The 237154-nt window shown below is 39.9% G+C and overlaps 13 protein-coding genes across 19 annotated transcripts in view; 4 read left to right on the forward strand and 9 right to left on the reverse strand.

The window, feature by feature from the left end:
* LOC137875325 (cell adhesion molecule 2-like) overlaps nt 1-61742 on the forward strand; it is a 125822-nt gene extending 64080 nt beyond the window's left edge. The window contains exons 2-11 of one of the 3 annotated variants that reach the window (XM_068714464.1): nt 21157-21183; nt 34994-35143; nt 44480-44632; nt 45355-45492; nt 52806-52964; nt 53269-53359; nt 53546-53724; nt 57773-57799; nt 59636-59758; nt 59869-61742. In XM_068714464.1, coding sequence (XP_068570565.1) covers nt 21157-21183; nt 34994-35143; nt 44480-44632; nt 45355-45492; nt 52806-52964; nt 53269-53359; nt 53546-53724; nt 57773-57799; nt 59636-59758; nt 59869-59987 — 1166 coding nt within the window. In that variant the 3' untranslated portion in view covers nt 59988-61742. The remainder of the gene's footprint in view (nt 1-21156; nt 21184-34993; nt 35144-44479; nt 44633-45354; nt 45493-52805; nt 52965-53268; nt 53360-53545; nt 53725-57772; nt 57800-59635; nt 59759-59868) is intronic. The other 2 variants (XM_068714474.1, XM_068714483.1) reach the window with 2 other exon arrangements.
* Nucleotides 61743-72109: 10367 nt separating this feature from the next.
* On the forward strand, nt 72110-81302 carry usp16 (ubiquitin specific peptidase 16). Of its 2 annotated transcripts, XM_068714507.1 has the most exons (19): nt 72110-72154; nt 75924-76003; nt 76180-76246; nt 76370-76566; nt 76653-76756; nt 76846-76958; nt 77056-77279; nt 77381-77476; nt 77584-77714; nt 77815-77902; nt 78410-78491; nt 78597-78688; nt 78773-78826; nt 78913-79080; nt 79205-79892; nt 80038-80132; nt 80328-80414; nt 80521-80668; nt 80760-81302. In XM_068714507.1, the coding sequence occupies exons 3-19, from the start codon at nt 76186-76188 to the stop codon at nt 80879-80881; spliced, it is 2550 nt and encodes an 849-aa protein (XP_068570608.1). In that variant the 5' UTR covers nt 72110-72154; nt 75924-76003; nt 76180-76185; the 3' UTR covers nt 80882-81302. The 2 variants fall into 2 exon arrangements, with proteins under 2 accessions (XP_068570608.1, XP_068570598.1); XM_068714497.1 differs by lacking the exon at nt 72110-72154 and having other exon boundaries at nt 75803-76003.
* On the reverse strand, nt 72186-75734 carry rwdd2b (RWD domain containing 2B). Its single transcript, XM_068714519.1, has 4 exons — nt 75303-75734; nt 75150-75217; nt 73868-74236; nt 72186-73766 (listed from the first exon to the last, which is right to left on the reverse strand). Exons 1-4 carry the CDS (start codon nt 75513-75515, stop codon nt 73514-73516), a joined length of 903 nt encoding a protein of 300 aa, XP_068570620.1. The 5' UTR covers nt 75516-75734; the 3' UTR covers nt 72186-73513.
* A 90-nt stretch (nt 81303-81392) lies between the features above and the next one.
* On the forward strand, nt 81393-86752 carry LOC137875356 (transcription regulator protein BACH1-like). Its single transcript, XM_068714532.1, has 5 exons — nt 81393-81479; nt 82470-82726; nt 83332-84495; nt 84585-84791; nt 85549-86752. Exons 2-5 carry the CDS (start codon nt 82487-82489, stop codon nt 85915-85917), a joined length of 1980 nt encoding a protein of 659 aa, XP_068570633.1. The 5' UTR covers nt 81393-81479; nt 82470-82486; the 3' UTR covers nt 85918-86752.
* A 5345-nt stretch (nt 86753-92097) lies between these two features.
* Nucleotides 92098-117595, reverse strand: LOC137875365 (glutamate receptor ionotropic, kainate 1). Of its 2 annotated transcripts, XM_068714545.1 has the most exons (16): nt 117244-117595; nt 107702-107869; nt 107313-107570; nt 103714-103895; nt 103165-103218; nt 102562-102735; nt 101824-101967; nt 98005-98112; nt 97444-97485; nt 97003-97116; nt 96714-96917; nt 96400-96623; nt 95802-95920; nt 95358-95575; nt 94623-94848; nt 92098-94541 (listed from the first exon to the last, which is right to left on the reverse strand). In XM_068714545.1, exons 1-16 carry the CDS (start codon nt 117326-117328, stop codon nt 94252-94254), a joined length of 2610 nt encoding a protein of 869 aa, XP_068570646.1. In that variant the 5' UTR covers nt 117329-117595; the 3' UTR covers nt 92098-94251. The 2 variants fall into 2 exon arrangements, with proteins under 2 accessions (XP_068570646.1, XP_068570653.1); XM_068714552.1 differs by lacking the exon at nt 97444-97485.
* A 2670-nt stretch (nt 117596-120265) lies between these two features.
* LOC137883654 (claudin-8-like) lies at nt 120266-121763 on the reverse strand. Its single transcript, XM_068725251.1, has one exon. It carries the CDS (start codon nt 121669-121671, stop codon nt 120607-120609), a length of 1065 nt encoding a protein of 354 aa, XP_068581352.1. The 5' UTR covers nt 121672-121763; the 3' UTR covers nt 120266-120606.
* Nucleotides 121764-121978: 215 nt separating this feature from the next.
* cldn8.1 (claudin 8.1) lies at nt 121979-124351 on the reverse strand. Its single transcript, XM_068725379.1, has one exon. It carries the CDS (start codon nt 124272-124274, stop codon nt 123504-123506), a length of 771 nt encoding a protein of 256 aa, XP_068581480.1. The 5' UTR covers nt 124275-124351; the 3' UTR covers nt 121979-123503.
* Nucleotides 124352-125293: 942 nt separating this feature from the next.
* On the reverse strand, nt 125294-126670 carry LOC137875396 (claudin-8-like). The gene has a single exon (XM_068714594.1). The coding sequence runs from the start codon at nt 126624-126626 to the stop codon at nt 125748-125750; it is 879 nt and encodes a 292-aa protein (XP_068570695.1). The 5' UTR covers nt 126627-126670; the 3' UTR covers nt 125294-125747.
* A 951-nt stretch (nt 126671-127621) lies between these two features.
* Nucleotides 127622-128672, reverse strand: LOC137883814 (claudin-17-like). The gene has a single exon (XM_068725499.1). It carries the CDS (start codon nt 128662-128664, stop codon nt 127975-127977), a length of 690 nt encoding a protein of 229 aa, XP_068581600.1. The 5' UTR covers nt 128665-128672; the 3' UTR covers nt 127622-127974.
* A 3139-nt stretch (nt 128673-131811) lies between these two features.
* On the reverse strand, nt 131812-176540 carry LOC137875376 (rho guanine nucleotide exchange factor TIAM1-like). Of its 3 annotated transcripts, none has more exons than XM_068714573.1 (27): nt 176399-176540; nt 155088-155173; nt 154082-155003; nt 152635-153091; nt 151983-152155; nt 151526-151750; nt 149826-150011; nt 148689-148835; nt 148461-148535; nt 147901-148071; nt 147518-147622; nt 146997-147078; nt 146632-146718; nt 145674-145886; nt 145006-145103; nt 138982-139167; nt 137664-137732; nt 137183-137308; nt 136977-137085; nt 136085-136264; nt 135863-135981; nt 135664-135772; nt 135509-135567; nt 134718-134823; nt 134506-134593; nt 134231-134403; nt 131812-133515 (listed from the first exon to the last, which is right to left on the reverse strand). In XM_068714573.1, exons 3-27 carry the CDS (start codon nt 154991-154993, stop codon nt 132968-132970), a joined length of 4803 nt encoding a protein of 1600 aa, XP_068570674.1. In that variant the 5' UTR covers nt 154994-155003; nt 155088-155173; nt 176399-176540; the 3' UTR covers nt 131812-132967. The 3 variants fall into 3 exon arrangements, with proteins under 3 accessions (XP_068570674.1, XP_068570666.1, XP_068570683.1); XM_068714565.1 differs by having other exon boundaries at nt 148461-148538; XM_068714582.1 differs by lacking the exons at nt 145006-145103; nt 145674-145886; nt 146632-146718; ... (10 more) ...; nt 155088-155173; nt 176399-176540 and adding an exon at nt 141719-142182.
* Nucleotides 176541-177152: 612 nt separating this feature from the next.
* LOC137875406 (SR-related and CTD-associated factor 4-like) lies at nt 177153-200036 on the reverse strand. Its single transcript, XM_068714606.1, has 18 exons — nt 199800-200036; nt 198518-198601; nt 197649-197693; nt 197391-197552; nt 197170-197287; nt 196914-197047; nt 196674-196820; nt 196510-196583; nt 194831-194927; nt 194444-194524; nt 194126-194211; nt 192957-193144; nt 191306-191406; nt 191088-191201; nt 190828-190984; nt 190631-190725; nt 178467-178605; nt 177153-178222 (listed from the first exon to the last, which is right to left on the reverse strand). The coding sequence occupies exons 1-18, from the start codon at nt 199827-199829 to the stop codon at nt 177801-177803; spliced, it is 2274 nt and encodes a 757-aa protein (XP_068570707.1). The 5' UTR covers nt 199830-200036; the 3' UTR covers nt 177153-177800.
* Nucleotides 200037-201260: 1224 nt separating this feature from the next.
* mrap (melanocortin 2 receptor accessory protein) lies at nt 201261-201980 on the forward strand. The gene is made up of 3 exons (XM_068714631.1): nt 201261-201491; nt 201575-201671; nt 201849-201980. The coding sequence occupies exons 1-3, from the start codon at nt 201389-201391 to the stop codon at nt 201889-201891; spliced, it is 243 nt and encodes an 80-aa protein (XP_068570732.1). The 5' UTR covers nt 201261-201388; the 3' UTR covers nt 201892-201980.
* On the reverse strand, nt 201906-215399 carry urb1 (URB1 ribosome biogenesis homolog). Its single transcript, XM_068714619.1, has 39 exons — nt 215192-215399; nt 214843-214982; nt 214605-214756; nt 214376-214505; nt 214184-214280; nt 214015-214100; nt 213804-213929; nt 213574-213704; nt 213288-213483; nt 213047-213184; nt 212759-212932; nt 212540-212666; nt 212307-212432; nt 212077-212189; nt 211855-211974; nt 211428-211544; nt 211163-211301; nt 210906-211064; nt 210493-210692; nt 210174-210392; nt 209907-210092; nt 208957-209794; nt 208629-208833; nt 208351-208537; nt 208213-208271; nt 207916-208103; nt 207694-207804; nt 207515-207578; nt 207261-207429; nt 207024-207126; nt 206764-206924; nt 206557-206668; nt 206268-206374; nt 205929-206072; nt 205692-205801; nt 205374-205580; nt 204963-205204; nt 203510-204088; nt 201906-202708 (listed from the first exon to the last, which is right to left on the reverse strand). The coding sequence occupies exons 1-39, from the start codon at nt 215313-215315 to the stop codon at nt 202518-202520; spliced, it is 6777 nt and encodes a 2258-aa protein (XP_068570720.1). The 5' UTR covers nt 215316-215399; the 3' UTR covers nt 201906-202517.
* Nucleotides 215400-237154: the final 21755 nt, after the last annotated feature.

The following is a 237154-nucleotide window of genomic DNA, read 5'->3' on the forward strand; positions in this document are numbered from 1 at the left end:
AGTTACTGGATAAGGAGTCTGAACAGTTACTAATCCCTACAGGAAATGCTGTCAGCTTGTGCCACACTGACCCTACCATTTAAGCTATCTGAGTGGCATCTACTGTATGGCTGGAGAGTTAGAGGAGTTGTTCAAAGAGTCACCGCTGAGAGTCCTGGGAAGCCAAGGCTCGATAGTTTCGGTGAAAGAGAACGTTCATGCTGAGCCGATGATACAGTCTACTGCAACTCCAGCAAATTTTTTGTGCCTCTGTCTTCTGCCTGTGCTTCCTTGCCAAAATTGGATACCGTCCTTCTGTCATGAGTCATTGGTTCTTTTCAGCAATGTGAAACCTGTTCAATCTGGCTCCTTCTTGTGTGCTGATGAAATTGAATGAACAGAACGCTTGTCGAAACAGAATGATTGCGTACTATTCATGAAAGAACATCCGTTTGTCTAAGTGATACTGTAGCTTCACCCCATGTTATGTCTTTTAAGTTGTAAGAGGGTGTGTTGTCAAAAGTTCAACAAACAAATTTTACTTCTCAAATGTTGCTGGATGATTCTTGATGAATAGGTCTTAGACTACACTTTTAACCTGCCTCCTTATACACACACACACACACACACACACACACACACTGATCTGGTGTTTCCCCAATCCAGTAGCCTACCTACAGCATAGATGAGACACTCATTAGTTCTCTTTTTTCGCAGTGGATCCTGGGCCAGATGCGTATGCTATAGTAGTTCTGTCAGGCCAAGCTGCTGGTGTCAAAAATAATGGTACTGTAGGTGTATGGGTATAAGAAAAGTGCGGTGAGTGCACTTTCTTTCTCTACAAAAGAGGAATAATGAAGTACATGGTCCGCGTTCCCCATGGGAGGTGTAATTTCATTTGCACACCTGACAATCTGTGATGTGCATTCCTTTTTCAGGAGCAGAGAACATGATTTATTTGCTCTGCTATTTTTGTCTGACCTAATTGGACATTATTCGCATCATATCAATGACAGGTGTAAATGTACCGAAGCTATATCAAAGTTAAATATAATTCCCCAAAGGCTGAAAATATAGATATTCAGACTATGAAATATGTTATGCTTGCTGTCCTTGGTTAGTGTTACATTTCCAAACTCTGTCAGCTAAACCATGAACACAGATTCATGAATTAACTATGAGACAACACAGAAAAAGAGACAGAGAAATATTGTCACAAATTCAGTCTCATCTTTACACCTTTACACCATCTTGATTACTTGAGCGTAGCACCCTAACTGTGACCACATGTGGCCTCATAAACTGATGTTCTGCCACCCGTGTCAACAAATTATTAAAAACTCACTTTTTATAACAGAATCCTCTTCTGATGGTTCTGATGCTGTTCCAACCTTCACTTTTACTGTAGTTCATGTGTAAAATGTTGTTTGAGCTGCAATCTGCAGTCCAATATCAGCTGCCCTATAAAACCAGCAATCTCTTCTCGCGGCTCTGTTATGGGATGTTCATCTCACAACAGATGTGTCAGTAATGTGGCCCAGATACGGGAGCTGTCGGTATTGTAGGTTGGTATAAACTGAGGCCTTGTAAGTCACGCTTAACTTCATTAAGGATATCATCTATGACCAGCCCAACTTGCGATGAGGATTCAGTTCCACTTAAAGAACCATGAACCATGATATACCATATAGCAATTTTGGTGGAGAGATTGTCATGATTATTATGAGTGTTTGTACTTGGATGTTATGCAAAGCAGTAGCTTGAATTGGGCATTTGGGCATCTCACAATGCATTTTCCCAAAAGATATGCTACATATATACAGTACATACATATGTTCACCATTTGGCAAGATTTAGTGCTACTGCAAATCATGAGTGCTCAAACATAAGTGTTGTTTCCCTATTTCAACAAGGAGAAAGTTGCTATGTCAGTATAATTAGATTTAGCGCAATCCACTTTTCAAGATTTACTTTTATGGCTTCTAAAACTCTTTCATATTAGTTGTTTTTTTCATATAATTGCACCATCATCCAAATATAGTCATAAACAGCTCCTTTGATTGTACATGTCTACATGTGCATGTCTGTTTTTGTCTTGTCTTTAATTGTTTTTACTTGCCCAAAATCAAATTGCCTTCATGGATTAATACAGTTTTTTGAATTGGATTGAGTAACATTACCTTACAGTTTATGTTACACTCTATTTTTTTGGATGGCTAGGTTAGTCATAGCCCCATTAATCATATTGTATTAACAATGAGTACATTTCTTTGTGTAATATGAGGGGGGATTGGTGTTAGTGCTGAACTCGTTATCCCCATCCCTCTCTTTTAGCTCACTCCTTTAAACCATTCAGCAAATGTGCTGTAAAACCAATCTCACCAATTAAATGTATTATATGTATATACTCGCACGTATTCCAGCAACAGCAGACATCTGATAACTTTGCTCATTTAGTGGCGAAGCAGCCACAGAAAGGGTTGATTTATTCACAGAGTTTAGCAACAGATTGACAATTCTTGTCAAAAATAAATAATATACATACAATAATATAGTATTTTCAAACTTGGCTCAGGATAAGAATAATCATCTTAATAATATTTTGCAACTAAACATAGTAGACTTTGAATTGCCTTATTAAAATTATATTAATTTCTAAACCCGAACAACAATAATGCTGAGCCCTTTTTGGCAGACAATACACACATCATGATTTAGGTAAACCTACTGAGTAAAGGCTTAAGTGCTTCAAACTGGCCTGATTGGAAGAATTGCTTCCATTCATTCATTTGTAATTGATGTTGCTAATCTGGAACTGCCTGTACAATCTGGTGAAATTTTGCAATGACTTTGACAGTTATTGTTCTGCTGAAGATGTGAATCCATGTAGACGGCATCCATTAGCAGCATAACAAGCTATCATGAATGAACTCTTAATCAAGTATTGTTTTTTTTATTATGAAATACAGATGACATGAATCTCAAGCAGATGGAGTTTGGCTTGTTTAACTGGTGCAAGATGAGTAGTTGAACTGTATAAGGTAACATGGAAGTCTCAAGTCTGATAGGTGATTTTGTTTTCATGATGCTCGGTTGAATTTCGGTGAAAATTGGCAGTTTGCAAAATAGCAGGGATGAGGTTCTGTTTGACCCTTTACTGTGGTCAAATGATAAAGGCAACTCTTAGTCTGTTGACTAATCAAAACAATCTGTGGCATGTTGTACCTGGAAATTAACATGTATCTATTTATTTATTTAGTTTATAATTTCCTGCATATGGAGGTCAAAAGGAAGCAATACTTAAAATGTAATGAAATAAACTGATGCAAAATAGTTTGGTCACAGTGCTTCTGCTGATCAAATAATATAGTCCGTACGTAGATAATTCAGAGATAATAGATATAGAGGATACTTACTGGAGGAGAAAAAAACACGTTTTCTACAATTTTTCTTGTCATAGGTTAAAAAGCAAGTGAGACTTTTCAGCTGTTGTTGTATTGTTATATTTTTTCCACCAATAGACGAGACATGTCAGACTTTTATTATGTTAGCCCCGAACATTAATATTGCAATTACCCTTCACACAGTATTAGATTTAACACTTTTGATGTAAATACTTGATATCAAAACTACTCTGGACACAGATGGAACCTTACATTTCCTATCTCACAAGATGAATCTGTCCCAACAGCCAACTGCAGGCAATCAATCTTTCTGGAGGAAGAGTATTCTTTCTGTCCATCTTGTGAGGAGTGTGATGGAGGGCTCAGCCAGGGACATCACTTAGCCATCACCCCACCCAGACTCCGCCCTCTCTCTAAGGGCTGAAATGGTACTTCAGTAATGGTGTGTGAACAGCCCCTTCCCACGCCATGCATCCATCACTTCAGACCCATAGCAATCAAGACACATTAGTCGAAGGGGATTTTATTTTTGATTGCGGGGAGGTTGCTTGGAAGGCGGGTTAATAAAAGAAGGGTAAATGCCACGGCATGCCTTTTCTTTGTGGCACAAAGTAAACAAACACATGAATGATATCCTGCCGGAGAGAGAGTTTTGTAGTCAAGGGCATTCAGTGTGGCTTGCCTGGGATGACTGCTGAACTGACAATGCTGATAAAATTGAAGCTCTTGTTTTTCTGTCAACATGGGGACATGAGCAAATCTGATGATTGTTAGTCTATGAAGGAACTCTCGGCAAAACTGTCGTAGATATCAGTTATGACAGTGCTAAATTACACATTGTACAGGAGGCAGAGAAACGAGTGAAACAGACACTTGTTTGGACAGGGGACTGAGACCAGAACATGTTGAAGTTGTATTGAGAATGTGAAAAGCTTGCCCTGGCAACAGCAGTCAATAGTCATATATTTCCTATTTTCTCTGGAGTGAAAAGTAAAGCCATAAATACATAATTGAGCAAAGGCAAAATAGTCCAATACAAACAACAACCCCATTAGTATGAGCCACTTGGGCTGAACCAAAAAACTAATTCCACTTTCTCTTCAATGTTGCTGCACGGGGAATAAGATATGGTGGCAACATGAAATGCTCCTAGAGAAAAAAAGTTGCTATTAGAAAACAATGGATCAAATTCTTTAGCACAAAAAGGTAAGCGTTTCCATTTGATTGCAATAATGAACATACCGAGCCTCATCTTAAAGCAGTGTCTTCACCCTTAGACCCCGGCAATTTGGTAGATTAGAGAGCTATAATTATCAAGCATGGTGTGAGAAAAAGGTATTTATTGGCATTATCTCAGTTCATGATGTCAGCCTGACTCGATTAACTCCTCTAGTGAAGAGTGAATGAGGTTATGAGCCTTATCAGGTGGGATTGTGCCTGTGAGCTGTTTGCTGTTTGTCTGTTTGCCTTTGTCAGTCACGAAGACCTTCTTACTGATGGCTGGGGTCCGGGAGGCTAAACCGATATTTTTTTAATGGCAGCCGTACAGATACTGTGCTCCCTGTGCAGCACTCTGGAACCTTTGTTCTTCCTGCCTCGAAGCAGACATGCCTTTAATCAACTTCTAGACCTTGTGCTGAACAGTAGCTTAAGAGATCTGTTAATGAAAGCAATAAAGAAGCACATGCTCTATGCTCATAGTCAAGGATTGACACTTCAACACATTGCGAAATATGTTTGCAAAGCTATCATCCTAACAATTTATGTCTCCCCTCATTCTCTTGGCATCGTCTGAGGTGGACAGACTGAAACACAGCCCTGATGACAGATGAGGTGTTTGTTCTTAGCTGAAGATATCTGTGGCGATCTAGGCAAAGACAACAGATTACACATGATGGATGAAAAGACTTGCCACTTTTAGTGCAGGCTCCAAAAAGTCGAATAAGTAGAACGCTGACATCCATTTTACAAGGATTCAGTAAATCTCTTCTTATCATATGGTGACATACTTTGAAAAACAATAATATCTTGAATGGACCTTTATTACAGTAAAGCAGTCCCATACAGGAGGAATGCAGTAGGATGATGCAACTACAAGGGCAAATTTTAACAAAAGGAATATTTCAAAAAGATGCTTAGCTGGTGACTCATTTCCAAGACTGTTTATTAAGCAAAATACAATGATTTTCATGAAGACACGGCAGACACGTCTAGCTCCTTTTAACATTCCTGTTTGGAGAGACAAAAACAAGTGGACTCAGCTGTTTGATGCCACGGTTATCTTCATACATATGGATCTCTCAGCTGCTGCCTAGAGCATTGTTCAAGCCCATTTGAATCATTGTCAGCTGCTCCTTCCCGTGATTGGAACAGTTTTGCTCCTGCGGGGAGATAAGAGGAAGTTTAGGTTAGTGTGTGAGAATGTGGTCTGAATAAATACATATTCTGTTAATCAACTAAATGAATGTGCCCTTGCTGTTAGCCAAGGGGAATTTCAGTTTGTTGCTTTCTACAGTCATGGGTCATTCAATACTATATCCTCATGAAAGAAGCTTTACAACTCCTTTCAACGGCCGTTCAGTAACTGTAATCTGTGGATGGTGCGGTCTCAAGGTGAAAGTGTGTCATTTCTCTTTCTATTTGCTGTGACATGTTGCAGAAAGACTGGATGCCCTCAGAGCACAACTTTGATGATAGCTTGTGATGGCCTGCCCAGGTGCGAGAATAACATTAGACCTGCCGGACAGGTGGCTATGCGAGAGAGGAGGGCTTGGAGGCTCAATAATGAGGGGTACGCCAGCTAGACCCCCATCTGTTGCCATGCACAGAACTCTGATCCATTAAATTGTGGCACACTCAAGTTTTGTCACAGATGAGAAAATGTCTACTCCTCCGTGTGATCGCTGGGTTTCTGGTACCTTGGAGCCATTTTAGGTCACCTGTTAAAGCACATATTTTAATGGGCCATCTTGTGTCTTCTAGAATTCTATTTGCATTGACAGTTTTTGTTCTCATGAAGAATACCTACATTTTAAAGGCACAGTATTTCATTTTCACAAAGTGCATATCATTTTCTTCTAACTATACTGTACTTGCTCTTTACTTCCCCATTCTAATCTACTGGGAAGCTATTTATAAAGAGCCCACTCAGCCTGTGTATTCACTAATTAGAATATGTGGCAGTGCTCAGAGAAAGATGCCTCATACCGTAGGCAGTGAAATGCAGTGAAGCCAGAGATAAGAACTCCTTAAAAACAGTTAATAAAACAGGTAGTCCTTCTTCTCAAACCCACTTTTCTTCTTTCTTAACTTCCATTCAGTTGGAAAGGAGGCAGAAATCAGCAAATATTTCAGAACTGCATGTTACTTTAGATACCATTAGGCACTGTATGCGAGAAAATATGTTATTTTAGAGTTTAGGTAAACCAGCCCTTTTAAAAATATATATGGAATGGTATACTGTAATAACTGTGTTGAATCAAACTTGTTCCAAAACACATAAAAACACAAAACACCTGATCCATCTGAAAGAAGCTTGAAAGAAATCCTGTCCTCACCTAAAATGCCTACTCTACCTGGGAAGGCACAGAGTGACATGCGTAGGTCACGGTAGGAGATTTTCCACATCATAGTGAATACATCTTTGCGTGCATGTACATGGCCGGCGTTCTGCTTTTGTCACTTTGAAAATCTTCTTTGACAATTACACTGTGGAAGTGTCATGAATAATCCACCGTATCCATAGGGAGGGATGTGGATAAGTACTGCCTTGGTTGAACCCAAACAATCTCTTCCTTGAGCTATCTTGTTGTTTTTTTCGTGTGCCATGCTCTTCTCTCTCTTTCTGCCTATCTCCGTCTCTCTCAAACCGTGTCATCATTACGGCACTAAATCCAGCACTAAACATAATAGGGCTGCTAAAACTAAACGCAGGGCTGATTTTTTTTTTTCTTTTTTTGGGCTCTGCTTCGATATTGTGCATTGTTTTAAAAGGGAAAGAGAGAGTGTTTTAGGGATTAAGAGTACATTGTGGCACAGTGGGAACTGAGCTACTGGGAATTACCCTGTCGACAGGGATGTTTGCGAGGTAAGCGGTTTCCTTGGATTTCCTACTCTCGGCAAAGTGGTTGCTGTGTTGCCAGAGCCCGTGGTGCGCCCGGTGTCAAAGAAAAGTGAATTCCCACATACCCTGCCTCAGAACCAGTCTGGGCACTGTGCATCTTCTGGCTCATTTCCAGCAGACACGTTGTCTCATCAACAGCAGGGGTGGAGGGGGACATTTACTTAGTAATCTAAGTATCTAAACAGTGGAATGATTTCATCATTCCACTCACGTATTGATAATCTACAAGCTAGTGTCATGACAAAAAGTGCTGGCTCTGAATGAAGTGGATGTCTCAGTCAGTCACACAGACAGTGACACTATGGGGGAAAAAAAGAAGGCTTTTATTTCTTACACAAGTTGCTTTTCTTTTTTATTTACAGGATTAAACTGCTTTTTATCATTTTCAAATAATACATAATAGTTAATCATTTACAACCTGCTCATTTGAAGTCATATAAAGGGAAGAGGGCAAAAATGTAATGATGTTGAAGAAAAAAGAAAGAAAAGAAAAAAAATAATCAACTTCTGACCACAGTCAGTTTTTCACAAACTGGCTAAAATTGATTTTACACTGCCATTAAAGACAAGAGAATGCTGCCGAATGCCACATCATATTAATGTTTTTCCACTGCACAGAGAGGACCAGCTGGCACTGAGCAGTTACTGAGTCTTGCCACGAGCCAAAATAAAAAAAAAAAAGCTCTTTATGGTCATGCTGATTCACTTTTATCAGTGAACGATTACATGCATATCCCAAAAGGCACTCAGCAGGAAACATTCAGGCATGAACTCCAAATTACTCTTCAGGTCGTCAACAAAGTGTCAGACAAATTTTGTCCAAAGACTGCCACGAAAGCACATGGATAAATATGAACTTTTACATATTCTTTAGTGATCACTTCTAAATAAATGAACATTGGCATCTTTCCCAGATTGTGCAACTCAAACTCTCTGACCCATGCAGTACCTTCACCAGTCCAGGGGAAGGTACTCACTGCATTGGCATGCATTTTGTTCACCAATAGCTTATGGAAATATTGCGCTGTAACATTCAATTAGAATAATATCAAAATAGATGGTTGCACCATAAGCATGACTAATGGATTTGAGACTGGGGCCACAGTAGCTGTTAATTGCATTACTTAGCCTAATGCTGTAAAGCATTGACATGAATGAAGCTATTAGTTTCATCAGGTTAATTTGTTGTGATGGCATTAAGCAGCATCATCGTTTCAATCAGAAGAAACATAGTTTGTTAGAAATGTCTTAATTCGGAGACACAGAGACAGCATCACTGGTACGAGATGGGGCCTGATGGCCATCTGAGCCATCATTTCATTTTGGAAAATTGTGTCAAAATGAATTCAAATGTGATGCATACGGAATAGATATGTTATGTATTCTACAAGTAGTAACTTTACAATACCTGAAGAATATCCACAGGTGGACTTTGTTTAAAGTATCCTCAGTACTGTCTGAGCATCACCCACATACTTTCCCTAAACCTGCCTTACCTATTTCTGACCCATCGATGATTTCTTGCCTCCCAAAAAACAACATCTAGAAAACCTTGATTGCCTCATTGGCATCGTTTTTTCCCCTTTGACTTTCATTAGTAATGAAAAAACAGGGAGAGTTTGGAGTTTTAAGAAAAAGCCAGAGCCAAAAGGCTTTGATTATGAAGGGCTGATGACAAAACGTTTTTTTTGCTGTTTTCTTATAGATTTTCTCCTCCATAATTGCAGTTGGCTGCATTGTAGCACTGCTTTATAAGAAGTATCGGCACACAAATGCAGAGGCGCAGATGCACTGTAGAAAATAACTTAAAATAGCATCTACGTTTGACTATTTCACACAAAACATCATTGTCGATATATGAAGTAAATAGGCAGACCTGAACAGTGACATATATTTGGCATTGAAAATAAGATGGCATTAAATAGCAGAATGTTGGCATTGAAATTAAAACATTCATCAAAACTGAAAACTGAAACACTTGACGACACAGACATAGAAAAATATGAACTTGGAATACCTGCACTGCACTGCACTTACAATGGTATTCTATTGCTTCACTTTTTGTCTTTTGTAATGACTGGCTTTTGATCTTTTTCAATGACAGTCTCCTGTGTTTTTGTTCTTTCAGTAAGTTTGATTTCCATATAATCTCTAGAATGAGGAGGGTGTGTCAGTATAACCTGCCACACACTCTGAGGCCATACCTTTTTTTCTTAAGGAAAGCTAATAATCATTTCACATGTCAAAAGCTCTAAGTAAAAGTTTATGGCAAACATGGTCTTCCAGGTAAGTTGACCTGTACATTTTGTAGATCGATGAAGTTATTCCATTGAGCATTGATACTGTATCTAGCATTTAAACCAGTCAGAGGAATTTCATCCACTAGCTATATAATAAAAGAAAATCTTGAATTGCTTTCAGAGCTGCAGGTGTTACACACTAACTGTTCGCTGAGTGAGTGTAGATAGCTGTGTAGCTGGTTATGATGCAGTATGTGATGAAGTATTGTGTCAAATCATGCAGCATTGTTTGTCTTATATGTAGACAAGAAACATTTATATGATATGAGGTTAAATAAAAACATTTTTTTTTACTTGAATTAACTTTAATGTTGTTGCTCAGAGGATAGACATCCATCACTATCATGGACCCTGTTTCTGTTTCTATTGCCACAGTCCTCTGGCCGGCCACTGGTTCAGCTGCAGCTGACTCTTGTTTTAGCCAGGGTGGCCAGGTAACATGGCTCCAACTAGCCCCTTAATTTCCTCCAGCAGCAGCTTTTGAAGGGACTCCAAACAGGCACACGATGAGGCGAAAGATGGAGATGGACTGTTTGCCAAAATCTGGATGCCAAATCTTAAACTCTTTTCACCTTACAAAATCTGAATTTTGTCCTAAAAATACAGTTTCTGTCTTTTGTGTGTTTACTAACAGTAACAATGAGTAAAGTACTATTCTATCAAATAAGGTAAAGCAGTTGATAAATACCACAGTCAGTAGGATTCGTTTTGGCCACAAGCCACAACTCACACAACTTTGACAAAAAAATTGCCAATTTATTCATTTTTGTGTAATCCGTGACATTATTACACTTGTGTGTAGTTGATGGTCTTTAAGTTTCTATAATTCTATGTGGTATCATATTTCAGGTATTTGAAGTTCTGGAGTTTGATTTTCACAGAACAGGTTCATGTTTTAGTTATACGACTCAGGATGACAGTTAATGATTGTATATTACTTATGAGGTATCCTGATCGTGATCTGTTATCTAACAACAAATTATTTGGTTTGTAACTTTGCGCACATTTGTTTTTTAGGACCTGGAGAGCAGAGAGCTCAGAGTAGAGATTAAGGATCTAAAGGAGAGATAAGAGATTAATGCAGCCTAATAATTTGTTTTCCTCTGCTGGTGTTTTGTACCCATTCCTTGAAAATAAAACACAGAGAAAATGTGCTAAGAATATTAATAAGGATTTGGAATTGCTCCGTTACAATGATGCCTATAGTCCATAAAAGGGCCGCTGTGTAGAGACTTACTGCAGCAACTGTGGGGGATGTTATCGCACTGCTCCTGGTCAGCTTCCCTCTCGCCTTCAGAACCTGCCTGGTGGTTCAGATGGCACCTGCATTGGACAGGTTAACACCTGCCTTGCTCCTTTCCAGGAGGCTCTCGTGCTGGCCTCCTGCGGTAGTTAATGACAACATGTGGCCTTCATGCAGAATTGCAACTTTGAAGGGTGAAGACCAAGCACTCTTCAAAAAGGACTCCATTATGTTGTCAATATCCCAAAAGTTGAGTCACTCTTGCCCTGTACAGCTGGTTTTAAAATGGAATGGGATCTAGAAAGCTGGTGTTCTGAGTAGGGCCTCAGCAGGTTACCCCTAAAGATGAAGGCCTCATTACTGATGATGAATGGAATCCAGCTCTTAAGCTCCATAAATAAGGGTGGTCGGTGAAATTTCCAGGTAGCCCTGCTGGAGTTCCTGTCCAAAGGCAGATCCACAGATCCAATTTCTGCAAGAACTCAGCAATGATGGCTCTTGATTGAAATTCCATCAGCTGGTTTACAGAAGTTAGCTACTTTTCAACTAGCAAAACTAAAAGTAGTTGGTAACAGTGTTCCATGGGGCACAATTACATGGAAATTCACCAGGAAACCTTACCGTTGGTACAACCTTCTTGTTTGCAGCTCACCTGTGCTGTCATATAGAAAGTGGGACATGGAGTTGGTGATTGTGAGTTTTTCCTCCATGAAAAAAGTAAACGGGGCATCAGTGGAGGTCAACCACACTGATGCTCCCTCCTCATTATATAGAGTATATGGAAATCACTTCCCCTTCCCCTGATCTCAAACTCCTCCTATCCATCCCAAGAGTGACAGAGAATTGTTTCTTAAAAAATACTCATGCGACTAAAAGAACACGGAAGTGAGAATATCATTCAAAAAGAAGGCTGTTCCTGATTTACACTCGATCTAAACGCAAACAAATGTATAGAAATAAAAAAAACTTTGTAAGTGGCATGCTTAAAAACAAAACATTCGTCATATACTGATGCCCTTGGCCAATAAAACTCTCATGATGAGAAAAAAACATGAGCAACTTTACATTTTAAAATGACTGTCCTGTTGTTTCATACCAAATTGTATTGTCAATGCCAAAAAACAAAGTCACTGCAGTGTTGTTGTTTTTTTTTGTTCTTGAACTGCTGAGTGTTAAGTGCCCCTCATTGTAACATTTCCAACACGTCATGTTTTCATTCTCAACAAGTTTTCAATTCTGATGTGTAATAAAGTGCAACGTTGTTTGTGAGCCGAGGTGATTTATGAAGCATCTATTTCATATCAAGGTGGAAGTCGATGACTTCAAAAGGCTTTAAGGATGACACTTTGAGAATGTGAACAGATTCATCAAAGTGGATTATCTTTGCGGCCGAAAGTACTCTCCAGAGGTTGACCTTCTTTAGAATTCCATCACTGGGACATGGAACACCACTGTGAGTGTGTTTTGAAAGATAAGGGACTGATCTGCCAGGAGGGTGATGAAGTGAGTGTGTGCAAGTGCGCCTCACATGTGGTTACGTTATGACATAGCATTATCCACTGTTTCGCCACACAACATTTGTATGAATTACATTTAATTGAAGGGTTTTCCACCATTGGCAACCGGCTCACTCCGTATTCTTGCATGTAATGACCTTGAGACCCCTGTTTTTCTACCTCCGAGGTGGGAAACGTGAACGGAGGCCTGACATGATGGACCAGCGACGAATCAAAATGAACACACTTGACCTAACAGTTCATTTAATTTAATTAATTATGCATTTAGCTTCACCCAACACCATTTCCATAAATAGTGTCCAAACTCATTTTTACTTGGCAAGAAATGCTTCATTCAATAGATGTGACATGTATTTGCTCCAGGTGAACAGCATTATCTGTGTTTCATAGCTTGAAATCCTATTTTGCTTAAAAAGAACAAGGGCGGAGAGTCTATTTTACCTTTTAAAAATGTTCAAGTTACGGGGCAAAATATCTGCAACTGGGCCCAAACTAACTGCAAGGCGTCACGCAGGGTTTTAACTTCATGTAAACACCTGCAAATAATATATCCCAAAGTGACTTGCACTCACAGCAAGACAACTGTAAACACGTCTTGTATTCCTCAGAACAGCACAAAGTGATGAGAAGATGAAATACACCAAAGTACAGCTTTTTTTTTTTTGCACTTGTCACTCCCTCCTGCTGTTCATCACATTTCTCTTAAGATTGCTTTCCTAAATACTAGGTTACATTTTGAACATAAATGTGTCCTGAGGAACCAATTCCTTCTGACACAACAAACTTTTTGCCTAAATATAGTCATTGAGCATCATTTTTGCAACATTAAAGTATTGTACTTTCAGCAAATTCTGGAAATCACCCTGAATAATGTCATTTAAGATCCAATTCAGACTGCATTAACTTAGACAATCTTTTGCATCCCAACTGTGCAGCACTTTAGTCAAAGTATGAAACGGGTGAATAGTGTAGTGGAAGAAAATACAAATTCTCATCTCAGAAACGATTGGAATATTATTGCAGTATAAATATAAATACAATTTACAATACAGTATACAATATAAATGTCAGTATAATGGGTGTTTCTCATTTAAACCTGGTTCCCAACTTTTTTTTGTTCCATGTTGATTGTAAAATGGGAGTTTGGAATTATGCATTTCCCTTGTGTGCAATATGAAGTCTGACAGTGTCACTATCATGCTAGAGGAGAGGAGTGGCGTGTGTGTGCCATTATCCTGGGGGTTGGCAGATAAAGACTTCGGAGGTTTGAGTCTTGGATTGCCTTCAGCGGGGACCCTCATCTGCATGCACAGGGCCTCTGCAAGGCATTGGTGCAGCCACATAATGTCAAGCAATTTTCTGTAACACAAGAAAATTTGATTTCTACTAGAGCGATGAGTAGCGACGGATACTCCAAAATCACTTTGAAAAATCTCAGTTTATATCAAATACAGCTCAGCTGGACTGAAGCGTAGCCTCATGGCATGGTGTCACGCTCCCCGTGGTGTGCGCACCGCAAACCATCTTGCAGGTAATGCTGAGTGAGAGAGGAACTGCAGGCACTGTGGTTGCCTTTGTTGCGGTGTGTTTCCCTTATTGTGACTACCACCGGGTTTCATTGTCCAGCATACCTGTGCACCCTGCTATTAGAAGATTTCTGCTTCACACTATATGTTTGGGTAATGCTCTCCACCCAAATGCTCCTGCAGCCCCACACACACTAAGAAATACATTATTTTGTCCTCGTTGATTCAACCAGTCATAAAAATGCCACATCGAAATATGATGTTTTACTAATATCTGATTGGTTTGGCCCCATAAAACATAGATTATTCTCCTTTACAAGGTCTTTGCAGACCCCCCTATAGCTGGCTACTTTTTCCCACTAGCTGCTCCGTATCCTTGTGGCAGACCTTGATTACTGTACACATGCTTGCCTTTACTCTTTGGGGAATAGCTTTAGAAAAAAAACATAAAACAGTGCGTGTTAAAGCTTTTCAGTCCTAAAGTACACTCATCTTAACACCCCCTCCGCATTCAAAGCATTCTAGAACCAGGCCTGTTTGGAGGGTGCATGCTGTTCCAGACAGAAGTAAGATGGTTTATTTTCATATTAACTTGCAATGTTTCTGCAATGAAAACATCTTATTACAACCACTGTCGAAAAAAGTCAGTGTTTTGTCGAATGAGCTATTGAAATGGTAAATCTTAAATCAAATCTTTGTTGTTGCTTCAGGCAAAACCATTTATGTGCCATGGTAAAGTTCAAGGCTGCTATGGGCAGAGTGGTGTGGAAGAAAGCAAAAAGAGAAGCAAAGTAATTGGCAACACTGTTCACTACGTCACGGCAGTCTGAAAGCTATACTCCTGCTCTTACCAGTTTGATTAATGGCTGCATATAGCTACCACTTCAAAACTATGATCATGAGTTACGAAAAAATATGAACCTGTGATAGCTGTCTAGTATGGGTCTCTTGTGATAAGGGTAAAAAGAGGGCAAGGATCATGCCACAAATATATAAAAAAATATCATATTATACCTCACTTTTTGTCTACATGTGTGGTTGTGACCCCTCTGGAAATTCCCCCTTGCCTTCATATTTGTAATTAGTTCGAATGAGCCTCTCAAAATTACCTTTCTGACAATACTGTGTATCCAGAATGTCTGTTACACTGTGCATTGTGCAAGTTTGCATTTGTCAGACTTTGACAAAATAACTCTAATAAGTGAAAAAGTAGTTTTGACATCCCTTTTTGTATTAATTTTCTTTACATTGCAGTAAGTATTACTGTATAATTTTATAGAAGTACCAGTAAGTGATTCTGTTGTTTTAAAATCACACTCGATACCAGCAAACCAGTTGAAGAAAATTAGGAAAGTAAACATTGTGTCTGGATCTCAGTGCAGTTCAGGTTTTACTGACATTCTCCATTTCGTGTACAAGGATTGTATATTTCATTTATTTTTACAAATACCAGTGTGACGTGAAAAGATGAATAGGTCTTATTCTCCACACAGTGGCTTTAACGTGACACAGTAGTGTGAAAACAGGTTTTCTCAATTACTCTGGCTCGCTTTCCCATGTTTGTGTTGCTCTAACTGGAGGGACACTCGCAAGCTTTCGTTACATGAAGTGCTCCGATAGAAACACAGCAGAGACAAGAGGAGAAAATTGAAGAAGGAATTGGTTTAGGGCGTTGTCGGGAGGTACCATATGTGTGCCTGTAATGCTACCTTTCAAAGTGCTCTAGAAGTGTGTTTTTGTGGTGTTTTCATTGGACCAGCAGCAAGTTTCTGCAGCAGCGGATGTTTGTGGAGGAGTTGGCACTTTTAATCGGGTTATTCATTCGGTGTTATTCCTATAAAAAGCTGGAGGCATGACCATTTCTTACAGCTCAACCTCATCGATAATCCACTAAAACACTAAATTATTCACTGAACTCTGGACACAGGTGAGAGGATATTACAGCTGTTGAACTTTGCTAGCTGTTTCACCTCATGGTTATTAGATTGCATGTCCAAAGTTTTTACTTCCATTAACAATCACAGCTTTGTGTTGCTCCACTGTGATTAAATCCTCCCACACACAAAAAAAAGCATATTTTTCAATCAAGAGCTCTGCACAAGGGCAGATATTCTACAAAATACTGTGTTACTCTTTTACAAGCCTGTATCATGAAGTTGCTTAAATTGCTTTAAATGAGAGTCTACAGATTATCCATATTTGCTCAAATCAATTCCTAGTGTTCACTATAAGAGTTGGAAATCTTGGTTAATGGTTTTATAAGAAGTGAAGCATCAAACTAATTCTGGAAAGATTAGTTAATTAATTAGTCATTCAACAGAAAGATCATTAACAATTCTTTTCATAAGCCCTTGATCGTTAAAATCAAAACAAGCATTATGAAAATGTTTAGGGATTTGTGATGTGCGTTTGTGTCCATGTTATATACTATATAGTGATTAAAACAATTACAGATTAATTGATACAACAAAAATAATTGTCATGCGGCCCTAAACCATATGATTAAAATACGAGTGAGAGAGAGAGAATTTCTGATGTTTTCTCACAAGATCTTTGCTCTTTGAAGCCCAACATTGGACTTACCTGCTGCTGTTTAAGAACCACCAACATGCACAGCTGTCCCGAGCTATTTAAACTGCCTTGTGATGCCACGTGTGTGTGTGTGTGTGTGTGTGTGTGTGTGTGTGTGTGTGTGTGTGTGTGTGTGTGTGAGCTGAATATGATGAAGTGCTTCCCTGTCAAAGGGTTACTTACAGGCGCGTTGTCCCAGGAGAGTTTGTTGTGTGACACTGGCAGAGGGAGAGCAGTGACCCCTGTGATGGCCAGCTGAGGGACCGAGGCCGGCTCTCACTGCGTTAGAGGACAAACCTCTCAGTGGTCGGTTAAACTAATCACCACAGGGACCTGCGAATATTGCTTTGTTACAGGCCTGCGTCCCCACTTCAGAAATGACAGACAAATGAATGGACTTCATTCTGTCGCATGTTGAGCCTAACAAAATGCAAATACAGCTAGCAAGCAGACTGACTTACTGTTCCAATGTGCCTCTGGTGGCCAAACTGGCCAAAGTCCCATCTTTCTGCCTCGTTGTGTTGCTGTGTCTCTCATTGATATCTTATCTCATTATCATTGACATGCTATTATCCATTTCATTGTTTTGTTCCGGCACATATTGCACTCATCCGTCTGGTGTGGGATCCTTGTTTATCCTGTGCATGTTTTTGTTTTTTTTCCCATTTTGTATCAACGACTTCTCCATGTCTTAACTGAGGTTGTTAGGTAAAGCAAGGTGAGCTTTCTTCTTCTTTTTTTTTCACCAGTGTGTTGTCTTGTTTGTATTGGGTCATTGCTGCAGTAAAAAAGCAACTGAAATAGACCATCGTAGTACCTATCACTACACTTTGCAGTCATAACCTACAGTGACACTCAGTTATAAATCATCTCATGAGGATTGTTTAGCATTCAGCACTAATTGTTCACAAAACGATGCATAGCTACAAAAATCTGTAGGAGGTTTTAAGTGATAAACAATGTTGAGGAGTATGAATTAGCAACTGCTCTCCACATGTTGCCTGGCCAAGCTAATAACTGAATCAATGTCACTGGTTTCACCCTTGCACTGCCTCAAGAGTCACAAATATTCGAATGTTGTTGATTAGAATGCTCCTATTCAAAGTCCTTTCAGGTTAATGATATTGCTTTCTGAGAGTCATTACGGATAAGAAGATATCTAAGACCCTGTTAAAGCTTTGACTTACTGTATTCAGGTCAGGTAATCATATGAACACAAACAGCAAGGTGTTTACAGTATTTCTACGCAGTGTTTGATTTTTTTTAACGCACTCATGCATTTAACCATGCGATAAATGTGTTAAACACATTGACATTCTTTCAGAGAAGTGTGTTGTTTTGTGCCATGCTATTGATTTTCAGTGAACGTCCTCTTAGGAATGTCAACGTGTCATACTTCTCAGATAGAATATATTGATATGCTTGCCATGTGCTTGCAAACATTTCCAGTTCACAGCAAGGAGAATCTTATCACGGTGTCTGACTTTGTCAACACTATTAAATTTTGAGGGAGTCAGAGATTAATAACTTCCACGTAAAGAGAAAATATGAAGAGGCGCAGACTCGGGAGCATACAGAAAGATTAATGAGTGTCAAAAAACAATACATTCTCCTTTATAGAATAGAATGGCATGTGTTACTTGTAAAGTCTTCCCAGTTTCTTCATCAGATAGGACAGATTGTTCAAGGATCACTAAGAAATGACCCATTTTTGTAGATAAACATTTTGTCCTTTCTGCAGACTTCAGATTAACACTGACCTATATTTATTCAGAAATACTACTTTTTCCACAAGGCTTCATTCCACAGTTATGGGTATTGTATGAGCAACATGACATATATTTATATATATTTTTTTCTTTGAATATTTGGCCTTGCTGTAAAGAAATGCAAAGATATTTAACGTGTAGAATTGGCAATCTTTGAACCTCAGTGTACGTAACACTGAAGGTACCAACATGTAAACCCCCAAACACACACACACACACACATACACACACACACACAGCCTTGCCTCTCAAATAGCCATTTCTGCAAACATGTCATCATTGTTATGATGGATGCTGAGCAGTTCAGCGGAGAAAGACATGAATGCAGCATTGATGAGCATGTTGAATACAGATGCAACTTCGAGCAGCGGAAAGATGGTAAGAAGCCAAAAATGATCCTTGACAACAACAGAAACAAATTAAGTGTTCATAGTGTGAACAGTGTCACCAGCACCACCAGCTGGAAGGGAACGGGGTCCTGTTAGTTGTTAGACATTTACAGGATGTGTCGGCACACAATCCATTGTAGACCGGAGGTAGAAGAGAGGTAAATACTTCAAGACGAGCTTATTTCTCGAGGAGCGGAGAAGTGCTCTTGTCAGTCAACCTCTGCGTCCACAGGAACCAGCGCTGTATGACCCCCAGTCGGTACAGATTTTGGTCAAGCGAGGAAAAACCTCCAGTACTGCTTCACATGCAGCTCTGTTAGAGGCTTCATGCACTGTAACAAAGACATGCAGGGAAAAAAAAAGTCAGGCTATGTCTTCTAAATTGCAGATTTTATTGCCAACTTAGATTTAAAAATATTATGACATAAAACAAATCATGCTAAAATCTGATGAAAAAAACTGATGTGTCTTCTCACAGCAGAATGACAGAAAAACGCATTAAAATCAGTTAAAAATATAACAATGTATCAACCACCTTAACAGATCCTGCCAGCAAAGTCTCATCAACATTCTCTGATAAATCAGATGTGAGCTGTAAATTAATATAACCTCCTAGACCACAGATATACTTAAACGTTCAAGATCTTGCAGGAAGACCAGCAGTGAGTTCTTTAATGCAAATTTCTCTTTTTCCGATGTGTGCTGTGAACGTGTAACATCTGGGACAAATGAAAAACTTGCATTCCTCAAGAGGCTTCTCATTAAATCTGTAGTTTTTCCATGATTTTTTTTTTTTTTTTTATGTATGTACACAGACAGAGACACAAACATGTCACCTTTGAGGTGGGTGGTTGCCTGTTTGATCCTCTTCCTCTCATCTTGTGACCTGGGGAAAACCAAATGTGAACGTTGAATTCCATCCTCGTGTTAAACTTCTGTCTTCCTTAGTTTTGCTTGAAATACGCAACGCTATAATCTTAGCTCCAGGTAAGCGAGTTAGCCGTTTCCTCTTGTGAACAGAAGCTAAAAAAAAATGTCAGTGCACCTTTGCTCTTTTGACAAAGTGTTGCACATTAAAAAGCCATTGCTGTAACTCTTCTATCTCAACAGTGTTTCCACCACCACAGACATAGCGCTGTAGTTTATTGAGTTGGGGGGAAAACGTGTCTGAAACTGGGCCTTCTCTATGGTGTGTGGTGCTTTGTCTTGTGTTGGGCACACAGTTCTACTTCTGATTAGCATTCAGTGCTGATTTTGTTGTTCATGCAATGAGTCCTTTTCAAAATCGTACTGGTTAATCTCTTCAAGCCTGAAGCCTTTGGTAACAATGTTCTGTCCTCATTACATCTAACTATGTGTCTCTACCTGAAAGACAGTAAAGCACCTTTGTTTATGTAACCAGTGACACTGGAGACAAACAAAGCACCTGTCTCTTGAGTGATGATGAAAGGAATTTTTTTTCATGTTACCCTGAGTAGTGTGTAATTTGCACAGAAGGTGAAAGTTGAAAGTTATTGAGTAGAATTATTCCCTTTATCTATATCTATACACACAGTATACACATACATACTCTGGTCAGGTACTTCCCTCATCAGCTCCAGAAAAAAATTGAGCGTTGGGTAGGATATACACATTGGATAGCTAGTGAAATGTGTTGTCAGTGTTCCCATGTAGCATAACTGAACTGATAAATGATATCGGATCAGTGAATGGACTCACATACTTGCCACCCATTTCAGAAACTGCTATTGGTATCGGAACAACTCTTAACACTGGCTCCGCAGAATATGAAGGTCCCCCTCACGCCTCAAACAGACATTTTTAACGTTAACCTGGTATACTGTTCCATATGTCATGACCTCGGACTCTGCTTAACTTTGCTACTTACTATTTGCTTAATACTATTTGGTCACTTATCACATAAAGTTGGGCGTGTCATTTAGGTCATATCAGAGAATACTTGTAAAAGAATATGCAGAAACGGAACTAGTGTGTCTTTTCCCCTGACTTGTGTGTAAATAACTACATACTACCATCTGCATAATTGTTTTGTAAATGTTGAATAATTCACGACTAAGCTAATTGTAATCATGTGTTGTTGTCTCTTTGCAATGTTGTGTTGATGTTAAGTTCTAACATTTGACATGTCATGACACAGCATGGTATAAATACATACCGACTATACTTCTTATATTTCCACATTCCAAACATTTAATCTTATACTCCCTGGCAGCATGAGTTGAGCGAATAATCATTGTTCTATCAATGTTACTTCTTCATACTGTACTACCTATCTAACCTGCTCTTCCCTTGCTTTACCCCCTCATGCTATCAGTGGCTGGGACAAAAAGCAAAGCGAAAGGTGAGTTATTGCCTCCATTTTCTTGCTACATGATTTATGTTGCACATAGTTCCCAATAAACAATGTTTGGATCGCCCTTTTATCTCCCCCAAGAGCCCACGAAGCATTAACATATGCTGCCTTCAGCAAAGCTTTCTGGGCATTTTTTAACCTTTTATTTCTCCAGGAGATATTTGTCGAACATGCTCACTGTCTCTCAGATACAACCTGCCTCCCATATGTATAGATTCACACGTTCACACCAGGGAGCTGCCCGCCTCACCCCGTCATGCTTATTCTCTTATTTGGCCACTGTGCAGCTCCAGTGGAGCAGCTGGGGGGTTGTTCCTGGTTCAAGGACACCAGCGGTAGATGAGGGAGGAGAATGTTTCTCATTTGCTTTCCCAACCCAGATATTCCCAGAAATACTGTGCACTCAAACTGGAGACCTTCTGGTTACAAGCCTGCTTCTCGTACTTTTTATTCTACTGCTGCCCTTCAATAGCCTAATTAATGCTTTGTCCTGATATTTGGTGGTGTAGGTATTCACGCCATTTCCATTGAATATGATCCAGTCCCTAATAAATTGTCATATTCAGATTTATTTTGCACTGAGAGGAAAAATCCAGCACCTAGGGTGTTTTCTTTCTTGCTGCCAACCCACAAATTACTTCTACCATTTGAGAAAAAATATCCTGCTACAGAATATTTGATGATTCACAGACCGTTTCTCTTCCTTTCATATTGGATATTAATTTTCTGTTATTGTTCATGTTCTTGCTGCAGCTGATTATATTGTAGAATCATAGCATCAATACCCCAGTGTCTCAGTGGCTCTGCCTGTATGCTTATTGATGCCACTGTGCTAAAGGGCATTCTGTAAAAAACAAAACAAAAAAACAAACCAATATGCTAATTCTTCTGACTCGTTTACTTAAGTTGTGCAGTTGACCAGTTTGAAATGGTACGAGCCTGCTGTACTGTTGTCTTTCCTGTGTTACAGTGAAATGACTAGGTTCCCAACATACTAACCAGAATCATATGCTTATGCATTAATTATTGTAGGCCAGTGTTTTTGTTTGTTTGGGGTTTTATTTGTTTCTTTTGTTCGTTTTATGCGAATATGACTTCAACCAAACCCATTAGCAGCCAATGTTGCTACTGTTCATGAATGAGTTTTTCTTTTTTCCCCCAGTTTTTCAAAATGCAGTGTTTTCTAATTACAGAAGTAATTGGGGGGCTAGTTTTTAATTAACAGAAGATACACATTCAGCATCCGCACCTCTGGAATCTCGTTCAACATTGAGAAGCCTTTTTCAACAGCACTTTCAGCTCTAATTACGGTTAATAACTTTTATTAATAATGATGAAGATAATGAATATAACCACATATATCAGTCTTGAATATTGATTAATTGTTTTATCAGCTTTCCTATTGCATGCTAATAATTGCAGTGTAATTTGTGGCATAAAAAGAAGAAGTAGAGTGTACAGTAGAAGCCAGGGAGAAAGATCATCCTAGCGGTTGTCAATAGATTGAAAACATGCCTTTGGATTTATATAGCAAGACCTACCTTTAGATTTATAGCAATGCATTGACCAGCGCCAGTGTAGAGAAAAGGACAACAATGTATTAAAGTATAGATACTGTTTAGAGAGAGTAAATTGAAGATAAACTCGATGTTAATGTTTTTTTTTTTTTACTTAAGCAGTAAGGCAAGTGGGTCTGAAATCTAGACTAAAGTTAATTATCTTTTTTTCAACAATTTAAGCTTCTGTATTTTCCAAATGCAATAGTATTATTCAAACGTATTGTTCGGTTCGTAATGCGTATCGAACCGTGAGCCTCGTACCCAACGGTTCAATACCAATACGTGTATTGTTACACCCCTAATATATATATATATATATATATATGTATATATGTATGTATATATGTATGTATATGTATATATGTGTATATGTGTTTTTCATTTTGACCACTTGGGCAAGTAACATGACGTGGCAGTTTACAAGCAAGTAAGCCTTATGGCTGAGCCCTGAATTGCTTAGTGAAAATTTCATGTCCATCCCAAACCCATTTCTTTCATCTAGAAGTAGCAAGGCAACTTGTAATTGTTTTGTTTTTATTTTCTGCAAATGGGAGACAAATGCAGTAATGTTCGTAATAAACCATATTGCAGAGGTAAAACATGAAGCTAAAATCATAGAGTACAATTATGTTATGTAAACATTATGAAAGGCACATTCAGGCAGGTTGAATGTGAATTCATCAGCATTTCTGATAGAGGTTATGATACATTTGAAGAGGACAGGGCAAGGATTCTCAGTGTGATAAGGTTTTTATGAACATCTAAAAGATGTTTCTGATTACACAGCGGGCTTTGTGGCGATGGAACATGAATGCACATATCACGGTCTTTGTAAGTTCTATTTGTATTAACTACTCTTATTACCAACTCTTGTCTCCTCAACATTTTAAAGGACATCTATGCGTGTGGTTGCATAAATCACAATTTAGTCTGTGTTCCACTGAATTTTCATCAATTCTGAGGCAAATCTGTGATATCTGATATTGGACTCTAGTCCTCTAGAGTTGGATTGATCACTATTGGGAGCATTTCTTGTTTCCATTACCATTGTTTGTCATTATGTAGACTTTGTACTGAATGTTTACAAGCACCGGGACACATGATCCCAATGTTCATTTGAGGCACATCACATGTTCGGTCACGTACGTAACGCCAGTTGAACGTGATATTTCCTGTTTCACCTGGAGACAGTACAGTATTTGCGACCCACTTTCTGAAGCTGATGTATTGCCACTTTCCACTTCCTGCACAGCAAAAAAAAAAAAAAAAAAAACACTGCTGAGAGTTTCCCCCAGCTGTGATATTTATTGTCAGTTCTGTGGATTGTCCACCCCCTACCTTCCCCGTACCTCCCCCACTGTGGCAAATCACAGGGGAGGACGGCGCTCAGTACCACCTCTGAGTCGAGGGAGGTTTACTTTTGCTCAGGTGCTACTCAGTAACAGGCACCAAATGTCCTTTTTGATGGAGGGTAAAGCTGACAGACAGCTCACTTTGTCTTGGTTATTTCCTCTCTAACAGGCTTCATCTGCTCTGTAACAGCTCAATCAACTGACTGCATCATTTAAGATCACACTATCGTTGCCGACTATGAATACAATGCAGAGCGTGTCGTGTGGTGGGTCATTGCAGCATTGTCATTGTGTCCATCTGATCTGCTGTGAACTGTTCTTGTTTACAGATGATGGAAGTATTGTAGAAAATCACTATAATCCCATTGCAGATAAAGGATGCATACGCTTGACTGTGTCTTGATAAGATTCCACACAAACACATTTAATGCAAGAAAGATTCATATGAGATTTGGAAAAAGCCAACAGGAGCCATTTGCACCTGGAATGAAAAGAGTAGTTGAGATAAAAAAAAATAAAGAAATCTGCAGCTGCATTATGGCATCGGAATAAAAATGTTCATTCACGAGTTACATGTCTCCTCCAACCTCTTTGCATATGTACTTTATTGCCTGATGCAAATGGAGTGCAAAAGTGAGTGGCATAGAGTACATTACTAATCTTGAGAAAAGTAATCACAGCCTTCACTTTTACCATAATTACATATGGATTTTCTATGACTGAATGAATCGCATATCAGAAGGCCTGTATAGTAAAATTGTAAATGTTCCCTGTTGATTTTAAATTGTGACATTATCTAAAGCTGACTAGTTCGAACCAGTAGTTTTCAAACATGGATCACTTTGGACAGGTAATTTAAAGATTAGCTGCAGTTAATGGATCAGATCTAGATTTAGTGCTAATTAGCTGCTGCCCTTAAATAGTTACTTAAATCTTTCCAATCAACTAGGCTGATAGCTTTTAAAATGGCACAGCTTATTGAGTGTCTCAGATCAGCAGGTTTTGCCATAAACATAAGAAGCATCTTTGCTGGTGTTGAACCGATAGGGCTTGAATTACACTGTCAGCTTCAATGATTGATTTTGGTGACAGATATGACCTTTTTGTCATAGAAATAAATGACATGATGTTTTTGCCAGTTTTTCTCCTATTACAAATGTTCAGTAAAGGTCACTCGAGGTGAAAACAATCGGATATGATGGGAATACTTCATGGGCCAGTTGATTAAAGAAAGCAGCCTTTCTTATCTAACTTTCATAATCATTCACTTTCAAAGCATTTCCTGTATCAACACTTACAGTTTAAGGTAATGAATGTGTCAGGGAGCATATTATATTCAGATATTATTTAAATGCCTGTGTGGTCAGATTCATCACGCTGTTTGCAACATCTCTGTATATTCTACCTTATAATATGACTGTATTCATGGGTTTACTGTAGTTCAGGCCTATACTGTATTTAGCTTTTTATGTTTTAGTTGAGATCTAGAGTTTTGCAGTGATCAGATCCTGTTTTCTTGTTTTGCTAAACAGATATTTTGTCATTTTCGCATAATTTCCTCTCTTGCCCTACTCATACAAACTTTACATATTACATCATATGCCCCAAATAAATAAGCAATTAATACCAGCTACTAACAAAGCTGTTGCAATCTCATGACTATTTCAAATTGCGACAGACAGAAACCACATAAGGGGTTTGCATGCATTAGTCTTCTGTATACTGGCAACATCTAGCCTACATTTTCAGAAGTGGTCTTATTTGGACTATAGTGAATGGAACATTGTTGTTTACATGATATGTTTGAAAGAGTGCGTTAGCAAACAGTATACAAACAGTATGGAGTATTAATGTGCTGAAAAATGCAGTTTTGCTATCTGTTTCTAAACAACAGATAAGTTATATATGTATAGCAGAAGCTCTTCCTGTTTTGACATGTTGTCAAATATACACATAATATATTAAATCACACGTTAAAGTATGATAAGAATTAGACATTAGGACACTTTATCTACAGAGAGAGATACATTAGTAGAGTAGAAATGGCTTTGTTGAGTAGATTTCTAGAGCCATTATGTGAACTGGTTTAATTGTTTCAGAATGGAGAGTTGTGTGTATTCATTTTCAGCAGTCCTCCACAGAAGGGTCAGCATTAATCTAAGACACTTCACTCCCTTTGAAGTAGCACTGTTGTTAGTGTTGGCAGGAAGACCACATAAATGGCACTAAGCAATAATATTAATACCACTGTGGAGAATCATGTGACAGGCAGTCATTATCTGGACAGCCCAAGACCGACACTCTCGGGCCTGATTATGGGTCTTTCTGAGCAGCTGCATCAACTTTGGGGTTGAGAACTATTCAGTTTTAATCATAATTTTATTACATTTTGACTAGTTTTCTTGAACATGTACAAATTATCCTCACCTCCTATGAACCACCCAGGTCTCTCCATTCAGGGTGTGCCTCTCTGTAAGAGAAGAATCACACAAGTCACAGCAAGTCAATCTTTTTAGACACAAAAGCTGACAGTCTTTAAAATCCAGTAACAAACTGAGACTAGCGCTGTTGAATCGAGTCTGGCTCTGTGGTAACATGCACGTCTGACAGTGCCCTATTAATGATGCTGAATCAAAGTGTACGGCTCAGGGGATCTGCCGAGGATTTGTTCATTTTTTAAATTCCATGTCAGTGAGTAATTGTTAACTTGAAAGCAACAAAGGAGTGATGTAGAGCAAGGTAGACCTATACTTGACCTAACATGTTCATAACAAGTGATACATCTTAACCTCACCTCGCTAATGGTGTATAATGGCAACAGAATCCTTGGAAGAGTTGTTTGTATTTATTTCAGACAATGAATTAAAAATAAAATACAAAACTTCAGGAATGCTTACCACCTTCAGTGACTACCATGCATTTACATGCAGTGCATACCTTATGAAGGCGTATTGAAGTGGTGCCACATCATCAGTCCTATCTGCTTTCATAACGGAACAGAAACATTTTATTTACAAGAACATACTGTGTTTAAACATGAATAGTTTTAGAGCTGCACAAATTGCACAGTTTGGATGGCTGACATGAGAAACATCAACAAACTAAAACCAGTACTGTGGCACTGTTACAATAAAGATGTGTTTTTCAACAATGCTGATTACAGTACTAAGAGGTGTGATTTCATTACATTAATAAAGCTACTGTGAAATGGTGTGTTTTAAGTAGATTTTCCTGGATTGTGCTGTGAGAAAAAAAAAACAGCTGCCAATTTTCAGTTCATTCTCCTGGGAATTTGCCTTTAAATAGATTTAAAACGTGTTTCAACTAAAAGTTGAACTTATAAAACAGTGGAAAGATGGATTTTCTTCAAAGTGAAAAAAAATGTTTTGTGTAGTTTCGCCACGTTACCTCCATGTTTGCCAGTTAAATCCAGCACCTTTCCACTGTTACAGCTCCCAAGCTGGCAAAATAAAAAGGACTTTATGACAGAGGCCTGTTTGGCTGAAACAGATTCACCTGGATTTTATTATAACTTCAGAATACTGTTGTTTGCATCAATGTGAGGATATAAGAGATTAAATCATCATGAAATGTGCTGCTATGGTGTTTTTTTAAGTGGACAACTGAGCCATTTAAACACTGGCTTCACAGATTTGAATTTGTCTACATTTTCGCAGTTCCCTCTGCTCGCTCTCATCTCCTTTTTCAATAACCTTATTGGAAAACACTAAGAAGCAATTACCAAAGAGAAGCTGTATTAATGAATTTAACTACAATCATTTCCCTTGACATATCTGCTATTGTTATAGTGGCGTTACAGTAGACCTACTCTACTTCACACTGTTGCTTTTACTATGTTTTATACTGCGTAACAGTGTAGTATTGCTGCTGATACAATTACCACTATTTCTGTTAACAGACGTCAAAAGTGCCTTCCAAACAAGCAATTCAAATAAATAAGATTTGAATTTGAAAAGGTCTTTTTGTTCAGATGGAATTTTAGAGGCGATTTTAAATGATGCTGAATTAGCAGTCTGAGCTCGTCTGGCAGGACATCTCACTGCCTAGGTGTCCTGTCAGTGAAATCCAGTCATCTTTCATCTTGAACCCAGACTTAGCCACTCCCAAGAGCCCTGCCTGTGGTGTTAAAGCTGCACTCTGATGTATGAGGGGGCAAAAGGTCAGAGACATAGCTGAGGGCAAGGCCTTAACTATAAAAGTTATCAATCAAATATTGACATGAATTTAAAAAAAAACCAACAACAACAAATGGTTGCCAATATGGCCCCTTCACTTAGTCCTGGCCAAAATTCCATTTTATTAATATAGTTTTTCTTTAAAGGGTTTCTGTACAGCATGCAACATTCTCTATCCTTAGACCATCGATAGAAGGCATGCCAGTTATTAGACAAGAACATATCACAGTTATATATAAAAGATGTTAATGTATGACTCTCGGCATTAGTAGAGCAATTTCATTTTGGCAGGATTCCCTCGTTGGAGAAAAAATTCACCGGACCAAAATTAGAAATGTTGAAGGTCATAAGCTGTTTTGAAAAGCATTCCATTTTTTTCAGAGTTTGTCTACAGAATATTCTGAGATGTGTAGTCCAGGACACACAGCTGAACAGGATGTGTAAAACAGCCAATGTGGTTTAACAGACATACAGTAGCTGCCTAGTAGTGTATATATAGTAGCACCAGAGAACCATCTGTATGACTGCAACACATGATGGAATGACAATAGAACTGGTCCCAGAATTAAGCTTTGGTGTACCATATGTAACTAAAGAGGTGAAGGAATCCAGGTCACCGATAGAAAACTCAAACATTTCTGTATTCCCAGAAAAGCCCACATTTCACCTGTATCTGCTCTCATTTAAACAGATTTTTTACATTTGAACAAGATGTTTATTGAAGAGCACAAATCTTAGCAATGGGTATATACTGTAGGTCTTTAGTTTGTAAATAAGGTTGGATCAGTTTCTTCAGAGGACGCTGTACTGGATTTTTTAAATATGGTACACAACTATTAGTCCTGGAGTTATTTCCAACAGAGAATGGAGTTGGTGTTACAATCTATATGACCTCTGAAGAAGTATGTCTGCTGAACTGGTGGATGAGTCATATGTGAAAGTGTCTGTTAGTTCTTGTGGTGTTAGAAAGTGACTGAGGCAAGTGAGGATAAGTTATTCCAACACAGGGAATCCAACAGGATGTTGAGAAGAAAATGTAAGCCACGCTTTTACAAAACTTCACACTGAGTTGGAACTGAGAGCTGTCTGTATTTGTCTCACATGGGAGCTGGCAAGCTTTATTTTTTCTTGTGCTCTCCACCAAGGAATGCACACCACAAGAGGCTTCAAGTTTTAATTAAATGGAATATTTATACACTGCGGATGTTCAACTTCCTTTTCTCCCAACATGCTGGCAAATAGGCCACGCAGTTAGCCAATTAATTACAATTTTGTCAAGTCACAGCAATTGCAGTGATTAATTACTATGTTCTCAAGAGTATATTGTCTATTTAAATACCTTGTAAGTAATAATACAAGATATTTTATTTTACTTTCCAAACTCCTCTCTTTTCCGCTTCACGGCATTTACTGTGTACAAACTAATGAGAATTAATTTATTTGTAAAAAAAAAACAAAAAACAATAGGTTGGGTCTGTTGTTGTTTTTTATTTTTTTTTTTAATTTCACATTCATTTATAGACAGCTAGTTTGTCAAATATGTCATTATTTCCATAAATGACATATTTGACATACTGACTGTCTGAGATTCAAGGTCAGTTTTAATCTCCGTCCAAAATTGAAAAATTGTGTCGATTAAAGTAATTTTATGTGTATGTAAATCAGAGATTATTGCTTTCTTTGCAAGACAATTTCTCAGACTACATTAAAATGAAAGTATGCGTTTAAATGTGTCAATTATTTCCATGAAACAAAAATTTAAGACTTTCATCTATTCATTTTTTTTTAACTTACCATTGAGCTTTAATGGCATGATTAAAATACCCTTCTTGAAATTGTTTTCATAGGTATTGCCTAGACCTAGTAGTCTTTACATTGCAGGTCCACCAAATCAATGGCAGACATCCAGTTTTCAGTGTGGATACAGTGTATGAAGTTGCCATGACTTATTAGCATGCAGAAGAGAGCTCATCACCTCTAACATCTCTATCAGCAAAAAAAAAGCCCTCAGAATTCAGCACCAGAGGTGAACTTGTGGTTTGATAAACTGTCTTAAATTAAGTTCATATGAAAATTAATAATTGTTAGCATTTCGTAATGAATGGAGGAATCGCCTATTTCATGAACTATTTTCTGAGTTATTTGTTTTCTTTTTATCCTGCCTGCAGTTTACAGTTTATTCTGCAGCGGTGCGCTTGACTGCTCTCCAGCCATTCATCAAGGCACTGCTTTCCATTATTTGGTGCAGTCAGCTGAAACTGAGAAAGGCTTTTGGGGTGGTATGGCTCATTCTTCCTCCACTAACTCTCTGTTCTCCTCAACAGAGATGTTCCTCGTATTTTTCACCTTATGACCTGGATCAGTGATCATTAGATGAGTCGTGAAATTATACATGCAACACGGATCTCATATGATCCGGTTTTCAGACCTGGTTTCCCTGAATGCTGTGATTTTCCATGAGCATCCTATCAAAACAGAACCAAAAAATGTTCACATCATCAATAATGATAAAGCACTCCATTTACATGTATCAGCTATCTCTCTTAATCCTCCCTTTAAGTACAATCATAAAGATTTCTATCTCCCTCATATTCACATTTTCTAGATGCCCAACCAGCCCGTAAGACTCGCAAAATCAATAACCTAAAGTATCATATTCTTGGCTTCTAATATTGTCAGGCTCAGATTCCATCAGGCTACGGTCTGAGCTGCATTCTGATAACAGCATGAAGAGGGCCTGGTTGAGATGAAATGAAATAGTTTATCGTTAATGCACACTCAACAGCCAGACATTGTGAACATCTCTATTCATATTTATACTCTACACTTGCTGCACAGACCCCATCCCACGCTAAAACGTATAGCGATGAAGAGCAGACATTTACATCGGTGATTTAGCAGATATCATTCTGTGGTTCCCCTTTAAAATCTAATCATCAAATATTTGTATTTACAATGAAGATGCTATCCTCTGCTCCCCATTAACATTTCTACATTATTTCAGCTGTGCAGGTACATATTTGAGTCATGAGGCAGTGTCACTTGATTCTGTATGAGAGTTAATGTCACAGCAGAGAGAGGCGTCAGCAGCATTCTGACTGTGCGAAGCACAGCAAACAACTTGACTAATCTCATGTGTGCTGACATTGTGACTGATGATCAGTGTGCTGGTGGCCCACCTGAATGTGGACCATAATCTCCCAGCTCAGGGTGATATTGCCAGTTTCAGTTTTCACTGGAGTGGGCTCTTTGCTTCAGCAGTAAAAAAAAATAAATATAAAAACAGCAGCTCTCAGATCCATGTGGCCGTCATAAAAAAACATTGTGAAAGGGGAAAGCACTGCCAAGGGACCAATTATAGCTTTAAGCTTTAGGCCCATAAGCAGGCTGATGTTGGAAATATTTTTGATTAAAAGCACAAAGGCACAAAACAAAACAATAAAAAGCTTGGATTTTAATTGATTAAGTTCAGTTTTAGTGTAAAAATTAGTTCCTTTTCAGTTCAGGTTTCATCTTTTCATGTTTTTAATCTTACCCTCCCTTTCTGGAAGGCTGAAGCAAAGCTGAATTGGAAAGAGGGAGAGAGAAACACTGATGTGATTTATCACATATTGGATTTTTCTTTTACTATAGCACTTCATGATATTCATGGATTAAAGGAGAAGAGTTGCCAGCATGAACGCTAAAAAGGGCTTGTGTCCCACAACAGGGTCCTCTTTATGGGGACCTCTCGGTTTATGACTGCCTGTGTTCCGGTACACATTTGCGCGGATCTGGCACCTCTCATGGTAAAAAAAAAAACAAGAATAATAACAGCCAAGCAAGTGTGGGAAAACTGTCAAACTGCAGTGCAACTGGCTTTGACTGAAAATAAGTAGCCCCTCTCATTTAGATGAAGGGCTGTATCTAAGTTCTTGAAAAGTGATACAGCAATGCCCAGTGTTAGTCATTTAGCCTGTAGAACTGATATGCTTTGTGTTTAAGCGATGGTATATCCTACCCAAAGGCATATTGCAAAAGTGCAGGTTTATTCCTCATTTCATCATTGCACTTCACTGAGTTGTCTTGGATCATCAATGAAGCAGACAACCTTCATACCTCCATCACTCCTCTCAGAACGGTTTGTTCCCTTTCACTGATTTGGCTTTTATAGAAAAACACAGCCACAGTCCAACATAATCTACACTTTTACCTAGAAGCTTTTATTGTATCTTTCCATACCTACAGTATGTGTTGGTTACTGCTAAGGCCAAGTGTTGATCTGTTGTATTTATTCTGATGTCATACGTTTTGTTTTGTTGATGAATGAGACAATCCAAGTGTAGTCTTAGTCAGAAATTCAACATTTCGTGGGTTTCATTTTATCCGTTTTCAAATATGTTTTTATTGAGTCTCTTACGAATGAAAGAGACATTTTGTCTGTCATTCTTGAAGCACAATGTATTGCATCTTAGCAACTTATAGCAGTTTATATTACAAGGTAAAAAGGGTTGATATCTTTTGTTAAAGGTTGCGACAGATGTCAGTCCACCAGTCTGCACATGCCCACACAGTTTTAATTCAGGCAAAGTAAGGGAAAATGCTGTATGGGTGTAGTTCTTTATGATGATTGTCCTCATATTTTCACCCTTTTACAGAAGTAAAACCCCAGTATTACCAATACAGTCTCTGTTTTTAACACAATATGATCTGGTTGTTACCTTTGTGATAATCCTGGAATTACCCCAGCACAAGATATTAACCACTTATTATCCTCTTATTACAATTAAATATGTGGTGGAATAGCCTTCCTTGTCACACACACCGGAGCATATGCGTCTTTAAAGTGAATCAGTGTGTAGAGGGTCACACGGCACAGTGTAGCACCCGGCCGTGAATCAGTTTGTGGTTCAGTGACTTTCAAGAATTGTTGTTTGCCGCTATACTGTAGAAGGAAGGCCGACCGCCCTCCAATCACCATCTCAAGAAAAATGAAAAATTCAGTCTGTAGTTGGCGCAGGGGATTATGTTTCCACAGAAGGGACTGCATTTGCCATACTCTAGACTGCAACAGAATGTCAAGACTGGAATTTCATGAATGCATTTATGAAACCCAGTTAGCTGGAGTGCACAAGTAACCTGCACTGACACGTCTTTTAAAACACTTACTACTGATTATGTGAACAGCTTTTATTGACCTTGCAGGCATAATTAAAAGCAATTTCCGCAATACGTTTTTGCACCAACCAGAAGTTGAGGGATTGAGAATTATATGCATTACTGTTTAGATTTTACTTTTTTCATGTCATTGTTGTTAATAGTGAGCAGTATACGCTGGAGACAGGCAGCAAAGATGGTGGGGTGGATGATATGACAAAAAAAGTTGAAAGATATGCAGGAACTGACAACAACACCTCCACACGGTACCACACACACAATGCATCCGCATCAATTTCCCTTTCAAAATGACATGCATAGCTTATTTTGCTGGACTACCTACTGACATCCAGCCAACATTTGAATTATTGTAATGATGACATGATGAAATGGTGACGTGTCTGTTGATGTGATATTGGGTGATTGGGTGTAATGAGCAGATAAGTAATGTGCAATGTTGGAGTCCTATTCCCATCACTATTTATTGTCAGCCTCACCTTCACCTCTACCTTACAATGGTCTCCATCAGGACAATCGAGGTCAAGGAAGGTCCACAGACCTTCTCCACCATTTGAGCTGGACTAATGAGGCAGACAGCTGTTCCCTTAGTTGAAATGTCCCTGTAGTGAACTGTACCTTGGAGAGGCAGAGACAATGTCACCTTCATATTCAGGCACATGACAAAAGGAAAGCAAAGCAGAAATCAAGAGCGAACATGCACACAGATTAGCTTGTAGACAGCAAAATGCTCCCAGGCAAATACAGCACATTCAGCTTCAAGCATGGACTCAAGGGCTCTACCATAGTTGTTGTCATCCTTAAAGGGGCTAGTCTGGCCAGGCTCATATTAGCTTACACTTTGTCTTCTCACAATTCCCTGCAAAAGAGTATTGGTTTTAAACATCTCTTTCTGAAGCATGGCAGAATTCAATAAAACACAGGCAGGATAGAAATGCTTCTGCAATGTAATTAGGGGACTTTGCTGAGACGACAAGTACAAATGTGGAATAAGAAGGTAAAATCCAGCAAGGCTGGGTGATTAGGCCTCATTTGGATGTCTTCTGCACACTGTGACAAGCGGCTGTTTCAGGGCAAGCCAGTCGCTCGGATCGAAGGTCCACAGTGTCTAGGATTATGTGTCAATTTACCACCCAGCTGCAGCTCTAGACTCTACAGCAGAACATGACTACCTCTAATTAGGCCATGCTACCAATTAGGGCCCTGCAATAAGGCAGCGAGGAAGGAGCTCTGGGAGACTAAAACCTACCATTGTCTCCACCGTTAAAAAAACCAACACTGTTTTCTAGCACCAACAGCTGTCGAAGGCTGAAGTCCATGTCAATGAGGCTTTCATTATGCTATCTTTGGTTTACTGTGCTGTAATGAAGACATTAATGTAATTGGGCGATATGATGACAGAACATTAACTTTGAAAGGTGTCAAGTCTGAATGGTACTTTAATGTGATTCAATGAAAAGACTGTAAGAACCAGTCCAAAACAGCAATCTATTTATCTCACGGCCATGACCTCAAACTCTGTCTCATAATCCCACAGGTAGCCAAGGTCAGTTCCCCATAACTCAGAATGTGACGGTGGTGGAGGGGGGCGCAGCCAACATGACCTGCCGTGTGGATTACAATGATAACACTTCCCTCCAGTGGTCAAACCCTGCACAACAGACCCTATTCTTTGGGGACAAGAAAGGTGAGTAATATTCCCAGGGGATAATGGCTGTAATGATAAAATGATGAGATATGATAAAGATGTCATAGCCAGATCACATTACTACAGGAATTGTCCTCATTCATTTTTTTTTTTATTTGGAATGTACAAAATTGGCCCTGTCTATCTGAGACCACATCATTTTAGAATACACTAAAAGACAGGATAACAGGGAAATGCATGTAATGTAGAAACAGACTTTTAATTTATTTATTTCTCCATTGAGGTCCCAGGGCACAAACTAAACAGAAATAGGCTGTTTTTGAATTGAACTTTTGTAATCACGCAACACTGACAGTGTTGTTTACAACACAGTAACGCCTGTGGATTGTGAGATGATTGGGCTTAATTAGCATTTTAGCTGCCCTACATTTGTATAGCTGTTTTGATGTCACTGAAAAGAAAATGCACTGTTGCAACCGTGTGAAACAAGGCCCAAGCCAGGATGAATTAGAATGTGCTCTCACTATCCAAATCCAATTTAAAGGTGACAAAAGTCTGGAGTCGATAAATTGGAATTGGGGTGAAAAGGAGTATAACAGTGGACTGGTCTTGTAAGAGTTGGAGTGTTCATCTTTTAGTGTTTCTCACAGCATATTACCCATTCCATTTATGCTGTAGCTGCTAATACAATATCATTGGTTCAGTGATTGGAGATTAACTTTCCCTTTGAATAACAATTGATAGGAGAGGGAGACGCCAGAGTGAACCAACAGAATGAGAGTCACAGCCTGGTTTGAAGAAATACTTTCTCCCTCGCAAGTGATTGGATTCAGTACTAAGGTCTAAGGTGTTTTATTAGATGAAATTACTTCCAAATACAATTAAACAAAAGTTAACTAAATCTTAAATATATGCTCTTGTGTGAATGGTGTTAATGTGCCCAGAGATTTGAATTCAAGCAAAAGTCATTGAACCAAAGCCGTTCTCTTTTATTGTTATGTTTTCTATATTCTCGGGTGTATATGTAACATTTCATTATTTCACTTTTGAAATCCCCAAATTCTAACAGAAAATTTTTTCCAAAAACTTCACTTCTCAGTACTTTGAAGAGATTTAACACATGATGAATCATTCAAATCGTATCTTTTGGTTATTTCATTTGGCCTAAATAAAGCCAGTTAAGTGTGTTTTGTTCACATTTTTCATCTTCTGCGAATAGAAATCTGTATCCACATGAAAATCCAGAAGGCCCCTCCTGTTATAAGCATGTAAGGGGAGCTTTAAGAGCACAATATGTATGAGCCACTTTGCCCTTCTTGGGCAGCCATTTATATTGCATGACAGAATCCTTTTCCTGAGCAATTCGGATGACAAAATGAATGTAGTCCCCTCAGCAGAGGTTGCCAGGGCTAAGTATGGAACACTTCCTCTCCATCTCCTTTTAAACAGCCAAATGAAAAGCTTTGTTGGCACAACTAATATGATGCCTGTGAGGCCATCAGGAGAAACGGGAGGCGTGGAACAACACGGGCTTCATGTGAGGAAGAGGGTGGGACACCTGGGAAGAAATCTCTACTGTGCCAAATCACCAGTTAATTGCTTGGCAGAGGGCTGCAACTGTCCTTCTCCCATTTGTTGTGCCTTCTTGTAGGAGCCAATGAAAAATGTTAGATTCAACCTTATGCTACATTTCAGCATACAACTAACTGCAGACTGCCTGAGCTTGAGACACTGTGTTGAACAGCTGTTCATAGACTGTCATTCAGTAGATTAGATTAATATAGCTATGTTGCATTTTCGTGTTCTCAGTGTTTAGATTTTTGATTTCTTTTTTTACCTGCTGTTTAGATTAATCTTTCATTTTCCATGCACTTGTTATCTCTGTCCATTGCCTCTGTTGTCTACCTCTCTGCTTACAACAATCCCCTTGGGTGTCCATGACAGCATGGCCATATGTTAGCGTTTGATGCACTTGCAAGTTTTCCCCACTCTCTCCTCACAAAGGTAGTTTGTCATTGTGCGTGTGTAAACCAAAAGAAACTCAGCTTTTGTGTGTGATTCCAGCTGCTCAACACATACAAGTAATGATGATAAAAATACATCTGCTGTTCTTTCTTAAATTAGACAAAACGCTCTGTGAGGCATTTTTGAAATCTACTCTTGCTCTTTCCCTCAAGCTCTGTACGAAAGATAAGGGCATTTGTCTGGCTGTGTTGGAGATTGAGGGAGGGAAAAGAGTATTAAAATGACCTTTCAAATCTTTTTCAGCAGCTATAGTGGAGTAAAGAGAAACATCTGTAGCGAAGCTGAGGTTCCTTATTATATCAATTGGGTTTGACAACTGCTGGGTAAAGTAAGACAAAATCTGATCTTTGTCCTGACTATAATTTGTTCCATTTTAATTCAGGTCTGACAAATGAGAATATGAAAAAATGCCCCAAAGAGTGGCTATTACAGACAAGGTATTCAGTGTCTTTAAAATTCAGGAAAAACACAGACATCCATTTTCTCCTTAAGTCTACTCTACTCAGTCTAAGAGTAAGACAAGCTAGCATGTGTATCTTTTGCATCAAACATTATTCAAACACACGTGCCAGTAATGCAACTACTGTCTGTAATTTAAGTGGCCTAAGTTTAGGCCACTTTAACTACTTTCATATGGTTGGGAAAATATATTGGTCGCATATTGTTATATTTGGAATGAATATGAAATGCGATATCTGGTGCCAAAGTCGGGCATTTTGTATGCACTCAACATGGGTCATGTGATCAACTGATGCCGTCATTTTTCTGGCAAGGACAGTCTCCATTAATGACTTTAAAGATTACTCCAATTAACCTTCTGATCCATCTTTTTAATTGAATTAATAGAGCAATGTAAAAGGTGCACTATTAGTTTAAGAACGCATTGGGAGTCCTCAGGTAGGTATGTAGGTAGAACATAATCCCAGCAGTGCATCCTACAAGCTGTGACTTACAATTTGTCGACACAGCAATGTTATGTCTCGACACAGATGTGGAATTAGGAAGAGAGGTTTGTTTGCAGGCGGGAAGGAAGTAGTGGGCAGGTGGCAGCTCAATAGCTTTACGTATCTTTGGTTGGAGTGTAAATGATAAGAAGCACCTCCATCTCATCCTCTCCCATAAGAGGATCAGTCAAACCTTGTGGAGCTCCAAGAGAGTGTTAACCTTGCTGGATTCCCAAAGCCGACCCATATGGGTTGGACTGTCTCTGCACATTTGTCTAAAGCTGAACACAGCCCTCCTCTTATACCATGCCAGCTGGCTTCTTGGCACGCTCTTCAACAACCATTATGTATATCTGAGTCTTGGTTGATTGTTGCCACCTTAGAGGCTTCAGACTACACTATGGCAAACACCAGCATGCAGATTCCATCGGACTACCAACGCAAACCTGATACAACAGAGATAGATCCCCTTAATAGCCAGGCCAGGACATGATTCGTGCATTAGACCAATTAGCAGGGACTGTTGAAGGAAGTGGCTCTGTGGTGAGCTGCCACAATGAAGAAATGGATTTGGGCCATATGTCTTTTGTAGAATTATCCCTTTTATATGTTGGTTATGGAGGTTATGTAGATTATCAATTATTATTACTGAGCAGGACAAATGAGAGCACTGCTGTCCTTTGCTGTCTTCATTATGATTTACTTCAATTTTAGCTTCTGTTGGAAAAGGAAAAAAAAAAGTGGTGATGCTGCAGAGAATGGTAATGATATTACTGGAGGCATGCAGGATGCAAGAAGAATCTTTTGTCAGATACGGTGAATATGAATAATGATATTAATGGGAAGTTACTGCAGGTTGCATGTCAAAGGCAGATAACAAATTGTTCATTTGAACTACAGTATGTGTTTGTAGCAGAGATATGGAGACACATTCAAAATTGTACAGCATTTTGCTCATCTCAATTCAATCTCTCAGAAGTTTATGGTTCATCATTCATGACATTTAATTGGGGCATTCAGCTTGGATCATAAAGGTCACAAAGCAAAATTGATCTTAATTGGCTTGTAGTAATCAAAATGCTGTTATGTGCTAAATGAAAGCTCTAATGTGAGCATTAAAACATTCATTAGCTTGAGAGAATGAAGGATAATTACCAAGGATGCAATTACTGGAGTGAGCACCAATGAAAGCACATTTTAATGTCCATTCTAGTAAACACACAACATTTGATGGTGGGTCTGTTGGAAGCAAGTGTAGTGGATATTTACATCAGCTACCATATACAGGTTTTTGTTGCTGTTGTTGTTTTCTTGTTTTAATTTAATTGGAATTTGATTTTACATTGTTGCTTTAAGGACACACCTGAAAATCCGGAGGAAACTATAAAAGAAGGAAAACGTCGTGTAAAGTTGACAACAAATAATCAATACATATAATGGCAAAAGTGAAGTTAAGTGTGTTAAACACACCATAAGTTTAATTTATTAAACAGATTTGCTTGGTCATGCTTTCCCACATGTTCTTTAGATATCTTGGGAAAGAAATCTCACAAGCCACCAGTTTTTTCTTACAAGTATTTTGTTTACTTCTCAGTAACTGTTTTTATTGGCGACAAAATGTAGATGGCGTTTCATGGCCACAGATAATGTATTTCTTCAGGGACTAATGGACTTTTAAGTGTACTGGGTTACCTCCAGCTTCACTGAAATGTGAATGTTCCATTATGGCACTATATACTCGGCTATTATCACTAATGTGAAGAGCCACTCTTGTATGTACTATACTAAGCTATGTGCCACACACACACAGATGTGTATATTAGCTCTTTAGAATAATGAAGAATATGCTTTATTAACATGATTGTAGAAGTTTGAAACCCACCTGAAAAATGTTTTAAATCCTTTTTGTAGGGCCTGGTCAAGTCATTGTTTTGTGATACTGTAATGTATGTACAAACTATGAAATATGTAAAAATGCCTTGAAAACCAGTAGAATTACGTAACCCCACTGTGACTTGGTGTTAATGAAAATTTAATTTAGAAAGTTCATATAAAAAAAGAGGACTCAAAGGCAGAAAAATCCCTGCAGTGTACAATCAAGCTCATGTTAGTGGGCTGAAAAATGGACAGACAAAAATATATTCAGTGTCATTATTCACCACATGAAGAGGGGACGTAGCATAGCTGCTGGGAGGAATCCTCCTTCTTTCCTTTCCTCCTTCAAGCACTGAAAATGAGTCCAATTTGAGTAGCATCTGCTCTGTGGGATCTCTGAGAGTGCGGGCAGTAACAATGGCCCTCTGGAACAAGGCCCTTTCCTTCTCTTAATTGCAGCCACATGTGTGGTGAGAAAGAGCCCCCTGCCTGCACCACTAGCCCTGGAACACATCCAGAATCGCCCACACAGTCACTGAGTAAGCACAGCCAGCAGCAAACACACTCTAATTGCGAAGAGTGGAGCCCCTGGCTGGACTGCGAGAAGGGGGGGGGGGGGGGGGAGGGACCCTGTGTTCTCACTGAAGGACAGCTAGTGCTTTCACATTCCAGTACTGGCTCAAAGTGGTTACAGGGCATGCAAAAATGGCAAAATGGGGACACTAGTGGATGTAACATATTTTGGCTGAACCTGATAGCCATCAGCTTGTTTCCAAGACTAATGGATAGATGTAAAATGTCCTTTTCTATCTGGACTGTCAAGAGATACTTCATCATTTTGGATTAGAAACATTGGGTAACATCTGTCTGCTGCTCAGTAGAGTGCGGACGCGAATGCCATGTGATAAGTGCACTTTGAGTTTCGCTGCCTCCAGTTTTATCTCAGGACAGAGCTAATGTAGCTACCAACCAGACTGTTAGCCCTTCTTTTAAAAATCAAAAAAGTGTACTTTATTGGAATAAGTCATTGTAATGGCTGTTTTATATGTTAGAATGGGTTCTTGGACATTGTACATTCAGATAACTTTTTGCAGTTGACCTAGGTTGTTAAAACGGAATCTGACAAACTACTCTTCTCTTAGGAGACCTCAAATTGGTCTTCCACTGACATGGTCGATGGTGCAAAGGACTGTCAGGGAAACAAGGCAAACATTACTTTGCATCAAAGGACCATAGAAACAGTATCCCCTGCCCTGAGGGGGAACCGGGTGTCAGTTTTACTGATTTGAGACAGCCTTGGTAAGGCCTCCATCACAGGAGATGTACTGCACATTAAGCTGCCATGCTGCAAGGCTGTAGCATACACAAGGTCAGGGTGCCGATTTATGCTTTCTCTTAAGCAGAATGAACAACGCGGGAGCTATCTAGGGTTTGGGGGAAATGAACCTTTTCATCACATTGATTTCCTAAAGCACCTGGAAAAAGGCTTTGTCAGCCGCTGGCATTTGGGTCTGATTGTGACGGATCTGCCCACAAGCTGGGCCTGTAGCCTGGATTGGATGCTAGTAGTAAGCTTTCCTGGCCATGTGCTGTTTGAGTAATAGATAACACTTGTCTTTGGGTTATTCAAACCTTTGTAAATCTCATTCTATCAATGTGTCATTGATTCAAGTGCCATGTATTGCCAGTGCCTGTCTAACAAAAACATATCATTCAAGTCGTTCTTTTGTTTAACTGTAAGTTGTATCTACTTGCCACTACTTGGGTTAAAAGTATCTGAATCAGTATTCCAGCTACTGACATTTAGATTTGGTTCGGTTTTAATGGTAGTGTGATATTGTTCAGCAGATAAAAAAAAGGTGTAGCCTAACTTTTACTTTACACATCACTTGAAATTGTTAGTGGTCTGTATTTGGTCACTGTTTTGCATTAGTTTCAATTGATTGCAAAGGTGATTATTTTCAGAAAAAGAAATTCTACAACCACTCCTGCAGCATAATCCACTTCTCTGTTGTCCAACCACGTGCTCAGTGTGTTTCAAAGAGTCATAAGTCTGGTGAAATATCACTAAATATGCTACTATAGAGCTTCCAGGGTCCAACACGGAAGCTCCAGCCATATTTTGCCAAAACGATGACTGTTTGGATCATACTGGCCATATAGATGTTAAAAATAATCAGTTCAAACTTTTGTAATAACCATGAATTCAATGTAATCACAGCTACTGGAGCAAATAAAATACAAAATGTTTACACCCACAGGTTTTGGGTGTAACAACATTTTAACCAAAAGATGCCCGTTTTTCCCTTGACAAATCCCTCTTAGGAAACCTCAGTATCTCAGAGGTTGCTGGAGATATTTATTGTTTTGTAATATTTAAGGAACAGGTTAAGAAGAAGAAAAGTCGATCTGTTTCTCCTCATCTTATCTCTGTGCGATGAAGGGATGGAAGGATATGCAGGGGAAGTACAGTATGTCATATTGTCCAAAGCTTTGATCTTCTCCGCCTGTACTTCCATATCTTCAGAGTTCCGGTACGATGTTTGTTTAGACCCCATCACCTCTCTGATGCATCCATCCACCAAAGGCTTCGCTGTTTTCTGCCAAAGCCTCTGGGCATTTGCAAGCTCTGTAGTGAGGATGCTTAACTACAAAGAACATCAGGCAGCTTTGTTTCAGGATGCGGTTTGCTACAGTAAGACTATCAAATGTTTGTATTAAGCCCCATAGCACATAATAAGCTGGCTCTCTGATGCCGGAGCTTGTTGTTAAATTTTAATTCTTGCTTGAAGATTGTTTTTATTTACTCTTTATTCTTGGATAACAAAGAGTCTCTAATACGAAATATCTTAGGGCCATCAATATCTCTACAGCCAATCTTTCTTTCTTTCTTTTTAGTGTGTGTGTGTGATTATAAGATAATGATCATCAAATGATATGGTGTAATTGAAGCTGAAGAAGAGCGTTGTTGATAATGACCTATGTTTGTATAAATCTAATAATCATTTCAGCCAATCTAATTTAACTGTTTATCACATGGCTGCTGTTCATCACTGAAATCAAATAAATGGGAACGGAGCAGTTGATTAATGATTTACATAGAGATGTCTTCTTTATCTGATGTGATTTTACATCGGCCATGTTGATTAAATCCTAATCAACACCTACGTCTGCTGCATTTTGCCAGATTTGCCCCGTGTAATACAATCCAATAGAGTTCAAATTACTTCAGATGAAAAAGTGTCCTGGGAGAGAGCTTGCCAGGCCTAAAGGGAGTGTGGATTAAGAATGTGTAATTTATTCAATGAAGAGCACTTTCCTTCCTGCCCTCTGTGGTTGGTTGCATGTAGGAGCAGGTGATTTTCAATTTGAAACTGTATAAGAGATGACAGGTGCGAGATGACCTTCTTCAGCTTAGCTGTGTGGTTTTCCCAGCTTTATGAGGGTGTAATCTGAATGAGCAGTGGTGAAGGTGTCCTAAGAAAACACTTAAAGGTTTCATTTCAAGGTGTGTTTTCAGAATGGCCATTGTGTTGATTATTGTATCATTAATCTTATTAGTAGTAGTGGTTGATTTGTATGTAGCTGTAGCAGCTAATTTTAATTACTTTTAGCAGTATTGTTGTTTTGTGTTTTACCTTCAGATTGGACTAGAGCTGAGCAATTTGGTTGATTTTAATATCACAATATTAACAAGAACGTTATAACAATATTGATGCTCATCATGATACGGCAAATGCATAAATGAATTATAATACAAAATAATAAAATCACGGTTCAGTACAGTAACGTACAAACAAGAACGTATTGTACGTACATGCAATAAATGTAATGCATAACTGTGAAATGGTTATGCATTACATTTTTGATTTCTTAGTTTTTCATTACAATTTGCATAAAACCATTCATTGGGACAGTAGTTTGTAACACATTGACACAATGTGATGACCCCCGATATGATACTTAACAGTTAATAATTACCTATTGCTCAACCTTTATCTGGACTTCATTCTTTTGGCCTATAGTTACAGTGAAAAATACAAAATAATTAAATAAGTACTAAGTGGTTCTGTATAAGGCCAGGGTAAGGTTTGGATCTCAATGTTCAAAGTATAAAATGTCACAGGCAGAGCCAGTTACTACAAGTGTTAAAGTGAGTGTAAATCAATACCTGGAATGTAAGTGATTACCTAAATAGATATTGCAATCTAGCGTTTTCTGCTGCTACACTTCAGTGCTTCCCGCTGATGCCTTCGGTGTTCTCACAGACTGAATAAGACTGTCGGACTAGAATGCAAATGTAAAGAAAATGTTTCAAATCATTGGCCACATCATGTGTTTGCTGCATTTGACAACTATTTGAAATAACTGAAAGCACAGTGCATTCGGCCTTGTTCTTGTCAGTGTCATCTGAATTACAAATGTGAATTGCCATCACTGAATTCAGCGTGAATTTGCCCATTAGTAAACTGTGTTTTCTGTCTTTGTTCTGTGCACTCCGTGGTTCTTTGTGTCCTCTCTCCTCATACAGCTCTGAGGGACCACAGAATCGAGCTGGTGCGAGCCTCGTCACAGGAGCTCATCATCAAAATCAGTGACGTCAGCCTGTCAGACGAGGGCCAGTACACCTGCTCGCTCTTCACCATGCCTGTCAAGACCACCAAGGCCTTTCTCACTGTTCTGGGTGAGCATGTCTGTTTTGGATTAGTCTCAACACGGCCAATTAATTGTGGGTAATTCTTCACGTTCTGACAGCATGAATACATGCACATTTTGAATTCTAGTCGGTTCTTTTTCTTCACCTAGCACGTACAACATTACTTAACAGAAATAACATTTCTGCATTACGTTTTACCCTTGTCTACTATAATAAAGAATTGCAAGCTAGTTATGTTACTGTATTGAATTGTCTGCCAGGCCGGACAGCCACACAAAAGACTCAATGGAAATCTTTTCACACCTGTATAAGACAGACAGGTGTGTTGAAGGATATTCATAAATTGACAAAGACTAAAAATCAACTCTGTAGGATGACCTTTGTCAGGCATTTCACTGCCAGACAGTAATAAATTTGCCTCAGTTATCTTGAAGGAGAGATTTGGGGTATTTCATCTTTGACTTAATTTAATAATATTGACTTTCCCACGTATACAATTCCTATTGTTTAGTTTTTGTTTGGGTATATTTCATTGTTGTGATATTACTGCTTTTTTATCATACCTTTTTGCCCTGCCTTAAAACAAATCAAACATCAAAAGTCTAAATTAAATGTTATCTTGTCAATGAGAGAAGAAAACATGAATATCTGATCTGAATATCAGTTAATCATTCCTTATCATCAGAGGATCACAGCCTCATATAGATCGATCCAGTATGTTATTTACACTTATTTTCCCTGCACCATAGGAGTGCCAGGACGACCAGAGATCACAGGATTCACCAAGCCTGCCATCGAGGGGGACGTAATCACCCTGACGTGCACCACACCAGGCAGCAAACCAGCTGCCAATATCCGGTGGTTCCGAAATGACAAGGAGGTCCAAGGTAGGGCATGTGGTGTGGATTTCACGAGCATTGTATCTTCTGTTACCACTTGTACCCTCTTGGAGACATCATTACTGTCAAGTCATTCAGCTGCTGCATTCCTTTGTGCTCATATTCATGCATTGTTCCACTGGCTGGGGTTTAGCGCTGCCATGATTCGCCTGGCTCACGGCCAGCATTGCTGCTGTTGTTGGACGCCGTCCAAATGTTGCTGGACTGTGGCAGAGCCTTCCACATTTCACTACGTGACCAAGGTGAAGACGTACTGTATAGGAGGGCCTCGTATTGATTCTAATTATAAAGTTAAGTGTACATCAACAACAAGTTCTGCACAGCATTCTGTTTTCCACTGTTTGTGGCACTAGTAATGATGTCAACTGGTTGATTAATGGAAACACAAATCAATCATGCAATAGTAAAGGTGATCATAAAAAGGGAAATTGTACACTCTATGGGTTGGCTCATGGGCTCGTGCTTGTTTTCATATTTTAGAAGCTCAAACCAGCAATTGTTTGACCTTTCTTCTCCGTAAAATGTGGCTCGGTTAATCGACTCAAATAATGCCACGATGAAGAATCCCACTTTTGAGGAAAGCCAGCCCTCCTAAACAGTCTGAGAGAGGAACAAGAAGAACGATTGCATGCTAACAGCTTGAGACTTTGTTGAGACTGTGTGCTTCATGTTTTGTGTTCACTAGTGGTGCAACGGATCATAAAAGTCACGGTTCGGATCGTATCATGGATCAGAGTCACGGATCGGATCAGCACAAAAGAAAAAAAGAGCGAATATAACTTTTAGAGATCCTTGATCACGTTTTTTTGCCGTCCATTACACCACTAGTGTTAGCCTAAGAGGACGCAGTGGTGTTCATTTATCCCCCGGTTACAAATCCCCTGTATGACCTACCTTGGCGCTGTTTGCATGTGATGAGTTGTTCTTGCTGGGCATTCGTTCCGCAGGTGGCTTTTTCAAACAGTAGCAATTAGATTAGTCAAACGAGTCAAGGAGGATTCAAGAACGCACAAGAATGCAAACTTAGAGAGGCCACATAACTAGCTTCACTCAGAAGGAAAATAAACGGTGACGGAGACAATGCATTTGGCAGCAGATGGTGTGCTGATCACACTAAACCAGCAGAAGTTTTCTGTGGTTTCACACGATGTGCCTTACAAGCTTTCACTTTGTTGTATACCTCTTTCCAAACTGTCTGAAGCTCTGCACTTTGTATTTTCCTAGCTTTTATTCCATCTTTAAAAATGCACTAAAAAGACAAAAACATAAAAAAAAATAGGAATGGAATGTTTTTCCTCAATTTGATGGCAGAGGTAAGCCATGTGGAGCTCTTTAATGTAACGGAGCCTGCTGTAGAGACTCACTGTGACAGTTGCTCTTTATTGAAGATTTGCACCAGAGAGCTTTTTCTTGGGGGTTCTGTCTGTGTCTGCCCAGCACTACATGATGATTGATGGGAGAGGGGCTGAGATATGAAGTTTTCTTGTTGAAATGACATCCACGTAGATTCCTGAAAGGCCAGTGGAGAGCTGGCTCACAGCGTCACAACCAGACTTGCTGTCCATCTCGAGAGGCACTAAGATGATCTCTTTTTTTGCTTTATGTCTTAAAGGTATACTTTAAGATAACTATTTAAAGCTCAAAACTTAATATTAACATATATAGACATATGCACATAAAAGAAATGTCAAGAGGTAATTTAACAAAGTTTAAGTGGGCCACAGATGTATTCATGGCTCCAAATCCCGTCTTTTGTGAATACAAATAAAGATTGAATACCTTCATCCCAGTTCACAAAAGTGCACACAAACAAAATTAAAACAAAATAAGTATTCCCAACATTCATATTTGATGTATGAAATGGAATTGAGAAGTGCACATCTCTAAAACGTCATGTGCCCCAAGTCTACCCAAAACTGGTGTCTTGTTTACAAATGTGCTTTTATTAGTTTTACCTGTGTATGGTGGGTTTTATTAAGCCGCTTGGGCAAACAGACCTGGTGTGATGCATCTCCGAGTCAAAGAGAGATAAAGAACAAAGCAGAGACTGGAGGGCTTGACTTAAAAACTTCATTTCCATGTCAAAGTGTCAAAGAGGAGGAATGTCAATCAGTGCTCCGGATCCAACTCTTTTGTAGGTGCTGCTTTAAAGCTTTCTTTAGCGAGTATGTGCTGGGAGCAGCATGTTTTGCCATTGGTTCTTCTGTCGTAGATCATTGCCGCCAGTGTCTGCTGTCAGTCAAATCTATCCCCACTGGGGGACCAGTCTACAAAGCTCCAAGATGACAGCAGGTGTAATAGCAAAAACATGTCATATTTATTTCATGCTTTGATGATTTGTTTTTCAACAATTTATATGAGAAGCACGCAGCATTACAAACCTCAAAATGCAACTGTCATCCAGTGTCAAATAATTTGTTTGCAGAGTATAGAGCTATACAAATGACTTGTGTCGCTGAATGACAGCTAGACTTCAAATTATAATCTATTGAGGAAAAAATCCACCCACTGTCACTTTCTTTGCATACATAAAGTGGCCTATATATTCCTTTCAGAGTGACACAAAGGCACATTCCAATACACAAAAGCTTCAACATGGTGACTAATTTTATATATGTATGTATATATATATATATAAATATATATATATATATATATATATGTGTGTGTATATTCAGTTAGGCAAGTTATCAAGACATTTAAATCTAGAGATTAAATACTGTATATGATTATTATTATTATTATTAGCATCATTTAATTTATTTAGTATTTTTTTTATTAAATATGTGTGCTCCATTTTTAATTAGGCTCCCATCCTGTCTAATCTGTAAAATTAAGCCGAGCAAAGATGAAATATCACAAACTTTGATTTATATCTTTAACAATATTACACCCTTAGGTTATACAGCTGTATACATCTTTTGCTCTATTAAAGAATCAAATTGGTCCGGCTGATTAAAGTTTGGACTGCATGCTTCTCTAATCTAAGGACATCACTGTGTTTCTCATACACATTGTTTACTGTAGCAGAGAGTGGGGGATGTGGTAAATATTTTCATATGCAATAAGTCATTCGACAACATTTGGCCTTCATGTTTTTGTCTGAAGTGTGTTTCAATCTTTGTGTCTACGTACAAGACTGACAGCATGATAATATACTACCTTTGCTTTAAATCATTAAAGCATCTTTATTCCTGCTAAATATAACAAGCTCTATACATGGCACATACACTATATGGAATGTATTGTTTAAACTGTCTCTTATTTAGTTGAAGTGTAACCTTTATAACTTATTTAGACCTCAACATTTTGCCAAAATGATCTACTGTGAGCAGGGTCAGCCTCATCATTTGTTGATTTTTCAGAATTAACTGGGTCACGTCAGTCCAACCTTATTATTTATGGTACAAAACACTTTTGTTTGTCCTCTATTTCCGAAGGTTACCATATTTTACTTTGCTTCTTCTTGTTTGATATTCTCATGCTCATCAAGGCCATAACACCAAATTAGATTACGTGCCTCATTCATACCGGAGCTCAGTGCTACCACTAGCATGTGAGCAAGAATGACGTTGTTTTCAATACCTTCAGCCATTACCAGCAGGGATGATCTGTGTGTTGCTGCACATTTTTTTACACAGTTTAACTGGGAAATTTGTTTTCCATTATATGTCTAACATGTGTTGACCTAACTCTAAAACCATGACTCTAATGTTACTATAATGTTTTCTGTAGCTTTTTTGTTAACCCACTCTCTAAATTGTATGATAGGGGGGTAATATCAGAGTACTTTGCAAATGAGCCATATTACAGGAATAAACCTGTAGAACCTCATACTGTTTTCTCAGATGAATTGCTTTAGATGGTTTGATAAGCTGTATTTTAAGACAATGTAGACTCACTTTTCCTCCTAACCCCATTTTCCATTTACTCCTGTTAGAACTTAGTTGAAAAACATTTAGAAACCAATAAAGTTTAATGGCCTGGAAATTATTTTGGCCTGGAAGGAAGTTATAAACGGTTAAAACAAGACATCCAAATTATACTCCTCAGTTTGATGGTTAACCATTTAAAAAAAATGTATTAGTATAGTAATAGTATTTATTTGCTAAACAAATGTGTGTTAATGTATTTAGGCTTTTTTAAATAGTTGCATTCAATTCATTCCAAGATGAACATACAGGCTTAGGTTAGGTTAGGTTCCTTTTATTTGTACCCGTAGGTAGACTTGGTTTGCAATAGAGAGCGAGGCATCCATCTCGACACACATTACAATCGACACAGACAACAAGACAAACATGATAAAAGTACACAAGGCTACAAATCAGTCAATCATTAAATAAATAAATAAATACTATCTTCACATTGCTCTTCCCTGATATGCTGGGCATTGATCTTGTGAGGCTTCATAAAGGGAGTGCAGCGCTCCAGCATCCTCTGTTTTGTAGAGGGATATGAACTCAGTGCACATCTCTGCTCTGATTTTATTAGTTGGTGATTTCACGTTTTCAACCATTTGTGATAATGTTAACTGTGATCTAAAATGACAACAACAGTTGGAGACCATTTGTTTGAAACAGTGTTCCCCACTACGCTGCTCAGCCCCCCACTTGTGTGCTGGGAGTATAATACAATACAGTAAAGATACGTGCCAACCATTGCTGGTCTCATCTCCTACTGTTGCTAAAAATATTATAGTGTAATAAATCATTACATTCAGTTGTTACTTTTTTCAGAGCCAGAACTATTTTTAGGAGCTTCTCATCTAATTTTATTTTGAGTGTCAAATTGTATATTGCAACAGCTTCTTACTGTGCCTTTTTTTGTTGTTGTGACTATTTTTATGTTTAGTTTATAAGTAAGTAAGTAAGTAAGTAAGATTTATTTATAAAGCGCTTTTCACAGACAAAAGTCAAAAAGTGCTTAACAGGAGCGGAATTTCAAACATAAATAACTAAATGTGACCATACAAGGGCAAGTACTTTACAAGAACAGATTGTAAAACATGAAACGTATTTAAGAAGGCACAATAAACAGAAAGTGCACAATTAAGAACACAGAGTAAAAGCAGGCCTAGAGCATGCATTTTACCCAAACGCCAGACTAAACAGGTATGTCTTGAGCTGATTTTTAAACAAATTCACAGAATCAGCAAAATGTAGGGGTGCAGGCAGAGCCTTCCACAACCTTGGTGCTACTGCCTCAAAAGCTCGGTCACCACAGGTCTTAAGGCGAGTGCGTGGGACATACAGAACATTTTATTTTCTATTACCACTGCATTACAAACATTTAATCGAGGCTTAATGATGATCAAACAATTGTCTATCATAGTCATTAAATTAGTGCCAATGATAGTGTTGTATGTTAATGTGTGGACATATTTAACCGTAGCACTAGACCACATTGATTCAAACGGGTAGAACAATATGTTTGCCATCTCACACAGGAACCCAACCACTAATTTACCAGCAGAGCAGTTGTTAACATGTCCCATAGGACTCTTTACCCTCCAACTACCAAACACCAAAATACTAAATGTGCAAGATTGTTCATTGAGGATGAACAAGTTCCAATGTAGGATTAAAGACCCTGCTCAATGAGGCAAAAACTTCTATTTAACAAATTAGGTTACACAATTAAAGAAAAATAAAAACATGAAATTTCTCAAAACATTTTAGGCTGTAAATATTGGTAAAAAAATAACCATAAAAGAAAATTGTTACATGCTCATTTCTTCAAGGCTGAGGACAACCTGACCCAATGAACATAAAAACGATAATCAATCTGAAGACAAGCCATAATTTAAGTCTTCCAAACTACACCCAACCAACCCATAATACGTTTTAAAAAATCTAATCCTCCCACTGAGGTTCCACCTTGTTAAAACAGATGCAGGTGGTGATTACGAGCACCCCCAGCTGCCTAAATCTGCTTGCCTCTTGGGGCCCTGGTTCAAAGGAAGTACACCTGGGCACATTCTTATGGTAACTGCCTCTGCACGCTCTCTGGCGTCGCTAGCAGCCGCCTTAAAACAGACTGACAGCTTCTTCTATGGCAGCTCTGATGCTGCAGGCGACTTGATGAATGAGAGAGAACGCTGGAGAGATTTGTGTTTGACGCCACAGAGGTACTTACTACCCTCCTCTGTACTTCAGGGCAAAATTCAAGGCCTCTGACTTTCCTCAGACATCACATTCATGGTATGTGATGTCTAGATTATTTTTAAAACCTAATTTCAATTTGTGATGCATTAGTCGATAAAAGCATGATGTCCAAGAGGACAGTGAGGTTGGATGTAAAATGGCGATTTTTTTTTTTTTCTTCTTCCTATTGTAGTTGTCTTCTTCTTCTCACTTTTAGTGTTAAAGTTTGACTTTGTGTGTGTGTGTGTCAACATGCATACAAACGACATTGTAATTAATATAAATCAGATCCAGAATGTGGTGCAAAAAAATGCCAACAAAGCACAAAAATAAAACATACCATTTCACATAACTTAATCAGATTTTCAAATCATATCCTACATGTAATTGTAGGTACAGTAAAAGATAAATCACATCTCGGGAGAGGAAGAGGAGGAGGGGGGAAGATGTAGGAAAGATATAAGGGGGTGAAGAGGGTAGTAGCTCCAGTGGAAAGTCTTTCTGAGGCCTTCGTCAAGTAATGCCTTTGTCCTTTTTTGCCTTGTTCAGTACAACTCTTTCCAGAGAAAAGTGACGCTAACACACAAAGCACTGACAGGAGAGCAGCAGCAAACTACAAAGAAATGCTTCCAATTATAAGTTAAGAGGAGTCTCTAAATGAAGACGACATCACAGGGCAGCGACAAAACAAACACAAATCAAGATCCGAAGTTGTGTAAAGGGGGAATGTTCGGGCATGAAACTAAGTAAATGAATAGAAAGGTGTGACTAGAACTGTGGAGATCCACTCTGCACTGCCGGGTGTGTCTGTTTGTGTTGACTGGGATGTTTGAGAGGTGGTCCTGGAGGAGCAAACACACCCATTCAACCGAGTCAATGCTCACACTGCTCTCCCCTCACAATTCACTCTACTTTGACTTGACTTTCAAAGGCCAAGGATTCTCTCCCTCAAAGGAGATGCAGGGAAAAACAACAACAACAACAACACTGCAGCTGTCTATGTCAGAAAAGCATCATTTTGAAATACAATGTCATGTTTCTCAAGTTTTAGTTAACATTCAAGCTGATTTCTGTTTCTTCCAAGCCAGAACTGTTCTCCAATAATATTAGCAATCCACAAGTATATTGCACCCCTGTTCATTTTCTGACTCTCTGCAGGCTCTAAGGAGGTGAATGCCACAGGGAAATCCTTCGCAGTGAGGAGTAGCCTCCAGTTCCAGGTGGACAGACGTGACGATGGCGTCGCCTACACCTGCAGCGTGGAGCATGTGTCTCTGCCAAACCCTTACATGACAACTGAGGTCCTGGAGGTCCACTGTGAGTGCAGTCATACACACCCTGCAAAGATGGATTAGGTGTAAGATTAGCAATGAGAAGAAATACAAGGATTGAGATTACATTTATTTGTCTGCAGGTTTAATTTTGCATTTGTTCAGGATTAGTGTAGGATTAGTTTGCAGGTAAGGGATTAGTACCAAAGCAGAACAGGGATACGGGCCAGAGCTAAGAGCTGCCCAATGGGTAAAGAACTAACTACTGTGGTGCTTTGCAGTGTTTGAGTTAAAGCCTCTAACATACAGTACTGTCATAGCATTGCAATTGTTTTGTCCCTTCTCCGCAGATGCTCCCCATTTGGAGATCACACATTCACTGATTATTCCACAGGAAGGACAATACTTCAAATTGGAGTGTGTGTCCATAGGCAACCCAATGTAAGTTGCCATTTTTTTACACATTCAATTTGATGACTACTAGCATGAAAATAGGCAGAAATTGGAGTTAAACATGATTTGTCATCATTACAGAATATTTGTTCAGGTAATTCAATATGTCTTTACATTTAGGAAATGATATGCAGCAAGATGAAAAGAAAACAATGTTTGTATTTTCTTTCCCAGACCTGAACCGGTGCTGTGGTCTAAAGATGGAGGAGAGCTGCCAGACATCGAGCGTATGATTGTGGAGGGCAGGGAACTAACCATCACCACACTTAATAAAACAGACAATGGCACATACCGCTGCGAGGCCAGCAACCACCTGGGGACCAACAGTGCCGAATATATACTGTTTGTATATGGTGGGTACTGTAATGGTTAGTCTTGTTATGGATGATCAGTTTTGTTATCGCTTCATACTCCGGGCTTTGCAGCACACACTGTGCTATCTCAAAGATGGTTGGTGTTCATTACAAAGATACAAAGCCAGAAGGGGGATTGTCGGTCTGGCAATTTAACTGCGAGATAGTGAACGTTGCAACCATTTTTAAAAAACTCTAAATTAAAAAGCATAATAACAAAACAATAATAGCGAAAGACATTATGAAGTATCATATGAAAGATTTTTCAATAGAATCACAACTTGTCAGCGTCTCCTAGAATTCCAATGTTTCTGTCAAACAATCGATCATAATGACTTTTGGAACATTTATAATGTCATGTTTTGTATGACGTAGATAAAAGTAGATTATGAACAGAAACTTTTTTTACTATACTATGAATGTGTGATCATGCATGTGATCCTTGTAACTCTGACAATAATTAATGCAGACTTAGTTCAAATGTATGGCTAATTTCTTTTTATGTTCTGCATAGAAATGAATGAAAACAAATGGCTGCCTGGAACAGAGAAACAAATGCAAATGTCAAAAAATGTAGCAGCATGATAAATGGATAGCACTACACTGCATTTCCTGCCAGATGGTAATGAAGGATTGGATAGAAGAAAGTAAAGGGAGGCTTCCAACAACTAAGTAAAAATGTGAAACTAAAAGTAGTACGTTTGTTTTCTAATGTTATTAAATAAGTGGAATTTTGTGGTTCAAATATTTAAAATTAAGTTTAACAGCATTTCAGGACAAGCACTGATAGTACAACTGCATGTCACCAGTTTGCAGACCATTTCCTCAAGATTTCAGTCCCAAATCTTGCCTTGGCACTGTGCAGGGTAACCCAGTTTACCTCACTATACTGTACAAATCGCTACATAGGTTTAGCTTTTGGACTCTTCCGGGGAAACGGTGGGGGGGAAAGTGTAAAGTATTCAGAATTTAGCTTCCGAGTACTGCCTGGAGGAGAGATAACTTAATCCCGAGACAGTGGAGCGTCTGAGAGAATAAAGACAGCATGGTGCAGGAAACGGATCATTAAGGCCTCTGCAGCACATGTTTTTAACGTTTATCAACAAGCCGAGCCAAGTAAAGGAACAAAAACAAGGACAGAATATTAAAATTCAACATGGATTTATTTATTACCATTTTTGCCAATTAAACTGTCCCACAGTTTGTTTGGGAGCGACTTATCACAGCTCAGACGCTGGACTTATTCAAGCTCACAGGCAGTTAGTGGATGCACAGCAGCTTCTTTTTTCGATTTTAAAGGCAGAGACCTTTGTGGAGAGGAAGCCCTTCATTGGGGAAAAAAACAAAAGGAAAAGGAGAATGACGCACTCGTCAGCTTTTGTTAGCTCAATCGCTTCTTTCCGTATGCTCATTGAGGGGTAGGCAGTGATAGTACATATCATCCTGTCATATCTGGGAGCCATGTGCTGGACCAAGGTTTCAATCCTCACATCCACTCATTCAAATTAATTGAAAGAGAAATATTACAATTTCTTGAATTTATCTGTTTTTTTTTAGTTTTAGGTGTATGTGACAGGAGCTGTTTCTCAATTTTTGAAGGATTAACAGAGGAAATAGCTAAATGTATAACCCTTGGCATTCCTCTCACTAAATTCAAAGGTCCTGGTTAGCAAGAAGGATGAAAAATTGAGTTGAGCAGGTAAAGGATGTGCAAGACGGGCTCATTTCCACCGATGATGACAGTCATTCTTCAGAGCTACATCGTGTCTGTCTGAATACTTACGCGGCCTCTTCGGATCATCTCAGCCTCTAAGCCTAATTTGCTAATGACAGGAGAGCTGAGTTGCAATAAATGTCATCGCTCCGACGCAATTCATCACCATCTGCAATCATGCTTCTTAGTACACTGTATTTAATAAAGCGAGGAAACACCGAATAGGATAATTACTTTGAGATGTTTGAGAGCTAACAGTTAATAGTTTGGTTAAATACAGTAGAGAAATAGCTATCTGATTGTGAAGCTGTATTCCTTCTTCTCTCCCCCTTAGCCTCACATTTCACTCGTTCATTATACATTTTGACCTCAACAAGTACGGCACATGATGAGTTTTACATTCTCTATGAGTGTGGCCCATTTACCAACCAATCTAGCCTGAAAATGTAATAGATGTAAGAAATACGAGTCCTTCATGTACAGTATGACTAATCCGTTTCGCAAAAGATGTTGCTGAAAGAATCTAGTCATTTGTCCAACACTTTCTATTTTATCATATGCGCATCTTTTGTTATTTTGCCTGTATTCACTGAGGTGATAGACCAGAATTAACTCAGTACACCAGCCACATGAAGTAATTTATTTATTTTTCCTGTAAGTTTTGTTGAGCCTGTTCCCCATGGAGAACTTTGTTTTTGGTCCCCCTCTGTTGCTGCTTTCATTTAGTGGATGTCATCACCTTGATGCCTCCATCTTCAGCTCCCCTTTTCTTTAGCCTCTGTTTTCCCAGTCTGCCTACCCTCCCACATCAGGCATAGGCAGTGCATGGAGCATTGAGGCGGGGCCATGAGGGGGCCCCGCCTCAATGCTCCATGCACTCACAAACACGACACTGAACACACAGTTGATGATTGATGAGCTAACAGCCGGCCTTTGAGCTGGAAAATAGCAATGTTTTTACTGGACAAATTCAATACTCTGCACTATTTTTTTCTCTTTCTGCTTTATTTTTTAACACAACGCTGTTTCCTTACCATCATTTTTATTGCAGTTTCTGATTAGTTTTTATCATTGGTAGCTGACAATATGCAGACACTGTTGGAGTATGTTACCACATCAGTTACTGTTTGCAAACCACCACGCAAATTTACATCTTCGCAGAAGCAGAAAATAGAAAACATGAGTGTTTATACTTTTGTTGTTAGGCTGAATTATTTCATTTTTTCTAATGATTTCATGACAACCAAACAATAAGAACACATGCAATTACATTTGAATAATGTTTACCAAAATCGCATGCTCCATGTGTTTACTTCAGTTCATCCCTCCTAATTAATTCATGTTGTAGTGTTTGGATATGACTTTTTCCACAAGATCACTCTGCAGGTAATACATGCTAACTACCGTAACAGTCGAAATAGCTCTGGTGTTGTGATAGAGAAAACTCAAGGTTTCTTAGATTTGGGTTGTGCTTTATTTTGACAACCAAACTATGGACCTTAAAGGTGCCCTTTGGAGTGTTCCTGTAAATAAACAAAAGTTTTGTTAACATTCAGTGTTTTTACCAAAACCCATTATGCGTATCCTTTAGGTTTAGCAAACCTGTTGAAGGCATTTTCTTCCTCATAAAATACTTGAAAAGCTGTTTTTGTTTTTAATATTTGAAATTGTGTATTGTTTACATCTCTACTAATCTTTGAGAGAACTGCCAATCAGCAAAGTAGTTTGACACTGGTGGCAGGAATGTGTATTAAGTTGACCATATGCACGTACATGCATTCTAAAAACAAACAAAACAGGAACCCAGTCATAAAAACATGCTTCATAGTACTACTAGTGGTAAACAAATACAAAAATAAATACAAAAATCTACAGGGTACCTTTTAAACTGTGAGGACTTGAGCTGTGAGTTAACTTTTTGAGCAACTTTAAATTTGGCCATATCTGTATACTCTTACTTATCTTTCATCATATGCCAAATATTAAAAAAAAAATCTCAGTACTTTTTTTTCTAAAAATATGTTTATTTGTAATTTTGACGCATTAAGGACGTACATATTGAACAACACAAATCGCAATCTTTACATTTTTGTTCTTCATCTTGTCCTTGTTATCTTGTGCTGCTCTCCCAGTTTCCAGTAACTCCAGTTATGCATGCATTTGGCTGTGACAGCAAGCTTCGCTTTCCGTCACTTCTGCACGTGGTCAAAGTAAAAAACAGACCATGCTAATTTCTCATGTTTCCTATACAAACTTTGTGGTCACCTTTTTTATCACGGTGTTGTTCCCCTCGTCTTCCTTTACTGCTGTCACTGTCTGCAACCATGGCAACAGCCAAAGACTTTCCAGGGCCTACAACAGGTAAATATCCCACTAGACGATCATTGCAAGCCAGATTTACAGTGTGTGATGCTGAAACTGGATCTGGGTCAGGACGCATCACAGCCTCCACACAGCATGAGCCAAACCATCACCATGCATGGATGCTCACTCAGCTGACGCCAGCCGCTTTCTCTCCAGCCATGTCACAGGCTGCATAAGTTATCACACAATATGTTTCTGATTTGGTATGTCTTTGCACAATGAAATGGACGTCTTTATCTGAGTGAAGCTGGGATGGAGATTGTGTCTGTGCCAGTGTGTAAATATTCGATTTCAGATCATGTGATTACTTGTGATCTTTCACATTTCTGATCACATCAAAAAAATATCTGTTCATTATATGTGTCTAGGTACGTTCATGATTTAGTATATGTGCATAGCATGTGGTTGCAGCAATTTAGTTTGATATGGTATTATGTGAGATCTGCCAGACACAATGGAAATAAGATAGAAACAAGATTCACATTTCTTTCTTGATATAACTAAACCCTGAACAGACCAAATATTGCAAATTGAGTCATTGATGTCACTGTGTGCCGTTGAAATGTCTTGAGTTTTCCTTTTGTGACAGTGTTTATAGTTTCTTAAGTGTCTTCTCAGATATTCAAGAAAATTGTTCACTTTTTTTTTTGCATCATTTTTAAATGGATAAATATAGTTTGTTCCAGGATAATCAGTGTTTTGAATTGAAGTCAACAATCTGGTTGGACAAGTATAAATACTCTTACAACGTAAGTGGAAAACATAATTTGCAAGTTGTGTTGAGATGACACCTTCAGCTGCAGTGCAACCAGAGTAGTTCATCTTGTCTTATTCCTGTGAGCAGTGTGCACCAGCCAAGTGTGATATGAAAATTGCTTATGCCCCTTGTTGACAGCGGAATCACCCAAAGAGATCATTATATCCATCGACATGCAACCGAAATTAAGTTAATTCAACTGTTGTACCAAAACAGTTATTGCTTCAAAGTGTGAAGTGCCTGCTTGTGAGTCCCTGATAAAACAATTGTGGTGGTTCAATCCTGCATGTAGTTATATAAACTGCATGTTTCTCGATGCCATCTCTTTTTATTTTTAACGTCCCACACTGGGTTGCTGAAAATGATGGTTGCATTTCGTTAACAGAGGAGTATAACGAGGTTTGTAGGAACATCCCCGCCGTCATTTCCCAGGGTCACTTTGCAAATCTGAGCACAAGCCATAGCCATCCATCAGCTTGAGCTAATGAGAGCACACAAGGTGCACAGTAAAGACACAGCCACTTACTGTTTATTACAGCACAGACACAAAGGCATGCTCCTGCCTGGGAAACCTTCAGCTCGCTCTCTGCCCGGAGGACGCCACATGTTAAATAACACTTATTTAAAAAAACCTGATCGTCAGCACCTGAATGTGAAAACACAAAAAAGATAGCATGTGTAGAGGCTTTGGCGAAAAAACAAAAACATCAGTCAGGGCTAGACTTCAGTTTTCTTGCAGTATGTTGCTGTTGCTCATGCAACATTTTTTGAATTGTGCAAAGATTTGTGGTATTTCCTATGATTACATCTTTTCTACCTCAATTTAAGCACTTCAAAGCAGCAATGACAGGTTTTTCTCTGAATATGACAAGCTCATTTGGGACTGTGCTTTGTTCGAGTGTGTCAAAGTGTTAAAGCTACATCAGGATTTTTTCATGACACTTGCAAGAGTAAATTATTTTCAATGCATTTGAATAAATGTCTACACCTGCATTAGATAGCAGCTAAACATCTTGCAGGTGTTTCTTTTGTCTCCACTTTTCCCTCCATTTCTCTCTGTCTCTGTTTTGGTACAGATCCTAATGCTTTAGGACAACATGGACCTGACCACGCTTTAATTGGTGGTGTTGTTGCAGTCGTCGTCTTCATCACCTTGTGTCTGATAATAGTTCTTGGACGATATCTGGCCAGACATAAAGGTAAAAGAGGTCACTTGAGCTTCCTTGAGTAACAATTTTCTTGACCGCAGAAAATGTCTAGTGCATTTAAGCAGGTGGATAACTTGCTGTATGGCTCTGTATGTCTACAGGGACGTATCTAACACACGAGGCCAAGGGAGCAGAGGATGCCCCAGACGCAGACACAGCCATCATCAATGCTGAGGGAAACCATGTGCATGCAGAGGAAAAGAAAGAGTACTTCATTTAGACTTCTTTTTCTCTTTTCCTTTTGTTTCATGACAACTTTTGACAGCAGACATGCAAATGAAGCTGCCTCAGTGTCACTACATGATCTGTTTTACTTTACTTATTATTCTTTTGTCTTCTCCAGAAAGCTCATGCTTGGATACTCAAAGCAGTCGCTGACAATATAGCCTTGTCCTTTTGTAATCAATGTAAACCTTGTACAATTAGATTATTTCCATTTCCGTTTTATGGTGCCTAAATGCTGTACATTTTTCTGCATTTCTTCCATCGCTTGTATTAACTTTTTTTCTCTAGTCTCTCTTACTTTACTTGTCAACTTTTTGCAGATTTTTTAAAATTCAGAATCAACGAGAAATGTACTTCAACTCCAGTTTGAGTCAAGTCTTCGCTTTCTTTTCAAAAGGTGTTGCTTTAAGAGTGGATGTTAAATACATAAACAGGATTAAACAGTGGTTTTAGATCTTGCCTCGAGCTTACACAGCCAAACTGCATACATTAAAAAAAAAAGACCAAATTGACCAGAAACTTTGACAAAACAAAACATTGAAGCACAGTCTATGTGATTGTCTGTAGAATCAACTCCCTCTGTCAATATATTTCTGCTTTGATTTACTTTCAGTTTTCACTCATGCTGTTGATTTGTACCAACAGAGAACAAGTTCGAAAATTTAAGCACAAAGTCTGAGGACTAACATGGAGGGAAAATACATCCACTGTTTCTTGTCTCAGGATTCAATATGAGTCTAGATGGAGAGATGGTGTCATGTGATGAAGATTTCAGTACACTTACAGTTATCGTCATGGATGAAGATCTTTAATTTTGGTTGGCGATTTGATGTAAGATCCTAACTGAATGAGTGGAACCTTGTGGGGGTTCATTATTTATGTTGACTTTTATTGAACAACTATGCTCAATGTGTGGATATTGCTGTAAAATACTTTGCTAACGTGAATATTGGTGAACAATATTGTTGAATCTTGAGATCCCTGACATATTACAATTTGTATATTAGCATATACAGTATTTAAAGTAGTCCACAAGTCTTGATTTTTTTTTTTTTCCATTTATCTAACAAGAGGTTGTTTTACCAGGTGGCATGTAAATAATGTGTAAGTATTCAATTTTAGTAAAAGATAAAAACTCTGGTTATAGATTTTAATTTCAGGTCTCATCAGTTCCCATCACTTTGGAATTATTTACACAATTTGGAAGACTTTTTTTTAAAACAGGGATTCTAATAAATTGCTTAAAATTAAAAAAAAAAATATTCTGGTCAATATATGTATTTATTATTATGATTGATTGACATTTATTATATAATACTATATTGATTGATATTATTGCTGTTATTACTAAAGTAGTTGTCTGACATTAACTTTTCCATTTTTTAATTCTGTAATTTATCATTAAAAAAACAATACAAGGATCACCGTTATGGCCTTTGAGTTTGCTGCAAACAGTACTAATGTTGAGGCATTGGTGAATTAGACATGTCCTCACTGTATATAGTCACTGTATCAAAGACATTGAACCACATTGCCAATGCTCATACATGTTATTTTGTTAGTTCGGTATGAAGCTATAAATAACTCATTTTGTACAAAGTTTGAATCGCTGTAATTAATTTGCTTTTTATGGGGGATGTGTGAGGTTTGCTTTTTTCTCAGTATTGAATATTCATTTTTCAACTATGCCACTGTAAAAAAAGAAAAAAGAGAGACAAAATGCGGATTAAAATATGAACTTGAAAACTGCCATTTTGTTGTGACTAGATTTGTACTTTGAAATGCACTCAAGAGTAATGCTTTATGCTCGTGAATTACAGCTCTATTACCCACAGTCACAATATGAGTCTGCATCTCTACAGTTATATTAAAGGGCGCATATGTTGATGGACAGTACTATGACCAGAGCTGCACTGTAATTGTTATTCCATGCAACTGTTGAGTATTGCTCAGCCTTTAGTATTAATAATATATGCAAAGTGTTGAAAGATTAAAAAACCATGAAGCTCCTCAGGAAAATTGCCCGAGGCTCCGAGCTCGGCTCATGATTTGTGCATTAATACAGGGTGACAAAAGGAAGACTTGAGTCTCCCCAAATTCCTCCCCGTCTCACTGAAAGCGAGTTCGATATGCTTGAAGTGGCTTCAAGAAACGTCCCACAGATGTCAACGCAGCAGGCTGCTGTTGCCCTTGTTTTAACAAACATAAGAGAGGAATAGGCTGAGAGGAGAAAACTGGAGGCGAACCACTTAGTGATTTGACATTATGGTCATGGATGTCAGGATGCAGCTGATTGCTTTAATTGAAAGTGAAACACTTAAGATGACACTTTATTGATCCCTGTGGAGAAATTAGGTCATTGAATAAGCAAATAAGAGCATCAAACAGGAAAAAGACAAATGAAATACATGTAGATTACAAAAGAGGAGAACAGAAATGTCGGAAAAAGTATTAGCAGTAGAATAAAGTGGATACAATTGTGGAGTTCAAATATATGCAGACGTTGCCATTGTACCGGTGCAAAACATGGAGATTGGCACAGGTATTATAGGAATCCCTGTCTTCTTACTGTAAATAAGGATTACTGCAGAATAACAATGTGCTATAGATGATGTTTAGTGTGCATAAAAATGCAGTCTTTACAAAAAGTCTGCATATGAAAGTACCGTGATATATGAGGGACATTAGAGAATTCAAAATTCAAGTATTCCAAGAAGATTGGGAGCAAAAGTGCATTACATCCACAGGGCCATATGTATGGACATGAAGTGTAATGGTCTGGAGACAAGCATTATAAAGACTAAAGCAAATGTTGACTGTAGTATCTTACGTTTAGTAGTAATGTGGCTACTGCATGTACAGTAAACCCTACCAATTTAGAATAAAAAAGAAAGCACCTTTTATGGTCCATTATCACTGCTTCAGTGACACAGATGAACTTTTTGAAATTTTATGATGGAAATAATAGCCTTGTGCAGATTACTGAGTTCATATTTAATATCTAGGCATCCTTAAAGGGAGATCTCGTTCCAGGACACAGGGCCCGTGTCATTATGATCCTCCATTCTTCAGCTCCCATTGACCTTGAGCATAATGTTGCTTCCCAGCAGACTAATGTTGCCATTATCAACACACTGTCCGGCCAGCCATCTGCCTGCTTCACACAATGCTTCGCTCCCCCTCTCCTCTCGCAGAGACGGTTCCCAATGCTCAATTCATAATCATTACCATCAAAAGCCCAGCCAGTTCAAATAAACATCAGCTTCCACTATCACACTCCTTCGCGTTATTAAAAGCTCAGTGCTTCGTTAAGCTATGCAAATTGAGATAGACTGTCTTGAATAATGCCTGGCAGAAAATAATGCTAAAAATCCATCATAATTTAGTGATTGGATATGGAGGGGGGAATATTCATGTGCAATCGTAAATAGTGAGTTGGAAAATGGATTTCCTCTTTACCCTTGAAATGTGAGAACCATACCCTGGGCAATGTAACAATCGCAGCATGACCTCTGAGGAGGCCTGGTAAGTCTTACTAAACTGAAGAAACTGATACCCACTGTACCCCAAAGGCAGTGTCCATATCAGTCCTCCAGCTCACAATAAGCTCTTATCATAGCAGAACAGAAGTCTGACAAAATCCTTCAGGGACAAATTGATATCTTAAAAAAAAAAAACATTATTACACTTAAACATATCAGGTCTACAGCACAATTCTGATTTAGCAAAGTTAAACATTAATTCATGAGCTAATAGTTGCATCTAGGTGGGGTACTACATGAGCATTTGCCTTTTTTGACTGAAAAGTTCTGTATTTTACAGTTACTTGAACTTGAATATCAACACAGTTTGTGTTTTAGTTCTGCTGTAGATTAGTAACAACTGGAGGAGCCATCGCAGGACTTTGCATGAAAAGCCCTCCAACCCTGACACAAATACCGGTCCTTATTTTGGATTAACAGGAAATGTTATGCTGAAATAACAGTAATTCCTCTTGTTTTCACTATCCAAGCATGTAAATTGCCTTGTGCCATTCACTGGGTGATTTGCGGAGAAAGTAAAAGGATAAAAGTACCTCAAAAATGGAGTGGGATTGCAAGGCAAATGCAATATGTTAAACAGAAGTGAGAAGAAATACATTTTAGATCATGTTTTTTAATTACAGATTGAATATGCATGAGTGACACTGTGAAGTAACCCATTGAATCACCCAAACCTTGAGTCAATACTGTATTTACTGATAATCACAACATTCCCGACTGGAAAAAATCTATCCAACTATACTTTTTGTTTTATAAATATTGTGTCATCTTTCATATTGCCTGCCAGACAGGACAAATATTTTGGAAGAGTTTACTTGCAATCATTGCTCTGCACCCAAAGATGAGGTGCAAAGAGCAGACAGTGGAAGATGAAATTCACAATTTTTCAATATCCTCCTTTTCATTTTCAAAACTTTGTGTTGGGAGTCTGTTATCGTTGCCCTTAGAAGCCTGAGGTTGAATTGTTTGTGTAAATGGTTTTGTCTTTGATTGACAGCTCATTCTAATGGAGAATTGGGTAGAATAATAATGGCATGTTTATAACACTGCTGCTACCTTTGGAAAGGGTCATTGCAGAATAATCTCACGATGATGCCAACTATTGCAGTTACACTCCACCCACAGATAGATTAACTAAAAGGTTGCTTCATTTTATATAACTTCAAACAGCACATTTCATTTCTTTATATTTCATGTCAAGGTAATAAAGGTGGAGCACCGCTGAGCCTTATGAAGCCCCTTTAACTAATAGCTGCAACATTCACACATCATCTGTATCGATGCTGAATCAGAGGGCTGTAGGATATTATCTTGAGATGTGTTTTGCCTAATCATATTTGATGAGATTAAACAGATCACTCACACTTCCACTTGTGACAGGGATGAGTGGAAGTCAGGAATCAAATGATCTGGAACAAAGAACATGAGCTTGTGTATCCCCCTGGATGCATCACCATGCCATTAGTCTAGATGAATGTGTACAGTCAGATACAATTCCCTTGTTTGCTGCATGAGGGCTTCCACTTTGTGAGGCAACAGCTCCGTTGTTCGAATCAGGCCACATGCAGACCCGTGGATTGATGACTGAAAAAGGGCTACCCACTGTATTCTAAACTCATTCATCCACACTGACTCACATTCTCTGTGGTGCATCTTTAAATAGCCTGCCCTGGGATTGTCTTCCATTTGATTTATTCTATATTGTATTTTTTGATCTAATTAAAACTAACTTTTCTGTATTGTTTGGCTGAATTTTGAATCGTGCAGGCCCAGGAGGGTACATAAAGGGAAGCCTTATCTAGGGTAGACTTTTAGGGGGGAAACGCTTGTACCTGTGGCATAAGGTATGCAATAAATAGAGTGCCATCTGTTAGGATTTGAAGGAACTCACCAGAGACTTAATTAAAGTTGGAATATTAGTCAGTGGGAGACTGATGTTACTCCAATATAATGACAGCTTTAGGAAATCTTAGCATTAGTTTGATTTTTTTTAAGAATGAAAAGACAGTGCTGCTGTTTTATTAATGCTGTTATCCTCAGAGATTATCATAAAATATAATGTCAATGCTTTTTACCAGTGGTGTTTTGTGCAGCCGTCATATCTGTATCTATTTCACACAGAGATGCCGCAATACTGTCGTAAAAAGGATCCGCCGTTAAGCTGGCTTTACTTTTTCAGACTGAACCAAAGAACAGTGGCATAATGCCGCCCCAGTGTGTGATTTCAGATAGCACGCCGGCATCACTGGAGAAAAGGAGGCGTAAGGCTTTTTTAAATCCGATTTCCATTTGTCCTAGCAGGGTCTGCCATTTCCAGGTAATGTGCACATCTAATGGAAGCACAGGAAACTTTGTTCACGCAAAAAATATGATCATTGTCACCTTTTCTTATCAAAAGCAACAACACCTAACTTTTTTGTAGGAACTTTTTTGTATGAAGATGTCATGTGCCGAAAACTGTACTTCAAACATTCATAACCGCTGTCATAAACTTGTGTGGTTGGAACAATTCCATTATTACTTTTGTTAGAAGAGTGTTTGCCATTCATTATTAAAGCCCTCTTGATTGAAGATTGTTGTGAGGTTTACATAAATTTGTCTGTGCAGCAAATGCAAACAACTGGATGATGTCCTAACACCATTAGAAGTGACGAAAGTTAGTTATTTGCTTTCTGGACAGGACAGCAGTGAGTAGGATTTAAGGAATTAAAAAAACAAACAAAAAAAACAATCACAACCACACACTCAATTAACATAACACTCTTTCTCCCGTGTATTCTATTATAGAAATTTAATTTTCAAATAACAAACACTCTCCAATGCAAACAGAATAATAATGTGTAAACAGAGTATTGAAAAGGTTCTGACAAACTGCTGTGCCTGCAGGATGCCAGCTGTCTGGATGTGGGTGGACATCAGGCACTGGCATCAGCCTCATTATCATCAAGGTCCCTATCTCCCTTCTCTGGATTTGTTTTTTTTTTCAGTATTTATAGTAATGGCATAGGATGACATCGGTTTTAATTGCCCCTGGTTTAAAATAGCTTCACGAGCACAACATATGCTTTGGCTCAATATGTTGCTGTCTGTTGTTTTGACTGTGCTGTTATCTATTAAATCAATCAGTCATGTATACATATGTTTATCTTACATGTACACAATTGATTTATCTGCAGGTGACGCTTGTGTTTTATCGCTTTAAAATATCATGATTATACTATTTATTTTATATAAATATTCTATTTTAAGTTGCGCATGAACATCATTAGCTGGCGAACTGTTATATGTGAACATTCTCAAAGAGCTCAAAATTTGGCTTTAAGCAGGCACCACTGTTGTTGCTGGGAAATGCACCGATACATTGTAAAGGAATGCAACTGCACAACTGAGGTTTTCTTTCTCATATAATGAAAATCTGGCAGACTAGATACTGCAAGGCCTATTGACCCCAACAGTCAGTATTACATGTTTCATTTCAAGAAAACATGCCTGATACCACCACCAGTTGGCACAAGTGTCGCCAGATTTTCAGAAAAAAAAAAAAAAAAACTTCAGCATGTTTAACAGGAAAATGTTTGAAATCAGGGAAATAATCACATTGAAAATAAATCTCTGATAACACAAAAGCACTTCCTAAACCCTAATATAAATATATATATATATCTAAAACACTTAATAAATAATTCATACTTTGCAAGCATATAACAAAGAACTTCTCGTGATTTATAGGGTTGTAGCTATATAAGCTGTGTAAGAGTGCATACAAAAAGAGGGGAAGGACCAGTGGGATTACTAAGGCTTGAATACTTCCAGAGCAGTGTGCCAGTCGTCTTTATGATGCCAGTCAGTGTGATGGTGAGCTTCAGGGATTACTCCAGACAGACAGCTCAGTAAGACAACTGATTAAATAGTAGTGTGAAGAGAGAAAATGTTTAATTCAGTCATATTTAGTATTCATGGGATGGACAGCCATACAAGAGTTCACCTTGAGGGGTCATCAGGGGAGAAGGTCCAGAATCCCAAAGAGCTCCCACGCCAAGCTTCCACATAGCACTTGGAAACACAACTGATTGTGTTTTTAATTGCTTTGATTATCAAGTTTATTTTGGCTGAATTGAAAATGGTAATGCAACACATAGCAAATTAACAGACTGATACGCTATGAAAGGGAGTTCTGTTATGCACCTATTGTTACATTGTGATAGATTTACCAAAGCAAAATCAATGTTGATCTTCAGGTGGTGGATATAAATGAATATGTTCGACAGTCAACTTTAATATTCCTGTGTGCATGTTTTATGGCATTATAGAGTATCCTACAAAAAGAAAATGGAAAAATTGTCCACATGATCGGCTTCCTTAGGAGGGTATATTTTATTATCAAAATGATCAACTGCATATGCCACCACATTTATTATATCACAGTACAACTAATGCTCCGAAATAGCTTGTGGAGGTGTAGAGTACAACTGTGCTACGTCTAAGAAAGACAAGTTATGATTAATAATTACCCAGGAGTCTGTACAGTTTGAACTGTATATTTTCTTGCATTTGCAACCAGCTCAAAGAATAAATACTGTTCTCGTAGCTACAGAACAATGTGGGAAGAAACCACTGTGGTGGACAATAAAGGTTTCTAAGGCTAAGTTTTGGAAATTCCAAATTCAAAAACCCTCTCTTCAGTGTTTGCAGCTTCAAGTAATGCAAAACAATACCCTTTATATTAGCTTGGCTCTGTGAAAGAGTGCCGGCTATAGAGATATAATGAAATCCCTGTGTTGAAATACCTAACCATGGCGTTCAAAAACTAATTCAATTATATGCATCACCAGTTCAATAGACCTACTGAAATGATGAAAAAAAAGAAAAATACCAGTAAATCATGTGTGAATGAAGTTTAATATAAAAATGATTTTCATAAAGAGTTGCCAAAATGGGCTTTAAGAACAAGGGGTAGAATTTCTGCTGTCATTTGCCAAATTATTTAGTCTTCATCAACTACAGGTCCTATTTACTTTGCATCTTCAGAGATATTCCTCTGGTTGGGAGACAATATGATGGTAACGCTTTCCCCTATTTAGCAATAAGCAGTATAGAAAAATGATCAAATACACACAATTATGTTGTTATAAGCAGATATAAGGACATTATTAAGAAGTATTAAATAATGTATAACATTTGTCAGCAATTCTAACTTCTCCTGTGAAGACATATTATTACCACTTTATAGTCGAATAAGCATATATGTGTGTGTGCTCAACCCGCGCGGGCCGGCAAATCGGTAATAATGTCATTCATTATCTGTTTATTCAGCAGCCTCCACTTATGAGGGTGCACAAGAGTTATAGTTTTTGATAAATACTGTACATTGATAAACACGTATATCCGAAGACTAATACATAATAGTGTGTTATAAACCATTTATCTGATAAACTGCTTATAAATGCTAAATAGAGTAGTAAGTAAGTAAATAACAGAAAAGGTTCCCAGCACAGTGGGAACTGCTTTTAAAGAGGACTTTCATGCTTATTTTCTGGTTCAAACATACTAGAAAATGTTAACATGCTTTAATGTTCAAAAAACACATTCTTATCCTCATACGGTCTGTCTGAATATTTCTGTATTTTGATCGATAGCTCATTGCATCAAACATGGGGTGTGAATGCATCTGTGGAAAGTCAATATGGATGATGAGTTTCATGATGAAAACCAGGAGATTCCAGAAATGTTGGCAGTGGGTAAAAGTCTCAGTTGATTGATTCAGAGGCTGATGTGTGGTTTTTCCTCACTCCTTTCATGATCCAGCTTCTGAATGTCACCCCAGTAATTCAACAAGAGATAGAAGTACGCAATGGCCTCACCAACAGCCCTAGCCATTTAGGTGTTAATGTAAAAAATCGGAATATGTCACAGGACAATGAAATGCTGTGACGCAGGATAGTGGAAGGAAATGAGCACCACCAATGCCCCAACCTTTACCACCTTGTCCCTGCAGTCATGTGATAATGATGTTAGAGTGGCAGAGACCCCTGATCAGGGGAAACACAAAAGCACCCCAGAGATTTTGAGATACTCCGAGCAGAACCTTGATCTGCTGAGCCGCCTCATTGAGATGTAGCCCAAACTCATTGTGTCCAGGTAGGCAGGACGATCATCATTAGTAAGTGGCCTCTATATACTTCTATAAAGTATCAAGCGCACTCCGTGAATTGAAGGACAGTGACATGTCCCATTGATTTAATTCTGCACTTCAGAAATGAAAAGAAATAATGACTCGGGTTAAAGTGCTGACTCTCAGTTTTTAGAGTGTTATGTATGTACTATGCATTGTATCTGTATTTGATATACAGTGTAGAACTCTTCGCCCTTTCAAGGTGTTAAGCCACTCGTCTATCCTAAAACATCTTGTAACATGACGAGCCTGAACAATACGACCTTGTGCTTCTGCTCTCTTTCCCTAAAAGGTAATGTTTTATTTCATAAATGTGTCAAACTCACTATCCTACCTCCTTTGGACTGCACTATTTGTTTATCAGTAAGTAACTACGGATAAAGAATGCAGAAGCTGCAGGTCAGTTACAATAACAAAGACAAGAAAATATATAGCTGCTAAGGAGTGGTCTACACTTGACCTGTCAATGTGTATTGACCAGAGGCAATGCTAATGATTTGCACCTAGCTGCAGTACAGGTACTAAAAAGGCTCCATTGTCTCGATCAGTATTGCAGACAATGAAGTTAAAACTACTAGAAACAACATTATGGATACATCTGGCAGGTAGATATCAGCAATGAACCTCTGATGGAGGTAGCAGCTGGCTATGACTAATGTTATAGCCTGCTCTGGCTATGACTAATGTTGTCATTTTCCACTTGGCCATTCTTAATCATACCTCGAGGCACAAATTAATTATGACTTTAGTTAGAATGGGAGTTATTTTTGGCAATGTCAATATCACATGATGGACCATCACAAGTGCTACTCATCAGTTCACTTAACCAAGGAATGAAGGACATTCAAAATGTGCAACAGTAGCCAAAAGAGCACTACACGATTTTGGGACAGACAAACATTACTCAAGACATTTCCTTTGAATTAGTACATTGGCACTTTCAAGTAACTCTTTAGGATGTGTCATCTGATGTTCTGTATATCTATTGTGGTTATCTGTGCAGGGAATGAACCAAATTAACGGTGTGGAGTAAAATATTACACTAGAAAAAAAGCATGGCTAACATTTTTAGTAATGCAAAGCTATACAAATATTCATCAAATGATTTGATTAATTTATGTGTCAAGGTAATGCGTCATAATCCTTGTGTACTTGTGTTTGATATATCTTTGTTAAGTATTTTGATATTCAAGAACATGTTTGCATGCTATGATTTCTAGGCATCTTCATTATTGTATATCCTGCTGCTCCCAGGCCAGTATAACTGTTTGTCTGAAACCACTTAGATTCTTTTTAAACAAGCGGTAAAAGTTTTAGATAAATCAACGCCATTGTGACATATTGTCCAAATACACCCTCTTAAGTTTTCTCATTCTTTCTCAGAAGTTTGATTGATATTTAAGATAATTTACAATGCTTCTCCTCGGCCATTGGAGAGCTTTTTTTCAGCTCAGCTCTGAGCTAATGAGTAGAGGCTCTCGATCTGCTCAAAACTTAAAAGAATGTAGGGGGATCTATTAGCAGAAGTGGAATATAATATTCATAACTATGTTTTCCTAAGTGTATAATAACCTGAAACTAAGAATTGTTGTGTTTTCGTGAACTTAAAATGAGCCCTTCATATCTACATAGGGAGCAGGTCCTCTTTACAGAATCTGCGTGATGCATGTTGCACCACCGTGTTTCTACAGTAGCCCAGAACGTACGAGTCAAACACTGGTTCTAAAGAGGGCCTTTCAGGTTTTTGAACTTGTGAAACAAGCGCCGAGTTTTTCATATGTCCCCATAATAAAACTTGCACAGACTATCATTATTTTCCCCATGGCGCAAAAGAAATTGGATATTGAGCAACCTGTCATGTTGACATTAATTTGACCATGATTCAGGTTTTTAATTGTAATGCATTGTAATTTAATAGTTGTACTGAATGAATGTGCTGGTATTTATGTGTTGATGCCCGTTGATGTTTGTATAATTGTTAGTGTGATAGAGATTGTGTAATGGTCTTACATGCAAATTGATGTATTTAGTGTCTGCGTAGTCATAGCCGTATACACTGCAGCTATAATAAAGGCATCAACTGACTGATTCGGCCTAGAGACCTTACTCTAGAAATGCTTACTGAGAAAAGGATTTTAGACCCAGAAACGCAAGAGGATGGGGGCTGAAGAGGTTGCTCATCCTGATTTAGAGTAACAAATCCTGGGGGAAAACCGGAGTTGTGGATGCACCTGAGAGTTGAGCTCTCCTCGATAAACAAACAGTTCTGAAGAAGCAAGTTAGAGGTCTGACTGGAGTATCCACTCTCTGAGGGCACAGCGAGAACACGTAGCACCAGGAATAGCAGAACAAGAGACCACCAGCTGACCAGCATCCCCAAGAACAAAGCAGACACGGAACTCAAATCAAATGAGCTCGCCACCCCCGTCATGGCCATCTCTGCATCAGGTATCTGTTCATCAGTTACCAATTGTATGATAAATACTTTAAAAAGCTCAATCATTGTTATAACAGATGCACAAATGAGACAATGAAGAGGAGTGTGGGTTATTTTAGAACGTCCTTGTTAGTGTCTTGTTGTTGTGAAAGTCCACAGATATAACCCACCTGCCATTTTACATCATAAAAGTAGCATTTTAATTTGCATTGATATTCATAAAAGTTTAATATTTTTTTAAATCATTACAATCATATTTGATTCAAAAGACCCTTGCAATTATTTAAACCAAATCATGATTGAGGTAAAACCTGTTGTTGTTTTTAAATCCAGGTAATGAATTGTATTAGGTTGAACATCCAGAAGTCACCGGAAACATCTAGGTTTTCCAACTTTGGTTATATAATGCTGCCATCTGTTGGGCATTGTAGCCTTAGCAAGTTTGCAAGTCAATTCAATGCAGTGCCTGCAACTAATGACTACTACTAGCTTTCTACGATGTGCTGATTTTCATTGGTTTCATCAGTTCATTTTTAACAAAGTGTGAACTCCCAAATGCTCACCAAGGGTTCATACTCCTTTGAGGAGATAATCTTCAGTATTTCTACATAATTAGAATATGCAGTATATAGTGTAATAATGCACATACAAATCTATATGACTGTTTTTTGAAATTTTCATCTCAATGGGCTGAGAATGATATTCATCTTCAATAACCACATTTTTTAATTACCATAGTGTAATCCACAATTATGCACAATTTATCTAAGAACAAATCATTCAAAGAAAATTGGAGAGAGTCTTTCCACGGTTATGTTATCTATAATTCATAAGAGGAAAATCAACAGATTTCAAAAACAGATATCTACCAAATTGTTGACTATGTTGTCCAATTATTATTGTGGTATCAGACCTGAAAATCCTATAATAGCCTGGTAGTAATACAACTTGGTGCCATTTGAGGAAACAAACACCTAGGGCAAGGTGTGATCCTTGAAGGGGTATTAAAATTGCAAATATAACTGAGTACCTCATCAAACCTCTCTGATAAACATCTCTTTAATGCTTTAGTTTGAAAACCTTGCTTATTAGCTAAAAATTAGTTTTAGTTTCTCGAAATAGCAGAAATGTTCTTTCTGCCTTTTATCCCAATGACGTCCCATGTGTAACGACTGAGCAACATCTATGAAAAGCTTATTCAGTTATTTCAGGGACATGTGACCACAAGCTTACAATTTATTTATGTGCTTGTATGTTAATACAAAAACTAAAACAGTAATTAAGGAATCAATTTTTAAGTTAACACTTAAGCGACTTCAATGACAAGGCACCAGTATATACTGTATATCTATTGTCCGTAGATCTTAACATTACCTCCCTTCAATGCCAAAATACATCTGAAAGACGTCACAACAGCCTTTCTCATTTAAGAACTGGTAGAGCTGCCCAAGGTCCATGTGATTACCTCTGTTCCCATGGGGGTCAAACATTGCCTCTTCAAAGCCAGTGAATTTGCGCAGGGAGTCTATACTTTCAACAGCCCTGCTGTCCTCGCCTTTACGATCAAGGGGAATATCCTCTCTATGTCGAATCATGATCTTCTTCCATGTCAGGACCTTCACTCTGTGAAATGGGGAAAAAAGTTTGGAAAAATAATAAACCTGGGACCTCAGCAGGCTTCTGGCTGTAACATCAACGGCTAAAAATAACAACACTTAAGATACCTGGACCAGAACTCCTCGCAGGTAGAATGAGGACCTTCCACGCACACAATACCAGGCTTCCCAGGCATGCTAAACCCTGACAGACCCAGCTCCTTGGACCACTCCAAGATGTTCTTCCTTTTCGTCTTGTTGTAGATGTGGTGGCTGTAAATCCACAGTCGGCTGAACACTTCCTGTGGCCGTGGAGAGGAAGACTCTTTCGTAGAAGCCGTTGATGCTGATAAGCTCTTATTAATGACGAGCTGCAGGTTGTCTTTCACCCAGTCTACAGCGGAGAGCACACATACTTCTCCCTGGCAGTTTTCCATGAGGTATGCATTAAGATCTGTGTGGAGCTTTGTCTGCTGGGCCCTGCTGAGACCGGCACACCTAATGCACGAATACAACGGAAGGATTCAGAAAACACTCAAGGGAATTTGGAGTTGGAAGTTTCCATCCCAGAGAACAAAAACTTTGAATAGAAATCTTGAAGAAGCTAAGATTTGCACTACAACAGATATTCAAGAGGTTGATAGGTTTACTAATCAATATAAATAAATTCTCTGGAAGCTACTTAAAGATGTGTTTTTTCTTTAATGCTGTTGCAGTAGTGTGCGTTGTGATATACAGTACATATACATAACCTCTTCTATACCAGATCTCTAGGCAAGATTTTAAGTTTAAGTTTATTCATCTTGATTATGATAATTAGATTTATGATTTGTGTCAGATACTGGCCATCTAAAAAAATGTGCACATGACGATAACCCGAGACGTATTTTCCCACACAAGCAGCGATTTCCACTACTCATCAACAGAGATTGATATGTGTCATCCCACCCCTTTGATTTTGTAAAAGAAAAAAAAAGACAAATTAAAGTTACTGCTCAACAAATTCATGAAGTGTACAGTCCACATCTACCTCATGTTATCTATATTGAATCATGCATTCCTTAACTTCCAACAACACAATCATCCTTGGCTTCTTTTGCAGTTCAGGCTTTGCAACTTATGGAATGAAAGTTTTTTTTTCCCAACAGAATGTTAAAGTTGAAACGGGTGTGCTTGAGTTATTAATGTCTTCTTGATATAGAAGTTTTATAAAATGTTTCAATTATTGTAAGCTGTCAAATTGCAGTAGCGGATTTCTTATTTCATAACTGGCCCCTTTTCACATATGGAAAACTAAATTTTGCCCATTTTATAATTACTATAAACTAAGCAAATTAGTTGTATAAGTTCTGGTTTTGCATGTGAAGAGTTCCTCACCTTTACCACACATCACATGTGGACATTGACTTACCGGACTGTAATCTCTGGTAACACACTGGGATATTCAGATGGATAAGCACAGGATAGAACGACATCCGTCTGAGTGGAGCAACACAATAAGAAAATAATTATGTTTTGGGACATATTTAAATCCCAATGATATGACAGTCGGTTATTCAGTTACCCTCTCCATGCTTGCAGTGTCCAGCTTCTGTTTGATGAAAAACTGAGGTCTGGAAGAAGAGGGGCTGTGTGTTGAAGCTGAGCCCTCCACATAGTCCCTGAGCTCAGCTAGTGCCAGCTGGTCTGTGATCTCCAGCTCCTCCCGGGTGGGAAACATACTGGTCAGCAGCTCTATCTCTGCAAGCTGAGACTCACCCCACTCTAAGCAAGACATACTGATAAAGGCGAACTAGAACGTCGATCTTCACCATAAACAATCACAGTCAAACGGCTTTCTGTCTCCACATTCAATTTGTGTCCCTCAAAGTCTTGTCAAGCGTATAACATTAAACAAATATATTTATCTAAGTTATATACATGAGGTTCTTAACATAGAAGACACACCTGGACAAGTTCTGCAGTCACACTACTAGTACAGCACGGTGGTAATCGAGCGTTGTTTCCACTCGGACTGCTTCAAGCGACGCACACAGGAAACACACGTAGCGAAACAGCGGTACCGTCACATTTCTGTTCCTCTGTTGTCTGCATGTGTCAGCTGGGATTTATTTTTTGCCAAATCAGGGCATTGTTTTTTCGCGAAGTCGAAACTTTGTGGACACCTTTTCTTACTCCTTTTCAGTTGTGTCCGGATGAGAGAATTCATCTATACAAAGTTAACGAAAGTGTAAACCGTGAAGGTTTTAGGCTCCGTCTGTGACAGTAAGTGGGCATTGACTTAAACGTTACATTACGTGTTGTTTGCTTCTGGCACTGAATGTACTGGCGCTCAATTGTGTTAAGCAGCATTATAATTCTGTTTAGCTAACGTCATTAGTCAAACCACATGTGACTGCTGTGTCTGATTTGCATGCATCTATGATTGTGTTTAACGTTAGGTGAAAATGGGAAAGAAAAGGGGGAAGGACAAGAGCTCCAGAGAGGACGACGACATTGACCTGGCAGGTAAAGAATGTATCATAAGTTAGGCAAATACAAAATAATATATCACCATCTTCATGTCATATGACAACCTGCAGAAGGCCTAGGGTGAATTTACCGCATTATGTGTGTTTTATATCTTCATAGGTCCATCCTGCAGGCATATAAAAAAGGGAACAGACCAAACTCTTCTAAAGAAACTCTCAGGGAATTCTGATTGGACGAGTTGCCAGGATTGTAAGCATGAAGAAAATAAAGAAAATACCAGCACCACCGTGCCACAAGACTCCGAAGAGGAAAAGGAAACAATAGCCATATGGATGTGCTTGAAATGTGGCCATATAGTGAGTTCATTCGACCCATTTATCATTACAATTTTTAAAGTGCATGAAGTGACTTTTTGCTAAATAACCAGATGCATTTCTACCAGGGATGTGGACGAAACTCCGAGAACCAGCATTCCATTAAACATTATGAGACTCCTCGGTCAGATCCACATTACTTGGTAATCAGTTTGGACAACTGGAGTGTGTGGTGAGTATGTTGCTGTGGTGTGTTAATCACAGAGTTGTGTTTGAAATGAGAAGTACTCAGTCTTTATTCATGTTTTTCCAAACTTGCAGGTGTTACATGTGTGATGATGAAGTCCAGTACTCCAGAACCGGACATTTGGCTCAGCTGGTGACCAGCCTAAAAAAGCAAACTTCTGCAGATCCCATCAAGAAACCACAGAACAGTAAGTCCATCTAGTTGTTTTTTTTTTTAGTCAAACTGTAGTATTGGAATTACATGTCTCTATCACCGTGTCCACCATGTTGTGTTTGGTTATTTAGGAGTGAAGGAAGAAAACAGCTTTTTGGAAGTTGATCAGAAGACAGAGACTGTAAAGGCAGAGGGAACTGAGGACAATGAAAAGAAGGGCCATCAAAAGAGAAACGCCAAGAAAGAGAGTGTTGGGATATCAAAAAAGTCTGGCACATCTGAAGACTGCGGTGGTGTTTCAGTAAAGGGGCTGAGCAACCTGGGAAACACATGTTTCTTCAATGCAGTCATTCAGGTAAGATGGTGCCTCATGAGATGCCAGTCTTGAATTTAAATGAGAGAAGTTGTAAATTATAGTTGTGAGTTATTCTTAATTGTTGTCATTGTGTTTTCCAGAATCTATCTCAAACACAGCTCTTAAGACAGACTCTCAACAAAGTGACAGAGGAGAATATCAGTCTTAACATTAAACCTGTTGCCTCCTCGGACCTGGTGTGTTACCATTCTTTCTTTTTTTTTATGTTTGTTTTTAACTGTAAAGATAATGCTTTAATTTACACTGTTTATTACTTAAAGACTTGTTTGTATTATGTGTGCAGGCACCTATTGTCATGCAGTTAGGCCAGCCTGGCTCCCTGACTTTGGCTATGCGTCAACTACTCAATGAGATCCAGGAATCCAAGAAGGGTGTGGTAACACCGCGGGAGTTGTTCACACAAGTTTGTAAAAAGTGAGTGCAACTACAAGTTGAGGTGGAGCGCAGCGCTTAAAATGTACTTCCTATTATCACTGCATCTAGTGTTGCTCATTGTCTCATCTCATTTCTGCAGGGCTGCCAGGTTCAAAGGATTTCAGCAGCAAGATAGCCAGGAGCTGCTGCGCTACCTTCTGGATGGGATGCGAGCGGAGGAGATCAAAGTATAAATCTCTCTATATCTCACATTGGGGACATATTTACAATTGAAATGGACTCTGTAGCTGTCCAAGTGGCTATGTGTTACATGGCTGTGTAATGTATTGACAGCAGAACAGTACTGCTGTGGAATACATTGCTTGTAAACCAGCTGATTTGTATTGCGCTGTGCACTTACATTTCTTGTTTCAGGCTTCTTGTCACCAAGTCATTCAGATTCTAAATTTAGTCGAGGACATGTTATGTGTGAAATGCAAAGACTCGTGGCTAAATAGCACTTGTTCCCTCTCATTTAATGACCTCGGGGATTTTGCTCTCCCAGAAAGGTTCTCCGATAGCGTGGTTCATTTTCACAGAGTGGAGTTTTTATAAGAATGCAATCAGTGTTAAGAGGCTGAAATGATGAAGATTCTGTGAACATTTTGTACATCTTATGTCTACAAGAGTTCCTCTGCATGGTTTATCAAAAGGTTATTTTTTTATCATTTAAAGATTGTCTTTTGTATCTACAGAGAGTAGGCTCAGGGATCATGGAGGCGTTGAAAGAATCTAGAAAAGGCACAGATGGAGAGCAGCTGAAAACACTTGTTAAAGGTAAGTAACCGGTCTATAAATTATACTTAAATAAAAGTAAAGTATACAATATAGGTACACCTAATAGTTAAATTTGGCCCTCTAACAATTAAGTTCTGATTTCAGAGTACGAAAAAAATGGATTTCCAAAAAACGTTGTCGACAAAGTTTTTGGTGGGGAAACGACCAGCACTATAATGTGTCAGCAGTGTAAAACGGTATGTATTGTGGAGAAAAATGTAGGATTACCTGTCGGTATTATGTCGATGTCGAGCTAAATAACCACTGCTTTGAATTTGCAGGTGTCTGTAGTCACAGAGATGTTTTTGGACCTTTCCCTTCCGGTTTCCGATGAGGTAAAGATTGTTTTTCGTCGAGCAATTACTTGTTCATGTTTTATTTGTGTTGCACGCATGTACCCTCTTGTGACTACATCTTTCAGGCATACAGAAAGAAGAACCAGAAAAAAGCAGTTCAGAACACCAGTGAGTCGAGCCAGGATGACAGAAACAGCCCTGCTTTGACAAACGGGAATGATGACATTCCCACCGGGTCTGGCAGCAAGTACCAGCAGAAGAAAGCAAAGAAACAAGCAAAGAAGCAGTCAAAGGTACCTCACTGAACAGATACAGTTTCTTCCTTTTGCCATAATTCATCATTTTGATGGATGCATATTGAATAATTGTGCAGAACAAAGAAAATAGTTTGTTTTGTTTCCTTTTCTTGTCTTAAAGCATCAAAAGAGGCAGCAGAAGATTGAGGGCAGAGTCACTTTGGACAATCTCTCCTCTCCGAGCCACACAGAGAGTGAACAGACCGATCCTACTGCAGATGCAAAGGACAGGGAAAATGCTGACACTGCAACACATGAAGAAGCCTCACTAAGTGAGGGGAATCCTGCACAAATCAGTGTGTCTGAGCCGGACCAGAAGAACCTCGACCCAGTCCAGGAGAAGAAGGACAAAGAGGAGGATGATGAGGATTCAGTGATAGACTGCGACTCACTGGCTACGTCATCGGTCAACAACCGGTTCACTGTCTTATCTGATGAGCAGCAGTCAAAGGACAGTATCTTAGACGATGACAAAATATCTGACATGGATCTGGAAACAGAAGACACACAGCTGGTGAGTGAAATCGAGAAAGTAACCCTGGATGATGCCTTCATAGAAGAACCTAATGCTGTAGATGCAACTATGGAGAGTGAAGATGAGCCACTGGAGGCTAAAGAGTACACTGTAGTAAGTCAGGACCCGGAGCTGGCCTTCCGCACACTGGCTACCAGAACAGCCCCTGAGAAACAGGGGTGTTCAGTGCAGTCGTGCCTTTTTCACTTCACAGAAGTGGAAACCCTCACGCAGAACAACAGCTTGCTATGTGTTACCTGCACTAAACGGCAGCCAAACAAAGTCAAAGCTGGAGGTATGTGAAATGTGTCTGACTGACTTTTTTTGTGCAATGCAGTATCACAAATAATTAATGTTTTGCTGCTTCGTTTTCTCGAAACGACTCACTTTTACATTTTGGAATCAATGAAGTTCATCTTCTTTATTTGTGCTTTGATTAGGATCCAAGAAGAATGTCTACACTGATGCCTTAAAGCAAATGCTGATCTCTTCTCCCCCACCAGTGCTTACCCTTCATTTAAAACGGTTTCAACAGGTAAGACAGTTGACGAAAATTTCAGCACGTGTACACCTTTGATCCTGTCAGTCAAGCTGTGTTATTCACTCAGCTGTGAACCAACTAAAGAAAATAACACCTTGTTTAGTTTTGATCTTTTTTTTGTATTTTCAAATGCAGTGAAACACTTCCATTAATGGATTTTTTAATGATACTTTTGTTGTTTTCCTCTAGAATGGATACAGTATTTGTAAGGTGAACAGACATGTTCATTTCCCCCTGATACTGGATCTAGCTCCCTTTTGTGCGTTTAAATGCAAGGTAAATATTGGGATTAACAGCTTTTATTAATTATCAATGAACTTATTTGTAAATGTATCATTGTTTTATTGTAGTCTGGGCATTAACAAAAGTTTTTTCCAAACAGAACTTGACAGAGGGAGATACTCAAATTTTGTACAGTTTGTACGGCATCGTAGAGCACAGCGGAACAATGAGGTCAGGTCATTACACAGCGTATGTGAAAGCGCGATCCGAGTGCCATAAACCCTCATCCAATGGACTGACAGCTGAAGGCAGGTGTACTCTGGCATGACAATGAATAGAATAATGACTTGATTCTAATGTTTTATCTATCCCTCCACTAACTTATCACTTCTCCTTCAGGACATGTAGAGCCACCCAGAGGATCCTGGTTCCATATCAGTGACACAAGTGTTCAACCTGTGAGCGAGAGTAAAGTCCAGAGTTGCCAAGCCTACCTCCTCTTCTATGAAAGAATCCTCTAATCGAACGGTGCTTCACTACTCAGGAAATCCACCAAGCCAACGTGCTGCTTCTGCTCCACAGTATAAGGGATCAGTTAACCAACCAGATTTGTTTGTGACTCAAACTGGGCTGTGATGACATTTTATTGATTATACAGAAGGAACATTTGACACAAAGTTTTCATCACAAGGATTTCACAGTGTTTCAAGTAATAAACAGGACCAGTTTTATGTTTCTCACACTCACTGAATATTGCAAGGTGTGCAATGAAAGTCAGAATGGACATTAAACAGATTGTGGTGTTGGATTTGTTCTTATTACAAAAATCAATTTCAGGAGGCAAATGAAATGTTGGTGGAACATCATTTGTAAAACATATTTATATGTCTATTTTTATCAATGTCATGTAATGAAATCATAATGAAATGCTTCAAAATTGGATTTTTATCCCCGTCTCGCCTGGCTCTTTGGGTGCTTGCACTGAGCATGCGCAGTAAGTGCTGACAGTTTTTCCTGGTCCAAATTGTCACATGACGAGAGGAAAGTCGGGTTCCGGATGTCCAGAAACGTCTCTACTCTAAACTCCCCAATGGCAGTGTTATCAAGCTGACGTAACAGGTCCGTAAACATTTGGCCTTTTATAAATTATTAAAATGACTGTTTAGGAATATTTTGTATTTTAGCCAACAACAGGAAGGTGTTATCGCTCGGTACAGTAGTTACCGCTAACCTAGCCTAGCGTAAAGCCATTCCGTTTAGATATCATTTTCGACCATTACATTTGTATCTAAATGAAAATGTTGTCAGTCGTTAATAACAGAGGGCTTGTCGTAAATGTAGCTATTGTTGGTTGCGCCTCTCCTGCAGGCCCAGTTGTGTAACTTCGCTAAACATGAGTCAGCATTATAACTTGCTGCCCAAGTTAAAGTGAAATGTGTCCTGGCTGCTGTAACGTTGACTCGGCACCTAACTGTCGGCTCGCTAGTTACGCTTCGTCAGACAGCTGTGTAGCTAATTCTTTAACCCAGTCAGTACAATGTTAACATACGTTATTGTATTTAGCTCCACCATCATTGAGTCAGGTTGGAGCATGTAATCGCTTTGAATGAGAAGGGACAGTGTCTTGCTTCAGGGTAGAACATTTGACTGCCCATAACGAAGCATTAATTATGTAACTTGTTATTGTGGTAATAGACAGTAACAAAAAGTAATGTTACATTGCAGTAGTTTTACATAATTGTATAACACCCTTTTGTATGTTTTGAGTTATTTCAGTAATGCCATTAAGAAGCAGATCAGATTTCTTGAAACGCTAACTCACCATATAAATGTGCTTGGTGGTTGTATATGAAGAAATATCACATCCTTTGCTTAGGACTGAATCCACTTAGGCTGCAAATAACAGTTGTTTCAGCATTGATTCATCTATGGATTATTCAATCAATTTTTCCAATCAAATAGCAAAATTGTTGCAGGTTAGTTTTTTGTCAACAGACTGATTGAACATTGACTAATCACCGCAGCTAGAACCAGTAGTGTAGTCAATTTTGACAAATGCTGTATGATCGTGATGCTTATTGACTTCACCCTGCTCCCTCTGTCACACAGGCTGAGCTTTTTGAACCATGTCGGTCCAAGCTCCTCGCATGTCAGTGTTCACCTTTGAGTCTGCAGTGCACAGCGCCCATGTTCTCCAGTGTCTGGATGATCAGAGGCAGCAGGATGTTCTGTGTGATGTGACGGTGGTGGTAGAAAACAGGAGTTTCCGGGCCCACTGCTCTGTCTTGGCTTCCTGCAGTGTCTACTTTCACAGCAAGGTTGCCAATGTCACAAGACAGAATCCCATCATCACCTTGCCTGATGAGGTCGGTGTCCTGCTGTTCATCTGAATGATGTGTGGAAAATGTTAACAATGTCAATAATGCACTTTGGGCATCCTGAAAGAAGAGAGCTCATTAATGAAAGTCTGCCAAGTTCATTTTGTGAATGGCTAAAATGTTACAACGCGTGGACTAGAAAGCTTTTCTGCAAGATGGGCCATGGAAAATGCAGACACTGCAATATTTGTTTTGTCCAGCACTAGATGTTTTTGTGTAACATGACTATTGGTCCAATTGGCAGCTCTTGCAGTGTGACTCATGCCTGTGCACATATGTACATCACAATGTCTTTGACAACAATATATTTGTCAACCCTGCAGGGAATGATATAGCACTGTGCTGTTTTGAGCTTTGTTGATTTTTGATGGATGTGTGGTACCCACTGATCTCTATACTGTAGTATAGGCTACATGAATTATACATTTCAGGGCATGTATGAAACAACGCTAATGATCTGCATTTCCTATGTTCCTTTATTAGCTGGTCACCTTTATAGTATGATCAAATTGTATTTTACTGTACAGTAGTTTATTGTTTATGGTGTACGTGTTATGGTACCTCAACAATTTGCTGCATCTGTTTCTCTACAGGTGACCATTGCAGGGTTCGAAGCTTTGCTTCAATTTGCCTACACATCAAAGCTACCCTTCACCAAAGAAAACATTCGTGCCATTCACAGCAGTGCTGAGTTTTTAGGATTTCATGATTTGGAGTCGGCATGCTTTGATTTCCTCATCCCAAAGTTTTCTGAAGGCAAAAGAACGTCACAAGAGGTCAGGCGTAGAGCCTGTTGTCTGAGCCGAGATCCCAGTGCCAGTTTTAGCCCCAGCGCAGAAAGCAGCCAACCAAAATCATCGGAGTCACACAGCTCAGTGCCTTCACGAGGGGATGAACAAACAGATTTCCCATCACAGTGTCCTGAGAGTGCACAGGGTCAGACGAACAGTGGGGAAGAGCACTTTTGTTTGGAGAATTGTGGGCCACAAATGCCCCCATTATCTTTGGAGTTAACAGCCAATGGCGTGTGCCCCATGTTGTCTTTGCCATGCCCAGACTCTGACAAAGCAGATCATTCCTCTCAGTTCTGTGAGACAGAAAGTTTAGAGATAGATGTGTGTAATCAAAGTGAGTTGAGTTTGGCAGATTGTGGCTTACCCTGTGAGCTGTCTACCCCAGGGGATGTGAATCTGCCAGAACTCATTGAGCCAGCAGGCAGAGAAGTTAAGCAGACTGTGGAGACGCTTGGTGCTGAAACCGACTGCAACCCTGGTTCATGTCCACTCAACACATCAGGGGCGGATGATTGCCATGAGTTATTAGAGCAGAGTGAGGCTGGCTGTGAACAGAAAATGGAAGGTGATCTTACAGACCCTACACTATCTGCCCTAAGTCACGAAGAGGAAAACGGGGAGAGAAGCAGCGTGGAGAGGGAGGTAGCTGAACATCTGGCAAAGGGATTTTGGTCCGACCTATGTCCATCTCAGGCTCAACCACTCCCGTTGGAACCAGTGGACCAACACCATATGGCAAAAGCATCAGACTTTCATTGGCTTAAGCAGCTGGACCTGAGCTCCAGTGTAGGAGACTGTCCCTTCCTCAGGGACTTTGGGACAGGTGATGACCCGGCCCCACACGCTGACAGCCTGTCCCAGTCAGAGAAGAGCCCCTACATGTCCTCCTCGCTCAACTCTGGGGACGACTCGGAGCTGGACACAGATGGAGATACTGAAGCCAACAACAAAAGAGCAGCAGAGGTCATTTTGATTCACAGCTGATATTTGTTTTTTGATAGTTTAAGATATTAAGTAGAATACGTCTAACTCTTAAACACTGTACTCAACAGATTCAGCTCCCATTCCCCGTGGAGCAGATCTCAGCCCTGAGCCGGAGTGCCTTCCAGCAGCTTCTGAGACACCATGACTTGACTCAAGATCAGCTTGAATTTGTCCATGATGTTCGTCGACGAAGCAAAAACCGTGTGGCTGCACAGCGCTGCCGAAAGAGGAAACTAGACAGCATATACCAGCTAGAATGTGAAATCAAAAGACTGGTAAGTTCCCTTTAATACGTCTGTTATTCTTAACATGTTGGCAAACATGATATGATTGAATTTTCTGTCCTTGTAACCATTATCGTCCTCTATTTATGACCAGTATGAACTGCAGCAATTTTGATGGAAGTACTTTTGTCTTCCGAAAAAAAAGTGCCTCCACCCCTCCTTTCACCTCTTATTCATTTGCCATAACAAAAAAGCAACAGAGGTCTGTATGCTACGTAATTGGAGCACAAATCCTAGAGAATGTATCTACTGAAAAAGTATTGCAAAATATCTGTATGGTAGCCTTTGCTGCACTGCTAAATGGCAGGGTTATATAAGCAGATCAGACCAAAAGGTGCACTTACTATCCACTGTACTCAAAAGTTCAAAGTCTGAGTGAGGAGCACAAGACAAAAACAACTTTTTACAGCAAGTGAACGCATCTTGTCCCGTCTTTAATAGATATTACCTGGGTGTAAATTCTGTATCACCTGTAGAAAGTTGAATGGTAGATTTAGAAGATTTAGTAGATTTATTTATTTTAGATACTGTAGACTGATGAAGGAACATAAAGGAAAGAGTAAGAAGCATGAACAAAGAAACAGACAAAAAATAATTACGATCCTGTCTGACTAAATATTTGCTTTGCTCCATTGAGTGACCCTTTCATTTCACAGTTATCTTCAGGTTTTTTTGCCAAAAAAAAGGCACGTTATGATAAGGAGTCGAGGAAGTGAATGTACTTACTTAACTGTTATTCTCTCTACAGAAAAGTCAGAAAGATCGGCTGCTGCACGAGCGAACCGATCTGGAGCACAACCTGGAGGAGACGCGACAGAGTCTGTGCGGGTTATGTAAGAGCGTTAGCTTCGAAACTGGCTCTGAACAGGACCACTTGCAGCTTCTCGCCAAGGTCTCCTCACCAGACTCCCCTCGCAGTTTGGGTAAAGATGAGTCCCAGATCACTATCAAAATAGTAAGTTCTTCAGAGTGTGACCCAAGCAAGCCACCTGCAGACTCAGCTCAAACGGCTGCATCAGAGGCTGGCACACAGACAGAGGAGGCAGTTTCTCCACAGAGCTGCCCTGTCTCTGCGTCTCTGCTCAATGTCTGTCTGGACATGAACAACAGCTTATAATTGGACTCAATTTCTATTGTCTTTTCTAATCTTGCAGGACCACAGAGCAGGGGGTGGACTCTGAGTATATACTATAATCTCCTTTCGGGATTGATATGCGCATCTGTGTATTTCACTGAATGATATTTGGTCTGATATTGGAATCTTAAAGTGGCATTGATAAATGTCAAATTTCCTTTGCTGTATTCCTAATATGCATTTCACTGTAGTAAACACAGAATCTAGTATTCATCATTTTTAAAGTGCATACATTTAAATGTAATTCCCAAATGTTTGCATTTCTAAAATAGGATGTTTTTAAAATGAAGTTTGTTTTTCTAATGGCTGAAATAATTCTCGCTACATACACACATGTATGAAAATATATTTGTTTTATTTTGAGCTCATTAATTATATTCATAATCATTGTATTCTTAACATTTCATATATTTTCTACCACTATGCTGTTTCTTTGATCAAATATGCGCAGCACTAACATCCTTTTTTTTTTTTTACACCAGAGGAATTGTTACAGCTAACATAAATTCTCAGCAGCATTATTTAATGCCAGTACATAGTTTGGATGAATAACTGTCTCGTGATGTTTGAGGAATAATGAAAGTGTTACAGGGGAACATAGGAAATTACAATATTTGATGCAAAACGTGCCTTAGGTAGTATAGTATGAATACAGAAAGATAAAGGCAATCTTTTTATGTTCTTGTCTCAAGCACTCTTGCACCCAGAGCCCACATTGATGGCATTCTCTTACATTAATGTCTGTCTTCATGTTGAATATTTTTTATTAACTGCTTTCATGGATTACAGATTTGAATAAACAACATTTTGTAACATAGTGTTTTGTTTTTTTAACCAACAAAAAGAATATTCCCCCTCTATTGATGCACAGTACCACAGTTTGGCCAATAGATGGAAGTACAACTTAATATACCTCATCAGCTATAAGGACCCTTAATGTACTGACTAGAGCATTATAACCATATTAATTGTTCCTTCTGTGATATGTCTGCAAGAGGAGAGATAAAACTTGAGTTAAAAAGGCTAACCTGAAACAGCATGTTCTGTCGCTGATGTCAGACTGTTCCATCATCAACAGTCGACATGACATGATCAACATAACAAAACTAGTAGAAAGTTGGTGCCTCTAAATGAGGAACAGGAAGCTGACTCAGAACTTCTTCACTAAATGATTGTGGCCTAAAAGTTACACGAAATTGAGGTTTTATGAACATGGATTAGGAAAAGACACCATGTATAACCACCTGATACCAAAAGGATCTTGGGTAATACTGCTTGTATCTTCCAGTTTGAAATGAACGGTTGTCTGTAGAGTTATTTGATCTGCAGTACTACAGAGAATCATCAGGAAGACTATAGATGTGACTAGATTAGAGTGGAAATTAAAGGCAGACTCAGATGAGGCTGATGAAATGACCTATGCTATGTAAAGAGTGAAGGGATCCAGAGACTCTGCAGACAGGAAATTGGATAAAGATAAGTGTGCATGACAGCCATCCCTGTAACCAAGCAGTGCAAACTGAGTTGAAAGGCTTAGTATGTAGATGTAAGGAAGATGCCTTCCCAAACTAGTCCGGAGTTATAATTATAAATCAGTGAAACATAAAAAGCAATGTTTAATTATTTGTATTTCTTATACTATAAATCATTGGATCTTTCAGTTAAACAAACATATACTGTTTGTGTAGCCTAACAGAGCAACTCATAGAGCTGACTTGTTAGTTATTCACAAATGTCCATGTTTAGCAGGGTACAGATTGGGCGCAAGTCATTATTAAACCAGCTCTACACATAACATGCAATTGCAGTTGTAGCGTAAATTGCCTGCGTTTGGAACATACACCAAAACTGTGGCAGATATTCCCCACTTGCCTATAAATGGCCCACGTGTCAACATGTGCATGTCCCCATGTAGACATATTACTGCAGATACTTTTTGTACCAATAGGTGGTGTTGTTTGGACTGGCAGGTTAACTTCATTCATGGTAGAGTGTTGCCCCAAATTGATGAAATAAATCAGAAATACAAGAAACACGAGGTTCTGATGCTCCGATCTGACAAAAGCACTGCTTCAGCTACTTGCATGACACATGTGTTTGACTGCTTTTCAAAGTGCTTTCATAGAAATCTGTTGTAACAAGCTAATCTTCATCTTATAAAGAAAAATAGTCATACAGTTTGAAGTGTTTTCTTATATCATTCCTCTCTCTTTCATCACTGCAGCCCAGTTCTTATGCATACTTAGCATTGTTTTTTATCACATCAATGCACATGTAAGCCATCTTAGATCAATGCATAAGTGGCATCAATATAATTGCAAACAAAAGAAACAGTTTGATTGAGCGTGATGCTTACTTGCTCACCACCATACCCACCTCTTGTTTTAGCTGCTTATTCTTGTAAATAAGTTAACTTTATGTGGATGATGAATAGCACTGCAATGCCTTCAAACTGGCACACCTTTTTCAAAGAACCATGTTTGAGCAGAATACATCACAACATAGTAGCAATCTTGGTACAACTAACGATTCATTTTGTTGTTGGTTGTTTTTTGTGTGTCTGCAGACCTGTTTCAGCTGATGGCCTGAGATTGAGAATGTGGATATCCATCCTTGAGCTAAAACAGCAAACTAAGATACATTTGTTAAACTTGTAAGTACCTTGCCTTGTTGTTTTGTGTCCTTTAAAATAGCTACTGTAGCAATTGGGGACAGTAAAGGAAAAAGCATTGTGTGTTCCTCAGAAAATAGTCCTCAAGGTTAAAATGGTAATTACACAGACAACCCTGAAACCACTAATCAAACTTGAACCTATCTTTTTCAAAGTCAACCTTCACACATATTGAAAAACAAAGCTTTGACTCTAAACTCGTAAAGTGGTGTTGTATCTAAGTCAAAAGTCAAAAGGATTAGATGATGAAATGCCACAGAGACCAGATATCATGACACACATCTGTAGAAAATCCTCAAGTTGATGTTTATCACATCTGGCATCACCTTCAAATACCAAAACATTATGAATTGGACCTGTTTTTGATTGACCCTCTCAGAAATTAGGATTCTTCCCCAGTCTTTTATTCACAGTTTGGATTTTGCAGCATTGTAGTGCAAAAAGTAAGATTATCCTCTTTTTTGCAAGCTACACAGGAAGAGAAACTTGATTTGAGGAGGAAGCAGCTGTGCGGCATGGCAAGGTCAGAGGCCCATAATCCGCGGCCTCATTCATGCGAGATTAAAAACCTGCTCTGAGTTCTGATTAAGAACGCAGGGTTAGAAGATTAAAGACCAGCAAACAAAATGAAAGCAGTTTAAGTCCAATCCTGGAATTCATCAGAATACCAAAACCTTAAACTGTCATTACAACGTGAGATTAATGCAAAGCCCCCTTGAACTCTGTATCTGTCTTGATATATCTTCTGTGTCAGAGCTTGTATTTCCTTTTTTTTTTTTTTTTATCAAAAATCGAGATGAAGATCTCTCACTTTGTCATTTCTTTGCTCCTCCTTATTGAAATTATTTTTCATTCATCCTAATGAAACATTGTCAGTATGAATTGGCTCAGATTACTGTAAAAAAAAATGACCAGTTCTTTTTTATATTTTTTGTTTGGTCACACAATAAGTGATCTATTTTATAAAGGATTTACATATGTAAGGCTGCTCGAACCTGCTGGCCGGCTGTGGCCCTTCTGTGTGGAGTTTGCATGTTCTCCCCGTGTTAGTGTGGGTTTTCTACCTCCGACAGTCCAAAGACTGTTCATTTTTCACTGTAAATTGCCCGTAGGTGTGATTGTGCGTGTGAATGGTGGTCTGCCTCTATGTGTTAGCCCTGTTATTGACTGGCCCTCTGTCACCCAATGTCAGTTGGGATCGGCTCCAGACCCACCCCCCTCTCCCAAGGATGAGCGGTTAAAGGTAATGGATGGATGGGTTTACGTATGTCCCTTTTACCTACTTTTCACAATAATTCCACTCATTATCCTCTGACAGACTGACTCCACAGTACTTGGGTAGCAAGGATTAGGAAACAGAAGGCAAGTGGGAAAAACAAGGATTAGAAATTAAAACATCTGGAAGTTAGCTTGCTTGAAATTGCTAAAGCAGAGAATATATATATGCTAATAAAATGGACAAACACTATTCAGTGTGGCACTCATGGAGCTGACTGGACATTTCCTGAAGGCTAATACTGACCACAGATATATATGTCATCAAGTCGGTTTAGTTCAACAAGCAGCAACGGCTACAGATTGCACATTGTGGTTGCCAGAAAAAGTTATTCATATCCACTTCCATTATGAGACTAATATTAGTTGTTCAAAAATAGCACACAATCAAATTATTGGAACATCAGAATAATACAAACCAAAATTTTGAATTTTGGAAATATTGGTGTTCTCCTCAGTAAACATCAACTGATAAGTCAATTAGCTTTCAGATTCCCTATTATTTACTGCAAAATCTCATCCTAAATAGAAATAGTGGCACTGCAGGTACCTCTGTCATGAACTCTTAAATGCAGAACTAATGAGAGGAAATCCATTGTATTGGAGTATATGTACCAGGGTTCAAACCCCTAGAAAAAATACACAAATCTTGTATAATCAATCCATCCATAAGGTCCCTGACCTTCTTGAAACACAACACAAATCATATAAGCTATTGAGCTACTGTATCTTAAGTGGACATTCCCTTCAGAGAACCTTTTCGAGAACCTTCAGGAAATATTCCCTAAAGGTTTTCTGAAGATTTTCCAAAGGTTTTTCAAACCTTTCCTAGAACCTTTCGAGAACCTTCAGAAATGTCCTCTGAGGGTTCTCATCCTAATATTTTTATAGCCAAATCAAACCAGGGACATTGCACGTACTACTTTGATGCTTTATGATGCATTGTTGTTAGTTGTAGGTTCAGATCTATTATGTTTGTTTCTGTTGAGAAAAGTGAACTTTTCCCTTTAGAGAGTGTCTGATTTGTAAATATTTCCAAAGATGGCTATGTTCCTCCAGATTGAATTTCCTTCAAAGAAAATTCCTTACAAGTTCTCGAAAGGATTTTTAGTATCTAAAGGGAACGGTCCCAGAAAGTGCTAGCGGAGGGTTCTCTAGGACACAACCTTCAGATAACCTTAAGAGAACTTTTCCTCCTGAGAACCTGTAGAAAACCTTCAAGGAACGTTCCCTTAAGGTTCTCTGAAAGTTCTCAAGTGGTTCACAAAAAGCTCTCTCTAACAGTTGTTCAAACACTTCCTAGATCATTTAGAGAACCCTTAGAAGATGTTCTCAGAGGGAACCTTAACTGATTACATGCTGCAGTCACTATATGAACTTCATTTTAGGGGTGGCAACAAGAAGGGGGATGTATCCCATTGAAAGGATTATATAAATGAATACCATAATACTGTAATCTCCCAGAGAAATGAAAGAAACCAGAGGGCATTCTGACCCGAGCTAGCTAGCACCCTGCTCCGCAAACCTCAGATTAACAAACAGCTGGTTGTACATACTGTGACAGATTACATTCACACTTGCTTTCTTGTTTTAGAAGTCCTCACTGTATTGCATTTGTAACACTAAGCACAGGGAAAAGTGCATCTCAGTACAAGATCTGTCAAAGAAGTCATACTGTATGAGACTACGACTATTTAATCAGCCATGCGGAAATTGTTGGAATTTATCAGTATCAAGAGCTAACTGCAAAAGCAAAAGTGATGCTTGCAATTCTGACAAGTGCATTGGTTTTTAATTAATGTTGCTGTTTTGAGAGTTAGATTGAGCATTGAGTAATTTTTCAGTTCAGCAGTGCAGAAATTATTCCCAGAATTAAAGAGAAGCCACCATCCTTAGAACACACTGTAGGTTATTTGTGCATTTGATGAGGGCTGGTGTTGATAGAGTGCAATGCAATTAAATTTCAATGTTTGCCTTTATCATAACTGACATCTGTACAGCAAGAATATCTCTCGTCAAAAATGATCAGATCACATTCCATCCTCAGTTGCTGATTCACTTGAGTGCAATACCAATACCTGAAGAGTGAACATCAGTTACAAAGTGTTGTCAAATAAATGTAAAAGATGACCATTTCACATGTGCAACACAGTTGAAGCACTTGTGGTTGAAGGTTCTGCTTTATGAACAATTTAAAATAATGTTTTAAACGGGGATATGGGAGTCATCTTTATTCATACATTTACATCAGTGAAAAGAACAGCCTTAAAATCAAAATAATAAAAAAGAACTTAATACCCTTGATAGGTGCAGACTCTTTTCTTAAGGTTTGTTTTGTTTGGCAAAGGACTATTTGCTGTAGTTACACACTAGTGGTACTTAAATAGTTAAAATCTGCACCAGATGAATTTTGATTTCATGTCAAATGTCTTGAATGTGTTTCAAAAGATTGATGGTTAACATTCATTCAAACTCCGTTAAACAGCTCAATTTAAATCTTAAACTAAAACTGTGTCCAGGAACAGTTCAACCTCAATTTTTTAATATTAAAATCTGCTCTCCAGTGAAACAAATGAGATGATCAAAATTGCAATGTAATAGTGTGCATGCTGCAATTCTCATTGAAAGTTTGGGCTTTCAATTCCAAATTAGCATTTTTTTTAAAACAATGCTGTATGCACAATGCAAGGAATCTGTAAAATATCTAATAATCAAAGTAATCGTAAGCACCAATTAATCATAATTGTTGTTTATGAATCCCACTCAATTGTCCTTATTCACATGCATAATTATTTCAAACCTAAAATTATGTCACATCATTCTTCATGTGATGCCAAACCTATAATGCAGAGGTTAAAATCCTATCAGATTTGGGGAAAGAAATAATTAATTGCATCGGCAGGATTTTCTAATCTGTGCGACAAGCCCTGTACACCTTTAAACTAGGAGTGTTTAAAATGTTCTGTAATCCACTACATAATGAGGATGTTATGTGCAAGCCTAAGCCTGAGTGAGGTGAATATGGATCTGGTTAGAGCTGAAAGCAGGCATTGAGAAAGGTGATTCAGGGAGGCAATAAGCTACTGCTGAGTCAGTGGCATTTAACATTATATCCAGAGGCCATCTCTCTACATTTCGGATTAGCTTGCCTTACTGTGCAAACCAATTTAGATAGTGTTTTTGAAATGCTCGATGCGCCGCTTTACACCAATGGTGAATAAAGGTTTGCAAATTCATAATAATTGGTTAGTTAGTGAAGTACTTACAAGCAACATCTATGTATGCCAAAAATAAGAACATGGTGATATACGGTGTAATATGTAAGCAAACCTGAGAAATGACTCGTGAAAATTGTTGCCCAGAAACAGCCAAAACGAATGATAAAAAGAAACCTCAAAAGTATCAAAACAATCAAATATTCAAAATGGGACAGTCGTAATTTGAAAGACATACTAGTTTTACAAGAGCTTGATGTAACTCAAACGCTTCATGAATGAAGTCGTGGAGTTGTGATAACAATTGTCACAATTATATAACTTCCATCCAGCAAAGGAAAAGGTTGTGCATGCAGAGAAAGGGAGCAATCAACACCAAAACAACCAGAAATAAAAAGTTAAAGGATGTAATGTTCTCACGTAACTTTAGTCATTCTGAAACAATTCCAACATGACGAAACATTCACATGCATGTTTATGAACTTCATATGATACAAAAGCAACAAAAAAGTATAGACAGTAAGCAACTGATGGCCTGAGTGTCAAGCAACTTGAATGCAACTCTGTTGGAACAGTCATTCATAAACAAAGTGGAAACAACCGCCCTTGAATAAGTCAAGATTTTTTTTAAATACATGAGTGCATACAAAAGCGGTAAGAAGTACTGTTATGTCAAAGTTTCTGTGCGCTATAAATATGAAAATTGCAAACATTTTATAACAGAATACTCTCAAACCTACTGCAGTTGTTCAAATTAACGTGGCAAACGTGCTTCAAAAGATAACACTTACCATCACTTACCCACATTATCATGGCATTAAAATTACTTTTTTTTCCACACAAAACAATTATACAGTTTTTTGCAAAAAAACAGCAAGGCCAAGAAGGTCAAGTGTCAAGAAGTCAGAAGTCAACAACCATCTGTCATCATAAAAAGGGTTTCAAATGTATTCTTCCAATTAAGACTAAATTGATCATGTGCTAAAACACTCTAAACTTTGTGTGTTTCTGTTTTCATTGTTACAATGCCATTCAACACATTCAGACATCAAAGTTTTGTTGGCCCAGTGATTACTGTAGTCCTCTGAAGACAACAATGACAACTGTAATGTGTAGTAGGGCTCATAACAGTCTTCGATTGAGTCCCCTGGTGTGTTAATACTTGTTGTGCCATTCACACTGACCGACACTCACCTCCTCAATGTCCAAGTTTTTTCTGGATTTGTAAATAAACTCTCCGATTGCTACAAAAACTGAGAGGACTAGTCCAGCTGCCAGGACAATAAAGATTCCCCCTATGTTCTCCACACCCAGAGCACTGGCCTCTTTGCTGTCCTCCTCTGGGCAGCCATTCCCTCTCCACCATTTCTCCTTCATCATGTGCAGCTTTCCTTCCTCCTGAAGCTGCAAGATGGCGATGGTGATCTTGTCTCTGTAAGGGGAGCCTACAGCAGGATAAAAAACATTATTACTGCCATTACCAGCGTCATAACCTCGTCACAAAGTTTGTTATTCATCTCTCTTACCAATCGGGGTTCCCACTCCATAGCCCTTTGAGTCTATCAAGCCTCCAATCTGTGTGAGATTGCAGTTACGCTGGCTGATGTACTCAATGCTGGTTGATTCCATCAGAAGAGCGTAGTCTGTGGTGAGAACCCTCTGAATCCCTTCCCGGTTGTTTTTCACCAAAGCCGTGTTTTTTCTACTGCTCATGAATGCCCACATTTTCTCATAAGTTGAGATCTTAGATTTCTGTTGAATCAGGATTAATGGAAGTTTAAAACAATGCACAACAAACAACAAACAAAAACACAGAGATTTACACAAAACAGATGATAATGATACATGGTCAGTGGTTGAAGCTTGTTTCTAATATTTCAAATGAAAGAAGACTATCTGCTGACTGGAGCAATCATCCTGATGCATGGCAGGAGATGGGATGTGACAAGTGTGTGCAAATTTGTCCAAGTACATTTCATTTGCTCTGTACATTCAGATAAACTCGTTGTGCTACGAACAAAACAATAAATCCTTGAATCTTTTGTGGAAAAATTGGCCATAGGCTTTTATAACTCTGCATGTATGAGGACATTTCAAAGACACTAACCTTTAACCCAACCCATGTTACTGTAATGACTGAGGACTGATGCCTCGAGGCTAAAACGTCAGGTTTATCAAAATCAAAACTGATGTTCTTGTTTGCATCTCTCCCCCATTGCTGGACAGTTACTTTACCTACTGTTCAGTGAAAAGGAGATTACCTTAAAAAAGGTCATGGTGGAGCCGTCTCTTACAGCACCATACTCTATTTTGGTTTGCTTGGCCAAGTCATCTGCAGAGTCGATTGGTGAATCCATTCTCTCCACAGTGAGGAAGGCAGCCAAGTTGGCAGTGTAAGAGGAGATTATGATCAATGTAAAGAACCACCATATTCCACCGACTATCCTTGTAGAGAGGGCTTTAGGCATCAGTTCAGATCCTGTAAGATAACAATGCAAGGTACATTATGAACTCTACAAACAAACACATGACCAGACAATAGCAATACGTTATGTATAAAAAAAAATAGCCATGACACTGACAATCTTGTTTTTTTTCCAGGCACACCACAAACATGAAAGTGATGGTTGAGGGTGCTCTACCAAAGGTATGAACACAGCATGATGACATAACACTATAAAAATTGCAGTATAGTGGGCCAATACCTTGCTGCATAAGTGCTCCAACTCCAAACCAGACACTGTTTATTAGAGTGAAGTTGTTTTCGACCACATCTGAGTCTGGGTTGCAGGGGTGAGGGTTGTACCACTCATAAGGAGTGAACCTGAAGGTAAAGAATTCACAATTATTGATGTAAATAAAACACCATCCCTTGATAATGACACAAAATGTAGGCCTGTGTCAACAGCTGATGTTTACTCGTCTCTACCTGCATTAACTCTATTTTTACAAATCATCGTAACGACACAATGGAAACCAGCAAAAATCATTCTGAATCAATTCTGACCGAGGACACAGAGACATTACTGTGGTGAGTTACTGCAGCAGTGTGCAACGAAACATTTGGTACTTGTTGTAGCCAAACTGGATGGTTGACTGTAGATTAATTCAAATGGCCTATTGCATCCAGGAAGTAAGAATGTTCAACCAAAGTGAAATGTTGTTTTTGGATAACAGTGTTGCCTAAAGTGCAAACAAATTCAATAAACATAGAAACTTAATTATATCTGAAGTAATAGATAGGCTTTTTATACACACACTAATTGTTAGTCACATTTGTAAAAAATTGCGTTCTTCTTTTACCTGGCAATAACAAACAGCACGCAGCTGACACCGAGGCAGGCCAGTAGCACATACATCCAGATATCAGGAGACAGTGGGTTGAGGAAGGAGAACACTCCTGGATTGGTGCCATTGGGTTTGTGGTAGAGGATGCTGATCCCCAGTGTCATGAAGGGCTTGGAGAAATCTATCACCTTTTCCCTCACATATGTGATAGTGAGAGGGGCCACAGCGAGGTCAGCCACCTGATACAGAAGAAAAACATCAGTTAAAGACAGATGATACCGCTGATCGCTCGGATATTCCCTAACACATAGCAGTGATTTGGTACTCACATGGTCAATGAGTTCTCGCACCATGCCGTTCCACTCCCCCTTGTCATTCTGAGCTCCATATTTGCCATCGGACACCAGCTTTACCTCATAGGAGAAGCCCAAAATGTTGGAGAGCTCTTTGAGCAGGTCCAGGCAGTAGCCCTCAAAGCGATCATTTCCATACAGGGGCTTATCAGATTTCTTATACATGACATAGGGATTTTCCTGGAACAAGGTGCATAACAGACTTCATTAGTTTCATCAGCACATTCCTGATCAAATGCTGCCTTATAATTACTTTAGTTCATACCAGAATAGTTGTGACAATGAGGGTCCTGTTGGCCATTGAGTCAGTCACATTTGTGGATGAGTCCTTGTTGTTTTCTGTTAAATTAAGGCCTGTTTGGGAGTTCCACACGCCAATCTGTGAGGGATAAGATATTCAAATAAACACACTCAAAAATCCATAATTGCCCAAGTCACCTTCACATTATATTACAAGGAATGCAAAGAAGGGAAAAGAATCAAGTACTAAGTAGCAGACAAATAACAGTGGAAGAACAAACAGAGGTTTGAGAGTGGGGTAGGGAAAAAAGGAAAAGGATATAGACAAATATAAAACTTGAAATTCTATGTCCCACCACTATCTAAAACGTGTCTTTTTTTTAAAAGGGAGACATCACAGAGGACAGCAAGGAGAGTAAATAGTGTCGATATTTCTTTAGTCTGCTAAGGCAGCTAAAGTACAGACCTTTTTCCACACTTTATTCAGGCGGTTGTTGCCCGCGATTGTCTTGCAGAAATAATAAAGAAAAAGCATTTTAATTACAGAGCTCTGAACTTAAAGGGAAAAACAGTAAACAATGATGGTGAATTTTAGCTTAAAAAAATAATAACTCCTCTGGTCACAGCTCTTATTTCAGTTTAATTTCAATCTTTATTTTCAGCTGTGTTGTCTTAAGTTCAATTTCTTTGCGGTGCAAAGGCCTGTTTATGACCTGACAAAATCAAGAGCAGCATTGTCAAAGTTTTCAAAGGAACATCCACAAACTTTTGACCTTAAAATGACAGCTACAACTATTTACAAGAGCTGTGTCAAAACAGTTGAAAAAGCTCCTTTTTGGGGTATAATTAGTGCACTAGATGTCAAAACACTGTATACTGTTCCACAGACGAGTCATCTCTCTGCAACTGAGTTTACAGTGAATACCAGTCGCTCTGTTTGTTTGTTTCCCCTACTCTGTTCAGCTCTGCTTGGATGTCTACAACAACAGCATGTACTGACAATATAGACATGGGTCAAAGAGTTCACCTTCTCCAAGCCATCTTCCTTTAGGCTGATGACATCTAAATCAAATTCTTTCCGCAGGCCGTCTGTCTTGTTTATAATTATTTGTCCCGTCAAGCCGTTCCATTGTGCCTGTGGCAAAGACAGCGCAGAAAACAAAACCAATGAATCCCCTCAGTTTTATTTATTGTCATAGACGTAAATGCAAAGTCAAGTAGAAGCCTGGAAAAATGAAAACAGTTTACAAAAAATGAATAATTGATGAGTGCTACAATAAGCGAAGAACATTGACAGAGGCTAACTGCATCTTAATGGACATTTTTGCATTGGCTGGATCCTCAATGGACATATTAAGTATCTCTGAGTAGACAACATGCTGGACAGTGATGTAAATAAAGCAGGCAGGCATGGCCTCTGTCTGAGGGGAGAGCAGCGGGTGGGCAGCAGAGCTCAGAGATATTTGAATGCAGTTTATAATGAAGTGAGCTCAGCTGAATAACAGTCAGGTTAAATCTCTGTTACAGAGGGCTCAGAGAAATGAGCTGCATCTCTAATTTGCACTGATGCAGGCAGCTGAGGGAAGAAATCAGTACACCTTCTGTATATTTGCCCAGCCCATGGCATTTCAAGATGTAATTTTTGTCTGGCTGTGAATCACAGTGAAAATTGAATTAAAAAAGCATTTCACCCCATAACACAAAGTCTATATACATCAAACCTTCCAATGTTCCCATTAAAGACTGTTGCATTGCATCTAAATGAGAAATAATCTAATCACATATTGATGAAAACAAAAACATGCTGCTGCTCCCTCATTTACATATAATCACTGACAAACTGGATACTTATGATTAATAATCTACAACCTGTTTCCTTTTTTTCTGCACAAACATAAGACAGTCGGTTGATGTTTTAAAGAAGAAAGTAGTTCTAGGAGAAATTGATTACAACACGACATTATTGAGAGCAAGCGTAACAGTAATAATGTTATGTTTGAAAATGGACATAGCTGTTAGGTTTTTCAAAAGAATAGCAGCAGATAATAATAGCCAAATACGTTTGGGAAATAAAGCCTGTATGTGGGAGTAGAGCTGTCTCACTTGTTTATCTTTAAAGGACTTGTGTTGAGGCTCCCGCTAGTGCAGCTCACTGTGTGTGTGTGTGTGTGTGTGTGTGTGTGTGTGTGTGTGTGTGTGCTCTCAGAACCAGACATTATTGGGGGCACTTGGAGTTACACAAACCAAATGCCATTGAACACATGGTACTGACAACGCTTCAATACAAATCATACCGAAACTCTCTGAATGAATAAATGACTTCTGAGGTAAGGGGGGAAAAATGTTATTGGGTCTTTGGGTGAACTGTCCCTCGCTTATTGTAATATTTACTAATAATCTGGGTAAGTGTCCTGCTACACCATTCCTTAGATTCTACAAAATACTCCAAATTCATTCTACTCTCTCGCTATATCAGCCTGAAGGATTTTTTTGTTAGAAATCAATTACAGGTGTATTAAGAGATGCCGAACGACGCTGAGCCTTATGTTTCATCATCCTGTTCTTTCAGCCTTTAAACAGAAACTTACATCAGTCAGTTTGTATCTGAAAATAATTATATTTAATCTACTGGAACCAAAACAAATGCATCCTGAGCCATTAATATGTGCAATATTATGTTGTGGCAATGCACACACACAAACATAAGACATAAGATTAAACTTGATGCCATCACGAGAAATGTTTCTCTTTTGTTAAGTTACTGACATCCATTTCTAATGCAAAGATCTTTTGTATCTATAGAAGGTTACAGGGTATCATTTGGTGAAGTTGATCTTTGATTAGACCGCTTCACACAGTCTTATCGCACACATCTGTGAGGCCTACTTAACCCTAAGTCCAGATTTATTCATGTCATTAAGTCTCTTTTTAAATCCTCACCAATCAAAAGTGTCTCTGTCTTGACCATGTGTTGGTGTCATTACTGTACATGTAGTGATGACATGGATCTTCTCAGATTGGAGAATCCAGATGATAAAAAGGATGAGAATGAGTTTCAACACACTGCTGAAACCTCACTGATTATCCATGAATATACTGCACGGACCATCAGCGCCATTATGAGAAAAACTTTTTTTTTTTTTTATCATCCCGCAGGCCTATATACTCCACCTTCACAAACAAACATGCTCTGCATGTTCATTGGTAGATTTAGGAAAATAGTCCAAATGCACAAAGCTGAACTATTAGTATGAAACACGTGACACAGCCTTGATTCCTGCAGGGGAGAGAGTCTTTTTGCCTTCCCTCCCCGACGCAAGCAGAGTGCAGGGTGAGTCACAGAGCAGCACCCCTCAATTCAATGACTTGCTCAAGGGCACATCAGATAACATAGTTATAAATTACAATCTGAAAGGACCATATCAGTAGTTTGCATGTTTTAACCAATTTAACTGAAATTCTGTAAACTATGCTCCTGCTGATTATTTTCCAAAGCTAATCACAGATTTTGTTATGTATTTCCTACCATCCAGGCAGCCACTAGTATCTGTACAGTGTCAAGTTCACCTTGCAGAGACCTGACTATGACTTTCTGTAAGTGATCCACCACAGTGAACGTCATGTCTGATTTGATTGTTGTCAAAGTTACATTATAATTGTGTGGTAATATAGTGCAGACTTCAATCAATCATACCTGCCAACCACACTGTAACAGGAATAAGAAGGAGAATCATGGAAAACTCATTTTATATAATAAATACACAAATTTAAGAAAATGTTAACGCCAAGTCAAACTTTGGCACAACGTTGGGTTGCTGGGTTAAATGAGCACTATATGATCCCTACAAATAAGACTCTCATGAACATAGAAAACAAAGTCAGCATTTTGTCATTGAAAGACATTGTTGGTGGTGAGATGTCTGTGGATACGTTGAACATGTGAGTCTCTGGAGTACAAAAAATGACACTTGTCAAGTATGCTAGCTCTCAACAGTATTACCAAGTAATGATAACTAATAAAATAAGCACAGACAAGATGCTTACTGTGATAGACTAGGTAGAAAGTTATGGTTTCAATATTTACCCCGTTGTCCTGCCCTAACATCTCCTGTCATTTCAGACCCTGCAAGTCTGTCACCTTCCCCCAGTCACCCGAGCTCCACCTGCCACACATCTGCCTCACATTTCGTTCATGTAAAAACACGGATCACAAGTCTAACGACAGTCAATATCTGCTAAGGCTTTACAGCTGAACACTTCATTTACTCACACCCTGCTGTCTGGACTCTTTGGCATTGTCTGTGCGCTTCATTAATCTGTCCGCACTTGCAATTGAAAAGCTCATGTGTCAAAGAAACATCGAATTAGAAAGTATAACATAACAAGAGAGGCTATTAAATTCAAATTCAGATATTTTTCAATTTGAGTTTAACTTACTACAGGATATATTTACTATGGCATCCTTCAAACTTCAAACTATGAGAATCCAGAACAAATATATTTTAGAATGAGTAGAATCATTATCTTATTATCTAAGCCTGTTTTCATTGAGTACCCTATGTAAAAGGTTACAGATCTCAGCTCTCATCAGTAGCATTCTAAAAACCCGCTTATCTAAGAAACCCCCAACATGTAGAGCATGACATCGATTCCTATCTCCTGAGAAAAATTATTTAAAATATAATCTTCACACACACGTTCCTTGTTCGTGACATCAGATCTCCTAACTCTATGGTTTCTGCTCCTGCAGCCAGGGAAATGAATTAAAGGTAGCAGGCTGTGAAACGGATGGATGGATGGATGGAAGAAGAGGGGCGGGTGTCACACATTCATAAACCAAACTCACGTCTTTGAGCATACTCATGAAGCGTGATCCAAAGCGCCAGGGTTTATGTCGGTGGCATTGAAGGGAGCTGACGGTGATTTGGGAGGCCCGTTGCGAGGCAGCAGCCACCATGTAGACGGCATCGTACATCAGAGCAGCTTCCGTCTGAAAGAGAAACGTGGCCGTCAGCATCCATCAGCGGGGATCCAGTTATGCACTTATCACATGAGGACTGTTGATGTATACATGCACAGCACCATATGGATCCTCAAAGCAGGGCCAGTTTTGCAAACTGCACGGAAAGCAATCAAACAGGAGACACAACCGGCCACAGTGAGCACAAAATACATTTCTGATTGTACACGCAATAAACATGGTGGACTGCTGCATTCTGACTCACGTGTGGGTGATGAGGGGCTCAGATTAAGCCTTTGTAAAGGTCGTGAGCAGCTTCCCAAAGAAGGCTACGTGTTTAATCTCCCAGTGATTATGTCTGGATGTTGAGAATTACCTTATTTGATATTAGAGCATAGTTTTTGGTGCGGAAATCAACTTGGCTGATGACAAACAGATTGTTTCCAACCTTGCTCAGCTGACAAGCTCAGACTCTCCATATATTTTCCATTTCATGTTTAGCTTTTCATAGAATTAACGGACCTTCTTTGACCTTTTGAGCATGTTGCTTACAGTAGGCTGTATAAACAATCTCAATACCATCAGAGGACACAGTTTAGATGGGAGTCCCCACTAAGAACTCACTGTCATCATCCCCTCCATCATTCCAGTCTCTGCTTTGGAGGGAGCCTGCAGTCGCTCCATGGCCCACCTCTCTACCACCGAGGCCACCTGTGGACTGTCTATGTTGAGCAGTCTGAACCCCGTCATGTTGACCCCACTGTAGCGGTACGGCTCCAGATCGAGGGAGAACAGGTCCTGTAGAAGTACAACATCATCAGTGTAGAATTATGGTGATTCTTAAAAATTACCCAAAAAGTAGATGTGAGTTATTTAACAATTTACCACGGAATTACATCAGGAGCACTGAAAACATCCAGCAATCTTTTTATCAAACAAACCACGGCCGTTTGAGTTCATCTGCATGATCTTTGCATAACAGAATCACTGGGTGAATATGCAGGTCTAAGCATGCGTAGGATAGAAGGACACTCTATACAATGGAACAGTGTTAATATGTGCATAATGTACATATGTACATATTGTCCATATCCATTAGGTTTGTCATTCCTGTTTCAGGGAGAAACTCATGAGTCAAAGGTCCTGTGCACATGTATTAAAGAAAACAATCTTTGTGTTCTTCAGATGCAGACATTTCCGAAATGTGGCCAATAACAGTATTCTTACCAGTGTGGTGAAGAAGAAGTGGTAATATTCAGTCATCATCCCCATGGACAAGATCTAGACAGAATAACAGGCTATACATTAATATTTCTCTCCAGGCAGCCAGTATAAATAATCTCTTCTTTCCCTAACATGATCCAACCACATCTGTTACCAGGAGACTCTTGCAAATTACAAACCACCTATTTTCTAAATTGCCTCATTTAGTATTGTTTGTATGGTCTGCATTGACAAGTATCCAAGTGAGTTGCTCATGTTAGCGTAGTGTTTTCAATCAATCTTCCTTTTCTTAATTTGTATGTCTGGCTCAAAAAAAAAGGCTCTGCTTGGATTTGGCAATGATCATGGGATTTTTGAAGGGGATAGAATGAGACTAATCTTGCACAAGTGAATATAAAACCAAAAGCAATGCAGACACACCAAAATAATACAGACTACTCTGCACTGAAACATTCAAATTGGATTTCTTGGGTGTCAAGTTATGAATTAAATCCTCAGGGCAATGAATTCTGCCTAGTGTAGACCGCACACTGGTAGATGTTTGTTATTCACCTGCTTGAGAACATCGGCTGATGTTTGGTAAGAGCTGTCAAAGATGACGTAGAACTCCTTCCCCTTCTTCATCTCTTTCAACAGAGGACGGGCATCTTTACTTCCTGTTGGCAGCTGGCGGATCTTGATTTTAATGCTGTATCTGGATGGAGCTTTGATCAACTCTTGCAAACGAATCAGTCCTTAAATTAAAAGCCAAGAAGGCCATTATTAGGCTCAACAAAAACATCTACAACAAACCCACCCTCTGGGGACATTTTACTCCAAATAAAAAGGTTATTTATGGTGTGGCAGAAGAAAGGCTGTGTAATTAATACATGATCAGCAGGGATGAGAACAGGTTTATCATTGTTGTATAATCATATATGTAGAGGCACTTCATCAGTATGACAGTTTCTATCAATATGACACAATTTATCTGAGAATATGGACATAAAACCTCACAAAAACCCTGCTGAATTTAATCGAGCCTTAGTACATTTGCTAGCCATCTCACCCGCACTCCCATGAGTTGCTATTTCCATTGTTCATCTGATAAACACTTTTTCTTAGCAACAAATAACTTAAGGGGATAGAGGGTTTAAGTCTCTAACATTGAACACAACAATTAACATAAATATTTCAGAATTATTTCGGTTAGTACATTTATTTTGAATGCTTCCGGTTAGTCACTATATTTTGAAAGTCTTAACCGGAAATGGTAGAACACTTTTTTTTTTCCTACATTGACGCTAATTTGCCTAATTTAATATCGCAGTTCTTCACTGTGACACACAAGAGGGCAGTAAGCACTCTCGATTACACTCAACTATCATCAGGTCCACCAAGTATCCCGGCAAAAACAGTTTGCCGAGTTTTATTGTTGAGTCCTGTGTTGTCACATACAGGATTCATCAAATATATCAACAAATGCAAGGCTACATTTTATAAAAATCTATTATCGTTCCACAAAAAAATGCAGCACGCCATCCAGTAAACACTCCACCAAACCAGAAGCCTGTATTTCAAGTCTTCACCGGAAGTGTTAGCATGCTCCTGAGTCTACATCTACACCGTACGACCACTAGAGGGCAGACTTGTCAACCGTACCGTTTTCTTCTGTAAGAAGTTAATCAGTTTAAGGGAAAAACCTTATTGGTGCAACATTACATTTGGTCTACGGAATACGAACCCCACTGAAGAATGTGTAGCTGTAATTTTGTACAGTCAACTGTTGAGAATAATTAAAGAATATTATTGTCTGTCGTTTCTGATTCCGTCAATTTGTCTGACTTTATTTTGAAAACATTTAACGGAAGTGCTAGCATAAACTGTCATCTTACTATTAATGCTAGCTTAACGAATTTTACAGTGCAATTACTCATTGTGGCCACAGGAGGGCGACAAACAGTTATTTCTAAAGGTCAGTCGCCATGTCCACCTAGTCGCTAGGTCCTAGCGTTAAGACAGCTACATGCCTTTAATCAAGGATGTTAGCTTGGCAACAGAAGTGAACTTTATAATATCACAGAAGTTTGAAATCTTAAAAATGTAAAATGCAACAGTATATTCAAACATTATATCTCAATATGTAAATTGTATAACATAAACGTCTTAATGTTTTGATTTATTAAAAGTTCCTTGATTTACTTGTTAAAAAAAAAAAAAATATATATATATATATATATCATATGTATATGTATCATTAGAGTTCACTGCCCTCCAGTAGCCACAGTGAGGAATTGCAATATATTACATTCGTCATTTGACGATATTGTGGACATGATAGATACCCAAACTTCCGGCTTTCAAAATAAAACGTTCAAATGAGACAGGCGTAGATACGAACTACTACGTATGTTGCACTCAGGGCCTCGTTTGAAAGGTCTCAATGGTGTGGAGTATGTTTGTCGCGCTAAACATCTCTAGCAAATGACACTAATCATCAGCAATAAAGGAAGCTAGCTAAATTGCCAAGCTAGTGAATGACATCTATTTACGGTTATTTAAGGAAAGGAAGAAGCCAGCATTCGCAGCCGCTGCTCCATGCAGATAGCAATGGCGCGGGACTTGAAGGTGCAATGAAACATGAATTGTTTTCATCAGCAGGACTACAATATAGCACCACGTTCTTATCCTCTCCAAATGACTTGTTGCATTGCGTCCTAGCCAACACGCACACAGTGAGAATATTAGTTATGTGACATTATAATCACAACATGTAACCGGATTTGAGACTGGAGTGAACACCTTCAAAACATGCGCTGCAGTGAGTGTGGCCTGCAGAGAGGATCTACAAACACAAAGTCAAAGAAGAAGCTCTTTCAAAGGTAAGACATGTGCTCCATTACATCCTGCCTGTGCTACAGTTTGGAGACTGAATACTAATTCGGCTTGTTGCAAAGATGATTCAACGCACATTAGCATAGCAAGTTAACATTCTAATGTAATGTTGCTGCATCCTTGGTGCTCACGTTGGTGTGACAGTCTGTTGTGTGCTTAGATTCTGTGAGTGGAGCTGTTAAAGGTGTTGTAGTTGTGATAGGCTGCAGCTGTCAGTGATAAGCAAGCTGATCTTACACAACAGTGTGATGTGGGATGATGGTTTTTACAGGTTTCTATGCAGCCTTTTGGGTTTGCATGGTCAATTATAACGTTATACAATGAACATCATTTATGGGTGTAAGCAGGCTGCAAAAATCATAATTATTAAAAAAAAAAAAAAAAAAAAAAAAAAAAATCTGAATGCAATATTTGCCATGAAGCCATTCATCAATTAATCCAAAAGATTATTGAGCATAGTGAAAAATTCCCGTTTAAATAACCTCTTAGCTTTACAATAGAAATACCAAAAGAACATTTTTACAGCGTCCCTTTTATTTCATGATTTCTGATGACCTTGCACAGAAACCGTGTTGATTAAAACCCTTTGGCGGAGCATTGATGAATGAATAGAGTACATTTTTTATTTCAAAACATCGTGATATTTGAAGAGAGACAAAGTCTTGCCGCCTCTCGAGGCTCGACTCTGTTTCCTCTAGCTTTGATTTAACATCATTGTTCTTTCTGAAAAGCTTTTGTTACATTGGGGTTCTCTGGTTGTATTTTAAGATAAATGAGTAATGCCGATTAGTAAAAATGTACACGTTCAAATTTATATAATACACTATATTATTGTTGGCATTCAACAACTACAGCTCCCAGGAGATTTTGTGGCGAAGACGTGTTGAAGCTCTTATTATTATTATAATAAGTCAGATTCCTGAATGTACAATCAACAACAACACCTACTACTTGCTGCAACTCCTGCACATTGCTTCTCATTACTTAGCTTAACATTAAAAACAGTGGAGGTCCGTCCTGCCGACCACCAACAGACACTCAGGTTCCACACTACTATGCAATACTTCGTCACACAATCGGCTCTATAGGAAAACATACACAGTATTCACACATGCACATAAAATAACATCCAATATCCAGATTTGTGTAAATACACTCACATGGCCGTCAGTTTCGTAAACACGTATGATATTATGAGTTTGCTTCCTGCTATGTTTTTATCAATGCTGACATATTCGGTTGCCGAAGTGTGTTAGTGCTTTACTGGTTTCACTCACCAGTTGCATCCTCGTAGACAACAGTGACCGTCTTCCACTTGTAGTACTGCACTATGTCCAGCACAGCTCGGCTGATGGAGGTGTATTCCGGGTAGAGGTTGATGTAGAAGCTGTCTTTGTTGTCCACTGAGGGGTGTTTCCAGCGCGTCTGGATGTGAGGGACTTCCAGGGCGTTACAAATAGACTGCACCGCACTGACGGATGAGCTGTGAGAGGGGCCAAACACTGCCCCAACGCCCAAAGCCAGCTGGTCGCAGGCTGAAGTAATGAAACGGAAAGAGAAAAATAACAAATGACCACCAGGAGAGACACTTGTGTCATAATAAATAATCTCATTAATTGATTATTCAGCACAAAAAGCTTTCATAATGAAATGGGATCACTCTTACCTCTTCTTGAGGCCTCAAAACTGTCAAATAGGTTTATTCTCTGGATGTCATAGGTCAATGTGGTGTTTGGCATTAAGGTCCGGTTCCTGTTTATGTTGGTAACAGCAAATTTAAAGGCCAGTTCTTCAACACTAATTGGCTCATTCTCAAGCGTCTCAAAGATGCCGCCTGGAGGAAGAGAAGAAACAGTGGTGGTGTGAGAGTCGGATCGCACCGAGGTAATATCGGAGCAACTATTGATAGAGTTACTTCTCTCAGCTTAGTTATTCACCTCCATTATAGCGTGTGAAGGTTACCACAACTGAATTCTGACAGTTGCATAATGTGGCCCAATTTTCTATGTTACTTCGACCACATAATGCTACTAAGGGGCCTGCTGGAGTCGACAGGATTTTAATCTCATACGGAGAAAAGCTTGACCTTTACTGACTTCACCCTTTTTACATGGCCTACATTTCACCAGCTGACACAATGCCGTATGGAAGGATTCGGCGAGGTAGACGCGCCTCACCTCCGGTTCATTATAGACCAGCTTCACAGCTAACCGTATGAAGGACTTAACATATCCAGTAATTCATTATCTTGGCAGACATTTAAAAACATACCATGCCATCTGTTTCTCCCGTCTCCTTTGCGACAGTAATTCACCGGATGAACCGCTGCACTCATTCACCTCACAAAGTCATGTTTCCAATCTTTTTTTTTAATTCACTGCTCTAGACAACAATCACCTTCGATAAACTCAAACTTAAACGCGTCCCCGTCAGCTTGTGATTAATAGTATCATATAGCGAAGCCTCAAAACATAATGTAATTTACTGTGAAGAAGTTTTTCTGTTCAGGCTGCCAAAACACTGTTGCTATGAAAGGCGGTCTTCCATTAAAACCCCAATACGTTACCCTCTAAATGCATTATGTTTGCTTCTCTACATGTTTCTTTTTACTGATTAGTTTCTGGACTGACTTTTCCGTTCTGTGGATGTTTGTGAAACATTTTGGTTTTCTAACAGAAGACGTGGAGGTTTCATTAATCCCATCACGTCTGCGACTTTGAAGTCCTATGAAATTCTTCTGCCACTTGATTGGACCAAAGATTCTTTTTACCGTAACATCTGGTGGTCAGTCTGTAATGATCCAACCTTGCTTTAACCGTTGACTAGTACAAAACACTGACAGCGTGAGACAAAGCTAACCTCTGAGGTTAGAGTTGATTGTCCCTTTTTTTTTAATAGCGCAGTGTAAGAGAAGAAAGCCTGGGAGGCTGCTGTGGATTAACATCAACATCATCCACTCCTCTCATGTGAAAACTGCACTTTATATATTGTAAGACTAACAATGTTTCATTTGCTAAAACATAATCATCAGCCGTGCAAAAGGGATTTCCTTGTCATGTTTGTCTCTATAGTAATTACTTTCAGTACCAAGTTGCACCTGAAAGTAGCACGAGTTTAACGTGTGGAAACCTGATAGTCTTGTGTGCGTTACATTTAAGGGTGCAACTCCTTTACCTCACTAACCTTTTAAAATCCAATAATCATAGATATGATTGCTGTCGATTGACTAATCAATTAATCGACTTATAATTTCAGCAAATCCTTTCAGACTAATGGTTTAAGATGATGAGATATGTGATATTATATAAATAATGACTACCGAATAGCCTAATTGATAAGGCACCAAACAGTAATCTCAAGTATCAACGTTTTATAAAGTAAGGAATGACAAAAATGCCGTTCTCTGTCTGCTGCCTTATCTGCCTCTTTATACAGAACTCCTTCAATAGGTGCCGTCTGACAATAACATTACACATTTCCCGCTACGTAGGACGAGGCAATAAACCCTGACAAATGCAACTGTCCAAATAAAATTTCAAGATACATTTCTCTTTTAAGCACAATCGTGTTCAGCCGGCTGTGTGTGTGCCAGGGCCACAGGATGGGGATTGTGTCAGAGTTGAGGAGATCATTGTAAAAAACCGTCCAACTCTTAATCCACTGTGCTGCTCCAGAAAGACACCGGCTCTAGCATGCCATCGCTGGCGATATGGATATATATATGTATATATATTACTCCAGCCGGGCCCAAGCTCCATGTACAATGTTTCACATTTCAGTTACATAAAGCGCAGCAGGAAGAGCATTAGGATTAAGGCCAGAGAAACGTTGGATTGTCACTGGATTGTCACCACCTGCATATAGGGCGGGCAGACTCGTGTGAGATTCAGTGTTCTTATCCCTGCTGAAAATGACCCTGCATGTCGATTTCACCCAAGCCTTTCAAATGTAAATGATTTCAAACATCTGGGCCTTAAGTGATGGGTTTCCTCAAATAATACATTTGAGGTTAAATGTCCGTTCTCATCACATTCACATTCATGAGTGCAGATCGGAACAAGAACAGTTCTGGACTGTCAGGGTTAGTCAGTTTCTTTATCCTTAAACAAATCAGAGAGTCAACGTTTTGTTGAAGGAAAACTCATGTGTGTGTGTGTGTGTGCTGCAGACTTGAAAACAAGACTACCTGAAAGTACTTTTAAAAGCTCTGCCATTCCCAAAGTTGTTGATCAATTAACCATGAACACAAATGGTGACGATACCATTTTAATGCTACAATAGTTTACAAATGACCTCACTTCAATGCAGAGGCTACAGATGGCAATAGGTCATTGCACTCCCTAACAGTGTTTGAAGACTTGCCTGCAAAATTGTGATTGATTTGGAAGGAGAAAGGGCCTTTAAAAAGCTCCCCTTGAGACCTTGATTGTGAATGACCTTTTTCTTTGGTGTAGCCTCAAACCCCAAACTGAGAAAGCCTTGTCTGGACTCCCTGGTCACTAAAAGCATGCTTGAAAGTGCCAATCCTAATTATGGTTACCAAGCCTCAGTGAGCAGCTGCTAGGTCCCTTTAAAGTCTTTAATTCATTCCACTGAAATATGAAATTTTCACTCATTTTTTTTTTTTTTTCAAATTGGCCAAGGACATTTATTTCATCTCACCATCTTTTATGTGTTTTGAATATAAAAGGGGAAAATAAACATGAGTTTTGACCAGACGGTCTTGATGCAGCAAATGTCTCAGTGCCTAATGATTCAACAACAAAGTAGTCCTAGTGGCAGCATCACAGCATCATTTCCAATCAATCATTTTCTTTTCCACATACAGGGCTTTGAAAGTAGATGGTGCAGTTTGTGTGAAAGGCAAAAATAGCTGCTGCTATTTAGATTTTCTGATTTACATTTTTGTATCTGACCTCTAATCACACTCATAATGGCACGCATCCATCATGATGCAAAAGCTGAAAATGCAGCCAAAACATGCGCTGTATCTGCAAAGTCTATTACATGGTAAATTATGTAAATGAAGAAATCTGAGACTCGCCACAAACCAAAAAAGTTATCTTATGAATTCAGCATTTATTGGTAGCTTTTAATTTGGATTGCCATAACAGGCCGTTTATTTAACGCCACCTTCAGCATGACTGTAACCTCATTGACCATCCTACAGTGGGTCTATACGCTTTAGCCATAAATAAAAAGGACATATTAGCAGCTGTCAGACAGTGGCAGCATCCACTCATGTCTGGGTCACTGTGTTCAAACAGACGTGTAATTGTTTGAAAGGTTTTATAATTGTGTGTGTGTGTGTGTGTGTGTGTGTGTGTGTGTGTGTGTGTGTGTGTGTGTGATGAGCAATACAAACTATTTCGACACACAACTTTCAATTTCAGCGAAAAACATATCTATCCATTTCATTGTACTGCTCACTTATTAATTTTCTCTTTGAAGCTTGGTGGAACGGCACATCCTACGCTGAAAATTGATCTCTCCTCACTTGCACCTGAGAAAAGATCTTACATTTGCGTGATTGCTGATTGTCTGCAGCTCAGCATGAAGAGCACTGGTCCAAGCAATCAGTGCTGGTCCACATCAGCAAAACACTTGTGGAAAGTATTTATAGTGTTTAAAGTAACTGAGCTCTTTGGACAACACACATTATTAATACACCTGAGATGATTATACACGGTGTAAGGAAATGACTGATCCATCTGTTAGCTTGGTTATTGTGCAACAGAGGACTAAAGCTCAGCTTTAATCACTCAGTTATAATCACGCCCATGACCACCATCAACCTTCCAGACATCTGGAGTGAAGCAGCAGCAGCAACAACAACAACACTTCCCTTCATGTCTGGAAAATTGGTTTCAAACAAGCTTCTATATTCATGTGGTCTTATCTTTGTGTGCATTTTCAATTAAAAGACCCAACAAAACGCTATGAGTGTATCACCAGGAAAATAATTGTTTTTGTCTCTACCTCAGGCTTCAACATTTGTGGTCCAATGAGATTTAGTCAACATTGATGCCCAGAGCGGCATTTAGTGAGTTCCTCCGCCATTTAGGCAGACATTTGAGCACCTTTGTGTTAGAAGAGATATTCGCACACTTAGACCTTAGCAGTGTTTTCACTTTATTTGAGCTTAAATTATTGGAGCACCTTAAAAATCCTACAATTGTTTACGGCCGTTTTCATATTATTTATGATTGATTCGTACCTACTGGAGCTAGACCTGGGAGGGGAGCTCGTTGGTGCTCGGGGCTCAGGCTAATAAGTCTACATGGAGCCGCTACCCTGTGGGCTCCTGTCCGGGAGGTCTTCAACTCCCACCTCCGTTAGAATCTTCCGTGCATCCCGAAGGGAGGCTGGGAGCGTGGTATCCGAGTGTAGGTGCAGTGTGAGGGTCATCTGTGCTTGTCGTGGCGGCAACCTAAGAAGGAGGTCGTCATGATTGTTCCTATGGCAATGGCGCGTGTACATGCTTTGGCCGGTACCTCCCATTCATTTCGCTACATGCCGGATCAAACGCCACCGAACTGCCCCAGGGAGGAGAGGAAGGAGAGGGAGGAGAGGGAGCAGAGCCGAGTTGGAAGCTAAGCTAACCCAGCTATAGAACCTAAGGCTGCTACACTACCCAGCATGCTCCTGGCTGTCTGATGTCCGATCAGAGAAAAATAAGATGGATGAAAGCAGCCACAGGTCAGTGACTGTTGAGTCCACATCTTCACAGAGACCGGGCTCCATCATTCATGCCGGATCAAACTGCACTTGACAGGCGGACAGCGGGACAGAGTGCAGGACTCCGGTGGGAGGTGGACTCTGTGTCGATATCATGATGCTTGGTGCTCAAACACAGTCAGAGTTGATGGACAATGTTTTCCTCATGTTGGATTTTTAATGTGAAGATGTCGGCAATATTATCTGCCTAGAGAATTTTTTTTTGGTTTATATTCCTTATGATGCAAATTCCAAAAATGCACTACAGGAATGTACTGCTGTGTTTTTGTTTATCATGTTTGTTGTGTTACAAATGGGCTACAACTGAATTTCATTGTGCATCCCTGTGTCGCATGATGACAATTAACAATCCTTGAATCTTTGAATCCTTGAATAAAGAAGGAGTCCTTTGTGGCTTGGCTGGCCCAGGGGTCAACACTTTGAGGAGCTCTTAAACCCGACCAACACGTCCTCCGTGAAGGAGGCAGAGACTCGGGGAAGACTCGGGAGGAAATCCACATCCATGGCAGACCTGGCAGAGGTCGGTGAGGTAGTCAAAAAGCTCTTCAGTGGCAAGGTGCCAGGGGTGGATGAGATTTGCTCTGAGATGCTGAAGGCTCTGGATATTGTTAAGCTGTCTTGGCTGACCGCATCTTCAGTTTCATATGGAGGTTGGGTACAGTGCTTGTGGAGTTGCAGACTGGGGTGGTGGTTCCCATTCTTAAAAAGAGGTGACCAGAGAGTGTGCTGCAATTATCTGGGTATCACACTGCTCAGCCTCCTTGGGAAAGTTTATTCTAAGGTACCGTAAAGGAGGTTCCGACTAATTGTCGATCCAGTAGGAGCAATGCAGATTGCGTCCTGGCTGTGGAACAGTGATCCAGTGGAAGTGGATCAGCTCTTTACCCTCCTAGGGCTGTTGGAGGAGTCCGGGGAGTTTACCAATCCAGTGATGTGTTATCTTTGTCTTATTCTAGACAGGAACTCATGGTGCAGCTAGGGGGAGTGTTTTGGTTTTGGAACCTTGACCTACGTCGGGATGAGGGTCAGTACTTTCAAGTCTGAGGCCAAGAACTGTGAATTGTACCCTCCGAGTTGGGAGTTCAAGCATCCTCTGGGTTTTGATCACGAGTGAGGCGATTTCAGTGCGGCGTCAACATTGATGCAGGTGTTGTACCGGACCGTTGTGGACAAGAAGGAGCTGAGTCGAAGGTATATCAAGAGCTGTCCATCTATGTTCTGACCCTCACTTATAGTCCTGAGCTTTGGGTGGGGAGCGAAAGAATGAGATTTGGGATACAAGCGGCCGAAATGAGCTACCTTTGTAGGGTGACTGGGCTCAGCCTTATAGATAGGGTTAGGAGCTCAGACATCTGGAGGGAACTCGGAGTAGAGCAGCTGTTCTTTTGCGTTGAGAAATTGATCCTGGCTTTTGTGCCATGATGCTGTGGCCTGTAAACAATCCTGTCTGAACACAAGGTTTTTAGCAGCGCTATGTGGTCACTTTTCTCTAAAAATGGGTCATGGGATCATGGCGCTGTGCACTTTCCCACTCTGCACTTTTCATGGAGTTAGACGAACCAATACTGTAAATGGGATTTGTTTTCAATACTGCTGCTGAGAAAATAGGGTATACGCATTTCACACTTATTGTTTTCAGATGACACATGGATCAATGCACTCACTCAGAAGGATATTACCAAGCAAATAAACAAATGCACAAGAAAGTTGGAGGTGTCTTGGATCATTTATACTTCAGTAAATACAAGTTTGAGCTTGTAGGTGCAGAGGTGCTGGTAAAACTATAACGTTAAAGCAGAAATCACTAGACAAGCTTGTCTTGTGAGACAGTTTATTGTGCATTGTTGAAGAAGAATACAGTCATCCGTTTGTAGTCCTTAAAAGTATGATCAAATAAAATAAACTATTAACAATGTATGAATACCTGCATATTAAAGCCCAGCTTTGTTTCCAATGAAAAACGTCTTCCTTGTAATTGCAGAGTTCGCTATTTCTGATCAGGGCTTTATGATTAATGCAATTTATAAAGAAAGGTGGAATGTAAATTCTTGCTATAGCTACCGTTAATTACTTTCCAATATAATTTTCAGGATCACTGAGCTTCCGTCTCATCTTTAATAGGCCAGACAATGCTGTGGGGTGATGCATGCTAGGAGGTCACAAAAACAAAAGATTCTGCTTGTGCTGCAGGCAAATACTGATAAAGCCTTAGGCGTTGCTTTTTATAGACGTCTGTTCCTTCCTTCAGGGCTCAGAGCAAGAGAAATAACAGAGTTCAGGTTGAGGCAGCTGGGTGGACCTTTTCTAATCTAGAAACCCAAAGTAAGAGGTTAATATTAAGAAACTGATCTGTAGGCCCTGATTCTAATCTGTGAATTTGTGACTCTGTGCAATTATCACATGAAGGAGAGTCTTTTAAGGCAGAGGAACACAATGACGTAGTGTTTTGCTTTCTCCCCTCTCCCCATCCTGGGCCAGTTCCCAGTGAGCCCCCCCACCCCCCACCCCCACCTCGGCAACACCACCAGCACCACTCCAACCTGGGCTCATGCCAGACTGTGAATGAATGAGGAGGTCCTAACCAGTCTAATATCTTCGTTTGATGTGGAGCACTGAGGTTCCTCTGTTTATAGGATCGCTGCTTGCGACCCAAAAACAAAACATTTAAACTGAAAGAATAAAATAAAATCAGGACTTTAAAAAACAGCACGATAGATAGGAGGCCAAGCCACAAACTGCTGCTTCTGTGCTCTCCCCAACCATGAGATTTGGTTGCTGCCTAAGTACCATATTTGAGGAAGAGACTTTCTGCATAAAGAAGATTATTATTTGTTGTTTAAGGGCTTGAGGGAGAAGATTTACCATTATTACCAACCCCAGTGGAAAGAGTGGAAGCCAGTCACAATCTGATGGCAGCACTTGCCAAGACAGAGAAATGTTAATTGAACGAAGCCACACACCATATGGGAGAGATTATGATGTGTGCGGGTCATGAAGAGAATGACAAAGATTAGGTGGCCTCAGAGAGTGATAGATGATTTAGAGAGATTAACAATATAGAGAACAGATCGGGACTGATAGAACAGGGAGGTGGCACTGGCCTATTAGCCTTCAAACTTATGCAACGGCTCAAGTCTGAATGTTAAAGTCTTTACAAGTAGAAGGAATTTAGAAATATACTGAGTGGCCTTGGGCATTGAATGGAGCAGGGAGTCCTAAGGCCTGAATTTAGATAGTAATTTTTGTGATGCAATCTTCTAACCCATTACAGGAACGGTGGATAACCAATGGGAAAGGAGCAGAGCCCATTAATTTGCCAGCAAACTCTGGCTCACTGTTACAAAGTTACATCAGAAATCAAAGGGGAACAGTTGGAGCAAGAGCTCCGTTTGTCTAATTACAAGCGAAAGCAGAGTTCTTGTCAACTCTCAAAGGCTTAACAGAAGACTTTGGACTCGGATCCACATTCATAGGTGTCATTGTGCATCAGCATACATATGCACAAAGTCGAAATAACTTTTGAGTTTGTTAGGTAGAAGAGAAGCCTCCGTTTCACTGATGCTGTCCACCCTATACTCTTTAGCGCTGTATCCATTTCACATTCCTCAGTGCCAAGGATATCATCACGCCAACAGTACATGCTTTCAGATGAAGTCATAGGCCAACTTAATCACTCATCTGCCTCTGATCTGACTGTCAACATGGAGGAACAGAGACTTTGGCATTAGCCAACAAAAGTGGATTAACATGATTTTTATGAAAACCAATAGAGTTGTTTTGTGTGGACTACCTAGCACTCTATCCTCAGTGTACCTCCATTGTGAAACGAAATCTAACAATGAGACTTACTGTACAAAAGATCACAACAACATGGTAAGTCTCTGGAGGATTTTTGTTTTATTATATAAGATTACTGTTGAACAACATAGGCATGCACCTGTATGTCCATTAGGATAGTTCCAGGATACTGATGATGTGATTGCATCATCCAGTGACAAGAGTTATATAGTCACACAGCAACACATGTATCGTGACCAACACAGTGGTTCTTCATTTTAAGTTTTGCTTGATATTGCCAGAACTTAAAGGTTATCCATGCTTCCATTAACTGACCTACAACACCTGACCTGACACAATTGCTATGAATGGATATCCTTGCATGACTTCCCCATGTATGATTTCTGCATTTATTACCCTGGCTGTCTCTAATTAAATACAGTATCTATTTGTTAATCTTTAGAGAGAAGCAACGCTACTGTGGGATATTGGAAATAATGTATGATAATGCCACAAACGTCAATTTTTTTTTTTTTATTACATACATAAAGAAAGGTAGAATAGGTTATCAATCCCAAATGAAATGGCCCTCAACCCAGGTCTTGTAATCATATAATTGAATATTGAAAAAAGCATATATTGGCAGTATTTATATTAATGGCATAAAAGAAATCTGACAAATTTACTACTTACCAATTCTCAGGACCTGCTGCGAAGTGAGCCAGAACTCTGCTATAAAGTACAGCAGTGAAAATAACAGTCCCTTCCTTTTCGCCATGGTCCTCTCTCCAGAGTCGAATTTAACATTGATGTCAGTTTTTCTGCCCTTGGTAATTCATGCTGATAACTTGCCAGTCCTTGTATCCGTAACGAAAATATACTGACAACCGACCCACATCCATCCCTCACACATTGTGAGGGAAAAAAAACAACAACAAAAACACACTCCACCTGCAGCTGCCCCTGATCAAAAGAACTCCAGTTTTTCCATTCTAAAATCCTGAATGTGCCAGTAAGGTTTTGCTTCCCATGTTCACTCTCCACACATCCCTCTTATCATGTTTTTTTTTCTCATGCACACTTGAATTGTAGGCTGCAACTGAGGAGGAGGACCGTGCGCTGGGCTCCTCCTGTCAAGCTTGCATGAATAGAAATTGGCATTTGTGATTACCACTTTCAAAATAAAATGTGAATTCAGGCCTGGGCAATATCTCTATATTACAGCGATATTGTGATATGAGATTAGATAATTGTGTTAGATCTTGGATAAGTTAATATAATAGTAAGCAATAAGTGTTGTCTTTTCCTGGTTTTACAGGCTGCTTCACGGTAAAGTGCTGTAATTTTTTGAACTAAGCAGACTGTTCTAGCTGTTGTGTTATTTCCCTTTACCTACTTAGTCATTATGTCCACATTACTAATAATTGTTCTTTTTTTTTTGCAAAAGGACATAGAAATCAACCGTACAATATTGGCGCAAAATTGATATTGAGGTATTTGGTAAAACAAATTGTGATATTTGATTTTCTTCTAATCGCCCAGCCTATAGGTGAATTGGAAACAACAGAGAAGTTCAACATGTATAAAGAGGAGGAGGCTGCATATATGTCCGCCATTAAATGTGTGATAAACAAACAAAATACCAAACATCCAATACAACTTTGCAACTTTGCTGTAGGTGTATGTATATTTAAGTGATTATAAATAATTTCACATTAAATATTGCAATGTTTCTTATTTGTTTATTGAACAAATATTACCTGTAATAAGTCTTTTTCCAGTGCTGTGCCTATTTATTTCATTAATTAATCAATCTTACGTTGTCCATACTTTTCCCTGCATACACCTAATTCCCATATTCAACTAAACGTGGGTTGTTTATAATTCCATTTCCCTCTCTCCAAGGCTTTAGTCCTGTAAATATTCTATTTATATGTTTATTTCCTGTTGGTACCTGATAATCTTAGCGTTTGAATGCTTTTATTATGAAATCAAACATGCCTTGTTTCTGGTCTTGCTCTGGCTGTCCTTGGTTGACTTGACGCAGCTGAACATCCCTCCCGTGCAGGCGCTCAATTGAGGGCAAAGCCAAGCTGCTAATCCGCAAACATGGATACGTCCTGAAGATTAACTTCAAATCTGGCAACATTCGACCTCGACAACGTCTTTGCTTTGCTACACCGAGGAATGATTAAATCTTTGCTCCAGTCCTGATAGAAATGCAAATCTAATCTTCAAACTGGTCTGCGGTGCTCCCTTGAAGATTAACTACCTCAAATTGTTTACATGACACAGTCTCATAGTAAAGTAAAGTCAGATGTTCATGTTTATGTACCTTTACCCACTTGAGTAGTTTGGGACGGAAGTTAGAAGTTCTCTTGGTTGCTCAGTTGCACTCATCAGCAACTGGTGATTGCTCAAAACTACTGCTCCCCAAGCAAGGCAGAAGCATCAGTGGTGTTTCATGGGTTTTTGGGATTAGTGTAATCTCAGTCCCTATTATTTAATTCCCCAGAAATTAGCAAAATCAGAGACTCATAATTGAGAAAAAATGTCTTTATTCACACACGGAGTTCAAGAACATCCTTAATTGGCAAAAGATGCTGTACAATTTAACGCCTCCACTGGAGATGTACAAGCTGGGTAACCTGTAAATTAAGTAGTGTACAGAATATGAGCATCTTGTCCAATTTTAGTATAACTATGATTTTACTAAAAAAAAAACACCCCCATTGCTGTACAGAATATAATAATGCAATATGATATAATGCACTTACTCCACAGCCTGTAGCTTAAACTAGGTGTTTCATGTTCAAATGTATTGCCTTAATATGAAGTTGCTCCAATTAAAGATTTGGCTAATGAAATGCAGTGGAAGGAAGACATTATTCCTCTGACACCTGCACTGTGCGGAGGTCTGCCCAGGGTTTAGGACACTCATCCCATTCTCTGCTGCCCTCTTGTGGTGAGTAATGACAATGTTTGCGATTAGCTTTTCGCTGATTAGCTGATTTTGATTGCACATGGAGGTGCTTGCTGGTTTTGACCCAAAGCAAATGTATGTAAATTAAAACGCTTCAATAGCTCTCCTCTATGTGTCTGTGAAGACCAATTCAGGAAGTCTCACTGTGTACATCAAAATATTTTAACAGAAATAGACTTTGGGTACAGTACGATTGTTACACCAATAATAGGCCTTAAAACAACATCTATACAACTACCACAAGATATTTAGTGACACTTATTATTTTCTTAACATAACTTACTTATTTCTATACTGCAACACAGATAGCCCATCCTAGCAGTGATCCATTTTCAACAGGTTACCAGTCCATCATAGGGTTAATATAGACTATAGAATCTACCTGATGTGTACATCTTTAGAAAACTGCTGCGTACCAGGGAACGTGAGCAGCCCCGACTAAAAGCCCCTTCAAAGCCACTAACCCCTAACCCTAAGTTGCTGAGTGAACTCCACCTGCTAATTACTAAGCGTTTTGTCACTCAAAATGTCCATTTAATGATCATTGCTAATACTAACTATAACTATCTACAAGCAGGTTGTTTAATCATATACTTCAGCACTGCTTCTATTTGAGTGGTTACAAAGACACCTTGACAGAAAAAGACAGAAAAAAGAAAAGAAATGCATTGAAACACGAGCAATGATAACCACAGAACATTTCAAAATATAATAAACAAACAGTTACAAATATGCAAAAGATAAGGCTACGATGTTCCAAACAGATGATTTCTCATAAATCTCTCTATTTTGTGAAAGTAGGCCCTTAACCGGTCTTCATTAAAACAGCACATGACACCTTTATTTACACTAACAACAAAAGCAGACCAAACAACCCATATTTAGTTTTTTGCTCAATACAAATTACAAAAAGTGTGTAAATAGTAGAAACAAGATGAACATGCTATTTACTCTGGGCATCAGGATAATTCTAATACAAGCAGAAGTGCACAGAAGTTTAAATGTGCAAAGCATAGTGCTTTGTGTCTTTAATGTTTAACCAGCAATACAAAGTCACTCACAATTTGTGTTGTTTATATGTACACACCAGCACGGCTCCCACCGTGAGACCCTGGTTGAAGTCTTGATGAATTATATTCTATGAAAACAGGAGTGTGTGGAACCGGATGAAAACTGGACTGGTAGGATGCAGTAGGATCTGCGATGTAAGCCTGTGAATATGGCGTGGCGCTTTGGCTCATGTAAAAGGAGTTGCCTGGCGTATACATGCTTCCAACATGGGGAGAACTCCGTATTGAGGAATGGTGAGCCATACCAGGCAGACCCAGGTTATAGACAACAGGAGGGTTGACTAATGCTTCATCATTCGTCATAACTTGAGGGATGTTTTGCAGTGGCATTGCAAGTTGTTGTCCAACATGGCCGTTGCTCTGCAGAGAAGGATGGTATGCTGTAGAATGGTGGCTGGAAACACTTGAGATGGGATGATACCTCATTAGAGATGGCATGTTGGGTGCTGGCTTGTAACTGAGCAAGTTGGCTTGGCGGTACACGTCGAATGAGCCTTTGTCTGAGGGTATACGGCGGCAGACAAACAGCATGGCAGAGGCAAAAAGGAAGGCGCCGGTCACCCAACCGATGTAGAGAGCCTCTCCTAGCTCCCTCCTCTGGGCATCAATTAGCAATGGATTGTAAAAATCTCTAATGATGACATGACCTGTCCACGACACGGGGATAAAGACACAGATACAGGCCGCAAACTGCATACCACCTGCAACCATCAGGATGATGGTCTTAGCCCAATCGTTATCCTGAATACAGGATGTACACCGCATTCCTGCCAGAGCCACAAGGAGCCCCAGACCCGAGAGGGCCAGAGAACAGCACATCAGACCTCTGGCTGCCTGTAAATCCGGTGGCAGGAACAGCAGGGAGTCATAGACCTTACATTGCATCCTGATGTTGGCCTGTCTGTAGCAGTTCATCCACAAGCCCTCCCAGCGGGTCTCCATCACAATTATGTTTTCCCCAATGAAAGCCGTCACCTTCCACATGGGCATCCCTGTTGTAGCCGCCACCCCGATCAGCCCGATCAGGCCGACGCACATTGCGGCTATCTCTGAAACACCTTGAACCATTGTGCAGCCTTCACGAAATCAGCCGTGTCCCAATAAATTCGGATTCTTTAGTCAAATATCTCAGTCTCAGTCAGAGACGTGTCCAAGGCAGCGTCGATCTTCTCATCTGCTGCACTTTGTATGGTGTAAGAGGTGGTTTGTTATGGGAAAGATGCTTTGCTGTCACCTGGTTGGCTCAGGGCAATGGGGGTAAAAAGAACTTTGCTTATTTTGTGTTTATGGTCCCTCTGGCTACAGTGGTATATCTGTGCCATCAGCTTCAACAGCAGTAAACAGATACGCCAGAAACAGCTTCACAACAACTCCAGAAATTTTTAACACTTGCCATGTTTTTATTCTCCATAATTATATGTGATACAAATTCAGAAGCACACAAATATACTTTGTAGCACATAAGCTCCTGCAGTACTACTGTTGTCCACAGGGGAGCAGAAATGACTATCAATGTGATTAAACAGAGATGGAGCTTACATCACACAGTCCAAACACATTTATTGATTTTTGAGTACCAGAAATATAGTTTTATAAGTTTTAAGTTAAAAAATGCCAGATTTGTATCAATCTAGGGTTGTTAGGAAGACATACATAGACAAACAGGTCGTTCATTTTGATTTAACATGAAGCAACATGAGACATCAATGTCATTACATCACCACATATTTTCAGTATGAGACATCAATGTCATTACATAACGTTGCATAACAAATTGAGATTCTACAGCTTTTGAACTCACTGAAAATGAAATGACCAAATAGTTCAAGAGCTGATATACTTCCCTGAGCAGAGACAGAAATGTTCTTTAATTGCTCAAACATATGGAGTCGGATCAACTTAGATATGAACTAGACAACTTTCGGTCTAAAACTCTGTATTCAAAGTGACTTGCAAAATCTTATCACATGATCATGTTGCCAGGTCGTCCCTGTTTGGCTTCTTCACAAACACTAATGCAGCTGTCCACACCTTTAACAAGCAGTCTTAAACCTGCATCTCATGTTTACTCAGCCATTTGTTCAGTTCTAGTAGTTCCCAAGAGCTCCAGGGCATCATACCAAGCTTAAACAAAGACGTCCAATTGTGTTCTGATTGAATTCACACAAAATGTTTTGAATATAGAAACAAATGCCTCTGTATTTCCTACACAATCAGTCACCAATTTAGCATTTGATGTCCTAAGGTACTGTAACCGCCTGATCCTGTATCTGATACTGGTTAAAAATAGAGAGCAATATGAGTACCGTGTGTATTAAGGGGATTGGTGCTGCAAGATGTTCTTTTTTTTTTTTTACCACACAGATGTGTGCTCAGACACAGCTACTGTTGAAGGAAAATGGAAACATCTGTTGAGTATAGACTGTCTGTGTTGCTACGTAGCTCAGTCATATGTGCCAACAACAACAAATACACTTGTGTCACTTTACTCATTGGTTAAAGGTTGCATGAATCGTTATATTAAGCGTACACATACAACATTGGTAACCTAAAATACAAAAAAATAAATCTGTCAGTATAAAATGTGATATACAACACGGTAATGGAAATCATATATTGGCTTACACAGTCTGGAGTATGATATAAATCAAGATTCTGTATTGCTCTCCAACAAGACATTAAGTACTCCTCAAATAATGTATATCATTTATTGTGAGTGATTTAAAACAAACGTCCATCTGGATTTGATCCAATTGCAGTCACAGTTTATATATTTATTGAAATGTTTCTTTTTTTTAACATTTTAAAATTTGAAATGTGTCATAGATTGCAGTGCCAATCCATAACTTGCATATATGGACTATTACTGTGATCATCATTACCTCAGTCAGTTTAGGTGTTCAGAGATAAGCCACCCCGCTGTGTACAGAGGGGTATCTGGAATTGTAGCTGTAGTTGGTTGATGGGTGCCTTGACAGCACTGGCTGGAACTGGGGTTGTTGTTGGGGAAGTAGCACCAGCTGTTGAGGCTGCAGGGGCTGTGGAGGATAGGCCATGTAGTCGGAGGTCCTTGAGTACACATACCTCTCTGAAACTTTGTCCTCGGACTGCAGATTGCAACAAATAAACATGCATCCTCCAGCGAACAAGAAAGCAGAGGCCACCCAGCCGATGTAGAGAGCCTCACCGAGCTCCCTTCGCTGGGCGTCTATCAGCAAGGGGTTGTAGAAGTCCCTGATGATGACGTGACCTGTCCAGGACACTGGGATAAGGACGCAAATGCAAGCCATTATGATCATAGTCCCTGCAATGATGAGGACCAGCCGCTTGGCTCGATCGTTGTTTTCGATGCATGACGTGCACTGCAGCCCCAGCAAAGAGATCAGCAGACCGAGGCCACCCAACGCCAGAGCGCAGCACATGAGCCCCCGTGCCGCCTGTAGATCGGGGGGCAGGGCCAGGAGAGAGTCGTATACCTTACACTGCATTCTGATGTTGGCCTGCCGAAAGCAATTCATCCACAGACCCTCAAAGCGGGTTTCAAAAACAATGATGTTCTCCCCAATGAAGGCTGTGACTCGCCACATCGGCATCCCAGTGCTTGCGGCCGTCCCAATCAGCCCAATCAGGGTCAATATCAAACCCACTACCTCCAGCGCTGAGTTGGCCATTCTGTCCTCCTCTTATTCCTCCAAACTCGTACGTACAACAATGTGCGGACACGGTGCGACTATAGTAGGAAGCATTAGATGGATTGACTTTGCATCCCAGTGGAGGAGGAGCAGGTTGATGTTCACCTGCACAGCCTCCTCCCTGTGGACAGGACACCAGAATGGGAGGGGTGGGAATCGTGACCGGTTGCTAAGAAACAGTATCCCCGAGGCCTTTTTTTCTCTTTGTACACCAACCCCAGGAGCTGCTGTTAAGCTGCCACTTTGTTTATTCAGAAGTCTCAATTTACATTCTCAGATCACACTTCACAAGGAAGCTTTAGAAATTAAAAATAGGGTGTTGTTCAACAAGGCAAGGGGGTAATTTAGAAAAATATATGCTTTATGTTTCTGTATTACCACATCTACAGATATTGAAGTCATGAATCCGCTCTGGTGCTTAAGATTGTCTTTTTGTTGTTTGAACTGAAGATCGGTCACCACTGTGGTGTCCCTTTATGTTACAAAGAATTACTAAAAAATACAACCGTAATGGCACGGTATACACCAAATATTTGCGAAAAAAGCATTTAAAAACTCTACATAATTGTCTGCACTGTGCGTGGGTTTCATAGGATGGGGGTAATACTTGTGTACCCACGTGTCACTGTCTGTATCACATTTCTTTTCTCGGCCTCTTGTGTCTGTCTGCGCTCAGGAAAATGCTTGCAATTGCAGCTCTGGCTTGGTTGAAATGAAATCTCTGGGCTGGTTTGCATTATGGGTGGACCTGTATGATCAGTCTGGTTTTACCAGTTTAGGCCCTTTTCTACTGACAACAATGGTGACAACATAACATTCCATTTACACACCCGTGAGCTAAACAGCAGCCATTTCGTAAGGACATTTTGAATCCAAGGCAAACCTGAGAGCGTTTGGCAGGAAATGAGACGCTGGCCGTCATGTAAGCAATAGTTCACCTTCTTGATCAGTTGCGCCTCTCTTAATTAGGTAACAGAAAAAACAAACAAAAAACAAAATTCACATTTTTTTGGTCAACATTACCCCTTCCTTTATTGGAAACCACAATTGACCTTATATGTAGGCCAGCATTTGTAAAAAGAGTATGTACATTTACAACAAAAGCAAAGCAATGATCACAAGTCATCTGGAGGCCTAGTGCATATTTTGTCCTCAAATAGCATGTCAGCAGTGATACCAACAACTATTGTATTAATACAGATTCCAAATACTTTTGAATGACTGATATAATGACTGATATAATTTAGTGTAAACCAAGCATATGGAAACAAACAAAGCATTATTCAGCACAATTCATCATGATCAAAAGACCATCAGTTCCATAATGAATTTCAATCTGCAATACACTTGGCTGTCTTTGAGAAAGTAATGAAACATGTGGCCATTTCCAGTGACAGCCTTTGGGCATATTAGTCAATTGTCCAATATTGCCTCTGTGTTAGGTTTCCCTCGTTAGTACTGACTTGGTGTGTATGCTACAGATCCTGGTGGGGGTGCTGAGTAGGGAGGCTGGTAGGCGTACGCTGGCTGGTACGTGTACGCTGGCTGGTATGTGTATGCAGGTTGGTAGAGATTTCCGTCGGGGTTGTATACAATCCTTTCATCCGAGTCCTGGGTGCGGGGAGCATGACGGCACAGCAGGATCACTCCGGCGGTGAAAAGCAAAGCTGAGGTCACCCAGCCGATGTAAAGAGCCTCCCCAAGCTCCCTGCGCTGGGCATCGATCAGCAGAGGGTTGTAGAAGTCCCTGATGATGACGTGGGCGGTCCAGGACACAGGGATTATGGTAGTGAGACAGGCCAAGAGGAACAGACAGCCTCCAGCAACAAGAACAACATGCTTGGTGCGAGCCCGATGGTCCACCACTTTGGTACACTTCATCCCCACTGCTGAAACGACGAGGGCGAAGGTGGCCAGGGCCACAGAGCTGCACATCAAACCCCTAGCGGCCTGAAGGTCGGGGGGCAGAAACAGCAGGGAATCGTACACCTTGCACTGCATCCTGATGTTGGCTTGTCTGTAGCAGTTCATCCACAAACCCTCCCAGCGGGTCTCCATGACAATGATGTTCTCCTCAATGAAAGCTGTGACCTTCCACATCGGCAGGCCTGTCACGGCTGCCACTCCGATTAGTCCAATGAAACCGATGATGAGGGCCACTACCTCACAGCAGATGGCATCCCGACGGTCTTTTTTCTCAATTCTCTTTTTTTCCTCATATACAGAGTCTTGATAATCTGCATATGTCTTGGCCTGCTTCTCGTCGTAGTAAGAGCCTGCGTAAGATTGAGGTGGCTTGGTGTAGCCACTGTACGCAGTGTAAGAGGCCATTGTGGCACACAGAGAGCCGACGATTGCACTCCCCAAGCTGTAGAAACAAATGAGGAGAAAAGCAAGTTAAGGTACTTATACACCCACAAAAGAAATGCTAAGGATGCAATGCAACCTTACTGGTTGAGCTGCTTCACAAACAGGAACAGGAACAAGACAAAGAGTGCTTCTTGTTTTGAAAAACAACTGCCACCACTAACAATCAACCATTTGGTCTTGTGATTAAGAACACTTAATCAAAAACTAAATAAGTCACTTTATAAAGTCACAGTTGATCAAAGCAGGTTTCATCTCTTTTAAAGTTTAGCCATGAGACATTTCAACACAGTTTCAATACTACACAGAACAATATTGTTATTTTAAACAAAATAACTAACCTAGATAGCAAATGAGATAGCTAAAATTGTACTATATAAACGTGAACAATACACAATCTTTTTGCTGTTATTAGTTGGAACTTGGAGCTAAAAATATATTAATTAAATGTGTGGTCTTTCTCGCCTCCGGAAACTAATAGGGAAGATATAAAAATGAGTAGTTTTGGAAACACAATAATATGTGAAACAAGAAAACGACACAGAGGCTTCCTGTTATGTAGGTATTTTTATAGGATAGTCAACGATGCCCCACTGTCGTCTCCTCTGTATGTAACCTGAGCTGATAAAAAGGTGTTGAGCACAGAAACTTGAGTAGGATTGGTTTCATTGTAACACAGTATTTGTCTGTTTGCCAGCAGTTCTCACCTTGTCAACGCCACGCTGACTCTCTCTGCTGTCTGAAACATACAACCAGTGTGTTTGTAGATAATTTGTTTATGCACTGAATGACTACTTACTATTCAGCTGTATTTAGATTTTAGTATAGTGTAGTTACAGTCAAACCGAGGGTTAACTCAAATGTTAGGATGCAATAGAAACAAATACAATCACACAAGCAAATGAAGAATCAAATCTTTATTGACTAAAATGCACAAAAAAATGTCATGACAGTATAGAATTGCAAAATAAATTGTTACTGATTACATTAATAAGCTTATTCAAGTACGAATAGTTTTATATGGACAACTATCACTCACAAATGTTAGTACTGTGAAGCTTTAGCACATTTTGTGAGACTAATAAAGGATTATCTTATTGTATCTTATTTGGGCAGACAATACAAACAATGGAAAAAAAAAAGAGAAGAACCATAGTACATTAGCAAATTTAGCAATTTTAGTCAGTGATTAAGGGAGTGAAAACAATACATTCACACTTAATTTGAACACTCTTGACATACTCATATTTTTTTAAATATTAGAGACATATATATTCGAAGTTGCACATTTCAGGCAGTACAGTTCAGTTCTTTACACATATTCTTGATGCTTATGGAAGCTGGATGGCGTCCTCTCTAGGTACACACTCCCCTCATTCGGTACATCCCTCTCCTCCATAAGATACGCGTCGGTGTAAGGCTCTTCCTCCTTTGATCTGCGTTTGCTGTAGCTAAACAGAAGGATGACCCCGGTGATCAGCAGTATACCAGAAGTGGCCCAGCCAATGAAGAGGGCCTCCCCCAGCTCCCGTTTCTGAGAATCCAGCACCGCTGGGTTGTAGAAGTTCCTGATGACAGTATGGCCCACCCAGCTGACGGGGATGAGCGTGGTCAGAAAAGACAGCAGATACAAACTACCCGCTAAGGCCAGGGTGATGTTCTTGCTCTTTATATTGTCATCACAACAGCTGCTCTTTTGGGTCCCACATCCTGTGATGGACAGGGAGATGACAACCAGGACTATGGACACACACATGAGCCCCCTGGCTGCCTGCAGCTCTGGTGGGAGAATTAGCAGTGAGTCATAGGCCTTGCACTGCATCCTGATATCGGCCTGTCTGTAGCAGTTCATCCACAAGCCCTCCCAGAGTTCCTCCATGACAATGAGATTGGCACCAATGAAGGCGGAGACCCTCCACATGGGCAGGGCAGTGACAGCTATGGTCCCAGCCAGGCCGACGAAGCCCAGAACCAGGGCGAAAACCTCCAATTTTGCTTTCATGGCTCAGAAGGAAGTGCAGTTTCCTCTGTCGTCTTATGAAAAGACTGCTACGCCAATCTCTTTTGCAGAGCTGTGAGTCTGTGATAATATCAACATGCCTGTAATGTCATCCCACTGGTTTTCACTGGTCCAACCTTCTATACCTACCAGTGTTTCAGCTACAAAGTACTCTGCATTTATCTCTTCAAACTCAGTTGGATACAATCTAAATGCTCAAAACTAACTTATTTCATGCAAAGAAATTACATTTGAATATAACAAGTTTTCACCTGCCTTTACCATAGGGTACAGTATGGCAATATACTATCTAGCCCTGGAGATGTGATTAAGCTGTTAACATTATGGATAAAGGACACTACAAATAATCCACATTTTTAAATAAAGGGTATTAGGTCAGACTACTGAAACCTGTTTTTTTCCTTTTGTCCCAGGAAACACGTGGTGTGTAGTCACCCTAAAGTTCAACACACACGGCGACACATTGGTGGCATCTTTTGTCTTTGTGTCAACTCCAAATTTGTGCCAAATTTGCATGTGCAGGCTTCTCTACCTTGACCACTTCTTCTTTCTATCCTTGTGCATCCGAATCAATTTAAGAGACACAATGGAACCTAAGTCTATGAATGGCACTGAAGTCAGCATTAGTTTGAAATGTAATGTTTTTCGAGAGGGGAGTTTGTGATAGATCTATAAACTTCAACATGGCTTCAGTGTGATTTCAACTTGCCTTAACTAAAGACTCAAAAAAATCTTTAAATGTGACCAGGTGTCTGATTGCAGATATGGAGAAACAATGGGGGATTTCACAGATCTTAACAAAGAGCCACTCCTTTATCCAAACTTCAGTAGGTCGAGCAAAGGTAACACCCTGTTGGTCACCATGTTTCTACGAAGTAGGAGAGACTGAAAACGAAAGGAGGGTAGGACAGGAGCTGTAGCTGTAGCAGGAGAGGTCACAAAACAGGAACAGAAACTGGAAAGCCTGTTGAGCAGGTCTGCTGAGTGATACTATCGTCGCATCCTAAGCATGAGCGTATCTGTTTACGTTTAAAGCAGCTGAGAAACCCATAACTGAACTGCACTCAAATACAAACGTGCTGTGAAGAATGTTCTGTATATGTGACCTCTAAGCTGCCGGTGTTGGAGTTTTGGGATTTTGGTGTGTTAGATGAAAAATATGATGAAAAATTGAAGTAACTGAATACGCAGAAAGGTGTAAGTTGGTGCTGGTGCAGTGGCACAGGAAGTAATGTAGATCTACAACAGACTGTGCGCCACCTGCTGTATGTAAATGTGACTGCACATTCCTGGGCCGCCCAATAAGATTGAGATATTTTAAAAGAAATGAATTGCATGTAATGACAGATTCCTTCCCCTGCTGTCACATTTAATTCAGTGTTCATTTTTAGATTTTTAGATGCAGAAATCATCACAAGCCTGATCTAAGTCTGTTCCTTCAAAACAAGTGCATTAACAAAGCAACCCTCTTCCATTTCAGTGTCATTTAGTCATCCAGCACAGTGAAGTAATCTTTCCCCTTTATCTGAAGAAGAACTGCAGCTTTTGTGGTGAGGGTGGTGATTGACAAGAGTGAGGGGGCTGGTGGAGGGGAATGAGCCTGGGTGACAGGATGTCCACAGAACTCGAAGACAGAAAAAGAAAAGAGGAAATTGGTCTGTGGGAGCCATAGCTCATGGTGTCTAAGGCATGTGCAGCTATGCCTACCTCATGTACAGCTTTACATTACTGATGGAATTGGTCTTTGCTATAATAGGAGGTTGAAAATGTAACTACAGCTGAAGGAATGAGGAAGACGTGTGTCTAGTCTACAACTCAAAATAACACATTTGAATAAGGGATGTACAAAACGCCCTGCATAATGTCGCATCACCTGTACTTAATAATGCTGCCTAACGCAATCTTTTAATTAGGAGAGTATAAGTGATGCAATGTTTAGTTGTTATTGTCTTGGTCTTTTTCATACATACCAGCCTCCTAACACTGAAAGTCTGCAAGAGCTTTATTGTTGTTGTTGTTGTTGTTGTTGTTGTTGTTGTTGTTCAAAATGCAGTTCCTCTGCTAAGCCCTGGACGTGTCACCTGTAGAAAGATGGTATCTCCCTTCATCATCAGCTGCTCAATTGTCTAGTGCCATTCAAAAAACAGGGGGTGGTGGACACTTTACACAACACAACAGCCCTCCAGTAAATGCCATTTTGGCGAAGCTCATGTTTGTTGTTTGTCGTCAGGGATCCTGATTTAAGTTATTTGTAGGGTTGTGGAGCAAATATCCCAGTTACTGTGTCTTTCAGTCAGTGCTGCTGAGGGTCTACTTTTGACCACTGTTCGTCTTTGCTAATGCAATTTTTTTTGTGATTGGCATGATTTTACTTGTAATTATTTAAATCATTTTAGCAGCGTTTATGACATGAACCTGCATTTATCTCTGAAAAATCAAGATGACTTCTCTAGACAAAGACCCGTGGAAATCACAAAAGGGAATTACAAACCGACACTCGCTGAAAGACACTTAATATACAATAGTTGCTTAGCGCAAAAAAATATTCTCCAGTAGTGGAGCGGAATCGAGTGGAGCTCCATGAGCATGGCTCGATTTTTTTTCTTGTATGTATTTTATCTATTCATGTATAAAAGTTATGTTTGCGTCACAAGAGTAACTGCTGACAAATGGACTGATTAGCCCAGAGATAGAAATGCTCCTAATTTTCTTATTCAGCCCAATGTGTCCACCTTTATTGTGTACACCACAGGATCTCCCATTTCTCAAGGTAATTTTACTTTAGTCTTAACATTTCTAAGCTGTTATATGCATGGACACTTCATTTTCAAGTGAAAACTACACAGATTAGACATTTCTTAATCTTTCTGTAGCTCCCTCACCATCATTCAGACACCAATCAGTCATGGCTTGCAAACACTCAAAGTGGCTCTTACCATCTTTTTAAGATTAAACTTCTTCAATTAGATACTTTGTTCCGCCATTCTCAGGCATATCGGAGCACATTGGGCATCTGTGTTTTTCAGGGAAGATGTCTAAAGAGCTGCAGGAAATGAGTTAGGCTTTTTAGTAAAAACACACAAACTATGAGTTACTACAGAGAGGTGCTTTGAATTATAAGTAGGAAACAACTGTATTTATTATGATATCAATACATTTTTCTATATACACAGTAACAAAAATGCAGTCTTAGTAGCACAATGAATTGTTTACAAGTATGACTTCTTTCACTGTTCAGGCATACTGTAAGTCTTTCCCCTTGATTGCTTGAGCAAATTTGGACTTTCTTTGTGAAAAAAATGATTACTTATGTTTTTTGCTAACATATTAATTTACATATGAATAAATTAAAACAAAAACATTGCTTTGTGATCCGTTACTAGTGAACAGTGTTTTTGAACACACAATACCTTTTAGAATAACTGGTGTGCATATTCTCTACAGAGTGTGCACGCTTGGTGTTAAGAATGAAATGTAACATTTAGCATTCTTTAAATGGCAATACTGAAGAGGAAAAAATACAAGAAAATGGTTTCACAGTAAAACATAAACATGAAACGGCAAATTCAAGTAAAACAGGATTATGTTAAGTTACAACTTATTTAGAAATCCCCATAGCCTCTGTGCAATAGGGGCTATTACATAATTCCACTATTAAATGTAACGAGAACAAACAAAATATTTCCCAGGCTAAAAAGATAGCTTTGTCTGTAAAACAAGAGATCAAAATCATATATTTTACATAACTCTTAACATAACAAAACTGTTACCAAAACATGTCAGTGTATAGTCATGTGAAAATGTACAAGTACAGTAAACTATGCAAGACAACACTGTCCATTGTAGTTATTCTATTTCTTTAAGGACAAATAATATACAGCCCTTAACTATGATAATATCGCTGAGTCACACAAACAAAACAAATATCAATGTTCTCACAATTTGGCAACAGCAGGCAGGGCTATAGTATGCTGCCCAAATGTGCAAACCATGCCAATCAAAGCAACTGATTCGACTCCATGATTGTACCATTAGTTCATCTCTGAAAGCTTACACTTGACTTCTATGTAACAGCATTTGATTTGGGATAAAGCTCCCTCGTTCTTGATTCCTGTATTGCTCCACTGATGGTTTTACCTGTACAAAAAGCATTCAGCAAAAGTAAGGAAGGATATAACTTCTACTAGCTGTGCAATCGACATCAATGCCCATGCATTGTTTGTGAAGACTGATGACTGATCTTTATGGAGCCCATGTAAAGCCGTGTGCCTGTCCTCTTCAGCTTCTATGTGCCACAGTCTGGGGACGAACCCGACTGCTGCCTTCTTACCCAAATCTCATCCTTCTCCGTTTGCTTTTGATCCTCCACGTTGTCATCGATCACGGGGCTCTGCCCGTCTGTGTTGGACAGCTTCACGTCATCAGGTGTCCCACTGGCCTTTGCGGACTTGAGGCTCTCGCCCTCATTGGTTTCCTCACTCTCCAAGGACAAAGCCATGACGGGGGCCTCCAGGTCGACCTCAGCGGACGACGCTCTGGGTGTCTGGCAGAACTCGTCATCGTCATCACTAAGGATGTCCGTCTCCTTCACCGCTTCCGGGTCCTCGTATCCTTCTAGGTCGAACTGTTCTTCCACCCAGCGGTCTGTGTCACCTGCTAACTCAGGCTGCTGGAGCTTATCTGGTTCGTTGTCCCGCTGCAGCTGATTTGAGTCAGGCTCCTGTGGTGAAGCGGGGTCCTGTCCGGGCTCGCCGTCAAAAACAATATCGGTGTCTATAGTGAAGCGGTTGCGCACTAACTTCCTCCTGCCTAGAGTCCTGGTTGGTGCAGATGCTGCAGAAAAAAAAACAGGAGGTCAAAAGCTTCTTCAGATTTTGAGGACTAGGTTAATAAAAACCAAGGTCCATTGATTAATCCAAAATTTAGCAATACTGTACAGCACAGTATAACAAAGGTTGTCCTGTCTGGACAGGGTTGAGTATAACTATATTATAATGCATTAAACCTTTGTTATAATACATTATGTGATTGTAATGAACTTTAAGTGGTCATTGTTTGAAGTGGAAACAAAATGCAAGTATGTAAGAATACACTAAATGTTGTAAAATACATTTCAGTTAAAACAACCACTTTGAGTAACTTATCAAATGATAATGCATTATAACAGTGATTATAATGCATTAAGAAAAGATTATAATGTATTACAGCTATACACATCATAACGCATTATAGACATGGGCGTTATAGAACGCATTCTTAGTACAGTTACAAACTATGAATTGAAGTTAAAAGCATTAAAGTCCAACTTCAGAGAATCTTCTCCCGATGGTCCCGGAACAGAATAACTTATTCCAATAAAAACTTGAATGTAGCTGTCTCGCCACATTAATTCAATCTTTAAAAAGGTGGTTTAATCTCGAAATAAAAAGCAGACATTTTTTGTTTACATTATACCAGAACCTCCAATCTGTGTCTGCTAAGACGGAACAAATTCAGAAGTTGGACACTTGGAGCTGTAAGGTGAATGAAGCCACTGACTGGCATTTACCTGCTCTATTTATGGCTGGACGGGCTCCCTTCAGGGCAGAGAGGCGCTTTCCACCAAAGGGCACATACTGTTGGTTGAGGGGTAAACTCTCCGTTTTTAGGAGCTGCCTGCGGTGCTTTTCCCTCAAGATGGAATGTACTGTCTTCAGAAAGTCTTTTCTACTCTCTGGAGAACTGAGGGAGATAGAAGGGCACGGTTATCAGTTTGTCACTCTGTAGATAGCAGCAGATAGGACTGAGTGTCACACAATGTCACACAGGTGAGGAGACCCTCACCTACAGCACAGCTGAAATGTCCTCTCTGGCCTTCCCTCTGACTCCGACTTTGTGTGGACAATCTCGCACACAGCCGAGCCTTCACCATCTGAGGAAGTAATCGACACGCATATATGATCTCATGTACAGCGCAATCTGGTGAGAATAATCATTTATGGATTCAGGAGATGTATTTTAATACAGTACTGTAAATTATTCATTGACTCGTCTACCTGCATTGGCCAAGGATCTGACTTGAAGGGCATCAGTTGGGATCATGTGACGATATCTGAAGGGATCCTTTTCTTCTGAAGATACAGAGACTCGATGGGAGCCACCCTACAATCATTAAAACAAAAGACAATTTGAAATATGTTTCCAGTTGATTCAGCCTTAAGGTTGGTTTAATAAGTGACTAGGGGTGGGAATCTCTCGGCACCTCATGATTCGATTCTGATTCAGAGGGCTACGATGCGAATATAAAACGATTATCGATTCTTCTTGATCCATCAAAATATTTACATACATGATTTATTTTGTATTACTGTGTTTATCTGCTATTTTTTTAAATACTGCATATTTTGAATGATTCATGATTAAAAAAAACAGATGAATTTACTTCCATTATATTTTATTAATTAAATATTGGTAACAAATAGAAGAGATGTGTCAACTGGAGTGTTACACAACGCGGTACTACCACCCGACCCGCTTTCCTCAGTGACTCCACGACGTTGGCTTTGGTGAGGTTGTAGAGCACCGCTGTGTCCGCAAACACGTCGAGATGAATGTCGTATCCCGTTTCCAAAGTGTGCAACATAAGAAAGCTTTCTGCATCGAGTCATAATCGTTCGAGAGAGTCGCGGTGCATCGTAGAATACAATTTTTCCCCCCCACCCCTACAAGTGACCCACTAGATGTATCCTAAAAGTGGCACATGGGCAGTGAATTTACAATACCTTAACAAAATGGGTTATATCCTAAATGGGCGCTGGTGTTGCTTCTTACTTCTGTAAAAACATACCATTTTCTTTTTCTGCTTGGATCCCTCCTTGCATACAAAGACCACTGCCATTTTGAACACTAAAAGGTTATGGAAAAAAACACACAAGTTGTCAATCAAAGCTTCATATGACTTACTCATTACATAATCATGGAGGGAAATCATCTCTGACATACCAAATGTGGCCATCTGGGGCTCTTTCTTCCATTTTCCTAAGGAGGCAGGGGGGTTGATCCATGTCACACTGGTGTGGAGTAGCAGATCCCCCATAGAAAGATCAGCCACCTGGCAAAAAAAAAATAAAAATATCAGCAGTCACTCCACATGCACTCTTTCTATGACAGAACAGAGCCGTGCCACTTTTGTCCAACCTACCTCTTTCTTTTCACCACTCTGCTCAGTGATGAGCAGATCAAACACTGCTCCGAACTCCTCATGGATCTTCTGCATCTCGTTGATGTGGCTGGCAACTTTGTTCATGGCTTTCATGGCAACTGCAGACAAGCAGAAAATAACATGGTTCGCGTTGAATTGTTATGACCGTATGCATCCTCTGTCATTTCATCTCCTCAAGTCAGCCCCGTGACAGGGTCGTACCATCCAGGTGGTAGTGCTCCTCACTGTCTGGGTCTGTGAGCGAGTAGAGCTCCTTCAGCAGGAGGGGATACTTCAGCACCCTCTGGATGGGTTTGATCAGGTATGACTCCAGGGTGGAAGAGTGCTGCTGCTTGGGGTTGCGCTCCTCCAGGAAGGCCTTGAAATCGGCATCGGTTTTGGCTGGAATGACCAATAAAACACTTAATGCAACACACTTTGAGACATTTTTTTTGTTTTGCCCTTTCCTTTAGGGCTACCCATATTATTTTATTTAAGGCATGTTATTCACAGTAATAAAGCTTGTACTTTTGAAAATGGAAGCTTATGTTGCCTGATATTCATGGCATACACATGTTGGTCTTGTGCAAACCCAGACCCAGTATTTGATTGTTCTATTTGACTTTTAGCATTAGAAACAGCCATAGACTTTCAGCCAAGTCAAAAGGACTGAACTGTTTCACACTTTTGGTAGACGAGTCATTTTATCGAAGAGCATGCAACCACAGAGTGGGCAGAAATAATCTGTTAACGGCCTTAAAAACAGCTTTATAACAAATGACACCTCACAAGCTCAATATGGCCAATAGCTAGTTGACTCATTGAATGTATACACAGTAAACAAAGCCATTAAGAGCTAAAGGGAGTGGGTGTTCTAGCTAGAGAATAAAATGTTGAAAACCACTTATTATATATTATACAATGCTGCTGGGCTTTTAGCCCTCAGAGCCACCAGCTTCAAAGTATGCAGAGGTCAAATGGACAACTGTGTGGCTGACAACTCTGCAGAGCAGATTTATGGAGCCTTGCAGGAAATGGCGGATGGTTGATGATTAAATGCATCCTCTCCTTTGAGGCCAGGAGGAATGTCGCCCCAAAGAGTACATTTACTCACCCTTTACAAGGACCTTAGGGACTTTGGTGTGGCTGGCACAGAAAGCACTGTAGATTTTAAAACGGTCTGCATAGTACAGGAAAGAGCCTCCCAGGGAGAAGAGGATTTTCTGTGAAAAAGGAAAGAGAAGTTACCCAACCAGTAGTTATAAAAGACTTAATGGGTGTTAATAAATGGTTTTTTTGCAGTCATATCTTTTGGTGTACCTTAAACTGATCCACTCTCTCCAATTTCTCTAGATCAGGAACAAGTCTGGTCCCGTCTTCCAGGGTCTTGAGAAATTCGACCTGAAACTCCACCATTTCTGGCAAGTTCCCAAATAGTACATCCAGCTGGTGGAAAAAGGCATTTGAGCAAAGCCAAAATCAATGCTTAAAAAGTGTTTTTTAATATCTATTTATATTTATCTAATATAGTCCTTATCTGGTGCATCCAATGTTAGTCCCTTGCTACAGTTAGAGAATGGAAAAACTCCAAACTTAAAATAATCAAATGAATTTCATTATTACAAGTACATGTAAAACATCTCTCGCACACCTCCCTCTCTCTCATCATCCACCCCTCTTGTCCTCGTATAGGGCTACTCTTCACATGATTATGTAACCCTCTTTTCTTAGAACATTTAAACAGTGTTGGCATTTAAAAGCCAACTACATTTTAAAGGCTCACGGGGAGCATTTGACATACCTCATCCTGTGTGAGGAAGGTCTCTTTCTGCAGTGGGGTTAAATATCTCCCGATGAGGCAATTGAGATCCTGCGAGACAAGAAGGAATTATGTGAATGATTATGTGTGTGATTCAGGGTTACCCAAGTCATTATGGGGATTACGGACAAAAAAAAGCAGCTTTACATAAGGCTTAAATATTCCTCACAACAAAACTGAATAAGTAATTAAGATAGAGGAGCTAGCACTTAAAAAAAAATTAAAGCAGGTGTTTGGAAATGAATTAAATGACTGTGGCTACAGTTCACTGAAGCTGATCTGAAGAAAGCCTATGAGATCAATTAGTAGTTCTGCCAAAAAAGTAGGGAAATAGACCATCCAACTTCTCCAAAGAAGGACGGCTGGCCTTACAAAACATTGCACTGTAATTTACATGTTTCTTCCTTTTTGATGATCTAATAATCAACTCAAGCGACCTCCTAATAACTTTCTAATTACTGGTTTTAAAGAAGAGTAGCCTTCAATAAAAGAAAATGTAGTTCTTTGTTCGTTAAAATGTCTACATGGAATAGACAAAATGATGTTTAATCTGAAGTATCTTAATCACACAAATATTCTAACTGTCTGCTAGTAATGTTGTGGGTACGAGTAAAAAAAGACCCAAGGAGGCAAAATCATCTGTGCCCAAATTGATCATAAAAGTAATATTTTTGTTTGTTTCTAAAGAAATAACAGCAATATGTGCCAAACATTAACTGCATCAGCAAGCATACAATAGGTATGTTGTCCACAGTATTTGTCAAACACCAACCTTGTCTTCCATTATTTTTTCTACTCTACTTTTTCTACTACTGTGCAAACTGCACACAGAGACCCATACAATGCACTCACATGTCTGTTTGACATGTCTGGGTAATTAGAACAAATAGCCCAAGTCCACCAAATATCAAGCTATCCCCTGTGAAGGTTGTAAAATACACCATGTATCATACATAATGTGATTTCTATAATACGTATATATGTGCCCCCTGTAAAGAGGTATGACATTTGAAATAGCCTTGACATTATCCCATTATATTCCCTCTCTAACCCAGTTATTCAGCCAAGCCACATATATAACCAGGAAGAAAAAGATTAGGCAATATCCAGGCAAGGGCACAGCTGTGTCCCCTCATATCTCCTGGGACACAGAGATAAATATGGATTGGTCTTGTGGAATAGGTAATGTGTAGGGCTAACACAACCCGAGGCAGACAGAACATAGATCGATGGACAGGAGGAACACATGCTCACTCACACAGACCAACTGGCCCTTGTAAGTAAGATGAGCGATACGTACTTTGACATAGGCGCGTTCGGTCTCCACGAGTTCACAGATGACTTTGCGGAGCTTGTCGGCATCGGAGAGCTGTCGGAGCGTTGCAGGTGGTGGGAAGGGCAAGTCCGGGCTAGGCGAAGAGGACACACACTCCGTGGGATTCATGTCATGGAGACTGCGGCAGAAAGCGGCGACTTGCTCTGTACTCTGAAAATGAAAGACCAAAAAAGCGTAGAAATGGGATGCAATGATGTAACTCCAACCTCTTCATAATAGGAAAAATTGATCAGCCAGTACAGAGGCAGCACCTCAAATATTAACCTGCAGGTGTGAATCATGACTGTGCAGAGTGTGAGCCTGGAAAGAGGCAGAGAGGCAGCTCTAAAAAAAGTAATTTGCACTAATTTGGTCCATTTTCACACTGTCATAACAATGGCTCTCCGCCTCTCTCTTTTTCACTCACATCCCTCTTTTCCCTGGTGTTTTCGTCCTACTGACTGATCGGTGGTGTAATGATTCATCTCTTTTACAGAATCAAAATATACACACACACACAACAGTGTCTGTCCACATACAGTATGGGTTGCCGGGGAGACCAGCCCTGATGTGCATTAGACTATCATTTTGGACAAAAATAGACTCCGCTCAGCAACAGCCTACACGGCCTAACACAGTTACTCTGTTCGCAACAGGCTACAGCCTCACCAGTCATAACAACAATAAGAGCATTTTGGCTTTTCACATCAATACAAACATAAAACAGAAAGCAAAAAAAAAGAACTCTATTCATCATACCCATCAAAATATGATTCCATTTCATGAGAAATAATAGAATAGATGAAATACCTTTTATTTTAAAGTAGGTAACACAAAGAATAAAGGAGAAAGTTGCAGGGTACAAACAGTTATGTCCGCATAACAGGACCACTCGCAGGTACTGACAACACTTAGTGCATAACAGTGAGCGGACAGGTCTCTGGTTGGTATTAGAATAACTTTTATAGGTCAGAAAAAAGCAATTTATCTTGTCACACCCACAAGCTCCTCTGGGAAATAATAATATAACCTCCAAACAGCTGCAGCAGAGGGAAAGTTATTATTCTCAGATACAAACAGTCTTAATGATGATCTGAGCTACTAGTCTATTATCACTGCTGTGCATATACACATTTGCATTGTTCATATAACCGATAGACTAAATGTTTTTTTCAAAACTTGCACCAATGAGTGGACACTTGGTAGAAACAGCGATAGGTTAGATGCCATTCACTATAGATACAATGAAAGTAAAAAAAGCAATATACGTACAGAACAAAAGAACATTGTGTTATCCAGTGACTCTTCTCATGCATCTTTGCAAATGACAGTGGTTATCAGCATTGTTATCTAATCAGGCAGACACATCCATATGTGAGACACGACAGCAGTTTGTCCCTCTTGACAATGTTCCCAAAATAACCAGACAGCTCCCAGATCAACAGATGAACTGGGAAGTGCTTAAATGCCCTTAAATATAATATAAAGCACTGATGCTAGTGTAGCTAAATGTACTGTATGGTTAAAGAGCTGCTGTAAAAGGCATTTTGTCAACTTTCATGACTTTGCTAATAAAGTAATGTTAAGAGTACAATAACTTACAATACCATTTAGCTGTGGAGAGGGTTAGGTTTTAAAAAGCCAAGTTTCCCGACAAAGATATTGCCCCGAAACATCCCTTTATTAATACATTCACCGCTGACGATGTGCGGAATGCGGTACGGTTTTTACACACAATCAGCATGAGAGATCCTGTCAAAACAGATCAATTGAGATCTGCTCCCATCACACATGTCTCATCACAGTACTTGTGATACTGTACATTCAGCCCAAATGGAACTGAAATATGACAGCAAAGACGTTAGACAGACAAACACACTCAACAGAAGCATGCATTCAAATTTGCAACTCAAAGAAATAAATGTAATACCAAGAAAAGAGGAAAAAGAATTCTGTAAATAAATCTGATTCTTTCCTGCCCAATTAGTCAACTGAGCTCAACCAGTTTTACTAAGCCTAAAAAGTCCGTGACAGTTCAGTCATAGTTTTCACAGTCACAGTCTCGACTAATTAACACCATGGCAGCTTTGGGTGCATGGACAGTCATGACATGACAGAGAGAGAAGAGAAAGAACAGAGAGAGCGGGGGAGATCAAAGCCTTAAATTTCACATGAAAAGAACAATATGTAGATAAGAGGGGCTGTTGTGAGTAGAACTAGAAAAATCAGAGATGCCAGAGACGAGCTTTTCCACTAACGAATGAAATATAGATTAAAGGCTGTGTCAAAGCATGGAGGCACTCACGATGGAGTGGAGGGAAAATTCACACGGCTGTCCTCTGAAACTGAGATAAGCCGACGATCACAGCTTGAGGTGCCAAGAGAGAAAACTCTGCAACAGCCAAGAGAGTCACTGCAACAACGTCAGGGTAGTTTGTCATGTAAAGTCCAAGTCAGCTGTAGAGACTCAGCTCCTACATACAGAGTTTCATTTTGGCATCCCTTGGAGCACTTCAGTGATTATGGGGCAATTCTGCGACACAACAGTGACTCACAGCTTCCTCTTTTTCGTCTGTAGCAGCAAAGAGGAGGTGTGAAACAAACGCTGAAAAGGAAAGGTGTTTCACTCTCACTGGAATAAGACAACAGCTGCTTGGCATCTATCACAGCGCTAGCAAGAGCTAGCCAGGTAAAGAAAAGTGATACAAGGAAGGAATCTCACCAGATGAAGCACGTCATAGATGGAGTCTGAGGAGCGCTTGCTGGGTTTGCTCCACTTCAGGACGGACATAACCGAGTGCAGGTGGACAGTCAACACCAGATAAAGTGCCAGAGAGAAAGAGACTCCAGCCTTAGGAAAAAAGTCAAGTCTCTACTGCGCCTCTCCAAGACATCGCTCAGCTCTTTTGTCTTTCCTTTTGTATTAAAGAAAAAAGGAGAAGGTGCTTGTGATGAAGGATGAGTGAAGCTGCTCAGCCTCCTCCTCTCCGCCCACCAGTGCCTACAGCCTTCCAACTCCCCTTCTTTTTCACCCTCAGAGTCTGCTGTAGTTCTGTCACTGATATTCTGCTCCTTTCTCTCCCTCTCCCTTCTCTAAACTCAGGCACACAGTGTGAGTGTGAAGATCTGGCCAACTCTAGCAGCATTGTAAATGAGTCTTGATAATCCTCCAGACCGACGAGAGAGCAAGGGAGCAGGAGGGAAGGAGTCTCCTCCTCAAGGTTGTGGTGGAAGAGGATTGGCTGGGTGAGCGACACCGCAGTACAATAAAAATGCAGGGTTTCAGGAATGGGGGGGGAGAGAGATGGGGAGAGGGGAGCTGCAAATGAACAGGCTGCAGTGGAGGGTGAATACAGGGACTGGTGTGGGAGATTTAGTAGGAAGAAAATGAAGAGTGGTAAATGTTTTGGCTTGCCAAAATGTATTTAATAATAAGTAGTAAATGAAATGAGGTACGAGTTCCGCAAGCCCAGAAACAAGCCCTTGTTCAGATCAGTAACTGAAAGAAACAAGAAAAATACTCCAGCAGATATCACACATTTAGATGTCCTCCATCTCTGAGCAGATTCCAGGATTTACGTAACAATTTGTCCTCTAATCCTCGTCTTCTTTTTTTTTTTTAAACAAAACTCTTTGTTGGTGTTGCTATTGACTGTTGGAACATTTGTTGCAACAAGAAGTTCAAGGAATGGTTTAGACAAGGGGAGCACTTGTCCAGCACAGCCAAAAGCAGATACATTCTCAAATAATGTAGAATTTTTGTGGAGCTTGTGGTGCAATTCCAGTGTTTCAGGTTACAAAAACTTGAATTTTAACTCATCTCTGAAGTTTTTCCACAGTGCAGCATGTTACACGGATTCATCAAATACTTTCAACATTACACAAAGATAGATGAACTAGCCTCAAACAGAGAGGAGGGGCGGTCAGCATTTCAAAAATAAATACTTGAAAAGCCAATATATCCCCTAAAACCACCACTATGATAGAACGCTCCACCGTTTTTTTTCCCCTTATTTTGCTCACATCCTAAATCTATATCACCATTCAAATCATATCCATAATGGTATTATTATTATGCATTAATACACTGGCAGTTAACTAGAATTGGTACAATATTTGATTAATTGCCGCTCATTCAAAAAGAGAAGTTAAAAGAGCAGTAATTGGACCAGTCTACAATTTGAAGGGCAAGTGGGATGACTGAGAATCTCAGTGATCCTCAGTCATCCCACCATCCAGTTGGTAAAATAAAAAAATGATGTAGTGATCCAGTGTTTGATAAGAAGATCAAAAAAGATATCATCCTTTCCTTCACAATTTCATGAGCGGGAGCCCAGTTGTTGTTTGAAGTCAGCTAGTTGCAGAGAGAAGAAGATACCACTGCTTTAATGCATTTGATTTTTGTTGTTTTTGTTTACCACAAGGCTCTCTTTTTACTCGGCATAAGAAGCATTAGTCATCATGTTAGCCAAAGCACTCAGCTAAATAGATACATTTAGGTCTTTGAGATTTTGACTTATTTAGTCAAACCTGCTCTGTGATTCTGTAATTTGTGTCCGACTGTTCATTTAGAGTTAAAATGAATACACCTCCATTCATTACATTATCCTAATCACCACACATAATTAAACAATTAGAATGGAAGCTTAATCAAAGACCCATCCATCAACTGGCTGTTACATTCAAAGTCATGACACTTTGCTTCGAGTCTCTAAAGCAGGGGTATTAAATTCAGTTCAGCGAGGTCCATTTAGAGAGAATATCCTTATGCAAAGGTCCGGAACATTACAATAATATCTATATTGCGCAATGATTTAGTCCTATATTGAATTAGCCAACAGTTGTATTAACGTCTGTATATAGTCAGCAACTGACTGTCAAATCAAATAAAGAACATTCAATTGAATAATACAATATTTATTGTCAGATTTCAAAGTTAACTGGATAAATTACAAATAATACATAATCTAATAATACATAAATGTTCGTCTCTCGCTTCAAGTAAAATAAGGGCTGGATGAAAGAATAAACTACAGAACAGAAAGCTTTAAAACAAAATCATGAAACTTCATTGTAGAAAAATGAATTGCCCTGCAGCTTTAAATCCAGTTCATTCGTGTTCTCTGTCTTATAGTGGCGCTTCACATTACTGCTTTTAATTATCGCCACGGTCTCTGAACATATGAGACACATTGGTTTTAAACTGCCCCTAGGAAGAATGGAGATATAAGACTCTGTCCATTCTTGGTTAAAGACTCTGGTCTCACTGACTCCTTTTCTCTTTTTGGAGAACGTCATGTGAAATAACTTCTCTGACTCACCTAATTCTCCTACTCCTCTTTCTGTTTCCTCGTCTCTCCCCCGTGTGTGAGAATCTCACTCGAGTCGGGAAACTCGTCGGAATACACATTTGATTGGCTGAGCAGCGTCACGTGATGTGATTTACAACGCATGTAATTGGTCAGTGTGTTTCCTGCGCCGCTGAACAAGTGCCATAAAGGCTAGAAAAGCTGCGCCGGTTAAAATAAAAGTGCTCCGTCAAAATTGAATAATTCTCAATTATCTCTCGGGTTTTAGTCCAGGGTCCGGATCGCGGTCCACCTATTAGTGACCCCTGCTCCAATGCATAAGATGCACTCGAGGCATTTTATTCAGCAATGTGGGCATGCATTAATATTTAGGCCCCTTTGATTATTTCATTATGTCAGATGCTGCATAAGTGCCTAAAAGGAAAAGAGAAACTTAATGCAGATTTGTATCTAGAAGAATGGGATTAACACCTGGCTAATATGGACACGGCTCCGCTTTCCTAAACAAGATTGAATAAGCCAGTTACAGACGGTGCCTCAAACTGTGGTGAAACAAACAGTTCTAATGCGCTCATTTCATAATAAAACTAAGTTGAAGGGAATGGTGTGAAAGGCAAGGACACAAGCACACCATTTTAAAGATGTGCTGTGAGATGTTTTCTGTAGTGATACTCAACCATTGTTAAACTGGTGCTCTTACCTTTCTGCACTGAAACTCGCTGAAGATCTCGGAGTCGTCGTCCAGGCTGTCTCCTGAGCTCTCGAGCAGCAGTCCCACCCCGTCGTCCAGAATCTCCTCTGCAACAAACACAACGGTCATGTACGACTTTCATGAAACACTTTTTTATTTTCTTTTAAATGAGATGAATGCATTTTTCACAAGCACCGTACAGTACATGAGAAAACATGTCCTTACTTTGTCATCTTTTATTAAGATTGAAGACCTTTATGTAAAACCCGATGACCTTATCAAACTGATCCACAAAGTGGGGCTGTAACACACTGCTGGCAGCTTCCCATCCTTCCTAATTATGACCCTGTAGATTCACGTGTCTGTATAAATGAAACCGCTGTCACTAAGGACACTAGCGAGAAATCTTTTTTTGACTGTCTACTGTTGCCTTTCTGGTCCATTTGTTATGCTTTTATGTGATTACAGGCCAGCTGGTTTGGTAAACATGACCACACTGTGAGCAATTGATGGCTTTAATACACTGCATGACTTCTGGAAATCAAAGTTTGGAAGTTAAACTCTTCAGTAAGCTCGGCTTATCGGACCTGTGAATGTGTCAAGTTGCACCTTTTAAATGCGTATGGGTAACAAAATATTGGATTTCATGTCGGGCTGTATTTGACGGCGCTTCCCACCTTGACTCTGGGAGAAGATGTCCGTGTATAGATCCTCCTCGGCATCTGAGCGCCGCGGCGGCAGATAGCAGAGCTGACGGCGCTCCACAGAAGGCAGGGTGTTGACCGTCAAAGCCAGCGAGGCTTGAGAGAAAGCTACCTTCATGTCGGAGAAGTTGAGACTGTGAGAGTCTTTTCCGTTCAACTGAAGTATTTCATCCCCTGCATTGAGACCTGAGAAGTGGGAACATTAGCTTTGATGAAATGTTCTGCCTGCCATGTGGGCATACCCAAATATCTCATTCTCAACATTGATTAACGGGCCATTAAACCCATAATTACGATGATGAAATTACAATAACGTTTTTGTTAGAAACAAAGTAAAAATAGTACTTTGGAGACCATTCGTTGCACAGTCATTATATTTTCTTTGCCTTTCGGAGCCAAAAGCATAAAGCATGGCCCACCTCTCTATGCCCTGCAAAGTGTCAGCTGCTGAGACAGTGCAAGTATCTCACTTTCTGCTGCACAGCATCACCGCATGTTCTCTACCTGCACTATGACCAACTCCAGCATTTGAAATCACTCAACCCCGCAGTAGAACTTCATAGGGGTACTGATGTGAAGCAGCTGTGGTGGGGCGTCGTATTTAGCATCCTTCACAAAGGCCAGTGAGAGGCAGTGTGGTTATGATTATAGTAATCAACGCCCTTGAGAATTGCTGTATTCTCTGAAACCTTCCCTGCCTATTGGAAAACATGCACTAATGCATTTCTAAAGAGATGTAGAGTAAAAAAAAGTCTATTGACCTTGATGTGTGAAAAAATGCTCCGTTTTAAAAACTTGTAATAGAACAGAAAAACGGCCAATGCACCCCGCATTCTTTTTCTTTTGTCTCTAGCTGTAAATCATCAGTTTACAGGCACATATCGAATGTATTTGAAGGGAGTTCTTTTAATGGAAATGAAGTGTAATGAACCTTTGGCGAAGGCTAATCCGCCCGCCTTCACATCAGTGATGTAGAGCTGCTGCACTCCGTCCTCCTCCACCACTGAAATGGAGAAACCTGGAGGAGGAAAGGAGAGGCAGAGAGGCGAGAAGAGGTGGAGTGAGAGCGAGAAGGGGGACTCTTATATAAAGTATCAGAGGGATTTGTGCTGTACAAATGGGAATAGGCTGAAAAAAACCAGGTGTATAGGCCAAAGAAAAGCAATCATTCCGCTGAAAACAACAGCACTATATATGAAATCTTTGACATTGAGATAAGCATCTTTACCAAAAACAAAAACAATTTTAGAAGTCAATGTAAAAGAAAATACACTGGATCATTTAAATGGCTCCTACCGTAACCGATCATGCAGGATTCATCTCTGTCAAACTGGATTACTTTTGTAATTTTGGAGCAGAGCTCAATTTCTTTGTAAAGCTGTGAAGAACAAAAATAAGTTATTATATAAATCATGAAACGGCCTATTTTCTTCATATTCTGGTGGGTGGCTTATTGGAAAGAGAGTGTTCATTTTCTGTATTCTAAGACAAAGCAGCTCTAGCAGAGTCTTTTATGCAGGATGGTCTGTGACGTGTCATGATTACATGATGGAAATACAAAAGCAACTACAGGCTCTCCATGAATAGATTTATGTTTTGATGCATGGTCCTCCCAGGCAGGCATTTCTCCAGAGATGTGCAATCGAAAAGGATAAAAATACAAAACCTATTAATAATTCACAACGAGGGATGCTCCTATGGTCTGTGGTTTTCTCCGTGCTGTGATTGCAATTACTAGCGTTTCATTTTTTTTATCTTTATAATCTTGAAAAGTCTGGTGGAGAAGGAGAGATAAGATCAAGCAGGTAGTTACATACCAAGTCGCACACATCCTCTTCTGGTTTGGGAATGTAGAATTGCACTTGGTTTTCGATAAGGAATTTGAGTCGCAAGTAGTGCTTGGTGGGATCGAGCTGGTGAGCCTGTGGGACGAAGGAAAGAGGACATGAAGCGGATTAGAGGGTAGCAAAAAAAAAAGAAAAATTGTGAATAGAAATAAAGATTACGAACAGTCAACTTCCTGACCGTGCATAACTTCTATTTGTCGAGTTTAGGGATGTCATGAGAGGCCAGACCGCGGCTTTCATTTCAAAAAGTCTTGTGCTTTCCAAGTGTCTTTACATGTTTGTCATGCAAACATCGCTGGAGTGAACTGTGGTTCAGGTCAGGTCATTTGAGAATGGCCATTGGCCACTGTTACCTTGCAGATGGTTTCCAGAACGCACAGTGCTGACTCCCCTGGCTGGATGATGGTTAGCACTGGCTGGTCATTTGGCAGACACACCCAAGAGGGGGTGAGGTGGTCAGGGACCCAGATATCACTTTCCGTGCTGGGCCGTGGAAGGCTCTTCACTGTTCCATCCTCACTTTTCTTTGAACAGAGACATTAAAAAGGCTTATTCAGTCAGCTACTTTAGTACAGAATCATTTGTACTATGTAAACATGTTTAACTGCAAAGTTTGGTTCGATTAAAATGGTTGATGATTTCACAAGTATGTTCTAATCATTCCTCCCATCTAAATGTAGTAGAGTATATTACTGTACATTTGCTTAAAAGGAGAGAAAGAAAAAATAATAGTTGTTATAGTTGTAACCTTTGGACCTCGGCTCTGCTGCTTACTCAGGGAACATAGAGGGATAATATTTCATTAACGTCAGTGTTGACTTATGATCTAGTGATCTAGTGAGTAAGTTCCCACTTGTGTTTGCCCTCCAAGTCACTGTCAAATGTATGCATACAGAGAATGATTCCTCCTTACTGTATTGTCCTTGGTGGGATCAACAAATACACCATCAACAGGCTTTTTCACTAGCTCTTCGCCATCAGCAAAGACCTGCTGGGTCAAAAAAGAGGTGAAGTGGTCATTACTTAAGCAGAGATGTGGAGGATAAATGCTTTAGGAAAAGGCCAAATGAAATATTTGAGTGGCCAAGGCAGTGCTATCGATTGCGTTGAAACTAGAAAATAACTGTAAAATATCGCAGACCTGGTTGATACTGGGATGGGCTTTTGTTTTTTTCTTTGAGGTAGTGTCCAGACCCCAGAGGGAGGAGAACCTGCTCTTGCGCTTGCTGCAGGAACGAGACATTGCCTGTGTTCGTCGTCTCACTCCGTTCTCTGAGCGAGCTGCCACCTGCAACAATATAATGACTCAGTCAGGGCTCAAACAGTAGGTTTTCAATACGCAATACAAATGTCACCAGACTGAGGAGGAATGAGAAAAAGGGATCGCATGTGCATCAGCATGACGTTGACATACAGATACTGGGCTGTCATAACTATTTCACACACACAAGTACTGGGCTCATGAAGGTTCTTACACAACCTCACCTTTAGGCTACTCATTTGTGAAAAACAGCTCTTTAAATCATGTCTTGATTTGTTCTGTCAACCTGTGTCATTTTTGGACGTAGGGCCGATGCAAGTATTAATGGAAGTAGAGATGAAGACATTAGAGGGGGAGAGAAACAGGAAAGATGAAAAAGAGAGCTGTTAGAGTGTCTTTTGTTAGACATCCCAGCCTGCTATCTGGCAGCTGAAACACCCACATGCTCCACAGCACTGCGTTGGTGGTGCCTCACTGATCCGCAAACATGTCTCTAAAAATCAAATAAATGTTTTCCTCTACTACCGGTGCTTTTAGCTGTGTACAGCAGTGGGAGGCCAAAAACTGAACCAAACAGGTGCCCTGTGTGAGACCCAGGCTCCAAAATATTACTCATCGTGAAAAAAACGTGGTTTGAAGCGATGCATTTAGTTTCTAGAATCAATTGCCCTGCCACGAGAGTGACCTGGTGTACTTCCAGATGACAGCGTGTGTTCTGAGAGAGATACAGTACCTAAGGAACTTCTAAATATAAGGGCAGTGTAGTGTTAAGAGAGATCCCTCCACAGCTGAAAGGTTACAGGTTTGATCCCTGCAACAGCTATAGTTTGTGTTGCTGAAGTATACTTGAGCTACACATTGGTTCTTCAAATATTCACTGATTTCTAGTCGTATTCATGATGGCTGCAGATAAATGCAGACAAATGTAAACAGAGGTAAAACTAAGATATTATGTAAAAGTTCTTCATAAAACCAGATTGAATGAGGACCTTTGATAAAGATGAAGATGATATTTACCAGTGCATGGAAGGAAGACACAGAGAATATCCCCAGTCGGCCCATTGCCAGCTTGGTGGGACGAGAGGCAACAGCCAGGAGGCGTTTGGGGTTGGGCAGCTCTCCACCTTGCAGACTGGCCAGGTAGCACCTGAAGCGGAATAGATCCATGTGAAACTGCTCTAGGTTCTGCTCCCACAGGAAGATCTGCAGAATGAGGAGGGAGACAAATAAACATCCAGTTAATTGTTCACCGGAGCTCTAGTTTGTCAACTTCAGTCCAAGATGGAGTGTCTCCTCTCGCCCTGAGAAACTCTGTAACCATTTTACTCCCAAGTGTTGCCAACCTGCGCTCTCTGTTCCTAATGGTTTGATGTTTACTGGGGCAGTAGAGCAGTACATTGTGATTATTCACCGATCCGTCCCCCACCCAGTCACGGTTTCGAACTGGTGTTCGGAAGAGGCGGCCAGTGCCACGGCAGAGGGCTCTGTATCGCTGCCAAGTAGCCCAGAGACGAGAAAGAAACAATACTGCACATTCCACTGGCAGATAGAGGCTGGGAGCGTTTCAGCTTTCTTAGGAGCAGGGCCTATATCCATTCAGCTCTGCACAATGTGAAACCTGACACTGCCAAACAGAACCGCTCCAACCAGGCACTACCTAACTGACCAAACAAAGACCACTTGATCTCCCTTCTCTGTAAACAGACCTATTAGAAGACAATACAAGCTTTGCAATTAATTGAAAGAATCGACTGATGCTAACAGTATACTGGTTTAAAAAACAAAACAGAAAGCAATATAATGGCCGATAGGTGTGTAGCATCAGCAGCCTCTAGCGGATGATACCTCTGAGACCTGTTACTTAATCCCCTCGTACCTCTCCCCGTTTCTCTGTCCATCTCCAATTCATCCTCCATTCTTGCATCAAAACAACTGACTGATATTGAAATACCTACTTTCATGCGATACCTGTAATTAAGCAAACACTGCGTAACTTTAATAGGTTATGAAAATAATAGCTGTTATTGTCACTATAGCCTCGGACCAGAGTGAAAGAAATCTTGAGAGCTACGCTAAGTGAAGACAAAGTTCTTCCTGGATCAGATATCTTACCCTTTGAAGTTTAACAGTTGTGTCAACAGAAAGAGCAGCAGCAGAGGGTTGATGACAAGAGCTCTTGTGTTGATGGAATACAACCCTTTTTCTGTGGCCTTTTACCAATCCCTCCTGGCTTGTTAAATTTCTTATCAGCTTCGAAACGTTTTAAATAGGTAAATAGGTTGATTTTCGGTAAAACTGGCAAGCTGCATGCAGTACTTTTAACCTGAGTTCAATGACAAATAAATAATCGGACTCATTAGGAAAATCTAAACTCGTTTTATTATATTCTTGCTGCAGATGTGTTTTCACATTTAAGGAATCTGCACTGTCTGCCCACTGAGTGGCAACAAAAGTAAGAAGGAAAACCTGAATGTAACCTGCATTAATAAGATTGCAAACTATTTTTAAATGAACAATTACTGTATATCATTTTGAAGACAGGTTTTAGTATTCTTCTGTGAAGTTTTCTTGATATTCTTGATATTCCCTCAGAGGGCCAATCAAATTTCCAAACTCTTTCAGTCAGCATGATACTGACTGATAATCCCACATAACCTGCCTGACATGCGGGGAATATATGACAGACAAGCCATGTGAGAAAGGAGGATAAAACCTACTTGATCCAGGATGGTCTTCCTCTTCTTGGTGTCAGTAACAGCTGACAGCTGCATGTCTCCCATCTTCTTCATCTTCTCGTCCATGTCTATCTTCTGCTCCAGCTTCTTGATCTCTGCGCGAAGCAGGCGCACCGTGTCCTCTCTGTGATGCAGGCGGGCGACGGCAGTGGCACATGCCGAGTGGATGGCTGTGATCCAATTCTCCAGCTCTGTCTGGCTGCAGGTCTGCGTGGGGACGGACCGGGAAAGGTCAGAGGTTAAACAACAACAAACGGCTCCCTAACATTTGAGATAAAAAGCTCTCCATTTGCTTTTCCTGAGTTGATTCATTGCTAATTATTATAGCAGATCAGACTTGAGAGGGCATGAAAGGAAAGAAAACACTACATATAGGTCAAGGTACTTGGGAGAATTCGCACTTATTCACAGAGCAGATGACATTGAAGCATTCTCTAACCTGAAACAGAAAAGCGTCTCCCAGGGAGTTGCTGAGACAGAACACAAAGTCCTTTTTGGGATGCTCGGGTACAGCCTGGACAATACTGTTCTCCACCCAGATGGCATGCTTGGGAATACTGTTGTTGTCAATCCCTGAGCGGCCATCAGTCTCATAGAAGAATAGAGTGCAACCTGGAAAAACCAAAACATCTATTACATTACATGCACAGTATGCTAATTGGCAGCATAAGCTCTTGATGGCCCGATCTCTAGGAAAGGTGAACGATGACCATCGTGTTTTGTTTTTTAAAGCCTGATTTGCTCAAGCAATTTAATTCTGCTCTCCAGTGGCCAACATAAAGAAGTGCAGCATGGCTGATAAATCAGCGAGGGAGGCATCATGATCATGAGAGATCTGATTTGATTTCAAGCCCAGTCAAGTGGCCTACATTTGACAAGGAGGTTTTCTATCATGCTTGAATTGAAGCTTGGTTTACTTAGCTACTGTAAATTGAGGTTAGATTAGATTTGAAGTATTTCTGTATAAACTACTGTATGTCAGCAAAAAAAAAAAAATACATCAAAAGTGTCCCGTGTTAACTGGGCTGTATTAATATTGAGATTATGGAATAAAATGTAAATGTTATGGACACATTGAGGGCATAACAAACCTTTCAGGGAAACCCAGTAACTCTTCCACTTGCGCCTTGTGGCTGACTCCACTTTCTTGTTCTTCTTATGTACGAGGAAATTCTTGACAGCAAGCCTGCCAGCTTTACGCACCATCCCCTGGGTGACGCTGAGCAACTGGTCAGACTGGTAGGCGGAGCTCATAGTGCTCTGCTCGTCACTCAGGGCGGACCCTGCCTCCTCCAAGCTCTCCGTCTGGCAGGAGCTCATCTCTAGTTCTTGGCGAAAGTTCTCGTACACGCCCTGTACACACTCGCTGGCCCCACCGCCACTGCTGCTGCCACTGTCGCTGCCAGCGAACATGCTCCTGCCTGCCGCCGAGCACACGGAGAAGGAGGCTGACATGGTCTTGTAGCGTCTGGACTGTTGCTCTGCCTCCACGGTCACCCCATCGATGCCGCTGTCCTCGTACTCACTACCCTCTCCGGCAGTGACATCCTGCGTCGTGGCAGAAGAAGCACAAGACAGGTGAGACGGCATGGCAGCCACGTTGTCTTCATCACTAAGAATGAAGCCTGTCAACAACTGCTACCCTCACTGACAACTAAGCTGACTATGAATATACAGCATGGAGCCATTCTTCTAAACATGTTGCAAAAACTGTAAGTAAAGAGGCCTAACGAGAGTCCATGGGTTGCTTAATCCTGAGGTTCTGCTGAAAATGAATTACTCGCAGCAAAGCGTCTGCTGTTGTGCGAGTACAGCCTGCCCTCCCTGTGGCACCGCAGGGTCTGCCCTCTCCTACCCACATGGCCAAAGGCTCCTGGGAGATGAAGGGGGTTACACTGAGCTTGGTATCTCCATCTGGTCACATGACCCAATCATGCGCTCCAGAGCTCCTTTCTCTAGGGCTGACGGTGCCCTGCAGTGACAGGGCCACCATACACGTTTTACTGTTACACTCTTCCGCAGGCCTCCCCTAATTATCATGACAAAAGACTGAGGCATTCCAAACAGGGAGTGACTTAAAGCTCTGCTCCCTCCCTCTCATCATTGCAGTCTCCTCTCCACAAGAAAAAAAACAACAGTTTCATCAGAAGACGACACATTGCTCCCCAGACATAAGCGTTCTTTTTACATTTAATCTGTTTCAGCAGCTTATTATCTCTGAGGTGAATGCAGCAGAGGAAACGCTCGGACACAACGGGAGGAAAAAATAAAAGGAGGGGAGCTGTGTTGTTGATGATGCTACCAGACCACATTAAGATTCTGCACAGCTTTTTATGCTCTGTCCAAGGAGCATAAAGGAGCCATGACACAGCTTTAACAGTTCCACTTAAGAGAGTGTCAAAAGGACATGAATACACTTTCATGGATACAGGGAATGATTTGTTCTGTTTTCTATGAATTGAGCCACTTAAAAAGATAATTTGAGCCAAATTGGTAGTTCAAAAGAGCAGCACAATGTGAACTTGCTCTACATCTTACCTGTATAGTCTGCGCCCTCCTGCCTTGCATACTGGCACACATGGCAGCTTGGTGGCTGCTCAGGCCTTCAGAAAGGCAGTGGGAACGCCGGCAGGGGAGGGTGTATGCACCGTAGGTGTTCCCATCCTCCTCTGATGGGGAGATCATCTTATCGTCCTCACCCTCCCTGATGGCCCTGTTGGCGTCATGCCACTTGGCATATCGACCGTGGGGTTGCCTGCGGGCAGGGCACTTCTGGCTATACAGCTCGTCCAGGGAGTTTGCCCTGTCAGCAGAGTCCGTGGGGCTGGACTGCAGGTGTCCTTTGCAGTCAGTAAAGTCCGTCTCGTTGGTCGTGTCTATAATCTCCTCTGTGCTTGTCAGGTGCTCTTGGCTGAGGTCAGACAGGGAGAACTCCAGGCTGTCATCTCGCCACATGTCTGCAGACTTAGACCTCTTTTTCTTGAAGCTGACAGTGTCCTTGGAGCAATCCCGAGTTTTCTGAAGGTATGTTACCTCGCCTGTGTACACATCTTCATCCTGCACCTCCTCTGCTGTGGGGCCAGGTAGGGTTATGTGCATCGTATTCATGTGCACAGAGGGATTGGCCAGGTCACTGTGAAAGGACACAGGCCGCAGGTTCATGGCCACACGGTCCACCCAAATGGGGCTTCCAAAGTCTGGGAGGATATTCGTTTCATTGAAGGGCTCCAGGCCATTGTCAGCCAAGGATTGTGGGATACTGGGTGTGCTACTTGAGCGTGTGCTCGTTTCAGAATTCCTGTGCTCTATTTTCCCTGATGAAGCATGTCGAGAGCGTCTGGACTGTTTGTTGGAGATGCGAAGAGACCGAGACATGTGCTTACGTGACAAATAGCCATGTTCGTTACGGTAGAGGGCATGGTCCCCATTCTGGCTCTCAACATTTCCCATGATTCAGAGGCTGAAAAGAAGTAGACAAAGTGTAAATTAGCTCCAAAAGAACACAAAATCAACTCAAAAGACAGAATTGTGATGGTTAGCCTACCTGCAGGATCGTGTTTCTGGCATTTTGTTTGTCACTGGATCTACGGACAGTTTGGTCCTTCAGCTGCTGGTACGATCCACAAAGCTCTGAAAACAGATATTCAGATGAAAAATCATATCAAATTTGTAATGTGAATTCAATTATGCATGCTGTTATGGATAAATACTGGCTTGTGTTTTAAGAAATCTGCAACTAAATATGGAAACATCCTTATTTTTTACGTGTCCAGAGCGGCCTTTGATTGGCTGTTATGCAATAGTCAAAAGACAGAATAGCGCTGTATAAGCAAGATACGGTAATGATCAGAAAACCTAAAGAAGTTTGATCATTTATCAACTGGAACTATGAGGATAATTTAAGAAAAAGATCATTGCATGATTGCCGAGGACATACAATAGCTATTATATATAATGAAACATCTCATATGCCTTCATCTTAAATTACTTTGTTTCACTGATCAAGTTACCTGTAATTGTATTACCAAGCATGTATTAATTGTGTACCCCATTACAACTTGTACATCAGCTCCTTCGCAAAGTCCCTGTTCGAAATTGCAAAGTGACATGTGGCCAGCACTGACTTTCCCCTAAAAACAACTCTGACGCTGGTCAGAAAAAAGAAAAGAGGAACACAGGAGCAAATGTAACTCGATCCTCGCATATTTTTTATTGCGTTGCAGACAGAGGAAGTGATCCACTCATCCCCGTTCAAAATGCACTGGGGTCGTGTGAACTGGAGGGGACGCAATGACAGTATGACCACTGTGACAGTCAGCGAGAACATGAGTTATAGCGTGAGCCGTCCATGTAGCATTGTTGCTCTCAAGAGCATTAGAAAGGAATGTCACGAGAAGGGACAAGGTCACAAGTTTTTTTTTTCCATAATGCACATTTGGATCTATCTACAGTACCTGCCTTTAGGCCAGACAGCCTGCTCTGAAAAGGAACCGTTCTGTGCCTTGGGACCATCAACAGATGGAACAGAGGATTAAATAACCACATTGTTGCTGTTGTTGTTCCTCCTGATGTGTGCTCCCGTCCTTTTAGGACAGACCCTTTGGGGGTGCACTGTTTTTGCGTGTGTAGCCGCCGCAGATGAGTGGGAGCCCAACCCTCTGCTGCTGCATGCACTCGGGCTTACTGCGAAGAGGGGAGTTACGTAAACTGGAGCTGACCCCGTTTCTCTACCTTATGTTGCTCCCTTTCCCTTCTTCATTCTGCTCACTCATCATCCCTCACCAGTGCTGCAATGCACAATGTGTGACGGTGACGGAAGTCCATTCATATAACCCCACAGTTTATTGCCAGTTTCATTAAATCCTATTTCGTAGAGGAAAATAACAGAAAACAAAAGAGGGGGGACAGAGCTAGGAAATGCCACTGCACTCATTATAGGAAACGAGATTGGCTGAGGGACACAAAGTGCTAGCACAAACATTATACCAAGGGCTACCTGCAGGGTTGTTTGTACTCTTTTCCACATAGTGCCCTTTATTGTTTCATATGTTAGGTGAAAGTTTAATGGCTTTGCAGATGTCATCCCTGGAGAGAAACAAAAATGTCATGTGTGTTTTAGCCCAGATCCTCACTCTGTAATTCTTACAGGGCTGCATAAAACTGTGAATACCATTTTTTTAAATCCCTTCGAGAATGTTTTTGACAGGTTTATGGGTCAGTATTTAAAATTTAAGTGTCTGCTGCTTACAGGGGAGCTTTACTATGTTGCTGTGCTCTATTTGATAATGTTCTCTCAGTGGTTTCAATGTTAATATGATGTGAAATTGGCCAGAAATTACACTGTTTCAAGCAGAGATGAGCGGCTTGAATAGTGGAAGATGTGGTTTCCTCAGCCGGTACAGTTAAGGCAACCCACTGCGCTCTGACCTTGGATTTTACAGCACAACCTAATTTGTTCAGCCCTGAAATATGTGAACCAGCTGTTCATAAAATACGCCAAAATGATCACAAATGAATGGAAATAGCGGATTAATTCTGCAACACTGTTTGTGTGCAAGAAAACCCTTTAAATTCTGTGATTATACGTTTACTGTCCTTAACAATAGCTGCAGCAAAACCGAATAGAAAAGAGGGAAGTAAATGTATAAAATCAAATGCCAAACTCCCATGAAAGCGAAGTTAAATTGGTGGTCTAATATGGGCATGTCCACTAAGCTAATATCGAATCAGCACTTCCATAGGGACGACAGATTTAAATCCTAACGGCACAAACAGCTCGTTGTTCAAAGCCACGACATCATGATTAGTTTGAGATTAAAAAAAGAGAAGACGGCTCTCTTTACAGTACAATCACTTTGCTGATCCATCATGGATCATACTGCAAGCTACTTTTGCCTCTTTCAAGAAGATAACGGATTCCCTCTGAGCATAGCGATGTCCACCAACGGTTTTAAGATGTAAGAACACAGATAGTTGACCTGGAGAGCTCTTAGGAATATAGATGTTCGAATGAATATAACAATATTTGACATACACAGATTTTACTGAGTCACCAGAACATTTAAATAAAAAGGTTCAAATGGTCTCAATTCCACAACACTATGTTCTCTAAAGCTGCAATGCTGCTGGTGCACAGAATTCATCATCAAATCTATATTATTACATGATAAATGTAATGTTAGTTTACCTAGTTGTTCATTTAATACCATTCTAATTCATTGTATATACTGTGCATTTTTTTTCTTTTGCATTTTTATTATTTTTTTTTTTATTTTTATTATTCTAGTTCTTCAAATTCAATAGCTGCTCTGTTATTTTATTGTACTGTATATATTGTGCATTTCCATACGTAATATTTTTTATATTTTATTTTACTCTGTAAATTGCTGCTGCTACAACCTAATTTCCCCCTGGGGATGAATAAAGTTTATATATATATATATATATATATATATATATATATATATATATATATATATATATATATATATATATATATATATATATATATATATATATATATATATCTCAAATACCCAGGAGCAGCCAGTGGGTTCTTCTAGAAATACTTGCTAACAAACACTAGTTTGTTAGTGTCCCTGTCGTGTCTCGTCACTTCCTTCATCCACAACTAAATAAATAAATTGAAATGAACAAATAGATTGGAAAATGCTGCCAGTAATTTGGCATTGGGACAGAGTGAGGACCCTGTGTAAGTGGGTCATTTTCAGCAGGCTGCATAAGAGCACAGGACAGCAGAAGTCTCAGAGGATTCATCTGTTAGGCCCTTATTGAAATACATAACTACAGGAGATTCCAGCCGCCCACAGATCACAAAGATGAATAGTTTTATTGTGACTCAAGATTAGCATCACAACAGCTACAGGGAAAAGCACAGAGATTCACCACAGCTAACACCACACCACAAATGTTATTTACCATAAAGACGATTTAGGTTTGGTTCTCTCCCCAGTGGCCAACAGCTAGATTTATGGTACGAAAGACTGATTTATGCCCAAACTACTCCAATTACCGACAATGTGGAGGATATCTGAGACTGTTTTGGGAGAGTCATGTTCATATTTCCATTTCATGTGCCGTTTGTCTTCCCTGAAATATGTGACAGGTAGATTTAAGGTTGTTTTGTTATTAAAGACCACTTAAAAGCCGATTTTGTATTCGACAAATACTTGGGCCTGTTGGAACAGGAACAAGGGAAATAGTCCTAACCCCCACCTGCTCTTCTTCTCCTTTTGAATACCCAAAGACAGAAATGTCAAGTAGCTTGTATTATCAGAGGAAATGATGAAAATACATGCCCTATGGCTAAATACCCAACCTGTTGACTTTCAAACGAAGGTAGAATCTCCTGACAGTGTGAAACACCTGGTCACACATTCCTATACACATGAGCTCCATGTACAAAAAAATAATACTATAATACCCCGGAGTTACTTAGCTACACAACCCATTGGAATCAGACACATAATGTGACAGAATATACAAACACAAATAAATCTAAATCCGGACACGGTCTGATTTTGACTCTTTATGTTGCTGTGACTCCGGCAAACACATTCCTGCCATTTAACCTAACTACACTGGTGAAAGGCAAGAATGCACCGAGTCGACTAGTTACAAGCTCCAACACAAAACCCTGTAATCTGAACACTCCTGTCTCTAAAGATAATAACACAGGTAGTTGTAGAGGAGGAGGGGGTTCAAGAGAGCTCACTGATCCCTGCTGATATGGCCATATGCGCCTGAGAAAACGGGAGTACCAAACAGCAATCTCTTCTTATCATCACTCATTTTCTGCTCCTGAGTGTGTTCACCTTAAGATGCTGTAAGGCCATAGGGAAATGTAGCATCAGCAAAGTTTGCATCCTCTTTTAAATGTTCTAAATGAGAAACATCCGTACCAGTGTAGCATTTATTTGGGATTTTGATGAACAACATATATACGTCCTCCAGTTTTCATTCAATAGCTCGACTGAAAACGATATATCAGTCATGTATCCGAAGAGTATTTTTATTACTTGAATTTGTAGCCCGAGAAACCATGAATAGCAACACATTCTCAAACAACATATTTCAGCAGCAACAAGCAGACAACAATAACCCAAACCACCCAGTCATTTTAATTTGCTGCAGAAATGATTTCATGTTCAGAGGACAGTGGCAAATGGTGGTGCTGTGTGTGTGTGTGTGTGTGTGTGTGACCTGTGTGACCCCGTGAAGAGAGGCTCAGGTGGTTGTGTGTTATGGGACTTTGTTATTGTAGGAAGAGCAGCCTTTAGAAGGATGCCAGCACACATCAGGCAGAATAATGGCTGACAGTAAAGTGGCAGCAACCATTGATTGGTAAAGGTGGATGCTGTAGGAAGATTGGCAATTTGCCTTTGAATTTTGTGTATATTGTTATGCAAACTGATGCTTTTTCTCTGTGAATATTGCCTACTAAGCTAAGCAGGACAGCTATTTTTGTGACGGATAATATGGTGTAAGGGTTGAGTGAGTTAGAACCCTCATTTACATTATTCAAAACTGACTAGCGTATGATTTGAGCTACTCTGAGCAGCCAAGCAGGTTTTAGTGTCCTAATGTGACAAGCAGTCAGGAGTTAAATGTAAAGAGACGTTTGCCCTTTTAGCTCTAATCAAACCATTTTCTCTTTGCAGCATAACATACAAGCTTAAACACAGTGACCTAATATATGTCCTTTTTTTCCCCCATAATGGCACAATTAAATTTGGCAAAAAAAAAGTTTTAGAGAGTTTACCATGGGTCTATGTACGGTGGTGCTGCAGTGTTTGTCTATCTTCAGGGTTGCAAAAGATAAGCCCTAACTGTGCGTTACATTCTTTGCAATAAATCTGCAGGCACTGATTTTGGGGCCTGTTGTTGAGCAGCAGCTGGTGTTGTTTAGCCTGGTGGCACCTTTGTCCCTGCCAGTGTTTTCTCTAGGGCACCACTGTGTGCAGAGGTCACTGCTTCAGCTGGTGTTTGAGCTCTATGGGGTTTGTGTACAGCAGATGCTGCAGGTTTTCTTGGGTCATCAAGTCTTTTGTCCACTCTATATGTTTAAGAATGCTTTACAAGCTCATATGGCCACTGGTAAAAATGAAAAGAAAATGGACCACGGTGTATTTTTAAAAGTATGTAATGAATTGCTGAGCAGCATCTGATCCTTTTAACTGTAGATCCTGTTTTTTTTTAACACATTGGCTGTACTAGGAGATGTGTGAAATTACCACTAATATAATATATATATTTAAAAAGAGAACTCAATGATATATTATCTCACTTATAAATAGATGGCATGCTAAGGACAGCAATTGTATTTTTCTTTCTTTTCCAACATGGCCTAAGACACAAGATTTTGTGATGTCACTGAGTACTTTCATCTCTACGATCAATGCCAGCAATTTGCTTGTTCAGAGGGTAACAACTGAGGTGCCGTCAACCACATCCTGCTTACGACTCTTTAGCTCCTCATTGAGAACCTTTGAAGTCCTTAAACAGCTATTAATTGGAGGAATACGTGGGCCACAGACCGCTGTTAAGACAAAGGGGGATGGATACAGGTTGTGGTTGTGATTCCTCTGCACTTCTGCAAGGGAAGGGGTTTTGGGTTCTGAATCTGCTTTAGGGAGTGGGGGCGATTTCTTTTTAAACTATGATTTGATATATGCCACTTAAAATGATTAGAGCATCTAAAGATGCGTTTGTACACGTTTCTGGTTTTACCAAACCGACTACTCCATCTGAGTAGAATGTATTACTTGTTCAGATTGAAGGACAACTGACAACACTGTTTGAAACTTGAAGGTTTAGCCACACATTTGTCTCTATTAGCATTAGTTGGATACATGTAAGGCCCACTTATTGCCTTTGATTATTTGAATTAGCCAGAACAAAGACATTCTGTTGAATAACTGAATTTAAGCAAACACCCAATGCAAATTAACCTCCCATTTCTTTCATCCTCCTTAAATCTATCCATCTATCTAATAGCTCCCGTTTTCATTAGGTAAGACACATCAATATTCAGAGTCAGAGCATCAATATTCCGTTCAACCTTTTTTCTTTAATTCTGGAAAACGGGGCTTTTAAATTTGGATACGAGCAAAAGTGCCAAAGTAAATCTTTTGAAAGTCATTCAAACTTATCTTCCAATAATGTGAAACTTGCATCAGATGCTGAAAAAGTGTTCACTGCGAGATAGTGACAGAAGGATCACACGAGAATTCAAGATCAGTATTCTCTGAAAAGTGCATAAAAATGCCTCATGTAATGAAGATGGCAGCAGCCGCTGGGACAAAACATCACAACCACAATGACTGGAGACGTTCAGTCATTGACCTTCTCATAGCTTGTCACTGTAAGTGAAAAGGTCTCCCCTGGCTACATTGAGCATCAACACCAGTCTGCCTTTACATGCTTCACATTCCAGACTTTTACAATTTGCTCCTCTACAGTCTGACTCCAAACACACCCAACAATTTCCCCCTCACACAAGGAAAAAATGAGCTTGACAGTTTTATGTTTATAGATTTGTCATCGACGGTATCAATCTTGGGACACACTGGTTACCAAAACACGGAGGATCTGTTGCAATGATAATTAGGTGCATGCACCAGGGAAGATTATCTACCGAGCACTGGCACACCGTGATGTATATGAAAAACAGCTGCAAACTGAAATCAGATATTGGTGGAAACAACTGAGAGTGATAATAATATATCTTTCTATCTCTATATAATCCATCTTCCCCAACACTGCCAATGTCTTCCTCAGTCAGTGTTCAGCTCAATAGCAAGGTGGGTCAATATTCAGCTCGAGGGTATAGATGAATAGGAAATAAAAAACAGATGTACCACGGGATAAATTAGCACTGAGATCATGTAAAATGGGAAATTTCATGTCAGTATGGACCCTAGCTGGCCATGCAATGTTTGCATTATATAAAATTAAAATCCAAACAAATTGTGCTGAAAAATCTGCTCATATTCAGAAAGCCAGCAATACTACAAAAACAGCCATGAAATGGATGTTGATGTCCTCAGACCAGAAGCCAGTCCACTGCTGGGTGAGCCATTCACTCACCAATCTCAGTAAGGCAGCTGCCTTGTCTTTGCCTGAATGCCCCTTTGCTGGCAGCAGAATAAACACAATGCCAGGGACATCGAGGAGTAGCAATCCTGCATTAGAAATGTGTTTTCTAAATCTGGTTCACTCAGGATTTTCTTCCACAGAGGCAATCATTTGCATTCATGTCAATGAGTGGGAATGTACGGGGTGACCGTGGCTAAGTGGAGCGCAGGGCCGCCTTTCAATCAGAGGGTCGGCGGTTCGATCCCCGGCTCCTGCTCTACTAGTCTCATGTCAATGTGTCCTTGAGCAAGACACTTAACCCCAAAATGTCTCCCGTAGCTGCGTCTACGGTGTGTAGATATTGTAAGTCGCTTTGGCTAAAAGTGTCTGCTAAATGACTGTAATGTAAAAAAAAATGACTGTAATGAATACCAAGCCTTTTATGTAGTATCACAAGTGCAGACACACAATCCAAACTGCACTCAAAAATCACATCTGGGTCAAAGTCAAGGCCCATTTTGATTTTAATATTAATGATAATAGAAATATCAATAATCAATTTAGTTTATCTTGCAAAAAGTTACTTAAGAAGGGAAGAGGACACCTAATCCTTGTGATGAGATGAACTCTTCATGAGGATTAGTTTCCAAATAACACCCATCAAAAAACATGTGCACTGTTTAGACTGTTTTGTTCTTTTATTACATCACCAACATTTACATGCAGTAATATATATTTGATCTAAATCATATCTATGGACAGTGCATGTGAAGAAGCCGTGCCTGAGCACCACCTCAACCAGAACACTCCTGGAGCTCCCAACTCCTTACAGTGTCGCATTGTGTACTGAAGCAGAACCGCAGTGGATCCTGACACACGCATAACAACACAAAGCCGCAAATGTGTCCACTTCCTCCAAGCGGTCCTGATCACATATCCCAGTACAGGCCTCTTTTAACACCCTGTGGTAAAATGTAATTTAGAAATTCACATTTCAGCCGGAGTCCAGGACCTTCACATGTTTACCAGATTTTGAAACGTGGTAGTAAACATTACATTTCATGTAAAGATGTGTAAGCAGGAGGACACTTGTACCTAGAAGAGGCACTCTCTACTATTGTGGTGCAGGACAATTTAATTCAAAGTCAGCGTATTGTAGAGGTAATACTCAAACCGCAAACATGTTATTAACAACTTTGGAGAATCCAGCAAGAGTAAGCTCGATTTTTAAAGCATCCCCCTCTTTTAGGCCTCCCTCCAAAGCCACTCCCCCACAACACATGAACCGAATTCTGCTGGAGGATGAATCCACGAGGGAGCGTTTGTGAGAGGACTGCAGCGCATTGTTGTCCTCGCTAACCGCATAGAACTACTCATGTCGCATTCACATGTAAGAAAACATGATCGCATTGAACGTGAACCAGAACCATGGCTTTTGTTAGTACTCACAGCTTTCAAGCTAGCATTAGGCAATTTTGTCTGCCTAGCCTTGTTGAAGACTCCCGGTCACGCGCAATGTTGGCATTACAAATTCATGACCAAAAACCTGAAGTGACTGATGATAAAAAATTGGCAGCAAACAAATCAATTGGTGGCAGAATCTCATGCGGCTCCTAACGTTTGGACTGAGGAATGTGTATTTGAAAAGAAACAAATGTGCTTGTGCCTAAAGCAAAAGAACAACACCGATGACTTACCTCAATCAACGGTATATGAAATTTATAAAGCAAATAAAGAGCATTCACTCTATGTGGTGCTACTTGCTTTTACACTATCAAAGTGCAGCAATTTGAGTTGTGTGGTATCTAACTGAGTGACTGGAAAAAATAAATTCTGCTCAGTATTTAATCTAACTTTTATAATAAGCGAAGTATCTGAAAGACCACCTGATCTCTGATGAACTCTTCTAGCTCTTAAATCTACAATATAACCTTTGTTCTACTGCACACTGTGCCTTTCAATTAAGTGAAGCTTATGACAAGACCATGCAAACCAATCTGTGATTACAGTCATGTTCCTCTCAGGAGAGTATTGTTGTTAGGTTGAAGTAAGATTGAGGAAAAGCCTGGAACTGTATATGCTGTTTTGTATAAAGCTTTTAAAAAAGTAGTTTTTTAAAAGCTTGCTTTCCTTCAGTCACAACAGGAGCATTATCAAGATTTACAAGCCTGAAAGCAGAGCCTGACCTCCTGTCCTGCTAAGCCTTGAACGGTCAATACATTTCCATAACTATGACACCAGATGACCATTTCATGCCCCTCTCCCCACCGCAGGAGTCACAACGGGCTTTCAAACACAAAGCTGGGGTTTTAAATTAAATCACACATCATGAAGTCCTCCAGCCCCCCTCCAGGATGCGCTCTGGGAATTCTCCTTGACTTTGACCATCTCTTACATTTGCAATTCATCATCTCTCTTTCTCAGCATCACAAAACCGCCACCACCGCCGCCACCACCACCACCACCACCACCACCACTTCTTTGTCATTACAACGACACAGACACAAGCTGTATTGTTTGCGTCTGGCAGTGAATGCAGAGCAAGACAATAGCTTGCTGCCTGCTGTTGGAGGTAAAGCTGTGCCCCCCTACACAGGAGTGCTACAGGTACAAACATGAGGTGGAAACCCCACCCTATATATAGACAGGCTGTGAAGACCTCAGGATATGGTTACAAAACACACACACATAAAATGAGGAATTATAATGGTGGAAACTAATGAAAATACAAACCCCAAAGGCACAACAAGATCTGAATAGTTGCTTTGGTTGCACCTGATAAATTCAACTGTACTCTGTACTGAAATGCACTGAAACCTACGCTTACAGGCCAAACGTTGACTCAGTGCGTTACTGGTGGTGTGATTTAGCACCTCTGTTGGAAAGTAGCAGGTTTGAGGCTGGAGAGCCATTTGTCTCCTCTATCTACTGACACAACCCAAACACAGTGCCATAAAACACACACAGCAGCAAATACAATGACTTACCTTACTGTGTGCAACCAGAAATTGTCACTTCTGCTTCTCCACAGAAGCCACAGGAGAAATCCCAAGCATCACTAAGGGGAAAATTTCAAGCCTCACATGACAAGATTATTGATACCCCTCCTGCAAGTCCACAGCAGACTGACTATGCAAGGATGAGTTGAAGAACTGAGGGAGGGAGGTGACTGTTTGTAAACCCCCCCCCCCCATCCTCCTCTGACTCTTTCACACTCTTCGCCCCCTCCCTCCCTTCTTGCTCCCTCCTTCATTCTATAATTCCACCCCCCTAAACTACAAACCTAGTGCTAGCAGGAATGTGTGTTCCCTCCCTTGTCTCCTCTGTAATTGCCCCTTTGCTCCACTATGAGAAGCTTTTATTTACACTAAATGTTGCAGCCTTTTAATTGTACAAAAAAAAGCTGATTAGATCAACAACTGTCGGAGTTGGGCCTGCATTTCTCAGTCTGGATCAGAAGGGTTACTTAAACCTTAAATATAAACGTTGCCTAATTTTTGGCTTCTACAGAAAATAATCTTTCTTTCATCTCTTTCCTTTGTGGTTTAAAAGAGCAGGATTTGTAATGTTCCTTCCGCCTCAAAGGCAGCAAGGGCTAAAAGGTTGCAGTCTTAATGTGCATAATTTGGATCATTCAGTGACAGCCCCAAATGGACCTGTGAATGAGAAAAGGGCTGGACTTGCTGTTGTCATAGCACCACTGATGTCGTGTGGCTATCACGTCAGCAGTGACAGCGGTGCCGGATTCATTTTGAGATGATGGAACCGGCAGAGGGAACAGGGGAGAGAGGAAGGGGAGGATGTCGGATTGAGGGCACAGCGACGTCTGTTCAGCTGCAGCCCGCATCATGTGCTCCAGAAGCAGCTTCGCATGCACACCGAAAGTACAACATGCTCCGAGCTAGTCAAGGGTGTGAACACCATGACAACCATGCAGAGGAGAGACAGAGAGAGCACCGAGCTTAGTCCGGCTGAAAGGAGTCCACAGATTGGAGGGTTGAATTGCCGTGTCTAGACTTTGCGATGACTATGACTAAAATAACAAAAGCGCTCAGCACCGTGGTCAGGCTGACTTCCTCTCAGTGCATTTGAATGTCCTGCCGAGGTTGTGACCCCGATATTAAAACGTAACCACTGGGGTTTCTTAGTAAAGACAGGAATGTCTGGTCTGCAGAAGCAACCAGACACAATAACCTGTGTTCTTATCAACTCGCTGAGTTTGATTTCACGCAGGTAATCTTCCAGGATAACAGAATTTTCTTTTACGGTTCTGTGCCAAATTTGCTTCAAATTCAACACACAGTGCCGATTTCTCTATTTCAATTAGTGGACAATCTGTTGGGACGAGATCCGACGACAACAAAAGACTTGGAAACACACAATACAGTCTGAAGACATGATGTTGAGAGATTGTTATTTGTACTCACAATCTACTTAAAAGTGTCCAAAAATATATTGATGTAGTTCCTGGATGGTGCGTTTTGATAGTGGTAACCTACAACCAAATATGAACCTGAAGTGATCGCTGATTGGTGTAAGTTAAATAAATAAAAGTTGATGTTACATGAGATGAGATCATCTTGTCCTCGCTACTGGATCAGACAGCAGCGCAATAAATGCGTTTATCAGTGAAATGTGGGCTAATGCTGAATCCACGTCTGCTCTCACCACAGGAATTCCAGAAATGTAGATTGCTTGCACGGAGCTCAGCTAAACAAAATACTCTGCTGCTTTCTCATCACAGACACAAGGCTATTAAACGAAGTGCTACCTACACTCAATTTAGGAGCGGATTGAATTGGACATTCAATTCATTGACAGGCCACTCAATACTGCCGGAGCAATTTGGCAGGTGAGATTAGGTTTACAGATTCACAGTAACATTTAAGACTGCCGATGCTGTCCAGGTGTCACAATCGACTGCAATCACTGCCAATCACCTTCAGCCATGGTGAACGGAAAAAAAGAAAAAAAGAACTGTTGAAGGTGGAGGAATGACAGCAATACATATCCAAGGATATGCAAGTTCACTAAGTGTGACTCCTCACAACATTCCAATAATCTGGTTTAAATATTTTTGCTCTAAGTAATAATATTGTTTGCATTTTACTTAGAATAATAGTAACACAAGACTTGATTTGCTCAAGCTAGTCAGGAGGCCTCTTAGCAATTATTCTACAGTAATTCCATAGTTGTTCCAATGCGATTAAAGTCTAGCTTCACTTATTCCCCCCTGTATTTTGCATGTGCCCTAGCTCCGGTCAGTAAAACAGCTGATGCTCCCACCATGCTTCACATCAGGGACAGTGTTAGACAGGTGATGAGCTGTGCTTCATCTTCAACAGAAACAGCCTCATTCAAAAAGTTGTGAGCGTCACTGGATGCCTAAATACTGATAAGAGAATGAGGAAAAAAAACATTTGGCTCCAGCGGTAAATAAAATTAAAACTTGCCATATTAGGCTATTGCATGAAAATCAGTCACATACATTCTTCTTCTTCTTCTTTCAGATGCGAGGCCTTTACCATCAGAAATCAGAAGGGCTTAACACTTTCTCGAGGCTGTGGACCCTGAATATCTTACACCTAACAGGAGGAATCACAGCGCGGCTCCTCAGAACAGCGTTAAATAAAGGTCAGTTAATAAGTGACTACACACTGGTTCATTGTAGCAATTCTGAATGGACCCAAAGACGACATCCTTCAACACTATGCGATGTTAAAACACATTGCATAATGTATTCATTTAAAAAGGACATCCTGAGGGATCCAACCAACGACACTAGCGATTGAAACAAATACATACACAATGCTAATTTCAATGTAGGCGGTCATCGCAGAGTAAAGTTAGCAGGCAACAGTAGCATGATAATGCCTGACATTCAATAAATTGCACCACAATATGAAAATGCTATGAAACACCAGCCTATCAGCAACAGCAAGAACGTTGAAAGCCAAAATGCTTTCTTGTCTCTCATGATTTAACTCCTAATTAACACACAGGGGCCCACCATTATTCAACAGCATCTCTCTGCTCATTCAAACTTTATTTCCAGAACTGTAAACTATGAATACAAAACTGTGCATACATCGTATTGAAGCTGATTTTACCATTAAACAAGATGTCGGCTGTATACAGCATTTGGATCAGCATGAGGCAGTTTTTTGTTGTTTTTTTAAATCTACAACAACACTGAAAAGATCATCCATCACCATAATTGTTCAAGTGTTTATTTTTTTTGAAGGTCTCCTCAATCACAACAACAAGCGTCCCCCTAGTGTCCCTGTGAGGAAACACATGATCCATTATACTGAAAAAGAACACTATGTGCGACTGATATCTAAAGAGAAGAATGCAACTGTTACGCAAGACATGAAAGCAGTAACCCCAGCCCGGGTAGAGATCATTAGCAGAGGATCCAGTGGTCTCCAGCAGTGAGTTGCCTCTCAAGAGTCGACATCAAAGACACCGGTACAGAGAGGGAAATAATTTAGAATGCAGGGGAAAAGCTGCAATTGACTGGTCGAGCTGAACCTATACATGATAGGTAGCTCTTCAACACTAGCTAGTAAAAGATGCTTGTTACAGTTACAGTGGCCAACACTTGATAAGCTGCTGGGTTAGGGTCAACTACAGTATATACTATGCTATAGTTACAGAAAGCACACTGACCATATAGTAGGCTGTGAAGAATTTGTGCATGAAAGCCCAGTAAGCGCAGGGCCTTAACAAGATTTCACAAGCACAATTTCTGAGCGCCTATGGAAACAGCTCTAAATGTACTTCGTTTGTTCGACCAATATCTCAAAACCCCCCAAATATTAAATTTATGATATTAAAAAAGAGAACGCACCAAATTCTCACATTTTCCTGCATTAATTAGTTCAAATGATTAGGCAATTATCAAATTCTTCATTTTCTATCAGTTGACTATTTGATTAACTTAACATGTAGTTAGGATTTAAATGAAAAGTTTTTCTTTATGTAACAGACATCTTACAAATATCCATTTTTGCATCAAATTAGGGTAGTTTTAACCTCGACTAGACATCTTTTGACCGCATATCACCAAATAAATACTTACTGAGAGAGGTTCAGATGCACACCCAGGATAACAAATTATCGCAGCACCACGCTTCACAACATATCCCGAGCCAGAGTCCACCTCAAGGAAACAAAAGGGCACCGAGAAGTTCTCGTTTATGATTGATGCCGTGGTAAAGTTAGCCTAATTTCGACCTCCCAAAAGTGACTCAAAGCCTCAGCAGTTTAGCGCACGTGAAGCTGATGATCATCACCATGTGCATTTCTGACAGCCAGTCATATGTTTCTGCTCACAGCTCAGAGAAGGGAGGAGGAGCTTTGATCAGGCCTTTTAATGCTCATCTATCATGTCTTTCCAAACCCCATGACCATTGTGCCATTGTGGAGACGAATGAACTTGGTGCTACTGAACACCATCCACTGGGTGGAATATACAGACACTGGCCTCTCACTTTGGAATAGAAGCCCTCTGTAATATTTTCAGACATCCTTTTTCCGAGGCTAACGCAACCTCAAAGGAAGCTTTGAAGCTTGAGTCAATACTCAACAGTGCAGGCGAGTCGACTTCATTTGTGGGGAGCACTTGTTTGTGTGTTTTTTTTTAAAAAAAAAAAAAAAAAAAAGGGCTTATTAGGGCTTATTCGTTTGGACGTAAATGACAATATTCGTTTACATTTGTTATTATTCATGAGAAAGCTCATGTCTTCCTTATGCTTGGAAGTCAAGCTGAGAATCGTACACATGCTTCTGTAGCAGTTATCTGCTACAAGCTATAACTTAAAATGTGAAAGAGCCTTGAGTTTGGACCTTGTTTTGCAAGGTCGGTGGAATAGAACCCGACAATTTCTCACATTATACGATGTGCATTGTCACTCTAAAGGTTGTTTTCAGGGAAAGCGTCCGGGATCAAATCTTGGCAAGCCTTTTCCAGATCATGCTGACTGTCAGCACATCATGAATTCATCATATGTGTCCTCACTTTGTCAGATGCTGGAATATGTGGCAACTTCCAGTCTTCTGCATCCGTAATAAATGAGACGAATTGCATATTTTAATGCATATGAAATACTGAAGTAGGGTTAAAAAAGTGTGTGAATCACCTGCTTAAGCAGCACATGGGCCACAATAAAGCAATACTACAGTCTCTCAGATGTGTACAATGTGGCTCATTGTGGAGAACAATGGGATTCCTCCTTTCAACTGTTAAAAGATGGTGGAAGACAGGCCGATACAGAAGCACATCAATAGTACTCTCTAATGGAGACAGATGTCCTGTCAGGAGGAACAAGGGAAGACAGAGCTTTTGTCTGAAACTTAGTACAATGTGGATGTAAACAGAACAGGAGAGGAAAGCAAGGTTGTCCTTCATCCATCAACTTGGGCTGAAAGGCAACAAAGACTGCTCGGTTTAGAAAAAACCTCAACAAACTCGTAATGCAATTATCTGATAAACATGTAAAAACAAGAAAAGACTCGTCTGTCCTGTAAAAGACAACCTTTGGATATTTTAGGGCTACAATTAATGATTTTTTTTTTTTTTTCATTTTTAATTGACTTTTTCTTTCAATTATTGGAATTAATGTTTCATCAAAAAATGCAGAGCATAATTTCCAACAGCCTTATGTGATATCTTCAAATTGTTTGCATTTTCTGACCAACAGTCCAAAACCCCAAAAGTTATTGAATTTTCAATAACATAAAACTAAAGTGGAGCAAATCCTCATATTTGAGAAGATGGAAACAGCAACTTGTCAACACCTTTGATCAACTCATCCGATCATCAACTAATTGTTGCTGCACTGAAATAGTTTGGTGTACATTGAATGTGAAAGCTGAAGCATGGGATTTATTTCACTGAACAGAGCTTCTATTCAGCGTCAGTCATTATGAAATATTCAGAAAGACTCTCTCATCACCGAAGGCCAGAGGTCATTCAAATATTTTAAAAACGTTGTCAGCAGTGTGCATTCATATGAACTGCATTAGCGTATTCGCACTATGACCTCTTCTATGAAATATGACATACTATGGGCCTTTTTTATGACATTTTTACAACATACAAACATTTTTAGGACATATTATGACATACTTAGGACCTGCTATGACTTTTTCTGACATTTCTTTCTGACACACTATGACTTTTTTCTGACATAGTTTTACTACATACTGTACTATGACTTTTTATGACTTAATTATGATACACATTTTTTATGACTTTTCTTTGTGGCAGAATTATTGTTCACTAATTTCCTGTTGCTCAACGAATATCAACTAATTGTTAGTGCCTAAGTTATTTTAGGTTCATATTCTGTATTAATAAAAGACCTGAAGCATTTTTAAGGCAAAATATACCATGACGTTTTTGTAAAAACTGTATGATATAGTACGCACCGACTTTTTCGGCTTCTTTTCTGACATACTCAACTATTCTGTAACTTTACTACGCCAGGACATTTTTTCATGTCATACTATGGGATGCAATACTTTGTCTTTTTCAGACATACTTTATTATAACATTTTAAATGGTAATGTATACTATGACAATGACATATTATACTGTGTCTCTTGTAATGACATACTGTACTATGACTCTTTTAATGAGTGTGATATTTTGTTGAGATACTATACAATGACTTTAAAATAAATAAATGTCATGCTATAAAATAAGACATTTTGGTCACATATCTTTCATGATTCTATGACTTTTGGGTGACATTTTTAAGGCATATTTATGACACACTATACCATGACTCTTTTAATGAAATATTACACTGTCTTTTTGTAACGTTTTCTATATTCTATACCATGACTTTTTGGTGACTATACTATATTTGTAAGACGTACGTTTGGCCTCCTATGACTTATTATATGTATACCATCCTATGACATACTATACTCTGACTTTTTCTACATTCTTTCTGACATACTATTCTATGACTTTTTTTCCATGACAAATTATATCTTCATGTCATACAATGACTTTTTAAGGACATACGAAACGATGTCTCTTTTAATTACATTCTATACGAGGACTTTTTATGACAAACTAATCTTTAACATTTTTAATGAGATTGTTATGACATACTAAACTATGACTTAATTAATCCTTATCATATGACTAATTTGAATTTCTACCTTAGCAGAGAATTAATTATGCTCCCCCTCTGTGTGTGTTGTAATCCGAGCTCCTCCGTTCTTTATTGACATGCCTGGGCCAGCTGTTGCCATGTTGAGAGCCGTTGAGAGGCAATAGAATTGCTCAGAATCTCGTATACATCACTTTAAAGATGGTATTTTCCTAACACATCTGGAGATATGTCTGCAAGGCACTGAGGCTTTATCTTAGCTAAGTGTGCTCACTGTGATGCCTACAATCAGTCACTTACAAGTCATACACAAGTTTCCTGTGTATGTATAATTTGTCCGTTATCACACTAGGCTCAGTATATTGTTCACTTGGCATTAAGCACAACACTAGACTGTCTTCAGTATTTACTTTGCATCACTTTGAAAAGACATGAAGAGTTATGTGCAAGTGGGACGGAAATGAATAATTCACAAAGAGCACTTATCAGGGTTAAATTATGCGCATTTCAAGAAATCATCTGTGTTTGGTAGTACATGGCTATACACGCATGAAGAACAAAGTGCTGGATTGTACAAAAAGCCAACTAATTACCATATGAATGTGTAGACATTCTTTCATGTGTGGCTACGCTAGTCGCTACACTGCCTCACGTTGGACTAACTTTTGAGATCTTTGCGATGGCGAGTTAAGGAGTGTGGACACAAGCCAGAGGGGGACTAAAACTAGTTTCAACTTGACCACACAAGACCGGGTGAGGTCTCTGTGCAGGCATGTCACACAGGTGAGCTCAGGTTACCACCCTGAGGACACAACAGCATACACTGACGCCATTCTGCTGGATGCTCCACAGTATGGTTGTTTTCTTCCCGTGGTTCTCCAACACAGAGCAAAGTACTCAAGCTGCCGATTGGGTCACTAATAGGTTCTGTAACCACTGCAGAGAACACGTTCCAGCGGTCAATCATTGCCTCTGCCTTAACGTGGGACTTGGATAGCTTTTAGGTCATCCACAGAAACAACTAGTGCCCAATACAATGGACCAAACAAATGAACCCGCCCTAACTCTAAAGCATCTTTTAAGTTCCAAACACTGACTGTGAAATGTTTTTACATTAATACATAATTTGACAAAACAATGACTGGATAGATGAATGGAGGAAAGGTGAATTAGCAGACATTCAAACTGAAAACAAAAAGCAGTTCATTAAAAACAAAAGGCCAGCGTTGCTATTGGGACTTGTTATTTCAGTTAATAAATCCATAAGCTTGAAAACTCATCAAATGCCAAAACACAACTTAGCGGTTCTGGAAAATTATCACAGCAAAACTATTTTTTTGACGGCTTAAGAGTAGAATTAAGCCATTTGTGCTACAAGGTTCTCTACCAGAAGTGACCCTCTACCACTGCTGAGTCAACACAGTGGTTTCAATAAAATGAATGAGGGAGCTGCCATTTTTTATTCAGTGCTTTTAGTCTGAACATGGCAATTTGCTTTTGACAAGATTTGAAATCTTGTCATCATTGGAATCCATTGTGACCAACGTAATCTAACACTGAAACATTAATCACATTAACATACAAATTACTTTTCCTATTCATTTCTAATATTCACTCAAAGCCACTTTATCAGGGTCAACACTGTCATTTCACAACGAACGAATTGTAATTTCATAAATGTGCTGTTTATTATCAAGTTATGAAATCATGACTTTTCAAATTTAACCTTTATCTATCCAGAGAGTCCCTCACAATTCAAATCTCTTTTTCGAGGGAGACCTGGTCAAAACAGCACACCACTTACAGTTTAAGTAGAAATAAAAGCACAACAGACAGGAAATACAATCATCAAACTCACGAGGAAGTGACTAAATCCAGCAGTTACATTTCTTGTATATGTAGTGGAAAAGAGTACTGTAATACTCCTATTTTCTTACATTGCTCACTTGTCTTGCTTTCTTGCCTTCTGTTTAGGATGCAATCTCTGGACCCATTGACTACTGGTCTGATAGCAGATAAGCTTCTGGGCACAATAGGCTATGTTTCTGGGGTTCCGGCGTTGCCAGTGGATATCCAGACCAAGACTTCTTTTTCTGCGTGCTGCTCGTTGTTTACAGACCAATTAGCAACCCGGTGGGTTCAGATCATCGACAGACAGTGAAAGAATAGGCTGAAGGGTTTAAGAGATGTCTATGGGTGTCAGAACCATCAACTGACATGCATTCAAACCACTGCGCTCTAAAGTTATATTTTAAAGGCCACAGGTAAGTTGATTGATACTCAAAAGATAGATTAGGATGATGCCACAGCTGCCTTTTTAAAACAGAGAATTGCTCTGTATTTTTTCCTGTGGGTCAAATTGTTACTTTAACATCCATCACTGAAAATCTTCTGCTGTTGGTAATTGGTTCTTGGCATAGCAGTTAAGATACTAGCGTTTCTCTGGTGTCCAACTCCCCTTGAACGATGCATTTACCGATGCCTGTTTGTGGGGCAGTCGGGTCATACTAGACTCACCATAAACACAAGCTGCTGACTGAGAAAAAAAAAACTGCACCTTGTGCTCCCAGTGGTGAGATTTTTTTTTTTTTATCGAAAAAACCCCCCTGATATTTCTCTTGGCAGCACAAATTGCAGGAAAAAAAAAAAACAGTGACAGCAAACACTAGACATATACTCAAAATGTGTATACTGTTTACACGTTAGTACAACAGCTGTTGCAGCGCATTGCTGTTCAGTTTTAAAACACTAAAAAGAACCATTTCATTAAGACGTTATGTCTCGTGAGTGAAATCTGTTGCGGCACTACAAACTAGCATCAGCTCAGTCACCTCTGCAACTGCACCTGTTATGATGATCGCAGCCACCACAGAGACGCAGACTATGGCAGTGACGCTGCAACTAACTTGACACCATAAGGTCACTGTAGTGTAGCAACTGCACGAATGAGCTATCGCCTTTCAGTTGAGTCACCTGCACATGATCCGTTTGCCAAAGGCAATGTGTAAATTGACAGCAGCAACAGCCTGTATGCTGCAACAACGAGGCGATGCAACGAGTCAGATTAAATGACTCTGCTTCATGCAACAATTCACCGCACCGAAGCGATACGTGGCTTATCCTCTCGCTTAACAGTATCAATGACCACAACACACCTCGAAGGCATCACGGCGGACAGGTTGTCGTGCCCGTTTTACTGCACGTCTAGTCAAACCAGCATCCTATTGCTGAAGGAAATCCGTTATTTGTCAGTAGAGCTGCTGTGCAGGATGCGCATTCATGAACTGGGATAGAAATGTGTGAACATGCACTGCTGTAGCCTATGTCCACCGTCATGCAGGCTACGTGGATGTTTTTAACCCCAAATCACTGACGTCTGAATGAGTCGAGTCAAGATGCGCAACACCCCGTGTAAGCAAACGCAGCTTGTGTCGGCCTTTTCCACTGGACCGCTCCGGCCGCCCCAGTGCGGCAGTATCTGTCACCCCTGATAAACTTGTATGATTGAGTGACGCGGCGATGCGTGAAAAAAAACGGCGCTAGGACCACGCGGAAATATGATCGGACATCGAGCCTATTATTCTCGTCATGATTAGAAAGCGTGCATCCCGGTCTCCTTCTCACATACCTGTCACAAGCACCGTCGGGATCCGACTGCTTCTGTTCCGACATTGAAATCTTCATGTCTCACACGCCGGTGTTGCCCATCCGCATCTCCCGTATCCTGCCGCCCGTCCAAGGTCTGCCTGTCCACAGACCATGCGTGTTGTTTCCACACCGCTGAGAGGGGCGGAGCCCGCGGTCCTTGGAGACGGCGTGCAAGTGGATCGCGAGAACGCCACTTATTTATTGTCAGAGCCAATCAGCTGCGGTTCACCTCGAATCGGCATTCAATGACGGTGTGAAATACACTGGAGCTGAAGAGTGTTTAGTTTTGGAATAACGGGAACAAACACAGCGGAATAATCTCTTTCTTGAACCTGAACGCATCATTTAAATGGTCTTTTGAGCAGTCTGTCTGGGCATCCCACCTCTTGCAACACACAGTTGCTTTTTCATCAATGTGAGCAAATACATGCAACAAGAAATGTGATGGAGACTGAAGGCTGCACTGACATCAGCTTAAACTGTGAAAATCAAAGGGATAATGGTTTAGCCAGCTATACAAACAACATCATCATCAAGATAAATAACTGTGGTTTAGAATGAGACGAAAGGTAGGTAGGTAAACTGCAGATTACCAATTGTGTACGTGGTTCCACAGAGGATGCGCAACAGCTGTTTCCTAAGTGATGTTTAAAATTGATTTATCAACACAGCGTAGTTTTGTGAGAAAGAGGTAAAAAATGTCAGTTCAATCAACACAAATAAAACCGTTTCATCAAATTGTACCCCTTTTTAATATTCACTGCACATGATCCTACAAGGTGTGACCTTAATGTACAACAGAGGTTGGCCATGGTAACAGGGTTTACACCACCCTCTGCTGGCAGGACAGAAAATCTTCTCCTTCAAATGAAATCCAACTTGTCAACTGAAGAATTAAACATTAGTGTGTTACAAAGGCATTTCGCTAAAAACTAAATACCAAAAAGGTGAATGAATTATAGATTATTTTTTTTTAGGTTCCTTCCATACACAAAAACTATGGTGAGGGAATAAGCTCAAAAATACAGACTTTGCCTTTGTTTTCCCCCCAACTACTAAGATTAGACTTCAGGGTAAACTACACAACTTCAAATATACAAAAAGATAGCAAACAGCTACGAGCACATACAGTATTTACAGCAAAGAGTCTCTTCTCTGGTGAACTTCCAGGTGCATGGATCACATTCAGAACACCGCGTCCTGTTTTTCATTGTTCATGGGACAGTAAGAAAAGGTTGTGGTGGTAAAAAAAAGAAAGTCCGAACACAAGTTTATGCACCCTCAGTTATTCACAGCAGTCCTTGTTGAACCAGATGTCTTGATACTTATCTGTCACAGTGATTCAGCCTCCTCTCCCCTCAGGTCCTTCATTCAGCCTACCTCTACCACCTCCCTCTCTGGAAGGGTGGGCACCCAAACCCTGCTCTCCCATTTCTGAAATGCCTCCCTTCTCTGTCATGCATGCCGTCTGGTCCCATAGAAGGATGTCGATGGAAAGGAGGGCCACGAGGAGGAAAGGGCATGTGCATTCTGAACCTATCTGGAGGAAACATGGGTCCTCCGGGCATCATTTGCGGGGGCATGTGTGGAGGTGAGAGGAATGGAGGTAGATGAGGATTCGGCATGCCGGGAGGAGGCTGCAGAGGTGGCATCCCCAGTCTGGGACCCTGCATGACTCCTGGGCCTGGCAGGGTCATCACCGGTGCTGCAGGAGACCCCAGCTGGTTGTTGGTGCCCAGATCTGAGGGTATGCCTGTGTCCCCTTTAGACGCCTTGGTGGACTCCTCTGGAGGTTTTACACTACCTGCAGCAAAGAGGAGAAGATAAGGTTTGTTTTAATCCCCAGTTGGAGTTAAGTGTTGTGGCAGTACAAAAGAAAAAATGATCAGACAGCAAAAGTTTAAAGAAGTTATATCAAGCCAAGAACAGTGACAACGCTGCAGCATAGATTTGTTCATCTTATCATCAGCTTCAAAGAGAAGTTACTTTTAATAAACATGAAAGCACTCGCATCTGCCCTTTAGATGAGGATTGAAAAATCCACTTACCTGGTGCCAACTTTGTAGGGTCAAACTCGGTGGAGATGAAAGGAGCTCCTCCTGGAGGCATGGATGTAGGAGACCGCAGGATGGGGCCAGGGAAAGCAGGTGGACTTCGCATGGGTGCTGCCTGTTGAACCGGGGGCACCTGGAAGACAGAGGAACACAAAGGCATCCTTGTTCAGATTAAAGTAAAACCAGCAGTAAAGCGTTCTTGAAGCACTGAGCTGTAAGAAGACACTGTATTAACATGTTCTGATTCCAGAGCATGAAGCAGCTTATTGATGCTTCCTATGTGTATCTTTGTCACGCTTGATGAGGGGAGAAAAAAAATAATCTTTTGATGAATATGTTTCTAGAGTATTTCTGACAGTTTCCCCAGGAAGTTTCAGGAGAGTCCTCAGAAAACAACATACTCAATGTTATAAAAAAAAAAGGACATACATCATGTCTAGTGACAAGCATTGTAAAAAGGTACACAAGTGTGTAGAGGAGGAAGTCCACACATCAGAAAACGAGGGTCACACACTGGCAAGGAACAGTGACTGCCAGCTTTGTTTGGTAAAACTGCCTTCAGTCATTTGAAGTGATCTGAAACGATCTGTGCTGTGAGGAACATGAAAGCACACTGGGCACACGGAACAACTCTTGCCCCTCTTGCTGTGAGGCGACAGTGCTAGCCACTAGCCCACGCTGTGACATAACAATGCATTTTTCAGAGGCTTAAGGACCTCAACCCCATAATACAGAAAAATGAATTGTACATAAAGGCATCAGTCCTTGATTACAAATGAAAAACGTTCACCCAGTAAGAATCAGTATAAGAAACACCGTCTAGGCTCTTTTTTACAGCTTTACAAGTGTGTGTGTGTGTGTGTGTGTAGGAGTTATTATAGAAAGAGTAAATTAAATTAGATATTTAGGTGTGATACTAGACACCAAAATCTGCTCGAAAACCTCATACAAAATATGTGCGGGCCAAGTTGGCAAGGATTGTTGCATTTCTGGAAAAAACTGACATATACTGGATCATAAAGCAGCACACACTCTGTATTGTTCACTTGTATCAATCTGAATTACTGTGTGGAGGTATGGGGCCACACCTACAAAAGTATCCTGCTATCATCACGCATACTACAAAAAGAGCCATAAGGATAAGTATATATATGAGCAACACATGCATTGAAATTCATGGATTTGGTAGAATTTTAGACTACACAAACAATGTACAAAGCGAGACATAATTCACAGTCTGGCAAAATACCGTGATGTTCTTGGACAGAGGAGGGGGTTATAACATCAGAAGAACATTCATCTTAAAACGATCTGCACATAAACTGGTGGGGAGATTTTGTGGAATGGACAGAAAGAAGAAATCAATCTTCTTGCCTTGTTTTCTTCTTCACATGCTTGATTGGGTTGTTGTTGATTATGTATGAGGAGAAATATATTAGTGTATTTTTGGGGTGGATGTTTGTTTATGCGATTGATTTAATTGAGTATTGAAAGTATTGAAAAGGGGTAGGACTAGACGGTGTTGCTTATGTTCGTTACTTATATTCAATGTTTGTTTTTTTTCAATGTTTGAAATAAAGTTTATCATATTCAATTCAAGACTAGGGTAAAACCACCATGGACAAACGGGTTGTGGTTGCAGCTGTGTTTAAAAATGCTTTATCACAGCATCAGATACCATTTATATACACCACACACTTTGTAAACACTACAACCACACACAGTTATGAATAGATGTTAACAAATTAACATCTGAGGAAGAACAGTGACCATATATGGGAGGATGTTTGCCATTATTGAGGCCAATTGTTACAGGAAAGAGTTTTAATTGGGGGAGCTGCTGGTGACTGCTGAGGTGAATTACTGAACGGGAAAGGCTTTCAGAGGGTGTCAGTCACCACCCCACCAATGCAGAACAAATCACTTACTTCCTGTCATACCACAAACAACCAACACGTTATTTTGAACTTCTTCTCCTAAGCATAACTTTTAGATTTGACAGAGCTCTCCTTTAGTTACAGAGTTAAAGCGAACACAATGGCTTCACTTTAATGTCATGGTCATGGTAAAGGTGGAGACATTTGTAAGAAAGTGTTTCAGTGCCTGAGAGGGTACAGAGTTCACATACTGTTCAACTAACATGCACACGTACAATCATTTCAAATAAGACAGACTGCACACTAATATGTTTACACGTTTTGAGATCTTCTGGTGACCAACAAACTACCACTGGACCAGCTCTATGACTTCTCTGTGGTCAGTGCCACTGATATCACTGAACACAAACACGTCACAGGCTACCATTTACTTCCTTTTATCAATGACATAACTGTACTTGTTTATTTATACAAATGCAATTTTAAGTTTAGACAACTTAACTTGTACAGCTTTCAAATGATGACTGGAATACAACTATCAAAAGTATTGTTCAATTATGATGCAATGCTGTCATTTTCCACCAATGGGTTGTGCACATAAAAATAAGAACAAGTACGGGTATATGAAATAGCATCAGACATGTATAGTAAATACATACTAGTATGGCTAGTTAACAGGGTTAAAGGTTATACTGTAGTTAGGATTTCAAAATAAGTCAGAATAACAAGAGTTATTAATGAAGTCACAGTGAAATCATATCAAACATTTCAAATGTAACCTGAATCAAGTTCTATTGTAGTGTATGGCATGCATTAATTGTTAACACAAATTAATTTCTCTCCACGACCGCATGATAACTGTTGGGCACAGACTCGAGGTGATTAACTTCCATGTTGGAAACATCAGGACAAATACACACGAGACACCCCTAATGATCCACGCGATGAACAACTGTCTCATGTCTCAAGTCCAACGAATCTCTCTTTAGATGGAAAGAGCATAATTCTGTTCCAACGAATCATAATCCCATGTAGTTGGATGAAATGATAAAAGCCATCTCTGCACAGATGAGCTGCAAATGAATAATACATCACGCATCAAATGCTTTTCACAATGCGATAGCGCTGGAAAAGTTTCCCCGTCGATGTCAGTAAAGGTGTTGTTGACGGAACCGCTTCGACATTAACACTTAGAACCGTTTCCGTAACGTTTTGTAGAAATCTATTTCATTTTTTAAAAATTGCTCTGAGAAAAAATAAATAAATGAAAAATAATTTTGATGAGTGCTACTGTCCAAAGATCTATAAGCCATTTTAAAATATTGCTCTGAACTTTGACAGCCAACCAGGAATGTTTTATGCAAGGAGGTACATACATGTACACTAATCAAACTAATATTCTACCTTAAAAACTAAAAAGGTATTTGAATTCATAAAGTATAAATTTAAATAATTTAGGTGATAAAAAAAAAAACACATACACACAACTAGGACTGGAACAGAATTTAAAGGCACCATGTCTTAGTTTGGTGTAACTTTTTATCTGCCACAATGACAATTTTTATACTGCCATTGAGGAGCTTTAAAATCCTACACATAGTGGCTTTAAAGTCTCAGTGAAACTAAAGTCAGAACGTCTTCAGCTTCTGTTACAGTTTCAAATGTTTGATGAATCATTGTGCATTCACAAAAAAATAATGCAATCACATGAGACTATGGGCGACTAGCTAGTCACACCCGTCGTAGAAAACAGCTAGTGAGCCTTTGTGGCTCGTAGCAGCTAACAGAGCAGTTTTTAGAAAGTTTGCCCGTTGATATGCATTTCCCCCTAACCAACAACGGGGGCGCTATCATTTTGACTGGAGGGAAACACTCCCATACAAGGGAGGGGGGGGGGGGGGGGGGGGGGCAGAGGGTGAACAGGGTGCTCGGGCGTTGGCAGCATATAGGTAGGCCGGGCACCATTCATTTGCATATTCTGCAGCAACAGAGCCAGTTGAAAATTGGCAACGTGTCCCTTTCATCTCTCCCTTGTCCTCCTCCAGCATCTAACAACAGGTGAGGGAGGAGTGTGGAAACAGCAGTCACCTGTAGGTCCACATCACACTAAACTCCAGCCCACTTTTTAGTGGTCCAATCAAATGTGAAGGATGTGATTTAAATCCCTCTTGAAACTGTACACTCGTCAACTATTCCGTATCATTGTGACATACGTCATAGTACAGAAGCTGAAGAAGCTCCATTTTCCATTTCACTATAAGTTTGCCACTTAAATGAGTGAACCTCATTTGAAAGGAGGAAGCACTGAGAGGGGGGGGGGGGGGGGGGGGTAACTTTAAAACTGCAATTCACTGCTCTTTTTTAATTATTTGCAATAAATTACAACAGCTTGTTGGATGTAAAATGGGCCTAATTTAAGTTTTTCAGAATTGTTTTGCCTAATGATATAAATGGTATGTATGGTATACATATACATACACATACACACATACACATAGTATAAGTTAACTACCTGCAGCAATTAAACTAAACACAAAGGAAACATCACAAAAGATCAAATTTAAAATAAATTTGCAAGCAAAATAGTTCATGCTGTTTTACTCCTACCAACATACAATTGAAATAGAGAAAATGCAGTTCATAGAATCAAGTCAAACAGCCTTGAGGAAGTCAGTGCGGGGATAGCGACAGAGGGGTCTGCTCTTACCCTGGTGTTTCACTCCATCAGCAGAATATCGAGGACATCTGCGGCTCCATTTTTCCTGCAGGTTATTTACACCTGTCACAAACCACGCAGCTGGGCATTGGATCTTTGATCAAGACTCTCAGCTCTGTTGGGTATCAACTGAATACTTTCACTCCGGTCAGTACAATTCCTTTTTTTTTTTTTCTTTGTTTGTACCCGTTACTTAGAAGACGTGTCAAAAGACGGTAATGAGGCAGCTCTACAATAGCCTGGCCTGTATCTTGATATCTTAGATTACTCATGAGAAAACAAATGTCATGGGAAATTTAAGTCAATTTTATTATGAATGAGCCTCTCATTACCTTCCAACCGTTCCAGTTTCATCCGAGAGGCAATTCCAACATTCAAAGATTTCCTTAACACTCACCTTCGTGAGGCTCATGAGAGTCTAATTGAAGTTTCCCTCTTTCCTTGAAATGTCACTTCACTTGAAAAAGAGTGAAAGTTTACATTATAATCCATGTTAATGACTGAGCTGCCTGACTCTATGCAGTGCAAGTGAGAATGCTCTAGTGAGACCTGTGATTTCTACAACATGTAAAATATGGAGCTTTTTCAAGCATAAAAAGGTAAATTATTAGAGCAGCATGAGGGTTTTTAACATCTTGTTATTCTCTCTTCTTCTCCCGTCTCTTGCTCAGTCAGAAGAGCTTTACTTATTCTAAACAGATTCAAGGATGTTAAAAATGCAAAACCTTCGTGTAAACCTACATCCAGAAGACCCTATTGTGTAATTACTAAGTGATAAGTGATTTGAAATGTTTTGATTTTTTCTCTACATTTTCAGTCACATCCACTTTAAAAAAAAACATGGGTTGAGTAAAGGGCATGACGATATTTTAATAATTTATCGTCTTTTAATGCAATCATAATCAGTGTTTTACAAGTTAAATTTCTTTAAAAAAAAAAAAACATTAACATTTAAAACTGGCAAATGGAAAACTTTCTCTAACCAGGGATAGTTTACAGGGATGTTTTTTTTTTCTTTTAAACTATTACCATGAAAAATGTGAAAAAACTAAAGAAGTGTAGTGTATGCAGTTCCAGAATGCTAATTTACTGACTGCATATTGGAGGTTTTTAATCATTCTGAATTGTATATGTCCTTATGGAGCACAGTAAATTACATGTTTTTAATGTTCTTAGAATTGCTCTATGTTGCTGACTATTGCAGTATTGTTTGCAGGCCATTTCCCATTGAAATGTATCTTTACTACTTTGCAATTTTGTAATGAATGTCTTTTTAACAATATAACGGTGAAGAAAGCTGATCCAAAAAAGCCTTAAATTGTTTTTAAAATAAGTATGGAGGCCATGTAAACACGGGTTGAAATTATGAAATATGTTCCCTTTGTAAACTCCACATCAGCCATGTTTGCATTTTCTGTAGTTCCATTTTTGTTTCATTGTGTGCTAAATGAGAAGTAAAATCATTTTGTCCTTGGCTTACAACTTTTACCTTGTCCACTTCATTCCGAGGGCTGGCAACCTTTTTTGTGGCATCCACTTTACTTCAATATGCCTGGTAACCTGTAGAAGCAATGGCTAATCGATACACTGGAGAAATCCTGTAATGTTTGCTTATTCGTCCACGGAAACTTGATAAATACGCTTTCAACCATGGACTCAGGGACGCAAACATGCTGAGTCAAGATCTTTTTTTAACAATGTAAGAAGTAGATCTGTTCATTTAGAGTTTTTTTCTACAACTCGTATAAATGCGCTTCTTCAAACATTGCCAGAGCAATAGAGACAGGTTGCAGCGTGATAGTGCCATCTGCAAGATCAGAGATCATTAACTTGGCCTTGCAATTGAGAGCAGATTTTTGGGAATAAACCAATTATTTTTGTTTTTTTAGAAAGCTCAGTCCTACAAACTTAGGTGGTGTTAAAAAAAAAAAAAAAGAAGACAATTGTAAAACTGAACCACTGTAGGCATTTGTTCATGGCATAATTTCTTCTACCTGGCACTACTTAGCCATGCAACTGTTTCGTGCCACTTCTCTCCTCCTCTCTGCTGCACTAACAGATGGCTGACAATGAAACTCCATCCTTTAAGGGCAACACACACTCGCCGCGTCACGTTCGTCTAGGTGTCATTTGACACCCATACACCATACCAAACATGCCATACAGACAGAAGAGGCAGTCAAGCTTCCCATCCAGGGAGCAAATGTGGTGAAATTGCTGCTTTTTGGAGAGTTGACAGGCACTGATGTTGGGGAGAAAAAGGACAGCAGCATGTCTTGACACTTGTATGTGTGCGGTATAACGTCGATACATACATAGAAAACAATGTGTGTTATGATGCACGTCATACGATGCAGGCTGAGCTAACGGTGGCACTGGGACAAACAAAGCTAAAGTTACCAGCTTTATATGCGCAATTGGTTTGGACAGGATAATGTTTTAAATAGCAACATTACTGAAAACCAAAGGGTTTACCTCAGTTTTCATTACTATCCAAGTATCCAAACGTGCAGGCAAGTAATCCTGCAAGAAGTACAAGTTTGCTGTGATTCGCAGAGGCAGAAGATAATGCAAATGTGAAGTAACTCCCAAAGCAAAAGGATGAAAGGTGAGGAGTTGAAGAAGTATTATTTGTGGGTATTAAAAGTGGGTAGCCTGAGAGAAGCCACTTTTCAAAAGCCATGTCTCGAATCCAAAGAAATCAAACAGGTGCATTCTCTTTACAATCAAGTTCTGTAATGATAGGACGGAAATTTAAAAAAGGGGTACCGCTCAAGATTTAGAAAGATGACAAGTGAAGACTTTTGTTACATCGAAGAGATGTAACTACAAATCAGTCAAAAGAAAAAGGCGGTTATAAATATTAATAAAAAAACTCTGGGGTAATTTTTGGAAACGATTTGGTGTAAACAACATACAACGTGGATATGGTACTATGAATATGTGGAGTAAAGTTCAAAGTAAAGGACTGTGTGAGTTTACACTGCCAATGTGTTAAGACCCACAAAACGGTGTACTTTATCCAAGAAATCAAATTCAAGTCCCTTAGACTGTGAGCTACTCAATGAGGAGAAACATGCAGAGGTTTGCAGAAGTATCAAAAGTATCTCTGCTCACTAATCTAGCACTATGATGAAAGCACAACAGTAAGAAGAACAACAAGGATTACCTCATGCATCTTTTAAACATTCTAGGTCAAGTTTAGCCCCAAATGCAATGCATCTCTTTTGTGCAACATCATGATTGAGCAGGCAGACATTTGGACACAGGCCCAGTCCCAGTGTCCCCCCCTAAGGCCTCAAACCCTGAACCCTCAAGGACTTACTGACGTCACCTGGTAAGTGGTTGAGTGTGAGAGACTGTGAGGGCTTCAAATGGTGTAAACAGGAATGGGACAGCACTTTGCTGCAACATATCACGGTACCAACGTCAAAAATTATGTACAATTGTGGGTATTTTATACTTTGAACTCCCCGATTTGAACGTCTTCCAGGCTCTTTCCTCACAAGATGGTGATTTCACAATCTATTTACTCGGTTTTGTTAAAACAGCTTCAATAGCAAAAATAAATATTTGATAAATAAATAAATATCCTCTGATTTCATGTTTGTTTTTGTTCCATCTTTAACCCTTAATGTGTAAATTTGATATGACTGGCTGAACATGCGTGAGCCGTCCTCTTTGTTTACCTTTTTTTTTTTTTGTCTTCATGCGTCCACTGGTTACCCCGTGTTTAACGTCACATTGCAATGATTTGTGGGTAATTCCCTTAGGCAAGGTCAGCCTTATGGAAAGTGTTCATAAAAAGGGTTTAAAATGTCTGCCAGAGAGCCTCAAACACTCGACTTGACAGTGGGACAGAAATAAAGGACTGTACGGACTGTACGGACTGTACGGGAGCACGCCTCAAAGTCCGTGAGTGTGGAGATTGGGCCACACATCCTGTTTGGTTTTATTCATTGTTGCACAAAAAAAACTAAGCCAATTAACTTCAAGTGCTGGTTTGACATTTTCCATACGACAGCTCCAGGAAATTGCTATAGTATACAAACTTATAATATTGTGTTCTGTTGTCTTGGTTACAAAGACAATTATCCTCAGTGTAAGGAACACAGAGTAGCACATTTTAACATGTTTTCTTCAAACACAGCAGAAGGCCTGGGCAGTACTCATTTTATACTTCCATGATACCGTACTGTATTGTATAAAGCAAGTGTAAACCTGACTATAAGCCCAACGCATAAATGTCTCAAAAACAGGTGATTGTAGCTTGGTTATTTTAATTATCTCCTGATCTTAATCTACGTTAATAACTTTACTAAGCTAAACTAGAGCAAATGTATTTTACTGATCTGTTACAGCGTGATAGAATAGGGTCAGAGGTAAGCATGAAAAGTGGTTAATGCACTAGTAAATGACCAAAGACAGGATTGTAAAGTTAGGATAGCATACAAAGTGATATCTGGGCTTCGTTGACACCTAAGACTATGTTTTTTGTTAGAGATTGCAGGAGTTTTTCCTTAATTCGATCATTGGCACACGCTCAAGCTCCATGTCCCGTATTAGGAAAAGCATAGAGAACTGAAACCTGCTGTGTGTACATCATGGACACCGCATCTTGAACAATGGCTCAGGCTCATTTCGTTCTGGCAGTACTCCCCTTGCCACAAACATATCAAAACAAATTTAGAAAGTCTCCTGTCCAGTTTTCAATAACCAGCTTGTCGCAACATTGTGCACAAGTTGCTAAGGATGCCGTCGGCTTACCTTGTTTTCCCACTCGGTCACTTCCTCCCAATCAGGCCTTTAAGTCCCACCAGCAGCCAATAGTCCCACACTCTGGGCCTGTAGACATGTGAGCAACCTTTCTCTTCACAGAGAGGTGTGCAGTCTAGCATGACTGCTACGTATGGCAGCTTGCAGACAGTCCAGCTGGATCATGTTATCCAACCAATAGTTCAGCATGTGCTCATGAGAACTTTTATTTGCTGCTAATTAAAACAAGCTCAAGTCCATGAGTTTAGGGTTCCTATAGCATCCAATACACATTTCATTTGTTCAACAAGAAACTAATTCAATCTATTCAACCGTTACTGGTCGATTGTTAGGATTTAGTTTTTTTGTAATTGCATGTGAAAACTGAACATTATATACACAATTATTGATGACTTTGCCAAACTCAGACATTCTGTATAATAGAGGTCAGATACTGAAAACAGAAAGGATCACATAAACGCTTCCCTCTACACATACCACAGTAATTAAAGTTTTTTGTAATTCCCACTTTATTTGAATACGGTATACTGCACAGTACAAGGTTACTGAGTGAAGATGCAAATATTTTGCAAAGAAAGAGGAGAAACGAATATATAAGCATTGCTGGATGTAATGCCTATGAGCAGAGGAGCTTATCTGAATGGTAATAAAGTGGATAAAATCACCAAATTAGACTTAGTCTCGTTATTTGGTGACTCTGAAACCATCCTTATGCTGCAAACAAAGACGCCATTCACATGTCGACAACCCCTCTTATAGAGTAAATAATCATTCATTTAAAACAGAAACATGAAAATTCCTCTTTTCATCAACAGTTTAATTCAGCACTCCAAACCACCCATAATAATCATACCCCCTTCTGTTGCACACAACATGACTGAGGTTTCCTAAAAGCACAAGTTTTGCACAATAAATTGTAATGTGTGACCAGTTATGAGTCGTCTTTCTTCTTTAAGAAACTTTCACACGACGAGCGTTAGTCTCAGTCAAGACTACATAATGAAGAACTGAGTGCTCATTAAGAAAGTGGAGTTCCTCAAAGTGACAAAAGGTGTTCATTTTTAAGCTTTTTCTTTATGTTTCTCTGTTGGGTCAAAGAATTAATGTATCTGTGAACGGCTGAATCTATCCAATCTATATTAGACCATCTACAAAACAAAACGTGTTTTTTAACATTTTGTTTTGGTAATATACAAAGCTAGTTATTTTTATATCTAAATGTGCTCAAGAATTCACAGAAATAAAAATGCATAATTTAAATGACCAGTTACATTTGTAGATCACCACGCCAAACCAAACATAGCATCAGGAATAGCCAAACCTGTTTTGCTAATGTTAGGGCCCAATCAAAAGGGCATTGTCTTTTTCTTTTACTGTCGCAACCATCGAATCACCGCTCCTTAACCTCGGCATTCCTCCTCTGACAGCCCAGGGTAATAAGGATGTTAGTTAACCGCTAGTCAGTTGCTTAACGTTGAGCCTCAACATTAGAAAGATGTTGAGGCTACATTGAGCCTTCGCTAACAGACAGAAGACAATTAAATTAGGGAACAACACTGTTCCTGTAAAGCCAGGTAGGTCTTTATTCACTGTAACAACCACCGAAAATATTCAGTATACCTTCAGTATACCTTCAGCAGCTAGCATGGCATAGTGCTAACCCTAGTTAATGTGCTAACGTACTTTGCTAATGTTAACGCCACAGTTCATAATGTAGAAACCTAGCATTTTAGAAACGTACATCTCCTTCCAACCTCTCTGGGTGATGAATAGCACTATTACACGCGCCCCAGGCACAATGTTTATTAACCATTACAAGCTCGAAATCTATAAAACCAGCCTGAATATGAATCTGACACGATTGCGTGAAGGAAGGTGGTCCTTGGAAATTTTTTAACAATCAAAAGTGTCATTCATCTTTGTCCAACAGCCCGTTATACCAAAAACAAACCGTCATTGTCCCGAAGGCCCATTGCTCTGAAAATACAAACTCTCTTCTCTCTCATAAATGTATCGTTGTTATAACGTGGAAGATTTTATCGTGAACATTTCATTTTGCTCATGTATTTTATCGCCCAGCCCTATGTGCAATCATCTAAGCCGAAGTCATTTTCTACAAGAGCATATGCATCTTGCTGCAAGCTGAATGTTATTATTACATTTTTAACCATTTTGGCTGAAATGGGGATCATCTCTGTTAGTTTAACCATTAGTTAATTTCAGCAACAACATAGCAGAGGCATCAGTAATATTAGAACGGTTACTTATGGCCTAGAATAGGCTGAGCACTAATTTACAGTATAACAGTGGTTTCCCTGCACTAGGTATCACATATCCCAGTACACAATTGTAATATACATTTGCAGATAATTACGAAAAGGTACTTCCTCTGGCCAATGGTACAAGTCCTGTTGAAATCTTTCTGAAGCCTTAGAAAGGTACCGCGTGTGCACCTTGATTTGCAGAGTATTTCTACCTGAATTGGGATAGTCTTCCAACACAGTAATTCTAAAATTGTACTATATGATACTATCACAATATTTCTGATTTGGTTAGACGCTTTTGTCATTCACTGCTGTATATTCTGCAGTAACTTGATTTTTGAAGAGAAGATGAGATGATGGTTCAGATAAGCCCCGCTACTCATGTGCGACAAAAATTGTATTTTCCTTACAGCCTCCACAGTGAAAATTGTGAAGTAAGCCTCCAACACAAAGGCTATAAAACCAATCAAATTGAAGTGCTTGTAATATGAAAAAGAAGGTGTTTAAAGACTGTATTAGCATTACCTGAATGTGAGCAGGGACAGTTCCTTCGGCAGGTACACTTTCCAGCGCTCCATTTACAGATGCCTGCTTACCGAGGTCCTTGCCATTATTCCACTCTGAGCACAAAGGAGAATACAATGAGAGGGTTAGGAAAACTGTGTCTAACAGCCTGCAGAAGGTCAATCTTGGCCATGCTAAAGGAATATGTAAGCATTTACCTGGATTTAGTGTCTCTGCGTCCAGCATACCCCCTTCCCGATAGCTCTCCAACTCCTCAACTTTGACTTTGCTCCAGGGAAGGTAGGTAACTCCCCGCTCCACGTCCCAGAACTTTTTGTGCGTTGATTTTATACCTTTGTTCAAAGCCCAGGCAATCTAGGAAAAAAATGGCATTAGCTATGATCAAGTTAACAGTCACCAGTAAAAAGTTACAGGACAAATATTACACTGTAAATAGAAGCAATATGTGATAATTTACCTTAACGGGTTTCTGATTGACTTTGTATGAGCCTTTACTGAGTTTGTTCAGGGCTGTATTGGCGTCTTGTCTGTGGACCATAACAATATAGGCACAACCCCTCGGAGGAATCATCTGGGCAAAGAGAAGGAAAACGGTAAAAGTGCAAATACTTGACAACATTTTCTTCAGACCATGGAAGATTACAAGTATCTTTGAGAAGAATAGTCCAAACTTACATTAATAGAATCAATCATGCCAAACTCTTCCAAAAGGGACATCACGTCAGACTGCTGTGTTTTCTTGTCCAGTTGTCCAACCCAAAGTGTAGTGCTGCAAACTAAAAGCAAAATGAGATTAGTAGCTGCTTGGAACATGCAAGCGATTTTAGTTGTGTTTAACTTTACTATCCTTTTAATTGTGAACGCTCAATACTCATTTTATTATTATTCTACTGCTGAGAGAGTTGGGTCATAATTGTAAATGTTACAACTCAAGAGTCCATAAGCAACCTGAGGGCATCAAATAGTTAACAAATCTGGTTGGCTATGAAAACCAGGTAATGGTACGCAGTTCTGCTGGGAAATAAGAAAGCTTGACAATTCTGGTTGCCGCGTAAGCAAACAATGTCATCAATACTTGAAATAAAAAAAATCTCCAAGGGTGTCCCGCTGTCTCAGGGACAGAAAAACAACTGATCAGGGACAGTTAGTGGCGGGACAGAAGCTTTGTCAAACACACTGACAAGCGTGCACACACCGTCATAATCAGTTACCACATCATGCACTAAAATAAACAAATCTTTGAAGAATGTGTATGTATACTGTCAACCCCACTTTTCAAACGAGCATAGAATAAGTCAACCAATTGCATGTTTTCCAAACTATGGATAATTATGATGAATTCTATCAATTAAGTTGTACAGACAAAGACTTTGTAGATATAAGAACAAGTTGTTATCAAAAGATACAGGATAATTATCTTGTTGGAAACAAAAATTTCGAACTTTCTGAAGCACTTGAACAGAAGGTTTGAATTGAAACACACAGCAACGTATCCTCAACAATGGTTTGTCCTATGATATCCTATGAAAAGTTACTAATTTTTGGTGCATTTCCCTAGGAAAGCCTGCAACAGGTACCATTTTCTGCTTAATAAAAGTGTTTGAGGTCAATTTAAACAAGATTTATTTTTAGTTTAGAGGGTATGATTAAAACTTTGTTTATATATTCTCATTATTATCTACACAAGATCTACAAGATGTTTTGGTACATTGTAATGTAATCAAATCTTACAAAGTAAAGAGTATGGTTTACATTACGTTGTCATTTGCAAGTGCCTTCATCATTTCAAGTGTGGATTGTAAAAAGAAATGTGACAAATACGTTTAAATTAATTTTATCTCTGGGCGCAGCCATATTGAAAAACAGGTCCTTGGGAATGCTTGCGCACCAGTGTAGCTTCCCCTTTGAGTGCACCTTACGCATGTCTACATTAACAACAATGGATTTGAAGGTGCAAACGTGGCACGTGAATGGACCCTTACAGATGTAACACGCACAAGGTTGTTGTACTTAAACGTATAAATATATGCACATATAGGCTAAACAAATTCATTCTTCTTCCGGATGCACAAGGAAATGAAGTCCATTATTAAAAAAAATATATAAACCACTGACAATGATAATTGTGTGTTGTAGTTCTCTGTAGACAGACAACAGTGTAGTTTCAAACTATTACAATTATCACAAGTGAAATCAAAGTGGCTCCTATCTGTGGGGTGAGATGCGTATTGTTGCTGTGACATCACGTAGAAGTACTTGCAGTAGTTCTAAGTACTGCAGGGTTCATAAATTACATTCACAGGTTTGTTTCTGTTAAAGAACTTACCACTGAGTGTCTGGCTCTTTATGCTGGGAAGACCTTTCTGTCTGCGCTCTCTGTCCTTCTCCCTTTCATTCCTGTCCTGAGAACCAGAGCGAGATCTCCAGTGCTGTTCTCTAGAGCGAGAATCAGAGCGCCGATGCCTCGACCTTTTTGAGCGGGACGAAGACCGTGATCGTCTTCTCCTGGGAGATCTGAAACACACAAAAAATAGAAATAGAAATTGTCACCAAAGAATTCAATTCATGGGAGGAAAGTTATCCTTTTCACTATTGGCTGAGTAGAAAATATCAACATGAACACTAAGCAAAGGGAGTCCACGACAGCAGCTGAGTGTCAGTCAAGCAGCAACCTCTGGATCTGAAAAATGAAGCCAATGCAGAAGTGCCACACACTGCAGTTCTCTGAATGGCCACTTGAGCCCGACTCCAATAGGGAGTCAATCCCCATAGAGCCCCACGGCAAAAGGAGACTGTAGGACAGCATCACTCGACTAAGTTTTTATGTAGCAATGTGACAAAACAGACGACTCTGGCACGAAAAAACTGTGAGGCTGAGCTTTATGGTGAATAATGCACAAATTGAAGGAACTGACAGGACTGCATTTCACTGGAGTTGTACCGTGTACGATTCAATTTGACAGATTAATTGATTTATTGAACAAGTATGAGCTCCAATTTTTTTTGGTGAGTGAAATTCTAGTATGCCTATTTTTTGCCTGACAAAATTAGCATCCCAATTAATATATTGTTAATGTGCTAAAAGCTAGCTAGCGCTATTGTTAGCAGCTAACTTATGTTTGTTAAGCCAACAGAACCTGCCTTCCATCTCCGATCTCTAGTCCAAATATAGTCACTTCTGGTTCCAAAAAACAAGATGGCAACAGCTGGAGCCACCCACTTTGAGCTAGTTTGTACAATCTATGGTGTCAGTGCTTTCGCTGCACTAATTGCTCCATGCTTTCTGATGTGCTCAGTGATCAGGAAGCATTTACTATTTCTGCAGATTATCAAATAATGACCCCCTGTAAGATGAACAGCAGGTACAGAGATAGGCTTTGGCAAGTGTAACATGTGCCCGAATAAGAACTATGACAAACAGAACTGTATTTGATGATGAAACTTCTCAGTGAAATCCACAGCATCACACAGTAACGGTGATAAACAGCCCCTTACCGTGAACCAGATCTGGATCTCGATCGCCTGCCGTACCCTCTGTGTCTGCCCTCCCGCCTCATAGTCGAGTCTTCTCTTGAATTTCCCTATTAGACAATAATGATGACATGATAATTATAATGAGCAGAGGATTCCAAGTACCAGCTTTAAAACTTTAACACAGAAACTTCCCTGCCAGTTGAGGCAGCCATGTCAATGTCTTGTTTCAACTGTACTGATGAGGAAAAACTAACTTATGGGAAAAAGTTGACATTTAAATGCAAATGCAGTGAACCTTGAGCTTAATCAGGTTCAGCTAAACTGGGGTTGTAGATTTACCTGCGATTGTGAATAAGCTTCATTTATGGAACCGTATCCATCTAGCATCATATGATGTTCACCATGACTTCCTCCACCGTGCTGAGGGATGACAAATAGACAGGAGCTGCTTCAAATACAGAAACCACATGGTCCATTGACCACTGAACATCTTACTGAAGCTTGCAGCTCCACACATTTGATCCTTTCCATCATCAAAACATTGATGATGGATAATTGAAAACATTCATTATCATAACAGTAATTTTGGCTTGCCTCTACAACATATCAAAAGAGCAACAGCATCTGCTTCAAACAATTTGTGGGCAGCATGCTGGTGTCATACCAGAGAGTTGCTATATTTGAGATGTAGTTGAGTATTTATATAATGCAGTTATAATTGGATACCTCTATACCCCCGCTCTGTCCCATCATATGTGGATGAACATTCTCCGTGTTGGGCATCTGACCAGGAAACTGGTTAAACACATTTTCAGGAATGCCTCTGTCATGACAAAATATATACAGATATTAAGTTTGGGTATTACAAACCTATAAAGACAACAAAATACATTAAACTACAATTATCACCTCGCAATTGTATGTATTTCCATGTAGCAGTTTACATCGATGTCTGTCCAAAATGTCATCACTTCATCGTTTTAGACATTTGTGTGAAATTGTCATAAGTAGCATTTGAATTCTTGCGGTATGGCCAAAAATAGTTTTGTGAGGTCACAATGACCTCTGACCACCAAAATCGAATCCTTTCATACGTGAGTGCAGGTGGACATTTGTGACGACATTAGTCCAAGTTGTTCCTGACATACTGCGTTGACAAGAATAGGACGGATGTGAGGTGACCTAAGTGACCTTGACCGTGGAACCATCAAAATTTCACCGCAGATATTATATAGCAAGAAAATCGCATATGTGAATTATTTAGAATAATATGATCTGTATTCAATTAGGGATTCCAGTTCCACAACCTTGGTGTTGTGCATGCTTGCTCAGTGGTATGGCTAACTAGAACATATTAATTAAGTAATGAATACTGTTCTTAGTTTCAGCTGTGCTTTTTATGCTGCAACAAGTCAATATCTGCAGTGAAAAAGGCCCATCAACACCAACTATTTGTGGTTGTATTGCTGCTATGGAAACACTTAATTGTATTAGCAACTTTCATCAAAGCTGTTACACCAAGTGCACATAATTCTGTCTGACTTTTATTTGATTTGCTACTAATGATAAAAGTGTTGCATTTCTCTCCTTACTAACGGGAATTTCAAGCAAAAATACTGATCACTTGGGAACTATTTCAAACAATTCAAACACTCCTGTACTACACTGTAGGAACAATAGGCTATAATACTGAGGAAAAAAAAACATCTCTCATGCTATGACTTAGGAGGAGTGTTGACCCAATTGACCCGTCGCCAAACCCCGCCCCTCAAACGCAGACTGGCCAATCATAGTGTAGCATCAACCAGCTCCGACCACCGTCAGACAACTATCCAGCTTTCGTGTTCTGTGTGAGCGATTTTCTTCATTTCAGGCTGTTTTTGTGGATTTCAAACTAGTTATGATTAAAGGTTGTTCCTGGGGCACGTGTTAAAGTTATACTCTTATGCAGAGAAGTTGGAGGAGATTAATCTCTATAAACATATTCTGCATTCATATGTAACGGTAGGCAACGGGACAGGATTTTCTTGTGAAACAATCCGGTCATGCATGTCGTCTCTCAACTTAATCTCCGGTCTTGAATCTTAAATATGCTAATCGGACTGTAAACCATGAGCAGCGCACAGAAAAACAAGTCTTGGCCAGGAGATCTCCTAGCTACACTGGGACCCCAGAAATAAAGCTCATTGCCCCCAGAGGCGTATTCCTCTAATAGCTGGTTGATCAGACAAGTGAATGTATACTTAATTGCTGCATTGATTGCAAACAAGGCTCAGGTAAAATGCCTGCTGTGGTGTGACAAATGAAACATGCTTCAAAGCATCAATCTAAAAATGGATGCTGTGCTGTTTGTACAAAACATACACAACAAACACATCCGCATAAATACAGATTATGAAACTCACTGTGACTGGGCACTGCCTTCTTTAGCTGTTACTTCCTCAGGTTCATCATCGTAATCAAATCGGTCAAGGAGTTTCTGAGGAAATATATATATTATACAATTAGGTAAATGAAAAAAGTCATTTGTAAATGATCCCAGCAGGTTGACACTGAGCTGTGCTGTTACCTCGGCTAAAGAGCTTCTCTTTTCGGTGTGTGCACTGTACTGGTTGAGCTGGGACACGGGCTTCTGGGGTTGGTTTGGTATGTTGTTCACAAGCGTGGCTGCCAGACTCTTATCTGCCTGCTGGAAGTTCTGGAGCATCCTATGCAGCTAGAGGAGAGAGAGGGTCATTTAAAATGTAAACTACTCGTTACCTGCCATGACACAGAACAGATAGAGGACTTACACCAATGTATTGCTTACCTCCTGACCATGGGGAGACTGAAACAGCTGTGCCACAGCAGCTAAGGCGTCAGGAGTGGGCAGCTGGGGCACAGCAGGCACAACTGAGGCACTAGTGACAGGAAGCCGTGTCTCTGGTTGGGGGTCAGCAGGAACTGTTCAGATACAAGAAATAGATTGAAGGTCATCAAATTACAACCTCACTTTACCATCAGGTAACACTCGATTATACTGTTACAAACATTGCAATATAAAGGATTTATATTTATTTCTCTACCTTCCAGTTCAGGGGCAGATACAATGGCTCCATTGGACATATCCATCAGAGGCTGAATGATGCCCATGTCAAACACACCATTCTTCTGCCACAGGTTCAGGACACGGAGGATTTTGCTCTGATAAAGAAAAGAAAAAATAACAATCCCACCCTTGCAAAATGTCTTAATATAGTGAATTGTAATGACAGAAAATACCAAAAGGACTAACAAAATGAAGTACCTTATCATCCTCTGGGCATCGGTAAAGGTTTTGGAAAGTATCTGTGAAGTTCTTCAAGAATCTGGGCGCAAATACATCTTTGTCGACGCCAAACTGGTGTCGTGACTGTCGAACAATGGAATCCACCACATACAAACCAGGGACTTTTAATTCTGGCTTGCACTATTGGAAAAAACAAGACAATTTAGTATTATTGTCTCAGGACAAAATGCATTGTGAACACATATAATGCACTCACTAAGGCTCTGCAGTACATACCTTCTTGATGAACTTTTCAACAATCTGGACAACATGTTTGTAAAGCTGAAGAAAGAAAAAAATAAATATCAATAAAATAACATCAGTCACAGCATACTAAGACGTACTTTCATCATGAAAGATATAACCATAGGGGTGAGGGACAGCAATGAAATATTGTGTTGATAAAGTTTTCATTTAATACAGGATTTCTGTAATAAGTCAGCTGAGCTTTCAATGGTTTTTCAGCCGTTATCTGATTCAGTTAAGCTAAGTAGAAAGAGACGTGTTTTAAAAAATACAAAAACGTCAAGTGCAAAACTACTACCAAAGTATTCTATTAGAGCAACTCCATCTGTATGTTGAAGACATCCAAACAAGTGTTCTCACTAAAATACAAATAAATGTACCCATTTCCCAAATCCCATCTATGCTTTGTCACCAGTCAGCAGAACTGCTGGAGCAGCACTTCTCAGTTGTTGCTCATGCACTGACTACCCAGTATGTGGCTACTGAGGAAACCCCTTTGGTAGCCACATCTTATGGATATCTTCTTGGACAAATGTTACCATCCAAAATCCACACTACCAGAGGTGAGCTATTGATGAGCAGATTATAAATTGTAAATACGTTATTCCTTGAGGTAATGCTCATCAATCTACAGTGAAAGTGTTTGATTTTTGCATTTTGAAAAATTGCAATAATTAAAGACACATTATGAAAACTGTAATTATTATGTTATTTACTGAATAGAAAATGCTTACGGAGTCAAAATGCTTTCGGTATGACAGTGTTTTCATTGTAAAACAACTAAATCAAAAAGTCTAGGAGATCATCATCACTAGCCACCCTTTGCTATGACAATAACACTGACATGGTATTCACTTTACCTTGATAGCTTTGATGGCTGACTTTGTGACAGACATCATCTTAGCACGGGATATTGGAGGCTTCATGTCGATCATGGAGAACAACTGATTGTTTCAAAAAAATAATTACGTCAGTTACATTAAAAAGGAGAAGAAGAAAAACCAATAACATTGAAATAGGCATAGACACCACTAAACTACAGTAACAGTCATTTCCAATTAACCAATTATAGAAGATTCAGCAACAGCACGATAGAATTAAAATAAGTGGCTTAAACAAGATTTTTCCAAAGTAATGTTCGCTCTATATCCCACTCCCATTTTTTTCCTGCTAAAGCCCTGTATTAGTATTCATAAAGCTACATATCCACACACTTCCTGACATGGGTAAATACAGTGCAGCCAGAATAAGGTGAGGATCTCTGTTATTTTACTCAGCTTGTAAACAGTTAAGGTACACGTAACAACCACATTCAAGCATCTGTGATTGAGGGGAGTGGATTTGTCTGAGCGTCACTCATTGACAGTGTTTTTTGTTTACAACAGGCTAAATAACACTCAATTTCTACAAGAATGCGTAAGAAATGTTAAAAAGGAATGGTCATAGGTGTCGGTACCCGAGACCAGTAGTCTAGTCAACAAAACAAAATGTACGCATGTGCATAACACGTTTAGAAAGCAGCTTATAGAAACTAAACTACATGCATTATTTCCAACCAACAACGACACACATACACTGTAAAGATAGAGCAAGAAAAAACTACATTGCAACAAGAAAATAACACGTATTGATATGCTTAAACGTAACATTGAACTTCCTCAAAACAAGCAACATTCGTTAGAGGGTAGCATTGCTACCGTTATTGACATCCTAATGTGTTAACACGGACAGCACGACACAAGTAATTATATAGGAGTGGGATGTAAAGCGAACGGTGCAGACGCTATTGTTATCCCGGACGTTACTATTGATATTGTATCGTGGTCTCTGTGGTGTAAAGTAACAGTCAAATTCGCTGGAAACTGGAATCACAGGCCTTGCGAGATTAACGTACAAGCGTTGATCTCGATTTAAGCTAGTGGCTAACACATTCAACCATGTTTACGTTTTAATCGACCACGTTCAAGGGAGCTGATATCCCACCCGAAATGAATCCATTTGACTGAATAAGTTGGATATATTTACAATTAGCTTAGTTATCAAACAAATCATCTAGCGCTATACCAAATTACATTAGTTAAGGGTAACGCTAGCCTTCAGGTTTAGCGTTAGCTCTCTAGGTTAAACACGAGCATACTTTACCTCCATGTTGAACGCGTTCACTGCATCCATAATGGTTTGTTTTATTGGACACCGGTGGACGAACACGTATATTTCGTTACTCTACCAACGCATAGTATTATGTAGTTACATAACGTTAGGTAACATAATCAGCGACGTTGAATTACTCTATTTTGATTCGTGTGTGGTGGTCACATAGCTCTGCTATGCTAGGAATGGTTGCTAGCTTCGTGGTTCCGCCCCAGCGTGCGCGCGTGTCAGCATCTGATGTCACGGGGTAATGCTGCCTTCATGGTTATTGGAAAATGGTTATTAATTTTGGGGGAACGAGTCCTATAACGCGGAAATTAGTTCAGCATTTTTTTTTACTTCTGGTTCCCTCGTCTCGAAGTCAATGGGTGTTTTGAATGGGGTTTTGATTAAATGCCTGAAATAAGGTCTGTGGTAAACACAAGCTTGAGCTATTTTAGAATTTTGTTCTACAATATAAAATATGTCAGTAAATATATAACACATGCACTTTGAAGCTTTTAAGTGTCTTAAAAAAAGGTTGTTGCTAACATGTACACAAGACTACAAAACGTCATCACGCCTACTCGTGTTCATGTGACCATGGTGTAGTTCGTTTTAAGTCTAACGTTAGCTTTATTAGTGTGTGTATATACAAAATATAAAAAATAAAATATATATATATATATTATATATAAAATATATATATATTTTTTTCATTTTAGGAATCAAATAACTTACTTAAATATGTTGTTACATTTGAGGGTTAATTACCATACACTTTATATAAAATTGCATGTGAATGTCCAAAACACAAATTCCTCAAATACACTTAAACCTATATTCCCAGATTACCGAGGAGTATTTGAAAGCAGCATTTCTGCGTGCTAGCTAGCCCATAGTTCGTGTCTCCTGCTTCGACTTAGATTGCAAACTTTCTTTCTCCATGTATCCATGTTTTCTTGAAGCAGCTGATTCAAAACTGCACGTGTGTAGCTGTGATCCCAATGTTTCATTTGGACCAGTTTATGGTTCAGACCTGGAGCCTGAACCAGAAATACAGAATCGTAAAGATCGTGCCTTAAACTTTGCGCTGATCACACACTGACGCCCCCTAGTGTACTGGAGTGTGTAGTACCATGAGTTTTGAAAACAAATGCAAAACTCTTATATAAAAATAACCAAGTAATAGTAATTTACTACAATAATGTAATAAAGTGTACCTCATCGGACCCACGTATTAATTGAAAACAGAGCACTAAGCCTCAACATTAGGCATTTTTTATTAGTCATGTTCCCCTACCCAATTCTATTTCAGTTTCCTTTAATTATCCTGATCCCTGCTGAATGGTTATATCATGCGCCCCTGTGGCCAAACCTGCACACTGCATGCATCTGTTGAAATATAAGCAGGGCCGGGAAGAGGAAAACAACTGGAGTTGAGCAGACATACATGTGGGTGAGGGAGCTTTTCTTAGGCCTGCTGAAATATGCAATACCAACGATATACACGTTAGAAACAACTGCAATGTAGTTTTTCATTATGGTTAAATGGCTATCATTTTTCACCACCAACTTCTTGGTACTTCCTAACTGAGATAATGGCTGTAATGGAGAACTCAACCAGCACGGTTGTATGGGAATACTATTATGATTACCTTGATCCTGTGATTGTGGATGAGAGCAAGCTGAAATACAACAAATGTAAGTCTTTATGCTTTATAGGAGATTTGTATTTGCCGTCTTGTGTTAATGAAGATAACAGAAGTTTTCTTCTTCCCTTTCAGACTTAATTGTTATAATATTTTGGATCATTCTGGCTGCTTTTGTTGGATTCCTCTTTCTCAGTTTGAATCTAATGTCTCATAGTGGAAACTTGCTACGGTAAGTGTGATGCATGATCTTTAAGTCTCACTACCTTGAATGGAGGAAGAGGGAAGTGCACCGACATTGAATACAACCATGTGTGTGTATAGGCTATACACACATAATCATATATGCAAAATTAGGCCAAGCTACAAAGCTCTACTGAAATTGAAAAATGTCTTATTATTGTTGCAGGAGTCGCAGATTCAGAGGAAGCCACAAAACATCAACTGCTTGACATGGGACCGAATCTGAATGAGAGCACATTTTATGGATGTAAACAGAAATGTTAAAAATTGAGGTGATGGGGAGACAATTAAAAAAAAAATCGGAATAATGAAAACACAACTGTTAAGATGTTGGCGGAAACAAATACATTTGAGATCAGAGGTTTTGAGGCAGTGTGTAAGAAAGAGTAGCCAATTATTAGTTTTTCCTTTCATTTCACTGAATATTTACAAAGGGCAAAGCTACCTTTACCATTGAACAGATAATGTAACATTATTGTGGGCTTTAATCTGCAGTGTGTGTGTACATGTGAACTCTGCCCTAGTAGTTAAAAGTTTGAGTGTATATTATCGTGCTTCATCATGAAGGCAGCTTTACTTTTGTGTGATAAAATATTTTCTCATACAATTACATGCAGGTTTAAAATAGTTAGGTCATGCAAGAACCATTAAAAAAAAAAAAAAAAAAAAAATCACATTTAACAGATTTGTAAATCAACATTTTTTTATAACGGAGGGTTTTACAAAATACCTTCAATTGTTTACAAGAACCAAACAAAGCAGCAGAATAAATGAATACAAGCGTTCTTGGAATGATCTCTATTTTAGCGAACACAGTAGTGATCTCTTGACACATTTAACTTGTCATGGTCACGATGTCGTCACAGATGGCTCTGATGGCTGCTTGAGTCTCTGATGATTTGGATGCTTTCTGTCTCTTACACTTGGCTCTGGTCACCAAACGGACATGAGACAGGAACAGCTCTGCTGACGTGGCTCCACTCCACAACTCATGGACGTACGACGAAAACAGAGACAGCCCCGCTACTGGAGAGGGGAAACAAGAGGCTGAATTCAATCCCACTGCAACGTATTAATACTTCGTCATCTTCCAGAATAAACATGCATCTACTCATATGCTCGTCTGCATTACTTTTTTTTTTTTTTATTTACTTTAATCGAGTAGGTATAGCTTCTCAAAATCAAGTTTCTCCTCCATGCTTATTGCAAATGTGTCGCATATAGTGCTACATCATTAAACTGATTTATAGCAAAGTGTAACAACTGATTCTATTGTTTTGTACGAGCACCACCTCACCAACACTTGCTATTTGATGGGAACTACAATAAATGTTGCAAAACGTAATGTCCTTGACTATTTTCATAGTCCACTGCTGAAGTGGACAAAGTTAATGTAATTTAATCAACAGCTCGTGAATAAATAGTACAAATGTAAAAAAAACAAAAACAATCTTGCAATTTAAAAATTCCTGGATACAGTTGCACATCAAAAACTGATCAATTATTGTTAATTGGGGCATAGCCCAACTTTTTGCTAAAGATTTTTGGGGATCTGGAACCCTAAAATCATTTTACGTCTTAATATCGTATACCACTTGATGGCGTTCCCTTCTAATTTAATTTGTGGTCCTCCTTAGTCAAAAGTTGGGCACCTCTGCCCTAAAAGTCTCCAACTCCAGTGTTTCAATACAACAGAGGTCTTTAAGTAGTATGGACTGGAAAAGTGAGTTTTTAAGTGAGGCATAGTATTTTATCAGTGTTGATATGGTTTGGTTTGCACACTAGCAGCCATAGAAAGAGTCTGTGAATAAGGTGGCAGGTTCTTACCACATCTAGACACGTCAGGTGTGTCTTCTGGCAGGCAGGCAGAGACGACTGCCCGATGCCGCTCTGGAAGGTGGCCTTGGGCCTCCAGTAGACGAATCATGATGGTGGTAAACAGCTGGAGGGTTTCCACTCTTGCTGAAATGCTGGAGTGACACTGAGCTTCAAAGGCCTGATGGTAGAGTCGAAGGATGTCCGCTTTCATGCCAGAATCGAGTAGCACAGCATTCACAATTTCCCCGTGTTTTATCACAGCCTTTTCGACCCAGTGCAAGAACTCCTTTGTTCTGCTTTCATCGTACGAGTCCTCCACCAAGCACCTCAGAGACCACTTGGTGAGCAGGTGTGCAGTATCACCAGCCAACTGACTAGGATCCAGTTTGTCTCTTGGCTTAGCCGACTGGGGTTCAGAGAGGGGAAACACAGGCTCCCAGTGAACAAGGATACTACCGAGGTAAAATTTACACTCTGTCAGGAGACTCTCTTCTTGTTTCTCAGTGTCAGCGTCTTCTGCCAGGTTCTCTTTTCGTGTGTGAACCTGGGAAAAGGAGCCTTTACCTCTGGCCTTATCCTTCCTAATCCCTGAGGAGCAAGATGAACAAAACCATGTTTACGCCATTAAAGACACAAGGAATGATTTAGATACTGTGGAGCGGAACACAAATTGAAATTCTAAGAAGTCCAGCATGTAATGTCATCATATGTAACAAATTGATACTTTTAAAGCCTCACTTCTTTTAATTTCCCTCCAGAGAAGAGAACACAGGGTCAGCAAAAGAGCAGCCATCTTGGAGAAGTTAATGACCGTTTGATATAATCTTCCAGGGATCAAACTTTATAACATAGACCTGGCTTCATTGTAGGCCCTAAAAGCCTCATATCAAATATTCAGCATAGCTCTTTTGGCCATTTTTAAAAGCTCACCTGCCTCATAGGATCATCAGACAATAACTTCAACAGAATGGAATTAATTGCAAAAATAATTCTGATATTAGAAAAAGTGTTTTCCATTGTCCAGAATCTACAATATCTTTAGTACACAAAAGCCCTGTTTGAGCAATAGTGTATACAAAATAACTTGTGAAAAACATTCATTATGAAGAAATTAAACCTCAACTGTAAGCAATACCACAACTTGGGTCATATTAAGGTTTTCATGACAATTACTGTGGTAGTGTATGTCATAACCTATAACCTGTATATGTCTGTCATGTTCATGTTGGTATGGGTTTGTGACAGATTTATACAGTGCAAGTTAGGCAGAGATTGTTTTGCCCCTTTACCCCATTGTCTTATTACTGCATGACTTTTTTTTTATTTATTTTTTTTACTAACAGCATCCAATCTATCTCCTTTTCCATACACTGTTTCCTGTATTTTGTCCACCCCTTTGAAAGAAAGACAACCATGACAACATTTTCAAAACCCTCTCGGTATGACACTCAATCACACTCACCCAGCAATTCCCGCACTCTGTGTTTTTCAGACACGGCTTGTATTTGGGTTAGGAGCGCCGCGTTGCGGGACAGGGAGGCCCAACACTGAAGCAGAGTGAGGGCTTCGGTACAAGAGAGAGACTGTGGGTGGAGTGTTAGCCAGTCAGCCTTTCTGTTTGCAGTGACAGCTGTCCCACAATGCTTCAGTATGGAGCAAAGAGTCTGCAGAAACAAGCTGAGCTGAGCGGCATTCACACGCAACCTGAGAGGAGAGCAGACAAACACTGACATCCTTCACCAAAAAACAGTTGAGATCTATTCGATCATTTATATGTATTATTAAGATCTCAGCTCAAGTGCCTGTAGAGTGACTTGAAAGTTATGTTAAATTACGTTTTCCATTTTCACTGCGATAGTTATGGCGCTCTTACCTGAGGTGACGGCTGATAGTTGATGCCACACACAGAAACTCGCTGATGAGTGGGAGTGGGAGACACTTCACTGAGCTCCGAGGTTTCTCCTCTGCAGACGAGGACGTCTTCGCTCCATCCACCGGTTTCTCCTTCTGCCCAAGGTTGGTGAACCACAGCACATGGAGCAGATCTACGATGGCACTTAGCAGCCGCTGGTCTAGATTCCTAAAGAGGAATAAGTACAGACGTATAGTAGAAAATATGGAAACATTAGTTATTGAAGTAACATGAATGACAATGTCAAAATAAAGAGTCAAAATAGAGATTGGTCCCCACTTTTTTTCCACCATCTGTATTATCCAGGTTAAAAGGCCACAGCTCTTGGTGAGGTTATAAGCTGCTCTGGTCACACGGGCGGCCTGGCACAACACCCTGATAATCTGTGCCTAGTGGAGAGCGATATGGGAAATATATGCATATCAGACATCTCTATTCATGCATTTTCCTTGCATCTCAGAGCATCTCGACTTCACTGCGAATGTGTTGCATCATTGTGATTCCCACAGTGTGTACCTGGCAGTGTTCATCGCACAGAGGGCTGCTGCTGAAACCCAAAAGGGTCTGAAAGATGCCCTGTTGTTCACACAACTCATAGCAGTGTCCGTCACTTATCCCTTCCTCCAGCACACTCAAGATCCACTCCCGTTCCATTTTATGCTGCAGGAAAAAAAAAACAGAAACAGACAATCAGTCGTACTCTCACGGCCGACACCCCTGAACAGATAACATGAGTCTAGAAAAAGCACGAGCTGAGCAAAACAAACAGATGAAGGTTAAATGTTGTTGACACGAGAAGAGTTTATTTGGACAATCATTTATTTATAGAATATGCTAGAAGATACTTTGGAGTACCTCCAAGTCAAAGCCATAGAATAGTTTGAAGAATTCAGGGACTCTTCTGAAGTCCAAACTCTGATGGGACAGCAGAAACCTGTTTAACACCATGTACATGTGGTCCTCTGGGAAATGAGGAAAAACAAGGGAAAAGGGTCAATGATCCTGGGCTATATACTGTACATAGAAATGCAACAAATAGAACATTCTAAAAGATTAAAATGTAAATGTTACTTCATCAGTTCGGTAAAAGTAAACACTAAGAGTCAAAGCACTCTGGTCAGAACATGTTCTCAGAGTTACACACCAGGTTTGAGCATCTGCTGAGCCACTTTAGCGATGTAAGAGGTCAGGACAAATGGAAGTCTTTGATTCTGCTGCCGAATTCCATTCTTCACTGTGTCCATCAAGTACAGCAACTGTTCGATTAAAAAAGGTTGCATCAATGTTTCTGGAGGTGACTTCCACACATCATATATTGAAATACTCACACAGCACCAGTCTCACACTTCACCTGTCTCTTCTCTCTGAACCGAGCACCCTCCAGGTGTTGGTAGAAGCAGCTCAGCACATGGTACGCTGCTGCTCTCACTTTTGGGTCATAGCTACTTAGAGCCATTACGGTTACACCCAGGGCATGGCTGGATACAAACTTGAGGCAGTCAATCACACACTCTGTCACACGGGGGAAAAAAGTGAATAAGTGAAACATTTATAAAGCAGTGATAACCGTAACTGATTTGGAGTGATGACACATCTATGAAATACACTCACCTGGCTGCAGTATGGTGCTGAATAGAGGCAAAAGAAAACGAGGATCATACAAGTTCTCAAGGTCCTTCACTGCGTTGTTACAGTACAGCAGCTCCTTATTATCCTATGAGAGAGAAAGAGTTACACATTCAAGGTTTATCCAAATACCAACAAATATGTTTCTCATTCATCCCTTTTCCTTTATCTGATCACAATGGACGTAGATGGAATTTCCTTGAAAAAGGACAAATATCAGACCTGCAGGATGATTCTGCGTTGCTGAGGAAAGTGTGCAATCGTCTGGAGCATCCTGTCACTTTTCAGCAGGGCCAACAGGTCGTCTGAGCTCGCTTGCTTCCACAAAGAAGCTCCGAGGCTTTTCCTGGTCTTGTGGTGCTCCACAGCTGCTGGGCCCCACAAGAACGACCTGCAGTTGAAAACAAACATTCAGCGTTTGCGAATAACAAGTGCAATTGTTGCATGTGCAAATTACAAATATGTATGGAACTTACTGAAACTTCAGCAGGCTGACATTGTTTCTTTCATATTCCTGTAGTAGCAGTAACAGTTTCTGATCTGCAAAACCAAATCAAGGTGTGAGAGGAAAGAAGGGCAACAGACACACACACACACACACACACACACACACACACACACACACACACAACGACATTTAGATTTCCTGTTTTACCTGAAGTACTCAGTGTAACTCCATATGCTCCCAGCAGTACAACAAAGTGATTCATGCTACAGACTGTTGGGCTTTTCTTCACCAAACAGAGAAGTAGGGACACTAGCGCTTCTGAAATGACAACAAAATAAGAGTATTTGTGTTTAATAATAAAATAAACAATTGAGGGATAAGTAATTCACTGTTTTTCTCTCCATTCCATTCTGCTAGATAGATACGTACCTTTAGCCTGACACCCGCTAGCCTCTTCATCACAGTCCAACATGGTGGGCAGGAACAGAGAATGGCTGCTGGTCATCATGTGAAGGGTGGATAAAGGAATCAGATCCTTCTGGACTTCACCGCTCCCGTACATCACTTCCAACAGGTTGCTCAGTGTGTTCAGAAAGTGCTGATCTCTGTAGCGATATCTACAGTGGAAGAACGTCTTTTAGGTCATTGATTTAAAAAAAAAAAATCATCTCATGAGACGCTTTCGAACAAACCTCTAGCACACTGGATTTTCGACAAATATCTTACTTCAGTCCGTTCTTGACAAAGCTGTTCCATTCAGATGCAGTGATGTCTTCAGCTGATGTCTGTGTGATTAAGATGTATTGTGAAATGCATTACATAAAAACATAAACCTTACAGTGTGTGTGAGGAAAATAAACCCACCAGGAGTCCTTGCAGTCTTTCCAGGATGCTCTGCTCCTGCTGGGACCACGAAGAAGTCTGATCTTTAGAGTGACTGAAAGCGGCTATGAGACACTTTAGCGCAGCAGTGGTGACAGACTTCCTCCACGTTTCTTGTTCTTCGGGGCAATCAGCCAGTTTCTCAGTGATGACATCTACTAGTTGCCATCTGAAAGAGAAAAAAAAACATTCAGCTAACACCATGTGGCACTGATAATGTACAAAGGACAAAGATAAAAGTACAAAGAGTGAATTACTACCTTTCAAAACTGTCCACTTCTTGAAGAGCACTGGGCAGAGTGTTGATCAAGTCCCTGGTGTCCTTGATGTTTGCAGAGAGCTTGATCAGACTGGATAGTGTTTCAGCCAGCTGGGCTCCAGAGTCTTCCGTCAGGTTTCCCAGAACACATTGGGACAATTTGGCGAGCAGTGCTTGCTTCAAGGCCTTTACAACCTCATTTTGCACTACAAAACACAGCAATGGAGCATATCTAAATGAATATACAGGTGGTGTTGAGATACAAACAAGTGGCATAAACCCTGGGGCTGTATGCTTTGAGACAAAAGAGAACTTGTTTTAGTACAAACCATCTTTAGGCCTGGCAGGATCCTCTCTGCTTGCCACCCGTAGGTAGGTGTTGATTAATGGGAGGAATGTTTCCGTCTGATCCGAGAGCTTCTCCGTGTTCGCGGGCTCTAAGCACCACATCTCAAAGCAGAGACGGTGCGCGGAGCAGTTCTGCAGCAGCAGAGAGCCGATGGCCAGGGTGTCTGGGAGAGGCCACTGGAGGCAGTGCAGCAGCACATCCGTGTGGATGAGCTTGGCACTGCCAGGCTCACTAGACAGAGTCTGCAGCAGGAAGGCCTCCAGAGCAGAGCAGGAGCAGGACAGCAGCAGGGTGCTCAGGCCGTGGAGGTGTGCTTGAGATAGACAAATGCCGTGATCCTGGGAAGGGTTAGCTTTAGACTCTGTGAGGATCTGCAGCGCTGCGTGACCATAGACACTGAGCTCGGCTTGTGCGCCCTCACTGCTGGGGGAGATTAGGCTCTCTTGGGGGAGGAGAAGCAACTTGGAAACCACCTGTCTGAGATTGCAGGAGTCCATGTAGCTGTGCAAAGACAGGAGGGCCTGGAAAGGTCTGGACTGTTTCTTTGCTGCCTGGGAGCCCTTCTCTGTCAGCTCCTTGAGCACAGCCTTTTCTATAGCTCCCATGTAGCTACTAATAAGCTCCAGGCGACCAAGATCACAGAGAGTGGGGGTGCTGGTTTTCAGCAAGGCCAGAATGTCATCATTCAGCTGAGCACACAGATGCTTTAGCCTGACGGGGTTCAGAGTGTGAGGAGGCAAAGCAGCCAGCTCCAGAGCCAGAAACCACTGCTCAAAACATGGATGCTTGAAGATGGAGCCGAGGGCAGAAACCAGGATCTAAACACAGATTAGATCAAAATCAATCATTAAAAAAAAAAAAAAGTAAGATTAAACTTTGGTCATAGTTTAAACATATCTTTTTCCATATAGAAGCTGAACTTCTCCAAACCTGCTCTCTATTGCCTTCCACTGTGGACGACTGATTGGTTTCCAGGAAGAGGTCAGATCCTTCTTGGGAGTTCTCTGCTGCTGGCTCACAACTTGTATTCTCCTCAAAGCCTTGTAGCTTGGTCACCAAATCCAGGAGTATTCCCATTAAGGTCTTGAGCGGGGCAGTTCCTGTGTCTTTGGAGAACTGTGCAGAACGATATGAAGTGTCGCGTTTAGTTTTAACTTACTAATGTACCGAGCAGTAAACTTGTTTTGGTGCTCTTACCGTGCCGACGTTTTCCACTGTTGATTTTATGTAAAGTAACATCTGCTTGATAGCTACTGGAAAATCAGCCATCAACATGGAAGCTAGAGTTCCTTCCACATTCTCCCTGAAGGGGGCCTCAAGCAAAGTGTTTGGTCCTTGGCTATACGCAGCTTTCATCAGTGCAGTGAAGGAAATGGGGGTTGACAATCCCTGTGAATGGCATTCAGAGTCCTTGAACTGCGGGGGGAAAAAAAAAAACTGTTATTTTCTCCATCAAGAAATAACAAGTATGTCACTCTTTCAGTGAAACAATTTCTTGGTTCCAACAAAAACGAACCAGTTGCTCCCGGCACTGCTGTGGTAGCCATTTGGAGTAATACTGATGAAGGTGTATGACGGCGGGATGAGGAGAAGCGGAGAGCTCTGCGGACACAAGCTCTTTATCGTACTGCAGCAGAGCCAAACAGAGCGGGAGCGGCTCTCTCTGACAGTGCATGACATCTGAAAGCACCGCAGACAAGTACTCAAACACCACCCCTGAGAAAAGAAAAGACACATCGTTGTCAACGTTACAACATACGACACAATGAGATTTGAAATACTTATCAGGGTGGAGAAATCACTATTTAAAGGGTAAAGTCGCACTTTTAATGCAGCAAATTGTCAAGCTGCAATGAACAATCTATGTACATTATAACATGTATTCTGAACATGATACTATTTGTCCCAATTAAGGCAGAAGTGCTTTACCCTTGTCTACTGGAAGTTTGTTTCGGGCCTCCAGAGCAGCAGGTACCATCACACTGAAGGGGAACGTCTGGATAATGAGGTCTTCACTCAGAGATGGCCCGAGCTCCTCCATCTCACCCTCATTGCCCTCCATGATGACATCCAGCATGTCTAAGACGTCTAGAAGACAGTCAGTTGTCAGATTGTTAAAAAAAAAAAAACACAGACATGCGTACGGCTGGAAGAAATTCACTTAGATTCCATCTAGAAATGTTCACCGTCTATGTGTGAGACTGGGATGCTGGCAGCGTCGCCCTCCTGGCTGCTCAGGTTAGCTTGCAGATAAGCTGCTTCCTGGACCAGGCTGGCGACCTTATCTGTGTATGTGTAAGAATTACACACCAGTTTCACCAATACCTAGAGAAAGAGACCAGAAGTGTATTACCAATTATAACTACTAAGTCATTATACACAATGTCTTTTTGTCTCTAACCGACAGTATAACAGTAACAGACAGAAATGTTGACACGTAGATGGGCTCACCCTCTCCAAGAACTGGATGACAGTCTCTTGTTGGTGTGCCTCTACTCTGGCCAGCTGGTCGAGCCAAAGCTCAAGCTCAGTCCAGGTGTACTCAAACACCCCGCTGTCCTTTAGCACCTGAATACGAGGCAAGAATTACAAGACGGCGGCCATTTCCTTTCCCAAAACTCAGTTTTAGCATCTTTGGCGGCTAACTATTAACAGAGACTTTTGCCTATGCTGCTTTTACTTCGTTAACTTAATGAAGTTAATAAATAACTGATATGCAGTTTACCACAGAATCGTTTTGCTTCAGGCTCTTTCAAGGAATATGACAAACTACTTTTCTCAACTGAACTGTTTCCTGATGTTGCGGAAGAACTGCTAACACATCCTCTAGAAATGACGCTGTGCCCTCCGCTGAAAAAAAATAAAAAAATGTCCTCACTTTTAGAACCAGCATCCGTGTGGATGTTTTCAGGTGGCTGCTGCTGCTGCTGACAAACATCTTGAGAAGCAGGTAGAGGACCGACTTCTCTCCAGATGAGGATTCTGTATCCGCGACATCCTGGGAAGACAAAGCAGTACGCAACACGTTAGAAACAATGTTGACAACAAAGCAACACCTGTACATAAAATGTAATTAAATAAAACAATGTAACGTCTTCACCTGTATGCGAAACCAGGAGAACTTGCTTGCCGGAAGATCTAAAGCCAACTGCAGTATCTGATACTGCAACACTGGGGGAACTTCTTCTCTCATTCCTTTCTCTGACACAATCCCTAGAGAGGTAAAAAAATATATATATATCTACTTTGAAGGCTTTGTTGGAGAATCACCTGCATCATACTCAAAACATATCACATATATGAACTCAATGGTAAATGATGACGCCTCACCTTTTAAGAGCTTGCTGAAGTCAAATTTGCACTGGCTTACCAGATGTGGCACTACCTTCTGGTAAAGACATATGACCTGAAGAATCAGAGTCTTCAGCAGGATCACCTCAGCTGTCTCTGCAACCGCTGAACACAAAAGAACTCAACTCAATCAAATGGTTCTGCTGGTCGTCCCCTTTACTTTACAGGACTGATTAGAATAAGCAATATACATGTACAGTAAATGTCATTACCAGGCACTTTATTATTGGTGTGTTCAGCACTCCCTTCAGTTTTGGTCTTTTTTTCTAAACCATCTGTCTTTTCCTTCTTGCTAAGCGACTGCCACTTTGCAACTATGCTCGTCATATCGGGCAAAATCTGGAACAGAGCATGAACAGTGGGGCCTTGAGTTGTTCAATGGTGCATCATTAATATCTGTGGGTATTGATACAGCTCTTCGCTGAGCTTACCTTGCTGAGTGTCTCCCTGTACTGCAGTGCCAAATCCCCCATCATGTCACTAGTGTATACATCTGAGCTGTGCCACTCGGACTTATCCAAAAGGTACTGCATGTTCTTATTGGCTCTTTTCAAGACGAAATTCATCATGGACAGAGTTGTGAGCTGCACCGCTGTGTTGGCAAGCTGTCAGATACAAGAGGAGATTTTTCGGAATATGTGACAAAGTATTGTTCATTTTCAGTGTGTTGTGTTGTGTTACTGCAGTTGCAGCATTGATCGATTCATTTCGTCACTTACACTGAGGCCCTGTGTGAAGAATGTCTTGTTACAGACCGGAGGAAGGGATATCACCATGATCATGGACAGCAGGCGAGGGAGGGGGATGACCTCACGAGTTTGGAAGACTGTGGAAATCTCTGGCTGGCCTTCGTAGATCTGACATATGAATTCAAAAAGGATCATTATTATTATTTATTTTTTTAAATAGACAAGCTAGATATGATCAAACACTAAAATCAAATCTACTATCAAGTATTACCTTTTTAAGTAACTTGACGTTGTCCTGCCAAGCACTTTTGAGGCGGGGGGTGTAGGAATACTGAGTCTCCTGAAAGTATCTGGCCAGCATGTCAGGGCTAGCTTTCAGCACATTCACCACCAGCTCCGTCACCAACTCATCCTCCGTCGCCTGTTTCTGCCCCACCAAGAACTGAAGCAAGACAATGTTGCCAGATCTGTAAAAAAAATAAATAAATGAAATCCTTTCATCGCCACGAGGAGTCTCCAGAAGAGTGCGAGGTAAACCTGAATCTCTGAGTACTTACCTGCCAGCGGTGCCAAAGCTGGCATCGTGAAAGCTGATGCCATGCTTACGAGAGCAACACAAGTCGAGAAGGAAACCGTGAACAAGTTCCCGGATGACAGATATCCCAGCATGCTCCGAGTCCTCCAACATCTTTAAGACGACAAATGACATTTAGACCCACAGGTTGAAACGCTAAGTTACACAACAGAGCCTTTGTTCAAACAAGAAGTCAAAAAGCAAATAACTCACTCTGTCATCATCAGTGGTTGCATCCACAATCCCATTCCATTTATACAGAGATGCTACGTTGGCCAGCACAGCAGGTGTGAAGAAACGCACTTTCTGTGTTTTACTTATGGCCTTGTTAAGCACAACCTGCAGCAAGACAAATACCAGCACATAGAATCATTAAATCCATGAATTCATTTGAAGTGTAAAGTGTAAACCGGTGAACACTTACTCTAGTCTTCAGTGTGGACAAAATCAGATTGACGATGGACATCCTGTCCTCCTTCAGACCTGTGTTCAAGATCTCTGGCAGGAGTTCTGACACACCAAAATGAACATGTCATCAACAAATCTGAGATGAGAGTGTGTTGTGTAAATTGTAATGCATATCTAATTATTACCTTTGCTTTCTAATATCTGTCCAACTGTAGCATTATCTCCAGACACCAAAAAGGACAGCACGAACTGGATAAAAGCCATGCGGACATCAGGTCTTCCCTGGAGAATTCACGGAGAAGAATGTAAGCATACACATCCGCAGAACCCAACAAAACATTTGGAAAACTGACGAAAAGGCCAATGCTACAACACACCCTCTTATCCTTTCTCTTTGCCAGTCCAGACAGAGCTTTGTTGATGTAAATGTGACTCAGGACCTCTCTGGCAGCTTCTGGACCCTGAGACACCAAGGCGGACAGGAGACTGAGGCACTGACGGACAAACCTGGGCACAAAGGAAAACGCAAGATTAGTGCAATGGGCAGAAGACAAAATCAAACCATGCTGATATTTGATGTCCTTGTAGTGAAGCCCGTCCACTGACCTGTGGTTTTCTGAATGGAAAGATCCCTGCAGAAGTTTCACGTAGCTAGAAACAGTCTTTTTCACAATAGCATTGCCAACCATGCTGAAGTGGGACAAGTCACTCGCTGTCCTTAGAAGGATCATCTCCAGGCTCTCAAAAATCGGGATCATCTGGACAGAAGCAGGAATCAGAGCTTTACACGTACAAAAACAAGCAACCTAACAATTCAGTCACATCCACTGAGAAAGGTACTTACCTCGCTCTCTATATGATTTTCTCCTTCTAGCAATTTGAATATTTCTGCACACTCCATAGAGATTTTAATATAACCTTCCACCACATCATACAGGTCAGGGCATGGCAGCTTCTTGGCGGTTGAAATGAATGTCTCCAGACCTGCAGGCGATAAAAAAAAGTAAGAATTAACCAAAGCAAAACAGAGGAGAGCACTTCAGACGCTGAGGGTATGAGACGTGATGCTGAAATGCTAACTGGACAAAAGTGGATGGTCGGATATGTGAATGAATGTATTAATAACTAATGTGACACAAATAATGTGACTTAGTATCCCTTCTGTGGGTCGGTGGAACATACTGCACACTCACCCTTCATGGCTGTGGTGGGTTCCTTTAGCATGGCTTTAAACACAGTCCCATTGAACTCCGGAGCCTCTTTTTTCACCGGAGTGTTTGACTCCGCAGAGTCTTCGCTTTGGCGCTTTTTACCCATTTTAATACGAATAAAAACAGATAATAGTGACTTCTTGTTTTTATCTTACATCCCTGCCATAAAAGTTCTGTCACAGTGACCCACGTTGGGCTGTAAACAGAAAGCCGTCCAACGAAATTGTCACCCGGTCGGAAACGTTTGCTCCTGAACTTCGGTTCCGCATTGTTTGTGTTCCGCTTACTAAAAAAGGAAACGTGTCCCTACTCCATTCTGTACAGCGCTCTAGCTAAAGCTGCATCACTACTGCATAACTTATAAAGCTGTGAATACTTATTCATTATAGATCTGCTTCGTTTTATAATGCATGTTTAGGCTTAAGGACCTATTTTAAAGTGATTCTCTAATTAGCTGGCACAATATAAGGCTAATATAGCCTACACAGGAAGAAGGGGTGTATGAATTCAACTTACATTTGATAACGTTTAAGTTGAGATTTGATTTGTTGTTCCAAGTACCCCCTCTCACAAGTTATATATACGTTTATATAACCAGGTAGGCTAATTGAAATCAAGATCCCTTTTGCAAGAGAGAGAGCTAAAGTAGAATAGACTCAAGAAAAAGAAAAAGAAACTTAACCAGACAAATGAATGTGCAAAGCATACAAGCAACATAGCCAGGCATAACAAAAAACACATCCAGTGTTTCACGTTCTTCATCCTATTTAGATTTGGCTATAGCAGAAAAATAACACAGACTTGATCCATTTTATTGAAACCTCTCTCACATTCACATTCTGGCATGTACTATTTAATAACAAACTGTATTTCATTTTAACAAAACAGATTATTATATACGCTTATACACCCTTGTTATAGTTTCATTCCATGACAACGTCATTTTGGGGAAACACACATTGTGCTGAGACCATGTAGACATAGTTGTGGTTTAGCTTTGTAGCCTATTTGAAGAGTGTGTGGTTCACAACCTAAGTGGTCTCAGTTATTCTTTCGACAAGCCTTTGCAGACGTTGCCGAACCAGATCTCAAAGTTGATGTCGAACTTTGCAATGACCCAATGCTGTTCAGTGAAGCATTTGAAAAGGTTTTCTGAAACATAAAATCGGTCTGTATATTGTATACTTACAGTTTGTATTAATATGTAATAATGTATTTTTAACACCATCATGCAGAGGGAAAATCAAAGAGCACATCTGTTGATTGCACTCAATGCTCAATTAGAAAATAGTTCTTTTTTTCTTCACAGTTCGTGTTCTCCAGAATAAATGTACTCTTTTAGTTACCGTTCAGTTCTATGGCCACCAGGGGGCATCCTTGCTTTGATTGAGAAGTGGTCCATGAGCATTCTGCAGCTGTCTAGATTATTGAAGAAGGGAAATAGGCATACACTCCAGTCAGACAGACATGCTGTGAATCACTTTTGGATGCAGGTGCAACATGATGGATGTTGTAAGGTAAGTCACTGTGGGGAGCCTCCAGATTCACTGTGTTAAGACATAACTATTTTAGCTCCACTGTGAAGTTGGGGGCCTGCAGGCAGTCTGCTATTGTCTGGGATGTTACTTGGGATTCTGGTGATTTGATTACAGCTCACTGCTGCACATGCTATAAAACGCATCTGCCTCAGAAGCAATTTTTAGAATAAAGGTCCTAAACTATGCAAATATGGCTCTGCCTTTGGTTCAATACACTCTGAACTATCTGCGATATGACAGGGCGGAGCATAGTAAAGCTTCACTTTGAGTTCATGCTTCTCTTTTCACAATTTGATTACACAGCTCCTGTAAATATGCAGCGGAACAAACTTGCGCTAAAGAATTAGAACTCATTTAACAAATGTTACATTTCTGTGGAAACAGCAGAAGTAATTAGACTCACACCTGCCTTCTCTCAAGTGTTAAGTATTTCTAAGGTGAACAAAGTGAAAGTGACCATATATATATATATGTATATATATATATATATATATATATATATATATGTATATATATATTAACGAATGCTAAAACGTTATACCCTGCTCTGATGCAACATAGTCGAAGAGTGATAGTTAGCTTGGTCACAGCAGAATATTTTGTGAATGAATGCCTGCGAGGCATGTCATAACTGATTTAAATATGTCTTTAATCATGGTGCAGGAATGTCAAACTGTGCTCGATAATATGAAAATTACTGAAATAAAAAAAAGAGAAAAGTGCAAAATACAACATGATGAATGAGGAATTGAAATGATGCAATGATGTATTCTAGTAACATTATAATGTTTGGCTTGTGCCTTGACTTTAGAATTATAGAACCCCAAGATGTTGAACAATGTGTGCAAAGAGCAAGTAAAAAAAACAAGCACAATGAACAAGCATTGAAGTCTTTGCTCATATAATTAATCCATCATATAAAGGGGTCTTCGAGGTTGTAAACCTGATTTTTTTTCATTTTCACAAATCCTCAAATTCCTGCAGCTGTCCAGGGGTCTGCCCGTGGAAACGAGGAACCTTTATCTGAGCCCTGGCTGAGCAAAGATTTAGAGGTCTGAATAAGCCACACATGGCAGTAATTCCACATATTTTTTTTGCATTTTAAAATGAATCACAATAGAAGCACAATGCCAATATGAAATTGAAATTTGGATCTGATTTCAGGGATTTTGTGACTAGTTAGGTTTGATAATATTTGTTTATTACCATTTGTTGATACACAGCCAGCTGGAGTTTGTTTTCATTCTGACACAGACTATATTTGGCAGAATTTCTGTTTATCTTTCAACTCTTTCCTTGTTTTCTCAGGGAGTTTGGACTTGACTTTATAGCCCGAGTTGTGATATTGAGTTGTACAAATTGATTAAACTTTGTACAACTATTGTTGAATTGAATATTCATTCCCCAACATTTGCTCCACAGTTGATACATACATTTATTGCACTCATAAAATATGCTCTTCATGAGATTCCAGCAGTGGGAGAGACTCAAAGTCAGAACAGTCAATTCCAACCCACACTTTAACTTTCTCCACCTCAGGCTATAGTCTGAGGTTGAATCCCATAAGTTGTTAATGTGACATTTATTTGTACGGTAGTTGAGATTGGTTGTTTGGGAAAATAAGGAATATAGTGTGTTGACATCTAAGATAAGCTTCTGAACTTTTTTATTTCAATCCAGCTACTTTTGAGACTTTGTATGGTTTGAGATTTGATTTGAGAAATGCTTCTTACTTGACCAAAATTATTGAAATATTATTAGTTGATTAACTCCATCCACTTTGTGCATGGATGCTTTTTCTGACCGTAAGCTGCTTCCTGCCTTTCTTGTGAGAAGCTGTTCCTGGTGGCATGTCCAACCTGGTGAGACTTGGGTCTCTCCAGTCTGTTATTACTCTTGGATACATGCTCTAAACTGGTGTATCTGACCCTCAAGGCATGGGTATTTAATGTATGGGAGAGAAATCTGCCGTGCTGCCTTTTCAAGACCTGATGCTGAAGTGCTCTTGCAGTGGGACCAACCAAGCCATGCTGGATGAGAGAGGAAGCAGGAGTGGCATAGCTATGCAAAGCCTTTTCCGGTCCATAAATGCCATGTTTATTTTTGAAGTTCTGGCCTGGTGTGCACCACTTGTCTTTTAAAGAAAATGGTGGGTGTATAAAGCCTGTCACAGCGCTGACAGGGATGGTCAGGCCTTTATAGCCCTGGGATGTAGGAGCAGGATGTTCATCACTTCAAAGAGGTTTTAGCCACGTGCAGCTCAGGCTGAGTGATCATGTCAGCAGAAGGGCAAACTTCTTCCCTTCTGGAAAAGAAAAAAAAGGTTATTTATGACATTGGTGTCCTCCATGCCACAATGTGCTACACTACTCAGCACTGATATATGATGGAAAAAGCATTTCAGTGTAGAAATTGAGCATAATTTTTGCTGAATACATTAATATTGATGTTTTTATGAGTTAACATCTTTTAAAAGTTTTTATTACAAAGAAATTTCCATTTCTTTCATATAAAAAACACTTAAAGATTACACAAGCTACTCTTTGACTGGTGCAACTGTAAATCACAGGGTTATATACTATACTTATGTGTTTACTTCCTCCATTACGATGCCAGTAGCGCGACTGGATCTAGATAGAGGCGCTGGGTGGTTTCCAAAGAGTTCTTTTCCACAGCTGAAGCCACTTTACCATGCCTGTTTCCACCACAGTGCACCACAGGCCCTTCTGTGAGGTTGCAGCGCTTCCGTTGTGTGCCTCTCAGAGCGTCTCAGGCCCTCCTCACGATAACACTACGGCCAACGCTGTCGAAGGATCAAAGATCACCCCACGCCTAACAAACAGCGAGACACTTGGCCTATCAGAAACATCTGGGAGTGGTTGGCTGCAGCTGTTGGTGCATGCCCACACCCTTGCAACAATCAGGACTCAGGCCAGATGTGGAGATCATCTCACGTAAGGTACAGATGTTTCTGCTCCTCACCCCAAGGAGAAGTAGGATGCTTTCTGAAGTCCTATTATATTTAGAATGTTTGTACTGCACCCAGATTGGGTTCAGTGCTTTGGTAAATGCCACTGGCTTGTGGGTTGTCACTATTCAGCAAGCTGATTGAAAACAGTGCTGCTTGCAAAATGCTTTTGGAAAACAGTGCAAAAATGTCAATTTTTTTTCCAAATGGGCGAGTGTGAACCACTAAATATCACCTAGTCTGACCCTACTGATGATATAGAGGCGAGAATGTTGCAGAACCTTTTCATTCTACATAATAAGCACTTATATTGCAGTTCTGGAAATACGCTGCCTAAAATTGGTGCTTGTTGAAGAAATGTTTACCACAGGACACTTCATTACATCCCATATCCTCTCAATGTCGAATCCCAACAGCTGTTTCGCTAGATTATTGCTGTGATCGTCCCACATAGTAGAAAAATTCAGATCATGTACAGAAATGACACTTAAGTGCAAGTAAAAGTCCAAAAATCATATGTGGTGAAATACGGAAGTATCAGCTGTAAAATGTATTTATAGAAAATACTCAGGATGAGTATACTCCTATCTGTGTGTTAAATTGTTGATGCATTAATGTGTCAGCCGGTTCAGCTTGTGCTGATTTTCACTAATGTATATAGTGTTGAGTAGTTTAAACTAGGGCAATGTGTGAGCGGATGTGTTTCTATGTAAATGGTGTAACTACAAAGTGACTAAGTGCAGCCTTTCTGATGCAGCGGAGTAAAAAATTACAATTATTCCTTCAGAAATATAAATTGCACATAATGTTTCCAGCTAATATGTATGAGTTTCAAAGGTTATGAGAATTTTACATATTTTAGCTATTAGGATTTTCCATATTTACTGACAGTATTAGCTAATCTGCTATTATGATGTTTAAAGAAACTGGTCCAAAGAAACTTTTCACACACACACACACACACACACACACACACACACACACACACACACACACACACACACACACACACACACACACACACACACACAGTATGATATGCAATGAGAGATGAATATAATGAACATAATAACAAGTGGCTTTGTGCCAGTGTACAATTTACATTAGAATCCACTGTGGAGATGTAAAGTTAATTAAACATAGACATGAAGACACCTATTAGTGATTGCAGAGTTGACATATTAATGCACTGGATATGATGTTAATACCAGGCCTGAGATGGTCTGGAGAGAGTCTTCCGCTCCTGCAAGGCTCCCTGTGGTGATTAGAAAAACACTTTGGTGGATATTACACCCAGTTATTCAATCCCTCTGCTGTCTCTGCCTGTTCCCTCTCTCTGCACACCATTAAAACAACATCTTTGGCCCAAGCTCACCGAGCATGACATAGGAAGTAAAGTTTAGTGATGTATCCTCGCCATGACCCCCTCCTCCCCATTCTCATGAATGAAATGGTTTTGTTCTGTACATCAAAGGAAGGTCTTCTATTTGTTCTGGCTTTTACTTTCTGTACATCTCTTCTTCAAATGTTCTGTGCAGTGTAAGAATGATGAGTTAGAGCCTTCTTGTAAGACTTGTGGGTTGGGATAACATCAGTTTCCTTGATATGCTTTTGTTTTTGGTCTCGGATTTAGATGATTCCCTCGTAGCACGGGTCCCATGTCTGCACTATTGCTTTTGCTGTCCCTGCGTCACTGGCTTATCCTCCAGCTGCCTGGTGGTCTTCAAAGTGGGACCATGCCTGTACCCAAGGGCCATCACATTTTTCATGTAAATGTATAGCTCTGCAGTGGAACCCGCAGTCAGGTTGGTTTTAACAGCAGACTTTGGCAATGGATCTAAATGAGCCTGGGGTGTGGCAACTGTAGGTCGATCAGCTGGTATGCTGGTCTGATTAGTGTCTCCCTTTCCTGGCAGGTGTTTTAGGTAGAACCAACTAGGAAGAGGCCAAACAGGAGACCCAGGAGACACTGGAGGGATCACATCTTTTAGGGAGCCCGGGATTTCCTGGGGATCCCAAATAAAGAGATTGAGGAAACCGGTGGGGGAAAACATGTTTCAACGCTGACCGGGATAAGAAGCTCCAATGTGATTAGATAAAGACCATATTACTGTAAAGAGCTGTCAGTTAAGTTTTGCATGTTTATAGTGTTGTTTTGGAATCATTAGAAAGTAACTTCCAATGTGCACAAGAGCTGGACTGGAAGGGCAAAACAAGAACTATAACTTTTGGCAGAGGGGTCTGGGATCTCAAAGAGGGAGAAGGCGGAACAGATCATTCTAATCTGGTTTAGCAATTGTTTTTCTTGTGTTTTCTCAATGGAAATGGAGAATCTCCTATCTGACTCTCATGCTGTTTGACTGTATGGGAAGTGCTGTGCAAGTGGTCGGGCAAGTGCATGCATGTGAATAAAAAAATGGAGCTTCAAACTAAATGAAACATTTGTTGAGTGTCTAGTTTTCCTTTCACGGACTGATTCTGCACTAGTAACTGGACTCCAGCCTCACTGACATGCAGAAGCTATGGGCTGTCTCCTATCTTGCATCCCAAGCTTCTTCCACCCTTCTTTGATCATACAACTTCCATATCTTTTACGACAGCCTCACCATTTGTTAATTATTTGGCCACAGGCGGTTGCTCTAGGTTGCTCAACTGATGAGTCAGAGAACAAAATGACTCCCTGTGCTTTCGGAAGAGGATCTGGGTTCAAAACCTCCACAGATCATCAAAGGGTAAAAAACGGGATGTGGTTATTTACTATATCTGAGGTTACATAATAATTTATTTCACCATTAAAATGATTATACCGCTATATTTATCTGTAGTTTCTGATGTGTAACCTTGTCTGCGTATTTTTAGTTGTGGGCTCAGCAGCTGGTTTATAGAGTGCTTCTGATTATAGTGTTTGTTCAAACCAAAGCACATATGGCTTTGACAGTATCAGAGCAGTTCTTGTCTCAAACATCTGTGCATGACTAACACTGAAACGTGACATGCAGATGTAGGATCTGCCCATTTGGACCATTTATATATGAGATTTACTCCCCACCGCCTTTATTCTCCATCCTGCTTCTTGAGTGCGCTATGGATTTATATCGCTTTTCTATTTAGCTTTGTTCCTAAACTCCTGACAAGCCTTTATTATGTTTCCCAAGATGGGCTTATTTTACAAAACAGGACACGTTGCATGCTAGCAGTTTTCACTTTGGTGATTTAAAGTCATAGATCAAAACTGACCAGCTGTTCAGACTTCAGGAAATAGATATATATGGTCACAGCTGTGTGTTATAAACCTTAGATGTGGCTATATTCCTGAGATTCTCACAGTATGAGTATATGAATATGAGGTAAGATTCCAACATTTTGCAGCTGAGCCTGGCCAATATGAAACATAAGTCTTTATAATTTGAAGGCTTTGCCCCAAGGACAAATACAGCGGAGACATTAGACCGCAGAGAGTCATATGTTTTTTATGGTATTTATCGAACAGTTATGTTAAACACTCAAGAGCACGAAGGAGCCAGAAAAGATGCCAGCCTGATGTTTTTTATTTTCATAAGTGCATCATCACTCAGGTAATATTTATATTTGCTAGATATTTCCTTTTGTGATGCCCTCAGAGGAAGCAAAATCAGAGACCTTATTTTCAATGGTAACCATAAGTATATTTGTGCTCCTTTGGGGATAAACAGAATTGCAATATGATATTGCCAAATAGGCCATGGTATATTCTGTATGAAGTCTATATGAAACTAAAAATGATTTCATCATGCGTTTTGGGGTTTTAACCTGCCACTAGTATTTTTCTACATAGGACAAATATGTCCCTTTCCACACAGAAAATCATAGAAATATAAATTAAATAAAATAATCTATTCACCTTCTATGATATACACAATTGTATTGTACTTATCTTATTCAATTTATGATTTGTTTATACTTCATACAAATGAAAACCTGTGAACACATGCACATGTAAGATCTGAGGAAATTCAATAACTGAAGATGTATGACAGACAAAGGATGAGCAGATATATAGTAAGTGCAGTGGTTCATAGACGTTGACCCTACCAGAGAGACTCTAGAAAACCCTGAGGATGTATACATCTATGGATATAGTTCTCCTGGCCGACAGGTTTCCATCATCACTGTGGGGGCTGGAGAGGGATGGCCTTTAATTAATTGTCCAAAAAGATGTGTTTTTCCAGCGCACACTTCCTCAGACAAATGGCCTCAGACAGATACACTTGACTTCTTATCCCATATTCCTGTTTCCCTTTTTAGCTGTACATCTGGTAGTGAGTCTTATGAAACCAGGATCCACATTTTAATGGAAAACAACGCAGTTTTGACTCAATATAGGCTTCATATTGAACAAAAAATTGAGCATGACTATTTTGTAAAGATCACAACAAAACTGTGGGAACAAATCAAGAACCCATCATGGTATTTGGTAAATGACTCTCTTATGTGGTGCAATATATGGTATTGGGAGCATTTCTATTGCCTCTAAACAGCTCTCAACATGCCGATGGCTGAGCAGTGGACTTGAAGCTAATGGTGCTAACAATCTAACAGCGCTGCAAACTACGGAGACAGTGCCAACAGAGCTTGGATAACAACATACACAGAGGGATAGTGACTTCATTCTCTGCTCAGGTCGACATTACTCCACTAGCAAAAATGTAGTTTGCTGCTGCATTAATGCTCGGAATCCAGTGTAATGCACCTTTGAAGAGATCCTCAAAGCAAAGACATTCTCAGAAACACAACAGTGAAGACTTCTTAACTGCAACCCTGCAAAACAATAAGACTATACACAACCTCTGCATTGCTGTTTTCAAGATGTTTTTTTCTTATTTTGAGTTACCAAAAAAAAAACTGGAAATCCTCAGTTGTGTGTTTTGAACTGGTTTATGCACGTCATACAGAAAGCTGTTTTGTATTTGCATCCCCATAAGGAACTGCTCAACATTTCTAACTATTCAGTCCTGTTTCTTGTTATGTAAATGTTTGCTCATGAGCATGGCCATATGATCATGTGACAAATTGTTGGTGAAGTTGGCAGCCTTGAGGGCTGATGCCTCTCCCCTAAATACATAACTAGCCAAACAACATTCTTTGCAGATACATGCTTTTTTGAAAGCATAACCACAGTGTAGAAAAATATCCTACGGCTGTCTTTAACAAGAAAACCTTGGACCATCAATATAATAGCATTGCTCAGAAGAACTGTGGCAACTTCTAGTTCATGTGGAGCATATTGAGAGCGAGCCACTGTTTGTATTAGATCTGCTTCCCCATATGGGCCTGATTTAAAGAGGTTAACTATACATGGATATTAATGATTTCGTTTTTTCCCCTCTTACAATTACTCAAGCAGGGTCAATGACAGCGTGCTGCAAATCTTTATTTGATTTCAGTATTGATTATCCTTTGAATTATTTGATGTTGACTGACAAGTTCAGAGGAAATTTTGAAATAAGATGGCATTCGCTCCCTTTTCCATGAATACAGAAGTATGATTCATTGGTGATAGGTGGGTGTGGGTCATTTATGTTTCCTGTGGAACCAACCTGAAAGCTTCACATCTGCCAAAGAAAATGATCACAGCAACTGACTCATGGCAGAAAAAAAGTTTCCACAGTAATATATATTATTTCAGTTGATTCTGTCACTCCATCTGCAGGATGATTTGAACGCGCTCCCTTTTTTTGGGCATGTTGGTTGTGATCTGTGTGGTCGGGACATGCAGTTGTAAGAGTTCAGTGAGGCTGAAGAGGAGAAGGAATTCACCCTGGTTGCTCTGTGCTGACCCTGATAGTGATTGTTCACTTCAATGCCAAAGCTTATTGCTATGGCGTGTTTCAAAATGACAGACCAAGTAGAGTCAACAGTTGTCTAAACTTTCTCAAGTGAGGGCATTGTGAAGTGTGGAGTAATGGGATTAGAGGTTGTTTTTTTTCTTTCCTCAAAGAAATTTTTGCTTGAACAATTTAATTGTTTTGGGAATTCCAGGGCAGGCCTCTCAATGCTGTGCATTCCTCCCCTAAACAACAGAATGCATTCCTGAAGAATAAAAGTGATCTCCATCAGAATTACTTAGACTCCCTACAATGTCTGAGGAATTCCGTCCTGCAGGAGAACGACGCACTGGCCTGTTTGATTGATAGTATATTAATTAGAAAGCATTCACACTGGACAGCCCAAAAGATTTGGTTTTTCTGAAGTGGGTGTGATTGTTATAAGCCGGACGGCTGTTATCTGGCCAAGAGCCAGAGGCAGATCTTGTCCTGTGTAGTATTTAGAAGCGATGGGATTTAAAGGATAAAGAATATTACAAATTATTGTATTTGGATGTTTACTGTGAATACAAATGTTCAGGTTTGGCGCAAGGGAATCAATTTATATCAATTTGAAATAGCAGAAGCTACCATTTCCAAATCCCTTTAGAGCTGCATTTTCCAACAAGAGAAATCCTTTTGCTGACATGCTCGACTTGTTCTCAACCTTGGTAGATTTTTTTTTAGCAGAGTTCAGTCTTTAGACTGACAAGAAGAACTCTTTGCTGCTTGGCTTGAGGGAAAATGTCAGTTTTCTTGATTTTCTAAAAAATTCTGTATTTCTCCTGAGACTGGTGTCAAAAACTTCATATTGGGATTTTCTTTCGTATGTATTGAAGCTGTTTGTACGATCCAATTTGGTCAATTTAATGATATATTTTTGTACCAGGATATGAGAGACACTTTTTAAGGTCACATGATTAAAATACAGTTATTTAAGGTTTGTTATTTAGCATTTTACGTGTCCCAGAAATCTCTCTGTTCCAATAAAGTGAAACCATAACACCATGTGCCAACATTGAAGACAGATTCAATCCTGTAATGTCAGAGTCTTTACTTATTGCAGCTGTATGTGCTTCCAGCCTGAGGAGGGGTGAATGCAGCATGAAATCTACTGATGGAAAGATTTACTTTGTTCACTATTTTGTATTCATCATTGATCCATTTTGTGTTGAAGTGTACCAACTCAAAAAGCCTTGCTGTGAAGTTCTCCCGGTTTGACCAGTTATATGCATGAATTATTAAAGACACACCAACAAAAAACTAAATGGGCTCAGGAATACCGGGTGCATAGCCCATAGCTGTTTTGCAGCAGCATTAAACTGATTTGTCCCGTATTGCGCAGTAGATGGACAGATTTGGCCCGTCTACATATAATATGTAGGAGGAAAACAGAAGAGTTGCAGGGCTTACTTATTGGCTTTGTCTTCAGAGAAGGCACGAGAAACAGAATATTGTTGTGTTTAGTTGCCATTTTAATCCACACAAGCACTTGCAGAGCAGACTGGGTCTTTGTCAGCAGAGCCCTGCTTTGTATTTAGGCTACACAGATTCACACCTGGGACTTGCTGATCATAACCACAGCACAACCACATCTTTCCTCAATGGTCCCTCGGGACTAAGTGTTGAGGAAGAACAGAGTCCTCCCAGAATTATGCTTTGCTCTGTGGTGCAATTCTACAAATGTGCAGGGCACCATGTGCTATCTTTTTTTAAACATCGAATCTGTTTTGCAATGAAAATACTATGAAAATAAATATGTATTGCGTTACAGTTTATAAGCTGCAAATAAAAGTTTACCCAGCAACAGCGGTAATGGCAAGCTCAGCAGTCACTTGGAAAGAAGAAGGATCTTTAAAAATAATACAAATTATATATCCATATATTGCTATCCATGTATGTATAGAATAAGCAGCAAACCAAATTTAGTTTTCCATTTAGTTTTATAGACTTGGTCTGGCCTCTTGTATGTCCCTCAGTGCAAAGAAAGAGAATTTATTGTGACTATCAATAACAACTGTACTTATATGCACTCAGTACATACCACCATGGTAGACTGGATACTGTCTGTTTTTCGTCCTTCAGCAAATTTAGATCATGAATATTTTATTGTTTGATATATAACGAGTTTGTGGGCCTTGATTTCAGGGTCCAGGCTAGGGTATCGCAAAGAATTTAGACTACTTTTCTTTACATAAAAGATTTACTGGTGCAAGTTTTGGAGTCAGGAAGCAGTGGCAACACTAAACAGAAACCCATAAAAGAGCTTTTACATCACGATTAACCAGAAGATGACAAAGAGCTAGTACTCCCAGAATTGTTCTTAACCAAATGAAAACCACCTGTGCACTTAATATCTAATACACTTTGAAAGGATCACACAGTGTAAGCCTAGAGGATGCAGACACACAGACATTATGTAAGCAAGTGTGCCTTAATACATTGCAACTGAAAATACTCTTTTAACTTGATGAAGCGCTGATCTCAGGTCTTCTCATTCATCGAGCGTGTGAAGCACATTCTTTTAAAAGTTACATTCAATACACCAAAGCTCATGTTTTGCCTCAATAAAAGGTCCACATTAGACTCCTGCTCAAGCACATGCCCAACCGCCCAAAACCCCCACTCAGGTTTCTGCATCAAACATTCGACTCGGTCCACTTTGGAGACGTAGCTAACTAAAGCCTACAACTCATACCGAGACCATCCATTATGTTCAGATCAGGCTGTTGTAGAGAAGCAAGCTTAAATCACTATTTGCACTGAAGTCTGGCTTACAGAATATTTATATTTAAGAAACACAAATTGATCCAGCACTTTGACACAATGAACTCTGAATACGCTGAGGAATGAAATGCATGCTCTTTTGGATTAGGTAGCAATGTCTGATTTAATTTAAGAAAAGCTCAAATGTTTTTGACAGTTTCCAGAAACAGAGGAAGAGATGTTTGTTCAACTGGTGCTAAAGTTTAATCATCCATGTTATTTGTTTTATTGTCTTGATAAATGAAAATAAACTGAGGCCAAATGTTTTCAGTGTTGTGAATCAGCACACTGGGGTAAGATCATGATCTGTTTCTTTAACTGTGTTTTCCAAGACTTGATGAAATTCATATTCATATTTATGCATGCTCTAAAAAGCATCAAACATTTAAAGTGTTTTTTATTGTTGCCTAAGGCACACTTGCAAATGCAAACAATAAAAACCTTGTAAGTGTAACAAAAACAACACAAACTTCAGTGATCCGTGGGTCAACTGCTGTACATAAGCAAAATACAAATTTATCGACAAGAAAACGATCTCAAGAAAAATAAAGGTGGAAGATATAGGAACAGATGAATCCTATTCAGCTTCTCACTGTATTATGCATGGCTGGCTCATTAATTACATATTTATTCTCATTTCATTACATTAGGCTGGATGCCCTTTTCTTTCTGGCTGAGATTAATTCTTCTAGCAAAGCGGCCTGTCACACACTTCACTTTAATCTCGATCAAACTGGATCTGTTTATTATTTCTTCCATGGAGTTTCAGCACGACTGAAGTAGCCAAGCTCTGTGGAGTCCATGGTCAAATGTCACTAAAATAGCCGTCACAGAAAAATGACTGAGACCACAGCCTTGTGATGTGGACAGCATCCAACCTCAAAGTAAAATTGCAGATTTATCCACCATTACAGCACCTTGCCTTTCTTTCCAGGGTCTCTCTCACTGAGTGAGGATGAGGCACTGAACTCAGTGGATTCTATTCACTTGTGCTTGGAAACAAAATAAATGAAAAATGAATTTAAAGTGCGGAAGGACCTCGAGTGCAGAATACGTTTTAGAATGTAGAGAGCAAAATCTGAGCTTGAAACCCAAGTCGTACTTTATGTATGGAACTAAAGTGCTGGTGCCAAATGAGCAACAGATGCTCCTCTGATGTTTTTTATGCAATTTATTGATCCACAGTAAAATACCTAATCTGCTTGTTGTTGTTTTAAAAACACAAATGCATCAGGTGGACATTTTTACATTTAGTTTCAGTACATCAGCTCATCTCTCATCGTTTATCACTGTCAGAATAGACAATTCTGTCGAGAGAATAAAATGTTCCGTCAACAGGATATTTGACAATCCATTGTCTTGTCAACAGGCAGTTTCTTTTTTTACATATTTATAAAAAAATGAAAGAAAACAGAGGATCTTTGTAATAAAATGCTTCACGATAAGACAAAGGAATGTATAGTTTTCTCTGTTTAACAAACACAGAGTGACAGACTACATATAGTCATAACTTGAGTTGATAAGATGAAACAGCCCTACATGTTATCTAAGAAGCGAAATGAAAACAAACTGCTTTGTTTTCTTTACAACTCCACATCTCAGTAGGCTGGTATTTATTAGACACCCGTTATAACTCCACATCATTGTCTATTTACTTCATTTTTTGCAACCTCTAAACATTATTTTGTGTACAACGTGCTATATAACTCACATACGTATTCAAACACATAAGGGACAGATTATGCAGGAGATTCTCTTGGTTGTCCCCGAAGAGGTAAAGCTGTATGCGATTCTGACTTAGTAAATAAATAAATGTCATCTGACTTTGTGATTGTGTGTGTCCACGTGAATTTGTGCGGATTGGCGCCAATGTGTGTGCGTGTCTGTGTGGGTTTGCCTCCTCTTGCTCTGCTGTCACAGTGATAATGAGTAGCTGCCAGAGCTGGAACTCATTTCACTTGGTGATATCGCGGTTCAGAGTGAGAGTGGGGAGACATACCTAGGTAGCTTGGAGGGAAAAAGGTTTAGCCAGCAGAAATGTTGAACTGTGGTAGGTGACACTGACCAAACTTTTCAAAAGTTGTGTTGTATTTAATCAGCACAAAAGGAACGATATAGCAGTATATTATACTGTCACTGTATTTAACAGATAGGATTTTTACATAAATCATATGACGTAAAATATGTTTCTTTAATGATGATTAACACAAAGATCAATAAACCTACAAAGAAACAGTGAATGAAAGCAAGATCATCAGTTGCACGCATTCACTCCAGCTATGTCAACTGTTCCTTCAGAATAAATATTATTGATGACACAGCAGGACCTCTCTGTTGCGCCCTTGTCTGAAACTTCTAAATGCAAAGTGACGAGGCTTTAATAACTCTCAGAGCTTTCAGAGATTGACAATAACGTGAAGCAGGGTTATGGTTCCAGCACTATTAGAGATAAAAGCTGAGCTCCTCTTGGGAGTTGATGGTAGAAGCAGACAATGTTTCTTTAAAGAGTCACAAGATGTGAGGAAAAGTTAAGGGCATTGTCTCCTCTCTATTTCTGACTTAGATGAAAAATATCACCAGGAGGTTTCTTGACTTCTAACATCTAACGGAAAAGGCTGTCGGTTTGATAGCTAGGCTTCCTTGTGATGCTGTGGATTTGTTGAGGTTGTTTTGTCAAAGGTATCAGATAGATGGATATAAGGCGAGCGGCCCCCGACAGCCTGAAGGTATCCGAATATATTTACTTTTGAAGATTTATACTATGATTTGCCCCTGGTATCCATTGAGTTACCCTTAATAGTGAAAAATTCTGTTCTTGAAATTCACATCAAAGCTTATGTTTCAATCTCATACTTCTGTCAAAATGAGTCTTTATGTTGCTGTTTTCTTTGGTAGAGTTATTCCAAAAGGATCTTAACATTTTTAAAACATACAATGTACATATTGTAAGTGCTTTGCAGATGAAATCTGTGATGTTTGACATTTCAGAGCTCCACTCCACCCAGTTTTAAACCACAGTAATGTGGTGCCATATGCATATTGCGACAGCACACTCATCCAAACTTTTGGACAATTTATTTTCTAAATCTATCACAGCTTTCCCGATCATTTAAACCAGCTACTCTGGAGCGCTGCACCGTTCTGTTACTGATTTACAATTCCCTTTTGAAAAGGATGGTGGCACCAAAGTTCAGCAATAACTCGTCCTGACTCTCTGCAGTCGGCGTGGCTCCTTGTGGCAGCAGCAGCAGCAGCAGCAGCAGCAGCAGTAAAGAGGAGAGGAGCAGGAGTTTGCACTTCGTCCGTCACGTGTTGAATAAATCAGATTTGGAGAGGGCAGTCCACCGCTCAGCCCCACACTGTTTGGCTTCAGTCAGCGTGCTGCAGCAGCACATACACACACACATACATACACACACACACACACACACACACATACACAGAGGGTGGATGCCGACAAGTTGATAAGGTCTAAGAGGACGGCAGGAAAGTTTTACCAGGCACAAGTTTGCGATTTGACTTTTCATCATTTCGTCTGGGAATAAATCGGAGAGAACTAAATAGGAATTTAGCAAGGAAACAACGAGGAGGAATCAATACAGTCACTGGCGAAGGATACGAGGATGTAACTCTCACTTTGGACTCCGCAAAGGAATACTGAGAAGAATCTGGACATCTCGGGACTCGGCTCGTCTTCTCTTAAACACAGCAGAGCAACAGATGAATGTGAGTATCCACCACAGCATGTCACAGATCTCCTCAGTTGTCCATCAGTGGAGGTCATCTAATAACCACACCTTTCTCTCACTTGTTTAATGTTCTAAAACACGTTGCAACTCACTCGTGGATCCCATGTGTGCAGTAATAGTTGTTCAATAAAACGTTGTGTTTTTTTTTTTAGCTCTTTCATGCTCAGTCAGACGGATATGAAGCGGTAACGGACATACGTGTTACACAACATGTTACAAAGTTTGAAACAATACATGGCGTGTTACTTTCCAGCTTTCATCCTCAAAAAACTGTTGATAAAGTTTATTTTAGCGAGTTCGCGCATGAGATGTTCTTTCATTTGGGTACTGCTGACCGTCGTGGTCCTAAGAAGCCCTGCGCAGAACGAGCTCAGCTTGTGCGCATACTTTGAAAAGCAGCCAAATATTTTTCGCTGCTTGTCAGGTCACACTTTTTAAAAACCCCTCTGAGACATTCCTCTCTAGCAGGTCAACCTATGGAGTTATTCTATTGTCCTCCGTGTGCTGCTGCCGCCGCTGCCGCTGAGCCTTTGTGCCTCCCTCTTCCTCCAATGGAACACATACCGAATGATTACCCACATGTCGGCGCAGTTATTGTGTTGGCAGACTTGTGTTCAATGACCGTGAATAGGTGTTCCTTTCCCTCAATTAATACATTCATTCGGTCTCCAGCGGGTCCCATCACCGCGCACTTTGGTTGTGACTGTGATGGTTGCCGTGGTGCTGCTGCGTAATTATGCAGCCTTTTTTTTTTGGACTTTAGACACTAGAAGGAGGCTCCTCCTTTCGCTTTGACTCCCCACCAGTCATCAGCTTGAGGTGCACGGGGGACTCGTGCTTGTTCCTTTTGAGTTCCACCTCTACAATTGTTAAGTTAGCAAATGTTCAGTTACATTGTCTGCTGAATACTTTTACAGAATAAGGCTGACCATACCATAACAGTGGATACTACTAGAACTTTTTTTTAATTAATCATTTTTTTAAATACATTTTTCATCCATCCACCCATTTAAGCAATTATTCGCCCATATGCAATATGTTGTAGGTACATTTTTAAGTGTTTCTGATAATAGCTATATAAAGAATTATTCTATTGTGTGACTGCATGGGTGGAGTTATATATTACAATTCACACAGAAAACAAACAAAAAAAAGCAGCGCCAGACTAAACCACCAAAATGTGGACCTCCACTGCAGCCTTTACAACAATCCAAGGATTATGTCATAAACCCTTGGTGCACTGCATGAAGTAATCATTTCCCTAGTCTTGTCTTTGTAGCTTGCATATGCTGTTGATGATGCTAGTGTTCCAGACTCCTATAAAGGAATGAAAATCACAAGATATGCGTCTCCCAGGACGGCCACACCAACACCACCCAGACAGTTTCTTGTTGCCTTACATTTCTGAAGATTGCTTGGCTGCGGTCACTGCGGTTTTACTCATCTCCTTGCAGTGTTGTCATCAGTAAAATAAGTCAAGTGAACATCAACCGTGATCTCTGGAGTTTGTTTTGTCATTTGTGACCTGAAGAAAAGAATGTACATCAATGCTGAAAGCAGGAAACCCCTCACATTTTGAAGTTCCGTCTTTTTAAACACATTTCTGTGACCGTCAACTTATGAGGTGAACTTTGACCTTATTAAAGTTGTCCAAACTCTCCTTGCACCCCTGCTACTGTAACTCGATGCACATGTGTTTTTAATGACGCAACCACTAGTACCCCCTGTGCAATATCAGATGGTGTCATCTTCAAAGACATAAGGTGTGTGTTTTTTTTTTTTTTTATCTGGAACATCTTACACAAACAGCTGAACCAACCCATGCTGCTCTTGCGGTGGGAAAGAGATGATCCTTCTTGTCACGGTCCCATCGTGAAAAAGGAGCCGGTGTGTTTTCCCAATAACGTGTTTGTTATGGCCTTGAAGTGCGTGTGTATCTCAGGCCTGTGATGGCTTTTCCTGGCTTTTTTTTTCTTTACTGGCCGTTTCAAAGGCTAATGCAGGGCACAGAAACTCTGCAATTGTGAGAGGCAATAGTCTGGCAAACATTCAGGGATTTTTAGTTTGCGTTGTGCTAAGCCTGTCATCCTCATGTCCAGTCAATCTGCAGTTCTGTCTGTGGTTTCCATTATGGCTCCGTTGAGCCTCAGGCAGCATAGCATGTTCTCGAAACCTCAGAAGTTTTCTTTGAGTTAACTGGAATCATGACATGGAATTAGGAGCTCATTTTACATAGTCTGTCACTATAGTCGTCCCTCTTGGCCTGTTGGTGGTGAAAATGGTTTGGTGGTATTAATTAATGTAATGCAACTGAAGAACAGTTTTTTTTTTTTTTTTTATATCTTAAGCAGTATTTAGTTTATACCCTTGAAAATCTGATATTCTGGTTAGATCAGGAAAAGCGCAACATGTCATTGACAAATATCATATATAATTATAGTTTCAGATATTAGCTTGGATAAGAATGTGATAATTATTCAACATCTACAAGATATGTCTACTCAGATGAAATGATATGACTTGGTCAGTTTTATCTGTGGCAAATCCACTGTATTTATTATGATGTTTAACAGAATCATTTTCTCTACTTCATATTTATATTTCATGAGAGGTTTGGCATTCTTCTCTGTCATGTGGGTATTGGCTCAAAGAGGGAGACAGCCTTGTTTGGTCAGATGTATTGTCTATTGTAAGTTTTGCCAAACCAAAGGCCTGCTTGTCTTGATCTTGTACTGAAAGAAAGACAAATAGTACTCCACAGAAAACTGTAAAGCACAGAATAAATAAGCAAAGGAATTTTCAGCTATCATGAAAAATAAATATCTGACACATTTTGCCAAACATGATCTAGCCCACAGTGGAGACGTAGAAATGCAGGCCTGATGTGCCCAACATTCACTGCTGCCAGGGATTTTAATGCTGATTCTAGTCATGCTAGCAAAGTGCCCATAATGATATCGACTGTATTCAAACAGAGGTTTCATTCTGCATGTAAATCCTTGAAACCTTGGATTTGGTCGGTGGACTTGGTTTAGAGGATTCAAAAGAAAGTGGGTCATGGCTATAGTCATTGCTAACAATGAGATGTACTTGTCGTGTTACACAAACACGTGCTGATTTTAGAAAACTGAATTAATAAAATATTTTAGAGACTTTGCTGCAGGTACATGGGGCTTAATACCACACCAGTTGCATCATCTTACCAAAACCCTTCACTGAGGCTTGACTACGAGCTGAGGGATCTTGGACAGTGATGCAAGGAAAACATCTGAAACCAAGCAGCAGCAATGGGATCGGCTTACTAAATGCAGCAGCTTTCAACCTCAGCAGCTATTTTGAATTGTTTTTTTCGGGATTGCTTTTCCCGAAGCCCTACGCATGAATAGGTTGTTACCTTTTATATCCTCTCTGCTAACTGGCCACTAACTTTCTGTCATGAAACTCTCAGCAATGGAGGCCTGGGTGGGTGACAGTATGTTTCATATATTTGGTGAATGTCTGCGCTTTAAAGTGCAGACATTTCTCTTTAACTTCAAACTGAATCTTTTAAAACCATATCCATCTTACATTCTGAAATTAGCCTGTGTCTGCTGTATCCATTAGGCTGCTCTGCTCGGCAGAGGTCCTCCACTGTGGCTCTACCAGAGAATGCATTATTTCAGTTGTGGCATTTGGACAAAAAGTTTGGCCTTGAAAAACTTAACTTTCTGCTTTAAAGAAAGCTTTGCAAAAGTGCATCCCCAGTGTTGCAGTAAAGTAAATCAATACTGAGACTTTAAACTTCAAGTGCTGTCAAGATTTTCAGGCCGGCATGGATGTGCTTATCTTTTGCCAAGACCCGCATTCACAAGGCAACCCAAAGCATGGTATGTAATGGTGAATTTGTAGCAGTCGATTGCAATTATTATAATCATTGTGAAAGTAATATGAATTAGGAATTGATGGAGCAAATTCTTTGAGATCCTTTTTATTCCTAAACTGTTAAATAATCTTCAACTAAAATATGTTAAGAGCACAGATTTTCACATTTCTTTTAAATATTTCAAATCTAATAATGCTTGAATGCAAACCAATTTTTAATGTTAAAGTCAGCGTCTTCAGTGTTGTGGGCTCTGAATCACAGCAGACTGAAATTAGCCCCGGGATCTTGTGTGCTTATGGCCAATTTCCAGCAGCCCTCAATTACAATGCTGCAGAGCCAGAAAAGGGGAGAGAGGTAGACTGCATGGAGCCCTTCAACTCCACTGTACTGCTCTGTCGCTCAAACACACTGTCACCACCATGGCTGAGACAGATCGCCACACTGCGTTCATGGACACATGGGAGGCATTTAGTGCACACACACACACACACACACACACACACACACACACACACACACACACACACACACACACACACACACACAGATGCTTTGTGAACGTTTCCTTGCAGGTATCAGTTGAACCACCGGGGGGAGCCTTGAAGAGCTTTCACTAGACGCTCAATTTCTCAAAATTGAATCCGTGTCATGTGCTTCTGTATATATTTCCTCAAAATTAAAGCTAGATTTACTTCTCAAACAAGTCAAAGAAGTTATGAATTTCGTAAGTTTAGACAGAACCGCAGACAATTGGAAGCTTCTCTCATTATTTAATAAATAAGACACAATATTTTTCTGCGTGCCAGTAACTTGGTGGTTTTGGATTATTCTGCAGATGGTGACAGTCTTGTTGAATAATTTCCGCATTGCTCCAAAGCGTCTCTCAGTCTCAGTTACAGATCCTATGCAGTGGTGTGGGTCCATCGCCAAAGTGGGCCTATTGTGTATGCAAGGAATTCTAACAACCTTTTACTTTTGAATATCAATATTTGAATATTTCCCACCTTGATTTAACACTTGATTCTTGAATTTCACTCTCACAAGTATTGAAAGATAGCGATGCTTGCTTTGTGAGGGTGTTTCAAAACTGCTCACTCTATGAGAGCTTAATGTGGTTGCACACATAAATATTAAATCCAGGACTAACAGAAGAGGGGAGTGCTATGGTGAACACATTGGGTGGTGATTCCTGCATCTTTTTAATCAAAGTTGAATAACC

This window comes from Cebidichthys violaceus, unplaced genomic scaffold, assembly GCF_023349555.1.
Source record: "Cebidichthys violaceus isolate CVI_PGR_0920_01 unplaced genomic scaffold, fCebVio1.0.p SCAF_1, whole genome shotgun sequence".
NCBI lineage: Eukaryota > Metazoa > Chordata > Actinopteri > Perciformes > Stichaeidae > Cebidichthys > Cebidichthys violaceus.

What these genes read in the sequence shown, in the direction of transcription:
- LOC137875365 (XM_068714545.1), bottom strand. Translation starts at nt 117,328, where the DNA reads ATGGCGAAAAGGAAGGGACTGTTATTTTCACTGCTGTACTTTATAGCA. An exon ending in CAGCCGATGTTCTCAAGCAG is followed by an intron (nt 103,219 to 103,713) that starts GTGAATAACAAA and finishes TATTCTGTCTAG; the next exon opens with ATCTTGTCCATGGGGATGAT. An exon ending in TGATGGAGGGGATGATGACA is followed by an intron (nt 101,968 to 102,561) that starts GTGAGTTCTTAG and finishes TTTCTCTTTCAG; the next exon opens with ACGGAAGCTGCTCTGATGTA.
- cldn8.1 (XM_068725379.1), bottom strand. Translation starts at nt 124,274, where the DNA reads ATGGCCAACTCAGCGCTGGAGGTAGTGGGTTTGATATTGACCCTGATT.
- urb1 (XM_068714619.1), bottom strand. Translation starts at nt 215,315, where the DNA reads ATGGGTAAAAAGCGCCAAAGCGAAGACTCTGCGGAGTCAAACACTCCG. An exon ending in AAAATCATATAGAGAGCGAG is followed by an intron (nt 214,757 to 214,842) that starts GTAAGTACCTTT and finishes GCTTCTGTCCAG; the next exon opens with ATGATCCCGATTTTTGAGAG. An exon ending in CTTCAGCAAGCTCTTAAAAG is followed by an intron (nt 212,190 to 212,306) that starts GTGAGGCGTCAT and finishes TTACCTCTCTAG; the next exon opens with GGATTGTGTCAGAGAAAGGA.
- LOC137875356 (XM_068714532.1), top strand. Translation starts at nt 82,487, where the DNA reads ATGTCGGTCCAAGCTCCTCGCATGTCAGTGTTCACCTTTGAGTCTGCA. An exon ending in TCATCACCTTGCCTGATGAG is followed by an intron (nt 82,727 to 83,331) that starts GTCGGTGTCCTG and finishes GTTTCTCTACAG; the next exon opens with GTGACCATTGCAGGGTTCGA. An exon ending in ACAACAAAAGAGCAGCAGAG is followed by an intron (nt 84,496 to 84,584) that starts GTCATTTTGATT and finishes TGTACTCAACAG; the next exon opens with ATTCAGCTCCCATTCCCCGT.
- LOC137883814 (XM_068725499.1), bottom strand. Translation starts at nt 128,664, where the DNA reads ATGAAAGCAAAATTGGAGGTTTTCGCCCTGGTTCTGGGCTTCGTCGGC.
- rwdd2b (XM_068714519.1), bottom strand. Translation starts at nt 75,515, where the DNA reads ATGTCTTGCTTAGAGTGGGGTGAGTCTCAGCTTGCAGAGATAGAGCTG. An exon ending in TTACCAGAGATTACAGTCCG is followed by an intron (nt 74,237 to 75,149) that starts GTAAGTCAATGT and finishes TTCGTGCATTAG; the next exon opens with GTGTGCCGGTCTCAGCAGGG. An exon ending in TGCGAGGAGTTCTGGTCCAG is followed by an intron (nt 73,767 to 73,867) that starts GTATCTTAAGTG and finishes CCCATTTCACAG; the next exon opens with AGTGAAGGTCCTGACATGGA.
- usp16 (XM_068714507.1), top strand. Translation starts at nt 76,186, where the DNA reads ATGGGAAAGAAAAGGGGGAAGGACAAGAGCTCCAGAGAGGACGACGAC. An exon ending in TCTTCAATGCAGTCATTCAG is followed by an intron (nt 77,280 to 77,380) that starts GTAAGATGGTGC and finishes TGTGTTTTCCAG; the next exon opens with AATCTATCTCAAACACAGCT. An exon ending in TGCGAGCGGAGGAGATCAAA is followed by an intron (nt 77,903 to 78,409) that starts GTATAAATCTCT and finishes TTGTATCTACAG; the next exon opens with AGAGTAGGCTCAGGGATCAT.
- LOC137875376 (XM_068714565.1), bottom strand. Translation starts at nt 154,993, where the DNA reads ATGGGAAATGTTGAGAGCCAGAATGGGGACCATGCCCTCTACCGTAAC. An exon ending in GCGAGTTTCAGTGCAGAAAG is followed by an intron (nt 139,168 to 145,005) that starts GTAAGAGCACCA and finishes TTTCATTTTCAG; the next exon opens with AGTACAGAGCAAGTCGCCGC. An exon ending in CCAAGCAGAAAAAGAAAATG is followed by an intron (nt 134,824 to 135,508) that starts GTATGTTTTTAC and finishes TAATGATTGTAG; the next exon opens with GGTGGCTCCCATCGAGTCTC.
- LOC137875406 (XM_068714606.1), bottom strand. Translation starts at nt 199,829, where the DNA reads ATGGATGCAGTGAACGCGTTCAACATGGAG. An exon ending in TGAACGCGTTCAACATGGAG is followed by an intron (nt 198,602 to 199,799) that starts GTAAAGTATGCT and finishes TGAAACAATCAG; the next exon opens with TTGTTCTCCATGATCGACAT. An exon ending in AGATCCAGATCTGGTTCACG is followed by an intron (nt 193,145 to 194,125) that starts GTAAGGGGCTGT and finishes TGTGTGTTTCAG; the next exon opens with ATCTCCCAGGAGAAGACGAT.
- LOC137883654 (XM_068725251.1), bottom strand. Translation starts at nt 121,671, where the DNA reads ATGGTTCAAGGTGTTTCAGAGATAGCCGCAATGTGCGTCGGCCTGATC.
- mrap (XM_068714631.1), top strand. Translation starts at nt 201,389, where the DNA reads ATGGCTGTAATGGAGAACTCAACCAGCACGGTTGTATGGGAATACTAT. An exon ending in CAAGCTGAAATACAACAAAT is followed by an intron (nt 201,492 to 201,574) that starts GTAAGTCTTTAT and finishes CTTCCCTTTCAG; the next exon opens with ACTTAATTGTTATAATATTT. An exon ending in CATAGTGGAAACTTGCTACG is followed by an intron (nt 201,672 to 201,848) that starts GTAAGTGTGATG and finishes TTATTGTTGCAG; the next exon opens with GAGTCGCAGATTCAGAGGAA.
- LOC137875396 (XM_068714594.1), bottom strand. Translation starts at nt 126,626, where the DNA reads ATGGCCTCTTACACTGCGTACAGTGGCTACACCAAGCCACCTCAATCT.